Source organism: Daldinia caldariorum, assembly GCF_022478825.1.
Source record: "Daldinia caldariorum strain CBS 122874 unplaced genomic scaffold F4812scaffold_6, whole genome shotgun sequence".
NCBI lineage: Eukaryota > Fungi > Ascomycota > Sordariomycetes > Xylariales > Hypoxylaceae > Daldinia > Daldinia caldariorum.
In genome coordinates, this window is record NW_025953042.1 from 1333862 (window position 1) to 1581774 (window position 247913).

General features: G+C 41.0%; 69 protein-coding genes and 1 non-coding gene across 70 annotated transcripts; 41 read left to right on the forward strand and 29 right to left on the reverse strand.

Moving 5' to 3' along the window:
- The first annotated feature begins 44896 nt into the window (after positions 1-44896).
- Positions 44897-46721, forward strand: F4812DRAFT_425314 (glycosyltransferase family 32 protein). Its single transcript, XM_047933917.1, has 2 exons — positions 44897-45361; positions 45428-46721. The coding sequence occupies exons 1-2, from the start codon at positions 45261-45263 to the stop codon at positions 46263-46265; spliced, it is 939 nt and encodes a 312-aa protein (XP_047791277.1). The 5' UTR covers positions 44897-45260; the 3' UTR covers positions 46266-46721.
- A 258-nt stretch (positions 46722-46979) lies between these two features.
- Positions 46980-48276, forward strand: F4812DRAFT_353003 (uncharacterized protein). Its single transcript, XM_047931746.1, has 2 exons — positions 46980-47340; positions 47425-48276. Exons 1-2 carry the CDS (start codon positions 47064-47066, stop codon positions 48108-48110), a joined length of 963 nt encoding a protein of 320 aa, XP_047791278.1. The 5' UTR covers positions 46980-47063; the 3' UTR covers positions 48111-48276.
- Positions 48230-50308, forward strand: F4812DRAFT_470711 (zinc carboxypeptidase A). The gene is made up of 6 exons (XM_047939011.1): positions 48230-48767; positions 48822-48988; positions 49081-49161; positions 49238-49349; positions 49416-49784; positions 49913-50308. The coding sequence occupies exons 1-6, from the start codon at positions 48443-48445 to the stop codon at positions 50125-50127; spliced, it is 1269 nt and encodes a 422-aa protein (XP_047791279.1). The 5' UTR covers positions 48230-48442; the 3' UTR covers positions 50128-50308.
- Positions 50309-50390: 82 nt separating this feature from the next.
- Positions 50391-52690, reverse strand: F4812DRAFT_425320 (uncharacterized protein). Its single transcript, XM_047933918.1, has one exon. The coding sequence runs from the start codon at positions 51975-51977 to the stop codon at positions 50499-50501; it is 1479 nt and encodes a 492-aa protein (XP_047791280.1). The 5' UTR covers positions 51978-52690; the 3' UTR covers positions 50391-50498.
- Positions 52691-53288: 598 nt separating this feature from the next.
- Positions 53289-54464, forward strand: F4812DRAFT_425322 (uncharacterized protein). The gene is made up of 3 exons (XM_047933919.1): positions 53289-53745; positions 53813-54174; positions 54225-54464. Exons 1-3 carry the CDS (start codon positions 53639-53641, stop codon positions 54305-54307), a joined length of 552 nt encoding a protein of 183 aa, XP_047791281.1. The 5' UTR covers positions 53289-53638; the 3' UTR covers positions 54308-54464.
- A 355-nt stretch (positions 54465-54819) lies between these two features.
- F4812DRAFT_425323 (uncharacterized protein) lies at positions 54820-55268 on the forward strand. The gene has a single exon (XM_047933920.1). The coding sequence runs from the start codon at positions 54879-54881 to the stop codon at positions 55104-55106; it is 228 nt and encodes a 75-aa protein (XP_047791282.1). The 5' UTR covers positions 54820-54878; the 3' UTR covers positions 55107-55268.
- A 42-nt stretch (positions 55269-55310) lies between these two features.
- F4812DRAFT_425324 (uncharacterized protein) lies at positions 55311-56482 on the forward strand. Its single transcript, XM_047933921.1, has 2 exons — positions 55311-55758; positions 55909-56482. Exons 1-2 carry the CDS (start codon positions 55593-55595, stop codon positions 56346-56348), a joined length of 606 nt encoding a protein of 201 aa, XP_047791283.1. The 5' UTR covers positions 55311-55592; the 3' UTR covers positions 56349-56482.
- Positions 56483-56715: 233 nt separating this feature from the next.
- On the forward strand, positions 56716-58481 carry F4812DRAFT_353146 (uncharacterized protein). Its single transcript, XM_047931747.1, has 2 exons — positions 56716-57291; positions 57427-58481. The coding sequence occupies exons 1-2, from the start codon at positions 56955-56957 to the stop codon at positions 58032-58034; spliced, it is 945 nt and encodes a 314-aa protein (XP_047791284.1). The 5' UTR covers positions 56716-56954; the 3' UTR covers positions 58035-58481.
- A 792-nt stretch (positions 58482-59273) lies between these two features.
- Positions 59274-60761, reverse strand: F4812DRAFT_353166 (uncharacterized protein). Its single transcript, XM_047931748.1, has 2 exons — positions 60419-60761; positions 59274-60297 (listed from the first exon to the last, which is right to left on the reverse strand). The coding sequence occupies exons 1-2, from the start codon at positions 60545-60547 to the stop codon at positions 59392-59394; spliced, it is 1035 nt and encodes a 344-aa protein (XP_047791285.1). The 5' UTR covers positions 60548-60761; the 3' UTR covers positions 59274-59391.
- A 2056-nt stretch (positions 60762-62817) lies between these two features.
- On the reverse strand, positions 62818-64829 carry F4812DRAFT_470715 (SGNH hydrolase; the record flags this gene model as incomplete). The annotated part of the gene is made up of 3 exons (XM_047939012.1): positions 64049-64829; positions 63455-63990; positions 62818-63400 (listed from the first exon to the last, which is right to left on the reverse strand). Exons 1-3 carry the CDS (start codon positions 64253-64255, stop codon positions 62818-62820), a joined length of 1326 nt encoding a protein of 441 aa, XP_047791286.1. The 5' UTR covers positions 64256-64829.
- Positions 64830-64986: 157 nt separating this feature from the next.
- Positions 64987-67441, forward strand: F4812DRAFT_425331 (3-deoxy-7-phosphoheptulonate synthase). Its single transcript, XM_047933922.1, has 4 exons — positions 64987-65202; positions 65481-65673; positions 65899-66678; positions 66732-67441. Exons 2-4 carry the CDS (start codon positions 65628-65630, stop codon positions 67049-67051), a joined length of 1146 nt encoding a protein of 381 aa, XP_047791287.1. The 5' UTR covers positions 64987-65202; positions 65481-65627; the 3' UTR covers positions 67052-67441.
- Positions 67325-68385, reverse strand: F4812DRAFT_353244 (uncharacterized protein). The gene is made up of 2 exons (XM_047931749.1): positions 68114-68385; positions 67325-68035 (listed from the first exon to the last, which is right to left on the reverse strand). The coding sequence occupies exons 1-2, from the start codon at positions 68175-68177 to the stop codon at positions 67578-67580; spliced, it is 522 nt and encodes a 173-aa protein (XP_047791288.1). The 5' UTR covers positions 68178-68385; the 3' UTR covers positions 67325-67577.
- Positions 68386-68559: 174 nt separating this feature from the next.
- On the forward strand, positions 68560-70066 carry F4812DRAFT_425336 (ribosomal subunit 39S-domain-containing protein). Its single transcript, XM_047933923.1, has 2 exons — positions 68560-69543; positions 69625-70066. The coding sequence occupies exons 1-2, from the start codon at positions 68689-68691 to the stop codon at positions 69952-69954; spliced, it is 1185 nt and encodes a 394-aa protein (XP_047791289.1). The 5' UTR covers positions 68560-68688; the 3' UTR covers positions 69955-70066.
- Positions 70067-70279: 213 nt separating this feature from the next.
- F4812DRAFT_353320 (Thioesterase/thiol ester dehydrase-isomerase) lies at positions 70280-72310 on the reverse strand. The gene is made up of 3 exons (XM_047931750.1): positions 71638-72310; positions 70648-71582; positions 70280-70515 (listed from the first exon to the last, which is right to left on the reverse strand). Exons 1-3 carry the CDS (start codon positions 71997-71999, stop codon positions 70379-70381), a joined length of 1434 nt encoding a protein of 477 aa, XP_047791290.1. The 5' UTR covers positions 72000-72310; the 3' UTR covers positions 70280-70378.
- An 83-nt stretch (positions 72311-72393) lies between these two features.
- Positions 72394-72515, reverse strand: F4812DRAFT_t70. The gene has a single exon. It is a non-coding gene; the product is annotated as a tRNA-Lys (tRNA).
- Positions 72516-73789: 1274 nt separating this feature from the next.
- F4812DRAFT_425342 (putative 60S ribosomal protein L13) lies at positions 73790-75399 on the forward strand. The gene is made up of 6 exons (XM_047933924.1): positions 73790-73826; positions 73882-74122; positions 74230-74263; positions 74384-74430; positions 74501-74659; positions 74774-75399. The coding sequence occupies exons 2-6, from the start codon at positions 74120-74122 to the stop codon at positions 75173-75175; spliced, it is 645 nt and encodes a 214-aa protein (XP_047791291.1). The 5' UTR covers positions 73790-73826; positions 73882-74119; the 3' UTR covers positions 75176-75399.
- On the reverse strand, positions 75400-78075 carry F4812DRAFT_425345 (armadillo-type protein). Its single transcript, XM_047933925.1, has 5 exons — positions 77699-78075; positions 77468-77599; positions 77292-77411; positions 77094-77231; positions 75400-76997 (listed from the first exon to the last, which is right to left on the reverse strand). The coding sequence occupies exons 1-5, from the start codon at positions 77862-77864 to the stop codon at positions 75583-75585; spliced, it is 1971 nt and encodes a 656-aa protein (XP_047791292.1). The 5' UTR covers positions 77865-78075; the 3' UTR covers positions 75400-75582.
- Positions 78076-79474: 1399 nt separating this feature from the next.
- F4812DRAFT_353438 (uncharacterized protein) lies at positions 79475-80715 on the forward strand. Its single transcript, XM_047931752.1, has 2 exons — positions 79475-80220; positions 80283-80715. The coding sequence occupies exons 1-2, from the start codon at positions 79797-79799 to the stop codon at positions 80486-80488; spliced, it is 630 nt and encodes a 209-aa protein (XP_047791293.1). The 5' UTR covers positions 79475-79796; the 3' UTR covers positions 80489-80715.
- A 794-nt stretch (positions 80716-81509) lies between these two features.
- On the forward strand, positions 81510-82900 carry F4812DRAFT_425348 (dolichol-phosphate mannosyltransferase subunit 3). The gene is made up of 3 exons (XM_047933926.1): positions 81510-81719; positions 81808-81876; positions 82011-82900. The coding sequence occupies exons 1-3, from the start codon at positions 81672-81674 to the stop codon at positions 82170-82172; spliced, it is 279 nt and encodes a 92-aa protein (XP_047791294.1). The 5' UTR covers positions 81510-81671; the 3' UTR covers positions 82173-82900.
- Positions 82696-84787, reverse strand: F4812DRAFT_450793 (uncharacterized protein; the record flags this gene model as incomplete). The annotated part of the gene is made up of 2 exons (XM_047936132.1): positions 82696-82820; positions 82879-84787. 2 exons carry the CDS (start codon positions 84785-84787, stop codon positions 82696-82698), a joined length of 2034 nt encoding a protein of 677 aa, XP_047791295.1.
- Positions 84788-85373: 586 nt separating this feature from the next.
- On the forward strand, positions 85374-86656 carry F4812DRAFT_353476 (oxidoreductase-like protein). The gene has a single exon (XM_047931753.1). It carries the CDS (start codon positions 85556-85558, stop codon positions 86408-86410), a length of 855 nt encoding a protein of 284 aa, XP_047791296.1. The 5' UTR covers positions 85374-85555; the 3' UTR covers positions 86411-86656.
- On the reverse strand, positions 86544-88080 carry F4812DRAFT_353478 (PRTase-like protein). Its single transcript, XM_047931754.1, has 3 exons — positions 87541-88080; positions 86916-87356; positions 86544-86850 (listed from the first exon to the last, which is right to left on the reverse strand). The coding sequence occupies exons 1-3, from the start codon at positions 87571-87573 to the stop codon at positions 86677-86679; spliced, it is 648 nt and encodes a 215-aa protein (XP_047791297.1). The 5' UTR covers positions 87574-88080; the 3' UTR covers positions 86544-86676.
- A 600-nt stretch (positions 88081-88680) lies between these two features.
- F4812DRAFT_450795 (uncharacterized protein) lies at positions 88681-91194 on the reverse strand (the record flags this gene model as incomplete). Its single annotated transcript, XM_047936133.1, has 7 exons — positions 88681-89429; positions 89478-89704; positions 89768-89937; positions 89996-90269; positions 90346-90678; positions 90780-90863; positions 90971-91194. 7 exons carry the CDS (start codon positions 91192-91194, stop codon positions 88681-88683), a joined length of 2061 nt encoding a protein of 686 aa, XP_047791298.1.
- A 1179-nt stretch (positions 91195-92373) lies between these two features.
- On the forward strand, positions 92374-95156 carry F4812DRAFT_353527 (S-adenosyl-L-methionine-dependent methyltransferase). Its single transcript, XM_047931755.1, has 2 exons — positions 92374-92644; positions 92751-95156. Exon 2 carries the CDS (start codon positions 92767-92769, stop codon positions 95023-95025), a length of 2259 nt encoding a protein of 752 aa, XP_047791299.1. The 5' UTR covers positions 92374-92644; positions 92751-92766; the 3' UTR covers positions 95026-95156.
- A 7507-nt stretch (positions 95157-102663) lies between these two features.
- F4812DRAFT_470721 (UROD/MetE-like protein) lies at positions 102664-104452 on the forward strand (the record flags this gene model as incomplete). The annotated part of the gene is made up of 2 exons (XM_047939013.1): positions 102664-103306; positions 103370-104452. The coding sequence occupies 2 exons, from the start codon at positions 102664-102666 to the stop codon at positions 103936-103938; spliced, it is 1212 nt and encodes a 403-aa protein (XP_047791300.1). The 3' UTR covers positions 103939-104452.
- F4812DRAFT_353580 (S-adenosyl-L-methionine-dependent methyltransferase) lies at positions 104453-105649 on the reverse strand. The gene is made up of 3 exons (XM_047931756.1): positions 105222-105649; positions 104895-105161; positions 104453-104843 (listed from the first exon to the last, which is right to left on the reverse strand). Exons 1-3 carry the CDS (start codon positions 105420-105422, stop codon positions 104667-104669), a joined length of 645 nt encoding a protein of 214 aa, XP_047791301.1. The 5' UTR covers positions 105423-105649; the 3' UTR covers positions 104453-104666.
- Positions 105650-105657: 8 nt separating this feature from the next.
- On the forward strand, positions 105658-107615 carry F4812DRAFT_425377 (uncharacterized protein). The gene is made up of 2 exons (XM_047933927.1): positions 105658-106140; positions 106188-107615. The coding sequence occupies exons 1-2, from the start codon at positions 105989-105991 to the stop codon at positions 107305-107307; spliced, it is 1272 nt and encodes a 423-aa protein (XP_047791302.1). The 5' UTR covers positions 105658-105988; the 3' UTR covers positions 107308-107615.
- A 124-nt stretch (positions 107616-107739) lies between these two features.
- On the forward strand, positions 107740-108709 carry F4812DRAFT_425378 (uncharacterized protein). The gene has a single exon (XM_047933928.1). The coding sequence runs from the start codon at positions 107764-107766 to the stop codon at positions 108682-108684; it is 921 nt and encodes a 306-aa protein (XP_047791303.1). The 5' UTR covers positions 107740-107763; the 3' UTR covers positions 108685-108709.
- Positions 108710-110682: 1973 nt separating this feature from the next.
- F4812DRAFT_470723 (uncharacterized protein) lies at positions 110683-113879 on the forward strand (the record flags this gene model as incomplete). The annotated part of the gene is made up of 8 exons (XM_047939014.1): positions 110683-110944; positions 110997-111934; positions 111968-112053; positions 112144-112382; positions 112413-112660; positions 112724-112962; positions 113019-113356; positions 113410-113879. 8 exons carry the CDS (start codon positions 110683-110685, stop codon positions 113877-113879), a joined length of 2820 nt encoding a protein of 939 aa, XP_047791304.1.
- Positions 113880-114574: 695 nt separating this feature from the next.
- F4812DRAFT_470728 (uncharacterized protein) lies at positions 114575-115461 on the reverse strand (the record flags this gene model as incomplete). Its single annotated transcript, XM_047939015.1, has 1 exon — positions 114575-115461. Exon 1 carries the CDS (start codon positions 115316-115318, stop codon positions 114575-114577), a length of 744 nt encoding a protein of 247 aa, XP_047791305.1. The 5' UTR covers positions 115319-115461.
- Positions 115462-115591: 130 nt separating this feature from the next.
- F4812DRAFT_425380 (uncharacterized protein) lies at positions 115592-116883 on the reverse strand. Its single transcript, XM_047933929.1, has 2 exons — positions 116460-116883; positions 115592-116272 (listed from the first exon to the last, which is right to left on the reverse strand). Exons 1-2 carry the CDS (start codon positions 116488-116490, stop codon positions 115857-115859), a joined length of 447 nt encoding a protein of 148 aa, XP_047791306.1. The 5' UTR covers positions 116491-116883; the 3' UTR covers positions 115592-115856.
- Positions 116884-116888: 5 nt separating this feature from the next.
- On the reverse strand, positions 116889-118613 carry F4812DRAFT_353771 (thiolase). Its single transcript, XM_047931757.1, has 2 exons — positions 118444-118613; positions 116889-118252 (listed from the first exon to the last, which is right to left on the reverse strand). Exons 1-2 carry the CDS (start codon positions 118464-118466, stop codon positions 117010-117012), a joined length of 1266 nt encoding a protein of 421 aa, XP_047791307.1. The 5' UTR covers positions 118467-118613; the 3' UTR covers positions 116889-117009.
- Positions 118614-118625: 12 nt separating this feature from the next.
- Positions 118626-121358, reverse strand: F4812DRAFT_425394 (uncharacterized protein). The gene has a single exon (XM_047933930.1). The coding sequence runs from the start codon at positions 120949-120951 to the stop codon at positions 119245-119247; it is 1707 nt and encodes a 568-aa protein (XP_047791308.1). The 5' UTR covers positions 120952-121358; the 3' UTR covers positions 118626-119244.
- Positions 121359-122078: 720 nt separating this feature from the next.
- On the reverse strand, positions 122079-125313 carry F4812DRAFT_450801 (uncharacterized protein; the record flags this gene model as incomplete). Its single annotated transcript, XM_047936134.1, has 2 exons — positions 122079-123725; positions 123787-125313. The coding sequence occupies 2 exons, from the start codon at positions 125311-125313 to the stop codon at positions 122079-122081; spliced, it is 3174 nt and encodes a 1057-aa protein (XP_047791309.1).
- Positions 125314-127331: 2018 nt separating this feature from the next.
- Positions 127332-128714, reverse strand: F4812DRAFT_458518 (uncharacterized protein; the record flags this gene model as incomplete). The annotated part of the gene is made up of 7 exons (XM_047937372.1): positions 127332-127360; positions 127429-127604; positions 127678-127884; positions 127949-128385; positions 128438-128449; positions 128509-128551; positions 128608-128714. 7 exons carry the CDS (start codon positions 128712-128714, stop codon positions 127332-127334), a joined length of 1011 nt encoding a protein of 336 aa, XP_047791310.1.
- A 980-nt stretch (positions 128715-129694) lies between these two features.
- On the forward strand, positions 129695-131513 carry F4812DRAFT_425402 (uncharacterized protein). The gene is made up of 3 exons (XM_047933931.1): positions 129695-130490; positions 130692-130822; positions 130909-131513. Exons 1-3 carry the CDS (start codon positions 130114-130116, stop codon positions 130926-130928), a joined length of 528 nt encoding a protein of 175 aa, XP_047791311.1. The 5' UTR covers positions 129695-130113; the 3' UTR covers positions 130929-131513.
- A 429-nt stretch (positions 131514-131942) lies between these two features.
- On the forward strand, positions 131943-134150 carry F4812DRAFT_470730 (dynamin family protein; the record flags this gene model as incomplete). The annotated part of the gene is made up of 4 exons (XM_047939016.1): positions 131943-132227; positions 132297-133579; positions 133619-133799; positions 133873-134150. 4 exons carry the CDS (start codon positions 131943-131945, stop codon positions 134134-134136), a joined length of 2013 nt encoding a protein of 670 aa, XP_047791312.1. The 3' UTR covers positions 134137-134150.
- A 774-nt stretch (positions 134151-134924) lies between these two features.
- Positions 134925-136082, reverse strand: F4812DRAFT_353843 (uncharacterized protein). The gene has a single exon (XM_047931758.1). It carries the CDS (start codon positions 135713-135715, stop codon positions 134948-134950), a length of 768 nt encoding a protein of 255 aa, XP_047791313.1. The 5' UTR covers positions 135716-136082; the 3' UTR covers positions 134925-134947.
- Positions 136083-143704: 7622 nt separating this feature from the next.
- On the forward strand, positions 143705-145071 carry F4812DRAFT_353943 (transcriptional activator of glycolytic enzymes-domain-containing protein). Its single transcript, XM_047931759.1, has 2 exons — positions 143705-144299; positions 144393-145071. Exons 1-2 carry the CDS (start codon positions 143757-143759, stop codon positions 144918-144920), a joined length of 1071 nt encoding a protein of 356 aa, XP_047791314.1. The 5' UTR covers positions 143705-143756; the 3' UTR covers positions 144921-145071.
- Positions 145072-146119: 1048 nt separating this feature from the next.
- Positions 146120-147945, forward strand: F4812DRAFT_353973 (uncharacterized protein). The gene is made up of 3 exons (XM_047931760.1): positions 146120-146167; positions 146287-146458; positions 146535-147945. Exon 3 carries the CDS (start codon positions 146550-146552, stop codon positions 147627-147629), a length of 1080 nt encoding a protein of 359 aa, XP_047791315.1. The 5' UTR covers positions 146120-146167; positions 146287-146458; positions 146535-146549; the 3' UTR covers positions 147630-147945.
- A 1663-nt stretch (positions 147946-149608) lies between these two features.
- F4812DRAFT_425416 (uncharacterized protein) lies at positions 149609-151252 on the forward strand. The gene has a single exon (XM_047933932.1). The coding sequence runs from the start codon at positions 149731-149733 to the stop codon at positions 151009-151011; it is 1281 nt and encodes a 426-aa protein (XP_047791316.1). The 5' UTR covers positions 149609-149730; the 3' UTR covers positions 151012-151252.
- Positions 151253-151402: 150 nt separating this feature from the next.
- On the forward strand, positions 151403-152992 carry F4812DRAFT_470739 (uncharacterized protein; the record flags this gene model as incomplete). Its single annotated transcript, XM_047939017.1, has 6 exons — positions 151403-151567; positions 151635-151883; positions 151948-152021; positions 152174-152272; positions 152349-152740; positions 152789-152992. The coding sequence occupies 6 exons, from the start codon at positions 151403-151405 to the stop codon at positions 152848-152850; spliced, it is 1041 nt and encodes a 346-aa protein (XP_047791317.1). The 3' UTR covers positions 152851-152992.
- Positions 152993-153353: 361 nt separating this feature from the next.
- F4812DRAFT_425419 (uncharacterized protein) lies at positions 153354-154916 on the forward strand. The gene has a single exon (XM_047933933.1). It carries the CDS (start codon positions 153579-153581, stop codon positions 154335-154337), a length of 759 nt encoding a protein of 252 aa, XP_047791318.1. The 5' UTR covers positions 153354-153578; the 3' UTR covers positions 154338-154916.
- A 910-nt stretch (positions 154917-155826) lies between these two features.
- Positions 155827-157575, forward strand: F4812DRAFT_450806 (amino acid transporter; the record flags this gene model as incomplete). The annotated part of the gene is made up of 3 exons (XM_047936135.1): positions 155827-156013; positions 156104-157062; positions 157126-157575. 3 exons carry the CDS (start codon positions 155827-155829, stop codon positions 157573-157575), a joined length of 1596 nt encoding a protein of 531 aa, XP_047791319.1.
- An 807-nt stretch (positions 157576-158382) lies between these two features.
- Positions 158383-160374, forward strand: F4812DRAFT_425425 (uncharacterized protein). The gene is made up of 4 exons (XM_047933934.1): positions 158383-158962; positions 159070-159177; positions 159242-159689; positions 159751-160374. The coding sequence occupies exons 1-4, from the start codon at positions 158786-158788 to the stop codon at positions 160278-160280; spliced, it is 1263 nt and encodes a 420-aa protein (XP_047791320.1). The 5' UTR covers positions 158383-158785; the 3' UTR covers positions 160281-160374.
- Positions 160375-161694: 1320 nt separating this feature from the next.
- Positions 161695-164468, forward strand: F4812DRAFT_425428 (uncharacterized protein). The gene is made up of 5 exons (XM_047933935.1): positions 161695-163047; positions 163111-163372; positions 163435-163500; positions 163599-163849; positions 163905-164468. Exons 1-5 carry the CDS (start codon positions 162382-162384, stop codon positions 164082-164084), a joined length of 1425 nt encoding a protein of 474 aa, XP_047791321.1. The 5' UTR covers positions 161695-162381; the 3' UTR covers positions 164085-164468.
- Positions 164446-165582, forward strand: F4812DRAFT_425431 (uncharacterized protein). Its single transcript, XM_047933936.1, has 4 exons — positions 164446-164561; positions 164625-164758; positions 164820-165429; positions 165547-165582. Exon 3 carries the CDS (start codon positions 165087-165089, stop codon positions 165408-165410), a length of 324 nt encoding a protein of 107 aa, XP_047791322.1. The 5' UTR covers positions 164446-164561; positions 164625-164758; positions 164820-165086; the 3' UTR covers positions 165411-165429; positions 165547-165582.
- On the forward strand, positions 165575-166388 carry F4812DRAFT_458531 (uncharacterized protein; the record flags this gene model as incomplete). Its single annotated transcript, XM_047937373.1, has 3 exons — positions 165575-165615; positions 165733-166010; positions 166072-166388. The coding sequence occupies 3 exons, from the start codon at positions 165575-165577 to the stop codon at positions 166386-166388; spliced, it is 636 nt and encodes a 211-aa protein (XP_047791323.1).
- Positions 166389-166763: 375 nt separating this feature from the next.
- On the reverse strand, positions 166764-169989 carry F4812DRAFT_354259 (acetyl-CoA synthetase-like protein). The gene is made up of 5 exons (XM_047931761.1): positions 169642-169989; positions 169527-169541; positions 169329-169451; positions 167753-169253; positions 166764-167471 (listed from the first exon to the last, which is right to left on the reverse strand). Exons 2-5 carry the CDS (start codon positions 169537-169539, stop codon positions 167228-167230), a joined length of 1881 nt encoding a protein of 626 aa, XP_047791324.1. The 5' UTR covers positions 169540-169541; positions 169642-169989; the 3' UTR covers positions 166764-167227.
- A 924-nt stretch (positions 169990-170913) lies between these two features.
- Positions 170914-172828, forward strand: F4812DRAFT_450808 (glucosidase II beta subunit-like protein-domain-containing protein; the record flags this gene model as incomplete). The annotated part of the gene is made up of 3 exons (XM_047936136.1): positions 170914-171007; positions 171184-172125; positions 172185-172828. 3 exons carry the CDS (start codon positions 170914-170916, stop codon positions 172826-172828), a joined length of 1680 nt encoding a protein of 559 aa, XP_047791325.1.
- A 62-nt stretch (positions 172829-172890) lies between these two features.
- Positions 172891-174161, reverse strand: F4812DRAFT_354279 (DUF602-domain-containing protein). Its single transcript, XM_047931762.1, has 2 exons — positions 172987-174161; positions 172891-172928 (listed from the first exon to the last, which is right to left on the reverse strand). Exon 1 carries the CDS (start codon positions 173840-173842, stop codon positions 173024-173026), a length of 819 nt encoding a protein of 272 aa, XP_047791326.1. The 5' UTR covers positions 173843-174161; the 3' UTR covers positions 172891-172928; positions 172987-173023.
- Positions 174162-174761: 600 nt separating this feature from the next.
- Positions 174762-183029, forward strand: F4812DRAFT_354298 (FAT-domain-containing protein). Its single transcript, XM_047931763.1, has 6 exons — positions 174762-175076; positions 175147-175214; positions 175340-176671; positions 176818-177707; positions 177933-182417; positions 182480-183029. The coding sequence occupies exons 1-6, from the start codon at positions 175012-175014 to the stop codon at positions 182945-182947; spliced, it is 7308 nt and encodes a 2435-aa protein (XP_047791327.1). The 5' UTR covers positions 174762-175011; the 3' UTR covers positions 182948-183029.
- Positions 183030-184735: 1706 nt separating this feature from the next.
- Positions 184736-188889, forward strand: F4812DRAFT_425456 (uncharacterized protein). Its single transcript, XM_047933937.1, has 3 exons — positions 184736-185658; positions 185815-186871; positions 186966-188889. The coding sequence occupies exons 1-3, from the start codon at positions 185248-185250 to the stop codon at positions 188396-188398; spliced, it is 2901 nt and encodes a 966-aa protein (XP_047791328.1). The 5' UTR covers positions 184736-185247; the 3' UTR covers positions 188399-188889.
- Positions 188890-189103: 214 nt separating this feature from the next.
- Positions 189104-192220, forward strand: F4812DRAFT_354358 (Pex24p-domain-containing protein). The gene is made up of 4 exons (XM_047931764.1): positions 189104-189436; positions 189507-189653; positions 190035-191399; positions 191459-192220. The coding sequence occupies exons 2-4, from the start codon at positions 189642-189644 to the stop codon at positions 191951-191953; spliced, it is 1872 nt and encodes a 623-aa protein (XP_047791329.1). The 5' UTR covers positions 189104-189436; positions 189507-189641; the 3' UTR covers positions 191954-192220.
- On the reverse strand, positions 191903-194566 carry F4812DRAFT_470765 (general substrate transporter; the record flags this gene model as incomplete). The annotated part of the gene is made up of 9 exons (XM_047939019.1): positions 191903-192529; positions 192593-192751; positions 192806-192943; positions 193027-193459; positions 193521-193649; positions 193712-193795; positions 193878-194078; positions 194295-194411; positions 194490-194566. The coding sequence occupies 9 exons, from the start codon at positions 194564-194566 to the stop codon at positions 192368-192370; spliced, it is 1500 nt and encodes a 499-aa protein (XP_047791330.1). The 3' UTR covers positions 191903-192367.
- A 733-nt stretch (positions 194567-195299) lies between these two features.
- On the forward strand, positions 195300-197744 carry F4812DRAFT_354406 (MFS general substrate transporter). The gene is made up of 2 exons (XM_047931765.1): positions 195300-195776; positions 195866-197744. Exons 1-2 carry the CDS (start codon positions 195728-195730, stop codon positions 197590-197592), a joined length of 1776 nt encoding a protein of 591 aa, XP_047791331.1. The 5' UTR covers positions 195300-195727; the 3' UTR covers positions 197593-197744.
- A 17-nt stretch (positions 197745-197761) lies between these two features.
- Positions 197762-199701, reverse strand: F4812DRAFT_354466 (polysaccharide lyase family 4 protein). Its single transcript, XM_047931768.1, has 3 exons — positions 199310-199701; positions 197927-199248; positions 197762-197857 (listed from the first exon to the last, which is right to left on the reverse strand). The coding sequence occupies exons 1-3, from the start codon at positions 199560-199562 to the stop codon at positions 197828-197830; spliced, it is 1605 nt and encodes a 534-aa protein (XP_047791332.1). The 5' UTR covers positions 199563-199701; the 3' UTR covers positions 197762-197827.
- Positions 199702-201695: 1994 nt separating this feature from the next.
- On the forward strand, positions 201696-204063 carry F4812DRAFT_354431 (glycoside hydrolase family 71 protein). Its single transcript, XM_047931767.1, has 6 exons — positions 201696-202778; positions 202878-202946; positions 203009-203131; positions 203192-203299; positions 203354-203575; positions 203641-204063. The coding sequence occupies exons 1-6, from the start codon at positions 202319-202321 to the stop codon at positions 203949-203951; spliced, it is 1293 nt and encodes a 430-aa protein (XP_047791333.1). The 5' UTR covers positions 201696-202318; the 3' UTR covers positions 203952-204063.
- F4812DRAFT_354412 (uncharacterized protein) lies at positions 203880-205491 on the reverse strand. The gene has a single exon (XM_047931766.1). It carries the CDS (start codon positions 205346-205348, stop codon positions 204176-204178), a length of 1173 nt encoding a protein of 390 aa, XP_047791334.1. The 5' UTR covers positions 205349-205491; the 3' UTR covers positions 203880-204175.
- On the forward strand, positions 205478-208573 carry F4812DRAFT_425503 (molybdopterin binding oxidoreductase). Its single transcript, XM_047933938.1, has 4 exons — positions 205478-206165; positions 206220-206398; positions 206449-206576; positions 206667-208573. The coding sequence occupies exons 1-4, from the start codon at positions 206121-206123 to the stop codon at positions 208013-208015; spliced, it is 1701 nt and encodes a 566-aa protein (XP_047791335.1). The 5' UTR covers positions 205478-206120; the 3' UTR covers positions 208016-208573.
- Positions 208574-210089: 1516 nt separating this feature from the next.
- Positions 210090-212728, forward strand: F4812DRAFT_450816 (uncharacterized protein; the record flags this gene model as incomplete). The annotated part of the gene is made up of 2 exons (XM_047936137.1): positions 210090-210476; positions 210572-212728. 2 exons carry the CDS (start codon positions 210090-210092, stop codon positions 212726-212728), a joined length of 2544 nt encoding a protein of 847 aa, XP_047791336.1.
- Positions 212729-213176: 448 nt separating this feature from the next.
- F4812DRAFT_354803 (Aldo/keto reductase) lies at positions 213177-215145 on the reverse strand. Its single transcript, XM_047931772.1, has one exon. The coding sequence runs from the start codon at positions 214813-214815 to the stop codon at positions 213550-213552; it is 1266 nt and encodes a 421-aa protein (XP_047791337.1). The 5' UTR covers positions 214816-215145; the 3' UTR covers positions 213177-213549.
- A 2730-nt stretch (positions 215146-217875) lies between these two features.
- Positions 217876-218853, forward strand: F4812DRAFT_354788 (putative iron reductase domain protein). The gene is made up of 3 exons (XM_047931771.1): positions 217876-218042; positions 218106-218373; positions 218440-218853. Exons 1-3 carry the CDS (start codon positions 217997-217999, stop codon positions 218759-218761), a joined length of 636 nt encoding a protein of 211 aa, XP_047791338.1. The 5' UTR covers positions 217876-217996; the 3' UTR covers positions 218762-218853.
- A 272-nt stretch (positions 218854-219125) lies between these two features.
- On the reverse strand, positions 219126-220675 carry F4812DRAFT_354601 (uncharacterized protein). Its single transcript, XM_047931769.1, has 2 exons — positions 220506-220675; positions 219126-220430 (listed from the first exon to the last, which is right to left on the reverse strand). Exons 1-2 carry the CDS (start codon positions 220542-220544, stop codon positions 219408-219410), a joined length of 1062 nt encoding a protein of 353 aa, XP_047791339.1. The 5' UTR covers positions 220545-220675; the 3' UTR covers positions 219126-219407.
- Positions 220676-221856: 1181 nt separating this feature from the next.
- On the forward strand, positions 221857-223282 carry F4812DRAFT_458548 (Actin/actin-like protein; the record flags this gene model as incomplete). The annotated part of the gene is made up of 2 exons (XM_047937374.1): positions 221857-222292; positions 222372-223282. The coding sequence occupies 2 exons, from the start codon at positions 221857-221859 to the stop codon at positions 223280-223282; spliced, it is 1347 nt and encodes a 448-aa protein (XP_047791340.1).
- Positions 223283-224234: 952 nt separating this feature from the next.
- F4812DRAFT_354753 (uncharacterized protein) lies at positions 224235-224787 on the reverse strand. The gene has a single exon (XM_047931770.1). The coding sequence runs from the start codon at positions 224667-224669 to the stop codon at positions 224361-224363; it is 309 nt and encodes a 102-aa protein (XP_047791341.1). The 5' UTR covers positions 224670-224787; the 3' UTR covers positions 224235-224360.
- On the reverse strand, positions 224469-226489 carry F4812DRAFT_354860 (uncharacterized protein). Its single transcript, XM_047931773.1, has 3 exons — positions 224668-226489; positions 224560-224610; positions 224469-224484 (listed from the first exon to the last, which is right to left on the reverse strand). The coding sequence occupies exon 1, from the start codon at positions 226313-226315 to the stop codon at positions 224906-224908; it is 1410 nt and encodes a 469-aa protein (XP_047791342.1). The 5' UTR covers positions 226316-226489; the 3' UTR covers positions 224469-224484; positions 224560-224610; positions 224668-224905.
- A 10477-nt stretch (positions 226490-236966) lies between these two features.
- F4812DRAFT_355074 (uncharacterized protein) lies at positions 236967-239398 on the reverse strand. The gene has a single exon (XM_047931774.1). The coding sequence runs from the start codon at positions 238738-238740 to the stop codon at positions 237703-237705; it is 1038 nt and encodes a 345-aa protein (XP_047791343.1). The 5' UTR covers positions 238741-239398; the 3' UTR covers positions 236967-237702.
- Positions 239399-239511: 113 nt separating this feature from the next.
- Positions 239512-240925, forward strand: F4812DRAFT_470767 (kinase-like domain-containing protein; the record flags this gene model as incomplete). Its single annotated transcript, XM_047939020.1, has 3 exons — positions 239512-239766; positions 239853-240343; positions 240414-240925. 3 exons carry the CDS (start codon positions 239512-239514, stop codon positions 240832-240834), a joined length of 1167 nt encoding a protein of 388 aa, XP_047791344.1. The 3' UTR covers positions 240835-240925.
- On the reverse strand, positions 240865-243197 carry F4812DRAFT_450823 (hint-domain-containing protein; the record flags this gene model as incomplete). The annotated part of the gene is made up of 5 exons (XM_047936138.1): positions 240865-241582; positions 241679-242343; positions 242395-242560; positions 242624-242817; positions 242883-243197. The coding sequence occupies 5 exons, from the start codon at positions 243195-243197 to the stop codon at positions 240865-240867; spliced, it is 2058 nt and encodes a 685-aa protein (XP_047791345.1).
- Positions 243198-247913: the final 4716 nt, after the last annotated feature.

Genomic DNA, 247913 nt, shown 5'->3' on the forward strand with positions numbered 1-247913 from the left:
TATATTTTCTTTATATACCTTAAATATATATTAAATCCCAAGTTCTTTATTAAAAAAATTAAGGATTTTTATAGGTTTAAACACTTTTACGTAATACGCGAAGAACATTAAGACGGTATACTTTATTATTACGTACTAAGTGAATAAATTTTTAAAAAAAAACTTCCATAACTCTTGCGCATTTAACATTAAAGATTTTTATCTTAATATTAAAAATACCAAAAATTAATTAATTACATAAAAGTACTTTTATAAAATTAAAGGTAAATTTATATATATTAATAAAATAATGCCGATATTTTAAAAAGCATATATAAATATTAAAATAAATTAGTAGGAAAAATAATTACTTTTAATTTAAAAAATAAATTTTTTTCCAAATTTGTAACTAAAGCTTTATACAATTTTATATTATATTTTAAGAGTATTAAAAATTATATTAACAATAAGTTTAAACTAATTTTATTAAATTATTAAACTTTTAATTTAAAAAATATATAAGTTTTATTAAAAAAAATTAAAAAATAAAAGGTTATATATTTAAATTAAAAATAAAGTTCGTGTATTAACACCTATTATTAATTATATAATATTAATTTAAATTTAACCTAATTAAAAATATTATATTTATTTAAGGATATATATTTATTTAAGATAATATAAATAAGATTATTAAGTTTATATTATTATATAAATAAATGTTAAAATACCGTTTTAATAAATAAGGTTAAAAAATATATTATTTTAAATAATATTTCTTTAGCATTATAAGTAAATTATTAGATGTTAAATAGGATTTAATATTATTAATAAGTATATATAAAAGCGGGACTTCCTAAATTAAAGCCTTTTATATATATATTTAGTTAATTAGGACTTATAAAATTACATAAGGGTAAATAGAAAATAATTAAAAGGGAATTGTATTTTTATAAAAATGCATACCCTATTATTTAAAAAATAACCGGCATATATTTTAAATAACTGAAATTTAAAAAATATATTAAAAACCGTTAAAGAAAATATAAGTTTTTAATAATAAAATTTCTTTAAATAATTATAAATACTTATAAACTTAATATATTAAATTAATATTATATAATTTTAAAATAAATAAATATATATTAAAAGGTTTATTTAAAAACCTTATTAAACTATAAAGTACATGAACTATTAACTTTAATTTTAACTTTAACTTTATTTTTAGCCTTAATATTACTTATTAACTTTAATTTTAATTATTAATTTATATATTATAATATATTTTTTTAATAATATATATAATTAATAAAAATTAGATTTATTTTTATATAATATTTTTAATAATTTTTGTAATAATATTTATAAATAAAATATTAATAAAAATGTGCTCTTTAAAAATATCATTAAAATAAAATAAAGGCTTATCCTTTATTTAATATGCTGTAATAAATATATCTTAAATTTTTAACACCGGTAAAGTAACTTTAAAATCCTTTATAATTAAACTTATAATTAACTTTGTAACTTTATATAAAGGAGCTATATTAAAATAATAAGAAAAACGCATTTCGCATTTCCTTTTTTTTAATATAATATTAATTAATTTATTGTAAATAAAATATTTTATATTATAATAAGGGATATAAATAAAAATTATAACGTTAAAATTATAATTAATTAAATTTTTTTTAATATAATATAACTTATTTATATTATTACTTTATATTTTTAATTATTTTATAATTAGTAAAAACATTTTAAAATTATAAAAATACAATTTATTATTAATATTAAAATAATAAATTTTATTAAAGTAAATATTTTAAATAAGTTTTTTTAATATAAATTAAAAAAATATAAAATAATAATTATTAGAATTAAAAGATATTTTATTAAAGTTATTAATTAATATATTAATACTGGAATTAAGATATAATAACCTTTTAAATTTAATACTTATTAAAATAATATTTTTTATAATTTTAAATATAAAATATATCCGGAAAGTAATACTTTATTAAATTAAAATATATATACTATATAACCTTAATATATTAAATTTTATTATTAATTCTTTAAATATTTATAAAAGTACTTATATTAAAAAGTAAAAATTTTATATTATTATTATTATTAATATATATATTTATAATTAATAACAAATTATTTTTATTATTTATAATTATAATACGAAAGTTTATCTAATATAAAGTTCCTTTTTATAAAATTTATAAAAGGTTCTTCCTTCGGAAATCTCTCTGGATAAACGGATATTACAGTCCTCCAATGTACCCGTACGCCATCTTAAATTAAGGGAATAAAAAAAGGGGGGAATTAAATTTAATTCCTAATAAATCCTCGTTATAGAATAACTTTTGTCCAATCCCCTCTCTAACGTTAATTTACTTCCAGGGGGTTGTAACTTACGCATAGCTGCGTACGAAATAAGTTTTTGGCGGTATTCTTTAATATAGTTTTTATAATATTTACAAATAATGCGCTAACTAGCGTAATATTTACAGAAATCCCAATTTTTCTTATTTAATAAAGAAAGATTAATAAATATAACCTCCTCTTTAATAATATTCTTAATTTTATTAGGATAAGAAAATACGTATACTTTAAAATCACTTAAGTTAATAAGTAAAATATTATTATATATAATAGGCTTATTACGTTACAGAACTTATTTATATAAATTATAAAAAGCCCGGATAATAACGTAAAAGGATATAAATATATTTAATTAATTAACCTTATATTTAATAACATTAAAAATATAAACATTAATAACTTATATATTAAATTAAATAATACATTATTTATAAAAAGTAATAATAATAATATTAATAAATTTATTTAAATTATTATTTACTTTTAAAATATATATTAAATTAAGGAAATATAAATAAAAATAGTAAGTACTGTACGTATAAATATTAATAAGTTAATAAATTTAAAAATAAATAGTTTTTCTTTAATAATAATTTTTAAATTTTAAATAAAAGTTAAAATCTTTAATAAAAGAAAATTAATTAAATAATATTAACTTAAAAATAATAGAAGATAATATATATAATAATATATTAATAAATAAATTAATAAAAAATATTAAAAATAATATTAATAATAATTTCTAATATAAAAATAATATAAATAAATATAACAATTAATTAATAAAAATTATATTTTAAAATAATTTTAAAATTTATATTAAATATAATTTATAAATTATTTAAAATATAAATAAATACTTATATTAATATTAATAATATAATAATTAAAATAAATTACATTATAATTATAATAATAAAAAATTAATTATATAATTTATATTTAAATATAAAATCTTTTACATATTTAAAACTAATATAATTTTTAAATTTAAAAAATATTAAAAATATTTTAATTAATAAAATAATTAATAATATAATTATAATATTATTAAATTATATTTTTACATTAATACATAACCGCATATAACAGGTTATAATCGCATTTTAATTTTACCTAATAGTAATATCCTAATAAATATATATATATTTATTATTTATTAAAAAGTTAATATATTATAGCTTTATATATATTATAAATTCTTTTTTAATATTTTATGAAGTATTTTAAGTTTTATTTATCAAAAAAATTTATGTGTAAATTTTAAAATAATTAAATTATATTTTTTAAATAATAATAAAATAATTTCAAAATTTAATATAATTAAAATTAATTAAATATTATTATTAAACTTTTAATTATTTAATTTATTTTAAATTTTATATAATATTAATAAAATTATTTTATAGATTTTTTATATGTGTAATAAAATTATAAAAATTATGTATTATTTATTATATAATGTTACTTTATTAGAAAGAAAAGTTAATAATTTTTAAAAAATAAATTATGTATTTTTTAAATATTATAAAATTAAAAATATGTAATTATAAAAAAAAGGATTTTTTATTATTATTAAAGGGAAAAGTTTTATAGTTTTAAAAAAAGTAAGTTACGGGTTAACAGTTTATATGAGTTAATAATTCATGATTTTATACTTTTATAATTAAAATTATTATAATTTAATTATAATATATTAAATTAATTAATTATATAATTAATTGTTGCTATTAAAAGTTTTTATTTTAATTTATTTTATTTTTAAATTATAGCTGCAAATATTAGAATATTAAAATGCTTAATAACATTCATTAAAAAATTACTTTTAATTATTATTTCATTATTTTTACTTTTTTTAAAAAAATCATAAAGCTTTTCTTTTTTATAATTACATATTTTTAATTTTATAATATTTAAAAAATACATAATTTATTTTTTAAAAATTATTAACTTTTCTTTCTAATAAAGTAACATTATATAATAAATAATACATAATTTTTATAATTTTATTTATAAAAAATTTATAAAATAACTTTACTAATATTATATAATATTTAAAATATTTAAAGTAAATGAAATAATTAAAAGTTTAATAATAATATAATGTTAATTACGGGTTAACGGTTTATATACACACTTAAAATAACATATGTATTTTAATAATATATTATTTAATTAATTTATAACATATTATAATAAGAAAAGATTAAATTAAACCTTACGTTTTGCGTTTTTTAATAAGATTAATTTTTTAGTATTAAATGCGTTACAAAATTGTATAATATCCTTTTTAATATATTATGAGGTTATGTTAACGGTTATTAATGATGTAAATTTATAATGTTATTATATAAAAATTTAACTTTTAAAAAAAAGGATATTATTATTAAATATATTATTAAGTTAAATATGTAAATATTCTTTATTTAAATCTTTTATATTAAAAAAATGTAATAGTAAATATATTGGAAGTAATTAAATTATAAGCTTTATTAAGTAATAACATAAATTAAAATCTTCATTTAATTATTATATAAATTATTAATAAACTTTTTATGAAGATTTTATAATATATTAAATATGGTTTATATTTATGGTTAATATTATAATTACTAAAAGTATTATTTTTAAAAATATATATAATTTTAATAAAATAAAATTTATAATAAATGTTATAATGATTAATATAATTGTTATAGCTTTAAAAAAACGTTATAAACTTTATTAAATAATATTAAATAATTTATAATAATTAAATAATAAATAAAATTGATTAAAATATTTTAATAAATATATTAAAGGTTATATAATAAGTTGTAAAAAGCTATTAATTTTAAACGGTTATAAAAGCTATATCTTTATAAAATTCCGAGAATATTATTATAATAATAATGTTATATATTTTTATATATTTGCTTATTTTTTACATAACTTGTAACCATCAAACGTAACTGTTTTTACACCTTTAAAACATGTATATTTATTGTTTATTAAAGAATTAATATATTATGGCTTTATATATATTCTAAAAAAGCAATTTCTTTTAATATTTTATAAGGTGTTTTAAGCTTCGTTTATGGAAAAAATATATATTCAAGTTTTAAAGCGATTAAATTATATCTTTTAAATAATAATAAAGTAATTTTAGAGTTTAATGTAATTAAAATTAGTTATATATTATTATTAAACCTTTAATTATTTAACTTATTTAGGTATTTAAAATATTATATAATATTAATAAAGTTGTTTTACAAATTCTTTATATACGTAATAAAATTTATAATAATTATCTTTATTAATTAATAAATATTTTAAATACTTTAAATAAAATTACTTTATTAAAAAAGGTTAATAACCTTTAAGAGATAAATTATATACTTTTTAAATATTATAAGATTAAAAATAAATAATTATAAAAAGGAGGATTTTTTATTATTAAAAAGGGAAAGGTTTTATAACTTTAAAAAAAGGGTAATAATATTAAAAATAATTAAATAATAATTAGAAGTAGTCTTTTAAATAAATGTTATTAAATGTTTTAACGTTATAGTATTTATAAGAATATAAGTTATAATTTAAAAATATGTTAGGTTAAGGTAAAGGTTTTCAATAATAAAAATTAATTATATAATTAATTAATTTAATATATTATAATTAAATTATAATAATTTTAAAACTTATATATATATTTATAAATAAAACTTAAAATACTTTATAAAATATTAAGAAGAAATCCTTTTTTATAATATATATAAAATTATAATATATTAACCTTTTAATAAATAATAAATATACACATTTTGAAGGTATAAAAATAATAATAAATATAAATTACATTTAATATATTATAAGACTTTTACAAATAACTCATTAATAATTTATATTATCATTTAATAACATTTATAACTTAATTAATTTTAACACATTCACTATTACATTTCCATTATAAAATATTAATTATTCTTTAATATAAAAAACTTAAATAAAGAATATTTAAATATTTAATTTAATAATATATTTAATAATAATATTTTCTTTTTTTAAAAATCAAATTTTTACATAATAATATTATAAATTTACATTATTAATAATTATTAATATAACCGCATAATATACTAAAAATAATTTTATAATACACTTAATATTAAAAAACTAAATTTATTAAAAGGCATAAAACATAAAATTTAATTTTTTTTATTATAATACATTATAAATTAATTAAATAATATATTATTAAAATACATGTATTATTTTAAATATATATGTAAACCACTAACCCATATAAACCGTTAACCTGTAATTTAATTGCATAATATATTAAAATAAGTACCATATAAGTTTATAATACACTTAATATTAAAAAACTAATTTCATTAAAAAACGCAAAACATAAGGTTTAATTTAATCTTTTTTATTATAATATATTATAAATTAATTAATTAATATATTATTAAAATATATCTATTATATTAAATATATATATGAATTATTAACTCGTATAAACCGTTAACCCATAATTTACGTTATTATTTTTTCAAAAGAATATATAATAATTTCATTATTAATAGTTTAATAATATTTTTAATTTATTAAATAAAATATTTAATAAATTAAAAAAAATTAAATTAAAAAAAATAATTTTTTAATGAAATTTAAAAATTATTATTGTATTTTTTTATTTTATTAATTATACCATAAAGTTTAATAATTAATTAGAAAACAAAGAATTTAAAGAAAAAAAACCTATGACTCATAATATTTTCCGCTTTTATACATATACTTTTAATCGCATTCATATATAATTTTAATTATAAATTATATAAATTATCCCTTTTTAAATAATATTAATTATGAATATTTTAATATAATTATTATATTAAAATAATTAATTAAAGTGGTTTTAAAATTTAATATATTTTATACATATATTTATGGCTATTTTATAACATAAAGTTTTGTATAATTTTAAACTTAAGTATTACATTATTAAATAAAAGTTTACGTTCATAAACTATTTTTTATTAATTATATTTTAAGTTTAAATTTAATTTTTATTATTAATTTTACATTATAATACAAAAGCTTTTAATAGAATTATATAGGTTATAATCTTATATATTTATAATAAATCCTTATTTTTTATACGTTTAAATATTTATATTTATTATAATAAAAAATTTAAAATTATATTTTTAAAACTATATTTTTAAAATTAAAAATTATTATAATTTATACTTAAAAATAGATTAAAATAGCAAATTTACTTTTAATATTAATTAATATAAATAAAGTAATTATAAAAAATATTAAATCTTTTTTATAATTTTATTATTATTAAAAATAATATGATTTTAAAATTTAATATGAAATTTCTTTATTAGACTTTTAAAGTTAATAATTATTTTAAGGACTTAATTAATATTAATTAAAGTATTTTAAACTTTTAACATTAAAATAAGCTTTTATATTTTTAAAATATTTTTTTAATATATTTATAATTTTAAAAATATAATTTTATTTTACGTAAATCTTTTATTAAAATTTGCTAAAAAATATTAAATTTATATATAATTAAAACCTTGTAAATTTTTTAAAGTATTAATTAACAGTTTTATTTATTTTAATTATTAAGGTTTTATATTTAAAAAAGGAAATTTATAATATAAATATTATTTTACTTAAAACTTTATTAATTTTAAAGCTTTTAAATTATATAAGTTACGTATAAATATATTTTGTTAAGTAATAAAGTTAATTAAGTAAATTTTAAAAATATAAATAATCGTAATTAAAATTATTTAATTTTTTATATAAGTTTTAATTTATTATTAATAGTTTATTGTAATGGTCTAAATCTTTAACTTTCTTATAAAAATATAAGTTTAAATCTTATAATTACTATAAGGTTTTTTAATATATAATAAATTACCTAACTAAAAACAACCATTTTATTAATAACTATTTAATCGCCTTTAATAATAAAACTATTATAATCTTATTAAATTAACACCTAATTGCCTTAAGTCCTAAAATAATAACTTCCTTAAGCCTTAAATAACTTTAAAAATTATATATATTATTTAAAAATAACCTTAAAATTATTACCATATACCTTAACTTCCTATTATTATATAATATTATTAATACCCTCCTTAAACTTTATTAATATTACTAATTATATATATTAATATTAATATAATTTCTTAAAATTATATATATAATTAATAAACTTAAAATTAAACCATATTTTAATAACAGCTTTTAAACAAAAATAATAATTAAAACGTTAAAATCTCACCTAAACGTAAAATACATTATTATTATCAATTTATTATTATTAATTTATAACTTTTTTTAATATTATAAATTATAAAAAAAACTATAATCACATTTATTTTATTAAAAAATATTAAAATTTTTTAATATTAATAATTAAAAATATTAATTATAAGTTATTTATTTTATTAAAAATTAAGTAAAATTATTTAAAAAATAAGTTAATAAATAATAGTAATAAAAATTTAATAAATAATTTTAATATTAATTTATTTTTTTTTAATTTTATTATTAAGTAAAGGTTTTTATTTTTATTATTATATATAAAGAAATAATAAATTAATAATAATAAATAAAAGTAATATTTTTTATTTTATATGATTTTACAAATGATTTTAATAATAAGTAATTCGAAGTAATTTTTACATTTAAAACATTTTAAGATAAATATAGTAAAAAAAGAAAAATAAAAATTATAATAAACTTATACTTAAATTCGTTAAAATATAATAATAATTTGTATTAAATATTAATAAATGTTAAAATATTTATTAAAAAAGTTTAAAGTTTTTCTTTTTATATAAGTTAAATATAAGATTTAAATTAATAGTTAAAAAACCTTAAATAAATAATTAAATATATAATAGTTTTAAATAAATTTATTATTTCTTTATTATATATATTTATTTATTTTTAAATTTTATAAATCTTTTTAAAATTTATATGATTTATTTGATATTTAATTGTATTATTGTTGGTTGTTATTTTATTTTTATATCTAGTTTGGACTTATTGGTTATTAGTTTATAATATTATTTTTATTTTGTTTTTTTAATATTAATTATATTTTATAATGTTAGGACATATTTTGAAAGTTATTGCGAAAATTAGGTATAAATTTAATTAAAAAGCTATTTATAAAGTTTATGCTTTTTTTAGTAAAATTTTTAATTATTATAAGATTTTTTATTTTTATTATTTTTATATTAATAAAACTTTTTATTTTTTAATTACGGATTTTACGATTTATAATTATTTTATTTAAAATAGTTATTATTTTAATTATAATATAATAAAAATAAATTTTTTAAATAATATTTTATTTAAGTTTTTTTTAATTATAAAAAAAGCGTTATAAAGTTAAAATAAATTATTTTAATTATATAAAGAAATTTATAATTATTAAGTGAAAATTAATAAATGTTTTAATGGAATATTAAAGCGTATTTAATGGTTTAATTAATTTTATTTTTTAAAAGAAATAATAAAGGTTAAAGTTATTAAGATCATACGTTGTAAAAAGGAGTTTGAGCGTTTGGAAAAGGAGGAAAATTAAGATGAGGACGTTTTTTATCCGTTTGATACAGCTGTACTTTTTAATTTTTTTAAAGAGGATTTTGATACTATTGTTTTTTTTAGGACAATTTTAATTTAAATTTAAATGTTTCCTTATTTATAAACAATTAGAATTTTTTTAATAAAATTATTACTAAACTTTTAAACATTTTTAAGATATTTAATTAGTTTTTATATGTTTTTTTTTAATAAATAATCTTTTTATTTAATTAAATAATTTGAAATTTTATATTTTTTTTAATTTTATATTTTTTTAATTTTATATTTTTAGTTTGTTTTAATATTTAAGGTAGTTTATATAAGTATATTTTTAAGTATTAATTTTAAAAAAGAATATAAAATATTAAATATATTTTTATTTTTATTAATAATAATAACTTATAATTAATTTTTAAAATAATTTTTTTAATTTAAAATATATTAAATTTAAAATAATTTAATTTTTTATTTAGTTTTTTACTTTTAATATTTTATTATAATAAGTAGATCTTATTTCCTTTTTAAAAAATAAATTCTTTAATTTTATATTAATTATTTTATTTTATTTTTTTTATAAAAATTTTAATTTATTAATTAAATATTTTTAAATAATAATAATTAATTTTATTATAATTTTTATTTTAGGTGTAAATATATTTTTATATTAATTAATTTTATTATTATAAAATTGTTATTAATATTATTTTAAATAAGAATATTTTTATATTTTTATTTATGGAACTGTTATATATTGCTTTTATTTATAATAATAATTTTATTTAATTATTTTATATTTTATTAATATATTTACGAAAATATTATTTTAATATTTAATTATGGGTGGTATATAGTAAATAATCTTTATTTACTATTTATTTTTTTTATTAAATTAATTTAGAATTTAGATATAAAAAGTTTATTTTTATTTAAAATAATTTATTTTAATAATTTATATTTATTAATTATATATTTAAAAAATGTATATTAAATTTTTAATATAATATAAAATATTTATATTTAATCAATTTATTAATTATTATTTATATATTATTTAATTTTAATAATTTTATAATGAAATTTTAAGTAATGGTCTTTTATATTTTATTTAATATTTTTGTAAGTTGCGTAAGTTTATATGTATTAATTATAATTTTTGGATTTATTATTAATTAATAGTGTAATATTAATAATAATATTATTTATTTATATGTTTTTTAATAGGGTAAATTTGAATTTAATTTTTATATGGCTAATTTACTTGTTGATATAAATAGGTAAGTATTTTTTTATTAATTTAGGCCAAAAGTTTATACGTTATTTGGCTTTGGCATATATGTAATAGTGATTATTATGGTAAAAGATTTAAGATATTTTGTTGTGATTTTTATATTTTAGGTTTTATTATAAGTTATGTATATATATTTCCGGTTATGAATTAGGTTTTTTAGTTTTAAAAATATCGATTTATTTTTATTATATTTAATAATCTTTTTTATAATCTTTCTTATAAAGCGTATATTATCCTTAGAATATTTACGTTAGTTTTTTATAAGTCTTCTTATATTATTAAGATGTTTTTTCTTTATTTTCGGAAGAATTTATTAATAGCTATTTTTATTGATTTGGATTTAATGTTTATGATCTCCCGTTCTCGTGCTTCTTTAATGGTTAAGAAATATTGTATCTTTAACTTCTACAATTAGACCAAATTTAATATAAAGGGAATAAAGGTTGTTCAGCTATTTATAAGAAATATATTAAGTTTTTAGTCTTTTTATTTTTCTTATTTAGCGATTTTTTTATTTAAAAATATTATTACTTTTTTTAAAAAAGCCTTTTTAATTATTAAAAAATAAGGGTTTATAATTTTTTTTATTTATTATTTAAAGTTATATTTTATTCTTTTAATAGGTTTAAAATTTAAAGTTCTTTATATAAAAGGTTCTTAATAATTTCTTTTACTAATTCTTTTTTTTCTTAGGTAATTATATTAGCTCTTTTAACAGTTTAAAATATTTTATAGGCGTTTTTTCATTTATATCTTAACCTTTTTCTATATTAATTAAAAATAAGTATTATTTTAATATAAATTTATTTTTTTATTTCTTTTTATTATTATTAAAATGTTATAAATAATTTTACTAATACTAATTATTTAAATTAAGTTATGTTAAAATAATCATTTAAAATGATATAATCTTTAATATTTAGGTAAATTAAATATAAAATGTTCTTAATAATATTACTTTTAAGGATTTTTAATTATTTTTTAAATATTTTATAATTTTTAATTATATATTCTGTTTTATTACAGTTATAACATTTAACCTTAACTATGTTTTTGTTAAGTGTTTTTATTTTGATGGTATTAAGTTTTATTTTTTTAATTTTTTATTATAAATAATAGTTTATTAAATATATTTATTAATATATTTATTAATATATTTAAATCGTTTTTCTTTCAAAATCTTATTTCTTACCTATATTATTAATCTTTTATAAAAATAATTACATTAAGTATTTTTTAGATGTTAAGCTATTACTGTTAAATATTTAAATTTAATAATATATTTAAAAACTTTTTTAATTTATTTAAAATTTCAAATAACTTTTTATATATTTCTTTTTTCAACAAAATTTTAAATATTAATTATATTTTATTTGTAAAGTTTTTATATTTGTTAAAAATATATTTGGATTTTTTTAATTTCTTTTAAATTATATTTAAATAGTTTTTTAAAATTAATTAAAGCCATATAAAAGTTTTTCTTTACAAAGTATGAACAAATTATTAGGACCTTATATTTATCTTCATTAAAACTAATCCAATAAAAGGTTAAATAAAACTTAATTGTATTAAACTAATTTTTTATATTAATACTGCTATTATATTTAAATAATATAAAAGATTTAAATTTTTATTAAATAATAATAAAACTATAATATTTTATTATTATCTTTATCTTATCTAAATTTAATTAACTTATTTCGTAAAATTGTAACTTTATTTTTAAATCTTTATAATAAAATTATTAGTGTAAATAGTTAAATAAAATCATTTAATATTATAATAAAAATAATTAAAATAAATAACATTTCTTATATTAAAACTTTTTTACTTATTTTTAGTAATTTTTAAGGGAAAAATAAATTAAATATATATGTAAAGTAAAAACAATTAATCATATTTATTTTATTTATTTAAAAATTAAAAAAAGATTTTATTTATAAATGTTATTTATAATGATCTAAAGAATTACAAATTAATTAACTTTATTTACTTATGAAAGTATTTAATATAATATTTTTTAATGAATTTATAAAATAAAAAGTATTAAAAATACTTTTTTGAAAAAATAAATATATTTATTTCTAATAAATAATTAAAGATTATATTCGTTTATATTATTAAATTTAAGGAATAATTTTATAATAATTTATTAAAACTAATTATAAGTTATTTTAATTATAGGCTTTATTTAATTAAATAAGCCATTATAAAATACTAAGATTAATTTTATCCGTAATTAAGAAGAAAAACAAAAACATTAGTTTTTTAATAAAAAATTAAATTATAATAAAAAATAAAAAACAATTTTATAAAATTAAATATTATTTAAACTTAATGAACAGTAATGTTTTACATTTAAAATAATTATGAAAATAATATAAAATAATTTTTGTAATATATATTTTTACCTTTAAAACGTTATTAAAATTAAAAAAACCTTTTTATATTTAATATTTTACAGTTATTATTATTTAAAAGGTAAAATAATGTTATACATAATTTTATTGGAAATAATAGTTTTTTTATTATTTAAAAAGAAAATAACTTATTTACAATTTAATATTTTAATATTTTAATTAATTTTAATATTAATTCAATTTATTTTATTTATTTTATTTATTTTATTTATTTTATTTATTTTATTTATTTTATTTATTTTATTTATTTTATTTATTTTATTTATTTTATTTATTATTTGAAAAGAATTATACTTATAAATTATTAGTGTTTATTTATAAAGTTTATTAAATAATTTCGTGAAATCTCTTATAACCCTAGGTAAAATAAAATAATACCATTACTTAACTTAATAAAAATGTTTAAAAATAATACTCTAAATTAACACAATTAATAATAATTTATTTTAAAAAATCTTTTAAAGGTTTTCAATATAATAATTTATTAACAATTATATTATAATAAATAATAAAAATGCCTTTTATTAAATTTTAATTAAAAATTAATATTTTAATTATATTATTATATAATTTAAATTATAATAAAAGTCTTTATAATACCATTTAATTAATGGTTATTTAATTTAAAAAATATAATATTAAAGCAAAAGTAATTAAAAGAAAATTTAATAAAAGGATTTATATAAGTTTTAAAATAAAATTAATTTAATAATTCCTAATTTTAATTTATTTTATTATAATTATAAATAAATTATACGGTTAATTTTTTAATATTATTGATGTTAAGTTACAATTCCCATTTTTTATTTATAACCAATTTTATATAATAATATTTAAAATTTAAAAATATTAAAACCATTTAAATTAAATTTTAACTTTTTAAATATAATATACTTTAAAATATTTTAAAAATTAATAAAAATTACTTACCGTTAATATTTAAAATAAATAATACATATTTAAATAAAGAATAATTATTTAACATACAAGAAAAATAACAAAATATTAAAAAATATAAATAGATGTTATTATATAAATATATTATTTAAAATGAATTATAATCTTAAAGAAAATAAGGAAATAATATAATTAATTTATTTTTACTTTTTTTCTTTACTATTACTTATTAATAATTTATAAATGGTTTAACGTAATGGTTTAAACACTTAATTTTCTTATAAAAATATAAGTTTAAATCTTATAATTACTATAAGATTTTTTAATATACAATAAATTATTTAATTAAAAAATAACCATTTTATTAATAACTGTTTAATCGCTTTTAATAATAAGGTTATTACAACCTTATTAATTTAACACCTAATTACCTCGAATCCCAAGGTAACAACCTCCTCAAACCCCAAGGAGTCAAGACCTAGTAGCCCCCTAGTTGTATGGTAGATACATAGGTAGCGACCGGCTTACCCGGACGTAAAATACATCATCATCATCATCATCATCATCCTCAAACCCCAAATAACTTTAAGAATTATATATATTACTCACGCTTTAACCCCCGGCTATTATATAATATCTTCAAATAACAATTAAAACATTAAAATCTCACCCGGACGTAAAATACATTATTATTATTATTAATCAATTTACAATAAAATAATCTTAATTTTTTTTATAATAATAGAAACAGCATTTATTTTATTATATTTAATTAAAATTATAATAACTTAATTTATTTTTAATAATAATTATTAAAAATTAATAAAAAAAATATATATATTAAATTAACATAAACATTTATTATTATTATTATTATTATTATTATTATTATTATTATTATTATTATTATTATTATTATAATAAAAGGTGTTATTATTTTTACGTGATATAAACATGTTATATTTAACGGGAAATTAATTTAACTATGGATTTATAAATAGTTAAAAACGGTAAGTACTTACGATTAATATAAATAAATGAATAAAAAGGGGTAAAAATATGTTTGTAATTATTAACAAAAATAATTTTTATAATTTTTATAAAAAGATTAAAAAAATGTAAATAACAATAAAAATAATAAAATATATATTAGGATTATTTATTATATTAATAGTAGTAATATTAATATATATTTTTTAAATTTAATAGTAATTATAAAATTATATTTAAACATATAATATATAATATAAGATTTATGGTTTTTATAAACTTTTAAAAGTTTTTATTTAAAGTAAATTAATTATAATTATAATTAAATATAAAATATTAATATAAATAAATTCATTAAAATATAATTTATATAAATATAAATTTAATTTTATTATGTAATAAATATATGTTCAAAAATAAAATTAAAATAACTTAAAAAAGATTTAATTATATTATTAAAAAATATAAAAAAAGTGTTTTAAAAAAATCAATTTTAAATAAAGTTTATAATAAAAACAAATAAATAAATAAATAAATTAATAATTTATTAATAACATAATAAAATAATATAGTATTACTAATATAAACTATAAGTTAATAATTTATAATTTCATATTTTTTTAAATAAAATTATTATAATTTAATTATAATATATTAAATTAATTAATTATATAATTAATCCTTATTATTAAATGTTTTTACCTTAGCTTAATATATCCTTAAATTATAGCTTATATTCCCGTAAATGTTATAACGTTAAAACGCTTAATAACACTTATTTAAAAAATTACCTTCAATTATTATTATTTTTTAAAATTATAAAATCTTTTGCTCTTTAATAATAAAGGATTTTCTTTTTTATAATTATTTATTTTTAACTTTATAATATTTAAAAAGTACATAATTTATTTTTTAAAAATTATTAATTTTTTTAATAAAGCAATTTTATATAATAAATAATATATAATTTTTGTATATGCATAAAGAATTTATAAAATAATTTTATTAATATTATATAATATTTAAAGTATTTAAAATAAATTTAATAATTAAAGGTTTAATAATAATATATAATTAATTTTAATTATATTAAATTTTAAAATTACTTTATTATTATTTAAAAAATATAATTCAATTATTTTAAAGTTTATACATATATTTTTTCTATAAATAAAGTTTGAAATACCTTATAAAATATTAAAACAAGTTCTTTTTCGCGATGTATATAAAGCCACAATGTATTAACTACTTAATAAATAATAAATATAGGCATTTAAAATGTATAAAAATGGTTATATGTAATGGTTAAAATTTGTGTAAAAAATAGGTAAGCATATAAAAGTATATAATATTATTATTATAGCAGTATTCTTAGAATTCCATAAAGATATAAGTTTTATAACCGTTTAAATTTAGCAGCCTGTTATAGCTTATTATGTAACCTTTAATATATTTATTAAAATGCTTTAACTATTTTAAAGTAAGTATTTTAACGTTATAATATTTATAAAAATATAAGTTATAATTCAAGGACATGTTAAACTAAAATAAAAACTTTTAATAATAAAACTTAAGTATATAATTAATTAATCTAATATATTATGATTAAATTATAATAATTCTAATTAAAAAAGTGTAAAATTATAAATTATTAATCTGTGTAAACTATTAACTTATAGTTTATGTTAATTTATTTTATATGAAAACTTTTTCAATAATTTGTAACAGTTTTCAATAAAAAAAATAAATTAAATATACAGGTAAAATAAAAGGAAAAATCGGTTATATTTATTTTATTTACTTGAAAATTAAAAAAGAAATTTACTTATAAATATTATTTATAATAATTTTAAAAACTGTAAATTAATTAAATTTATTTGCTTATAAAAACATTTAATATAATACTTTTTAATAAGTTTATAAAGTATAAAGCTTATTAAAAAATAAAAAATATGAAAAACATTTTTTCGAAAAAACGAATATATTTATTTTTAATAAATAATTAAAAACCATATTTATTTATATTAATAACAATAATAATTATTAATTACTTTTAAACATATAAATTAAATTTAAAACATAATTTTATAATAATTTATTAAAAGTAATTAGAAATTAATTTAATTTATTGATTTTTAAAATAACTGATTTTAATTATAAACTTTATTTAATTAAATAAATTATTATAAAAAACTAAAAGTAATTAAAAATTAATTTTTTAATAAAAAGTTAAATTATAATAAAAAGTAAAAAATAACTTTATAAAATTAAATATTATTTAAACGTAATAAACCCTAATAATTTATATTTAAAATAATTATAAAAATAATATAAAATAATCCTTATAACGTAAACCACGGGTTAACAGTTCACACAGGTTAATAATACATAATTTTACATTTATAATTATTAATAAAAGTAATATTTAATTATAAATTACGGAAATAATTTTTTAATTTTTATAAAAGAATTAAAAAAATAAGTATTATTTAATATTAAATTATTAATTTTATTAATATTTACAAAATGTAATTAAAAGTGAAGATAATAGAATATACGTTAAAGTCATTTATTATACTAATAATATTGTTAATATATATTTTTTAAATTTAATTCAAATATTTAATTATATAAAATTAATAATTAATATTATTTTTAAAATTGAAAAACATTTTTTAATATAATATTAAGCTTAAGAATTAAAAAAAAAATATAATTTATTATAAAAGTTTTAATTACAACTACTAATTATTAATTAAAGAGTTTTTAAAATATTTTTATTTTTATTTTTATTTATAATATAATATATATATTTTTTTTTATTTTGGTTGGGAAATGTTATAAGTGTTATAAGGGTGCTTGTTTTATTAATAGTAGCTTTATACTTTAAGGTTTAATTAAAACGAATAATGCGAGTTATTGTAAAGCATTAATTGGGATTTAAAAAAATTTAAATTTAATGATAATTATAAGATTATGCTTAAGTACGTGATGTATAATATAAGATTCACGGTTTTTATAAACCTTCAAAAAGTTTTACTTGAAATAAATTAATTATAATTATAATTAAATATAAAATATTAATATAAGTAAATTTATTAGAACATAATTTATATAAATATAAAATTAATTTTATTATATAATAAATATACATTAAAAAATAACGTTAAAATAAATTAAAGATTTTTAATTATATTGTAAAAAATGTAAAGAAATACTTTAAAAAAAATTAATTTTAATTAAAATTTATAATAGGAATAAGTAATTACATAAATTAATGGTTTACTAATAATATAATAAAATAACATAATATTACTATCTTATATAATAAAAATATTAAAGTTTAAATAAAATCGTATATAAACGTTTTAAACCGATTAAAAGCGAAAACCGGATAAGCCGCAAAATAACTTACTTTAAAAAACTAATATTTATTAAAAAATTAAATAATATATATATAATAAGTTTTATCTTTAATATTTAATAATCTATATTAATTTTATATTTACCTTAAAATATAATTATAATTTTATATCCTTTAAAAATATTATATATATTTTAATTAAAACTTTTTATGTTAATAGTAAAAAAGTTACTTATAATTTATTTTAAAAGAAATTGATTTTTAATTTTTAATTAATTTAGGTTTACTATAAAAAAAATAAATAATATTACGTAATTAACTTTATAAATAATAACCATTAAATTTCAATAATAATAAAATATAAATCTTTTAAATTTATAAATATCGTTAATAAATAAATAATATGCTTAATTAATATTATATTATTAAAGGTATTTTTAAAAGCTTTATAAAAATTATTTTATATATATTATAATTAATTAAAAAAGTTTTACGTTATTATAATTTAAACATTAATTAAATATTATTAAAAAAATTATTTAAAAATAAAAAACATTAATCTATTTTAATGGTAATTATAAAGATAAAACTAAAAAATATTATTAAATCCTATTTAATATTTTTATAAAATTATATTAAAAAATGAAATAAAAGCATATAAAATAAATAAATAATTAAAACTTTTATATAAAAATATATAAAAGAATTTTAACAATTTTAATTAATTAAAATAGTTTTAACAGCGTTTTTCATTATTAAAAGGTTCTTTTATTTCTAATTAATGCTGTTTTTAATAATAAAATTTAAATCTAACTTTAAAATTATTTTAATTTAAATCTAATTAATTTTATTTTCTTTTAATTAACGTATAATATTTTATAATTATTGCTAAATAATAATATATTTCTTAATATGAAAATTCTTCTTATAAATCTTTTTAAATAATTATATTAAAATATTCACATTTAAATTATTATTAAAATAATTAATAAATTTATAATATATAAAAGTAAAAATAAATATTAAATTATAATATTAAATATTTTATTTAAACGGTTTAACTTTAAAATCGATCTTAATAATTAATAATTATAAAACTTTAAGTAATTTATAAATCTTTACTAAATTAATATTTTTATTTTTATATTATAAATTATAAATTCTAGTTTCTTTTATTTTATTTTTTAAAGGCGTATTCAATTAATGGAAAATATTGCATATATTATAATGTTCATTTATAGCTTTATTATTAGAAATTTTAGTTACTAAAAGATTATTCTTTAATAATTAAAATATGTATTATATAAAAGACTTTAATTTTTAGTAAATATGGTTTTCATATGGTTAATTAATTATAAAAAGTTAAAAATAATCTTTTAATACTATTAGCTTTTTAATAAAGTAATTTTATTTAATAAAAACTTTAATTATTATTATTTAAGGGTTTTATATAATTAAATAAGTTAAATAAGTTAAATAAATATAAAAGGCTTAAAATGGTTTTTTAATATTATTAGCCTTTTAAAAAGTTAATTTTATTTAATAAGAAATTTTAATTACTATTATTTAAAAGCTTTACGTGATTAAATAAATACAAAAAACTTAAAACAGTTTTTTAATATTATTAGTCTTTTAAAAAGGTAATTTAGCCGGAATAAATATTTTCATTCAAGTTTTTTTTAAAAAATATTAATTATATTTAAATTTAATTTTTATAATAATTAGCGCTATTTTAAAACAATATATTTAATATATTTAAAAAAAAATTTATTAAATAATAATACCTTTTTAAAAAAGTGAATAATAAAATTTCTTTTCAAAAATAATTTTAAATGTTTATTAATTAATATTTATATATTTCTAAAGCTTTTATTATTATTATTTATTAAGCTATTTTTGAAGCAATTCTATTTAATCTTTAATAAAGTAAATGGTTTATAATTAATATTAATTTAGCTTGTAAATTTATGTTTTTATTTAATAAGTTAATTATTAATATTAGGGGGGTTTTAATATTATTTAATAAAAAAAGCATAATTATAATGTTATTTTTTTTATAATTTATAATATTAAAAAAGGTTATAAATTAATAATAATGAATTAAAGCTTATATAAAAAAATATTAGGTAATTTTAATTATTATTATTTGTATTTTAAAGGATTTACTTAATTAACCCTATTGTTTAGAAAAATATATTTATAAATGATTTATATAATTTAAAGGCTTTAAAACTAATAAAGTCTTAAACAAAATAATATTTATATTATAAATTTTCTTTTTTAAATATAACATTTTTATAATTAAAATAAATAGAATTATCCGCTAAAACCTTAAAGAATTTATAAAATTTCAATTGTATATAAACTTAATATTTTTTATTAGACTTTAGTGGGAAGTTCATGTAAAATGAAGTAGTATTTTTAAGGTTATATGTATATTAAAAAAACTTTTTAAAAATATAAATAAAAGTAATATATTAAAAATATAAAGGCTTATTTTAATATTAAAGATTTAAAATATTCTAATTAATATTAATTAAATTTTTAAAGTAATTATTAACTTTAAAAGTATAATGAAAAAATAAATAATAAATATTTTATATTGAACTTTAAAATTATATTATTTTTTAATAATAATGAAATTATAAAAAGGATTTAATCTTTTTTATAACCACGTTATTTATATTAATTAATATTAAAAGCAAATTTATTATTTTAATTTATTTTTAATTATAAATTATAATAACTTTTAGTTTTAAAAGTACGGTTTGAAGTTTTTTTGAACAATTAATATTAATTATTAAATGTATAAAAAAAGGCATTTATTATAAACTTATAGGATTAATTTTTAACATATTTTATTAAATATTTTATATTATAGTTTAAAATTAATAATAAAGATTAAATTTAAAGGTAAAATAAAGTTAATAAATATTATATATTTATGTTATAAATAAGTTAATAAATGATATTTAAACGTTTATAAAATTATTTATTAATATAATATTTTAATAAATATTAATAAATATTTATATAATAATTATATTTTAACATTATAATTTATTATATTATATATGGTTGAATAATATTATAAAAGCATGGAAATTCTTAGGACTTTTTGTATTATACAAATTATAATATTTTAATTAAATAATTTTTAAAGAAATTTATTAATATAAGCTTTTATTTAATAATATAATACTTAACCTTAAAGTTATAAAAAACCACACGTAAGCGCATAAGGTATATAAACATTTAAAATCATTTTAATTAATTATATTAACATTGGAATTACATAAAAGTATTAATAATTGGTATCATTTTAAAAAATCGAATTTATGAGTTTTTAAGATAGTTTACATGTGGTAAATGCGTGTATAGTAATGGAAAACCTTTAAAAGTGCAGGTTTTTTTCCTTTGAATTCTTTGCTTTTTAATTGGTTATTGGATTTTATGGCTTAATTAATAAAATAAAATAAATGATAATTTATATATTAATTTAATAAAATATTTAAATTATTTATTTATATTTTTACATTTAATATATTTAAAACCTTTATTAAAATATAAATTCTTTTTTTAAAAGAAATATAAAGAAATATTAAAAAAAATAATAATAATGATAATAATAATAATAAATAAATAAATTATTATTTTAATATTTTTAATTTAAAATAATAATTAAATCATAATAATTTCATATAATTCTTAGACCTTAGTTTTTAGATTGAATAATTATTAATTAAGAAGAAAATCTAACAGATCTTTTGGATCTGTTAATTCTCTTTTAGATTAAAATAAAGTTTCTCTATCTACACTCTTATCTTTCTTATCTTCCGGACAATAATGTAAATTATGGGTTAATAATTTACATGGGTTAATGGTTTATAATTTTATATTTTTTTAATTAAAATTATTATAATTTAATTACAATATGTTAAATTAATTAATTATATAATTAATTAATTATATAATTAATCCTTATTATTAAAGGTTTTTACTTGAGCTTAATATATTTTTAAATTATAGCTTATATTCTTGTAAATGTTATAGCGTTAAAGCATTTAATAACGTTTATTTAAAAGACCATTTTTAATTATTATTTCATCATTTTTAATATTATTACCCTTTTTTTAAAATTGTAAAGTTTTTTCCTTTTTAATAATAAAGGGTTTTCTTGTTTATAATTATTTATTTTTAACCTTATAACGTTTAAAAAATACGTAATTTTTATAATTTTGTTTAAAGTATTTAAAATATTTATTAATAAATAAAAGTAATTATTATGGATTTTATTACGCGCGTAAAGAATTTATAAAATAATTTTATTAATATTATATAATATTTTAAATATTTAAGATAAATTAAATAATTAAGGATTTAGTAATAATATATAACTAATTTTAATTATATTAAATTTTAAAATCATTTTATTATTATTTAAAAACTATAATTTAATTACCTTAAAGTTTCTATATATATATACTTTTTGTAAATGAAATTTAAAACATTTTATAAAATATTAAGAAAAAATTTTCTTTTATAATATATGTAAAGCCATAGCATATTAACTCTTTGATAAATAACGAATATACGTACTTTAAAAGTGCGAAAATAATTACGTTTAATGGTTAAAACTTGTATAAAAAGTGGGTAAGTATTTAAAATTATATAATATTATTGTTATAATAATAGTTTTAGAATTTCATAAAAATATAGCTTTTATAACAGTTTAAAATTAATAGTTTTTTATATTTAATAATAATTCTTTTTTATATTTTTTCTTTCATTTATAATTTATATATTTTTTTTATTAAATTTAATATAATATTATATATAAATAATAATTTTAATTTAAAAAATTACTTTATTATATTCTTTTTAATATATTTTGAATATTTCATTATAATATAATATATTATTTTTATTGTTCTACATCAATAGTAAAAAATTATTGTATTTAAAATTAATTTTTTATACATGCTTAAAAAAAGTTAATCTTTTATATTTTCTTAATATAATATAAAATTCTTTTAATTCTTTTTTCTTTTAAAAGAGTTTTAATTATAAAAACGTTTTATATATATTTTTATTTTTAAACTTTTACTCATTTTTATAATATAACCTTATTTAAAAATATTTTTTTCGTTTTTATTATTATTTTTTTATTTTATATATTATAATATTATATAATAATTATTACAAAAAAGCTTTTAAGTTTTTTTTATTAGATTTTTTCTTATTACTTGAAATACTTAAAGTTATTTTATAATACATTTACTTATTTTTTTCTATTAAATTTTATTTATTATTATATTAACTTTTAAATTTTATTATCTTTTTATTAAAATATAAATTTAAAAACATATATTTCATTTCACTTTTGAAGTATTTTATAAATATAACTTTATATATTTTAATAATTCTTTATAAATAAATCAATTATATTTCTTTTAAAATTTTAATTATATTTTTTTAAATATACTTTTTATTTTTTATATTTAAACTTTTTTATTATTATAACATTAATTTAGTATTCTTTAATAATAATTTATATTTATTGTATTATATGGTTTAAATTTATTTAATTAAAGTTTATTAAAAATATATATATAATATTTTAACATTTATTTATATAAGGTTTAATATTAAGTTTTTTTTTACTTTCATGTTAAATATGTTATATAGCTTTTTTCCATAACTAATAAAAGCCTTTAACGGCTTATAAATTCTAATAGGTTTTTTAAATTAGCAATGTTTTTATTATACTTGTTTTATAAAAGGTAATGCATATTAAAATCCCTTATTATTATGTGTTTGCTGCAGCCGTATTTCCTATTCATTTTAAGTAATGAATTATATCGCATTTCTTTGAAAGGTTTAATATAAACGCTTTATATTAATATTATTCCAGTCTCGGTTTAAAGGTGGTATATTATTTAATAATGTTTTATTTTTCTTTTTTAATTTTTTAAATTAATTGTTTTTTCACATATATTATAAAGTTCTTTTTAAATAAAGTAAAATTTATTTAAAATATTAAATTTATTAATTCTTTTACTTTAAATAAATATTATATTTTAATATAATATATTTTTATATTTTTATATTTTTTAAAGGTTTTTTTAATTAAAAAGCTTAAATTAATACGGTTTATAATTAGTACTTTAATTAATTATTTATTACTAATTTATTTATATTTAAAAAAAGTCAAATTATTTTATTTATTAAATTATTTTAATTAATATATATAAACTTTTTTTATTTTTTTATTTTTTATATAATTTTAATACTTTACATTTATTATATATCTTTTATAATAAATTTAATTATTATAAAATTTTATTATATATTTAAACTTAGATTATTTAAAATATTATTTTATTTTAATATTTCTAACTTTTTTATAAAAATTATAAAAACTTTATTTATTTTTATTGTATATTTTTTTAATATTTTTTTAATTCATTTTTAATTATTATTTTTATAAAATATAATTATTATGACTAGTTAATTTTATTATAAAAATATTATATTATTATTATTATTATTATTATTATTATTATTTTAAATTTTTCTTAAATTTAATTAATTGTTTTAATTATTCTTTTTATTATTTTCTTTATTATATTTAATTATCTAAATACTTTTTTAATTAATGTAAACCACGGGTTAATGGTTTATGTATATATTTAAAATAACATATATATTTTAATAATATATTATAATAAAAAAGAAATTAAATTAAATCTTGCGTTTCGCGTCTTTTAATAAGATTAGTTTTTTAATATTAAATGTATTACGAAATTATATGATATTTTTTTACTATATTACGCAGTTGCGTTAATAGCTGTTAATAACGCGAATTTATAATATTATTACGTGAAAAATTAACTTTAAAAAAAAAGGATATTATTATTAAATATATTATTAAATTAGATACGTAAATATTTTTTATTTGGGTTTTTTATATTAAAGAAATGGTTAATATTTTATTATGGAAATGTAATGGTAAATATGTTAAAGTTAATTAGGTTATAAATTATTAATAAGTTTTTTATGAAGATTTTATAATATATTAAGTGTAGTTTATATTTATAATTAATATTATGATTATTAAACGTATTATTTTTTAAAAATATATATAGTTTTAATAAAATAAGATTTATAATAAATAATGTAAATTTTATTAAGTAATATTAAATAATAAAAAATAGTTTACAATAATTTAATTAATTAACTTATAAGGTTACATAATATTATTTTTTATTGTAATTATAAATAAACTATATTTTATATTTTAATATTACGATAATAATATATTAAATAATTGGGTTATTAAATTTTTTAAAAATAATTAAATAATAAATAAAATTCTTTTAAAATAGTTAAAGTATTTTAATAAATATATTAAAAGTTGTATAATAAGTTGTAAAAGGTTATTAATTTTGGACGGTTATAAAAGTTATATTTTTATAGAATTTTAAGAATATTATTGTAATAATAATATTGTATGTTTTTATATATTTGTTTATTTTTTATATAAGTTTTAATTATTAAATATAATTATTTTCATATTTTTAAAATATATGTATTTATTATTTATTAAAGAAATAATATATTATAGTTTTATATATATTATAAAAAAGGATTTTTTTTAATGTTTTATAAAGTGTTTTAAATTTTATTTATAGAAAGAAATATATATGTAAATTTTAAGGTAATTAAATTATATTTTTTAAATAATAATAAAGTGATTTTAAAGTTTAATATAATTAGAATTAGTTATATGTTATTACTAAATCGTTAATTATTTAATTTATTTTAAACAAAATTATAAAAATTATATATTTTTTAAATGTTATAAGCTTAAAAATAAGCGATTATAAAAAGGAAGATTTTTTATTATTAAAAAGGGAAAGGTTTTATGGCTTTAAAAATAGGGTAATAGTATTGAAAATAATTAAGGATGGCTTTTTAAATAAGTGTTATTAAGTATTTTAACGTTATAATATTTGCGGGAATGTAAGTTATAATTTAAGGATATATTAAGTTAAAATAAAGATTTTTAATAGTAAAAATATTATAATTTTAACATGGTAATAAAATAAATATTATTAATTTAAAACCTTTAAATAATAATGAAATATAATTAAAAAATAATAATAATAAAATATATTAAATGAACTGTTTTTATTAAAAAATAAAAAATATAAAAAATAAAAATAAAATTAATAAAATATTTTTTTTAATAATATTTGATAATACTAATTCTTTTATTTTAAAAGAAAAATATTAAAGTTAAGTAAATATAATTATTATAAAATTTAAAATTTAAAATAATATTATAATAAATTTAAAATAAAAGTTTTATAAAATTATAATATAAATTACGGGTTAACGGTTTACACGGGTTAACAATCCACAATTTTACAGCTTCTTAATTAAATTTATTATAATTTAACTATAATACGTTAAATTAATTAATTATATAATTAATTTTTACGCGTGTAATATAAAAGTTTTAGAGCTTTTTTATAATTTTAATTTAATATATTTTAATAATTTTTAATAGATTTTCGTATTTTATATTATAAAAAATATAAAAATAATATTATTATAAATAAAAATTAAAAAGTTTATAATATTAAAGTTTTTATGAAATTTAATAAAATAAATTTATATATTAATTATTAAATAAAGGAATTTTAAAAAAATTATAAATATGGTAATATTAATTTAAAAAACTTTTTTATTATAAATAATTAACTGGTAAATAACGGATATATTTAATAAAGAAATATAATTATAAAAATTAAAAAAAGGTAAAAATAAATAAAATTATATATAAATTAAAATATTATAAAAATGTATAAATATAATATTAATAAAATTAAAAAAATACGTTAAATTTAAAAAGTAAAAGTTTTTTAAAATTTAAAACCGAATTTATTTAATATTAATTTTAATATAATATTCATATAAAGAAAAATTGAAAATAAAAAATTATATAAGTTAAAAAGCAATGTAAAATACATTTCAAATAATGGAAAAATAAAAAAGTATTAAATGAAAATAATTTTTAATAAATTTCTTATTTAAATATAATAAGGTTCTTTTTACGTTATTAAACATTATTAATAATAGTAGAACCGTATTTTTTATACCCCTTCTCCTTATTCTTTTTTTTTCATATATTTTTATATGTCCACCTTTATTATAAAAAAGTAAAGCATTTATATTATAAAAAATTGTTACGAGTTTTACAGCTACTGCTTTTAAAACTATATTAATAAAATCATTATAAATTCCATTATAATATTATGCATCATTTAAATTATTATAAGATATTTTATTAACATTAGTAATTATATATTACTTATGGTTATAATTAAATGGGGTAATAACATATTGTTTATAACTTAAATAATTAAGTAAATTTTCCATTATATTAAACAATTATTCGGTTCGTAATACTTAATAATAAAAAAAGTAAAATTTAAATAACTTTATTTAAATAAAACACCGCAAAATTATTTAATAAAGGTAATAAAAAATAATATAAAAAATCTATATTAGTTAAACTTTATAAGCTTTTTTATAATTATTATTTGCAAATATTTTTAAATTAAAATACCTTTTTACTAACATGCTTAAATAAATTGTGACGAACTTACACTCAGGTCCGGGAAAGTGTAATAACTGGGGCTTGATTTTAGGTAAACAGTAGTAATACAGGTCAAGTGTCAAGATATCGTTGAAAGCGTTCGTTAGGAAGGCTTGAAGTCCTTCCCCTTATACAGATATAAGGTTTAGATTAATAGTTAAAAAAACGTAAATAAATAATTAAATATATGGTGGTGTTATATATTTTATAAACTTTCCTTATTTTGGACTTAAAGCCTTTATAATCTTAATGATTTTAATGATTTTATAAGATTATTAAGATTATTAAGATTATTTTCCTTTAATAGGCTTATTAAGGTTTATCCATTTTCTTAATCGTACATTTTAGGATCCTCGCTTTTATATAAAGTATGGTTCCTGTGCTATTAATTTATAATATTATTCCCCTTTTCTTAAGTTCTTTATCTTTAAAGATTTGTTAGTAAATGCGTTCTTATATTTGTTTTTCCTTTTTTTTATATTTTTTTTGGAGCTAATTTATTAAAATATTAAATTACGTATTTAAATTTATTATAAAATATAAAAACCGTATTAATTAATGGGAAAGTAAAGAACTTTATGCTTTTTATATTAAATTAATTGGTACTGCTTTTATTTTATGTTTTAATTATAAACGTTTTGGGGAATTTCTTTATATTTTTATTCCTAATTTGTTATTTTATAACATTTGTATTTAAAAAAATTAATGTTTCGGTTATAATGTCCTAAAAATGAATTTTCTTTATAAATTAAAAAACGAAATAAAATCCTTTAAGAATAAATGTTGTAAAATTAAAGATAAAATATCTTAATATTAAAAAAACTTATTGCAACTTATCTCTTATTTAAAGGAGATTTGTGTTAAGGAAAAGGAGGTTAAGGGTAAAACCTTTTGCATCTTTTAGTGTAAAAAGGAATTGGATTATAAGGAAGAAGAAGAAAGGGGTAGGAGTTAAGATATTTTTAATTAAGTTAATCTATTTGTACTACTTAATTCTTCTGAGGATAACCTTAGCGGGGCTATTATTTTTTAAAATAGTTTTAACTTAAGGATAAATTTGTTATTATTTATAAGTGGTTAGGATTTTCTTAGTAAAACGTTTTTATAAGCTTTTAAGTATTTATAAGGTATTTAATTAATTTTTATGTATTTTCTTTTAATAAGTAATTTTTTTATTTAATTAAATATTTAATTTAATTTTTAAATCTTTTAAAGTTTAATACTTTTTTAATATTATATTTTTAATTAGTTTTAATATTTAAGGTAATTTATATTAATGTATTTTTAAGCGCTTTTTTTAATAAGGAAATATAAAATATTAAATATAACCTTATTTTTATTAATAATAATAATTTATAATTAATTTTTAAAATAACTTTTTTAATTTTAAAAGATTTAAATTTTTTATAATCTAATTTATTATTTAATTTTTTAATTTTAATATTTTATTATAATAAATAAACTTTATTTCCTTTTTTAAAGATTAATCCTTTAATTTTATATTAATCATTATATTTCTTTATTTTTATTTATAAAAATTTAAGTTTATTTATTAAATACTTTTGTATAATAATAATTTATTTTATTATAGTTTTTGTTTTAAATATAAATATTTCTTTTATATTAATTAATTTTGTAATAATAAAATTATAATTAATATTTACTTTAAATGGGAATATCTTTATATTTTTATTAATAAAATTATTATATGTAATTTTTACTTAAGATAATAATTTTACTTAATTATTTTATATTTTATTAATATATGTGCGAAGATATTGTTTTAATATTTGGTTTAAATGCTTTGTTTATTTGTTTAACTGTGGATAATATGCTGTGAATAGCTTCTGTTTTATACTTATTTTTACCATTAAGCTAGTCCAAAATTTAAATATAAATAACTTGTTTCTATCCGATATAATGCGTTCTGGTAGTTTATGTTTATTAATTACATATTTGAAAAAGGCATAAGTTAAATCTTCTACTGTACTGGATTCTTTATATGGTATAAAGTGCTCGTACTTAGTTAATTTATTAACTATTACTTATATACTATTATATGAAATATTGATTATAGGTTCTTTTAATAATAATAATTTGGTGATAAAGTTCCACGTTATGGTTTTTCATATTTTATCCGGAATCTCTATTAGCTATATAAATTTGTATAGCTTATATTTAATTAATTTTATTTTATTACATATATTATATTTATTAATTACTTTTTTGATTATTGTTAGTAAGCTAAGGAAATTATAATCTTTTATTATTTGTTATATAGTTTAAAAGATATTTTAATATTTGTATAAAGGATGTTCGTGGTATTTTTTAATAAACTTATGTTGTAAGTTCTTAGGTACGTATACCTTTCCTAAATAAGTAACCATATTGTTTCCTGTTTTGGTTTCTTAGGGTAATTCCTTATTAAGTATGGTTGCCTTAATGCGTACCATTTAGGTATTATCTTTTTTTATAAAATATAATACTGAAAAAATAAGTGCTTTTTATCCGTTTAATATAAATACTGCTTTTTCCTTTATTATATCTTTAATATTAACGTTATTTAATTTGCTAAATGTATTTACTTATATATTTGCTTTTCTTATAATATAAATTATCTTAAAATTAAAGTTATTAAAATATTTTATTTATCTTTAAACCTTAGGTTTTAGTTTTTAAATAATTATTAATATTTTAAAGTTATTATAATTAAAGAAAATAATAATTAATTCCTTTATTCTATTAAATTAATGCTTTTATTTCTTAAATGTTATTATAATAATAAGTAATTCTTTATTATAAGTTTAATATTTTATTTAAGCTCTTTTAAAGATTTTAAACAAGTATATTACCGGATGCTATATTTTATTATCCTTAAGTTATTTTAGAACTGCGCTTATAGTTGCATTAAATCTGTTTATATAAATCTATTTAAGCTGATTTAGCTAAAATAATTTTATTATTAAATTGTTAATAATGGCTTTTTATATTTCTTTAAAGACTTAATCCGCCTTTAGCGTTTATTAAAAAGTTTTTTTTTTTTTCTTATATAATAATTATCATAAGATTTATAATTTTACTAAAATCCTTTATTAACTATTTATTATAATTGGTAAAGTCGTGGAACTGTTATACAGCAGTAATATTATTTAATATTAGTTAATTATATATTATTGTAATTTTTAAATTCTATATTTTAATTTATTTAAGTATTATTATATATTTTAAATAATTAATCTTTTATATATAAAATTTATTTTTCTTTAAATTTATTAATAAATTAACTTTATTTAAAACTTTTAATATTTTGTTTATATATTTTTCGTATTAATTAAAAGTTTTAGAAAAAATTAAAATATTATTTAAGTAAATAAAGATTATTTTTCTTAAAAACTTCTATAATACAGTTTCAATTATTCCTTAAAATATTATTAATATATTTATAAGTTCAAATGGCATAATTAAATATTTATAATATTTAAAAGGGATTTATATTACTATTTTTTATTTATCTTTTTTAATTATTTAAATTAAGTAAAAAGTTTTTTTAAAATTTAATATTATAAACTATTTAATATTTTTTATTATTTTTATTAAATTATTAATATTAAATAAGGAGTAGTTATTTTATTTAATAATAAAATTAAAATATTAATAATTATATATATTTTAATATATTATATTTTTATTTTCATTTAATTTTAATGTTTTATCTTTATTCTTTTTAGATATTAAAAAAATTAGGCTTTTTATTAATAAGTTTAATTTCCATATATATCTTTTCTTAAATTTTTATTTAATAATTTTAATTAATACTTTTTATTTATTTATATTTAATAAATATACTTTATTTAATTTAAGTAATTATCTTTCTTTAAGATTTATTCTATAATTATAAAATTTATAATTTAAAACTCTTATATTTATATTTAATTTTTCAGTAAATAATTTTGGATATTTTTTTTTAATATTTCTTAGGTATATTAATAAATCTATTATATATTACTTTAATTTTTCCTTCAATTATTTTTTATTATTTTATTTATTTAATTAATTTTGCGGGTCGTAACATATATAAAGGTATTACTTAATAAGCTTTTTCGAAAGCCGCGAATACGTGCTTATTTACTACTATATTAAATTCATTTAAATTAGCCTCTTTTTAATACTTAGGTTTATAACCTTTTATATTTAGCTTTAATAATAGTTATTTAATAGTGTTTTTCTATTAATTTATCCTTAAGTTATTAACTTTTAATTAAAGTTTTTTTAAAATTATATTATATTAAATATTAATAATATTAAAAATAATTAATTAATTTTTTTATTAAATTTAAATTAGAAAATTTATAATTTCTTATTTAATCTATCTTTTATTATATTTAATTAATTATCCATTAATTATAAATGTTTTATATAGTATTTCTTTTTTTTAATAATTAATTTAATATTTATTAATTATATTAAATTATATAATATTTATAAAATATTTACAGTTTATTAATATTTAAATCCTTTAATTTTTTTATTTTATTGTTACGTATAAATAGTTATTAATTATTTATACCGTATTAAAGCTCCTTAAGATATTTTCTTTATTTAAATCTTTTTTTTTGAGCTAATTTTATTGCTTTTTAATAAATTTTAATAAAATTTTATTAAATATTTTCATATTTTCGTATTCTTTAATATATTTCTTTAAAATAATAAACTTATAAATCATATATACTTAACATTTATATTAATTACAAATTTTTTATAACCTTTTGTAATGCGTGTATTCACAAGGTTTATCATTTATAAAAAGTGTAATACCGATAATCATATTATCTGTTCGTATGTTTCTTAAAAGGGTAAGTTTAAACTCGATCGTAACCTTATTAATATACTTATACTTATATATAAATAAATATCCTTTTACTAATTTAAGCCAAAAGTTTATATTTTCTTTAATTAAATTATATATTTGGTAATAATTATAGGGATAAAAAATCTAAGATATTTTATAATATTATTTATATCTTAAGTTTTATTATAAATTATGTACATATATCTCAGATCTTAAATCAAGTTTCCTAATTTTAAAGATAAAAATCTATCCTTTTGTATTTAAAAACCGTTTTATTTTAATAACTTCTTATAAAAAGTACATTATTTTTAGGATATTGGTTTCTACTTTCTTAAAGTTGGTTCTGGTTGTTAGTACTCCTTTTTTTTATGCTTAAAAATACTTATTAATAACTGTTACAATAAACTCTAATTTTACATATACCACTTTTCTTTTTTATAATTTTTTAATAATTAAGAACTATTATATTTCTAATTTCTATAATTAAATAAAGCTTAAAATCGATGGAATTATAACTGCTTAATTTATAAGAAACATATAAAACTTTTAATCTTACTCCTTTTCTCATTTAACAATTTGTTTTTAAATATAAACACAATTTTTACCTATAATCTATCCTTAATTAAAATCTAATATTCCTTCGTTATAAATCTAATAATTAATTATTTATTTTTATATATTATTAAATTTGTAAAAAAGTTATTTTTTTTTTCTAAATATTATAATCCTTTATTATTCTATAAGATCTAATATTTCGTTAATCTAAACTTAAGTAAATTCCTTCTTATTTAAATCCTTATTATAATAAACTTACGTATTTAATACCTGTGACGAACTTATATTTAAGTCCATTAAAGTATAATAACAGGGGTTTTAATTTTGGGTTAATAATAATAATATAGGTTAAATGTTAATAAAACATTAAAAATATTTATTAAAAAGGCTTAAAGTCCTTCCCCTTATATAAATTAAATATAAAATTTAAATTAATAACTAAAAAAATGTAAATGAATGTTTAAATATATAATGGTTTTAAATATCCTATAAACCTCTTTTTTACCTAATGTTTTAAAGGTATTATAAATCTTATGGATCTTATTAATTTAAGGGATTTCATAAGATTTATAAAATTTATAAAAGTCTTAAGATTTAATTATCTAAAGTTTAATTAAAAAAGTGTTAATTAATATCCTTGCTTTTATATTAGATATGATTTCGTTATTTATTAATTCGTAACATTATTTCCTTTTTTCTAAGTTTTTTTATCCTTAAAAATCTTAATAAGTTCTTTTTTCCATCCTTTTATTTTATTTTAACTTTAATAAAGTTAACTTTCTTTATAATATTAAAACATATATTAAAAGCAACTCCTAAAACCTATTATTAACTTAATTAAAAAGTTACTTATAAAACTTATACTATTTTCATTAAGTTATTTAATTTTCGTGGTCTTTTATGTTCCTATTATTTTTATATTAATAAAACCTTTTATTTTTTAATTAAAAACTTCTTTACTTATTATTATTATATTAAAAATAATTATTATCCAGATTATAACATAATAAAGATAAATTCTTTAAATAATATTTTATCAGAATTTCTTTACTTATAAAAAAAGTATTATAAGGTTAAAAAAAATTACTTTTATTAAATAAACAAATTAAAGATTATTAATTATTAATTAAAACTTATTTTAATAAAATTCATTAATGTTAAAATAATATATTTACAAATATTAAACGGTTTAATTAACTTTATACTTAAGAAAAGGCTTTAAAAACCAAGGTTATTAAAATCATATATTAAGAGATTAAATTTAAGCATTTAAAAGAAAAAGAGGATAAAAATTAGGTTATTCTTAATTAAACTAATCCATTTGTACCATTTAATTCTTCCAAAGATAACCCTAGCGGGGCCGCCGCTTTTTAAAATGGTTTTAACTTAAAGATAAATTTATCATTATTTATAAGCAATTAGGATTTTCTTAATAAAACATCTTTATAAACTCCTAAACATTCTTAAAGTACTTAATTAATTCCTAAGTATTTTCTTTTAATAAATAATCCTTCCATTTTACCAAATATTTAATTTAATTTCCAAATTACTTAAAGTTTAATACCCTTTTAACTTCGTACTTTTAATCAGCTTTAACGTTTAAAATAATCTATATTAAAGCATTTTCAAATGCTTTTTTTAATAAAAAAATATAAAATATTAAATATAACTTCGTTTTTACTAATAATAATAATTTATAATTAATTTTTAAAATAACTTTTTCAATTTTAAATAATTTAAATTTTTTATAATCCAATTTATTACTTAATCTTTTAATTTTAATATTTTATTATAATAAATAAACCTTATCTCCTTTCTTAAAAATTAATCCCTCAATTTTATATTAATTACTATATTTTTTCATTTTTATTTATAAAAATCTAAGCTCATTTACTAAGTACTTTTATATGATAATAACTTATTCCGCTATAGTTTTTGCCTTAAAGACAAATATTTCTTTTATACTAATTAATTCCGTAATAATAAAATCATAATTAATATTTATTTTAAATAAGGACATTTTTATATCTTCATTTATAAAACTATTATATGCAATTTCTACTTATGGTAATAATTTTACTTAATTATCTTACATTTTATTAATATATATACAAAAATACTATTTTAACATCTAATTTAAACGCTCCGTTTATCTATCTAATTATAGGTAATATACTATTAACAATTTCTATTTTACACCCATTCTTACTATTAAGCTAATTCAAAACTTAAATATAAATAACTTATTTCTATTTAAAATAATATGTTCCAATAATCCGTATTTATTAATTACGTACTTAAAAAATATATAAACTAAATTTTCAATTATATTAAATTCTTTATATAATATAAAATATTTATATTTTATTAATCTATTAATTACTACTTATATACTATTATATAATATATTAATTATAAATTCTTTTAATAATAATAATTTAATAATAAAATTTTATATAATAATTTTCCAAACTTTATCTGGAATTTCTATGAATTAAATAAGCTTATATAACTTATATTTAATTACTTTTATTTTATTATATATATTACAATTATTAATTATTTTTTTAACTACTTTAAATAATTTTAAAAAATTATAATCCCTTATGATTTATTATATAATTTAAAAGATTTTTTAATATTTATATAATAGATATTTATAATATTCTTTAACGAACTTATATTATAAAATCTTTAATACATATACCTTATCTAAATAAATAATTATTCCTTCTCTTATTTTAATATTTAAAGGTAATTCTTCTGTTAATAATGCCTTTTAAATACATATTATCCAAATATTATCCTTCTTTATAAAATATAATATTAATAAGATAAATACTCTTTATTCATTTAATATAAATATTACTTTTTCTTTTATTATATCTTTTATACTAACGCCATTAGGTCTATTAAATACATCCACTTATATATTTACTTTTCCTATAACATAAATTATCTTAAAATTAAAGTTACTAAAATATTTTACCTATCTTTAAACCTTAAATCTTAATTTCTAAATAATTATTAACGTTTTAAAATTATTATAATTAAATAACATTATAATTAATTCTTTAATTCTATTAAACTAATATTTCCATTTTTTAAATACTATAACAATAGCGAGTAATTCTTTATTATAAGTTTAATATCATATTTAAGTTCCTTTAAAAATCTTAAATAAATATGCCATTAAATGCCATATCCCATCGTTTTTAAATTATTCAAAGACTGCGCCTATAACCGCATTTAATCCGTCTATATGAATTTGTTTTAACCAATCTAACCTAAATAATCTCATTATTAAATCATTAATAATAACTTTCTATATTTCTTTAAAAACCTTATTTACTTTTGGCATCTATTAGAAGGTTCCTTCTTTTCCTCATATAATAATTATAATAAAATCTATAATTTTACTAAAGTCCTTTATTAACCATCTACTATAATTGATAAAGCTATGGAATTATTATATAATAATAATGTTATTTAATATTAGCCAATCTTATATTATCGTAATTTTTAAATCTTATATTTTAATTTATCCAAATATAATAATATACTTTAAATAATCGATCTTTTATATATAAAATTTATTTTTCTTTAGGTTTATTAATAAATTAACTTTATTTAAAGCTTTTAATATTTTATCCATATATTTTTCATATTAGTTAAAGGTTTTAAAAAAGATTAAAATATTATTTAAATAAACAAAAACTATTCTTCCCAAAAATTTCCGTAATACAATTTTAATCATTCCTTAAAATATTACTAACACATTCGTAAGTCCAAATAACATAACCAAACATTTATAATAACCAAAAGAAATTTGTATTACTATTTTCCATTCGTCGCCCTCAGCTATCCAAATTAAATAAAATACCTCTTTAAGATTTAAAACTATAAACTATTTTACATTCCCTATCATTTTTATTAAATCATTAATATTAAATAAGAAATAATTATTTTATTTAATAATAAAATTAAGGTATTAATAATCATATATATCTTTATATATTATATTTCTATTTTCATTTAATTTTAATATTCCATTTTTATTTTTTTTAAGTACTAAAAAGATTGGATTTTTTATTAATAAATCTGATTTTTATATATATCCTTTTTCAAATTTTTATTCAATAATTTTAACTAATACCTTTTATTTATTTATACTTAATAAGTATATCCTATTTAATTTAAATAACTATCCTTCTTTAAGATTTATTCTATGGTCATAAAGTCCATAATTTGGAACTCCTATATTAATATTTAGTTTTTCAACAAATAATTTTAAATATTTTTTCTAATATTTCTTAAATACATTAATAAATCTATTATATATTACCTTAATTTTTCCTTTAATTATTTCTTATTTTTTTATTTCTTTAATTAATTTTATAAATTATAATATATATAAAGGTATTACTTTATAAATTTCTTCAAAGGCCGCAAATACATGCCTTTTTACTACTATATTAAATTCATTTAAGTCAGCCTCTTTCTAATGCTCAGGTTTATAACCTTCAGTACCTAACTTCGATAATAATCATTTAACAGTGTTTTTCTGCTAATCTATCTTTAAGTTACTAGTTTTTAACCAGGATTTTCCTAGAACCATATTATATTAAATATTCATAATATTAAAAAAAATTAAATAATCCTTTTATTAAATTTGGATTAAAAGATTTATAACTTTTTACTTAATTTATTTTTTATTATATTTAATGGATTGTCCATTAATTATTAACCCTTAATATAGTAATTCTTTTTCTTAATAATTAATTAAATATTTATTAATTATATTTAAATTAATAATATTTATTAAATATTTATAATTAATTAATATTTAGAACTTTTGGTTTTTTTATTTTATTATAATATAAAGGTAATTATTAATGGCTTAAATTGTATTAAAATTTAATAAAACGTTTTCTTTATTAATATTCTTTTTATTAAATTACCTTTATTATTTTTTAATAAGCTTTATTAAGCTTTTATTAAATACCTTTAAGTTTTTATATTAATCCATATATTTTCTTAAAGCAATAGATTTGTAAATCATATATATTTTACATTTATATTAATTACAGTTTTTTTACGTTTTTTTCCAATATGTACAGGCTTAAAATCTATTTTTTATTAAAAAAACAATATTAAAAACCACGTTATTTACTTATATACTTCTTAAAAAAGTTGGTTTAAACTTAATTTAAATTTTATTAATATTTTTACATTAATATATAAATAAATATCCTTTAATTAACTTAAACTAAAATCTTATATTTTCTTTAACTAAATTATATATTTAATAATAATTATAAGGATATAATATTTAAAATAATTTATAATACTTCTTATATCTTAGGTTTTATTAAAGGTTATATATATAAGTTTCTGATCTCGGATTAAGTTTCTTAATGTTAAGGATGGGAAGTTATCTATTTATATTTAAAGAGCATTCAATTCTGGTGGCTTTTTGTAAAATATATACTATTTTAGGGATATTAATTTTTACAGCCTTAAAGTTGATTTAAGTAATTAATACCTTTTTTCTTTATATCTTAAGATATTTATTAATAATAATAGCAATAAACTTTCTTTTAATATATATTATTTATTGTTTTTATAATTTTTTAATAATTAAAAAATATTATATTTTTAATTTTTATAATTAAATAAAAATTATAATAAAAGGGATTAGGGCTATTTAATCCATTAGGAATATATAGAATTTTTAATTCTTTTTCTTTTCTTATTTAATAATTTATTTTTAAATTTAAGTATAATTATTTTTAATTAACTATCTTAAATTTATATTAATAATATTATTATTATATATTTATTAATTTATTACTTATTATTCCATTTTATTAAATTTATAAAAAGGCTATTTAAATTTTTATTATTTTATTATAACTTCTTATTTATTAATAAATTTTATAATTTTATAAAATTTATTTAAATTATAATTATTTATTTAAATTATTATTTAAAATTTATTTTTTAAATTATCCTTAATGGTTATAATAAGTATTTATTTCTTTAGATTATAATTATATTATTCTTTAACGTAATTAAATATCCTTTATAAGTAATTTTTATCTATATTTTATCCCCTTTTTACTTTAATGGTTAATAAGGATAATTAGGATATTAATTAATCTTTTATTTATTTTTTATTATTGTTAAAATAACGTAGGCAATCCCATTTATTACATTTATAAATATTTTCTTAAAAATAGTAATTATTAATAATAATATAGTTCTTAATATTTAAGGCAATTTAAGAAATTTAGATATTAAATGCTCTTAGGGATATTGCTCTTGTAACTTAAGGTTTAAATTATTCTTTTAATATCTTAAATTATTTATAAAATACTTTATAATTTTTAAATATATGGCTTATTTTATTATAATTATAATATTTAATTTTAATTATATCTTTCTTAGGTTTTTCTATTTTAACTATATTAAAATTAACTTCTTTAATTTCTTTTTTAGTATAAATGAAAATAAGTTTTTTAATTTTCTTTTTTTAGAACCTTTTATATAACCTTTTATTATAAATAATAATTTATTTAATATATTTATTAATATATTAAGATCTTTTCTTTTTAGAGATTTTATCTTTAATTTATATGGTTAATCCTTTATAAAAATAGTTAAATTGAATATCTTTAAGAAGTTAGGCAATTGTTATAAATTGTTTAAACTTAATAATATACTTTAAGGCTTTTTTAATTTATTTTAAATTCCAAATAACCTTATAAACATCTTTTTTCTTAAATAAGTTACTAAATATTAATTATATTTTATTTTTAAAGTTAAAATATTTATTAAAAATATATTAAAATTCCTTTATTTCCTTTTAAATATTATTAAAATAGTTATTTATAATAGATTATAACCATTTAAAAACACCACCTTCTAAATATTAATATATAACTAAAACCTTATATTCGTCTTTAATAAAATTATTTTAATAAAAAATTAAATAAAATTTAATTACATTAAATTAAGCTTTTATATTTATAATACCATTATACTTAAATAATAATAAAAACTTAAATCCTTAATTTATTAATAACAGGACCATAAGTTTTTATTATTTTATAAATTATAGGTTAAAATCTTTATTAAAATTATAATTAAAATTATCATTTAGATTATTATTTTTCTTAATCTTAAATTCGGTTAATTTTTTCTTAAAAGCTTTAAACTCGTCCTTAAGTTTTTTATAATCCTTATATATTTCCTGAAATCCATCTCTTAAAAGGTTAATTTACTCTCCTTAAATTAAAGTTTTTTCCTTTTTTTTATTAATAATTTCCATAAACTTCTTTTCCTCTCCCTTAAAGAATTTAGCTTAAAACTTAGTTTTAATAAGGGCTATATTATTAATAAATCTTAATACATAATTAAGAAATAATATATTAAACTCGTTATTTTATCTTATTTAATTAATTTCTATTAAAAATTAATTTTTAAGGAATTTATTTAATAAATATTTTAAAATAAATAAGTTATAATTAATTTAAATAAATAAAAAAATATTATTATTAATATTTATATTACATTTAATTAATAACAGTACTAATTAAAGAACTATTAAAATATGATAAACTTACACTTAAATCCATTAAAATATAATAATAAAGATTTTAATTTTAAATTAATAATAATAATATAAATTAAATATTAATAAAACATTAAAAATATTTATTAAAAAGGTTTAAAGTCCTTTTCTTTATATAAATTAAATATAAAACTTAAATTAATAATTAAAAAAACATAAATAAATGTTTAAATATATAATAATTTTAAATATCCTATAAACCTTTTCTTTACCTGGTGTTTTAAAGGTATTGTGGATCTTATGGATCTCGTTAATCCAAGGGATCTCATAAGATCCATAAGATCTATAAGAGTCTTGAGATCCAATTATCCGAGGTTTAACCGAAAAGGCGTTAGTTGACATCCCCGCTTCCATATTAGGTATGGCTTTGTTGCCTGTTGGTTCGTAACAATACCCAAAATTCCTAATTTAAAATATCCTTAATAATCTTTTTTAAAATCTAAGGATTTAATTTATAATTGCACTACCTTTTAATGTAATTAAGCATTTCTTATAAGCAATTTTTATTTATATTTTATCCTTTTTTAATTTTAATAAATAATAGGTATTATTAAAATAAGAACTAATCTTTTAATTCTTTTTTATTATTATTAAAATATTATAAATAATTTTAATAATTATATTTTTAAAGATTAAATTAATAATAATAATTATTTAAAATAACGTAATTTTTAATATTTTAAATAATTTAAAGAATTTAAATATTAAATACTTTTAAAAATATTACTTTTATAACCTTAAGCTTTAATTATCCTTTAAATACTTTAGGCTATTTTTAAAATACTTTATAATTCTTAAATATATAACTTATTTTATTACAGTTATAATATTTAACTTTAATTATATTTTTTTTAAGTTTTTCTATTTTAATAATACTAAGGTTTATTTCCTTAAGTTCCCTTTTAATACGTAAAAAAAAGGTCTTTTTTGTTTTCTTTTCCTAAAACCTTTTATATAATTATTTATTATAAATAATAGCTCGTTCAACATATTTATTAATATGTTTAGGTTTTTTTTCCTTAAAAATCTTATTTTTTACTTAAATTACTAATCCCTTATAAAAGTAATTAAATTAAATGTCCTTTAGTAATTAAGTTATTACTGCTAAGTATTTAAATTAAATAACATATTTTAAAACTTTTTAATTTATTTAAAATTTTAAATAACCTTATAAGCGTTTTTTTTTAAATAAGTTATTAAATATTAACTTTATTTTTTTCTTAAAGTTTATATATTTATTAAAAATATATTTAAACTTTTCTATTTTTTCTTAAATTTTATTTAAATAATTATTTAAAATAAATTAAAGTTATATAAAGGCATTTCCTTTAAAATATTAACAAATTGTTAAAACCTTATATTTATCTTTATTAAAATTAACTTAAAAAAATATTAAATAAAGTTTAGTTATATTAAGTTAATTTTTTACATTTATAATCCCATTGTATTTAAGTAATGGAAAGGGTTTAAATCCCTTATTTAAAAGTAAAGGAATAGTTAAGTCCTATTATATTAAATATAAATTAAGTTCGTTATTATTATTATTTCTTTCTTTTTTAATTTTAACTAATTTATTATGTAAGTTTATTAGCTTATCCTTAAATCCCTTATATACGTGATATACCTTCTTTATATCCTTTTTTAATTATAATATTTTGTTTAAATTATTATTTTTATTATTGCTCTTATTTTTAACTACTTTTTTTTTTCTTTTATTAATAAATTTAACAGTTTTTTTTACTTTTTCTTTAAGCTTTAATAATCTTACTTAGGATTTAATTTTTATTAAAACCATATTATTAATTAGTTTTAAAACATAATTAAAAGGTGATATATTAAGTTAATTACGTTTTTTTATTTAATTAATCTTAATTAATAATTAATTCTTAAAAAATTCGTTTAAAAAATATTTTAAAATAAATAAATTATAAATAATCTTTATAAGTAAAAGGATATTTTTATTAGGGCTAATGCTTATATTACACTTAACCAATAATATTATTAATTAAGAAGTTATTAAAATGTAATAAACTTATACTTAAGTCCGGGAAAATGTAATAATTAAAGTTTAATTTTAAATAAATAATAATAATATAAATTAAATATTAAAATATTATTAAAAGCGTTTATTAAAAAAGCTTAAAGTCCTTTCTTTTATATAAATATAAAACTTAAATTAATAGTTAAAAAAACGTAAATAAATAATTAAATATATAATGGTATTATATATCTTATAAACTTTCCTTATTCTGGGCTTAAAGCCTTTATAATCTTAGTAATTTTAATAATCTCATGAAATTATTAAGATCACTAAGATCACTTTCTTTTAACAAGCTTATTAAGGTTTATCCGTTTTCCTGATCGTACGTTTTAAGATCCCCGCTTTTATATAAGGTATAGTTCTTGTGCTGTTAGTTCGTAACATAAATCCCTTACTTACGCCATAAATTAAGGATTTAACTTATTTATAATTATAAATTTTACTAAAACCGTAATATTATTTACTTATTTTATGTTATTTAAAGTTATGTTTTTTTATATAAGTATAATTAAATGTATAAAAGCTTTTTATATTAATACAAAATGTTTAATGTTAATAAAATTATAAGGAATTAAACCGATTAAATTATTAATTAATATAAATACAAATAAAGCATATATAAATGGGAAATAAATTTAACCGTTTTTTTAAATTTATTTAGTTAATTTAATTTTATTAATAAAATATAATTTTAAATATAATTATTATTTTATTTAAATTTAAAAAATTAACGAAAAAATATTATTTAATATATGTTATTTATTTTATATAATAAATAAAATAATTAAATGATTAGTAATAATTTAAATTATAAATGTAATTAAAATATAATGCTTTTTATTTAATAAATAAATTAAAAAAATGTATTTATAAGTAAATTTATTAATAATATTAATTTAATAATAGTTAAATTAAATATAATTAAAAATTATATAAAATTAATTTTTATTTATTTATTTTTTAATTCTTTTTAATTTTTTTTTTAATTTTTTTAAATATTATTATTATATTAATTTACTTATTATTTATTTTATTTTATATATATATTTATTAATTTTTAAAATTTATGAATTTTTTTATATTTAATTAAAATTCATAAATTTTTTATTTTTTATAAAAAAACTTATTTTAATAATTTTTATTTAATTTAATTTAATTTAATAATGATAACTTTTTATATACTTAAAGCATAAGTTTATGTACTCGGGTATAAGTTCGGACATAGCATTTGCACTGCGCGCGCCACCCCTTTTCTTGAAATCTCAGCTTGTTGACATAACCAACATAGTTAACTAGGTAATTTACATTGCTATCTATCGTATTAACTGTTGTTTCACCACTTTACCAATTGAGGACCTTGCATCCAACTTATTTCCCAACTTTCCATCCAAGTTTCGATATCGGTTATGTCACACCTTGTGATTTGTTATACTTGCAGTAGGATTCCCACTGTTCTTTTATCTTGTCTCCCGTACTTCTCTTTTTTCCTTTGGACTCTTCTCTTTCTTTCGAGTTAGCATCCTTTTTTTGTTCCTTAATTCAGCGTTCCATATTCCACTTTAAGCAATGTCTCGAAAATACTTCCTAGTTATTGCCGCTACTATCGTCTCATGCCTCCTTTTGGTTTTCTTCTCTTCGAATAGTTCTATCAACCCTACTCGGCTAACCTGTCAGTCGCTATTTGTTTTAAATTTTCTAGCCTCGCTTTTTTAACAACCGGCTAACTCATTCACAGTTAACTCAATTGGCAATGTAAACCTGCCGGTCAAGTCCGAGTCTTCACTCCCTCAAGAGTTTCCTAAAAAGATATGGCAGAGCTGGAAAGATGACTCCGATGACCCAACTGATCGAACGATGGGCTTCCCGCGTCAATGGCGGGCCTCGAATCCTCATCATCGATACGAGCGTATCACCGATGCTAATGGCCAGACTTTCGTAGCAGAGCGCCTTCCTTCAGACATTGCAAATCTGTTTTCTACTTTCAGTGATCCAATCCTAAGAGCCGATTTCTTAAGGTATTGCGTGATGCTAGTTGAAGGGGGTGTATGGGCCGATATCGATGTACGACCTCACCGTCCTATCTCGGAGTGGATTCCACCGCAGTACCTGGACAAGGCGAACCTCGTTGTTGGAATTGAAAACGACCACCACAAGAGGCCAATTTGGCGAGGCTCTCCATATTCTGTTCAGCTCGCGCAGTATACCATCTTGGCGAAGCCTCATCACCCGGCTATTGCCAAGCTAGTAGAACGGGTCAAGGAGAACCTGAAGACATTGTTGCAGTCCAAGAAGCCAGGAGAAGCAATCACTTTTGAAGATGTTATGGCTACAACCGGTCCGTTCGCATTTACCGAGGTCTTAATGGATTATTTTACCAATACTACAGGCCTTAAGCACACTGGAGATGAGCTTGATGGTCTTAGAGAGCCGAAGCTTATAGGGGATGTATTAGTGTTGCCTAAAGATGCCTTCGGCTGGTTACCGCAAGAGCATTATTTGGACGCGGGAGATCCCGGAATTCTAGTTGAGCATCTGTTTATAGCGTCCTGGCGAGGCAGTCATCCGGGTTAGCAGCGTACGGGCTGCGAATAACTACTACATCCCCTATGAAGCACTTAGTTAGTACTGCGGTTTACATGATTTATTTAATACGTATAATGATTCAGTCAAATTGCCCTACAAATTTGCACGCGACTCCATTATTCGGAGATGATGCCACTGTACTTGGTTCAATTTCACTTTGGACCACAAGTCCTGTCCTATAACACCTATGGTCCGATTTAGCGATACTTGGGTCTCGGGTTTTGCTTCGCGAGACGCCGGGGAAGGAATAGTGTCATTTTGTGGCCTTGATCCTTCATAGGCTATCATTGGGAGATCTTCATGCGGTAAAAGAACGCCCTAGTCCTCTATTGGTTGTTAGTTGCGAGTGTTGGTTGTTTACTCGGAGTTGTTGGTTGCAGTTAATTGTTGAAAGCATGGGTATGGACCCACAGTTTAGCCCCTTATTTTCAATATTGTACTCTACTCCCAGCATCATACAGGCCTACCCGCGCACTATTCAGTTATGGCACGCATCAGGCGTGGTATACTATGTATATGATGATGAGTTGCAAGTTGAGCCGACATGTTCGGATATGGGATCATATGGGGATTCGGATTTTATAAGTACCTCCGATGATCGCAAAAGCAGGGGTTGAAAGCAACAGGTAGGTATCTACGCCACTGGCAATACATTGAATTTGCTATAGAGAATACGTCCCTGCCACTGCGTCCCTGCCACCCTCACTGTGAATTCACTTTCCATTTGTTTTGGTGTTCTGTCTTATCATCGCTGAGCAGGTTTCGACGACCTGAAATTTACCTACAATGACGAGGCTGTCTTATTTCTGTCTACAGCTTGCACTTTTCCATTTTTTTCGTGCTACCTTCGCTATCAGCAGCCATTGCTATTACCCGAATCAACAGGAAGCCGAAGGTGATTCTCCTTGCAACCCAAATGCGGACTCGAGTGCCTGCTGTGGTCGCGGTATTGGTACGATTTGTCTTTCTAATGGTCTATGTCAAGGACCTAACGGAGCTGTAATTCGGGGCTCTTGCTCGGACAAGTATTGGGACTCGGGAAACTGTGCCAACTACTGCTTAGGTGAGTTAATTAATCAAGTAACTGTCTGGTTGTCTTCTACCCGGCTCGAGATATCATTGGCTAACGTGTATTTCGAATACGAAGGCGCTTCCCTTGGGGGTACTGATCTGGTTTCTTGCGCAAACGTCACTAAGGACGACACATCTTATTGCTGCAATGGTGCTGAAAATTGCTGCGATTCTGGAGACGGCAGGTTCTCGGTTGGTCCGCATAATCCGACCACATCAGCGACCTGGAACGCGGTTTCAACCAAGTTCATACTGGTTGGGATAACATCAACATCTTCGTCAACGCGTACTGCGTCATCAATCCCTACAGCATCCTTGACTAGGGAGTCGACAACTTCACCCCCAGGCTCAACAACAGCTAATAGTACTATTAGCGGCGAACTTCCAAACGATATTCCTACCAGCACAAATATAGTTTCGCAACCCGAGAGTACCTTTAATTTGAATCAGGGAACTGCTACATCATCTGATCTTAGCGATGGTGCGAAGGCCGGGATTGGTATTGGCGTCGCCATAGGGACTCTACTTATTGTAGGTTTGATATATGCATTATGGAGGTTGAAGAAAATGAAGAATAGGCTGGCCAAGGACCAACCTGGAAACCAAAACAACCAAGCCCCTACATTTCCCACATCCGAGGTCCTGATGCCTCCGAATAATGTCAACATGACATCAGCTCTACCTCCCAAAAGCCAAAGTCAGATATCAGAATTGTACGGGCACGATAATCATCTTCACGAATTACCTACCGAATCTACATAGCGGATATGCGATCGATATTTTGGGATCGATAAGATATGTTGAATAATAATCCATCTCTCCTTTATTCGGATGTTGCCGTCATAACTGGGGTGTCGATATCTTGCACCGCTGTGGCATCATCGGTGCCAAGCCGGGGCTGGTAGTGGGTTTAGGAAGGCGGCCATCGTTATCGCTTGTGTTTGCGACTTTGCGTTGCATTCTATACCACAAAGGCCTTACAGGACAGTAATAGGATGCACGTTATCGGAATAGTGTATATAATATATTTCCTCGTCTTCCTTTGCGCACTAGCAAAACTCTACCTTGTAGGTATGCTTTAATCTACAAACATCATGAAGCTCATTACGTTTATTTGGTTTATTGCGATTCTTGAGACCACTGCTCTGGCTAGCCTGAATGGTAGCGTCCGGTTCGAAGGTTTCAAAGTTTATAGGATAGAAACGGGCGACTACGCTGCCGACCTATCATCAACATTTGAGGATTTAGCTGTCGTAGAGCTTAGCCGTAATCACGGTCATGGAAGCTTAGCCACCATCGATATCGCAGTTCCTCCGGAATATGTTGCAGCCTTCGATACGCTTGACCTCAACGTCACCATACTAAGTAAAGACTTAGGAGCAGACATTGCGACAGAAGGTCCCCTAGGTAGCTACCCAGGTTCGCGCTGAAAACCCCATGGTTTCTTCAAAGTTCTCACTAACTTTCACGGAGAACTTGATGATCATGGTCTTCCTAGTTTATCTTGGTTCGACTCATACCATGCTTATGGCGATCATGTTCGCTACTGGGCCGACCTCCAGGCTGCGTTTGTTAACAACTCGGAACTTATCCAAGTTGGAAGCTCGTTTGAGGGGCGAGCTATCCAGGGAATTCATCTCGTATGCCATACTCATAGTTCCCCCTTTTAACCCTCTTGCACTCGTTAGTAGGAGAACTTATTACTGATATTTCTTTTTTGTGGCGGTGGTAGTGGGGTATCAGTGGCAAGAATTCAAAGCCAGCAGTCATCTTCAATGGGAACGTACATGCTCGTGAATGGATCACCTCTATCGTGCGTCTTGATATACATCGCCCCCTTTTCAACCTGCACATATAGCTATCCAACTGATTTCACAAACTTTTCCTAGGTGGTCGAGTACCTCTTATACCAGCTTGTGACTGGATATAAGAACGACACGACAGTACAAGCGGCGCTAGATAATTACGATTTCTATGTCCTTCCAGTTGTGAATCCCGATGGTAAGCTAATAATTGCCAGAACTCGAGGTGAAAATGATCCATACCACTAATTATAATCTCATCAAGGATTCGTATATTCCCAAACAACGAATCGACTCTGGAGGAAGAATCGTCAGACGAGAGACAACACGACCGCAGTCGGCACCGATATCAACCGAAATTGGTCTGTCGGGTTCGGTGGCGGTGGGTCTTCCTCCAACCCGGGTTCCGAGACATTCAGTGGTTACCGACCCGGAGACGCGCCGGAAACTGCCGCACTAATGGAGTTCGCTCAAACGCTCGCTACTGACAAAGGAATCAAGTTGTATATTGATTGGCACAGTTATGCGCAAGTGATCTTACTCTCATACGGCTACACTTGTGATAGCTTCCCACCAAATATCGACCGTCAAATAAGTCTAGCTAGCGAAACAGCAGCCAGGATTGCCCAGCCTTGTATGTCTAGTATTATTCCTTCTTCTTCCGCCATTGCACTTAAAGCAACCTTGGGCCTACGTGCAAGCACCTCAAAACTGTCGATTACTGCTTATAACGAGCCAGACCGCTAACCAACCTGAGGGTAGACAACACAACCTTTGAGTATGGCCCTGGGTGTCTAGTGTTGTACCAATCGAGTGGGAATGGCAGGGATTATATGACCGATGCAGCTGGGGCGGAGTTTGGATGGGGAATCGAGCTTCGATCCACCTCTTACGGGTTTGTGCTTCCTGCAAATCAAATCCTACCGAGTAGCATAGAGATCTGGGAAGGTATGAAATATTTGTGGACGAATATGTAAGAGGACAATCTGACAACGGTCGAACCGTTACCTTTGGAGGCACTTAATAGTATCCTCACCGTACAATATATGGTATCAGGTTTCATTGGTTTTTACTTCTTAACCCCCTTTTATAGATACATGGGTATCTACCTGGGTACCTAAGGTATATATTAGACACCAAACTACCTCATATTGTGCTATTAGATTCATTTTCTGAACAGTACCAGAGTTTATGTCAAGTACCGCAAAGACTGCTATGATATTGGGCCTCTTCAACTTGGGAATAATATTTTTTTTTCCATTACTACTGCTAAGTAGGCTGTAAAAAGAAGTACCTAAACAGAAATACTATATACTAGAAGAGTCTCCAACTGCCAGCAGTACCATCCTTAGTATTTGTACTTACTAGTATTCACACGTAAGCCCTCAGTGTTTGCTATGACCTTGCTACTCATTGCGTGCTTCCTACAACGTATGCGATGTCTAGCATCATTCAACACAGTGACAAAGGGATTGTTTTCATAGCCTCTTAGGCCTTCCAAAGACTTCCCTTCTTTCCTGACCTTCTCCAAGGAAAAAGGCTGTGGCCTCCCTTCATACTCACAGGACTTAGTATTTGCCATGGCTCCGAGTGCAGTCCAGCTAATACGTTCCCTGCGCGTCCTCAATCGCTCGTGGGTGAGGCTTTGTGCTAGCGCAGCGAGCTCTCGCATTTCGCTCAGTTCACGATCTATCTTGCAAGTTTGATTGAGAACACCGAGTCGAGGATTCCCGTCAGGTAGAAGAGCGTCGAAGTAGTCATGCAAAGTGTAATGACGGCTGCGAGGTAGTAGATGAAACTTTGTCGGAGCCGGCATAATGGTATGGATGGTGTACAAACTGCCTACGAAGCGACCTTCTAGCCTCTGACGGATACCGAGAAGCACACCAATCTGCGCGAATGGGTCATCCGTGAATGCAAAATGAGTGATTAAGGGGTAAAGAGAATCCCTCTTAGCTTCGAGTCGTTGCGACGAGGTATTCCCAAGAGGCAAGGTCATTTCTATCGCTGCAGCGCCAAACGTGAAGACTTGGAGCTTGCTTAGTTGATCCCCAGGAGGGAAATCGGCGCAAAGGCGGGAGAGGAGCCATGAAACATCCAGTACCCCCGTGTTATGGGCGAGAATGCGAACACCTTCTGTTTCTGGGTTTAGAAGACTTGCCCGAACGGAATTGTAGACATTTACAGATCTTGTCGTAGGTATATGAGCGCTCCGTTGGAGAAAGAAAAGTATCGTGTCCAACAAGAAGCCCAGTCTATAAGCCATGAAGAAGTGCATATCATGACCAAAGATCCTCGTTAGCCTGGGTGCAAGTTCCTGGCACACATGGTCATCGTCCATAAAACCACCAACCACGAACCAATCGAAGTCCTGCGCTTTGCTACTTGAAATATCATCTTGGGCCTTTTTGGTGATAAATTTTGAAGACTGAGACCCGCCGTTAATATATCGGATGATAATCCAGATGAAAACGGCTTGTAAGCCTAACCATGGTAGAAGGACTAGCCCTGGAACAACTAGCCATAGGAAAGAGATAGAAAGCAACCATTGTAGCTGGAGAAGTGATAACAAAATGTAAAACGTCACTCCCCGTACTTTGGCCCAGCTCGTTTCGTGTCGACGGTTAACTATCGCCACGCTAATAGCCAGTAGAATCCGTGGTACAGCAGAAGCGACGTATGGAGCGTCCGCTTTGAGTAAAGATAGGAAGGTTTGCTGGTGGCTTAATGGTGTTGTTCCTAGAGAGCTGTCTTTTAAGGCCAGTGCGAGACTCAAACGGAATGTTTCTCGTGTGAGAGCGTCGCGGTAGCTCCTGCTTGGGGACATGATATGAGGCGACGTGAGAGATAGTCATCGGTCCATGTTGTAGAAATTTAGCGTGGAGTTTTCAACTCCCAAGGCTAAGCATAGATAGGACCGGGTACGTAAAGAAAAGGAAACTATGTCGAATGTTATTTATGAATGGAATTTGTTGACATTCCAAACCAGATCGAGCACGCATTCCAGCGGCACACGCGTTCATATCACAGTTAGCTGCCCTCTAACAAGCAAATAAATGGCTAGACATATCAATACATATCACTTCATGCTCTTGTTAGGACCGTTTCATTTCATTCAGAGTGAACGTATCCTTGAAGAAAAACGTTTGCAAGGTCGACTTAGCTGGTAAAATTCTCCTAGTGTTTGCAGCACATGCACGTCACATCTAGCAACGCCCTTGGTATCTAGCGGGCGTCTTGAATAAAAGGAATGCTTTCCTTCAAATGCAAGTCGTCAACTTTCCACATCGGTGTACAAAACGTATAGACGGAGGAGTGTTCCGCTCCCGTCGAACGGGCCTTGTCTCAATCGGTCATGTCTCCGAAATGTGAGGCTGTGGATATTCGCAGAAGAACGGATAGCATCGGGCATTTCCTGGGGAGGGGTGGATTTGGCCCATTCTGACAGCTTCTGGAATGGTCGTGGCGGAAGGAGAGAAGTCGGTAGACGAAAGTTGTAAATTGAAATATTCTATTTCAAGGCTTGCAGAATCGTTGAGGGGGTTGCTTGGGGATTCTTCTGATATGCTTGGCGTGGGCGTGGGCGTTGATTTAGCCTACGGCTGAAGTGATGAAGTGATACCCAAAAATTGTGTGTACGGGAAATCTACCTAGCTGTAGATCATTGCTACCTTGCAGCCAGTCAAGGGACCTATTGGGTCAATCAAGGTAAACTAAAATTAGTATATTCAGATGGCTTGGAAAACGTCAAACCTGGGATTTCCGAGATCCAGAACGGCAAAGGTACGTACTACTTGTAGTTGCCCTCAGAGGCTAGAACTCTTGGGTGCTATCAACGTTAGGTATATGGAAGTTCTACATATGTACCTAGGTAGGTAGGTATGGGGTGAGACGTATGGTGATTTCCTCGATCAGATCGTAATACCATCGTACCCATACCAAAGATACTATCACACTTTCCTAGGTACTCGTTATATTGCGTACCTGCAACCCGTACGATATATGAGGAAGGAAAGACCACCTGTCTTTGTAGGTACATTGCCGTAGATACATACATACATAAATACATACATGTGTACCTAACCTAAGGTAAGTACCTAAGGTTACATAACCGTACCTACTATATAGGTAGATAATGGGACGTGATTGCCTGTTTACTCAAACGCCTACCCTAGGTACCTAGGTAGCATATAAATGTAATTAACCTTTTCGTTTATCCTTGGCCATCTCGTACCTTCCATCACCATCGTATAGTTATCTTCTTCTAGTCGGAAAGGGGGAAAGAACATAAATTCACCTGTTCCCTTACCCAAACCATCGTATCCCAGTGTCATCTTTCCACCAAACCATCACCACCTAATCCATAGGCAGAAAAAGGACACACTGTTCTTCTACCTTTGCATTGCACGATCACTATATATCCCTATAATCTAAACCTAGTCTCTCTGTCCTACTCTACACAGTCAACCCCATTCAACCAGAGTCACAATGAAGTGGCTTGACAGCCTTCTCCCTCTTGGTATCCTTACCTCTTTCGTTTCCGCTGCCCCCATTGTGGAGCGACAGCTCGACCTATATGAACTCCAGATTTCTTGGTAATTGCAAACCGTTCTCTCTATTGATTTTGCCTTCTTCCCTTATTGTTGCTGATAGTATTCGTAGCCCCGCCAACAAAAAACTCGACGGCCGCTTCATTGGCTTAAAAAACAACACACTTGGTGTCTTCGATCGAGATGATGTCTCGCCCGTCAAGGTCTACACTGTGGATAGTGAAAAGGAGGGCTGCAATGAGCTCCACACGTACCCGGTGGGCATTGTTGACCACTCCATAGGTCTCTTAGGCCCGCCTGATCTGTTGACTCTCGTCGATATGATGAACCCGCGCTCTATCAACCCCGGTGACGGGGATATTGCCCAATGGGACACTTTCCAGCTTTCAGACGGCAAGCTTACCAATGATGCTGAAGGCCAATGGCTAGCATTCCCGAGTGGTGGCGATGCTTGGAAGGTCAAATGGACTGATGGTAAGTAGATGGAGATGCTCTTTGGCTCGGCTAATTACTGACCAGGACAGGCTTGGCTGTTGTCACTACCGACTTTATGGTTGTTGACGTTCTACTCAAGAGTGCTGGCGAGGGTCGCTATAACGGAGACTGAAATGGTGGACCCGCGATATAGGATGGGAACCAAGGGTAAATAAAAGGAATATGATGTATTAGGTGGGCAGGTATCGTATATAAGGCTCCACGTGTGTAACTCGTATACATCCCAGCCACACATATTCTAACAATATTGAGGCCGCGTAAAACCGCCGTATATACGTCCCACCCTAATCGTGATGTAAGATGCGGCAGCCTTGTTCTATGACCCGTGAAGGTAGTGTCAAGGTTCGGATAAGTTGTTCAACGTGCAAGTATGTTGACCTTTAATGTAACAGCGCGCTCGGAAAGCAAAAACGAGGGGGAAAAACGACAAGGAAATATGGAAAAGCTAACATGTAAAGGATCCGCAAAGTGAGGTCCGACGAGGGCAAACCACACTGCCAACGCTGTGTAACTACGGGCCGCAAATGTGACGGGTATCTGCACTGCGTGGCACCGTCCGGGCCACCTATTCCCAGGAGTCTACAGTGAAGATGAGAGGCGAGCGCGTGTGTATTACGAAATGGCTAGTCGGCAACAGGTTTGCACTTAGACGGTATAACTCGGCCACCCGAGAGCTCAAGATTATGAACAACGAGCCTTTGGTTTTGGTAGCGTGTATATTATTCATCTGCATCGAAGTTTTACAAGATAACCGGGACGGAGCCATGCAGCATTGCAAGCGCGGAGTCTGCATTCTGAACAACATTGAGGCTGCCTTTCCATGGAGAAAAGAATATCTCTCTCCAATCTTCCGTCGGCTAACTCTAATTATATCCGTCCTTCTTCTCAATGGGTCAAACGGACTGCATTAAATTTCTTATCCTAGAAGACCGGGTTCTACAGGAGGACAGTAGAATTCGATATACACATTCAAACAATGCTCGGATTCATTCCACTCTAGCGTGTAATTAGTTGAAAATGGAGTAATATATTAAAATACAAATAATACACATAAGGGTCGTTTAGTAAAAAATGGTGTTGTCCGATTCGTGGAAGCAGCCAAGTCGGAAAACCCCAACTTCCCGTAACTTAGACATGCATTTCGATTGTGGAGGATCGAGCATCCCACGCATATCGGATCCTGCAGTATATTAGAATGATAATTGTTTCCCCGACGGTCTCTCGATACCACATTGGGGTACTTTAATTGAACCCCTCATTTTGTCCTACTTATGAATCTTTTCCCTTTGCTTTACTCGTCGTCACAACAGCTTGTACATTTGAGATAAAGTCACCATATAATCAGAATCGCTGAGGAATCAAACACTTACAGAAGTATCACTTGATATCCACACAACATGACCTCAGGCTCTAGTAGTTCAAACGAACCGGCGAAGCCGTCTCCGCAGCTTTCTCCGGATCTTCCGAGTACTACCACGTACCTAACAGGCCATAATGAAGAGGGAAAAGCGATCATACAGTCAGTGAGGCCAGCATCGTGGAAGGCCTTCGAAGGGGGTATTAGTATGTCTTTGGCTCAATGGAATTCCTTCCCTTTAAGTACCTAGACTCTGTTCGCGTTGGCTCCAACCTTGTCAGCGGAGATTATCTCGGACGTCGATCTCCTCGCTGTATTTGCTGTGTGTCACAATATTCTAACCTATGTTGTTATAGTGGGCTTCAACCAGATTTATACCAACAAATTCTTGCCGGATCTGAACAATGATGCCGATATAAAATTCCACGAGGAGATAGTCGCGGGAGGAAACCTTGGATTAGCCACCAAAGGCGGAACTGTCTGCCGTATGGTCGACTTCGGACCGCAGTATGAGTGTATGATGCATAGAACCAAGTCGCTGGACTTTGGTATATTGATCGAGGGCGAACTGGAGTTGAAGCTAGACGACGGCAGTATCACAAATATGAAGCGTGGTGATATAGCAGTTCAGAGAGCAACGATGCATTCCTGGCGCAATCCGAGCACCACTAACTGGGCTCGCATAGTTTTTGTGCTTCAGGATACTCAGCCGTTGTTTGTCGGGGGAAAGAAGTTCGGAGAAGACTACGGTAGAGGCACCACAGATCTTCCACGGAGCGGGAATGACGATGATTAAGTCTCTAGATGTACTAGAATTTAGATTTAGATGACGCTCTTTTATAAAGGCGAGGAAATGGTGAGAAATGTGTACCTACCTAAGGTACCTAGATACCTGACTTTATTAAATGTAATAAAGCGAGCTACCTAAAAGAGCAACTTCAATGCTTGAATCCCCCGCTGTAATGCCATTGGTCAATCACATGTAGAGAAAATCGTCAACGGAACGGTCAAACTTTCAATCGCTACCCCGCTGTACGGATCCTTAGAGGAGGTACCAGGTACGATCTAATCGATTGGGTGGGGATTTTATTGTAGTACAATAATTGTACATCTGAACTGTACTTAGGTAGGTTTTAGGTACTGCGTACATGTAGGAGAAGCTCCAAAAGCCCGTTATAATCAATCAGTCGATTTTATTGCGAAACTTCAAAAATTTATCGGCGACTTATGATTTTAAAACTATGACGGCTCAAAGATTATAACTACGCCATTTCACCTCCACCAACATCCTATACAAGGTGCTTAATGAATTAAGTTGTGTCTGATTTAATTAGACGTGCCTATAAACACATATACATTTGACATAAAAAAAAAACCCCCAAGGAAAAGAAAAACGAAAATTATGGCATCGCCCTATAGCCCGCGAAGCGTTGCCGACGCTACGCGATTTACTTCTAATACCCCCCATGCGAATGCGAAAGCCCCATTACGAACTCCTCTACAAAGCGGCTCTTCCGCATCTACTACTTCCTCACAGCCAGCCAGAAGCATGCCATCGCCCGGCATGCCCCGACCGTCGGCGCCGGAGACCATGGAAGAGCGTGTGCGCCGGTTGCGGGCCGCACATCTTGCGGCGAGGAAGCATGAGACGTCGCGGTTCGACCGTATCGTCGATGCATCTAGGAGGTACTTTGATGCTGCTCACAAGTTCACCGTCCTGGGCTTGATCGGATTCAGCGGTAATGCCTCCCCCAGAATCTTTTTTTTTCTTCTTCTCTTCTTCTCTTCTGATGCTCTCGGTCGAGACCTACGCACGAGAATCCTGAATCATCTCTTTTTTATACTTGGCTCCTAACTAGTATGTCTTTGAACAGGCCTAGCACTCTTCGTAACCGTCTACGCAACAGCCGATATGATGGTGTATAATCGCAAGCGCCGGAACGAGTTTTTCGCTCTACAGAAGCAGCTTAAAACCGATAGTCTAGAGACCGCACGTCTGGCGTATATGACGGGCACGGCATCTGCCGAACAGGTTGCACTGGTAGAGGAAGCCGAGGAAAAAGCCAGACAGTCGGGTGTGAGCTTACCACCCCTGTTATCGGCACCCAAGCCCATCGTTTCAGAAGGAGACGCAGTTGAGAGCACAGAGAGAAGTGCTTGGCCGGGAGAGTCCATGGTCGAGAGTAGCATGTCCGCTGCAAGTGAAGTGGAGAAGCCCAAGAAGAAAGGCCTCACGGCGTGGCTGTTCAGCGGGCTGAAGAAGGAAGAGGGTAGCGAGGAGCTCTTACAATTTGACAAAGAAACCGCCGCGGCGTCGGGTATTACCAGCGCGATTGGCGAGTCGCAACAGGCCCTGAAAGACAAGGCGAGAGCGGCATTTAACCAGGAGCGGGAGAGCCAAAAGAATGGGGGTCCTCTAGACCAACTCAGTTCGAGCGAAAAGTCTACAAGTAATGAGAGTAAGAAGAGCAGGTGGTGGTAAAGCTGACAGAAACACCTACAATGATGTTCAAAAGGTAAAATTCAGTGAAGTGATAAGGGTGGTGGTAAATGCTATATAAGCCCACCGGCTGCAACACTCCGTTGTATATAGGTACTCGACGCCGTTGATACCATCAGATATGGCATGGGTTTGGCAATACCTATTGATTACGAGAAGATTGGTGTATCATTACCACATGAAAAGGACAGAGAATTAGACTGGGCTGGGCGTATTGGAACGACAAATGACTATTCTACTGTATAATTCTTAGTTCACCACCCAATCTATCATGTAACTTAACTTACCTGGTAAATAAGGTAGGATACCCTCTTCACCACCAGAAAGTGAAGTGTCCGAGTAAGCTTGTAAGTCCTAAGGCGAAATGTTATATTTAGGGATTAAACGATATATAAACCCATCTTTGACTGCCTAGGTATGCGCTGATCTACCTACAACTTCTACCAATAATTCGTCCCTGAATTCACTTTTTGGAGACTTCCATTTTAACGACTGACATGCCCCCCTTAAGGCTAATGCTCTCTTGGTATAGAGGATAGGATGTTTGATATCTGAACCAACCCCGACTTATTTTTGGCTTTATGACTTTCAACGCCTATGACACCACGGTCTCCATAACGCGGAAGATAAAGAAGAGACGGGAAAAGAGAATTGTAGAGTTAATGCACAGATCCCATATCCTTAGCTCCCGATTTAGCCCTCCAACGAATGCACACATTTCCCCTTGAAGTCAATAATCAATGACCAAATGCAATAACGACCGTAAGTTGGGTATTAGCGTATGAACGGATGATGTATGCAGGTAACAAAAATAAAAATATACAGCAACGGTAGACAAACCTACGATAGGAGAAAAAAAGTCTCATGGTTTCACTATCATGCAATGCTTGTGTTCAAGGCAAGACATTTTGAGAGATGGATGAAATGAGATACCACTAGGCTCCAAGGTAAGCTGCGTATGTCGCCGTTTCTACTATTATAAATAGCAGAGTTCGAGAAACGGACTAGAAGATCTGTTTCACCCATGGAAACCCTTGGTTTAGGCAGGTTGACTGTAAACAGCACCTGGATGGGCCCAACACGCCTCGCGAAAGAAGAGGACATTAAATGTATCGAAACCCCTAGTACCTAATATCTGCTACGTCCGGAATGGGGCTGGCATATTTCTACGGACGGCCGAAAATGTGATACTTTGAGCGGGTGTCCTCAATGCGCAGTTCTATCCTTACTCGTCTCGTTTCTGGCATGCCCATGGAATATTGTATGTCGCCTCTGGCATATCTTATCGTATCGTCCAGGTTAGACCTAGAAGTTTCACGGTAGCCCTTTGCCAACTATGCTAAGAGATAATAATGTGATTAAAGTGGCCTGGAATCTTCATGCGGCACTTTTCGCAGTCAGCTCGGTAGCCTATACTGAATGACTTCTTCATGCCGGGTTGGAGCGTCCAGTTATTGAGGGTATGCTTGCTACGCGAATGGCCAAACTTGCCTCTCGGCGACGGTGTAGCTGGGGCCGAGGAAGGGGATGATGCAGGATCAGTATCCATCATACCGGCGTCATTTTCTGCGGTCTGAGGGATAGTTTGGATATTAGGGTGAATGGCCATGGCGTGAGGGTTTATTGAGTGAGGCATATGCGGTAGACAGGGTCTCTGGGGTTGAGATGCTGTAGAGTCCAACACCATACCTGGGCTTGCTGGCATGTCTTCACCGCCGCTCTCGCTAATAGGGGACGGGAGACGTCTATTTTGGACCATGGACCACTCAACAGCAGCTCCTGCATATCGCGGTACCGAAGACTCGTCCTGTCTCGTTGGGAACGGCTTAGCGCGCGCAAAATCAGCCTCACTGTCAGGTACCATAGCATCATCATTTGACCGGTTTGTCATATGCACCGTCTGGTTCATCGTTCCCCAACTCTGTCCTCGCACTTGCGCAGCAAAAGTGCAATGTATCGGGGTTGGTAACCGTCCGGTAATGCTAGCGTTGACGGAATCCGCTTGGGACGGACCGGGTTGAAAAGGTTCGGATGAAGAGTCCATCATCATATCCAAATCTCTATCGACGTCCATAGACGGATCCGATTGTTGCTGATTTCGCATATCTTCCGAGTCAGAATCAGTCGGCGTGATTGAGGAAGGAGGTGTGGTTGCTGCAGTTGGTACCGCAACCGGAAAGCCTGGTAGTCCTGACCGTCGTTTCTGTGTTGGAGAAGTGCGTAGAGGAAGGGATTGTAGGCGTTTCTGTTAGAAAAAAAGTCAGGTTAGTTGCGACGTTTCGAGTCGAGCAAGGGATTCGATAGCTTCGTGTGGGTTTCCATCGAATATGACCAGTAACTTATGAATTGACACAGCTTATACTAACATTACGATGCTCAGTAAAGCCCAAGGTCCCGTTCATACCATCCCCCGCGCTGATCTGGATACCGCTGTACTGCTCTTCATCTTCTCTCTGTCGTTTCCGCGGAAGCTCCTGCCAGTGAGGGTCGAACATGTTTTTATTATGGGAGATAACTTGGCCCTAGGGATTCAGAAAAGAAAATAAAAGCAAAAAACGTCGGAAAGGAATTAGGCTCGAATACCGGCGCCAATTAACAACAGAAAGACGATAATGTTAAGTATTAAAAAAAAGAAAAAAGAAAGAGAGACCAGGGCTAGCAGGCCAGGGGGCGGGTGCCAAAAGCGACTGAGTTATTAGATGCCAATTGTTAAGATATATCGATATAACCGCAGTGCCAGGCTTCAGCGGGGGAAGGATGGCAGAGGTGGAAATAGGAATGGGAGGGAGGGGGGATCAAGACTGGAATCTCGGTTCGTGGCTGGCTCCAGACCGCAGACCGCAGACCGCAGACAGACGGTTCTTCTTTCAGTTGTCGATTAACCGTTTACGAGAAAACAAACCAGTGAGCACTGAGAAATAGTTTAGAGTCTTCTTTCTCGCGTATCATATTCGATATAAACAAAACGCACGAAGCACATTGCTTGAAAACCAGAAGGAAAGGAGAAACATGTAAAGAAGATGTTAAATGCACCTGGCAGTAATTCACCGGTGACGATCCCAGTCCCATACATCTGACGATTGTGGGGATCTAAAAGTCTCCATATTAGGTATATGTAAATAGTATTGTACATGCACATGGATCATCGCACCACGTACGGCCAGCCTTGTGTATTATGTGCGTAAGCCATCTAGGCCATCCACACTGTAGGTACATCTCCCGCTTGTACCTCAGCCATGCTCATGCCTTGTGCACCTAAGGTACCTACTCCAATACCCAGGTAACCAGCCTCGTACATAAAGCAAATTATTATGCAGGTATCCACAATTCATTGAGTCGGCCCATCTACAATGATATGACTTGGCATTCATAAATTGGATGACATCTTCGTCCGTATGTACACCTTATGAAGGAAGTATCTAGTTGACAAATTTATTAGAGGTAACTTCTACTTTTTATTTCCCTCCTTTTTTATATCCAATACCGTTTTGATTTTGCCATTTGACTGATTCCAATCACTCTCCTTACACTCTATGCACCCACCTAGTAGGTAGTCTGAGCTCCTAACAAAAATATGGGATAGATGCGACTGGAGCACCACCTCGACCAGTTTTCAGCCTGGACAACAAGCTAACCTTCCAAGGCTAGGAAGGTTACTTACTGTTTCTATACCTGAAAAAAAATAAAACCTGCTTTGATCTTCTTAATGGGTGGTTGCAGTGATGAGATACAAGATGCGTTTCATAATCGACGCCGCGGCCGAACGGGTACTCATCTCATCAGCCCCGCTATGATAGCGACCCGGGCCGTCCACATCGTTCGTGGTTCATCCGGCCCTTACTCGACCTCTGGATAACAGGACTACGCGATATCTGTTATGTTGGCCTTAGCTACCACCATATTATAGAATCTGTTGTAAGATATAATCATATGATGATAAATAGTAATGGGGCATAAGGACTTTATCTCTATGTGGTGGGAACTGAGAGTATTATGCATGTGTGAATGTGAGATACCTAGAGAGTTACACGTTAGGTATCGGAGGACGTTATATCCCGTGTAAGACAGGAACCATAGGTGGCGGAATTGGCAAAGCCCGCGAGATGACAATGTCTATTGGCCTGTTAGCCTCGTACAATATTGCTATATCCAACCTCCTCTTGTTGGACTGGGTACTTGAATCTTTTTTTTTCGTATCCTCGTTGCTTTCTTCATGTAAAGTCCAGGTTATCCAAAAACGAACCAAGAGGCAAAACGGATAAAATAAAGTTACGAAGCCCGTGAAAAGCATGAAATAAAACATCACGTACGATATGACCACCAAAGCCCATTTTCCGAATAAAGAAAGGTTCTCGTACGGCATATTATCGATAAAATTTGGTTGTGTCTGGAATCTGGATATTCATACATAGAACTAGCCCGTTTGCTACGGACAATTCGACATCTCGTCCGTGACCCGATCTGATAGGTAGGCAGATATACTTATGTAGATAGCTAAAGAAGCTGGGTTTCTATACCATTACAAAGACATTTTTCGAAAATATTTCCTTTTCCATTTCAATGAACAAGTGCTGCACTTCGGAACGGAGGCTTTGCTTTTAAATATACTAAGGTTCTTAATCCAGATACTTTGGGTATTATTGTTCTGCTTAAGCTGATACCTAATTTTCAAGTATCGACAGATACCTCTTTGATGCTTTTAGTTAATTAATCGATTTTACGCTATCACATATGATAAACTCTAGCTGGGTTGAGTAGACACATCCTACAAGGCGGTCGTATTGCCTTTGAAAATACCTAGAGGGAATTGGTCGGCGATCGCCTGGTAACCAGCAACGTTGGGGTGTAGATGATCGCCACCATCGTATTGAGAAGCCAGGTTAGCTGCGTTGGAGGGATTCGCTAGAATCTTAGCAAAGTCAATTGAAGCATCGAAGCTGCCGTCTCCACCGCTTAGAATCCATTTGTTCACCGTTTGTCTTGTTTGGTCTCTAGTCGGGTTACTATAGCTTTGTCCGTTCCCGCCGAATGGTGTGATCGTTGCACCAAAGACGGTCAGACCAGCCGCTTTTGCATCCTGAGCGATTGTCTTGAAGGACGACGTCAAACTATTTCCGATGCGAGATTGCGTTCCTGAGTCCGTAGATCCTCCTCCGATGTCGTTAACGCCTTCAAAAATGAGTGCGTACTTGACACCGGCAGCTGTGAGTAGATCTCGTTTGTAGCGCTGCATGAGCGGCGGGCCAAGACCGCCAGAAAGAACGGTATTGCCGCCTGCTGCCTGGTTGCACACGGTAATGTTGGTGATTCCTTCTTTTTGCATCCTAGCTAAGAGTAGATCGGGCCAGCTAAGAGGATCTGTTAGTGAGATTATCGGTTATAATATAGATTCCTAACTATACCGGTTATTGGCATTATCAATGCTCCCGCGGCCATCCGTGATACTATCGCCAAGAATGACGAGGGCGGCAGTCGTCTTCGGGGCCCAGGCTTCGACAGCTGTGAGGAAATACCAGTGCGCTGTGCTCGCTCCTGTAACGGTCGAGGCATTGAGGTGGTTGCCCTGCTGCATCCAAGATGTTGTTCGGCTGCCCGGGTGCCCAGTAATACTACTCCCAGATTGGCCAGGTTGCGAATATAGACTGACAGTGACCATGGTTTGAGGGCCAACTTTGAAATCGACTGGGTCAGTGTATGCAACTTGACCCCTTGGGATCGTGACCGAACTTGAGCCATTAAAAGTAAGGCCCTTTAATGTCGCCGTATCAATGCCGTTAACACCAGCCTTACCTCCTGTTGGAAGGGCTATAGATGCTTCTGTGATAGGAAGGTCACTCCCACCAAACGTGTTGGAGATCTGGAAGCGAAGTCTTTCCGCACCTATGGAGAGATGAAGCGTCTGGCGAAGAGTGGCATCCTTAAACGCCGCAGACCCCGACTGAACTCACAGTTAGTAATTGGTCTCCAACTATCCAAATAAAGAGAATAGAACATACGAATGGGGAGGGCGGTAGGTTATTAGGTTCTACCAGCTGCGGCATCGAGGTCCACGTTGCCACCCAATGGGATTCTTCTTCCTGACAGGGGGCATTGCAAGTAGGAAGTGCATCAATGCATAAGGTCCACCAGAGTAGCCAGGTGGTCAAGATTGAGAAACGGAAGCTGAGGCTTCTCAGCGTAGTTGACGAGAACGCAGCTGTCATGTTGGCGAGGAGTAATGAGGAGACGAACGCCAAGGCATAGGAAAGATATCTATTACTTCCATGGCGGCGGCTTGGATACTTATTACAACAAACCCAAGATGTTACCCGAGGTTTAGAGAGACGGATAATTTACTTCTGCCGTTATTTTGCCTTGTTTTGCCTTGTTGGTATATTGCTATTTAGCCGTAGGACTAGTTTCTGAACGCTTAATCGAAGACAGTCTAGCTTGTATATGAAATAGACATGGTGAATTAAATGAGAAAAGAAGGCTGAAGTCAAAAGAAGGGTTTAAAGGAATACAACGTCACGAAATGAAGATATACGCAATATGATATTTTGATCAATCTTGCAAGTATCTCAATCGAGTTCCTGTAGCAGTGTACGTAGTAAAGGCTAAAATGTATGTTAACGAAGTCAAATAAAACCTTCCAGACTCGAGATTTATTCTTTCCCAAATGCTTCCGTATAGCTTTCCAACTCGGAGCGTATATTGATGATGTAGGTAACTTGGTAAATCCAATAGTATGCCAACAGTGGATCAGGAGGAAAAGGAAGAAAAAGTTTTCGAAGTTCAATTCCTAGGACATACCTGGTACCTTAGTGTAGTACAAAGGGTAGTACAAAATACATGGATGAGGTACGTAATACCCAATTGAGGATAAGTGATAAGTAATGAATGAATAAATGAATGAATGTACTATGATATAGGGTAGTAGTACCCCTCCATTCCTAAAACACCCCACCTTCACCTTGCGAACATTGAAACTGGGACACACAATATTGCAACAACGTCGTACCTTGGACCTACCTAATCTCTTTACATTCCTAGGTACTAATTAATTGGCTAGAATTCTTCATTGGTTCAAACACCTTTCCATATTCAAGTTTCTGGTGTTAGGGATCGTAACCGTACCTGGGATAGTAGTTTCCCACTCTCTTCGCCTTGCGTAAGTTAGCGTCGACATCTTCATTTTCAGCTTTAACTTTTCTTTTTTCTTTTTTCACATCAGCTCACCAAACAAAAACGGTTAACCAATTCCAACATTTGGTTTCAATAATATCCGGATTTTGACTCAAAGAGCTTTGGAAATAAGGACCTAAGAGGTTAGGACAAGGAACAAAAAAAAAAACCATTACGAGAAACATTTGCATTCCCTTTCATCAAATTTTCATCCTGGGGTTTCTAAAGAGTCTGACTCATCTCAAACCGTCGGTTCTTATACAGCACACAACGCAACTATCCGTTGCTCGGATTGCCCGCAGCAAACAGCACTTATTACGTCCCTCGATACTCGGGTGCTTATCCATTCATCGCTCGACCAACCGAGTTTTCTTACATACATCCAAGCACTCTGCTCACCCATCCACCACGATGCCAGGTGTTGATATGGCGCCCCTTGTGGCCGACGACATGAGAGGTATGTTAGACAATAAGCAAACACCAATCTTTAATTTACCAGATTTGCGTCATTACACCCGTCCCGCTTCCCATCGTCACTCTTATATTCAGATCTTGAGTGCCTCACTCGCGTGCAACTCGAAAACCTCTAATCCCCTCCTAACTGAGTCATAACCACTCGAGCATCGTTTGTGTTACGGACTATAGAAGAGTGAAAACATGCTAATCTACTTGGAAACTGTAGTCCTGGGACAGGACCCTCTCATCCCACCGGCTTTGCTTATCTCTGAGATCCCCATGACCGATGCTTCGTTGCAGACGGTCGTTAAGGGTCGAAGAGATGCGGTTTCTATTATTATGGGCCGCAACGACCGCCTCTTGGTCGTTGTTGGGCCCTGCTCTATCCACGATCCGGCCATGGCGCATGAGTACGCTCAGCGTCTCAAGAAGCTTTCCGAGAAGCTGTCAAATGATTTATGCATCATCATGCGTGCTTACCTCGAGAAGCCGCGGACAACCGTAGGCTGGAAGGGTCTTATTAATGATCCCGATATCGACAACAGCTTCAAGATCAACAAGGGTCTCCGTATATCTCGGCAGATGTTCAGCGACCTGACTAACACCGGTGTACCCATCGCCAGTGAGATGTTGGATACCATCTCTCCACAGTTCTTGGCAGACTTCATCTCCGTCGGTGCCATTGGTGCTCGCACCACAGAGTCGCAACTGCACCGTGAACTAGCGTCTGGCCTCTCATTCCCCATCGGTTTCAAGAACGGCACTGACGGCAACTTAAACGTGGCTATCGATGCTATCGGAGCTGCGGCTTCCAAGCATCACTTTATGGGTGTGACCAAGCAGGGTCTAGCGGCCATCACACGAACCAAGGGCAATGAGCACGGCTTCGTCATCCTCAGAGGCGGGAGCAAGGGTACTAATTATGACAAGGAGAGCATCCAAAATGCCAAAGAAACCTTGATTAAGAAGGGACAGAAGCTGGCTATTATGGTTGATTGCTCACACGGTAAGCCATGTTCGCGTCTCACGACGCCTAGTCTTTTACTAACAGTGAGACAGGAAACTCGAACAAAGACCACCGAAACCAACCCAAGGTTGCTAAGGTCATCGGCGACCAACTGCGAGAAGGCGAAAAAGCCATCATTGGTGTTATGATCGAGTCCAACATCAACGAGGGCAACCAGAAAGTCCCACCGGAGGGGCCGTCAGGGTTGAAAAAGGGCATCAGCATTACTGACGCTTGCATCGATTGGGATAGCACAGTCGAAGTCCTTGAAGATCTCGCGGCTGCAGTCCGGGCTCGCAGAGAGAAGAATGGATCGCCGAATACCAATGGCAGCGAACAAGAGCCCAAAACCACTCTTATTGAAGAAGAATAGGCATTCCCGATGGGAATGCATTGTATTGGCTTGTGAGCATCATTGATTTTGGGCGCGTCAAAAGTTGGTACCTGGCTCGGAGTGATTTCAGTTGTGATAAAAAGAAGTGGACCTGACCTATATATGAGGATTGATGATTATCGAGGAGGTAAGGTATCGGGAAAATCAACTCAACAATCTAGCAACTTGAATGGGAAAGCATCCCCACCCAAAAGAAGAAGAAGAAAAAAAAGAGTAGGCGTTAATAGACGAAATTCCAAAATTAGAAGGACACTTGGTTTTTTAGTGCTCAGTAGATAGATCATACTGAGCTTGCAGTATGGCGAGAGCTTCAACATGTACGCCAATGGTTGTAAATTAGACCCAATGTAGTCAGTAACAGAACACAATCATTATCTCCGTATGGCTCTTCTAGAACTGCCCTAAACGCCATTCGCAACGCCATTCGCAACGCCGCAATCTCAATATTTTGGACCAAGAACTCCCCCTTCCCCACCCATTCCGTTATATCGACGACGGTTGTCTTTCACCTATTTAGTCGCTGTGTATCATGATTGCCTACTGGCATATATATGCCCCTATCCTGGGCGGAATCTCGCCCTCTGCCTCCTATGCCGGAGCTGCCTAATCCTAGGGCGGCAGCTTTCTTCCCTTCGCGCAGTTCGACAACTCTTTTAGCAGCCGCCCATCCCAGCAAGCTCGTAGTACCTAGGATGAAACCCCATACGATGATTTGGTCCTTACGGCTGTCGCGCTGAAAGCAGGTGGTGAGGACGTCAGTTTCCTCGGCATCCTTGCAGATGGGGAGATGCTGCGAAAGGCAGAAAGCTCGGGTGCATTGGGTGCAGGAGGCCGAGGCGGCGCGCTTTCGGAGGCGCTGGGACGCAGGGTGTTCGGGGTTGCCGAAGGAAGAATCGCCTTGCGGACCGAGCTGTATTAAAGTGCTATTCTTGAAACAGGTGCATTTACAGAATGTCGGCGCGGCTGTGAGTAAAACGGGAGGAGTTAGAATGAATAACATGGTAGGGTATAAACTAAGTTATCAAGTGAGGTTCAACTTACATGCGGCGGCGACGTAGGAGACGAAGACTCCTATGAAGAGGATATAGAGATGAAGCCGCATCATGTCGCGATCATCAAATGCCCACTGAATGAAGATTTGGAGTCGCGGCCAGCTGAAATTAACTATGCGCAGCCCATTTGGATACTGCAATTGCTAATGTGTTGAAATACCAACAAACATGTAATAGGGTGGAAGTATGTACATGTGATGAAGGAGCACATGGATCCGCGCGCTGATAAGGCGGTTAGTGTATTGTGTTGTACGGATTACATGTACCTAACATACGGTACATCAAAGGTGGAAGCTGCCAAGCCAAGCCAGGGGTATGAGATGTACCTGTGGCTTGAAGCCCCCGACCCGCCAACCCCACATACATAGTACATGTACCTAGTAGCCCCACGAACATTAATATGTGTATTGTACATCGGTACTTAGGGAGGTTTTGCGGCTAAAAGCATCGCGGACCGAAAAAAGTTCACGGCTTTTACGAAACTTCAATCTACGATCTGAATCTGGGGGTATCGTATCCTCTTTGCCGGACAACCTCCCTCATATCTTACCTCAATTGGTCACAATGAAGCGGATACCACGATTAAGGCGACCCTCCGGTCTGCTTATATCAACAACATATTCTCCAATCGCTCCTCTAGTCGGCCAATGCACGCCTGCATCTCAGACCATCTCGAATTCGCATCGTAGGCCGATACCTACGACTCTTCAACGTTCATCATCCCTCCGATTCTACTCGACTGATAAACAGCCGATTACACAGAGCCAAAGTCCTACCCCTATTGTCGAAGAAGTACCAAAAGAAGAGGTTGAGGTTGCATCGCTGGCCGAAGAGGAGGTATACGAACCGGAAAGTTTTACTCCGACGCAGTGGCAGACGTATGTTCCACCACCTCGGCGTAGCTATGCCGAGCGGTTAGACGATATTTCAGATCCAACCTACGTACCCGCGTTAACGGCAGATGGCTTGGAATCGGTCGGTGGGTTACGAAACTGGTGGGACAAACCGGGCAATTGGACGGCCGATTTCGTCGGTTTCAAGCCGCTGAACTCCGTTCTTGACCCCGCCGTCCTCGAAACTTCGGTACGGCGTGCCGTTATAGAGGCGTTTGCGCTGAAGCAAGCGGGGAGAGAAGACGAACTAGTGAAAGCATGGCCGATAGCTGGGGAAGACGAATTACATCGTCTTCTGAGTGTGGAGATCAGCGTAGCACCTGACGGTGCTGTGTCGCTGACTGGAGATGTATCTGCAGTCTTAGACTCGCTAGTCCAAAAGAGCGAGTCTACTGTGAGCGAGGAGTCTGTTGGAGAAAGCACAAGCGTGCCGGTGCCCTCAGCAGAACAAGCCCAGAAGTACAAGGGCGCGTGGGGTCATGGATGGAAGGCCGTGTCTCTGTCGGATCCTCGGATCAAGTTCGCTGTAAGTCGTGCCATGTTGAAGTTCCTATATTGTCCATATAAGTAAAGATATCTAAATATAAAACTAACGCGGCAACCCCAGATCACGAAGCGGATTTTCCAGCTCACTGGCCACCTGGTTCACGACCACCAGCTATCTAGCATTACAGATGTCCGGTCACTGATCCACACGGTGCAAAAGCCTCCCAAGCCCAAGACCCTGACTGAGGAGATCCAAGAACGCCGGCAGGATCTTGTGCAGATCCCCAACGTGTCCTTCGCGACGAAGCGCATTACGCGCGGCGACAGGGAGAAGGCGGTTGGAAGATTCAAGCTCATAGAAGAGGAACTCAAGAAGAGAGATTTGCCTCTCGTGGGCCACGGCTTTGTAAGCAAGAACAAGGAGATGTCGCGGTTCAGGGGCGGAGTCTAGTATCCATGCGAGACGCTATGTACCAATATGTCGAAATGCGGTATTTGTCAACTCTAGCCTTGTACATACATATAGAACCAACAATACGATATGGCGTTCGACTAATGCAAATATAACTTGTGACGTGTTCCTTATACCCTGCCCTATTGAGAAACAAGCCCGGCTTCGAATGGTTGGCAAAAAGCGTGACAGTGACTAGTAGAGCAGTCCGTCGTCTACCAATCATAAGTTACAAACAAATTACATCAGTGTTTGTAAACATCTGAATATGTTTAACTCAATGAGAGCGCATTTACATGTATGTTTATATATATCCACCGGTCTGGTCTCGTCTATTCTCTCCCTCTGTCTTCTAAGACTTCTATAGTATATAATATATATCTAGCAACTCCGTCGGTAGAAGTCGACTAGGCCAACCTTAGGTTCATTCCGTAAGATTGACATTCTCTGATAATCGCCGCTCTTGGAGTTTTACGTCCGCATGCTCCTGCTGATCCTCTACGTCTGCCAGTTGCACTCTTCTCCTCGCGTCGATGTACATCATATACTCTTCGTATGTATCTAAAATATTGATTTAGTTATGAATCTATAAGCAAGCTTTAAAAAAAGAGAAAAAAAAAAGGGGGGGGGGAACCAGATGATCTGAACTATGCATGATGTGATGGACAATGGATAGCAAAATTTTATACGTACGTGGTAGAACCTTGACGTCCCTGGGAACCGAGAAGGTATAGTTAAATTGGCCAGTAGGCTTTGCGTTCCCATGCTCGACGTCCCTCACTTTGCTATCTACCCTGACATGCAACCGCGTCACGGGGTTCTCCGAGTCCCTCCGACGGGGCTCGCTGCCATCCTCCTCCAGAACCGGCGGGTCCGTATATACGATAGTCGCAGTTAGATACAGGACGCTACCAACCGGCACCGGGTTCCGGAAGGTACACGGGTCGGCGCTAATAAACGTCGGGCGCGCGTGCGCAAAACTTGCCGCGCAGCAGAATGCTAGCTCAAACGTCTGCTTTAGGTGGAAGCCGCCGAAGATCATGGTCTGATGTCGGTTGCGATATTGCGGCTGCATGATAGACGCGGTCGAGAGTTGTGTCTTCGACATGGCGATCACGTTGCTAGGCTGCCGGAGAGGATTGTTCGGGTCATGGTATGCTAGTTGTCTTAACCAGATCTTGTGAATCAGAGCCGACTCGGGGTCGTTGGGTTCCGTCTCAAGCAACGAAGTCTTGAGCTTCTGCTTGTTGGCTAGGGCTTTAGCCTCCCCGGCCTTGAAGATGTTTTCTTCCTCGGGAGTCGTGTACTCCAGGCGCGGTACATTGACCGGTTTCTTCGTTCTGGGATCCAAGGCTACCATAGTGAAGGTGCATGTTAGCAGTACGTCCTCCGGCCTGCTGGGCTCGCCTTCGTCCCTGGCCCTGGCGACCTGGCAGGTGATCTCCACGCTGCTTCGCCCTGACGCGTAGGTTACTTGCCCGCTGTATTCGAGATCGCATATCTCTGTTAGCGGGTGGGCGATGGTGATCCTGTCCAACGCAGCAGTGACGACAGTGACTCCAGGTCCAGTATGTTTATACACGATGATGCCCGATAGAGCATCAAGATCCATGAATATTGTGCCTAACCTAACCTAGAGTCTTAGTCAGACATATCAGCAGATTAGAGAGGCGGGCTAAAGACCTTATGTGACCGGATGAGTTGATGTAGGTGTCACTAAGCCAAGGATCACGACCAAGAGGAAGTACGACACGATGATAGCTATCGCTCATCTTTTTCGGGCTTAGATCGCGTTCCTTTGACCGAGCCTCATCAGATGCTATATCTTTTCCTTCTTGCTGTAGCTTCCACGCCTCTATCCACGGCATCGGCAGGCGGTTATCTGTGAGACCGCGAAATACTCCATCTGTACGAAGGTAAGCCGTTCCATGTAGACATCTCCTGAATTGGAAACGAGCTGCGGCCAATGCAACGCACGTATCTGACACGCTGGATTTAGAGGCCTGAGCTACGAGGCGTCTAATTGGTATATTCTTGGAAATCATGACCGAAAAAAAAGAAAAGACAAAAAGTACCTAAACATGTGCATTTAAATGTAGGTAGGTACATTAATAAAAATGTATCGGTATAGATCGGTGATGCAACAAAACAAGACGTAGCCTTATTGATAAGTAGGCGGCCTATCGGTACAGCAATTACGGGACAGAAACCGAGGCACCTCACCCCCCCTTTCCGTGTGGTGGACCACAAGAGCCCGACTTTAGGAAAGTGCTTATGTAACCCCTAAGCTTTACCCGAAGTACCAAGGTTAGCCTTCCGTTTTTTTAATAAGTCTTTCCATCTACATCCCTCCCAAAACATCCCGTCCCTTCTAAACATCCGTCCGTCATAAAGTCGGGCAAAGTCGGGCCAAGTCGGGCCATTTGGTAAAAGTTTAAGCGCCTCAGGCGGGGGTCGAACCCGCAACCTTGGGATTACTTAGAATCTAGGAGAATGAATTATTTCCAATTTTCCAGGTTTTTGTAAAAGTCCCACGCTCTAGCCAATTGAGCTACCGAGGCGTATTTATTCTGTTGTGGGAGGGACGAAATCGCATCCGACGTTGACCATTGGATGGATTGTTGGGATGACGGTCGTCTTGCTACCAATAAAGATATTTTTTGGTCTTCTATTTTTTTTTAGTAAAGCTTCCCTGCTGCTGCACGACACATCACATGAAACTTTAATATTACCTACCTAGATAGATAAGATAAGTTGCACCTTAGGCTTACTATGTAAGGTTGCGACTTGCAAGATGATAGATGATGTGCCGAACGCGGCCAGCCGTTGTTTCGATAGATCGATATGAAGGAATCTGATTGTTTCTGTGATAAAGCCTAGTAGGCGAGGCAAAATATTAATGGACTGCCTCACTTCGAATGCAAATAAGTATTTCAATTCTCGAAGCCCATCGTCTCTCGCCAATGCCTTCAGGTATTCATTCATACCGTGTCGGATTCGGGTAGGCAGATGATAACCAGACTGCTTCCACTGGCTCCATGATTCAGCTGAGAAAGAAGTTTACGAGAGAGGGCGAGGAACCATAGTCGATATCCAGTACCTAATGAAATTGAAATACCTATTTTGATATCCACCTCGACTTACTATGTATGCCATTATCTAACAGTAATATGGCACCGTCAGCATGGCCGCAAAGTCATGGACTGCTTACCTTTCCCTATTTTATTAATCACATAGTCACTATTCTTGCCTACTAGAATGCGTCGGTTATAGAAATAAGGATTATAGAGACCACGGTGTCTGAGTTCAACAGCAAAAAAACATTCCGACTACACGTGAACGAGTCGAATTACGGAACATGACAACCCAGATGTCTATTTGTGGTTACCAGGACGGCGACCTATCAAAGCCCCGGACTGCTGAGCCAGATTATGACTGTCGCCTTGATGCTTCGAATTACTTATGGGGTTCCTGTCCTACGACTGTATGGGCCCCTGGAGATAGTGGACTAGCTGGAGCTTGCGTGGATGGAGCAGGTTGTTCTGTGACGTGTGGATATATAAGACATACATCCATTAGCACAATCTACTGGTAAGTTGGTTTTTCTTCTCAAGGGTGTGCTGTCCGACATATTAACGACTGCTCCCATTGTACCTCAATGAGCGAGTATAACTGGTTTTGGCTTGGGTAATTTTATGGAAGAATCTCGATGGTTTTGGGTTTTGAATAATTTATGATAGGTAATGTTTCAATTTATGAAGTCAAGGGCGTTGTAGTAAGGAGAGAATATGTTGTTGGAACATTTTTCAAAAGGTGAAGGTTTAAGTGTTCACAGGTTGTGTCATTGCGTACAGTATGGTGATTTAGATAAACTGTGCTTTCATTAGTCATCAACTTAGGGCCTTACATGTACATGTAGGTAGGTACTTCAGCCTCAAGAACTTCAAAAAGTTTTAAGCCACTTCCCTCTTCGCACAAACAAACGCACGCCCCACTAAAAAATTGTAGGGTTTTCTAGCCCTCCAAAAATTTTGCCGAAAGTGCGGGTTGGGTTCAAGCCGCAACCTCTGGGAAATTCTCGTGCCTCTAATCTGGAGAACTGAGACGACTTGTGATAGACGACCATTCATTCCACAACCAACCCCCTTGATCGCAATCAGTCACAATGGTGAGTAATGACCTCTAATGAGACCTCTAATGATAGATATCATCGCGATATCTGTTTTGAAGCCATTTTTCGAAAAGCATTAATCGCTAATAACCATTGAAATATAGGCGATCAAGCACAACAACCAGATCCCACACAACCGTACGTCCAATCGAATCCATTCCCAGAACACGAATCGATCCAATTGCACTCCCCAATAATAAAAATTACAAGATTTAAAAATAGTTTAAAAACAGTAAAAATTGACTATTTATCTTGTAGATTTCCGAAAGGATTGGCAGCGCCGGGTCCGAACCCACTTCGACCAGGTATGAAGACGAGAGTCCCTTCGAAACCGAAAATCATGCAGATATTAACATGAAAAAAAACAAACTATAGCCAACTCAGAAGATCCGCCGCCGCTCTCTTCGTCGTGCTAAGGCTGCTGCCGTTGCTCCCCGACCTGTCGACAAGTTGAGACCCGTTGTTCGATGCCCTACCATCAAGTACAACCGCCGCGTTCGCGCTGGACGTGGTTTCACTCTGGCTGAGCTGAAGGTACTTATCCCAATCGAAAACACGCTGCGCAATCTACCATTAGATCCCCGTCCTCCGACAACCGCCATCTCGAATTCTTTATTTTGGATCCCGTTATTCTAACAACCAATACAGGAAGCCGGTATCCCTCGCCTCGTGGCCCCTACCGTCGGTATTGCCGTCGACTACCGCCGACAGAACCTTAGCGAGGAGTCTCTCGCTGCCAACGTCGCCCGCCTTAAGGCTTACAAGGAGCGATTGATCGTCTTCCCCCGCAAGGGTGCTAAGCACCCTAAGGCCGGTGACACCAAGGACATCGACCTCAGCAACACCGAGACCGTTTCTGTCGTCAATGCTTCCCTGCCCATCGTCCACGTGGCCGAGGGTATTTCAGAGATCAAGAAGAGCGATCTGCCCAAGCCGATCGAGGGTGGTGCCTACGCGAAGCTCCGCAAGGCAAGGAGCGAAGCCAGACTACAGGGTATACGGGAGAAGCGAGCCAGAGACAAGGCCGAGGCTGAGGCTAACAAGAAATAAGATGGAGGTCTCTTACGGGAGTATGGACGGCATCATTAGGGTTCTGCTTTCGTTGTGTTGTTGGACGGTCACGGCGGGTTGGCTTGCGGTTCCTGTGTAGCCAGGAGAGAAACAAAAATATCATCGTTCTCTCGTCACACAATACAGGCCGAAGCATTATTGCATCTTCCGGTTTGCTCTAGGTCGTTCTCAATGGAAAAATGAATGGACATACTCTCTGTTGCCTTTTGAAGCATCGCGTGACATGAAGCTATGAACTAGGACGCTAGGCACAAAAAATAATACAAAAATAAATGCTGATGCTTAAATAGGAAAATTCCACGTAAACGGCTATTTGTATATATCGGATTTTTTTATGTTCTGAACGCTTTGCCGTCTAGCGTTAACCAGCCATATTTGACGCAATTTCACTGATCAGCTGCGGATTCGGTCTCCTTCCTATCGCCAAGCACCAGCTCTCCGCCCGTTTTCAGCATCTCGACGAATTCATCCCTTGCCTCAGAGGGAAGCTCATCCGGACCACTCTTCGCTAGCTCGGCGATCAATACTAGCGCATTTTCCCGGTCCATCTTAGTCGCGGCTTTCTTTGGATCTACTTGCTGCGGTTCTAGCTGGCCTATCGCCGAGAGATCTAGACCGGTTTCTGCGGGTGGTTTGTCGCTTGCCTCACGCTCGCCTGCAACAGCCGCGGCGAGAAGATCTTTTAGTTCAGGATGCTGCAGTATAGCCTGTTTTACGATAGCGAGCCCCTCGGCGGAGCGCGACATGAGTGCGAGTACGAACCATAGGTCCGAGCGTAGAACGGGGAATTTGCTTTGTAGACCGAGATATAATAGCGTGTCTATCAAGGTGGGATGTTTGTCGTAGAAATCCCGTAGGAGTGCGCGAGCTTCTTCTTCGGAAGCGGACGAAAGGGATGATTCGGAGAGGAGTGCTGATCCGGCCGGCTTGTCGGAGTGCAGGACGCGGCAGGCGCAGGCTACGGCGCGGGCCGTTTCCATCTTGGTAGGTTCCTGGTCGGCTTTGCGGTGAAGGTCTATTAACTGTTGTATAAGCGTCTTGTCTTGCGTGCCTGAGGTCACGCAAACACTCCGCACATTTTCGGGACATTTGACGAGAAGAATGCGCGCGAGGGACACGGCATCGAATTGGACTTGCGGCTGCGTGTCGAGAGTCCATATTCGAGGTAGAGCACTGGAGTCCAATAGGCCCGCACTGCCTAGGATGGCCTTATTGCTCGCAGGGATAGATAAATTCTTCAAGAAGCTGAGAACGCAATGCAGTAATTGGACATCTGTTTCCGAGTCCGAGGATATGATGGGGATCAGAGACTTGTGCACCGATAACTCCTGCACGAAGGCGATACTTTGAGCGTCAGTACGGGCGATGTTACCGAAGGCCAAACAAGCCGCGGTTTGAAGCTCTGCGCTATGAGATGAAGAAATCCATCCGAGTAACAGACCAGCTACGGGACCGTCCAGGGGGCATAAAGAGGCAAACTGAGGATGAGCAGATAGGTCTGCCCAGGTTTTGGTGTACATGGATTGCACCTGCGCAAGTTGCACTTGTTCATCAGTATCGTCGAGGCCAAAGACAGAAGCACCCTCGACAGCTCTTTGGAAAGCTGTTATGAACACTTCAACAGCACCAGGGGTATCGAGGAAGCTGCCTTGAAGCTTCTCATGAGAAAGATATGCTAATGCGGCTGAGGACAGCCCCAGGAAACCGTCGAAATCTGGAAACCCTGGCTCGGAAGTATCTAAGCTTGCCTGAGACAGGAGGATGTATGGTGCCTGGGGGTTTATTAAGTCGGGCTCGAATTCTTGTAGTCTGTTAATATAATAACATTTATACTTGGTTCTGATAGGGGTTTTCTATATAAGAGAAATAAAAAAGGAACATATGGGGATGCCTTTACCTTGAGCTACCGCCATTTCCAGTAATTTATAGATGATGTTCAGGTGTGGCGATGCCTTCTCTTGCAGTGGCCGCGTATGAATGAGGTCGATTAGGTAAATGCCCAGGTGGGCTTTAGAAGCCGCTGCCTGAGCGGGTTCTTGTAGTTATCACATCAGTAACGGTCTATGCCTCTAGTTGATACCTATTTCATTCTCACCGTAATCAACACATATATTGTATAGAACCGGAATAGCGAATCGGAGTAGGGAATCATGTGTCAGAAGTTTAACCAGCTGAGTGAGGCAACCCGAGTCGACGACTCGTTGTCGGTTCTCGTCTAGGTCCAGTAAGTATATAAAGATTGGAACCCTTGAGAACTAAGAGTATACGGACTTTGATCTGCGCAAGAGTTTCCTGTTACTCGGAGAGCTTGCGCTACCAGATCTGGGTCTAACTCATCCTCCTTGATTAAACTCAAAAAAAAGTCCAGCAGACCAGATCTGCCAAGCGGGATTCTCCATTTCTCTAGAATATGCGAGTGTTAGTTAAGGCATGATGATGTATGTAAGTGAAGACTATACAGAGCCTTATATGGGCCTTTTATGAAAGTGGAATCCTGTTCACCTTCTCGACTACCATTACCGACCTGCTCTGCTAAGGTCTGAAGCTCCGAAGATTTAGTTTCTTGTAATTTCTCCGCAGTACTGAGAAGCTGCTTCAGCGCTTGGACCCTAGATTCCTCATCTTCGGGAATGTTCTCAAACAGATTTTGGACTTCGTTAGGCGTCATGATCTCGGGCACATCACAGGTCAAATTCCGATTATATGAGAAAATAAATAAATAAATTGCGAAGAGAAATGGTTAGACAGAAATTGCGAGTAAGCCTTAAACGTAATTTTGAAGATAATCACAATTTACAAGAGAAGGTGAGGTTAGGTACATAGTAGAAACAACTCGTAAAAGTCGAGGTTCGACTTGCGATTAGTTACGTAAACTTATCTTTTAGATCCCAGGGGCCAGAAGGACCTCAGTCACTTCCAAATTCTCACTAATCGGCTTCCGATCCGGCTGAAGTTTAGCTGAGGCTCTATGCCATTTTACAGCGGGGTTATCCACTAATAATTGGGTAGCGGGACGACGCGTCAGGATTTTTCTTCCCTTTTCCTTTGGCGCGTCCAACAATTCATTCAAGTCAGAGTATTTTGAACACCCTACCTTTTTTTTTCTTTTTTTTCCTAAACAACAATTAGGAGTATATTGGTTGGAAGAAAACAACTACTTTACGCGATTCAGGGGTAGACGAATAATGGATATGACAACCAGGTCAGAAAATAAGTACCTAACGTGGCAGGCAAGTTTATACAGATTCATTTTTAGGTGAAGTATTTAAGATCCCAAGGCATGACCTTAGCTTCACCAATTTAATTCAGGGCACATGGTTCCGTTTAGTTGATCTCTACTACTTCAACGTCTAAGGGAGAAAAAAAAGGAAGGAAAAAAAACACGCCACCATCGCATATTCCCAGAGCATCTACTCTGTCTCATGGTCGCGGCCGTGTAGTATGAAAACCACAGATTTATCAAGATGTGTCGTATCAAGTTGCACCGGCAACTGACACTACAGCAATCTAATAGATAGGTGACTGAGACCGTTACGTCAGGACAACGCAATCCAGAAGACCAGTTGCATCACGGCAGAGGACAAGCACAGGCGTTCCGACGTTATTATTCTGTTTGGAAAGCCTAGTGACTGCCTGCTTATAATTAGGTAGGAATCTCTGTGGACCTGGTTCTTAGTTCCATATCGGAGGGCGTATAGAGCAGAAGCAGCTCAGAGATACCCGTCGAGTTTATGTGTCGACTAATTTCGGCCGTCCGTGATGTGAAATGTTGGATTCCGCCGCGAGCTCCCGTCCCACTCGGTAACAAACACGAAGCTACTACATCTGCAATGGTCCTAGATTTCATCAGGCTAGATGAGATAGTTCAGGCCTTGACGGTTTATGCGGTCATCTCCCCTTCCCCCTTTTTTGGGGAGTTCGACACGTTATCTCTCTGGAAGCATACCTGGCTCTAGCTACAACCTCCGCTCATCTACTATTCGGCAACCCGTCCCTTTCCGCTTAATGGGTGTACCAGGTAGGTAGATATCAGGTAACTAAGGTTCCTATTCTATCCAAAATCTGAATTTTCATTGCAAGGTATCACTGCCGAAATGCTATATATCACCAATCGTGATCGTACCATGCATTTACCAAAATGTCTCACGCAGGACAGCTAATGTATCTTTCAATCCTGATTATTCGCACTAACTAGAACGACGGTAATAACGCTTCCCGACGCGAGTTCGACCATCTGCATGTTTCAGTATTGGACTAAGTCATACCTTGTAATCTCCGCCAACTCCCATTGTGCGGCACAAGCACGGTAGTGTTTGGAGCAAACAGCAAACAGACTCGTCTGGAATTTTGGCATAACCATTCCTTAGTATAGATCAATTATTGTACCACTGGCGCTGGGCCATGGCTTCTAATCGAAATACTCCGCTAATCTGGGGATCATATTCGCGGAGAGGAGCAGCAGTAGGACAAGACGACTTAAACTCTGCCCTAGGTGGGATATATAGAGCATTATAAAGGACAGGACCTCCCATCTCTCTATCTAAGATCGTTCGGCCTCTACATCCGGCCATAACACGTTTCTCCAAGTCACTCATTCATAATGGCCATATACTGGCTCTTGTCACTCGTTTGCCTACTGACACCCCTCTCATCCGCCGCACAGGGCTATTCAGGCGGCGGCATCGTAGACGAAACGGTCACCGAGAGTGTCACTGAGACTGTCACCAAGTTTCTATCGCAATGCGGTTCCTCACCAGCTCCGTCTCACACTCCAGATATAACAATTTCTGGCACCACTACGCACACAAGCACGCTCAAAGCAACCATTTCTCTCACAGTACTAGCCAGCGTGACCAACATCTCAGGAGCTGCTCCGGTAGATTTTAGTTTATCCGTATCGGATAACCTGTTTCCCACCCTGAATCTAAGTCACCCGCCTCTTACGACGGCAAGCAGCTATTCGGGGCTCAACTACTCTGTAACTCATGCAAACACTACGAAGATACCCTGTTCGACTTCGACTGGTAAGTTGAAAAAAGCGGCGTCTTCTTCCTAGTCTGACTCGTTGGATCTAACACATCAGTAGTCCTGGTTCCAGTCCCTCTAGAGTCGTCATCTCATTCTACGCCCTGTACAACCTCTTTCCACAGCATGTCTTCTACGACAGCAACAACCACACCGCCAACCCAGATACCTATCAGTGAATCAACTAGATTTAGGAGCAGCATAGTCACGTGGGAGTTCCTGGGGGCCCTCTCTGTATTCTATATGGTGATCACGGGCTTTCTATGAAAGAAGCCCAGCCGTAATATGAGACGGACAGGACTGATTTGCTCAAGACTTGATGTTCCCAAAGCCTCTGGGCATTGCCTATTACGAATCTCGTCTATGCTCTTTAGGGCGATGTCTATGTAATATCTGACGCAATGACGACAGGCCTGATACTGGGCCCGTAAGCTAATTAAACACTGGTTTCGTTAGTAAATATTTTTCTAGGAATTAGTTCTGCTAATAGAGAAGTAATTTTGATGGTCTCAGATAATAATACAAAGTGCATTGGCTCATCCCATTAGATATTGTTAGTAGAAGGTTTCCAACGAAAATACCAAGATCGTATATGAATATGTACCCGCTTCTCATTTGGATGTAAACTACGTGGTTATTTCCACTCGACTTGAAGAAACCATGGTGAGTGATTCAAAGTTGCGATTAAATTTGAATGTGAACCTTGTAGTCGAATCTTTACGATGAGATACATGTCATAGTAGTTGCCCACTCGTTCCTCAGTCGTACACATGATATACGCTGCTCAGCAATGTGGATTGGATGTATTTCTATCTGTATAATTTCATGTCCTTTCTTCATGCATTGTGATGGTTTAATTATAAGTCTGGTTGGTTGTGGTTTCATGATAAAGGTAGCTGTGAGAACTGAGGAGTAACTAAGTAATATAAGTCTACAGCCTAGCTTATTTTCTGATTTCTTCGTTACTATATTGTGTTACTTATAAATGATGGGTTGAAGTTTTAAGCGCAACCGAGTAGTTCGAGGTTAACCTCAAGGAACGAGACTTGGAACAGTACTATTTAATAAGACGAGAATGGCAGGTCCTGCGTGTAAGTCGTTAATAAGAACAAGGTTCTTTAGTTTGTGTTAACCAACAAGAGCGAAAGTACTATTCCAATTTGTATATAATTTTCTTAGATGCATAAGCCCAGCCATACGCATGCCTCGATAAACACCTATATAAATCCCTTACCTAACTTATCCTTATCGGGTAATAGGTACCTAAGATCGACATGTGTCCGCGTCGCGCGCATCGATAAAACCAGACATTAATTCTAGACGAGAACATCAATTAGCAAGACTTACCCATATACTTCACTCCCTTCGCGTCGCTCCTTTAATATACCCACTTCAACCTCGACTTTCGTCTTTCGTACATAAAAGAAAATTATAATTAATTATAATCAATATGACGCGCGCGCAGCAGACCATCTCCATCGGCCTTCTGGTCACATCTGTACGTCCCTTCGAGCGAGGACATCTCGGAATGCTCTCTCAACTTCTCAACTACCCTGCTTTAGTTCGTTGCTAACGTCTTGCCGCAGCTCTATCTCGCCTTGTACCTAAATCTTATTCCTCTTCCCGAACTAGTGCAGACCGAAATCGTCCCCGTTGTACGTTGAATCCTTAACTTCTCCTATTTACTATTTATCTTGCTCTCCCCATTTCAAATATCTCTCCATCATATGCGATCTGCAAGGAAAGGAAATAGAACTAACTAATGCCTGTTCTTTAATAAAACGAATAGCTCCCCTTCTGGGCTCTCGTCTCCTTCGGCGCATACTTGCTCTTCCGCCTTGGTTGGAACGTCATGACCTTCAACGATGTCCCTGAAGCCCATAAGGAACTTACGGCCGAGATCGAACTGGCTAAGGCTGACCTTCGGCGTCTGGGCGTTGATGTAGATTAATTGCCATTTTTGAAGAGAAGATGGTACAAGTGAGGTGAAAGAGTCTTGGGAGATGGAAACTCACAATTCGTACACAAACCAATTGTTCCCATGCTTACCTACCTAAGGTAGGGTAGCTTATACACTACGACTGCCTACCTATGTCAAGATACAGTGAGAGTATTCCAAAAGGAACAGGGGATACGCCGTTCAAGGCCTCAAGGTGTCTTAAATTGCTGGTCGGCAAGCTCGTCCATTCATCTTCGACTCCGCGCCCGCGACTAACCTGATCGAAGATATATAAGAATTAACAAGAAGCATCACATAATCCCACAGTTCAGCCTTTTCTACTTAATGGTTCTTTGCGTGATAGGCTTGATGTAATTCTTGTAGCTATGCTCACAAAGGTCGAACAAGGAGACGCAATCCCCAGTCGTTCTATCCTAGAAACCCTCTGATACAGAATACCGAACACACGGCTGACTGGCTAAACTTGATGGACTTCAGCAATTGATTTTGCTTCGATTGTACTCTTTCTTCTTCTTTACTCTCCAACCAACAATGCGATTACTGTCTTTAGAGCCTCCATCGGATCCTTATTCTCCTGTATAAGCTTGTCAAATACGCCCGGTATATTTGTTAAGCTACGCTTTTTGTCTTGTCCGTGCCCTATAGCAAGTTAGATAATCCGTATATACCCAAGACCCTATCTTATACATTGACTTACACTTCGCTGGAGTTTCTAGTAATAGCCCTATTTTGCTTCGCGCTTCTCCTGTCCAATCGAATTCAATACGCCACTTAATACGGATAGTCGGAGCTCCATCTGGATCATCGAGGATGGGTAGCTCTAGATCAAGGTCTGTCCTTCCCAGATGGGGGAATATATTGGCTTTTGTGAAGCGCATTTTATCAGCTTGTCCCTCGAGCTCCTCGTTGTCGTCTTCGTCGTCGCGGGCCGTTGTAGCTTGTCGACCTCGACCCTTTCTTCTCGTGTCTGTCCTCATTTCCCTGACGCATTTCGCTAGACCTTCACTGCTTTTTAGATCCCTTTCAATGGCGCACCAAAATCGAGCCCTCCTTGTTGCGACGCGAAGCCACTCGCCCATAGCCCAGGTAATGACACTAATATTCCTTGTCAGAGCACTGGTTCCTGTCCCTTTGACGACCCGTTCCACGAAAGGCCCTAGCTCACCAACTGCTGACGGCTCGAGACGTGCCACCTTTAGCTCAGCAATAGATAACCTCTTGGTATTCACCACCATTTCAATCGTCGCAGCAAATACACCTGGTACTGTTGATGAAGCTGATATGGTATATTTTTGCAGAAGTGGTCCCTGATTCGCGGCATCGTCGCGGGGTATTATTGAGACAGTAGACGTGAAAGTTAATGGGGTAAATACTTGCAGAAAAGGCATTTCCTCTTGCGCTGTCATGGGTACAGGATGATGTGAGATAGGAAGCTTTTCAGCCTCCTGTTGGGTATTATCTTGCGGCGGAGAAAATATGGATGGAAGCAACGGTTTCGCTTTGCTAAAGGGGAGGAATGAGATTGGATTTAATGCGGCCTCAAGCCAGTCTTGCGTTGGGTCGGGAGGTGTCTCCTTTTCAGGAGGGAGAGCATGTCGGCGGAATAGGTCGAAAAGGGTTTGCTTGTCTCCTTCATCTTTCGGAGCCGAGCTAACCTTTCTTCCTTGTTGCAATTCGTGTAAGCGAGTATTCTCACGAGTTGCTAGTTCTAGATCCGATCTTAACCGAGCAACTTCGGCAAGCAGCGAATCTCTCAGCGACTTCTTCTCAGCCAGTGGGTCGGGCTCCTCAGCATTCCGGGCTGGATGCGATTTTCGTCTCTTCTTCCGACTTTGTGGTTGTGCTCTCAACGTTCTCTCTGCTGTTCGGGATGGTGACTCTTCGCGCGTAGCTTCTTTGGTAAATTCAAGATGACGAAGTGGTGGCTGTTTTAGAGGAGAACTCTTAATTCGCTCAGCTAAGACCTTACTTCTTCTTGGGCGTTTGGTAGGCGTATTATGGATTCCCATGGGAGAAGTTTGTATTGAGGCGGGATTTGATATGCCTTGCTGCGTCGGCGTAGGTGGGAGCTCTGGTTCTTCAGGAACTGCTTCGCCAGGAGGCGGAGACCGCCGTAACACTCGGCCCTTAAATGGGTTTATTAATTCTTCTTCTTCTTCGACTGATGGCTCTGGTAATGGGCGCGGCGATGGCTTGTTCGGTGTCCTTCGTGGTTTGGCGGTCATAGCTCCTGTGGCACGTCGGACGGGACTCCATGGTTGATTCTCCGAGGTAGATTGTGTATGTTGCGTGTCGCGACCGCTTGCTTCTGTATCGTCTCCGGTTTTTCCAATATCTGAATTGCCTGGGGCATCGCCTAGGAGACTCTCCGCTTCTGATGCGACGGGCGCATCATCTGAAGGTCGAGGTCTAGAGGTACTGCTCCGTTCTAATACCTCGGGGTTCGATCGCGCAAGGCTAGCCTTGGTTGGGGACGCAAATGATGGTATTGGACGACGTATAGGTCTTTTAACCGGCTCATCTTTGGACGATAGCGCAGTCGTCCCGCCTATAGGAACATTCGTCGTCGGCGACGTCTTGCGGCGCTTTGGGGCTGAAGAGTCCATCGAGATCCCTAGATATCTTCTCTTATCCAACCATGATATTTCCAATCGTATATCGACTTCATGGGATTAGACTGGGTTAGGCTAGGTTTGACTGGGCTCCGATAGCTCTTAATCCAGATTTGGATTTTGTAACTTGTTGATGTATTGTTATTGTTCCACTACCGCGGATATGACGTGGGACAAGTGATAAATAAAATAAAATAAAATAGAGAATTTAAAGGGCTAGCTTCGAACCTTTCTTATTATAGGAGCCCAATTGAACCGAAATGGGTTTTCTCTTGTATACTCAATTGACATTAATATTAATGAGACCGAGATAACTTATAAAACGCGGTTAAGTTGTATAATTGGATGTTGACGCGCCGAAAAGCTCTAGGTTGTTTCTTATCTTATCAGTTCAGGTATTCTTTAGCTCAGGTCCACCGTCCCACCCTGGACCACAGTACCTAGGTACCTCAAGTACATGTGTACGTACCTACCCAAGGTAGCGATGTACCACTCAGGTAATTTTTACCTACAAAATTGCTGCGTGTTACAACTTACCTAGGCGCAGCTTACCACGTGATAGACACACTATGCTGTACCTGCCGCTAATTTGCAACCCCCTCCCCCATTCTCCAAACTTGTTCCGATGACGTGAGGTGGCTAGGAAAAATTAAATCATCTTCTATTTCATTCGTCCATCATTTAATCACACTCGTTCTCTACCTGCCTCAACCCTATTCTTAGTATCACGCTTAATTAACGAGGCATATTCTGGTCTTCACAATGCCAATTGCTACAAGGTCTTTAATAAGAGCTTCTAGGCTCGGTTCGCTCATGCGACAACCTCAAACACCTCGTGTCTTCTACTCGGGAGGCTCGAGACTACCCGGAGGCACTCCCGGCGAGTCTTCTTCAGACCAAGCGGTACCTCTAGGTCTCTACTATGAAGCTGTCCTAAACAAGCCGCAACAACCTATTCCTGACGTTAAGCCCGAAGAACCTCCTACTTCATCGCATAAATCTCCCCGGAGTACGGTCAACAAGGCCCCCGCCAATAAGTCACAGGATAAAGCCACTCCATCATCATCATCCTCTGCTACTGGGCCGGAAACCTCCACAAATCCGGCGACAGCACAAGAAAAGGCACGTATTATTTTTGGTTCGCGACTCGCCGGCCCAGCCGAGAGAGCCGAGCGCCTTGCAGCCATCCGGAACCGCAGTACGCTAATAGCCGGCGTCTTAGTCCCCCCGCGGCCCGAAGAGCCAGACAACTGCTGCATGAGCGGATGCGTAAACTGCGTCTGGGACCGCTATCGGGATGAGATGGAGGAATGGGCCAGCGCGTCTGATAGAGCTGAAAAAGCTCTACAGGCCCAACAAGCGCAACGAGGAGAGCCAACTAAAGAGGTCCCAGACGTAGCCGAAAGTCCTCTTAGTGCCACAAGCGTAGATGACGATGGCGGCGGCAGCGAGACAAACTGGCAGCCGGACTTGAAGTTGGCCGATCGACCCAAGATTGCCAAGGACTTCTGGGATGATGAACTCTACAAGGACGTGCCGGTTGGCATTCGAGAATTCATGAAGCAGGAAAAGAGATTAAAAGAAAAACATATCAGGGAGGGTACTTTCGGCGCTTAGAGAAAGATGACTACTACACCATATATGCCACTGTGTCGAGCAATAGAACAATTCGCCATATAATAGGTTTGCCTTCAAGTCGGCTCTGTGGAATATCCGAGATCCTTTTTTTATAATTTTTTTATTTGGCGTCTGGTTGAAGCGCCTAAGTCCTCGATGCGTATCGAGCTGCTCGTGGTGTCTATCTAGCACGCAATATCTATCCTACCTACCCGAAAAGAAAAGACTCGTGCCACGCCATTTTTTGTTAATGGCACTAATGGCACCTAAGCGGCGCCGTTTCTATTCTTTTGCTTTTTCGCTAGCTCATCGTGCAGGTCGATATCCGTTGCCTCCCACGGATAGCATATCCATTCGTCACCTATCGTCCTCGCCGCTAGATATCGCGACTGCTCTATCATATCCGCGGGCAACGTGCCCTTCTTCTGCTTATCCTTGTTCTGTTGTATCTGTCAGCATCGGTGGCGACAGACCCCTTGGTATACGGGGACTCTCAGTCACTTACATGTAAAACGAAGATGCTGAACTCTGTCTTCTCGTCATTGCCCAACTTTTTCCGTGCCTCTTCGACGTCCTTCTCTAGCTCCTTGACCGCATACTCGAGCGTCGTTCGCGTATCGTCGACTTCGTCTACGATCAAGATGCGCTTACCAACCAAGTTTTGGATCTCGCCGAGGCTGCTCAGGTCAAGCCATTGGGTACGGGTGACTTTGGTTCCAATCTGGTCGACGACGCCTTCGCTCGGGTTCGAGGAGCCTGTCACGGGCAGCTGCTCGTATAGGGAGAGACCGATGGCCTGAATAGGAATGTTGGGGCTGCCAGGCTGCTTGAGGAAAGAGCGCAAGATTCGCGCCGGTACATAACCACCACCGCCGATGGCGATGATGAGTTGCGGGTTGAACGAACTCAGAATCTTGGGTGCTGCCTCTTGGCAGAGCTTGTGGACCTGTTGGTCGCAAAATCGGTTAGAGAATCATGGATGCAAGTCAACATTCTTTATATATATTATATTTCCGATAGGACACGACCAGTTTTATACCGGCTTCCCCAAAGAAACAAAAAGCAGAAACGGCGGGGCATGCTGTGGTGAGGTTGCAATAGGTAAACAGGTAAGATCAAGATCTGCTTACATCGTTGTAAGTGACGTAGATCTTCTCCACCATCGTGGCTGATGCAGAAAATATGACAGTGGGGGAAATCCGATGCTTATGCGACTTGTATGTTGCTGAAGAACGCGGATGAAAACTTAGAGGAAGAAGTGAAGAAGACTGGGTTAGAGGAAGATATATAGAGAATTAGAGAAGAAGGATTCTTGTATAGAAAAAAAAAAGGCTAGAAGGAAAAGTTTCGAGTTTGAGTTGCGACTGGGACATGAAGGGAAAGAAACTTTTAGTGGGGCATTGTATTAGAGAGCGCTTTTTTTGACGTGGGGCTATGGAGGGGTCGTTGGGATCACCGGGGGAGGTAACAAGGGGACCTTTTCAAACTTTTTTCTAAAGCGTACTATGTAGGTGCGCAAGCCATTCTATAGCGACAAATTAGGCAAGTCAATGCCACTAGACCCCTCCACCGTAACACTACAGTTAGGACAGTTTAGGGTACCTACAGCTAACAACTCTACACTCTAAATTCACGGCCATCTCCGCTACCTTATATAAATTTCACCTTACACATTCTTGCATATTTGATCTTATTTGAGTGAAGTTAAAGTCAATGTTTCTGTGTTATGCATAGAATATTCTTTACGGTGTAACAGAATGTGTCTTATATTTTAGAATACATTAGTTTTAGTTACATGAGGTAATTATTAGAACTAAAGCAAATAGCCTACCTAAACCTTGCGGCCACCTGGAATAATAATAACAATAAGCACGATGGGCATTGGTGCGATTAGTTCTTAACCAAACTCTGACGGCGCAGACGGGGAGGGACGGGTAGAACGCTGTCGCCGCATGTCAGAACTACCTACATAAGAAAGCAACAAGGAAAGTGCGGACATAAGCTAAACTTAAAAAAGGGTGAAAGATGCTACCTAGGTACCTCCTAAGCTTATGTAATTTGATCGTCTCAGCCAACTAAATCCAAACTTTGATTCTCAGAATCTCACCTCAATCTTTTTTTTTTCTTTTCATAACCCTGCACATTTTAAATGCTAAGACGAAACCATATGTAGGGGTCGCTTGCTTGTGTTTATAATCTGACGTCGGGAACAAGAACAGGGAACAAGAACATTCTTTACGATTCAGGACATACACATGATAGTCTAATCCTTACCCTACGAAATCCAAGAAGCCGCCCCCGAAGAAGTCTTCCATCCTAGGAAATATCGCATGCTCTGATATATCGAATGGCGGGAACAGCGACTCGGGTTCAAGTTGCCCAGCCTCCACCGCGCATTCTTCCCTCGTGTGATATCCCGACGTCTCATGCTGGGAATTACGGTCGTTTATGCCCACCGGCGCGTCTATTCCGCCTTGCTCCTCATCCTGGTCCCGGCTATGTGTCCTTGCCGGTTGTTGATTACTGTTTGGCCCTGTATCACTGTTGGTTCGAGATTCCATTTTGTGCTTGGCAAGAGCTCCGTACTTGAAAGACCAGGCTTTACCCGGAGACATCCTAATCCATTGGTCGATCCGTAAAATCAGGTCCCGGCTCACTTGGTCTGAGATTTTTGACTGCGACTCGTCATAATGCGCTAGGAGCAGGGCGCAGTAGCCGATGCAGAGACATAGGCAGGTTGGTATCGTATCCATGAGGAAGGACGGCATGTCTAGGAAGGTCTGCAAAACAAGCATAGCATACTTACACGCATTAATCCTCAAGATATTGCCGTCATCGCTCTTCTTTTGTCGAGACTGTGTTGAAGTATGGGCTTCGGTATCGCTCCCATCCTCGCCGTCTATCTCCGAGAGGAACGTCCGAGGCCGTAGTCCTTGCCCAACCTCTTCTAGCGACCGAACGGCCAGAATAAGGCAGGCAGCGTGGTACCCTATTTTCAGCATCGACGAAGTCGGAAGGCCTATGGTGCTTAGTAGATGCTTGTGAACCTAAAAAACATGTCACTTACCTAGTAGGTGACTCCATTTTTCTTTCCAAGCTAGAAACTCTTTACATTCGCCACCGTCCCCGAGATATGACTGGTGTGTGAGCTTCTGGTGGAGAGTTGAATATAGCAATATTTCTGCTACCAGCATCCCATCCTGCATAGTGGCTTGGTAGAAGTTGAGTAAGATATTGCATTGGTTGATATAAGGCGCTGGTATGATAGAGGGCCTGCCTGTTGTCGCGGCCCAGCTACAATGCAGCCAATTCTGTTAGCAGTGGGAATGAAAACCAGGTGCTAACATCGAGGCTTACTGGAGGTGGTGAAGGCATATCTTAGACCACAGATGAATAGATTTGTGGTCATCGTTTGTCGAGCTCCCTTGCCTTATGTTGTTTATGATCTTAGAGAAACTAATACTGAGCATTGCCTGCTTGGCACAATAACCTGTCAATAACCAGCTGTCGACGTAGTCAACTCCGTTCTACTTAAAAGTCAGACAGGACATATTCCAGATATAAATCGAGATTACAGCCACATACACCACCTGGGCTATTCGCGTTATTGCTCATTATCAGCACCGCGTTAATCTCTTGGAGATTTAGGGGGCTAGATAACAGAGCTTGTCCTAGTGTGATTCGAACCTGCTCGTATATCTGCCTATGCATCGATGATCCGCATATATCATTACGGTAAACGATGCCCATTAGACAGCAGACGCTGTGCAAGAATGCAGATACCCTGCGAGTTTCGCTACTCGCAGTCAAATCTTCCACGCTGCAGACAAGGAGGTTGTGGCCTTGATAACGGAAGAAACTTTTACATCATATCAGTAATCTGTACACTGGTATCTCAGATGTGGCTCTAGGCCCAAGTAGTATTCTGGACTTACAGGTGGATTAACTCATTTGCAGTCTGTTCGTCGAGGAGCTGAAGCTCTATGAGATCAACGTCAATATGTCCCAGCATCCTCCTGCACCCTCTGGTGATTTGCTGTGATATTGATCTCAACACTACGATTGGCGCGGACTGAGTTCCCTTGTCGGCTGGGGCCGAGAAATATTCGGGAATACGATCATCTTGCTCTGCCCGTAGCAAGTGGCCATCTCCAAGATTGGAAGAACTTTTGCTAGTCGGAGCTCGACCACTTTGCGGCTGATTACTCGAAGTGAGGTCTTTGAGCATTGACTTGATTTCTTGCAATTCGCCTTCATAACGTTGGAGCCTGGTGAATGTGTAAGTTGACTACAGGCACACGGGATGAATGAGTGTAAGTGAGACTGATTTGAAGCTGCCCCTAGACCTAAGGCTGATTTAAGCATGTACCTTTCTTCAAAGTTTGAGGTAGCTTTCTCCGGATTTGTATTAGATGAAGGCAATACGTTTTCTCCGCGGAGAGAGCATTCAATTCTTTACGTAGACCGTTAGTAAGGGGCAGTTTACACATATCGCATGGAAATACATGGGGAATACATGGGGTACGAGTTGACGCGCCAAGGATATATCAATTCGCTAACCTCAATGTCTGGCACCGATGACAACCTTGTGCGCCGGGGTCATATTCGCATCTGCATTTCAGCTTCTGGCAGGATAAGCAAGAGAATGCCCGACGCCGTCGTTTCTGCGGTTCACCGGCAAGCTTATCCTCCGTACTACGACGTTTCGAAGGCTTAGAAGACGAAGACGGTATCGTCTCCTCATTTTCGAGAGCATTAATACGCGAGTCGTTAGTAGACTTCATTTTATGAGCGCCTGAGAGTTGGCTTATTGAAATTACAGCCGACGGAAATCGAAGGCGGATTACAAAAAAAGGGTTTGTTTGACGGTAGCGAAAATGTTGTACCAACCAATTTGGTACCCTTCCCGGTTGGAAAAGGGTTGGAAAATTCCGACGGGTATCGGCGGAACTTGGAACCTAAGTAGAAAAAAAAATCAAAATTTTCTCGATCCACTTTTGTCAGGGGTCACTCCTTTTCCTGTATAATCCTCTCTGTTTAATAAATGCGACCCTTTACATAGTAGAGAGTATATGAAGTTTCTATATCACATTTATTTCTGTAAGGAAAGTATGGCCGATCCGAGTTGCTCTAGAAGGGAGGGCGCGAGATAGATTTGTCTTTTTATTGTTTTTACATGCGTTATAAGTTTTTTAATACTGTTATATGCCTAGCTCACTATAGGTGTGTCTCTAAGAACATAGATATACCTAAGGCAAAAGGAATTAGACTAAATATTTTTTTTTAAAAAGTTGGAAAGTCTTTTACAATAGAATAACTTGTTTCTTACTTCAGGTACATAAATGAGTTGCTGCCTAGAGTTGCACTTTCACGATTTATGACAGATAATAAATGCTACTGCAAAAGTTAATCCGCTAACGGTTTGCTTTTTTCTAAGAGTATCTGCGTGCTTCATTCACGGCTCTTCACCACTTAAAGAAATAATTATAATACCTAATTTTCATAATAAAATAATCAATCTTATTTATATATTTAAACTGCTGCAATATAACATAGTTCTTCCAATTTCTATAGACACAGTTCTTCTATGCCATATTTTTTAATTACTTTGGTTCAACTTATATCTCTATTCTTTGATACTTCGAGTGAGTGAACCTACAAATATCCACCTGTTCACCGGCATTCAAACTGCAGCCCCTTGTTCGCACTGGAACTTTGACTATGATTAGAGCCAATACGTCTTTTCTTGAATCTGTATATTCTAGAATACCAAGCACTTCCTTTTGAGTTCCTTCCTACGTCAGCGAAGGACGCCATATACCCCCCTTTTAAGTCCTAGCATCACTAGTATGTCAATATGATCTCCCAGGGTCTTCAAGAATATCGGAGAGTATAAGCTAAATAAACAAATATTTGCCAGCAACCTATCATTGCCTTTTCCTTTCGCTCTACTAAATATCTCGGATATAATATGCCCTCGAGGTGAGAGAGCCTACTGTACCATGACCTTTCTATGTCAAGTACCTACTATCCATACATACTCCCTGGACCTACTACTTGCCTTTATCTATTGTATCGGTACTATACCTACCGCTTCTCTCTCTTCAGCCTACATTAACACTACTTAGCATTCATTTCTATTATAATAGCAACAATTCCATCCCATCATCCAGGTAATACTAGGCTACTATCTAAGTTACAGGTGACAAGCAAGTCGCCTCTCTTCTGCACCAGGTATCATATATCCTACATTGCTTTAAAAATATATTACTGTTTAATACGATGCTACCAAATACTCGCCGGACTCAAATAAATGAAGCTACTAACGCCCCGATTATAGCAGCCCTTAATCGACCATGGACATAAATGTTGTTAGATTGCCCGGGTCTGGGAGATCTCCACGGCTAGGCCCCCGGGGAGGATCGGACGCTGAGGACCCACGGGATAGCGTCCAAGCTGATATTGAACGGCGCTTTCGAGAAATGCCATCTGATGCTACGCGCAACATGGTCAAAAATGGCGAAGCCCACTACCCCGAAGAAGACGAGGCCTTATTATCAGATGAGATTGCTCAGGTGATTGAGGTAATTGACCTAACCGTGCTTGATCATGCCTCTACGGCGAGGGCGCCACGGAAACCTCGCGAGAAACCCGCAAAGCGCAATCAGTCAATAGACCCCTGCCACCGGCTAGATAGCTACGACTATGAGTACCAGACGCTAAAGCCTGGTGGGCTTGTCGAAATGGAAGCAGTTGCAGAGCTACGGCAGGCGTCATTCCTCCTCGTGCAATCTATCACCAACACGACAAATGGCGTCATACTCCGAGGTCTGCCGTTTACGCGCACAAGAAATTTAAGGGGTCAGTTACTACGAATCCGGAATGAACTTGTCCTCATGCTCGAGATTGACCAAGATGACCACCGATCGGACGAGAAACAGGCGGCGATCGAGATACCCGTGGCTAAAGTTAAAAGAACTCGGAATTTTCTCATTACCAACAAGAACTTCCCAGAGCACCGGTTTCCTCATGAGATCTATAAAGATACCCAGGAGATAGAGGAGAAAGGCGTTCTCGTTTGTCGCTGGAAGTGCAGATCAGTTTGGAGCGATGCTATGAAGAGATGCAACGGCAAGCCCCCTATCGAGTTCGAGATATCGCGTATAACGCCTGAGAAGGTGCTAAAAGAAAGATACCGTACCCCTAGTTCTTATTTGATGAACGCCTGGCGGGGTGGGAAAATTCGAGGCGGTTCATTCATCCCGGGTCAGCCAAACGACCTTAGAACCATGGTAGTGGCTGTTGAGGGCCTCGAGGACCAGGATGATAAACTGCACGATGAATGGATTCCGAGGAAGCCAGGGCAGCAATATGCCTTTGGTGACATGTTTTGCGGAGCCGGAGGAGCATCATGTGGTGCTAGGGCTTCTGGCTTTCGTATCACGGTGAGTTGTGACAACGCAGTTGGGGCCTGCAATACTTACCGCGAAGAGTTTAGAGAGGCAGATTTACACGAACAAGATATGTATGACTTCATCATGTCAAGGCGAACCTCTACGGAACATGTCGACGTGCTTCATATATCACCACCATGTCAGTATTGGTCACCAGCACACACGACTCCTGGCGCAGGCGACGAAGCGAACATTGCGATACTATTTGCATGTCATGAACTAGTTAAAGCCCTTCGCCCGCGGGTATTCACGGTGGAACAAACGTATGGTATCCTCCACCCGAGATTTGAATACTATTTTAATGGCCTAATCCACGGATTCACTCGGTACGGCTATTCGGTGCGATGGAGAGTAGCTAATCTACTTCAATGGGGAGCGGCCTCGCAGCGGCAACGACTCATCATCTTCGGCTCCTGTCCCGGCGAAGAGCTCCCACCATTCCCACCAGCTACGCACTCGAAAGATCCAAATCCTGATCTGGGAACCAGACCATATAAGACAGTCAGGCAGATTCTAAGAAAGATCCCCCGAGATGCGCCACTGTATGATCCCCTTCATAATCCACGCAATCTCAAAGAACTCGTAGGCAAATTACCGTGGGACCCTGACGTACCACTTTCTCGTACTATTACCTGTGGCGGTGGCGTCGGTAATTATCACTACAGCGGAAAGCGGGCGTTTACGCTTCGAGAATATGCATTACTACAAGGGTTCCCGCTGAACTACAACTTCCAGCGACCGAAGCAAATGCGACAGATCGGCAATGCCTTTCCGCCCCTTGTAGTCCAAACGCTCTACAAGCATCTCCGCAGGTGGCTGGAACAGCAAGATCGCGTGTATGCAGACGGCGAGCTCTCGGACTCTGAGAGCGATAATGATAACGATGACGACATCCGAGACCAAGTAGAAGAATCTGCGGACGATAGCGAGGTCGAATATCTTGGAAAACTGGTGACCAACCGAAATGATAGCGTCCAGTACCTAGGGGGAAGATATTTACAACAACAAGGTAGTGAGCCACTGACTATCAGCGACTCGGATTCAGAGGGTGATTCGATGGACGTAGATGCCGTGAGAGAAGATGCTCACAGCCCGGATGTTTGCATCGATGCAGTTCAAGCGGTGGGAAATGACCCCTTTCACCCTATCCGGATTGACTGAGGGGAATGGACTTTGGATGAAATCCATCCCGTACTGAGACTAGGATTCTAGGATACGAGCGTCAGCCTTTAACTCAGCCAACATGCGAGTTGTATTATTTGTGCTCTATATGAAAGGAGATAGACTAGTCAGTCGACGTGATTTAGAAAGATGGGATAGATCATGCATGTTAGTTTACTACCTAGGTTAGGTTAGGTACCTTCATAGAAGTCAACGTCGTCAACATAACGAAAATGCTTTTCCGCTGAATAACGCCCTGCCTCTATCTTCCGTTATTTCTTGGCAAACTCTTAACTCCCGGATTATTTCCATCTCCGTTATGCTGCGATGTAATAGAACTAAACCTTTCTAATCTCTCAGATTGGTTAGCTTTGGGAGCATAATGAGCTACTATGCATGACAACGCATCAGAGTCGTAAGATCCGGGGGATATGAACCGTGGAAGCATCCAAAAATTCAAAATCAAAGGGGACGCGCAGATTATGCCATCGCCGAGACGAGATGAGGCTCGAAGCTGTAAGCGATACTCATGAGGACATAGTACCTATGTCGAGCATATAATAGGCGGTGGGCAATTCACTCGCAGGCCAAGACTTCCATCGACCCGTAGTGTTATCTCGCTAGGTATTAAGAGGTCCCGTCTAGGCTTAGAAGCTGTGGACTAGGTTCTCGAACGCGACAACAAGGAGGCTGGCAGCGGAGGCAGGCTCGTCGAACTAGGCTTGGCTCACCTTGCGAGCAGGCGAAACTATCGGTGTTGTCGTGTGTGTTCTCCAAGGGGCAAAGGTCTAGAATGTCAGAGCTGTGCCGCCGGGCTAATACTAGTTGGATATACTACGTAGGAAAAATGTCAAAAGTCACGACTATTCCGATGGCTTGACAAAGCGCGTCAAAGGGGCGGTACTTAGAAATTCGCCAAATTCGGGATGCTTGCATCGAAGTGAGTTATTTTGGTTAGGTCGAATTTAATAGTGGCTATTTTTGGCTATTCTTGATATCATTGGAAATCTGTTTGGAAATCTCGTATTGAAGCTATTGGTACCATCCATCAGGAACTTCTGTTTGACTTGTCTATTAGGTACCTGGTACCTAAGCTACCTAGCTATCTGTAGTGTGCAGTATTTGCTCTACGTGAGAGGCTAAAGTTTTGGTAGCAGCACGAAGCCAAGATGGAAAGCCGACGTGTAGCCAAAGTCCACAACGGTATAAGTCGTCTGCGGAAGCGGATTTCGCTACCTATATGCATCGGACCCGAAACCTAGAAAAAAGAGAGAAAAAAAAGGGAAAAAAGAAATCTACCGACCTACGGAATGGGATCTTCTACTAGGTAGTGTATACGGACTGATGTTCAATACGTCTTTTGGGTCAGGTGACTGGATTCGAGAATACCGTATTCGCCTTCATATTATGGTACATCATGTCACTACGGGTTTAGTGGTCAATTCGCTGAACGCTTTACCGGGCTCGATAGTTGAAGAGACGATTTTAGGTTCTTAAGTCCTGTCAGAAACGCGTTAGGTACACAAGCAGTAATAAACAACGGCATATGTGCTCGGGTTGTTCGGCATTTGTGCCATATCCCTGTAAGTATGAGGCAACAAAGAAATGGCGAGGAAATCTGACGATTCTTTACATTAGGTAGTAATATCAGATTTCTTTTCGGTTGGCAGGGTGAGTTAGGCGTCGAGAGCGGGGATTTAATTTTGGATTCGAGATCTATGGGGATGAGGTTGCAATGCGGCTGCACAGCTCGTCACCTAGATGCAGTGTCTGAGACATGAAATAGAAAGGTACAACGTCAAGCCCTGGGCATTGGGAAGTCTAGACCGCTGAGTCTATCAAGTTGTTGCTAGGTACGGATTTAAACATGTCAGATGGCTTGGGCTTGTGTGCTCGGACGGATGGTAAGCTCTCATAGTAGAGGAGTCTATTATTGTCAGAAGTCTCACTCGAGACTCATTAGAAAGAACAAAGGTGATGTTTGTATATAGCTTTGGCTTCAGAGCTATTTTATGTTTGGTTAAGAAGTGCAAGGGTTGCTACGAGTGCATACATACGCCTGTGTACCCGGGCATATAGCGGAATGGATCCGATCTCTTTTTGGAGTAGGTCTAGGTACACACACCCATACACTCACACGATAGGGCAGACCGGAGAGAGCAGCTAATTTTATCGTGCAGCCGGTAGAGATGTTGTAGCTGACATGCTGCATTATGGAAATCCTAGAGGAAGTACGTACGTACATAAATAATACCTTGAGTACTCATCATCGATTGATGAGTGATTCGTGTTGAAATTTGCATGACAAGATGAATTATCAATTTATCATGCAGTTCATTCCTCGGATTAGGGAGCAATGTTCTTCTCAATCTCCAATAATCAAGAAATGATCACCGACTCTCCAACTTTCATTCCATCGGTTAGCAACACCGCGAAAGAAATTCGGAGTGACGCAACCACCCTTGCGTTAAACTGAATGCATGGGCCATGCCTAACTTTGACATCGGATGAATGGGGGAGTTTGTTACCTGAGGTACCCTTTCTTAACTAATAACTAGAATAAGGTTTTATGAAGTAATAAGTACTGTGTAGGTAGTCGTCGACGTAGTAGTGCTAGCCAAGAGTAGTAACCTTCGAAATAAGGCTGCCCAATTGTCAACTGCTATTGGAAAGATTGGAAAGCTTTCTCTTTTTGGACTCAAGTCATTTACCTGTCTGCCTGTCAAGTTGCTAGTGTGCATTGTAGGGATGAATCGTTGTCGTTGTGATAGTGACTGCATCCGCTGCAGTCGGTTCCTGACTAGGCGCCCCCTTAATTACCCATGCAGGACCCTGGACCGCCAAGCTAGACTGTGTTGATCTTCATTTTAGAGGCCTGCCAGTCGCTCTAAGGCTTACTGTTCAGCTGTTCTAGTGCTCTAACTTCACGACATATGTCATACGCGTACAATTGTAGTAGTGGAAGAAAAGACGACGCGAGTAGCTACACGTCATTCCGACCTGTAGAAGCGTTTGGCAGCAGAGGAAAAAGCATAGACTAATAAATCAATAGAATCTCTAGCGGCTTGAAAACGTTGATCAGACTATGTGCCATATTATATTCCAACTATGTAGAATACCACATAGTATGTAGAATGCTAGAATTAACTGTTAGGTAGATCATACCTTAGGGTAGGTAAGTAACCTTTTTAATAATATGCTACTTTGATTGACAAATATGCTTTGGACCGTCAAATCAAATCTCAAATCTGATATACTTGCGTAGCAACCCATTTGTAGAAGATGGAGGAAGTATTGTACATTATAATAAACCGTAGGTACGTTAGGTACCTAACCTAACATAGTAATAGGTTCCTGTTCTCCTTTTTCTAACGTGGGTTCACCAATACGACTCTCGTTATGTATGTACTACCACACGTACTCTTACTTAGCCCCTTTCCCTCCTAGTATTTTGGGTCCTGGCATCGTAATAGCGCCCGTGCGCATCCGCGCCAGAACCCCACAAACAAGAGAGCATAGCCAGGCTGTAGAAAAGTGAAAAAACCCTGTCGATAGGCCCTGTATCTTGGGGGGATCCACATGGCACAGACAAAGATGCTCAAAGAAGGTGAGATGATCACGGTGAGCCTCACCATTGGGACTGTTATCACTTAGGGCAGAAATCGACGATCTGAATTAGGCCAATAGTACTTACTGACCGCCATACTTCTGGGCCAAAAAAATACTCCGATTTTTTTTTTTTACTGCATCGCCTGGTATCGCCTAGCACCACCAAATCACGGGAGGCCGGATAGCAATGACAGCCCATGTAGTTTTTTGTATTCCCTACCTCATAGTAGTATTCCCTAGTATTTCCCCTTGGCCAATGTGTTGATGCTAATTTCAGACGAAGGCATAGAAAAGAGAGCCTATGCCGTCTCTTACAATGCTTTTCCTTCTTCCTCCACTCCCATCGAGCTTCGGCCAAGATAGTCACTCTTTAGTGCTTGCAGCATAGTCGCTCTTTTTGGAATATTTACTATTCCAGTCCATTCTTTAAGCAGTTGCTGTTTGTTTGCCAAGTTTGCTATAATGCGTTTCTCTACCCACGGCTCCGCGGCCGTGGCGATGGCGGCCCTCGCCAGCGCTACCGCCCCGGTCTCCGAGCGCCATCTCCTCGACCTGGACGTTTCCAAGGGTCTAGGAAACCCCATCTCCGCCAACATTGATTTGGGTGTCGACCTGAGCGGTACCACTCTCGCCGCCGGTGTTATTGCCGGTGTGGCCGTTCCCCCTCTGGCCGGTGTTGGTGCCGATGTCGAGGTTGAAGTTGTTTGTGACACTTGCTACACCAAGGGTAACATCAATGCCAGTATCTCTCTGGAAAAGGTTGTCCCCGCCCTTAGCCTGTCCCTGACAGACATTGAGGCCAAGCTTGATCTCGATATCAAGGTTGGTGCCGGTGCTGTGATCGCGGTCAACCTGTTCACTCCTCCCGCTCCTATCTTACTCCCTCTACCTGGTCTTAAGGTTGAGGCCCGTGTTTCCCTCGATCTCGTCATCGGTGTTGAGACTGAAATCGACCTGTCTGCTGGTATCGACTTGAAGCTCGTAGATGAGGCTATCATCGAGACCGACATCTTCTCTGGAAAGATCCTCGATGCTGCTTTCTCTGGACTGTCCGTCCAGGTTTTGCCCATAGAGGTCCGAATTGGCTGCACAAGGCTGTTGGCCGATTTGCGTCTCCGTGTTGAACTTGGTGTTGCTGCTGAAGTTGACATTGACGACCTTATTCCCATCCTCGACCTCCCTGAGATTGGTGCTGGTCTCGAGGTCGCTGTCTTCGCCAACTTGCTCGAGTATGTTGGTTTCTTCTGCGCCACTCCTGCCTGCCCTCTTTCCAAGGAGGCTTATGGCCTGAACGTCGGTGCTGCTGTCGAGCTCAATGTTGCTGTTGAGGACCTCCTCTCCATCCACCTTGCTCCCACTATCTCCACTGCTCTCCTCAGCTACCCTACCACCACCATCTGCGAGCACCCTTCGTACACCCTGTCGGTCCCGACTCTTACCGCCACCTCCGGCTCCGCTTCCATCACTGGCTCTGCTTCAGTTACTGCTTCCGACTCTGGCTCAGCCTCCGGTTCTATCACCGCCACCGGCTCTGGCTCCGGATCTGCTTCTGGCTCTGTTACCGCAACTGGTTCCGGCTCCGCTTCTGAATCTGCTACTGCTACGGGCTCTGGTTCTGGCTCCGGCTCTGCTACTGCCACTGGATCTGCCTCAGCTTCCGGTTCCGGCTCTGCCTCTGGATCTGCCTCTGGATCGGGCTCTGAGTCTGCTACTGGTATTATCCCTGGTTACCCTACTCTCCCCGGCTCTGATGTTGCTTCTATCACCTCTGGTGTGGCTTCCATCACCTCTGGCGTTGCTTCCATCACTTCCGGTGTTGCCTCCGTCACCTCTGCCACCGCTCCTATCTCCGCTCCTAGCGGCTACACGACTTCCACTGTCACCAACACTCAGACTTTCACCGTCACTCAGTGCGCTGCTACCGTGCCTAACTGCCCTGCTGGTTACGCTACCACTGCTACCCTCATCAAGACTACTGTCTACACCACTGTGTGCCCCGCTACCCAGACTGCGGCTATTACTGCTCCCCCGCCGAAGCCCACTCACAGCAAGCCTCCTACGACCGTGACCAAGTCTGTCATCACTCTCGAGCCCTGCTCCGAGGCCTCGACTTTCGTCCCTCCTACCAACCTTCCTACTGCCCCTTTCCCTACCGGTGGCAAGGCTGTTCCCAGTACTACTCCTGCCAGCATCCCTGCCTCTAGCTACCCTAGCGGATCTCCCTCGCAGCCTGCTAGCATCCCCTCTGTAACCGGCCCTGCCGGCACTCCTGGCAGCTCCGTCACCGTCCCCGGCAACAAGCCCCCCGGATCTTACCCCACCGGTGGTAACGCCACTGCGCCCATTGCTACTCCCAGCAGCGCTCCCAACGGCCCTGTATTCCCTACCGGTGGTGCCCCCTCCGGCCCTGCGTCGAGCGTCATCCCTCCTTACCCTACCGGTCCTGTCGGCACCCCAAGCAATCCCGCTGGCCCTACGTCTCCCCAGACTCTGAGCACTTTCGTGCCTAGCGCCAGCCCCGTCAACCCCGGTCCTTCCGGCTACCCGACCATCCCTGGTCAGCCCCCGATCGCTACCGCCGGTGCCGCTAAGGTTGGCAGCGGTGTCGCTCTCGCCGTTGCCGGTGCCTTCTTCGCCCTCCTGTAAGGGGTTTGAAGCACGGAAATATGTAATATAGTTGGAATGGGAGGAGAAAGAAAAAGGTCTTTTTTTAATATGTAATGTTTCATTGGAAAGCAAGCGTGGGGACGTGTTAGCATAGCTTCGGTAAGCTTAACTTTATACCATATATGTTCATGACAGCTTGTCGATATTTTACAAAGTCTTGGTCGCTGCCTAGTATTTCCTGTGTCGATGTGAATTAACCGTTTGGGGCCGGGGTGCCTCATTTTCGTTCTAGTATTAAAGTGGTAGATTTACGTGCACTTAATACTATCTCTCCTGTTGTCGATCAAATTCTGGGTAACTTGCTCAATGTGCTGAGTGGTTATAGCTTCCCTTATTATGGTTCTGCAGTGAAATGTTCAATAACATGGCTTGAGATTATGTCTTATCGTATCTACTTTTTATATCTTCGAAACGCAGTTTTGATCACAGTCGTTCTGTCGTTTCGTTCTACCTCAGTTTTACCCCCTTTTATCTTTTGCTCTTCCCAGCTTCCAATATTTTACCCTTTAATATTTTTTTCAAAGCTTTCTTGTCCTTGAATTTCTGGCTTTCTTCCTTTTCCCAAGTACTTTTTACCTAATCTGTGTTCGTGTAGCATTAGGTTACTCAGCTCGCATAACCCTAGACGTCACTTTAACCCCAGATTCATGACATCCTGTGATGCGACATAACGAGAATACTCCAACGATTCCTACATCTCTCTCTTATCAAATATCTCCTATCGTAAGATCTTGTTAGTGATTCTACGCAGCTGGATTTTGAATCCCACTGTCCCTCAATACTCAACTGCCGCTGACCGCCGGTTTAATCTGAGCTAACAGCAGTTAGAAGCCGACTAATATATTAGCTCGGTCCCGGCGGCTATGCGACAGTGGATAAATCTGACGCTTGCTGTCCTACCAGAACGATTCTAGCTAGTAACCGTCCTCGTAGTGTCGGCCGTTTCTATTTCCGCTTTCCTTGGTCTGCATATTCGGTTGGTTTGTTCACGCAAAGGGCACAGGTTTCGCCACTTCGTCTTACGTCCTTCTCCGCACCTCATCCCGCTCTAGGAATGTTAGGAGGATTACTATATGTGTTAATGATAGACTAGCGGCCCGAAGCGCTTTGCTTACATCTTTAGAGATTATAGTTTTTTTTCTTCCCCTCTTCAGCTCTGTATACAAAAGGACTTGTGCAACCGACCCTCTCTTTGAGTGAATTAAAGTAACAGTCATATTTGTGTCTTGTCGCTCATCTGCCGATGTGGTCGGTCTTTGATTCTCTCCTCGCCTCTCTCGTACGTAATAAGTTTAGGACTAAAAACCTAGAGGGAAGTTATCAAAGTACCCGAACCTTTTCTACATTTATATCGCCTCAAAAATGGCCCCTCCCCCGTTTCGTGCCGAGCATTTAGGTTCGCTACTGCGACCCGAAGAATTACTAAAAGTGCGTGAAACCATCCGCGACAAGGGTATCTCCGCAGAGGAGGCAGGGCTGCCGGCAGTTGAGAAGAAGGCCATTGGCGACGTAGTTAAACTGCAGCAGGACTTAGGCTTGAAGGCTGTCAACTCGGGTGAATACAACCGTACCCGGTTTTGGGGCCTCTTCTGGGACGAAATCGAGGGTACAATTCGTCTCCAAGATGCCGATGCAAGCATGTTCAGGCTGTACCACCCGGATGTTGTTAGTCTGATCGAGACAGGTAGGAAGGTCATGCCTGGAGAGTCTGTTATTGCCGGAAGCAAGTTATCACACAATCCTAGCAAGGCAGTTTCAAACCTCTCTGAACTTCAGGAAGTCCAGGCGTTCGTTCCCAAGAGCGAATGGGGTAATATCAAACTTACCATGATCGCACCCTCCTGGTTCCACATGAGGTACAAGCAAGGGAGGGCATACACCCCGGAAGCTTATGCCAACGACACCGAGTATTTTGCAGACGTTTCTAAGGTTTACCATGCCGAACTACAATTGCTATACGAGGCCGGTCTACGGAACGTCCAGTTCGATGACCCTGGCATGGCGTGTGAGTTGATTTTATTATATTTCGCAACATAATCTCTTTAGCATGTATCTAACGAAAAAGCAGACTTCTGCTCTACGGATTTCCGAAAAGGCTGGGAGGAAGACAAGGACAACATAGGAACATGGGAGGACCTTCTCGACGCCTACATCAAACTATACAATGACTCCCTAGCCGGCTTGCCGGCAGATTTCCACTCAGGTATCCATCTGTGTCGAGGTAACTTCATCGGCGGAAGGCACTTTTCTGAGGGCGCGTACGATATCATCGCGAAGAAGCTTTTCGAGGATCTGAACGTGAACACGTTTTATCTCGAGTACGACACTGAGCGTGCAGGCGGCTTTGAGCCTCTGCAGTTCCTCCCTAAGGATAAGAATGTCGTGATTGGCGTCATTAGCTCGAAGCTAAGACAGCTAGAAGACAAGGAGGAGACTAAGGATCGTATCTACAGGGCGGCGGACTTCGTGGCGAAGGGAAGCGGCCAAACCCGCGAGGAGGCTCTGAAGAGAATCTCCATCAGCCCTCAGTGCGGTTTCAGTACCCATGAGAGTGGATACCCCTTAACGGTAGACGACCAGAAGAAAAAGCTATCGCTTGTAAGACAGATAGCGGACGAAATCTGGGGCGAGCCATAGATCTATATTATTTAGATGCGTGCCTACATGACATGGGAGTTTGGGGTGGAAGATCCACGGTTGATTGGTTGTGATTTCGCAGAGGTTTAGCGACTCGCTCTTGGTTACTTCAACAGTCCAAATTTAGGGTTAGAAAGGATAAAGATAAGGTGCCATAGGGTACGGCGGGTGGTAGTACGGCGGGTGGTAGCCGCAATTTCTTTTTTCTTTCTTTTTTCTTTTTTTTTGGGGGGGGGGGGGGGATGCCCATGGAGAATCAACTTCTAAGATGTACATAACGGCATATCGGCATGGCGGCATCAGGGTCTGTCAGTGACATGAGGGAAATTTAAAAGGAAGTGATACCATTTGTATGATCTATACATGTCTACCAGGTATATAGGGGATACGATCGTGAGATCAAATGGGTCTTGCGGCTGCGACAGGTGTATCTCGACCGGCCTCAAGAACCCCATGGGGGGCGGAATGTATGCCAAGGGGAATATCGTGAATCTCAAAGTGATATAACCACTTGGTATCACTGCTAGTTGAGATATGCCATCACGGCACCGTAGTTTGGAATGTCCGAGGGCTTCTTCTGCGTAGACCTTTAAGAAAAAAGGAAAAGGGGGCGCGTCCTCGGTCTATTTCCTTACGTATTTGGGTGCGTGGCCGCTATGATGGCGTATTGACCCCGAGCCTTGAATGCCTTTCACGAATCTTGGAGAACTGGTGAGATATGTTTCGCTTTAAGGTTTTGGCTTCGTCAGAATAAACCCGTGGTATCCAAAACCAGAGCCATCGCCGAGGACCTCCATATCAATTTCCCAGTTGGTTCCTTCACAATTCAGTAAAGGCCTTATGAAATGCGGTTGACGATAGGTCACGTAGAGGAATACACCATCATCCTTGAGGACTCGATTCACCTGCGTTATATTAGTAGTTCGGAGCAGTACACCAGCAACTTTAAGACCTACCTCACGGATATATTGACCGGTGTTCTGTTTAACATCGTGAGGGGGGCTCCAGGGACTACCGTGTATCATCGCGTCCAAGGTCCCCTTATCAAATGCGACATCTATGGACTTTTCAGGGATGTCATCCAAGTGACGGACATCGCCGTGTTTCCATTCGATACCCTCCATACTGGCGTGTCGCTTAGACATTAGATCCACAACCACCGTGGAAAAGTCGATGCAGAGTTGGTTTTTATACCCCTTTTCCCATAACCCTACTGGCACGTCCTGTGGAATACGTCAGCTGATTTAAGTCATGTCAGCTTCCATTTCCTTAAGCGAACTTACGCTATCTCCGGACCCTAAATGTAAAATGCGTGGGTTTGCATCTGGGTCTCGGGTCTGAAAGAGCCTCTGATTAAGAAAGGACTCGAGTTCTGCGAAATTTCTAAACCACTCATGAGTTGGCCGGTCTCCTTCAGCCTGAGAGTACCGCTGATCCCAAAAGCTGGGATGTGCGAGACGCTCATTTTCTTCATCTGACCCCATCTCGAGGATTTCCAATTTCTTTCCAAACTGAATCTGTCGAATTTGGTAAAACAACCTGTCAGTTTCTTCACCTAGGTGTCTAAGACTTCAACGCTGCAAAGCCACTTGTAGGGATAACTGTGGATATCCACGTGACATTATATAGAATGGAATAACCATGTTCCCATCCGGAACTTTTACTGAATTGAATGGAACCTTCAGTTAAATGGATTCCGTGCACATTTAATGCATTAAGGTACATTATAGGTAACCCACCTCCACATGCCGATCGTAACTTCACATTTATCGACCATTGGAGGAAGAGCTGGCTGTAGGGCTGAGAGGTACAATACATAATAAAGTATTTTAGGTTAGACATGCTTCTATAATAAGAATCCTTGTAACCTTGCATCGAATATTGCGTCACTTACATGGGCAAGCTATATACACCCATCATCGATACTATGTCATCGTCATCCTTTCAAGTGAAGCAAAGGAACAACTTCAACTCACATTGTTTAAAGAAAAAAAAGAAGAAAAAAAGAAAGTGATAATATCACAAATTTCAAATACAACAGGGTAATCCGATGGCTGAAGTCGCAGCTGGTATATTGGCAGCCGAGCAAGCGGTCTCCGCAACTATCTATGCTGGAGCGGCTGGTTATGCTCTGGCAAAGTCCACGATGCCTCTCAAGGCAACCTTTTCACAGACTGGATATACGCCCGACACTGCTTCGAGGTGCGAGATATAATCTTCCGCATTCATATCATACTAATTCATTCAAGCGCTTCCCTCACTAGATCTCATCATACGCTCACCATAATTGGCGACAAAGCTTATATTTTTGGAGGCCAGACAGGCCAAGGGAAACTTGCCGGTAATAGCATTCACTCTATAGCGCTACCGGAGGCCGATACTGCTACGCCTGATACTGCTACGCCTGAATATCAAGTATTGCCAGCCCTCGCTGCGGAAAAGGGCGGGTCTGTGCCAAAACCGCGAACCAGGCATTCTGCTTGCGTTTTAAATAACAGCGTCGCTATTTACGGCGGTTACAATGAAAGTGGAAACATCGTAGATGAAGACTCTACAATCTGGTTGTTCGATGTCGAAAAGCTCACATGGAGTACTATTAAACCTTATAGCCTTCCAGAGAGTACGCCGCCGCCAAGAGGCGAAGCGTATTTGCTTGCGCATGATGGGAACCTCATTCTTGTCGGTGGGAAGAATGCAAACGGTGAAGCGCTGACGGACGTTTGGCATTATAATTGCTCCTCCGGGGCTTGGAAAAAGCTATCGCATACTCCAGACATCATCGCAGGCGCAGCAATTGCAGGGCACACGTTATATGCAATCACTAACTCTGATGATAGTCTTGGTAGCGAAGTGCATCGTCTTGACATTCAACCGTATACCGGACCATGGCAGACGGTCTCGTTTCCTACGGACCCCTTGACACCGGGACCTCGACCACGTTCTCGAGGCGGATTGATACCCATAACTACGGGATACGGCCGGAATTATCTCGTCTATTTCTTCGGCGATCGCAAGGGAAAAGCTGAGGCAGGTGACCTTCTCCAATGGAGTGATCTGTGGACTTTCCAACTTCCATCTAGCGATTTGGAAGCCAAATCGACCACCTCCGTAAAGGATGCGATCAAGCCGGCTAAGATTAAGGATGAGATACGCAAAAAGCTAGGCGCTGACACGGGCGGGTTTAGCTGGGCTGAAGTTGAAGTGCAACCACCTGGTGATATTGAAGCGCACGAGGGTAAGATTCATCCTGGGCCGCGAGGTTCGTTTGGATATGACGTAACCAATGATGGAAAGAGAATTGTACTTTGGGGTGGTTGTAATGCGGCTGGAGAACCGGAGGGTGACGGATGGATCGTTGAGTTCTCGTAGTGCTACCACTCGTGACATAATTGGCTTTGCTACCAAGAGCCCTATTAAAAAATAAGGAACACCATGTAGGCGATGAGAAAGACGAGAAAGCCGTATCTATTCCAAGGAAATTGCATATCGAAATGTCCCACAATGAGCTTGTTCTCCTTTCATGACAGCCCTTGTTAAAATGGGGAAAACAAAGGCACCTTTGTTGCAGGCGATGGACAAAGGGTTTATCTAATAGAAGAGCATTCATATCGGGTCCGAGCCCATGGCACTTGGAACCCTTTTTTGATGTTCTTCATATTTTTACTTCCGTTTCGTTCTACCTCATACTAAATTGACACCATGGTTAGAAATCACAACGTTATTTCGGTCTATGATACCACTCCGTATCATGCCTATTGTCTATCCGATAATGGGGATGAAGATGACGACGTCTGCGTGTGGAATGAAGGCCCACAACTTATAGATATGTATGATAGCGAAGATGAGCGTATAGTTGCTGAGATTCATAGACATATTCCTGAGAATGAGAGGGTATTTCGCACCAAAGTGGGGAAGGATGTATCTCCGACGGCGAAGATACGACCTAAACGGCCTGAAACACCGAAGAGGACGGATAGCGTTGTCACAATCCTAGAGAGATCACCCAAAGACCCAGATACGTTGTCCGATGACGAGCTTCAAGAGCGGCAGATCGCACATGCACTATCGACTACCCGGACGAACCTTACTAGGATCTCGCAGTTCATTCTGAAGTTAGAGTGTCGTGCGGGGAAGATCACGAAGGAAGGCATCAAACAGACCCTCGACGCTACTGTTGCCAATGTCACTACTAATGCGGCCGATAACTACCCAACTTACCAAGACGAACTTGAGGAAATCCAACACCTCAGCGAGAGCACCTGGCAGCGTCTATATCTCATCGATAGGCACTGGCGACGGCAGAGCAACCTAGACAAGGATGCCGGGGCGCCTAATTCCCACATCGAGCTTGAGAGTGAGCCGGGCGTGAAGGCGTTTCTAAAAGGGGAACGGCAGAGCAGCCACATCACAAGTCAGGACCCATGCTACTACACAGCGTATAATCTCGTGAACGGGAGGAGGTTCGAGGACTGGATTGCCTACCTGAAGGACTTCTGTGAGTTCAAGGAAAACCCGACCGAGGAGACCAAGCTTGTGCATCTAGCCTGGAGGTTCTTGGACCGCGATCTGCGTGGACCGAGGCCGGGCAAAGCCGCGCGCCTTCAAGATTTCCTGGATTCTCTCAACGACCAGTATGATAACGGCGCCTTTGACGAGGCGATAAAAAACCCCAGGAAGATGGAGCAAGATGATGACGGGGCATGGGGCGCGATAAAGAAGTTCTGGTTTACGAGGTTTCAGGGTTAGTTACCAGGTACCAAACCTATATAGCATCTAGAGTTAAATATATGATTTTGTTACGCTTGTAAGAATTAAGCCCGCAGGGCTGAGGCAAGCTTGTGCTGTGTGAGGTGTGAATTTCCTTCATTTGAATGTGAATGGGTATAGAATGCACGAAGTTTTACGGACTTACATCCCGCATCATTCTTGCACCCTTAAAACTGCTAGAGTAAGGCTAGCAGCACGTATATACAACTTCCAACTTTTAAATACGGTCAGTACGATTCAGTTAGCATGTCGAAGCATAGATGCAGTACGGAGGGTAAGCACTTGGATGTCGAATTTATGTAGTCCTCTGGGTCGTGATGTACCCAGCACGAAAGCCTAAGCCCAAGCGCAAAAGCAAGAGCAAGATCAGTTTGGAGATGATGCCAAGTATCACGTCATCATAGGTTCCTTTTTTCTATGTTAGGGAGATGCTTGTCTTTACGATACCTAGCTGTCCAATACAGGGCAATAGAATCCTTTCAAGATATATAAACAATGCTTTATACCTGGTAATCATCTCAAAGGCGGCTCAAGGAACCTGACTGATGCTTTATCTGTGAAACAAGCCATTATTAGTTGAATCGTGGAGGTGACGTCGACGATAGTGCAAAGAATAGGTATACAAACAGGTAATAAGAACCTTTATAGGCCTGATTATCGCTTTCGTGTAAGCTATGCGGAAAATTAGACGCCCGTGGGAATCTAGCAGCTACCTCATATGCCCCCCCTTTTATTCAACCGGCTACCAAGTTCCCTCGCCCTCATGTCGTGCACTCCACTAACACCTCTTCTGGGGTCTTCGGAAAACGCCAATTATTCTGCTGTTAAACATGCGTTAAGTAGTAATACTCTCGTAAGGCAAGAGTCAGGTGAAGCTGAATTTGAAGTTCGGGAGGACCATATAGTCGATATCGAGAGAATAATGAAAATGAGAGAGATGATCTCGCCTACCACGGCATGTTCTTCTGATAGCAGTTGCGGTTCGTATTTCTGCGATTACTGTGTGCAGAACGGTTTGCGGCACTCTCTAGAGGGGGAGCAGCAAAACCTTTGGGTAAGATGTGTGGACGACGAGGGGTCGCTGGCGGTCCTTGAAATGGCGATAACCTTCCTGATGCGCTTTCTTGGTGTATTAGTGCCTGTTATCTTGCTACTCGTTCTAAGGATGTATATAGCGTTATTATTTTAAATATATTTGGGTTGCCTGATACCTACCTAACCTATGGCATATGCATTATACACATGCTCCCTCGTCGTGCTTCCTCCCTCCAAGTGAATGTCTCCTATCGAACTTGCTACCCTGCGACCCTGCGACCCTTGCCCAAGTGCAACTACCTAACATACCTCCTTCTAAGCAAATTGACATTTTACCACACACACATACACTAACCACCCTTTTACCATCCTACTCTTACATATTATATTGAAGATCACTCCCAAGTATCATTATTCTTACCTTAGCTGTCTACCTCCTACCTGGGTAAGGTAGATACACACAGTTTCCAGCTTGTTCCTACCTAAACCCTATTCCCACCTCTCATGGTTTATTAATTTCCATCTTACTAAAATCATTAAAAGCCTCACTCGCCACGTACCTCTCTTTTCTTTTTCTTTTCTTTTTCTTTTTTCTTTTTTTCTTTTTTCTTTTTTGATCATAATCGATACTATCTCGTTACACCTCTCCAACTAGAAAAAGCAAGGGGACTTCGGCCTGTGATTTCCTGCATCTGGTTACCACCACGCTCTTCACTTCGACCCTTCCTTGACATCTAAGCATCTTTCAACTTTTCCCAAAACCTTCAAGTGGGAAATCTAGTATCATTCGCTCTAATTTCTTTTGCGTGACTGTGTCGCTCATTATCTTCTCATGGTATTCCTTTTCACCTCCACATCTCAGCATAGATATAGGTTCTATATCTAGATACACGAGACGTCTCATTACGACCACTTCTCAGTCTAGATATGACCGATATAGAAATGGAAGCTCGGATTTCATCTCCTACTACTGACGCGGCAGCACAGCATGAAACTTCAGACTCCTTCGCATGGAGGCTATGTGGCGACTGTGATGACGAGAAGCGAATCGAGATTAAAGAAGATGCACTCGAGTTCGGACTCTCTAAATGCGAGCATTTGATCAACAAGTTCGAGCAGTTTCTTAGTGACGCTCGCCTGAATGACGAATCTACTTCAAATCTTCTAGGACGTGAATCGCTTCGCAAGTGGATTGAAGACTGCAGTACGGATCCTAGGTACGATTCAAGGTGATGCAATGCTAATATTATGCTTAGGAGATCTCACAAAGCTTCACAAAAAATTCGAAGTACTCGTCGGCGTTGCCGGTTCCACTGGTAGTGGGAAAACGTCAGCACTCAATGCCCTTCTCGGGTTCAATGAGCTCCTACCAACAAATAATCAAGAGGCATCAACTGCCGTGGTCTGCAAAGTATCTTATAATGACAGTGATAAATCTAGCATGAAGTTCAGAGCTTGTGTCACTTTTCGCACGAAGGCAAACTTGGTGAGGCAACTGGACACATTCTTCGAGGATCTAAAGGGCAGGGATGAGCTACGAGCGGCAGACGGGGATTCTCTAGAGGATCAAGAAGCTCTTCGAAACACGAACGCACGTCTGAAGCCGACTTTTGAGATGATCAGAACAATCTTCGGCATCGAGGAGTGCGATGTGGCTGGGATGACGACCCAGACTCTCCTTGAGCAGAATGAGAGTGTCACTAAACTGCTTGGAACAACTAAAAAATTCCACGCTGGCCATGAAGACCAGTTAGCAGAGCAGATAAAACCTTATACGGACTCAACTACAGCTCAACATACTACCTCAGGATTGAAATTTGCAGCTTGGCCCCTCATTGATGAAGTAGAATTATACATCAAGTCGGATATTCTCAAAAATGGTGTTGTCCTTGTCGATCTGCCTGGCATCGCCGACGCCGTAGAGAGTCGGGCTGACGTCGCCAGGAACTACTTTCCCAAGCTAGCCGCTACTCTCATCATTTCTCCCGCCCGCAGAGCAGCAGACGAATCTGCCGCAGTGAAGTTGATGTCAGATCATCAAGAACTACAAATTCAAATGAATGGCAAATTCCATAAGAACAGCTTCTGCGTCGTAGTCTCGCAGACGGACCATATTGACCGTAGGTCAGCCGTTAAAAATCGAGAGGATAAGTCAAACTCTAAGCTGAAAGACCTTCTCGAGGAAGAGAGTAAAGTGAAATCAACGAAGCAGAAGAAGTTACAACAGCTGAAAGAAGCCACCAAGCAGCTTCAACAACTTCGCGTTGCCGAGAAAACTGCAGCACCAAAAAAAATCCCAAGATATTTCTCGCAGTAAGTAAACTCAAAACAATTTGCTACATCGGCATGCTAATAATAATTTCATTAAGAAACTTGGACCAAAGCCCCAGAACCAAATTATAGCAGTCGGATAAAACGTCAACGAAGAGATCGCGACAACCTCAAGGATGATATTGATAAATTGGAAAAGGAGTTAGAGCATTTGGACGGTCACATCACTTTCCTCTGCGTCCAGAGCAGAAACAAATTCCTCGAGGGTCGCATACAACGTGATTTCCAAAGGCGACAGACAGAACTTACTCACAGCGGACAAAACAAGCCCAGAGATATATATGATGGTAGAGTCTCCGTTTATCCGACCAGTGCAAAGGCATTCTGGAATTGCATATTAGAAGACAAGCCCCTGACTGGCTTTCCGGATCAGCGATATTCAGGCATTCCAAGTCTCCACCAATGGATCAGAAAGGCCACCATCGATGAGCGAGAGAGCCACGCTAATAGTATCCTTTACGATCTGCTCAATCACTACAACGTGATTCAAATCTGGGCGAGGGAGGAATGGGGTCACGATCGACTTCAAATCAACAGGGAATGGCTGGAAAATGATGTATTTCCAATCTTCTACGCCGACTTGAGAAAGGTATACAAATTCCCTTGCATTTTTAAGCCATGTGTGACTAGGTACTAATATGGAACGACGCAGGATCTGAATGCATATTGGACGGAACTCAATAAATCCGCAGGAAGATATAATCCGCTTCGCGACAGAACGCAATCACTCAATAACTGCGCGGGACAATGTCGTAAGGTTGTAAAAGGCTGGTCATTCAAGAATGATACTACGGCGGCCAAGATACATTGGCTCACATACCAGGTTAATATCAGCCGGCATGGGGGTAGCTTTGAGAGCATATCTGGGACTTATCACTGGATGGAGGATATGTAAGGACTATATCCCTTTTGCTATAAACTTTCAGAATGACTAACCTTAGTATCAGCTCAGTTGTTTTACTTCGGACAATTGTAGCCGACTGGGATCAAGCTCTGAACCATGATATTCCTGGACTTTATGAACCGGCATCTAAGTTTGTCGATAATATTTGGGAGCACTTCTCAATAAATTTAGAACCGAGTGTTCGGAATATCGCTCCTAATCTTTTACCTTTCCTTCACGAGATCATTCCCGATCTTGTTATGATAAAGGAGCAAATCAAAGACAGAGTACGACAGGCTCTGATGAGTATCTCAAGGGGCGCATCTGAAGTTCACCCGAATATGGTCAAAATAATTCAGAAGAAATGGGTTTCTACGTTCAATGAAGCACTCAAGATAAAAGGCAAGTTATACCATCTAATTCTTACTTTTAAACCACACCTAACTCGGGAGTAGGGAAGGGCTCGTTCAAGGCACGCCAGGACCTTTTAGCTAGATTTGCGGAGAAGAGTGGCATTAAGATGTTCAACGCCGCTTTCGAGGATATGAAGAATAAACCCAAGGAAAACTTTAATCGATTTCCGGGGGATCTTCAGGACATATCGGAATTTGCAATTCGGTTGGTACAGAATCGCATACAAGTCCTCTTGAATAACATTGCCATACCAGACGCAAAGATAGAGGAGGCATTCAAAGAGAAAGTTGAGCTGCAGCAGTATGTGCGCAGTACGCTCATGGACTGGGATCTTAAATGGAAGCTTCACGGAACATTCCACAAGGTCCGCATGATTGAAGAGGAAGTGTTAATTCCTGATGAATACCTCGTAGAAGAGACGAAGATGACGAAGACGGTGATGAGATGGATATTGATGATGAAGATAAGGACACTCGCGGGATTTTCAATATTGACGACTTACTTTGAATAGCCCTTCAGCTATTCGTTTCAGCAATGATTTCTAAAGCTCACGTCAATAACCGATGGGTGCTCTTTGAAGTACCTCTTTGACTTAACTTGATACTGAGCTAAGTAAGATGAGATGGTTGGTAGAAGGCACTGCACCGCCCTACGTCTTCTACATTGTGCCCCTTACATTTGCGATGCTTTCGCTACACTGGCGCAGATTGGTAGACCATATACGGCGATGAACCCTCTAAGGAACGTGCTATTTTCATATAGGCCTAGGCTAGAAAAGAATATAAATCGTGCAAGTTTCAGTTTAAAGTTAATACTTCACATATTTCCCTACATTATGAACGTTGAAGAGCACGGTATATCTTGACTTAGTTGCATTTTCAACATAACATCTACCACGTAATTATCGTTTTCTAATAACCTTCTAACCAGATGGGAACTCAGTAACGAGAACACTCTAAAAAGCCCCCACAAGGTGAATATGACCTGGAAGATTGAAAGAAAAATATCTCTTTTTTTTTTTCTTTATGGAACGTACCACCATAGATTCAACTAAATCTTGCTTCTTCTTTTGAAAACGACGTAGGTAATATTATCACCCATCTTACCTGTTCCACTATCTCATCGACAACAAGCAATCTCTCCCACTCGACGAGAGGGATCGCGCGTGCTGACCTCCCTACCTACCTAGGTACCTACCTCAGGCAATTAATTCCATACGTTATTTTCCATTCTGTCCTCGGGAGCGAGCATCCTGTACTGCGGAGGGTTATGTCTGAAGATGATCTCGGTAGCCATATCCTTCAGGAACGGCGGGCTGGCGGTATCGAGGATCTCGTTCAGCCGCACGATGCCGTTGTCCATCTGCCGGATGAGCGCTGGGAAGTAAGCCAGGGCGGCGATGAGGAGTATCGCGTGGAACCACACGCCGTTCCCGGCCCAGAGCCTGACGTCCTCCCGCGTGTACCGCGACTTCATGGGTTGGCAGTACCGCCACCCGACGTACAGCCAGCCGGCCCAGAGGAGCACCCACACGAGCGCTCCCGTCCAGGAGTCGCTCGCCGCCACGGCCACGGTTAGCAGGAACAGGGAGACGGTAAAGGTAGTCATGCCGGCGGCCAGCCCGACGATGTTGTCGTAGTTATGCGGGTTCAGGAGGCGGAGCAAGGTGACGTCCCAGGGCTCGGGGACGGGGTCGTGGCGGGATTCGGTGCCGGACAGGGAGCGGAAGAGGGTGAGGAAGACGGACTGGCGGATGACGATGAACATGAAGGTGATCCAGAACCAGGCGACGAAGAACAGCAGCACGTGGAAGACCATGGTCAGGACGGTGACGTGCGGCTCCGGAAGCTCGAGGAGACGGAATATCTCGATGGTGTTGGATACGATGTCGTCGACGAGGCTGGGCGGGTAGGGGGAAGGGTCCCCGCCGTGCGGCCAGTTTATACCCATCGCGGCTTGCTGTTCTTGCTCTCGCAGCTACGGGTGGCGGGATATCTGGATCAGTATGTAAAGTGCGCGAACAGTAGGACTTACCGAGACGAGAGTTCTGTTCGTTTTCTTGGAAGTCTTATCTCGTCCGCGTGTAGAAAGGCTGTTTGACTAGTGTTCATTCGACAGACAGGATTACGAGTCTAGATATATATATATACATAGTCGAATCGTGGGATTGTTATTGTCTTGAGTGGCCAAGCTGAATTTGTCTGAATGGGCTTATGCCTCGAACTATGCCTTTTTTCATCTCTCTTACAACAAACAAAGCTATAGATATAGTTGGTATAAAGCCATTGTTCTAATGGCTATGATCTGTAATTTTAGGTAGACACTCCTTTGAGGTCAAGGGAATTTCTATGACACAATTCTTAGAACGATGCGATATACAATACAATCAGACCCGCAACTGCTCCTCGCTCCCCCCTTATCCCCGTTGCCAACCCCCCCTTAGTATCAGGGAATCCCACCATAATCAGGAGACAAAGCCCCTTTTCGTCTACCGCGATCTATACGCGCGTCTAGCACCCAACGCCTCCGTCAACAGCGTAAACAGCGGATTATACACCCAATTCAACCACCCGAGCCTCACCAAGCCGAAATCCATCAGCGTGCGCAGCTCCGGAAACCACGCCAGCACCAAGAGGAGCACGGCGAGCGCAACGATCAGAGACTTGTCGTACACGACGCTCGCGCACACGGCCACGTACCACGCGAGGAAGAGCCAGAACACGGCCGCCGGGTGCGGATAATGGCTCAGATCGGCGGGATCGACGCACGCGAACCCTAAGGCTACTGCCCTCATTCCTAGCAATCCGAATACCAGCATCCAGATAGTGATCGCCCAGCGCGTGGCCCGGATCAGTAGCTGCGGGTATCGCACTAGCCAGAGGCCGAAGACTATTGACCAGGTGACTGTAGAAGAAGAAGAAAAAGAAGAAGCAAACGGTCAGCTATCCGGTTCATTTGAGTGGGAGAAAGCGTATATCTTGGAGTACCTCTGTGGTAGGTAGCTTGAATACATAATATAGGTGGGATTGCCTCCTAGGAGTAACCAGGTCTCAAAGCGAGAGACTCAAAAATGAGAAAAGTTGGCACTTACTAGTGGCGGAAAGCACAATAAAGTACAACATTATTTATTTAGTAGGCTCTTTTCTACTTCGCACGGGATATGATCTTTCGACTTAGGTGTACCAGCGTATGCGGATTATGTTATGGCTATGCGGTCTCGAGATGTGTCCAGAACAGCGCGAAAGTATCAATTAATTCATCTAGCCGGCGGAGGGAGGCTAAGATGCGAATCAGAAAAGGGGGGGAAGGACGTAATGGTAGAAAACCCGTCAACTACCCCCCCTTTACAGTTTCCTGGCCCCTGCCGAAAGCAGTTTCGAGGGTGAATAACAAAAGACCTCAGTTCATATTCTCTTTCACCCTTCAGCTATCTTCATTGTGTGCCTGACCCGTTACATATAGTCTTTGTGTCGATGCATCGCGTACCTCAGTAAAAAAAAAAAAAAAAAAAAAAAAAAAAAAAAAAAAACCCTAATGGCCCTGGTGCCGAGACAAAGAAGATCATCATATGCGTATTTCGACTTTTTCATATGATATACTTTTCATTCATCGTTACCGTCATATACACATACATACCGAGATTATTCACGGACGAAAACACCGGCCATGCCCATCCCGGTCCCAACGCACATACTTACCACACCGACCTGTCCTCCGGTACGCCCCAAGCCATGTAGCAATGTAGCAGTCATTCTCGCCCCCGTAGCACCGAGCGGATGTCCCAGCGCGATGGCGCCTCCGTCGGGGTTAACTTTACCCTGCGCCCAGGCTTCTTTCAAGCCAAGCTCTCTCAAGCAATAGACAGATTGGCTAGCGAAAGCCTCGTTGATCTCCCACCGGTCCACGTCCTCCAACTTGAGATCGAGCTGATTCAAGAGCTTAGGGATGGCCAGTGCGGGGCCAATGCCCATCTCGTCCGGAGCGCAACCCACCGTAGTAGCAGCCACGAATTTCCCTATGATGCTGGAGGTAAGTCCGAGCTCTGTTGCCGTACTCCGCTTCATCACCAGGGTCGCGGCGGCTCCGTCGCTAACCTGGCTGGAATTGCCCGCCGTACTTGTGCCAGATTCGCCGTAGACAGGTTTGAGTTTAGCAAGGCCCTCGAGCGTCACGCCCGGTCTTATGCCATCGTCCTTGGTGACAGTGATCTGTTTCGGCTCTCCAATCGCGTTCCCTTGCTTATCTGTCTCCTGAAATATAGTAGAAACGGGCACAATCTCTTGGTCGAATAAACCCTCGGCCTGGGCCTTCGCAGCGCGGCGCTGGGACTCGAAGGCGAACTCGTCCTGCTCCTCGCGCGAAACCTTGTATCTCTTCGCAACGTTCTCGCTGGTAGCCAACATAGGCATAATGCAGTCGCGCGCATCTTTGACGGGACTCTCGGCCAATACAGGCCACCTATCTACGGGAATGGCCTTGCTAGCGTAATTCCTCGTCATGCTCTCCATCCCAGCGGCGATACCTACGCTAATCATGTCCACGCGGATCTGAGCCGCAATGTTGGCCAGAGCTTGTAGACTGCTGCTACATGCGCGGTTGACGGTGTACAGAGATGTGGTATTAGGGAATCCGACGTGATTCATAGCCATGCGAGAGGCCTTGCTGCCGCCGAGTTCGGAGAGGACGACGCCGACGGCGACATCTTCTATCTTGTTCGGTGGGAGGTTCGGATTGGCGTCGAGCGTGGCGCGTAGTACGACGGAAAGAAGTTCCTCGGGGTAGGCATTCTTTAGTTGACCACGATTTGAGCGACAGATAGGCGTGCGTAGGGACGAGAGAATAACGGTGTCGGATGGCGCCTTGGATAATATGGAGGAGAGTCCCCTGGGAAGTGTCATCTTTATTAAGGAGCCAGAGGGAGGAGAGGGAGTTATGAGAGAGAGAGGGGGGGAGAAGATAAACCAATGTTTAATGGAAGCTATGTATTTTAGGTGGTAGGTAGCTACGATTATATACGATACATCATGTATATCCAACAGGCTAATAAATAATAAAGAAACAAGAACTAATTATACCTAAAAGAGAGTAATATGTACATAGGTAATTAAAATGCATAAAAAAAGGGAAGAAAGATTCAAGTCGACGACGGCCCTAAGCGGGAGAGCGGGAGAACGGGACGGGGGAAAATAAAATCGTGAAAGGTGAAAGACGGCAAAAAGGCCGTTGATTGTTCTAAGGAAGAAATAGCGAAAACTGCCGGTCGCCGGTTCCGCAGGTGGGGGTGGAGTAGGCAGTGCCTTTACAGCACCTAATGTACCTAATTGTACCTATGAAATTGGGGAATGCTACGATTCGTACATCATCTGCTTCAACTTTACATCCGTTAAACACTCAACCCAATATTAGATACGTGTAAAAGCGGTTCAACATCATGCACATATCTGCCTTTAGGTTGTTGGAATTTAACATATCTTATTGATACCCTACGACATGACTAACAAACGTCCATCGCTGTAAACCCATCATGCCAAATTGCCCATTTGCCCATTGCCCACTGTCCCGTTCCGTAAGGCGTCGTAATAAAGCCAATCCAGGAACCCTCATCAAGACGAATTCGAGACGAATTCGACACTTTTCCGTCCAAGTGCGCTTCGAGCCCGGAATCAAAGAGATTCGAGCACCGCCATAACTAGAAAGGGTATAATACACACCTCATTCATTTTTTTCGTCGTCGCCAGAATCCAAAGTATGAACGATAATCCCAACCAGACCTTGCCGTGGCCCAACCACAAGCAACCATAACATGAGCCACATCTCATCTGCTAAATTCTTCCCAACACATTTCGAAAAAAAGAAAATCATGGAGTAGAAACTTTTTAAGCTGCTTGGCCGTAGCGAATACCTAGCCCAACACGGCCGTTCGCCTCAGTATTCCCTCCGTATCTCATCTTCTTAGGACTTACGGCATTTTCGAGGCGGCCTTCGTTGCCCTCCGTGCTGGCGCTGAACTTTCGCTTTTCCGCCGCAAGCCCAGCCTTATTCAGACCCGCGAACAACTTCGATTGTAGCTTAGCAGATTTCTCTGCGGGCGCCGGCGTACCATCACGGGATCCAACGGAGCTGGCGACTTCGAAGCTTTCCCGGGGGTCACGACGTAGCATTTCGGATGCTGCCTGGCTTGCTTGGCTCTCAAATACCTCGTCCTCCTCCCTTCGCCGCGACGCTCGCGAGCCTTGCGACATGTACGACTGAGTAGCCGCTGCTACCGATTCTAGCGCCGCCCGGTCAAGTTCTTCGTTGTCGTCGGCGGATATGGTGCTTTCTCGACTTTGTCGCCCTCGCTTTTGAACTGGCGTCTCTAGACCATATCGACTGTTGTTATACCGGTTTGGAGGTTCAGTTTGTGGGACCAGGTCAACAGAAGGTAGTAAACCAGAGTACTCCCCACGGGGACGTGCAATAGGCGTAGTAGGGAGAGATGACAACGATTGAACTCCACGAGTGTGCCTCGGAGCTGCCCGTAGAGTAGGCCGGCCATTTGCTGTCGGAGTGGATGGTGCACTGTTATCGTGGCTTAAAGCTTGAAGAAGAGCAGCAAAACCAGCTTGGTTTGTATCGTTATCGTGACGGACGTCCCGATGGACGGGCTTGGGTGTTTGTCGTGGTGTGGCCCGGTATTGCTGAGGCGAAGTAGCTGCGGGAGTTTTCGGTGTCAGGGCACCATGAAATACTCCGCCGGGACTGCAGAGCATATGGAAATGTTCCCTATTCTCACGAATGCGATTTAGAAGCATATCACGCTCATCAATCAAACTGTCGCGTTCCTCACTTTGCTGCTGGATAAGCTTGGTAGCAGATTTTATGCGTTTTTGAAGGGCTTCGTTCTCTTTTACGACGTGTTCATGCTGGGTTTGAAGCTCCCGGTATTTGACTTGAGCTGACTCAGTAGCCGCATCTAGCTCTCGCCTGGCTTGACGAGAACTCTCAGCCATACGTAATACCTCAACTTCTCGCCTCGTCATATCGTGTTCCACCTCCGCTCTCTTTGCATCCTCATCAGCCTGCATGCTAAGTAGGTTATATTGTAGCTTATGATGGGCCGTTTCCATCTTTAACCTCGCGTTTTCAGCCAGGCATGTTTGAACCATAGCACGGAGCTCGTCAGCTGAGGCACCCGCAATTTGATCGGGGGTTGGAGCAATATATTCCGACGTGGAACTACCGTCTCGTGCAAGCGTCCGGAAAGTCGTCGCAGGAGGAGAGAATATACCAGCTCTTTGCGAGCTGACATATCCTAAAGGTATGTTGGAAGCCCCATTGACGGTAGGAACCTGAGACGAAGGAGGAGGGGTTAAGGATGAGGGAATAATCTGGGAAGATGAGTTACGGTCATCAATTACTTCTATCTTAAAAGAAGTAGATGGATCAAGAGGCGAGTTTGGACCTTCGGTAGAAGGAATGGACTGCTGCGATGAAGCATGGGCGATACCCGTGGCATCAGGAGGAGTGGAAGGAACGTGATCATAGTCGCTCTCTACAACGCCGTTCGGGCGCGAGTTGTTGGTTTCAGTATCAGCCGACATGATTCAAATTTTGATTCGAGGGTATCGTGAGAGATTGAGCAAGAGGATAGGCAGGTAAATATATCCTTCTGTTAGATCGAATTGGAGTACGACCAAGTCGGACTGCTTGGAGGTAGCAAGTAGAGAGGCGTCTAAATTAAAGGCGAAAGGGTGTTGTGTTTAGAGGTTAGGCGGTCTAGTTCGGAAAACGCAACATGCTCTTTTGAACTGATTCAAAAGAGTTCGCGGACGGTCAGAAGAGGGGGGAGAGGGGGAAGGTAATAAAATAAAATAATGTTACTGCCACATCAGAGTAGGTGGATATGAAGAGTGAAGCAATGAAGAGAGGATGTTTTACGTGGAAGTGGAGAAGTTGTGAAGTGGATTGAAGTGGATGGGAAAACTTCGTTTACTAACTGGAATTACTATGTACAAAGCTGGTTGCTCCAGCAAGCCCACCAAAGTCCCACCAAGTCCAGTGGGCGAAATCCCAGAAATTCTGAAGGCTGGCAGGGGATCCACCCTCGCTGGACGTTAAAAGGCTGAATGCGCTATGCTCTAAGCGCCAAATTGCTTAGGTGTTTTTGCTTCTTTCTTCAGTAGGAAAGTACCTGAGTATGAGTACCTACCTAGGTACCTCCAAGGTGGTCCAAGCACCGGCAGCAATAATGCTTCCATTCAAAGAATAAAGTTTAGCTAGCATTGAGAGAAGTATGAAGCATAGTCATCACTTTAAATCAAGCATAACCTTCATTTATATTACATTCTACCACGTGTATAAATATATTTCGAGCAGCTGGGATATACGCACTATAACACTACCTAGCCTAACTTATTCATACATTATTACTTTAGGTACCTACTCTTAATACGTACAGACGGAAACGGATGCTTTGCGTAACCTTTTATCCCCTCTCCCCCCCCCTTTTTTTTTTTTTTAAAAAAAAAAAAAATAATAATACCAACTACGCATTCTCAAACCTGGACCTGTACCTGTAGTTCATCAACCAACTCCCGTAAGGCCCCCATAAGAGTCCAAGTTAGTATCGCTATCGCTACACGAGAACGTCGGCAAGTAACCCCCCAAAACGCCTGAGTCCAAAGCCCTCCCCCAACAGGTTTATATAACGGTACCAATGTATTAGCTATTAGTCAATATCGTTGAATGCATCATCTTCGCCTTGACCAGATTTTGCTCTCCACTCGGCCATTTCAGCTACGGGAACACGACCCCTGAGCCATCGAAGCGTTACTTCAGTTCCACGGTCGAAGACGTTCCATCTCGGGACCCTGAACCGGTTGCCTGTCACGTCCAACCTCTCAAGGCTCCCTGTGCCACCTAACAACCCAATACGCGGGTTCAAATGCGCAATTTCATTATTGCTGGCATCAACCACTTTCATCCCCTTAATTGCTTCAGGGTCAAGATCTTCCAGACGGTTGTTGGAGATATGCAGAATAGCAAGACTCGGGAAGAACTCCCGCAGGGCCGGGAGCTTAACTATTCTATTGAACGAGAAATCCGCCTTTTGTAGGTTTGGCGCGCAGAGATTCGTAGTGAGCGGTGTAAGGCTGGTAATGAAATTCGAAGCTAGAGAGAGCTCTTGAAGTGCAGTAAGATCAATTGGCTCCGTCAACCAACTCTCCCCCGTAAGCTGGTTATTTGCTATTGACAGAGACGTGATTGTATCTGTAAAGAATGATAACGAATTGGGAAACTGTGTAAATGTATTGTGCTGCAGTCGCACATCACGTATAGTATGAACCGCGGCGATCTTGGAACAGACAACCGGGTGCAATGAAGATGATTGCGTGTTTGACCGATCCAAAAGACCTCCAGGCTTTACGGGCCAGGTCTGGCTACTCAAAGTGTGAGCCCTTGATCGACCTAGAGCTGGAGAATTAGGCGCTGAAGTGGGCGGGGTTGTAAAGTCGTCGGGGTCCGAACGACCCTGTTCAGATCCGTTGTCACCATTGACTGCAGCATCTAGTTTGGTATCACCAATGCTAGATGGAACAAGCGAGAACCCGTTGCCGAATTGTTCCATCCCGCCCATTTCGGCCCGAGGTGGAGGCTCCAACCTTGCCGCCAACGTGTCTTTTAATTCTTCGGTGGTTAGCGACGTGAACTTCTTGTCCCTGAGAGGGTTCCCAGTAATTCGCAGCATAATGAGACTATCCATTCGAGCCACCTCGGGAGGTATAACCTTAATATCATTGCTAGTAAAGTCAACATGGCGCACATTTTCAAGACTTGCAAGTCCTTCTGGGAAACTTGTGATGCTGTTCTCATCAGCGTTGAGGGTGTGAAGACTAGTCCACGAGCTCATGTTGGGAAGCGATGAGATGCGGTTCATGGACACCGTAAATTGGTGTAAAGATGGTAATTTGAGGGGTTGATCGCTGTCAGTTATCATTTTTATTTGATTGGCGGCCAAGTCGAGGATTTGAAGTTGTGGAAAGCTTTCCACTCCGGGGCCAATAAGTGTCCCAGAGAGTTTGTTCTTACGGACCAGCAGTTCAGTGAGTGGGAGCTTTGAGAGGCTTTCGAATGGCAAAGTCTCCAAGGCGTTTTCGTTCAGATTAAGCATACGAAGGCGTGTCATCTTATCGATACTGTCAGGGAGAGACGAAATATTATTTCCGTGAAGATCAAGAAATTCAAGATTCTGCAAGTTAGCCAGATGATCATCTTCAATACGGCCGTACAGAAGGTTATTGCCGAGCTTCAGGTCTCTAATATTAGTTAGCTGTGAAAGGACCTCGAGGCAATTGTTGGTAAGCTTGTTAGATGCCTGTGAATACAGTGTAAGCATGAGTTCAAGTATCATTCTGTGACTCGGAGGGAGGACTTACCAGGTTCAAAGACGTTAGTAGCTGAAGGCGTCTCAGGCCCATGGGCAAAGCTATCAACATATTTCCATGTAAATCTAACGATTCTAAGCCCCCAAACAAATGCCCTTTGCTGTCCTCCTCATTTTCGAGGTCACTGGGATCGATGTCTGGGAAAATAGCATCATCGATCGTCTCTAGCTCATTATCGGCGGCCACAAATCTAGTCAGATCGACACTCTCTGCCCAAGAGCTACCAGAACGATCCGCAGGATTGAAGTCATACATCTTCAAAACTTCGGTCGGAATTTCTTTAAGACCCATGGCTGCAATATTAAGCCTTCCCGTTGTTCTGGCAGTGTCAATTCGTGACTGCATTACTTTACGGTTTGCGCTCTCAAATTGGCGTTGACCAAAAGGGTCATCCGATAGGCCAAAATCAAATGTAGTATCTGTAGGAATGACTGGCTCTTCATCAGCCTCGGGGACTTTTGTCACTGATACTCGTCGATTCGCGGCACGTTTCGCCGCCTTTGCCTTGGCAATCTGGTCTCGCAATGCAGCAGATGACTTTTGAGCACTAGATGCAGGCGCCTCTTCAATAGAATCGATTGTTAGCGCCGTGGAAGCTGTAGAAGCACTTGATAAGTTACGACCATCTCCAGACGTGCTAGACGATTTCGCAGAAACAAGCGAGGCTTTGCGAGTGGGACTCGAGGCCACGGGAGATGCCGAATGGTCTAGAAATGGAAGAGATGGCTTTCTGTATAAATTGTTCATCGAAGCCCGCGATTTAAGGGGGCGAGAAGCTACCGTCCTGGAGCCGTTCTTGGAGATAGAAGCCTCCAGATTCGGCATGGAGAGGCCCGGGGAAGCTGATAATGATGATCGGGAAGGAACTTTACTCAGGCTGGATCGCGGGCGCGGGTCCAGGGCTAAAGGATTCTTGCCAACAGGAGTCTTTGAGCTTACAGATGATACTCGTTTTGCCGGAGTGCCAAAGACATTTGATAACGGTGGTCTGAAGGTGCTGGTAGAGGCTCGGAAGCTAGAATATGAGCCGTCATTGTTACCCAAGCTAGATCCCGGCCGACTCAGTGATCTAACCGACCGTATAGTTGAAGCATCCGATTGATAGCTTGAGCCAGGCCTTGACTTTGAGCTGATGCTACCTTTGGATTGCGGTCTCGTAGGCGCTTCTCCCTCGAAGAAATTACTACCGTGCCGCTTAAAAGCGGGGGAGGAAGGTAACTGTGAAAGAGTCTCAATGGTCCTCTCAGCGAGCGACGGGGGAGATTTGCCGGGCTGTGGTGACAGTATGGTGTCGAAAGTGAGACCCTCGTCACTGGATCTTGGCAGAGGTGGATGAGAGTCAACATCAAATTCATCGCCATCTTCTTCCGGTGATGAGGTTTCACTTGTAGACGTCGCGGGAGAAGGCTGTCTTAATATGCCCGACGGGCGTCGTCTAGCTACGAGGGGTTTCTTGAAAGGCTCGCCACGAGTATCCCCAATATCCTGGGAAGCAGCTTGCTTCGGTCCCCGCGACATACTGCGATTCCTAGTGCTAACATCTCGGCGGCTGGGCTGCGAGCTGACAGGAGGTGCATTTGACCTCTGCGGTTTTCGTACAGTCGAAGTGGTTTTCAGCTGCTCTTTAGAGGGCACCGTTCGTAACCGAGGATTTCGGATATTAGGGACGGTCGCAGGCTGAGTTGAGCGCCCTCGTGTCTGTTCAAGAGGCTGACGAGTTTGAGCGACAGACTTCGCAGGGTTGACAGTGGTATTAGTTGCTATACTAGATCGAGGTAAAGGGAGACGCGATGTTGGTCTTGGAAGGCCACTAATTCTACTGCTATTGCTATCGCTACCGGCGGTACCGGGTGGGCGTTTCTCGTCCATCTCAACAACCATCGAGTCCGGGGTCCGAGTCCGAGTCCAGTCCGAGTTAAAAGAAAGAGCGCATCAGCCAAACTCCTATACCGAATACCAGCAAAGGGCAGCAAGTCCTAAGCTGTAGGCAAAGACGGCACAAACAAAATGCTACGGCCGTGATGATTTGGGAGAAAAAAAAAGTTAGAAAGGAGAAAAGAAAAAGAAGCAGTACTAAAGAAAAGCACCCCCCAGAGCCAATATTAGAATTCGGGTTATTACGTATAAACCTTGCTTGGTTTACTAAACAAGGGTTCATTAAAGTAATGACCAATAAATAACGAGAAGCTAATGAGCAGAGAAGCAGAGAAGCTTCGATCGCAATCTTGCTTATAAACTTGTTTCTTGGTAAAAGAGTCAATGCACTATTAATTTACATAGTCTTTGGGTGTCCCTTTAAGGCGTTTAGACTACTATAGACATTACAAATCACCTATAAAGAAGGACAAGCTAAGGGACGTCCGTTATCTTGGGTAACCGCGTCTAATAACACAAGTTTAATATGTACCTAAGTAGGTAGGTATACAATTGCTGCACAGTTACACAATTAAATATACCTAACGCGTTTACAACATGATGACCCGAATGAGCAAAAAGCAGGGTGTAGAAATGCAGGGATAAGATAGACTAATGGGCTGGTGGGGTTAGGCTATACCCCAGTAAAGTGGTAAAGTGGTGTCCCGGTACCGCTAGCTTCACGCGAACTACGTAAAGCTTTATTACAGCCCTTGCAGCTTGCAGCTTGCAGGTAAACATAACCTGATGTACCCAGGCAATTGCAGATAAAACTCCCAACTCCATCCTCAAAGAAGCACATGCAGGTAATACAGCTCCCGACATCCGATGAAAGAAACAAACCCACAAGTCCACAAATCGAAGATCGAGAATGACAGGCCTTATTCCGTGCAGAAAGGGGAAATTACCAAACGCTTTCAAACGCTTTTTATACGTTCCACCACTTATAAACCTATATAAAAACACCGAAGAGTCTCAGCCTTAAAATAACCAACATAATTAATGAAACAATGTCTTAAGAATATTTGCAGAATATTGATGACGGTGCATGTCGTAATAGAATAGAACATTGAAAAGTATTTAGAATTTAAGGGGTAAAAGAAAGCGAGAATGTTGATGGTGATGGAAATGATGGAAACAGTGAAGAGAGATGTGATTGGACGGGGATGTAAAGGCTACCTTATATACCTGTATGTACCTAATGTACCTAATGCATGTGACACTAACACTGAGAAGGTTCCAGCTTTTACCACCAATCCGATGTGATAATTCTGTACCTATGCATGCATGTGCCAGGTAGTGTACCAGGTAGAGATACCTATATCCTATCTTACTCGATCTTAATAAAATAAAATAATTCGCCAGTGTCCTACCATCCGATCTTGATCTTGACCTTGACCTTGACTTATCGACATATTGACATATCATATTAATGTTTTTGTTGGTTACCAGCTATTGACGAAAAGCTTACTTATTTTCTTCGGTAGAGAATGTGGTCTGAAACAATTCCAAGAAATAAATGAAGACTGAACCTCACCAAAAAAAAAAAAAAAAAAAAGACCTCCATGCATCATCGCCTAAGTACCTACCTAGCCATGGGGTTATAGGGTTATAAAGGTATTCTAACCTAACCCGGGTATAGAATCCAGCCCTATATACGAATATTAGTCCCGAACCGCCTCAGAAAACGGTGTTATCCACCGCGTAAACAACACTTACATCCCTCAACAGGTTCATCAACCGTCCGCTGAATGGCACACTTATTAGCAACATCGAACGATTGAGTAGCCAATGTGCCACAGCTGGCAGCAAAGCAATCATTCGAGTCCATGGCTCTCTGTAGAGCGTCGTCTTTCCAGCCAAACACGTAATCACCGTGCTGACTATGCCCGGTTCTGAATTTGAAGTTGATAGTCAGTAATAAAACCCCGCATAGGAGCAAGACCTTAGGTCTGTCTAGGTACTTACGGATCTCCAGTACTCAACAAGAAAGGCTGCGAGCCATCTTCAGGCCAGTCGTCCTTGTTATTAAACTCGCGCGTATCCCAGACCACTTCAAGCATCAGTTGAGGGATCTTAACCGGATGCGTAGACGGACATGCGTACGCGTTACCTGTCGGAAAGGTGACATGATCCTTGTGGTTGGGCGTATCCAGGTTCTCTCCATCCCAACAACTAGCAACATCATATTAGGGTACCTGTACAGATCTAACTTCATTTATGAAATGTTCGGGCTCACGTTGGAAAATGAATATTGGACCGGATGCCTCCCGGGCAGGGTGTCGACGGAAACCCAGCGGTATCGAGAACCGGGTCTGCACATGGTGCTGCATTGTCGCCTTCGAAGTTTGGGCCCGTGAAGCAACGGTAACAGTTCCTCGGCGATTGTCCCTCTTTGCTTCTTAGTGTAGCATCTCCGACGAGCATGCGAAAACCTGGCTTGAATGCGGTTACTTTGCTTCGAAGGTCCTGTGGAAAGTAGTAAACAGTCACACCCCCGACCGACCCGTCTAGGAATCGGTTAGGCATCTGAGGCACGCGCTTGTATGTTCCGTTACGAGCACGGAAAAACAGGTTCGCCGTCCAGTAGTTCGACAGGTCTTCGCTAAAGCTGCAAGTGGTGCAGTTGGCGAGCCTAGAAACATCGGTACGCTCTATAGTAGCTTTGAACGCATCCTGCTCTCGTTAAGTATCGGGCAGAATATGTTTGGGCTAATAGTGCACGTACCCCTCCAACCACCTGTAAGCTTGTCAGCATGGTATTATTTCGTACCTGGCATGGCGTTTTACACTTCATACCTGATGGAGATGCGCACTTGGATTGGCCCCTGGCTCTACAAGTCTGCAGTGGCTGTATTTAGATATGCCACACGATAATAAGAAGTACATAATCCTTACGGATCAAGCCTTTCAATGGTGATCTGACTACATCCGAAGCGCAGGATGCCGGCACCTAGAGCGTAAGGGGTGAGGAGCCCTAGGCTAGCGACTGATGTGTAATGCATTTTCAGATTCTCAACAATAGGTGAGGTTGAAAAGAACGAGTGTGGTGAGGGCCATGGTAAAATCAGGTGTGAACTCCCGTTCATATATAAGTCTTATGAGAATCCCAAGCATTATAGAGATCATGGGTAATATATTATTATAACCGGACTTCGTCCTGGACTAAATAGCCTAACCTATTGGAACGCGGCCAGATAGCCTCCCATACGACGTCCACCTCTAGTCGAACTGCCGATATGTGGAAGGACTCCGCATTTATTCTCTCTGGGAGATAAGGAGTTTCCTCCTGTAGGAATATTGTTAGAGGACCGGTTCGTCAGGTATTATGCCAACGCAAGGTCTACAGTAGGTATTTATTGAGCATGGCAATGAGGCCATGTGGACTCTCAAACTTTGATGGCTTTACTCCTTTATAAGGGAACATGCGCCTTTAGCTCTGGAATATACTAACCTCAGCATATGAAAGGAATCCACCACGAATATCAGGTAGATGTATGCAAAGAAGCTTAAGTCAACGTATAAAGGCCCACATGGGTTATATCAAATTGTACTGATAATAATCGATATTATTACCTAGGAGGTAGTAAATATGAGTTCTACGCAGTTCATTCTGTATGATAGCAATTGGCCTGAACACATAGACACCAGAAAGGTCATGAGTCTCCGCGTTAATACACGAAGTATCCTATCAAGGTCTCTAGGTATCTAGGTGCTATCTAACTTAACATTCCTCAAGCTCTTGAAGAAACAGTCAGTATTATGAATCGTACCATCTGAAAGCACATGTAACGTCCAGGATGTCATCATCCTTTTTCTATCAGTAGGCTCACCTCAGGTGATTGGTTGTACTAAAAAAAAAAAAATTTGTCACGGTAGGCAAAGCATCAGCCAAATATTGGTTAGTAATGCCGCACTATGGTCAGTTCACCTTAGAACCGTCGACTTCGAGATACGCACGGTAGGTAGTATGGAGTGGAGCCAGTGTAAATAGCATCATAAAATTGCTACAAATGGGATTGAAACAAAAATCTATCTAATACAAACATCCCGGGGAAGATCACACATGCTAATCAGATCAAACTCGAGACCTAGAAAGTCTGTGCTCTTCAACGTTTGCATGAGCACAAAATTTATCGAGTTTTCTTGTAATTGGCGAATGAGTGACGAAGTTTGCGGCTCATCCCTAGCAATCAATCAATTGCACTCCACAGGCCATTCACCGTTCCTTTGTTAGACGATCATCGGAGATCGTTTCCATCGAAGCAATTTTTTTAATCAGCTATCGGATAAATATCCATGCTAGGATCGGTCGCCCAATAGGGTAGGAAAGCAGGCTAAAATATTCCTATATAAAGTTAATAAATCTCGCTGCTCTTACTGACAGGTAGTTTTTGAAGGGTCATGTTGCGTCAAAGTCCTTTCAACATGCATCTATCTTCCGCAATTCTTCTTGCCCTATCATCGGGCGCTACCGCGGCAGTTCTACCCTTCGATGTCCCGGCACCAGCCCGAGTCCGAGATGCCCCCACGCCGACAGGATGCACGGCCGCGGCGATCGCTACCGAGACCACCATCAACCGAGGAAGCGAGGGCATCTGGGTGATTGGACCAAGCGCACCGAATTTGAATGAGCTTTACAAGTTTAGACAGACGGACTGGCTCGACAATGACCACCAAAAGATTCTGGACACCTGCGGTAACATCTGCTTGGAAGGAAACAATACCGCTGATACAGGCATTTGGCTGCCAAGCGGTAAATACTTTCAAGGCGCGTTCGTGGTATGTATCAGGACACAATATATTATCCCAGGCCTTCTTTAAAACTACCCCAAGGTATTCTTTTGTCTAGAGTTGCTAACAATCTAAAGTAAGTAGAATAATCCTGTCCTTTCCTATCATCCAGGGAGGAAATATTCCAATTCCAACAAAGGTACCTCTTAAGGACCAGGAAACTAATACATGAATTTCTAATACATCAGCAACACACCGGGAGGAAACGGCCCAGACCACCTCCTATGGCAGTGCGCGTGCTACGATCGTGCCGTAACACAGGACGATCTTGTTCCTGGTGGCGGGACTTGGAATAACGCCAACCCCGGAAGTGGAACCAGTAAGCTTACCCCTTTTGATCGTTCGGTGTTTTCCTATTCGCTGCACTGCATGATCCATGTTTGTACACTTGCTAATGACGCGCAGTACTCAACCGCAAGTGTTGATTCGTTGATTCGACGGCTTTGCAAACGGAACTCGTGGAAGCGAGATGGGGCGGCAGGGCGGATAGTCGTTGGTAGCTGTGAGATGGGACTTGGCTACTCGTTATGTAGCATGCTATGGTTTTACACGTACAGCCATAAAAGGAATTAACGAAAAAAAAGGAAGGAATAAATGTTCCCTGTGTCAATCTATGGATTGGTGATGTCGTAAGATGAATGCCTTGACTGTATCCAAGCATCTTGATGGGGGATGAGTTAGTCTCAACCTCCCGATTCGGCTTGTTCTAGGCAGAAATAAACTCCTCAGTTATCGCGTTTGTATTTAGGACTACTGATCGAAAGAGATTACTGAAACAGGATGGTTGCAACAGAGACAATGCTACCCTGATGTACATGCCCCTATCGGCTTCTTGCCGCGTTGTGGACAATGCAAGCTACCGTAGAGCCATGTCTACGAACGGCGAAGCAACAGGTATTGAAAGTAGACTCCAGAATATCAACTTTGATGGAGATATGTCCTCGGTGGCACAGCTTCTGGTCAGATAGAGCTTATCATATATCATTTACTTGAGTTATGTTAGTTTAGGTACCTCCTATGTTGGTTAGGCAGTAATGTTAGTCTAAGCGAACAATCAGAAGCCTCGTTCTTAATCGACCCGCGGAACTTTTTGCGTGCCTGAAAGAATTCGACGTATATGCAAGCGCAGGTTTCTTCTACCTAATAAGAGCAGCAGGCAGCCGTCAGTTCTCTAAATTTCCAAAATCAAAGAGGTACCTACCTTAGGTAGTCAAAGCTACCGTCCAAACACAACTGCCAACCACCTTAGGCATCTAAAATATCTTTCTACTTTATGGTGCCTCAGTGACCTAGGCACCTATTTAAATCCCACTTTCCGCCATCTGAATACAACAACTACCACAATAACCTCCTCATAGCACAACTTCTTGCAACCCAAGTCGTCAACAATTACCCTGCCTAACACCTAACTTAAAGTATCTGGAGCGACTGACTACCAAATGGTGCTCTCTTTCAACGCAGAGACCCTGAATGGGCTCTGCTCTGAGGATCAGCTCGAGTTGCTAGACTCTGTGGACCATTTGCGTCTTCAAGGAATTGATCACTACATCTCACTGCCTCAGATAATTGTTTGCGGCGACCAATCTTCCGGCAAGAGTTCTGTCTTGGAAGCCATCTCGGGAGTTCCTTTTCCCATCAAGAGCAATCTTTGCACTTGTTTCCCCACAGAACTTGTTCTTCGACGCGCAGAAACTACTGGAGTTACTGTTTCTATTGTCCCTGAGGTTAGCCCCTAGAAATCCCAAGGGAAGAACGGCTTTTATGATTTCCATGAAGAACTTGAAGGCTTTGAGGGGTTCCCCGATCTAGTTGAAAAGGCCAAAGTGGCCATGGGGATCTCGTCTTCGGGGAAGGCCTTTTCAACTGATAGACTCCGGGTCGAGATTACGGGCCCAGACCGCCCTCATCTAACCATTATCGACATGCCGGGTCTTATCCATTCAGGTACTACCCCTGAGAGCATCGCTGATGTCAAACTGGTCCGACAAGTCGTTGAAAACTACATGAGACAACCGAGGAGCATCATCCTAGCGGTTGTGTCCGCTAAGAATGACTTTGCGAATCAAGTAATATTGAACTTGGCTCAGGAGGTTGATAAGACAGGCAGCCGCACGATTGGCGTTATCACGAAACCCGACACTTTAGTACCTGGATCGGGCAGCGAGTCTCTCTATATCTCACTCGCTAAGAATGGCCAGGTTAACTTTGACCTCGGCTGGCACGTTCTTAAGAACCTTGACTCAGAAACGCAGAAGGGATCCTCTCTCCTCAGCCAGCGCAACGCAGAAGAGGCGCGATTCTTTTCTAAGGGCGTTTGGAAGGATCTCTCGCCGTCGATGTTAGGTATCAACGAGCTCAGGAAGAAGCTCAGCAACATTTTGTTGCGTCAAATTGCTCTCGAGCTTCCGAGTCTGGTCAAAGAGATTGATGTCAAGCTGAAGAGTTCCCGCGAGCAGCTTGAGGAACTTGGAGAACCACGACGTACTCTCGACCAACAGCGACTACGACTTTTGCAGATTAGCCAGGATTTCCAGTCGATCGTTGAACGTTCCATTAGCGGAACGTACAATGACAAATTCCTCGACAACGCTGATACAGTTCGAGGATATCGTCAACGCATCCGCGCGGTAGTGCAGAACCTGAACCGTGAATTTGCAAAAGAGCTCACTATACGTGGTCATAAGCGCGAGATTGTGACAGGAACATCTCAAGATCGCCATGGTCTAGAGCTTATCACCAAGGATAAGTTCCTTACACACATCCAGACAGTTATGGAAAGAACTCGGGGACGGGAACTTCCTGGAATCTTCAGTCCCATGGTTGTCTCTGACCTATTCCACCAACAATCCTCTCTATGGGAAAAAATCGCACAGGATCACGTTGCGAAATCTTGGGGCGCGGTAAAGTCATTCATCCAGGAAGTCGTCATTTATGTCGCGGACGCGAAAATCGGAAAGTCTCTCCTCGACAAAGTGTGCGAGTCCGCCCTTGACGGCCTTCTTGCGCAAGCTAAAATAAAGACTTCCGAGCTGCTGAATTCGCACCGCCAAATCCATCCGATTACTTACAACCAGGAGTATGCCGAGACTATCTAGAAGACCGGTCAGGCCCAAAGGGATGACTTCAGCCGAATCTTGATGGAATTCTTTTCCGTGTCATCTCTAGAAGAGTCGACGTATCTGCAATCACGACATTACAAGCTCAACACACTCTTAGATAGACTAATCAAGAAAGAGCCCGATGTTGAACGCCTTGCTGCAGCCGAGGCTCTTGATCGCATGATTGCTTATTACAATGTTCGTGCTGCCTTTTTAACCCTTAGAACGTATCATCAGGTAGTCAGTCGCTAACTAGGATTCTCTAATCTAGATTGCGTTGAAGCGATTCACCGACAGCATCGCCACCGAAGTTATCGAGCAGAAACTGCTCGCAGCTCTTGAAAACATCCTCTCTCCGGTAGCTGTCTTCAGCATGTCTCCAGATCTGGTAGAGCGCATCGCTGGCGAGTCCCGAGAGAGTCGGGTGATGCGAGAGGAGCTTAACAAGAAGATCGATGTCCTTCAGAAAGGATCGGATACATGCAAGCGCTTTATCGATTCAAAGCTAAGCGGTAAGACTACATTCCACTTCTAAGCTATAAGGCATATAAATATAGCTGGTTCTAATTTTTGATACTTAGATGGTTCGACTTCCCACTCGGAGAATACCGAAACTTCAGAGGATCTTCAGTCGGTACAAACCTAAGCGTTGAGGAACATTCGATGAAGATTAAGTCGACAAGACGCAGGAAACGATTGGCTGGAAGTATATGAGATGCTCCTTCGACTGAATCCATCCCGATGCTCTTTGTAAGGAACACCTAAACATAGGTAGTCCCTCATGAAATACGCAGATACACAGGAACGTGGAATGGCCCATGACACCTTGATGTATCTGTCAAATGTAATTATTAACAAGTAGGTTAGCTAGCCGCTAATTCATTACATGTCCTAGATCAAGATATCTCGCTCCGTTTCGCTGAGTCCTCTTAATGCAAACATCCAAAAGCTACCTCCTTATGCAGGGCCCTTCACTCTAGTGGTATTGCCGGTATGTATAATGGTCAACTCATATGGTCCCGTCTGTATATCAATCTCGGTATGAATTGACTCAGCCATGTTCTTTCTCTCATGATGCTTGCTTTTTTAGATGCCGCCAATATTCAACCGAATGCAAAATGATAATGCGTCGAAAAGGAGAAACAAAAAAAGACTCCAAAGACGTCTTGAATATTAAAAACCAATAAAACGGAGAAAAATCAAAGTGGGTATACAACGCCTCAACCATGCGGATGCAATAACGTGGATCCTCAAACTCGTTGTGTCGTCGCATGAGTTTTCATTCGTCGTCGTGAAAAAGAAAAAAAGAAGAAAACCCCCCCCCCCCCCCCCTTTTCTTTTTCGTCTTATCGGCCTAGGAGCCAGCCCATTTTCTTGCCGCCGCTTCCCTTCTCTTCCCCCGTCTCGTCGCAGTCGAGCTCGAGCCGGTACCGTCGGACGCTTCCCGTGTCGTCGTCGAACCCGACCCGTCGGTTCGCTTTGGGCACGAAGCAGTCCGGGACGATGTGCTTCATGAACCAGCCCTTGATCCCTCGGCTCGCAGCGTCGATGGCGGCGTATTCGAGACGCCTGGTATGATCGCTCGTCCAGTAGTGGGTCGTCTGCGGGGGAGGAGGATACGACAGCTCGGCGTTGCGCGCATCCTCTTCTTCCTCGTCCTGGTTTCCAGACAGCGACTCCGGGGGCGGAAAGTAGTAATACGTAGTCTGCTGCTGCGGTAATTGGACCGAGTGCGAAGGCTGTGTGCTTAAGTGTTTTAAGTGAGTTGCTGAAGTGGACTTTACAGCACGGCGCACCGAAGGCCGTGTTCGCGGTTGAGCTTGGGAACCCGCAGACATGGTAGAGTTCCGCCGCTGAGGAGACCGGGACTCAATTGACCTAGACCGAGGGGGGGATATTGATTCATAACCAGAGTCGTGGCGAATTATTGGTTTAATTTCAGGTCTTTCCTCTCGGCGTGAAGACATCTTATTTTCAGTGGTAGTTGTGGTGGAGGTCTCGTAAAGTTCGATATTATGAAAGCTGTGGTATGAGGTAGTGTCGTCAGATGCGGCGACACTGGTAGTTGATTGAGATCTGTAAAGATCTGCTGGCGATGGTGTAAGCCGTGACATCTTGGCTGGGATGACTATCCTCTTGATACATCGAGAAAAAAAAGTTGACGTACTATTATAGCTAATATAGCCACCAGGGTTTGTAGAATATGGAATATTAAGTAAGGAATGCGAGTGATCAATCACGGGAGTCCGTCGATGGGCTCCTCTTTAAAGAAGAGAAGCTTTAGTCTTCTTCTTCTTTTTCTTCTTCTAATATGTGTTACCACGGTAAGACGAACAAAGTTGCGGTCTGAATTTTAAATCACACCAAATGGAGCTGACGGGTAAGAACTCAATCTGCACGAAAACGTGAAAACGGGGTTGGTTTAGTTGGTGGACATAGGACGAAATCTTTCCGCGGTCACAGACCCATAAGCGCTTTGGTTCCAAAGCTGGTTGTGGTTCTGCTAACCAGCCCTGCAACTCAGGAGTAGTCTTTCCAGAAACAAATAATAGGTATTCGAAAATGGTAACTAGAAATAAGAAACGGGGACAATCTGTTCCAGAAACATACACGGTATAAAGTAGATCGACTATGGTGATGAATTTAGACGACAGGCAACCTTGTATTCGCCCCTCCTAGCCATGCAGAGCTAAGAGTGGTTTATTGAATACCCTTCGTCTAAATTTGTTGGGTCAAGAAGCGGTCTGGAGTCGCTTGACTTTTTTAGGGAACCAAAGACAATTATCGTGACCGGCACGACCCTGCCGGTGCGCCAAACACCCCACGTCTTTCAACTACTATCGTTAGTTTACGTCCGTGACTGGAATATGGAAAGATTTCCAGGGGCTTGGCGGCGTGTAACCCTTGAACAGGTCAAATAAAGCCAGGAGCCCGGAAACCTTGCGGAACGGTTACTCATGCGAATGGATATAACGGGCAGGGCGTCTACCCTTTTTTTTATATAGAAAAAATAAGGTTTTGAAAGGATGCGAAGGACTGGATGGATACCTTTTGACGCCAGAGTGGGCGGTTCCGGTTCTGTACTATGGACCTCGTGGATATAGGTATCCAAGTATGACGGCCGTAGCCCTTGCATCAACGTGCATGCAGGGAACGTCAAAACGGGATGGCCCTAGCCCCGCAAGATTGGCGATGGTGGTTCGTCGATAGGTTGAGAATCCGATGTCGCTGACGATGCTAATAAAATAACCCCAAACCCCGACTGCATTAGTGAGCGACGGGGCTCCGCTTGGTAGTGGGGAGAGTAACAAAATCCCCTGGTCCTATGATGAGTACATCTATGTGCGAGAGAGAAGGGGGGGAAGTATGTAAAATGAAATGGAGTTGTCAAAAGAACTGCCCTCGCTTGGGCATCTATTGATATTATGTAGCTTTTGAGTCTTGAGGCCCTTCGCCATTTTCTAGAAGCTTGTGAATATCCGGACTTTCACATGCTTTGCTTTGCTTCAAAACTTCCTGTTACACCAATCTGTATAGCTGAGAAAGACCGGGGTAGCGTGGCTCTACGATCCCGCGCGTCACAAGGGTGGCTTGGGTACATTTAGGTATGTAAATCTACTATGACCTGTATATATGGCAACATCACCTGGCGCGATCTCTACCAATTGTCTCTTATGTATGTCACTCAGCTATGTTAAAACAACCAATAATGGCGCGTCGCGTACCTATTGATGAAACCTCGTCAGAAGGCTATTAATCCTTCTTATGGGTTATTATGCAGCCCCCCGAGCCCACTTAGGCACGCTTGCTTGCTTGCTTCTAGACCCTCTCGAGGGGTTCTGCCAATGATATCTTGTCTAAATCGTACTATGGTAGATGTTGAACCTCGGGCATTAAGTCCTGCATGAGATGTACATTGTAAGAAGATGATGATATCCAATGAGGGCTCATGTCCAACGACACCGGAGAAGGACGGCCGCCTTATGATTTTTTTTTTCTGTGATATAATGGGAACCTATCCGGTGAGTTAAACTTGATACCCCCGCTGTGTTAAATTCTCTGCTGCCTACCAGGTACCTGACCACGAGGAAAATAGTAAAAAATGAGAAACCTCCGGTACAACATAGATCATTAAGTTATGCCATCTGTTATCAACGCCACTGTGCGTGACATGTCTTAATAGAACATGTGTAGTGAAAAAAGCTTTATGGAACTTTAGATTTGAACCGGAATATACGTCTTAATCAAAACATCGATTTGTCTTGGAAATAGGGCAATAAAATAACGGGGGAAACGCCAACACCCCGCTCTCTTTGAAGATTTTATGTCTTATTTAACAGTTCAACTACATTGGCTAAACCTCGGTTCGTTCCAAAAGAATACTCAAGTCCCATTTGTTCGCTCACAGTATTTAATGTCTTCAATTCTCCGATCCCATGGCTAAAGCGCTTTGAATTCTTGCTAACCAGAAGTGCAAGTACTAAGTGGTATTATGACCCCTATACCGCCTCGTATCTCGGTTGACTTACCCCAAAGGCGTTTAAGATGCTTGGGTTTTGACATGTTGTTAATTCTACCTAACTAAGCCAGTCAACGTGCTTACGATTTTCATATTCATCCACGAGTTTTAAGAAATTTCCCCTTTCCAATAATACGTAACTACCTCCTAAGGTAGTTTATTTTCTCTATAAAATCGCATACCATTTTAAGATCTATAACCGACCTGCATGAGCCTCGAAGCAAGTCATACTTGAACGTTAATCTCACTCGGCAAACACCCGGCACCTCACTGGCGCTTTCTGCGTTTAAGACGGTTAATTTCTTTACAATGCATACCTCAACAGTCACATCATTTCTCTCATCATCATTCGCAATTCGCTAGGTCTGCCTGGCATGGCTGATGTCTTTTGGCGGTTTGCCTAAGCTATTAGCCTATTAATAGTTCTAGTACCCTGGGGAAAACATGAATATAGTATACCCTAAGGTCTCCAACTGAATGCGGCGGTAATTATCCCAGTGCGAGCAAAGTGCATGATCAGCTGGGAAATACTATTTAAATAGTGGTTGATGTACCTTAGGTCGGGTGAACCAATAGGTAACCTCGGCCCTGGTTTTCTAGGCTCTTTCAGTTTAATATGTACCATAACCTCAGTTATAATAATAAGGTAAAGAGACTGGGATATTCCACTTGGGAGCGCCTAGCACCATAGCCTAGCGCATCCAGCAGGAAGAGCGCCAGTAGTCCGAAGAGATAATGAAACAGAGACTGAAGCTGCCTCAGCTCCTAGTATAATGGAACAGGCCATCGCCAAGATCAAGATGCGTAGAGTTATATAGATACATCCTCGTAACGGATGCTTCGTACTAGCTACACGATGTAGAACAACTCAATCAATAGGTCAAACGTATAGAGCCCAATCGAGCCGGCGGAGTGGGCAACACAATACGGTTGACACCTCAGTGTCTTTAATTGCGTTCCAGTTTGCTAACTGTCAGTATGCCTTGAATGATTGTAGCGCTACCATACTACCTCTATCTCCTCCTATGAGGATGTGTTTCGAAAGCCAACGTGGATTACCGGAATGTCACATAGCGCCACTCTTTTCTGATAAACCAGTTTACGCGACAATACGGGCACTCTCAGTACACCTTAAGGCTGCTACGGATGGCTATATGGAACTTAAACCTACCCGTTCCACGGTATCTCTTCTCTCAAGTTACAAGGGGTCTCGTAAGGTAGGGCAAAAAGTAGGGAAACAACTTTGCTATTCCACAAGGAGCTCTAAGATAGCTCTGGTTCCCGGGCTTTGTTCTACCCTTCTCATGGAGCAAGCACCCTTGATACGAGGAATGAAGACCCGAAATACTTTCTTACGTGTCAAAACACATTCTCCACCAAAATAGTCACTACAAGGAAGTAAGTGAAATATGATTGATAATCTGTCCAAAATTCGCAGTGAGGCGACATAAGATGTATAAGGAATCATAGTTATATACAACAAGGCAGCTGTCTGATGACCAGTGACAGAAGCCATACTATATAGATAGTAAAATAAGATTCAATCATATCAGGGGAATATAATTGATATTTTAATTTTCTTTATTCTTGATGCATCTTACTTTTAGGCCTGGATGTTTGTAAAATCTAAACGTATTTGAAGAGTGAGGATTTATTTGCGACTTCCAGCCATGTATTACAGAGAAAAGAGCAACATATATCCGGGGGGCGTGACCGCTCTTAAAGATAATGTCGCCCCCTTTATCTTCACTTGACTTGCCCCAATTCCCAATACCAACTACCTTATTGATGTTACTCCAATTCACTGTGCTCCAGTATCCCGTCCATAAAACACAGCGAAACGCCTAGTTTTGTTTTCTGGATGAGGATTTTATTCCTTAGTTGACAGGACTGAGTCTTCGCCGACTCCCTATGCTTCTAGATCAGATCACTGAGTTAAAGCATAGTTTCAGCATGGTCGCCGACTTATACATTTACTCGAGTAGGTTGGGACCCTTCGCAGAGTAATGAAGTGGTTTCTATGCCTTTTGGCTGCACCTCGTAGTAGAGCTAGCTGCGTAGATTTGACTTTATAAATTAGGTCAAGTCTAACATATAAATATCTGGTAACACTAGGTGTACACTTCTGCTCTTTCAGTAAGACAGACTGCTCATTGGTCGATACCTGCGTCGATGAACTATCTTGACAGATGCATTGACGAGCAGGCATGACTATTATTATAAAGTCAAGTGTCTACCTAGGTACCTAGGTACCTAAGTCTAAGCGTAACTTGGTGATAGACTTCGTTAAGATGCCAAAGGAGAAGGTATATTTACTATTGTAAATCGGCCTCTCAGTGAAAATTTAGGCAACTTACTCATATAGCAGATCAAAATGGGTGTACACTATCAATATTATAAGCTTACGTTTCATGTAAAAAGATTTGAAAGAAAGCTGAAATATCAGGACGGGATTATTTTCTCGAAGGACCATGTCCGTGGCTTGATATTGCCTACATTCATACCCGTTTTACTCTTAGGACTCATATTAGCCTTCCTTAGACCCCGCGACTCTCGGGCAAATCTAGGAATGATATTACAAATCTCGTCGCTATACCAGTGGTCATATAAATTTCCTGTTTAGGAATAATGATCGTGGAGCTAGCTAGGCAGGTCTTCATCCCCAAGCTTACTTGAATGTACCCAAAGTACATGCCAATAAGAACCTCCAAATGCAGTAATTATCATATGTTGGAGCTGATTAATAGATGACTGAGTGGATTAGATATATCGGACGTGGCTGAGGGACTTGGCGAGGATTATCATGAAGAATATACCTGATTCAGTAAGAGAGCTGCCGCCTCAGCCGTAGTTTAGACCTACATGATGTAGATTCTGCGCGTCGTCCTCGTAGTGGGCCATACGAAAACGGCGCGAGAGAAAAGACGCAGGTAGTCAGCCAAGGTTGGGGTAATATACGAATACCTATACAAATACCTCTACGAAAAGCTACAGTGAATTTCAAAGCCTCATCTGTGATATTAAGCAAGGACCTTTCCGTGCTGTTAATTTAATCGTGCATAATGGCGGGTGTCAATTCGACCGGGGAAAAAAAAAGAAGATCAAGAAGATCATGAGGATCATATCTTATGCAGGGCTTAGCGATGCATCTGGGGGGCGTATATTAAAAAAAAGAGTAAGTATAACAAAAGGTCAAGATGTCATGTGTAAGTTGCTTATAAGTTGCTTGTGAAGTGTGTACCTAATGGCTATATGGAAATGGTGCGGCTTAATAATCTACGGTTTAGATCGCAAGAGAGTTTAAGGAACGGATCGTCACTCGATGTATATACCAAGGTATAAATATGTATAAAAATATACATGATACAGTAATCCATTTTAGATCGCGCCAATCACCTCAGGTAACACAAAGTGCTTTTGGCCCGTAATATGTCAAGCCAAACTTGTCAAGTACATGCGCAAATGTGTGACGCGTAAGTCGGTCTTTCCTCCCGCATCTGCTATCGTCAGCTATCGTCAGCTATCGGAAGGTACGTTCAAACACTGGAATAGGTACGGGGATGCTTTCTAGGTAATTGTATTGTACATAGGTACCTAAGTACCTAGTTACATGCGTTACATTGGGTTGTTTGCTTCTGCAGCAAAGTTGCAGAAAAGTTGCGGAGATGAAAAGTTGCAGCAGTTCCAGCAGTTACAGTCGATGTTACCCAATTACCATTATTTGTAAAACCAGATCCACCATAGGTTCTTTCCCTGTCCTTTCCCTGTCCTTTCCCTGCTTTTCTTACTTTCCCTGCCGAAGGAGCCAAGATTGCAAGATTGCAAAGATTGCCGCCAAAGCTAGCTGGACCGCTAAAGGGTGCTGCAACCCTACCTCTTATTACCCTACCAGCCAACCCTGCCTGCTACTACTACCTGCTTTGCTGAGTGCTACCCTCAGTTACCATCTAGCTTTGACTTCACGTGATTGAACTTAGATAAACCAAGATGTCCATGTTGATTCCACATTTTGAAGCTATGGGGTTGGGATGATAAAAGATACAAGTGGGTAAAGTACCACATTGCGGGTATCTACATTTAATTACCTACCTATGTCATAGGTATTATACTATACCTATGGGATAGGTACTTGACATGCATGTCTACATGTGTAGGGTATAATTGCCCAATGCTCTTTTCGTAATAGCTGCAAAGTATCAAATGAGGACCAACCAAAAATCAAGTCTCGGGGAAAAAAAAGAGAAAAAAAAGAAAGTACCTAAACCTACTAAACACCCATAAGAACATCATAAGAAAAAAAAAAGTACGGATGAAACAAGATACAAAATATGTAATAATAACAAACGTAATAAATAAAATTACCAAAATAACCATAATCACCGCTACATAGTACTACTTACTGCCACTGCCACTGCCACTACCACTACCACCGCCAACGACACATACGCAACGCACGTACACACTTCATCAGGCTTCTCACTCTTACGCTTTCTTTGCGACTCTCTCACAACACGCAACATGTCACCAACACGTTGACAGCCGACACACACCGCAGGTGACCCCATCCCAAGGCGACACAAGCCGGGACAACACACATTTGCATTACATATGTAGACGACAGGAATGCCATCTTGGGTTTCCGGTCAAGTTCGCCGCATCTCGCGCATGGTAAATTGTTGACCAAAAAAAAAAAAAAAGATTACTGATATCGACGATGCTCGATATTGATGCTGATATCGATGCCGAAGTCCCATGGTTAATACCTCGATACCATTTTGATACATCTTGGATACCGACGCTGATGCTTGTCGCCAATACGTACCGCCGGATCGTTAGATACATCTTCTAGATACATCCGATTTCTGCTGTCTCTGCTCTGATGTAGATGCCGACTTATTCCCACCCCATTTTCTTCTAAGTCGCGCCTCACCCGTCGTCATCGTCATCACTATCACCATCTATCAACTACCGCATAAACTATTTACTTTGGATCGCTGTCCTTGTCTCCTTGTGTTCTGGGTTTTCCTGGTTTTCTTGGTTATCTTTTCGTGGTGTCCTGGTCCTGGTCCTGATATTGGTCTTATTACTACTTCCTTGTCTTGTCATCTGATATCGTCTATTTCTCTACTTTAACCTTTCCCTTCATTTATTTATTTTTAGTTGCCTTACTCTTATTACCTTTAAGGTACTCTCGGATCACTCTTACTACTTTTACGTCTATTGTTACTTCTAACTATTTTCATTTCCAACTAATAGAGAAGGGACAGGGTACCGGTTAGCCCGGACGTCCGTCTGGTCATCGCAAAAAAAAGTCCTTTTTTTTTCTACCTTTATTCTCAAGCCCTTTCCCTTCTTGAACATATCCATTCCTTAAATTAATTTTAATATCTTATTATTTTATATTTTATTTTATTATTGCTATTATTATTTATTTTTCTTACTATTGCTTCTTCATTTTTGTTTTAGTTCGTCGGTTCGTTTATGATCTTTTTCTTTTATCCTTTTTCTTTTCACACCCCCCTCCATTTCTTAACCCCCCACCATATAACTCGAAGGTCTATTCTTGTTTTAATTCTCCCCCCCTCCCCCCCTACCTGGAAATCTCGGACGAGTTTACTGGTTAAAGGCGGCCCGTCATGCTGCCTTTGCCCTCGGCCGGCCTTAGCAACGTACCGCCCCCATCTACGGCCGCGTCCACGGGCCCAACCAGCACCACTAGCACCACTACCTCAGCTCCTCTCGTACCTGGTCCAGGCCCTGCAGCGACAGGGGCGTCACTGAAGCGACCTGCTGCAGCCGACCTGCAGCACACTGCCGGCGCAAGCGTCATTCCTTCAAAAAGGCAGGCTACATCCATTACCAGAACGAACCCCATCCCGAATCCGAGTCTCTTGGCTGCTGCTCCCATCATCGCTCCTTCATATTCAGCTTCGGCTCCTCCGACTACGACAGCAACCCTATTCTATCGTCAACCTCAAGCTGCCATGTCCGTACCTACTATGGTTACAGAGGAACAGCTACTGGGTAGGACCCCCGAGCAATTAATCGCCACCATTCTCCAGATCCAGATGCAACACCAGCAATACGTCGCTCATATCTCGGCGCAATTCGATGTCATTAGCCAACAGCTGAATGACCTTCGTGGAAGCTTAGTGGCCTCCCATCAAGCTGCAGCCTCGGTATGTGTTATGGCCCCCCCCAAAAGGAACCATGTCATTCCCCATATCCAAAATTTATTTATATTATCCACTAACCCATTACACCATTTTTAGGCACTCAGCTCCCGTGATTCCTCCATACGACCCATCATACCCCCGCCTCCTCCCCAATTGTCGGGTTCTTCGTACCCTCGGGGACCGCCGATTGCTTTGCAAACGCCAAGCCGCCCTGCTAGACCCCCAACTTCCCCATCTACTTCTTCTCAGGCCGTTCAACACAGGCCGACTGCGCAAACACCGGGATCTGCAGGGCCTCCTCAGTATAAATATGGCACCGTCGGAACTGTGGAGGAAGTCTGGAAAGAGTATCGAGAGGGAATGGACGGGCAACCTGCCATTGAGGAATTAGACGCAGTATGGGGTTCGCGCTGGCGACCGGAGCCGCGGGGCCGCACATGGTACTCGAGACGAAAAGTTATTTGGGATAAGATTAAAGAGTATATGTCGGAGGGATTGGATGAGGAAGAGGCGGTGAAAGAGGTCGAAAAGCTACGCGATGGTAATACTATTAACAAACTGATACGTATGCTTCAAGATGAACGGAAAGACAAAGGAGTTGGAGACGACAGCATGGTCACCTAACTTGACGTTTATGACCTACTTGATTCGGGACCGGCGTTATATGGGGAGCGGCATTGATACCACGCATCATATATGAGGCTGCATTTACGAGGCTGCTAGCAGAGAGGACCGCAGCGGCGGAATCGGCGTACCATCGTTGCCCAAGAGGATATTTTTGGCGACGGCCTGCTATGGTATGATCATTGTTCACTGGCTGAACAAACGAATAGCCATGGCTTGTGTCTAGACGGATATCTGTGGTAACGAAAGAAACCACCGTAACGACGTTTCGACGGTGGATAGGAAACATGTCGTTACTTGGTCATAGGTACAGGTAGTTTACCAAGCAATTACACAAGGGTGTTTTCGAAGTGCCTACTACTACGATACCGGTTATAGCCCGTTGGCATTTCCCTAACACGACATTTTGGACATGTGCATAGAGTCCACCGGGCATATTCGGATGATAGATTTCAAAGTCCGGGACAAATAATCCCCAATGTATAGTCACGCGCCTTTCTCTCGAGCGTTTCCCCAACAAGTGCATTAGCAAACGGGGCTTCGATACTTGGGTATGACCACCCAATATGGGTCTGCGTCGCGGATCTCATACGCCTGATAGTTTTAAACCGAGAACGTACCTAATGGTTTATCGTGGCGACATGTATCGGTTACACGAAATTCACGATATACGGAGTTGTGCAGATGACATGATTGGCGGTACGTTGAGTCGTCACAGTAAGCTTCATGGGTAGAACGAACACCCTGGCGAACAACAAAAGGTCCCGGGAATCCGACCACGTCACTAGATATATTGCCGTCCGCGTTCTAATACTTGAAAATAACGGGCAGCTATGCAAGCTTAATTTACTTGCTCAATTTCGGCATCAATCAGACATGGGCTATGTAAGGTCATGCAAGGTCATATAAGGTCATATAGGTCATGTATAGGCCCCCTATTCCCGCTTTCTTTCTGCATCCGTGCTAATCATCGCGTAAGCCGCTCAGCCGCATATTGCGACGCTACCTAACCTACTTAAATTTCCGGGTTGTTGGCTTCAAGCCAACCGAGCTACCTTTCTTATCGTAGCTTCAGTTGAGAATGATTGAGCTCATTTATTTTCTGGACTGATTCTTGGCATGGGTCTGATACCCGAATGACCACCAAGCACAAACACCAGACTCCAACTTGAAATCCAACTACGACGTCTCGACTGCTCATCACATCCAGGGTTAGCGAAGGGGAGGGTCAAGTGCGAGATTCCGGCGTTGGTGAGTGGGAAGAAATAACGCTGGAGTAAAAGAGTGTGTGGGCGCACAATAGAAGAACAGGGTCTATGTTCTGGAGTTGAGACTTAGATACTGTTCACGGGCTAACCCACACAACGTCGTTGTCCAGCGATGACAACAGAGTGATGGAACACAAGACTTTGGTGTATATATACATACATCACAAGTACTCAAGTCCTCTAGTCCTCTTTAGTAATCTCATACGAGACGAAGCCGATTGACTCATAAAGATTTCAGAATCTTTGATACATATTCACCCCGACATTTTAGTAGGTATGTATCCCATCCTGGTTTCCCCATTCTATGTGGATTTCTGGGCACTTCACGTCGGGTTACTTACCCCAGGTAGATCACGTAAAGATGTGCTTCACAGTCTACATCCATCACACTACTAGTGAACATGACACACGGCACTTGAGTATCATTAACCCAGTCACGGGCCATACCGTATACAGCCCGTGGCAGAGGCCGTATTATACGAAATGTGAGCATCCTCATATTGTAGGACCAATCCATCCAGGGGAACATTGTAAATGGCACCCTGGATGCTGCCGTCTTGAGTGTCGCAAGTGGTGTTGGACGAAAGGTTGTAAAGTGTTGGCCGAGTACCACCACTTTGTCGACAAAGAGAAAGGTGAGGTAAATGACACCTCCTTTCTACAGCAGTATATGGGACGTAGCGTGGATCGTCTTTGGATCGCCGGGCACTTTTTTAAAAACGGCGTCGAACTTCACATGGCTAGGCATTTCATAAAGGAGTCACGGCGGATTATTAAGGAGTCTCCAAACCCTCTCGATGTGACAAGGTCCATCTGGTTAAAAGAGAGGACCAGCGCCGACGAGCAGTTAGCGATAGCCGGTCTGGGTCAGTTCGCTCTACTCTGGAATATGAATGTCGGGTTCGGCGGGCTTCCCCCCCGTCCTGGCTTCGAACCAGACCCAAGGCGTAACGGAGATATAGAGAGGCTCTTGGGTCTACGAGTTGTACCCGTCCCGGATAGTGAGGTGGTTGTAGACACCAACGACATTAAGTGGCCATACTACGTAAAACTGGAGCAACAGTATCAAGCTGGCATCGAACCGATACCAGACATTCCAGTTATCGTCCCGTCGATTGTAAAGGGGACGAGACTCGAATCTCTTGTGGACCCAATGCCCTCAGCCCAGTTTTCGGGATCTCATACGCTTAAGACAGGCAGCGTAGGCACACGCTCCAACCCTGGCAACCTCGCCAGGAAGGGGGGGAAGACAGTACATCGCGCTGAGGCCGTGGTAGGTCATTGGCCTCTCACGGAGGCTCGCAACGCCGTGAAATGGTATAAGGTACGCTGGGCGGAAGACTCTGGGGATAAAGAGACGTGGGAGAACAACCACCACATTTCGGCGGAGCTCATACATGTGTACTGGCAGAGGTTGGACGCGGATACGCCACCGCAGTAATTCTTGAAGTGTTGTACGGGAGCCATCGTATGTGTGTGTGTGTGTGGTGTGCTAAGGAGTATGCTGTGCCGGAATTACGTCTGGGACTTTTCTGGATTTTGGAATCAAAGCAGAATTTCGTCTCTCGCTCTAGTTGGAAAGCCCGACACATTTCTATTGCGAATCGTAATAGATAGGTACCTACCTAATAAGCACTTAGGTGTTTAATATGTACCTCTAGTAGTTACTAGTTGTGTCGTCAATAGGCAAATAAACTAGTTCTAAACTCCTATGCCAGTAAGCTGATGAAACCAGTGTCGACCATCTTTCTCTTTACTTCCACTCTCTTATTCTTTTTTTATTTAACTTCGTAATTTCATTCTTCGCTGTATGTGTGTGTATTGTTCCGTCTCGGGCGCTTTAAAAAGACACTTGTTCTAAAAGCTGTTCTTGATATGGCGATAATGAAGAAGACGAGTATAGCCGCCTGAATTCCGAATCCTCTTGCCTTAATAACCATATTCGGTTTCGTAAACCTCAAGCAAATAGTACCCTCGACATGTTTCAGGTCGGCCTCTGCTTTGTCCAGAAAGTCTGGCATTTTCGGAAACTTGTCTTTTGTGAACAATGACAAGGCAAAGAAGTTGTCGAATGTGGAAACGCACGAAACAAGTTCTATATTCTCAACAACGGCAAGTATAAGCAGTTGAAAAGTGCGCTTTCAAACAGTGAAAGGGTAAGAGAGGGGGTATATACCCTCGCAGTCTAGTATTATGGTAACGATATATGATCCGCTTGGAATATTCGTAGAGCTTTTTTTAGACATATTCCATCCGTGACATGAAGGGTGAAGTAGAACTCTTTACTGAGTCTTTAGCCGTACTCGAATACTCCTCAAACTGTCTTACATATAACTGTCTCTTAGGGATCAACTTCCACTTACTGGCCCGAAAAAACTCGTCCTGCCAATGGACTAGTTCACTCGAGTCTGTGCCAACGTACACTTCCTCTACTTCGTGTAGCATAATTACTGCTACGGGTTTGGTTTTGGTATATGTACCTAGAGTATAGACCGGAAATTTAACGGCGCGAGGTAATGCCTAGACCGCGCCCTGTTTTCACATTCCGAGCTAATATATTTCCATATGTCAATGGTCAAACAAAGTCATTCGTTGGTCGTTGCGTACTCAGCCCATTGCTCGTTTATATTGAACGGCTCGTAATGATCAGACTTGAGGAAACAAGCAGGATACGGAGCCATCATTCCGCAGGGAACATCGTGGAGCCATGTGGATTCTCCTATTCCTAAGAGATTTTTCACTGTTGAGTATTCTATCGAGACGACCTCCCCCCCATCAGCGTGCTGACTTACCTCGCCACGCAAAAAAATTGTCTCATCATTGGAGACTTTTGAAATCTCCTGTTATAGACGGATGAACGCCCTTTCCTCTGATCCGTAAATCAAAGGCATGTTTCAGACTCTGACCTCCCCGCCATCAAGCCCTAAACCAAAATCGTCGAGCAAGATTTCTCTTGGCGTTTAGCCCTATCTCTCGAGGACCCATACAGCTAAGTCTCGCTACCAGCTGTTTCTTCTCGGATACATCTCGGAAAGTGGCTTGACTGGCTACTTTATTGTTGCTTCTATGGTTAATCTTAAACACGAGCCATATCTAACGGAGGAGCCATTAAACACTGCCTTTTGATATGCAGTGACTACTTTGTCAGGTATGAAGCCCCAATTCTTAGTCTCTATTCAGGTCTTCGAGAGATACGTGTCATTGCATATGTGGAAATAAGTAGACTCTCTAGCCCCTTAACATTCTATGGTTGCTCTTTATACAAGAAAGGATTGGACTATAAGTGAGCTTAAGTAGGTATAAGACAAGCTAGTAAGTGATAGGTCATACGATTTGATTGCAATTTATTTTAGACTGCCCGCTTAATGTGAGTAAGGAATCGAACCATCTCGGAAAAGCCAAATCTCAACTCCGCTTTAAGAGTTCCTGGTTGGAGGTAGGTTTCTGGCCATAAAAGTCATGATCGCCTCTCCGAGGCTTTCCCAACTGGCTCAAGTCTTACTCGTGCATTGTATTACCGACAATCTCAAATATTTGAAGCCATGAGAGGACTTACCTTGAGCGCTATACCCTTGTGGTGGGCTGCCGGGGCGATTGCTGCTCCCACCCGGGTACAGGCTGTACCTCCGGCTGAATTCACACCGAACACGAGGGTTGGCCCTGGGGGAAACAAGTACAAGGACTCGCCTCATTTCCGCGTTTATGATGCCGCGAGCGATTCTGTCGCTAGCTCTGTTCTACAGACTCTGGAGTCGGCCTACGACTGTTTCGTGACCAGTCAGGGATGGAGGTCGACGGGCCTATCATTCAATCAGGACAATGATAACGGCCCCTGGTATAAAATGAATGTCTACGATGTAGTAGACTTAGGAGCCAACACTGCTGCCAATACCGGGACAGATAGCGCTACTGGCTTAAGTTTTCTAAACGTCGTTACGCAATGGATGAATACATCCTCAATTACAGTTCACGAGTTTGGACATGCCCTCACGTATGCTGAGAGGTACTGGATTAATCAGGGCCGAACAGGGGCGTGGTGGGAGACGGTCGCTAACTTCGTCGCCGATACGTTTATAACTTCATCGATCTGCGAGGAATCAAGGGCGCGTTACAATCAGCCAAGTGGCGACACGGTCATGAACCTCAACAAGGTTATAAGCGATTCCTTTCAGGTTATCGTGGACGGATCAAGGGACACCGGGAACTATTACGAGGCATGGCCTTTTCTAACTTACATCACCAACAATCCGGACAACTATGCTGGCCTTGGAATGAAGAATTTCCCGAACGTATGGCGAAAATACAGGAGGGACAGCAACGAAACCCCTCTGCACGTTTTGGATCAGCTCGCGTCGCCTACTAAAATCCAAACGATCGTTGGCCGTTACTGGGCGAGAATGGCGTATGTCGATCTTGGGCATGAAAAAGCTAGGGTCTTATTTGAGAAACAGAGGAAGGAGTTCAACTACGCAAACTTGGATTCCCAGGGTAGTGGCAGGTATCGGGTCAAGCCAGCTCGACAGCCGCGTTATATGGGTGCCAACATTATTCCCCTGAAAGCGACCAAATCATCGATCAGCATCGCCGTGACCGCTACGGCGCCATATACAGCTACACTTGCTGTAAAGGGTTCTAATGGAGCCATTCGATATATCGAAGTGGTAGATAACAAGGTCCAAGCAACTTTGGCTAGTGGGGAGGAAGCCACCCTTGTGGTTGTGAACACGCCGAATACTCTCTATCTGTATGATCCTTTCTCACTTACTAGCGACGTAAGTCGGGGACTGGACTACCAGCTGCAGATCACAGGCGCAAGTGTTTAATAGATTCAAGTCTATAGAGAGGTAGCCACTAATGAGGAAGCTTGGTCATGGACGAAAGGTTATTCGTTAGCTACATGTATCTAAGGTTATCATGTAAATTGGACTTAATATAGTCTTACGCAAACCTAGACGATGTTGATTGGCTGGCCAACACTACCCGCCCAACCGGCAATATGAAGATATATTAAGCCATGACTCCAGAACGGCACTTCAGGTCGACGGTTTTCCACTAATAATAGAATAATTCTCCCACACAACTGCTCCCAAGATGCGATCGAAGCTTATCTGATCTTTATACCCCTAAGATATTCAGCAACTTCGCCAGAACGGGTTGATATCTAACTTTACCTCTCCACCAAACAGAGTGTCTGGGTTCCTTTAGTAGTTCAAGATGCGACCGCAATGGATTCTGGCGCTTGCTAGCGCCGGTACTATCTTACCTGGTGCCTCTGCTCTACTTCGCTTTTCGTGTTCCCAACTCGTGGTTGAACGACTTGACCCCTTAGTTAACCCCGGCGTTGTCGGATCGCCCCATCTTCACCAAGTTATCGGCGGAGTGCGTACACATATCCAATACAGCTTAAAATTTTAGGAAGATTTTTCTGACAGATTGAAACTCGTAGAATGCCTTCAGACCGTTAATGGATCCAAAGGCTATGGATATCCCGAGCACAGCCACCTGCACGACCTGCACGTTTGCCGAGGACTTTTCCAATTATTGGACGGCAGTCATGTTCTTCCGCGCACGAAACGGAACGTACAAACGTGTCCAACAGAAGGGCAATGTTTACTTTGAGGACTCGAAGGGCGGTGGTATGACGATCTATTACATACCGAGTTATGGAAACACGAATGTCACCGCATTCAAGCCTGTGAGTCACGCCAATGTTGCTACAGATCTACATCTACACCATGGCTTACGTAGGTGTCTATAAGGGATTCAGGATGATAACCGGCAACCCTGCGATACGCACTGAGGAAGAAGCAATGAAGTACCGTCAGCTCACATAGTAAGTCGTTCACGCGTCGAACGCGTCTCTCTTAATTATAAAGTTTACCTACGGAAGTTTCTCCGCGTGCGTCTATTTGCACTGCGCATACAGTCCTCAAACCCACTCACTACGAGATCTTATGCACCATACGGCTAAGATCACTTTTGCAGTACCTGCCTTCAAGATCCCATGACGAGGACGAATGAGACTCACGACATGCCAAAAGAGCCGTGTCCTGCGGGCATCATGGCTAACCTACGGTTTCCGACGTAAGTGGACGAGCCGCAACTTTAATTAGCATAGAAATAGGTAGGTACCAAGGTAGCTAATGATGTTATTTATCAGTTGCTGGGATGGCGTCAACTTAGACTCTCCCGATCACGCCAGTCACGTCTCGTATCCCGAAAGTGGCACATTTGAAGAAGGGGGCCCCTGTCCGGCGAGTCACCCTGTGAAAATTCCTCAACTCTTCTACGAAATCGTCTGGGACACGACGCCTTTTAATGATAAGTCCCTATGGCCAGAAGATGGTTCGCAACCGTTCGTGTGGAGTTACGGCGATGCTACGGGCTTCGGCAACCACGGCGATTACATGTTTGGTTGGAAAGGTAATGCGCTGCAGATTGCGATGGACACCAACTGCAATGGGTTCAAATGCCCAGAGCTTCAATACCAAGAGATCAAAGAGGGGAATAAATGCTCGGTGAAGCCAATAGTGGATGAGGATATTGACGGATGTAAGTATTTCAACTGGTAACAAAAGTTCATCGCTGACAGAAACGCAGGGCTCACGGAGCTTCCTGGTGGCATGCCAGTCACTGACGCTAGCGGGAAGCCCATTTACTAGGTGCTATTATTAGACAGCAGTAGAAAAAACGAGAGACTATAATATGGCGAGAGAGGAATAGTAGTTCTCAAAGGAGGTAGTTTGTTGAACCCCCCTTTTGGCTCTAATACTGCTAGATAGACAAGTTTCCAGATAATTAAGCTGCACCTATTATATTGTATACGTATAACTACGATAGCTTCGGTAATATTATTCTGGATGATAGTAAATCATGATTAAAATTCGGTCAAGGATATGTAGGGATACAAGAATAGGTTAGCTAGAATGGCTAGAATAGGTAGACGGTTCCCTTGTAAGAGTATGGAAAGCCTGGCCTTACTACTTCAACCCAATATGCTGCATGTACGACCCTGACACTCACTCTGTAGACGAAATCTATCATCGGGCATACCTGACAGGTTTCACGAAATGGAAGTATGTTATGGATGGCCTTTGTTATAAGCTGAAACAAATCTTCAAAGATGCTTCCGGAACTACCATCCATTCTGTCTCATAATCCACTAGTGACAACAAAATCATATTATCTATTCTAAACGACGTATAACAAAGAGGCGCAAAACTAAAATATCGTTGACTTCTATTTATTCGAATACCTAGGAGATGGAACTTTCGAAAGCTTTACCACCGATCCGCGACCGAACTAATATTCCATAACCCAATTCGCAACTAGGCTGTCACTTGACTATAAAACTTTCAATACCAGAATAATATCTATAGCACAAATCGACATGAATTATATCGAAGTCTCCCGTAAACGTAAAATTAAAACTCTCGAACCAGACGTCGATGCAAGAGCAAGCTCACTTGCTAACAACTGGAATCGAGATCCGTCATGGCTTTGGCCCCCGCCTCTGAATCAAGCATATTGCAAACTCCACTTCTTAAAGGAATGTTCTCTGTATCATTTATTGGAGAACGAATGCTTTAAACTCAAGGTTGAAACGCAGGTACCAAAAGCCAAGAAGACAAGCAAGTGGCCTACGGCACCGACGCGAGTCCAGCCCGCAAGACGAGCGCGAGAGAAGAACTCGAAAGATCAAGCAGGAACATCGACAAGCAGGCAAAGTAGCCCTGCACGGAACAGCAAAACCAACGAGGCTTCTAACACTCTCGATATTAGCCGCGAGAAGCTCCTACTTCATCTTTCCTGGCCGATATACAAGACACAACTGGAAAGTCACATCAAGCAGGTATTCGATAGGCTTTACGGAAGCAAGCACGAGAGCGCTGGTACAACTAATCTTCATCATCACTCTGGCATCAACTTGCGTCCGCAATGCCGCTATTGTAGATTCGATCCCGTAGTCGTGGACTGCGAAGGTGCCGCACCGCGAAGATTAAACCCCCCCGCGCCGATGTACTGTATTGCGCTGGACGGCATAAAGGAGGAGCAAATTGGCGAATTTGGCGGGATCAAGTTCGCAGTCGGTCTATCCGCTGGTCACGAGGCGATCATCTTGCTAGGGATGGAGAAACTGGACGATTGAGTTGGATGAATCTGCAGTCAGCGATGAGCCCGACGTATAAGATTTCTCTACGAGCATATAACGCACGCCCTTGGGAAGTGATAAATTGGAAAGTTAGGTACGGTAGAAAACTCTTAGCTGACTTAGATAAGAATGGGAAGGGGAAGGAAAATGAGTGCGACCCCAAGCTCGCCGCTGGTTGGGGATATGATAGTATTCGGTATTCTCAGGCTTACTACATATGTCACAGGAGGGGTTTGCCACAGATAGGTATACCATATCTTAGGTACGTTTCTGCACCCCGTGGCGAATGGAACCTGGGATCATCGGGTTGTCCGCTTGTCAGCCTTGACTTGATTAAAGAGCTGTATGCATGACGAATAACGCAACTCGCCGACCTCCATCTTATATACCTCTAACAAGAGGACGAGCTGAGACGCTTGTTCGTATTCAAATCCAGGCATCTTGGTTCTTGTAACATCACTCCTCTAAGGTCCGGTCGAACAGGTCTACCGCTGCCTTGTTATTTGATACTATAGGCTGCTATGACACCGTAGCCAACCACGATTTGAGCAACCGTTTTTAAAAGAGGAAAGAGGATGTTGAGATTGAAGACAAGCTAGGCAAGGGACTTTCTTCTTTTTACGGCTAGGTATAGCTATCCTACTTAAAAGAATTCCTTATTAGACATCAAGTCCGGGACCCGCCAATCGGCCCGGTCTAGAAGAAGACCAGGAATAGCGCCGGGTAGCGGGTAGACTACAGCCTGCAGCATCAAATTCGCGTTGTGATCTTGCATGGCAAGGTGAGAGAGACGAGGCAGATGATGTATAACACTTTTTTTTCTACGGGTTCGTAGATGAATGATGACATCGGGCAGACCGAATTGCGTCAACAAGGATGTCTCGGTGTGCATTTATTTAACACTTGGAAAAGTAAACGACCTTCCGTGTTGATCTTGAAGTCTTGATTGTGTGATTTTCTAGTAGGTTTTCGAAATGTTGGTTTGCAAGTAGGTTAAGGTTGGGGTGCTAAGGTTGAGCTCAAGCAATGTTACATTGCCATGCAGCGAGGTGACAGGAAACTTAGCGTAATAATAATAAGAAAAAAAAATATTGCGTTCCTTACCTAGGTCCCATAAGATCACAAGGTTCTGTTTGCGTGCGATGGCGTGCGATCTGCCAAGCATCCACAAGAACCTCACGAACCTCACGAATTCCTTCAGCTTCCCCTGGCAACATTACTTATACGTAATTGCTCGTCTCCTGATCCTAGATCCTCCCGCTCCCAAGATGCTCTAGAACCTAACCTAATTATCTGTGCCACTTGCTTGAATTGTCGTGTTTTTTTCCTCTTGTCTTGTGCTTAACCTTTCTAACATGTGTAACATACGACCTGCTCCGAGTTAAAAAGGAGACCTTCTTCCCTCTTAGATCCCTGTGGATCGCGTGCCATTTTCTCAGTTCTCGCGCTTTCTTGCGACCGATATTACCAGAAAATCAAGAACAAGATGTCATCAGCGACAGAGGTCGGGAAGGATACCGACCCCGTCACCCGGGAACTGAACGCTCCTACGGACGAGGAATACGCATCGTCTACTAATGATGGAGTCCAGCAATTCGCTTATTCCGACGAGCGGAAGATCGGTGTTACCGGGGCTGTGTTTCTGATTTTGAATAAGATGATCGGAACCGGAAGTAAGTGAAGCTGAATGATTCCATCTAATTCCATCTAGTTACCAACTTCATGAACGTTTGCAAAGTAGACTGACCGGTTATACCCCAAAGTTTTCTCCACTCCTTCCGCCATCTTCGCAGCAACTGGATCTGTTGGTATATCAATAATATTATGGATCGTGGGTGGTATCTTGACCTTCTGTGGTCTGAGCGTGTTCCTTGAGTTTGGTCTGGCTATTCCGCTCTCCGGCGGTGAGAAGAACTATCTCGAACGAGTTTACCGCCGCCCGCGTTACCTAGCTTCGTGCGTTTTGGCAGCGCAGATGATCCTGCTGGGTTTCTCGTCAGGAAACTCCCTCGCATTCGGTCGGTATATCCTGGCCGCCGCCGGAAGCACACAAGGGGATGGTTGGACGGCCCGTGGTATCGCCATCGGCTGCATTACTTTCGTTGTCGCGCTGCACTCAATTTTTCCTAAATGGGGATTGAGGCTCGTGAACCTCCTCGGAATATTCAAGGTGGTCATAGTGATATTCATCGTATTTTCGGGATTCGCCGCCATCTCCGGTCGACTCCTCATCGAGCCGCCTGGTAACTTCAAGAACGCGTTTGCCATCGAGGTGTCGGAGAATTACGGTGGCCAGGGCGCATATGGATACGCGACGGCGTTGCTGCAAATCATCTACAGCTACAAGGGCTGGGAAAATGCCAACTACGTGCTTGGAGAACTGAAGAATCCCCGCAAGACCCTCGCGATCGCAGCACCCATCGCCATCGGCGGCGTCACCATCCTCTATGTCCTAGCCAACGTGGCATACTTCGCAGCGATAACGAAGGACGATCTCGCTACCTCTGAGGTGTTGGTGGCTGGCCTATTCTTCCGTAACGTTTTCGGGGACAGTGCTGCCGCACGGGCTCTGCCCGCTTTTGTTGCTCTGAGCAATTTGGGTAATGTCTTGGCTGTGAGTTTCGCTCACGCTCGACTAAACCAGGAATTTGGTAAGGAGGCTCTTCTGCCTTATGGAAAATTTTGGGCATCTATCAAGCCGTTTAATGCGCCGGCTGCTGCTGTGAGTATTTACGCCCCTTAGCTGCCGAGTTTAAATATGTAACTGACTTAACGTACCTGATAGCTGTTTCTTCACTGGCTTATTACAGTGATCATTCTCGTCGCCCCTCCCGCGGGTCCTGCCTACAACTTTGTCGTCAACTTATATACCTACCCCGGCGCCTGGATCAACGGTTTTGTTACCGCCGGCCTCATCTATCTTCATTACAACAAGTCAGAAAAATGGACGTCGCCTTGGCACACATATTTACCAATTAGTGTGATATATCTGTTGGCCAACATCTTCCTTGCTATCGTTCCCTTTGTCCCCCCGACTGGGGACTGGAATGCCGAGGGTTACCCCTACTTTGTGTTCCCCGTCGTCGGAGTTGGCGTTTTGCTTCTGGGTGTAGTGTACTGGGCATGTTGGTCCAAGCTCTGGCCGGCAATTGGGGGTTACAGGATCGAAGCTCATAGGATTGTCGAGGACGATGGTAAGGAGGTGGTGCGGTACCGGAAGATCAAGACGAGATAACCGCAAGCCATAAATATCTCAAACAGCACTTTGGTTATGTTTTTAACTTTTGCTCAAGTAGATATTTACTGCATATAGAGCCGATCTCAGTTATCCTATAGTACACTAAGATAATAGTACCTACCTAACAGAAAGAAAGTTAAGTAGCATTGTAAAATATAGCCAACTACCTGTCATTGGTCGGTTTCAATTCTAGTCATTCTTCGAGTCAGACTTCGACAAGTTAAATTCTCTTTTCGTGTAATTTAAAATCAGCAGAGTTCAATAATGTGCAACGACTTTACAATGAGGACGTAAATCTTTTTGGCTACGCTGGGCTTCTCTATTAGTTCCACAGTTTCTTGATGCTGATCTATATACGGTTGACTGGAAGTTAATATAACAACATCGTATGGTTTCAGATCCCAGATATTTTAAGAAAGGGCAGAGACCTCTTATCCGTAGCAGATCAATATAACTAACCTATCTCCACTATTGACGCCTTCAATTATCCGAGTCCGACATAAAAATAGCAGCCACGGATGTCTCCGGTCGGAAACAGAATTTACAATATGGCCACAATTTCAATTCCTTTCATTCCCATATAAGGGATGCGAAAGATCGACAAGATAATAGAAGACTAGGTGCAATGCGTGTGATAGCAAGCAGATGCTGTGCAACCGCATCTAACTACGAAGGGGGGACGTTTAACAGCCACATCGTTCGATACATGGAAATTTGTTAGGCATGGTTCTAACCGGTTAGCCGTGTAGCGCACGAGAAATTACAAAATCAACTTGATACTTTCCACAAACTCCGACTTTAGCACCTAATTTCCATATAGCCAGGCCTGCGCGTGACGGGGAATCTCCTACGCTTTTCATCCTAGAGCCCATCCATACCTCAACTTAGTAGATCGATGAGAAACTATCCTGCGAGATCAGTATGGATACACGGGAACACTATATAATAGACAGTTCGACCTATGAAGAGCTAGGTACTTGACAAAACCCAATAACGATGTGTTGGCTTCATGCTTAAGATACGTACCCGTAGTTTTAAATCTCTATTTAAATTCTTGTTTCCTCTTTCATTACATGCTAGCTTTCATGGGATTCGAACTGCTAGGACTGAAAGAGGGACCTAGTTACTACTTTCTACCCCAATTTGGTACCCCTATTACCCCTATTCACTTATTCAGCACATCCACTATATCGATCAAGTAACCGGCATGTCATCAGGTTCAGTTTCATCTTCGCCTCCCGACGTGGATTATGGACCCTTTATCATTCGTGTCTTGACCCCGATGACGATCCTTGTAACTGTTGTCGTTTGTCTCCGTATTGCCATAAGGATTCGCCGTGTTGCTAGTATTGGAATCGATGACTGGCTCATGATAATCTCACTTGTAAGTTGTTGAGTCTATTCGACCTAATAATTAGCTATTTCGTTTCGGCCGTGAAATCCCTTCTGAATTAACGCCCTGATAAGCTGAGTTTCCTGATGTTGTTCTAGGTCCTTTCGTGGGGATTTTACACTTCGATCATCTTACTCATTAACCTCGGCGGCGTGGGAAAACCAACAGCCGCAGGCAGTCCTCGCCGAATTCTTTACGACGCCAAGGTAAGCAATTTCATATTATTATACAGAATTTCCCGGTATATTTGATTATGCTGACACTTCCAAGTTCGTTTTCGCCGGCCAATTGATCTATGCAACAAGTATCCTATCTACCAAACTTAGCATCCTGGCAATGTATAGGCAGATTTTCCCAGTACGGCTGATGAAGCTAGGGCGTCTTGTCCTGAGCTATCTCACTGTAATATGGTGGGGAGTCTATGTCCTCTTTGAGACCTTTCAGTGCAAGCCGATCAAGAAAGTATTCAATCCTGCTATAGAAGGCCACTGTATTGGATCATACGAGTTCATATTAGGGCTTATGGTTCCTAATATCGTCACCGATGTCGCTATCTTGTGTCTGCCGATCTACGAGATCGTGAACTTGCACCTCACGCCTAGCCAGCGTATCACGCTCTCTGGTATTTTCTTATTTGGGTCGTGCGTAATCGTTGCAAGTGGGATCCGACTACGATATCATATCCAATTGTCCCAGGTCGCGGATATTGACACTACTTGTAATTACCAAACCTCAGCAGCTACAATTTTGAATCTAGCCCAGATAGCTAATAGATGCAGTGGCTTATGTCAATCCGATCTTATGGACTGCCCTGGAGCCCGACCTAGGGATAATTTGCGGCTGTCTGCCTGTGCTCGGACCGCTATTCAACGGCTTAGTTGGGATGCGCCCCTTCATCTGGATCCGCAAATTCACAAGATGTAGCCGCAACTATGATGGTAACGAAGCGCGTAGCATGCCAGTCTCTTTACGTGCGCTTCGGACCATAGGCGGCTCGACGATGCATAGAGATGATGTAGGAAAGGGTAGAAAATCCCAGGATCCAAGGCCGCCGATCAACTCTATGAGACGGTTTCAGAAGCTCGACGACGACGATTCGGACTGCGCTATTAAAGTAAGTTGCTACGGGAACGAAAGGGACGTCAGACGAGAACTACCCGATCTATGGCCGCGGGGTTATGCCGCCGGATATCGTACGGTAGTGAGAAAGACTAGCGATGTTGAAGGGAATAAAGTGCCACTCGGCGCTATTGCGGTCGAGACGGTGGTTGACTGGGAGGAAAGTGGTCCTGCTTCTGATACTACATAGTCTCTTGAATCGTGTATGATATAATAGTAATATACATACCATGCATATGCCCGAACCCGTGCCCGTGCCCGAACTTGTTCGAGATATTGTATCCATTATGAAGTTTGTCCAGGTTGATGCTCCATTTCTTGAGACAACACGCTCTAGCCCAGCTGTATCCTGGCGTGCCCTGGGGAGATCAAATGATCTACTGTGATTTCCCTGTTGCTGGCCTCAGGCCGTACATTGAGCACTTGATAACCCCTGATACCATGATTATGGGATAAGTTGCTACCTAAGTGGTCAATGCTTCAAAAGCCTATAAATAAATATCTATAAAGCTTACGATTATAACCAGTTTGATGCCTTGTCAGGAGCTTTGCAACTAGGTACCGCGGGCGATAGCTGCCTAGGTACCCTAAGGCTATCATCGACTATCATTGTGACTCTTGGTTACCCATCTTCCGCCAATACCATCGATTCCCAACGCGTCAACTTCCAACGCATCAAGTCGTTATTCTATTACATCAAAAATACTAGTATCAAGTTCATGTCAACAAGACGAGGCTTAGAGATCCTCCTCGTTACACTCGGCTTCTTAAATATTCGCGTAAAAAAACCACTTCAATCGTTGATTGAAATATACTGCTCTGGTTATACTCCACCGGCTCCACTGATCGTTCTTCGGGCTTTCGGCGATGGTCAACTCTTGTATGATGTGGTTTACATCGTTTGTTGAATAATCCTTGGCAACGTATGGGCAGACGACGAGGGCCTCGATCCTGTAAATCAAGTTGGGCTGTCTTTATCTTCTTCGCCCAAACCACAAGAAGCACGCTTTATACCTCAAGATTCTACGGTCCCGGCTGGGGTCTACTATCTCCACTATCCAGGTTATAAGAAAAGTCAGACTTCAGCAATGTCGATGTCGGCGACCTTGTTTACTCGGTCCAAACGGGACAAATGGAACCCTTTGATGATGGCGCCGAGTCTGGGGATTGTAGTCTTAGTTCACACCAGTCGAAGGTTACCGATGTTAGCAAGAAGCGCGATGCCAGCCACCTTGATGATAGGTGCATTGGAACTTTCCTTTGTTTGCAAATCAGTACTTCTCATTTGTACGGTTTAGATTAGTCAGTTTTTAACCTTGTAAAAATACGGTCGCATCTTTTTCAAGATTAGAGGTACCTCTTACCTAAACCTAACCTACAAGTGGCAGTTGGTGTAACATCCAAAAATTCAACTTTTACAGCGGACGTCTAATGTATTGTTTAGGTACCTGTAATAAGGTAATAGCGATCTATTTTCTCCCATCCTCTTTCCTTACCGTATGTTTAATGTCTAAGAAATTCCCTAAGGTTAGGTACCTCCTATATTTTTCAACTTTTAAATTCTTCTTTCTTTCTTTCTTTTTTTCCTCTTATTCTACCAACATTTTCACTTTTGTGTCTCATCTTTTATCTCCGAAATTCCTCGATCGTTCCGTTTCCTTTGGGGTTACGGTACCGAAATATTTGTGAGTAATCGCAACTCTTGATTGGCTACAAATTTCCGTCACACTGCGGCATCAAAAGAGCCCAGATTTATTCGGGCTACGGCCCGGTGCGTATCTCTGGAGATCCTACGTGTTCGGCGGGCTATTCTGCGGCGTTCTACGCTACGGTACAGGCGCTTCGTGCGGAGAACAAGCTGGATGCTGCATGGTGTCGCTTATGCTTCTTATGCTTCTTATGCCTTAGGCCAAACGGGGCCCAGATCAATTTTTGATTCTTCCGTTTAATCGTTTAATGCTCAATTCGTGCGATCCTCCTTCTGTCTGCCGTTCGATTTTTATTTTTATTTTCTTTTTTTTTTATCTATTCTTTTCAAATTCAATTTAACGCAGGGACTTTTCTTTTACCCCCTCCCCCCTCCCCCCCTCTTCCCCTCCTGGAATTTGAGCCCATGCCCTAGTATCGCATAGCATAGCATAGCAGAGCATAGCATAGCATCACATCAGCACCTCAAAGATATCAAATCGTTATTCGCTAGCCGGGCAATAGGTTGGTAGTTGAGTCAAGCACCATCCATGTCAAATTATACATCGACAACGATTCCATGAACTTTCGATTCTCGGGCTGAGATGGCTGATAAGACGCCCCCGGGGGATCATGGTAGTCCTGTCGGCAAGCTCAACAATGCTATTTCTGATTTCGCCGCTTCTTATGTCAAGAAGGAATTGCAGCAATTGACTCGAGAGCGAGATGATGAGCTGGCGCGGAGCCACGTGCCTAAGCTAAGGGCTCTTTTAAGAGAGGTCGATAAAGAGCGACAGGCATATGAGCAAGACAAGGAGAAGCTAATCCTTGGTCTGCGCAAGAAGTTGCAGCTACTCGAAGTCGACCCCGATACTATCGAGAGTACCGTCTCGGAACTTATCCCCGTTACCCCCAAATATCTGAGTGTCATTCCCAGTGCTTCGACGCTGACTATTCGACCCCCAACACCTTTTATGTCCCCGTTTCGCGATAATTATTTTAGTACCGTCCTTAGCGCAGATGTCTTGTCCAGCATCCCCCCTTTGACGTCGCAAGTCCAAGACGAAGGAACTTCCAATTCGATCAAAGATAATTCTTCAAGTCCTACTAATATTAACGTATCCCCGAACATAGGCCCTAATATCGACCACCAAATCCAAAATCCAACCCAATCTGAAAACCCCATGCCGAACAGAGCGCCTAAGCGGGCGAATGGAGATGGCGATAGCACCACCGCAAATGGGAAACGACGCAGGGTAGATGGCGGAAAGGTAAGGACGGACCAGGGCGATCACTTCCATATATAGCTTCTTGACTAGCTGACATATTGCCAGGCCCTTAGCAGATCTCAATCGGATATATTCCGCAAGATAGCATTCCCAAATTTAGAGACAGGGGAACGTATATTTCGTCATTCGGATCGTCAAGGCTTCTTCGTCATACGATGCAACAGGCCTAACTGCCAAACCGGATTCTTCACGGATCCGCCTCTAGCATATAACAGAGCTCTGAAGCATTTCCAGAGTCATGGGGAAACCGGGTTAGATGGCGAAGAACTGACTAACGAGTATATTTTCGAAAACTTCGCATGTGAAAGTGAGTAGTTTCACCCTTGTATATGCAGGGGAAGGGCTTTGGATACTAATTTTTGCCGATAGTTGAAGGTTCCAGCCTGGTTAGCAAGTACTGGATTAAGGAGCACCTTGGCCCAACACCACATACCTGTGAGTAAAGACATTCTGGTCACCCCAGCCCCCCAGCCCCCTGGGGAGGACTGGTCCAATTTCGAAAGCTTCTTCAAGTTAACTCTTGGCATTTATAGTCGTCCCCGGAAGGTCGAAATCCAAGAATTCTCAAGCAGGAGAGACTCCTATTGTACGAAGAAGCAAAGAGGACGACAAGAATTACACGCCATCTGGTAAAGTCCGAAACTCTTCAAATACAAATGAATCAGACGATGAAGAATTAGAGGCGGAGAAACCACGTCGTACGCCCAGGAGTGTTCCTCGTCCAGACTACGCAGAATTGGTGGCCAATAAGGATCCCTGGAATCTCTCAGACGGCGACAGCGATGTACGTTGGCCCATGAAGCTATATTATCTATACCACAACTAACACATATCCATAGAAAGTTGTCCCTCGTTCTATGAAAGAACCGCAGACACCCGGAAACGGTACTGTTAAGTCTACGAAGTCAGGGAATAGTATATCACCCAGCACGTCAAAAAGATCAACACCAGGACCAGCAATGCTAAGAGCGAAGACATCGGAGCCGAGTAAGTATGTCGACACTTCTTCCCTTGCATAAAAACGCCGTCTGACACGACCCAGGCCCTTTGGTTATACATCGGAGCAGTGGCCACGACGGTCCGCACCGAGTTAGGAATCGACAGTATCAGCCTAGAGGATCGCACGTCGCGCTCATCGATGGCCACCTCTTAAAAATCAAGTTCGAGACATTAGCGCCGGAACATAGGAGGAAATAATTGTAATCTATGATCCGAATACTTACGTCCTTATGATACTGCTATTTGCGAAATGAGTTACACCCATGCCGACACGATCTAACGATAGAATGGCTAGTTACCCATGATTTATTTTTCAAGTGCTCTAGATACGGTTGTAAAAAACTCTATATATACCTAGGAGGTAGGTATTTACTGGCTACCTCCTATCTTACTTACCTAGGCAGGTAAGTACACTGTATTTATTTTAAGCCATTTATTTTCCCTTTCTAGTTTAAAACTTTTTTTAATTTAGCAAATTTGGCAAACTTGTCTAAACGGTCAGAGTTAACCTTCAAGCATATGAAGTGAAATTCTAATTTGAAAACTTCATCTTCTCACAGAATGCCTTCATAAAATGCCTCTCCCAACGAAAACAATTCGACTTATTGAACAATTCGAGCTCCATAATATCCTGCTTGTTGAGTGGGAGAATGCTCTCTTCAGTAGATTGGGCTATCCAATGATTATCCTCGGCGTAAGTTGTCCAGCATCTGATGTCCAGCATCTGAATCTGCCCAACGCTAAGTCATAAGTAGGATCTTATCTTCCTCATTCCTGATGAGTAGTTACATATAGTTCAGAATCTTGCTGCTGATATTGGCTATCACGCCGCCGATCGCGAGATATTACCCCCAAAATATCCATGCGAAGAGTCTGACCAAAGCCTTCGATATATCATTGAAACCCCCGATATTTTTTGTTCTAGGATTGTACTTCTGCCTTTGTCCTGGGCAGGCGTTTCCCCCGAAGACCTCATTCGCCTTAGTGGCGCTGAAAATAACTTGCCTTGCTCGGTTTATACTATGCCTGTATCGATTGCCTGTACTGCTCTCGTGCGTATAGCATCTCGTGAGAAACGGGACAGTCACCTGCGGATGGAAGTAATTGGTACGCTAACTTCCATTATTGGGTACCATTTCTTTGATATGAGCTATGAAGGGGATTACCATGAGATATCGCCGGATGATCAGGAGCTGTCCGAAAAGGAAGTTTTGGAAATGAGCAATGCGGTTAACAGTATTAAGGAATGGGAGATGAAGGAAGGTGAAGAATGGATCAGGGACGAGATAATAAAGGCTATGACAGGAGCGGCATCTTATGATGACTTGCCTTGCAAGAACGATTGAGTTTAGCTAGGCCATGATGGTAAACCTTTTTTTTTTTTTTTAAAAAAAAAAAAAAAAAGAAAATACCAGTTCAGCATTTCTCCTGAACTATTTATCACTTACCTGGTATTGTTGCTAATTTGAAATATATGAACAGGCTTGTACCGCTGTGCATATTCTCAACAATGGCCGATCAACTCAAAGCCGCAGAGGCTCTATATCAGGGGTATAAGGACTACTATACACTGCATACTTTACATTCTACGTGCTACTGCTTCTAGTATTCACTCTATGTACGGCATACATCACGGGATCTCTCTGACACTCTATCCTTCATATTAAGGAGCAATGATATCACCCACGCCGTCATTGGCGGATTTGCTGCCGTTTTACTCGGCCACAATCGTAGCACTCAAGATGTTGATGTTGAAATCAACTTTGCAGCCAACATGAGAGACGAGCTTGTGCAGCTCTTGATAGAGCAAGACAACAGATTCGCAGTCCAGCACCGTAAACTGTTATTCGCGCCGACGGACTCCGCCGATAAAGTTTTGATTGAAACCCTCCCTTTGGGAGAGCTTGGACTTCCACGCGAGCTTCGTATCTTCAAGCTTGAAAGCTGTTAGCACCTAGTTATTATTTCAATCCCATGAGACAGTTTCGGAATATAGCCTTCCTGCAGCCGAAATTCCTATCCTCCATCCCGCCGTTCTTATCTTGACCAAGATGAAGCGCGCAGCGCAACTTATCGCCAGTACGCGCCCTTTGCCACGCGCCAAGTTCCACGCCGACTGTTCGGACATCACGTACCTTTTGAACTGGCTTGCGCAGCGAGACGCGACGATTGATTTCGTCGGATACAAATCTGCAACGGTGGATCGCTTGTACAAGGCAGTCATCGATCTCGTCCACCATTGGCGAACAACCGACCGGGATATGGTTGATCTGCTGGCTTCAGTTCTTGAGCCGGGTGATCGCGAGAAAGTTATGGATGGTTGAATGGATGGGTTTAGGGATCCTTGGAGGACACTTGAGACTCCTTTGGAACAAAAAGGTTGTTTGGTATATAGCTTTGATTTCGAAGCTACTATAGTTAGAGTTCCTTGCGGAACGAAGTTGTTTCCCTACCTCATGCTCTGCGACGTGACAGCCCACCCTAAGGGAGATTTTTACAAACCTCAACCCTTGATTTTTTATGCGTTAAGAAAGCTGGAATATAGGTACGTAGTTTGTTCAGCTTTTTGCATGGGGCATAGGGGATGCCATTTTCAGATCCCGGAATCTCCAGTACTGGAGGTTCCTACGCCATGTGGGCTTCATTTGTAAGCAACATAGAGAGTTCGTTAAATACCAAGACTAGTAGAGGCAAGTAAATATGTTTACGCGAGATCTTATTATCTTAAGCTAACGTCGCGACTACCTCCAACACTAACCAGGAGGGCGTAACGACTATTATTCGGTGTTTTGTATATATATATATATATATCAGCAAGTACTTTGACTTATGCATCTCTTTACTATCTTCTAGTTACTACCTATCTATTGTTCTTTCAGAGCTCAGGCTATATATCTTCATCTTACTATGTAAAGCAATGCCGTTAGTTTTTATTATATATACCTCATATGTACATACCTACCTAAGCTGACTTGGTTCACGGCGTGTCTTGTCTCACACGAGTGATATTTATCTGAGACATAAGACGTTCGATTCGTATTCGGCTAATGCACCTCCACGCAACCGTATCCATCACCCTAGGCAGAAAGCCCAAAACTCTACGCGCGCCCCTTTTCCTCCCGATTTCCCTGTATTTTTTTTGTCACAGCTCTCAGCTTGCAGCTCACAGCTTAGCACGGCCGCCCTCCAGCGCATCCCAGTCCTGTTGCGTAAAGGGTACGTAAGCGCTGCCGCCTTTGGCGTGGTCGGGAACCCAGAAGACAGGGTCGGGCGCCGTCTGGGCCGGATCAACGCCGGCGCGCTTGAGCGGGAGCTTATCTTGTTTGTTGTTGTGGGTGGCGGAACGCGCGGAGATGCGACGTATAAAGATGGGAACGGCGTATTTGGGGAGGTGGGCACGGGCGTGTCTGTTTCCCGGTGAGGGTTGTGGTTAGCAAAGATGGTGAGTTTTCTCCCAGGACCTCTTAAGGTGATATTAGAGGGTGCGTGCATGTGACGATTACTCTATCGGTTTATTTATATTAAATGTGTGATAGGTATAACGGGAGGATTGGTGGCATTGCGTTGGGACGCGGAAGCGGGGGGCAGGGGGGGAGGAAGAGTTTCGACACGTTGCGTTGGCAGACGGACGTGACACAGGGAAGATTCTCAGGAAAAGAAAGGGGGAGGGGGGAAATAGTAAACTTACTTCAGCAATCCGTTATAATCAAAAGTCTTGATGGTAGGGTCAATGTAGATAGCCGCCATACCGGCCTTTCCATCGTGATTCGGCAGAGATACGCCGTACACGGTCGCCTCACTCACTCCCGGATATCGACCCAACACCTCGGACACTTCGGCTGTGGATACGTTCTCTCCTTTCCAGCGGAACGTATCCCCCAGCCTATCTAGGAAGAACCACCGCCCATCGTCGTCTCGTCGCAAGGCATCCCCTGTCCGGTAGTATAAGTCGCCTTTCCGGAAAACATCGCGCACGTATTTCTTCGCTGTCGCTTCTTCGTTGCGGTAGTACCCTGGGAAAGCGGGCGTGATCGTGGGCGGTTGTGCTACAAGTATCTCGCCACCAATCGAGTAGGGCACTCGCCGCGCGAAGCCCGTCTTAGGATCGCGCGCGATTTCCCCCGTATCGACGTCAATCTCCACCGGTACGAAGACGTTATGAAAACGCCACCGCTGCAAGAAGCCGTGGTGGCCAACGGCATGCGCGCGGAAGTCGCCTCGGGCCGGGTTGTCGAGCGGCATGATGCCCTCGGTCGAGTTGAAGAACTCGAAGATGGTGTCGATGCCGAAGCGGTCGCGGAACGCTTTCCAGACATCCGGGCGCAAGCCATTGCCATAGATGGAATGCACGTTGTGCTCCTTATCACGTGGCGACGGTGGCGCTGCCAGTAGGTATCGCAATGTCTCGCCGACGTAAACGAACCACGTGGCGCCGCTGTCTCTGATGTCGTCCCAGAAGCCGGAAACGCTAAACTTGGGCGCGATGCAGAGCGTCTGACCCGTCAGAAGCTGCGTCATGCCGCTAATACCTCCCGTGCCGTGATATAGCGGCATGCAGTCGTAGTAGCGCTGGTTAGTACCTTTAACATACGAGAAGCCGCAATCTATGCTGACTCCATACCCGAAGGCGGCCGCCGCGGGCAGCGCGCAGGCTTTAGGCAAACCAGTCGTGCCGCTAGTATAAAACAGACCAAATGGCGAGTCCGGCCGGACATTCTCACGCAACTCGTCGGGCGGCCGCTCGCCTTTCGTGGCGTTGATTTCGGGTTTGATATCGGCTAGTTTCACGATAGTCACCCCCTCTGCAGCCAGTTCGTCCTTGACGGCGTCGATGCGCTCCATAAGTTGAGGCGTGCCGTCGGCTAGCACGAGCTTGGCTTCCGAAATGCCCAGACAGTGCAGCAGAGCCTGCTTGGTCAGGTTGTGGTTGACGAGCGCCGGGGCGGCGCCGATAGCTAATAGTCCCATCCACGCGAAGACGAAATCGGGGCTGTTGGCCATGAAGAGGGCGACGAGGTCACCGGGCTTGACGCCGCCGTGTTTTAAGAACCACTGGGCATACTGGTTGGCGCGGTAGTAAGTCTCGGCATACGTAAAGCATCCCTGACGCGACCAGATGCACTCCTTGCCGGGCTGGGTCTGCGCGTGCTTCTCGAAGAAGTAGTAGGACGAGACTCGCTTTTCTTGGACTACGTAGGCGTGTAAGATGAGCTGCGTCCACGTCCAGGGAAAAGAGGAGTCTTCGGAGGGTAAGGCTCACTCACCGGCTTTCTGGAGGAGCTTCGCGCCCTGCTTCTTTGCGCGGATGTGCTGCCAATCCTGCCGCAAGTGGAATTTGCCGTCGAGATACGCGAGGCCAGCCGCGGTGGCAGCCACCGACGCCGCAGCTGCGTTTTGTTAGTTGGGGGAGAGCTGTCTCCGGGGGTACGAAAGCGCTGAGGAATAATATTATGAGGCCTTACCAATTGCCGCCATCCCTTCACTTTATATGAGGATATTACTCGGACAGTGTCTTACTAATGAAAGCAGAGGTGGTGGTGGAAGCTATATCGCGTAATGAACATAGAAACTACTAACTATTTCTGAAAAAGGAACACGATAAGTTGGCTTTGCATTTCAAATCTAAGCCTTACCACCGGTTCGTCAAGACGGTCGATATTCTAACAGAAAGCATCTTAAGAAAAGAAGAAGAAGAACAAAGTAACACGACGCGCCAGCAGTATAGTACAGCCGACGGGTGACCTCGGGATTTTAGGTTGAGTAGTCCATTGGACCAGGGGGTCATTGTTAGGACGGCAGTTTGTGGGGGAGGTCTGACCCTCTTCATAATCCGTATTTTAACGCCGAACCAGAAAACAATACACAGGGAGGGTATCAAAGAGTCGAGCTTGGATTAGCCGCTGGAGAGTCGCCCCGCATTTCCCGGGTTTATTGTTCGGCACCTGTGTGGCGTAAACAGGGAAAACTTGAACTGACACCTGTTGTAAGGTAGCTAGTTGATTTTAGGAGTAAAAGTTATTGTGTTGTATACTTGTTATTGAAGAGCTTTGCTGGTTGGATAATAGACTTGCCAATTTGTGTAACTACTTAAACTAACTAATAGAGATATATAATTAGTTAGTTACCTAGGTACCTAAGTTAAGCTGTTTATGATTCATTAACTTATAAGCTTCCAAAATTGGGATCTCAGAAAGACAATATTACCATCTAAGATAGACTGCCAACGGTTATGATCGAGACCCATACGGCACCGGTTTGGGTGGCTATACTCCGACTGATAAAGGTACCTAGTGACTAAAAATGAATATAGGAGAATGGGGTGGAAATATTATCTCCGTTAGTAGAGAGAAATGACGGCGATACTAATTGTGATAATGTGCTCGGGAGCAAGTAGAGAATAGTTACCTAATGTCAAATGTTGACAACGATGAAGAATTGATTGAGAAATGGAATGTGTAAGTCGGACCCCTATTTTTTTTTCCATATTTGTCTTTATCTTTATCTGGTACTTTGATACCTGGCCAAGGTACTTCAGGTACATAACTTACCCCAGGAAGCTGGGACACTAACATGTGACTACCTCCCCCACGTAGCGCTAAGTACCTCTTTCGGTACACTTGAGGTAGCAAGGAACCCTAAAGCAAGATTGCCAAGCTTTGCCAGCTGTACTACTTAGGTAGCTGTGTACGTAGTGGGGACCAGAATTGCTGGAGATGTATTCGTGTTAACTTTTTGTATTAACTATCAACTTTTTATATTAAACATTAAACTTTCCTCTATAAGCTTCGGATATCCACCATTCATGAACAAATAATTCCTCCCCCTTTTCACTTTTTCACTCTTGTGAAGATGCGCCAATCTCAGGCCTTGGTGCTTCTCGGCGTCGCAGCCCGGAATGGGTTTGCTATAGCTGGTTCTCTACCTCGTGGAGTTGGTCCAGAGTGTTAGTGCTCCTCTTCCCCCTTGTGTTGTGTGTTATTTGTTATTTCTTCGCCTCCCTGGTTTTGACTACTATAAACTAAACTACTAGCCTGGGTCAAAATTCCAATCCCGATATTATACTACCTTATATTCTAAATTGTTCGAGCTTTGTCGATACTAACCAGCTGATTTCCGTAGTTGTTAAATTCTACGAAGCCAAAGATACCTTCACTTGCATAGGCCATCCCTCGATAGCCATCCCTGCCTCCCGAGTTAATGACAACTCGTGTGACTGTCCAGATGGTACAGACGAGCCTGGTACGGCCGCCTGTGCACTCTTGGATCGACTCTCCCCGGAGCAACCTTTGCCTGCTTCTCTCTCCGGTACCACCAACACCACAAATGCTCTACCGGGTTTTTGGTGTGAGAACAAGGGCCATGTTGGCTCATACGTCCCTTTCATGTACGTAAACGACGGTGTTTGCGATTACGATCTCTGCTGCGATGGCAGTGAGGAATACGGAAATGTGGGCGGAGTTAAATGCGAGAATAAATGTGCGGAAATCGGCAAAGAATGGAGAAGAATAGAAAAGGAGCGGAAAGACAACTTGGAGCGAGCAAATAAGCGCCGAAGGACCATGGTGAAAGAATCTAAGGAATTACGCCGCCGGGTCGAGGCCAAGATTGCGAGTCTCACGGAAGAGATTAAAGAGCTTGAAGCTAAGCGAGACGAATTGAAAGTTAAGCTAGACGAGGTTGAGCGTCAGGAACGCTTCAAAGTCGTCAAGAACGAAGGGCCTGGGAAGCTTGGTGTGCTGGCCGGACTGGCTAAAACGAGAGTCAATGAGCTGCGAGACACGTTGAGCAAAGTCATGGGTGACCGCAATAAGCTCACAGCCAAGGTCCAGGAGTTGGAAAGCATCCTAGCAACTTTCAAGGAAGAATACAATCCTAACTTCAACGACGAGGGCGTCAAGAAGGCTGTCAGAGCCTGGGAAGATTATGCCGCTAAGAAGGCCGGAGAGGCCCAAGAACAGCTCAACGAGAATGACATCACAGAAGTCCTGAAGGAGGACAGCGAGGAGTCTGGTATCAACTGGAAGGAGTTTGAAGAAGACGAAGCAACGGACACCGATATTCGTACGTCCCCCAAAATTCCTGGGTTATCTCATATTCGTGCCAAAGCTGACTTGATGTAGTATACAGTTTGGAGGCCTATCTTCCTGGCCCGCTTCGCGAATTCCTTCACGACAAGATCAACTATCTGCGGATATGGCTGATCGAAAACGGTATTCTGGCTGATACGAGCTCTGGGCAGAGCGAATCACGTCTCGTCAGAGCTGCTCGAGAGGCCCACGACTCTGTTGCCAACGACGTCAACGCCAAGAGGCGGACGCTGGAAGAGCATCAGCAGGATTTACAGAAGGACTATGGCCAAGACGATATCTTCCGGTATCTGAAGGGCAAGTGCATCACGACCGAGGCCGGTGAGTACGAGTACGAGCTGTGCTGGTTGGACAAAACTAGCCAGAAGAGCAAGAAGGGCGGGGGAAAGACGACCATGGGTAACTTCGATCGGGTCGACTTCGACGAGTCAGATGAAGAAGAGCGTCATGATGGCAAGGGACTCGGCCGAGGCAAGCGCATGGTTCTAAAATACGAAAACGGTCAAGGCTGCTGGAATGGCCCCAACCGTAGGACGGACGTTTGGCTTGCCTGTGCCGAGACGGAGGAGTTATGGCGGGTCAGCGAATTGGAGAAGTGTGTTTATAAGATGGAAGTTGGCACACCTGCTGTTTGCGAAGAGGTAGTAGAGCCTGGCCATGCTAAGGACGAATTGTGATGTGTTTAGATACCTGGTTAACACTTTAGAATTCAATTTCGTCTACTACGAATTAGATAAGAATTTACGATATATGATCACGAAAAAAGGGGTAGAATCACTGATATACAAGTTAGCAATAATCTTCTTTATAAGTAGTCGTTTTATTGAAACCGTACGCCAATTCCCTGGGGTATCTTATTGTATCTGGGTATGTCATCTCACAGCTTCGCTCCTCTTGTATCCGTCCGCTATCTTTCTCCGCTTGGCCCTTTCTTCCTGCTCGGCTAACACCTTGGCCGTCAAAGATGCGGTCATCGGGTTGTTTATCCGACTCGCGATGCCATTCTTATCCTTCTCTTTTTGCTCGTCGTTCCCCTTGTTCTCCTTCGCATCCTCTGCCTTGCGCTTCTTCTTGCTGGCGCTCTTGTCCTTCTTTAAGTTATGCGCCAAGCCCAACGTCTTTAACTCTTCTATTCTCTTCGCTAGCTTCTCTACTTCGGCTTCGTCTGTTGGTAATATAGCTATGACGTCTCGGTCCTCGAAAGACGAACTGCATTCGGGACATTGTTTTTCGGTGTCGGAGATCTCCTTCATGGTCACCTCCGCGAAAACGTGACCGCACGGCACGATATACACGCTCTTGGCGGCGGCGCCCAGCTCCTTCAAGCTGACGGGGCAGGCTGCGAACTCACGGCCCTTCTCGTCCCTCTTCGTCGTGATCTTGAGCTTCACGACGTCCTTCAAGCTCTTAATGCCCGTGCGCGAAAACTCGGCTTCTTGGGTTTCTGGTATGGGGGTCTCGGACGAGGAAGGCATTAAGCATTGCAATACGGATTCGTAATTGTACAGGCGCCCTCGCCAATCGGACACCGTGTTGGAGAAGTCGAGCGGCGCGTCGGATAGCGGGCACGTCGTCCAGGCGTGCGTTAGGGATTCCAAGGCCGTGGCCTTCAGTTCGGAGGCGGTGGGTAGCCGGGCGGCTTCTCTGACGAGCTCGCGCCGCTTGGGGATGGAGCCGCCATCATTTCCCATGATGAAGGGGTTGTGATATATACCTAAGATAAGATGAGAGGATCGTATGTTCTGTTTAGTCTAGGAGAGGTAGAAAGAGGGAATTTATGCGAAGATAGAGTGACTGAGTAATCGAAACAATGGATTGCAAAATTGGGTTGGAAGAAAATGAACGATCTTAAAGACTGTTGGATATGCGATGAAGGGATGAAGGCGATAAGAATGGGTAGTGGCGTTCTCAATCACAGGTATCTGTAATTACTAATAATCTAGGTACCTAGGTACCTACTTATAAGTCGGGACTTCAAGTTCGGGTTCCAACTTCCAAGTAGGTCCACAGGTACCTCCTGCTTAAGTACCTGTGTTATATAACTTTAAGCACTATCGATAAAAAACCGAGGGCCCCCCGTGTAGGGGACCACAAGAGCCCGACTTTAGGAGCATGTCATAGTCATTACATAAGGTAAGTCCTAATATATATTTCCATTTTCATCTTCCTTAGGAGGTACCTAATTGGTTAAGTTATTTTCCATCCAAAATTAAGTACTAATGTACTTACCTACTTCTACTCCACTTTTAGTCTTCCCAATTCGTTAAGCAAGAATTTCCTATGTTAGTAATCCTTCTTACCACACTCCGACACAACATCCCTCCTAAAGTCGGGCATATCGATAAGATAAGGCTTAGTGTATGTACATATTACCTTGTACGCTCAGCTGGGCATGGCCCCTTAGATACCTTTATTAGCCTAGCAGCCTACCTGTAGTGGGCTAATAAGAATGTTTAATAGACAAAACGGGTTAACTACTGCTATCTAGGTACATATGCTTCATAGTGAGTGAGTGCACTTAACCGATAAGAAAGTTTAGTTGGGTTAGTTTGCGCTAAGAGGTCACCTGTAGTTTGGTGCATACGTTGACCCTTGTCCGTCTCTCAATGCTCTCAATGCTCTCTCTCTCTACCTACTATTTTCCTCCTGTTAACTTCTCGTTCACCCAGCTTGAATACGTCTATCAAGCAACTACAAAAAAAGTGTGTAGACGCCCTCCCGAATAAACGAAAATAGCGTTTACATATAATTCTCTTATTCCATCATCCTTACTTGATGCATTACGCGGTCCACTGTTGAAGCTGTTCTCGACGCGGCTGAAGGGTGACGAGGCTGGCATTCCCTCCAGCCGCTGCCTATCATGGCGCAACAACAGCAGCTGGCCCTGGAGGCCCTTGACAATCTAACCAGAGATCTAAAGTCAAGGTGCGACTCTTCCCTCTACTAAACCCCGCCCGTCCCAACCTAACCATCGTCATTCTGAATATCTGAATAGGGCCGGAGACGAAGTACGAAAGCGGGCGGCTCTTCAACTAAAAGAGCTAGTCGCTGCTTGTTTTAGAGGTATGCTATCCATTCATCTCTCTCATCTATGCTATCGAACATATCGAACAACACGTTGCCGCGACCCTTTGCCCATTAATATTTACGGACTTATTTACGGACGTGAGCTAACGACGGTTCGACAGACTTATCGTCAGAACAATTCCATGTCTTCTATAATTCCGTTAATAATAAGATCACCACCTTGATGCTCCATGGTAACGACTCTTCCGAACGTCTGGGTGGTGTCTACGCCCTTGACGCGCTGGTCGACTTTGAAGGCGTCGATGTCACTGCTAAGTACACCCGATTCACCGCGAACCTTAAGACCATCCTAAGAGGCAAGGATATCGTGCCTATGCAGCCCGCAGCCGTTGCCCTAGGAAAGCTATGTCGACCTGGTGGATCGTTGATATCTGAGTTGGTTGAATCCGAAGTCAAGACTGCTCTTGAATGGCTCCAGTCGGACAGAGTAGAGGAGAAGAGATATAGTGCTGTCCTCGTCCTCCGCGAACTGGCCTGGAATGCGCCTACTTTGATGTACACTTACGTCGGCATGGTCTTCGACTTGATATGGGTTGGTCTTCGCGATCAGCGCCAACTAATCCGCGCGACATCCGCAGAGACTGTTAGTGCCTGTTTCCGTATAATTCGAGAGCGAGACCAGGATATGAAGCAGGCATGGATGACCAAGATGTACAATGAATCCATCGTTGGCCTCAAGACCAGCACTGTCGAATACGTCCATGCGTCCCTCCTAGTTCTGAAGGAGCTTCTTGAGCAGGGAGGCATGTTTATGCAGGAGCATTATCAGGAGGCCTGCGAGATCGTCTTTCGTAACAAAGATCACCGCGACGTGACTATTCGTAAGACGGTAGTCTTGCTCATTCCCGATCTGGCCAATTACTCGCCAGCTGATTTCGCCCATACCTATCTTCACAAGTTCATGCTCTATCTATCCGGCATGCTCAAGAAGGATAAGGAGCGAAATGACGCATTCCTAGCTATCGGAAGTATTGCCAACGCGGTTAAAAGTGCCATCGCTCCGTATCTCGACAGCGTCCTAATTTACGTTCGGGATGGCCTCAGCGTCCAATCTCGAAAACGGGGTTCTGTTGATCCCGTTTTCGATTGCATTAGCAGACTCGCCGTCGCAGTGGGCCAGACTCTTAGCAAATATATGGAAGCGCTTCTGGATCCGATATTTGCGTGCGAGCTGACCCCAAAACTCACACAGGCCTTAGTCGACATGGCCTTTTATATACCACCTGTGAAAGCCACCATTCAGGAGCGGCTTCTTGATATGTTGAGCAAAGTCCTGTGCGGAGAACCTTTTAAACCCCTTGGAGCTCCTACCCCAAATACTCTCTCATCCGTCCCTATCATACCCAAAGATGCGAAAGATCCTCAAGCCTACGAGCACCGGAAGGCTGAGGTGAAATTAGCTTTGAATACGTTAGGAAGCTTTGACTTCTCAGGTAACGAACTTGCCCGTTTTAATAACTACCAGTCCCTACCAGTTAGCCCCCAAGCTCAGCCGTTTGTTGCTGAGATACCCCTTTCTTCAACCCCCACCGTGAGCAAGATTTCATCTTCTGGACACTGGATACTAACGATTACACAGGCCATATTCTAAATGAGTTCGTTCGCGACGTTGCTATCAAATACGTTGAAGACGACGACCCAGATATCCGAGAAGCAGCCGCGCTTACTTGTTGTCAGCTCTACGTCAGAGACCCGATCGTGAATCAGACAAGTTACCACGCGCTGCAGGTTGTTGGGGATGTTATCGAGAAGCTACTAACTGTAGGTGTATCCGACCCGGAACCCCATATACGACGGACCGTGCTTGCGGCTCTCGACGAGCGGTTCGACCCGCACCTCGCAAAAGCCGAAAATATTCGGACGTTGTTCTTCGCGCTTAACGACGAAGTATTCGAAATTAGGGAAGTAGCGATCTCGATCATAGGACGGCTGGCAAGATATAACCCGGCTTATGTGATACCTTCTCTACGGAAAACATTGATACAGATGCTTACCGAGCTCGAGTTTTCGGATGCCCCGCGCAATAAGGAGGAGAGCGCGAAACTCCTCAGCCACTTGGTTCAAAACGCTCAAGGATTGATCAAGCCATACGTGGAGCCCATGATTTCGGTACTCCTCCCGAAGGCTAACGATTCAAACCCCGGCGTCGCAGCCACTATTCTTAAGGCAATCGGCGAGCTTGCGACAGTAGGGGGAGAAGACATGCTTCCCTACAAGGATAAGCTTATGCCGATCATTATCGCAGCGTTGAAGGACCACGCCTCTAATGTCAAGCGGGAAGCCGCCTTGCACACTCTCGGCCAACTTGCCAGTAACTCAGGTTATGTTATTGACCCTTACCTCGAGTATCCTGAGCTCCTTGATTTACTTCAGTACATCATTCGAAGCGAGCCGCAGCGAGGGCCTTTGCGACAGGCGACGATCAAATTGATGGGTATTCTAGGCGCGCTGGATCCTTACAGACACCAGGTACAAAACCCCCAAGATGACTATAACTGGCGGCGTGTCCATGGATTAAGAAGACACGCGGGTGAGACAGGAAGTCCTCTCACCCTAGACCATGGCCCCATTCTTGAAGTGAAGCCCCAGGAAATTCCCATCAAGCTCCTTAAGAGACTCCTCAACAGAACCCCCAAAAGTCCCCGGGAAAAATCACATTATTACAGACAGAAAGCTAACCAATACACCGAACAGCAAGTAGAAGAGCGTGCTCCCGATGCCAAACGACGCGTTGAGACGAATAGGATGACCGATATTTCGCTCATGATGACAGGATTAACACCCTCTAATAAGGAGTATTATCCTACTGTCGTGATAAATGCGCTCCTAAACATACTAAAAGACAGTTCGCTCGCCCAGCACCATGCAGCGGTTATCGAAGCGATCATGAATATCTTTCGTACGCTCGGGTTAGAGTGCGTCCAATTCCTGGACCGTATCATTCCAGCATTCTTGGAAGTTATCAGAGACTGCCCACAAAGTCGTCTCGAGTCGTATTTCAACCAGCTGGCTACACTAGTTAGTATCGTACGACAACATATAAGAAATTACTTACCACAGATTATCGACACACTTCATAATTACTGGGATACGTCGCCCTCGCTCCAGGCTACAATACTATCGCTTGTTGAAGCCATCTCGAGATCATTAGAAGGAGAGTTCAAGATCTATCTCGCGGGCTTGCTTCCCGCGATGCTTGGCGTATTGGAGAAGGATGCGACTACCAAGCGGATTCCTTCTGAGAAGGTCTTGCATGCCTTCCTGGTATTTGGCTCCAGCAGCGAGGAATATATGCATCTTATCATCCCCGTAGTTGTGCGAACGTTCGAAAAGCAAGGCCAGCCGACATTCCTACGGAAATCGGCTATCGAGACCATTGGCAAGATATCTCGCCAGGTTAACCTGAACGACTATGCCGCCAAAATCATCCACCCGCTAACTAGAATCCTCGCCAGCGGGGAGTCATCCCTACGTGTAGCAGCGCTGGATACTCTATGTGCCTTAATTCAACAGCTCGGGCGGGATTATCTACACTTTATGGGTACCGTCAACAAAGTCCTCCAGGCCAACCAGATCCAGCATCAAAACTACGAGCTTCTGATCAGCAAGTTGCAGAAAGGGGAAGCTCTACCTCAAGATCTGACTTCGGAGACGCGGTTCATTGACCAGTTAGACGAGCCGTCTTTCGCAGACCTTGGCAACAAGAAACTCGAGATGAACGCGATTCACTTGAAGGCCGCCTGGGATACTAAAGGCAAGTCTACTAAGGAAGACTGGCAAGAATGGCTTCGACGCTTTAGTACTACTCTCTTGACGGAGTCCCCAAATCATGCCCTGCGCGCCTGCGCTATTTTAGGTAGCGTGCATCTCCCCCTTGCTCGGGAGTTATTTAATTCGGCTTTCGTCTCGTGCTGGAGCGAGCTTTACGAGCAGTTCCAGGACGAGCTCATCCAGAATATTGAGAATGCCATACGATCCCAGAATGTGCCTCCAGACCTACTCGGGCTCTTGCTGAACCTGGCCGAATTCATGGAGCATGACGACAAAGCCTTGCCTATTGATATTAGGGTGCTTGGTAGGGAGGCCGGTCGCTGTCACGCATATGCCAAAGCCCTTCATTACAAAGAATTGGAGTTTTTGCAGGATCAAAGCGGACCGGCTGTAGAAGCTTTAATCGTCATAAACAACCAGCTTCAGCAGTACGATGCCGCTATCGGCATTCTTCGCAAGGCGCAGCTTTACAAAGACGGCATCCAGCTCAGAGAAACCTGGTTCGAAAAGTTGGAACGATGGGAAGAAGCCTTGCAATTTTATAACAAGAGGGAGGCGGAGATGCCAAAAGATCAAGTGGTCCCGCTCGAAATCGTGATGGGCAAAATGCGCTGCTTACACGCTCTTGGGGAATGGGACGCCTTGGCTAGTTTGACAAGTAATACTTGGGCAAACTCGGCACCCGAGGTCCAAAGGCGTATTGCACCGCTCGCAACCGCGGCCGCTTGGGGCCTAGGCAAGTGGGATTCGATGGACAATTATCTACAGTCCATGAAGCGAAGTTCGCCGGACCGATCCTTCTTTGGCGCGCTACTAGCCTTGCATCGTAACCAGTTCCGAGAAGCCGCTTCCTGTATTCAGCAGACGCGTGAGGGTCTCGATACCGAGCTAAGCGCGCTTGTGAGCGAGTCCTACAACCGTGCGTACCAGGTCATAGTGAGGGTACAAATGCTTGCAGAACTCGAAGAGATTATCGTTTATAAGCAGGCTGACGAGAGGAAGAAGGCTACGATGCGACGCACGTGGGAGAGCCGTCTCAAAGGGTGCCAGAGGAATGTTGAGGTTTGGCAACGCATGCTTAGACTTCGCTGCTTGGTTATTAGCCCGGCGGAGAATATGCACATGTGGATTAAATTTGCAAATCTATGTCGAAAATCCGGAAGGATGGGCCTGGCGGAGAAGTCGCTGAAGCAAGTCATCGGCACCGACCACCCTCTCGAGCATATAATACCCTACTGGAGTCAGGACGGCCCACCCCCGCAAGGCACACCCACGAGGATCCCCCCGCAGATAATCTACGCAGTCTTGAAGTTCTATTGGGAGTACGGTCAACAGGCGAAGCTGCGCCAGTCAGGTCATCCGGAGAAAACGCTATTCTGCCTTAGGAAGTTCACGGCGGATTCTGCCCAGAACCTTGAGATGGCTAGAGCAATGCAAGCTACGCCAAACGTAGTGGACCCGATGAACGACTACAGCTATCCTAACGGGGTAGACGCAGGTTTGCCCAGTTCTAGAACGCAGAAGATAATCCAGGACCAGACGGTGCTTCTCGCAAAATGCTTCCTAAAGCAGGGAGAGTGGCAAGTCGCCTTGAATAAACACGACTGGCAGCACCACAACGTCCAAGAAATATTAGCTTCCTACTCAAAAGCTACACAATACAACCCGAAATGGTACAAGGCATGGCACGCGTGGGCTTTAGCCAATTTTGAAATCGTCCAGGCCCTCACGCCTCCGGCCGATAGAAACGTCCCGAGGCCAGATTCAACTATCGTCATTAACCACGTTGTCCCCGCCGTTCAAGGTTTCTTTAAATCTATCGCACTATCGTCAGGAAGTGCTCTCCAGGATACCCTGCGTCTCCTTACTTTGTGGTTCGCACATGGCGGCAACAGCGAAGTCAACGCAGCCGTTACCCAAGGCTTTGGGACCGTCAGCGTCGATACGTGGTTGGAGGTGATCCCGCAACTCATCGCCCGGATCAATCAGCCCAACACGCGAGTACGTCAATCTATCCATAATCTACTCGCCGACGTTGGGCGAAATCATCCTCAAGCCCTAGTATATCCCCTAACCGTGGCGATGAAATCGGCTCAGAGCTCCAGAAGATCTAAGTCGGCGGCGCTTATTATGGATAGCATGCGTGCACACAGTGCCAAGCTTGTAGAGCAGGCCGACACGGTCAGTCATGAACTTATCCGTGTCGCGGTGCTATGGCATGAGCTTTGGCACGAAGGACTCGAAGAGGCTTCTCGGTTGTACTTTGGAGATCATAACATCGAAGGCATGTTTGCTACTTTGGGACCATTGCATGAGCTACTAGAACGAGGACCCGAGACGCTGCGCGAGATAAGCTTCGCGCAAACATTTGGTCGAGATCTCACAGAGGCACGAGAATGGTGCCGTCAGTACGAATCCAGTCACGATGTGAACGATCTAAACCAAGCGTGGGACCTATACTACCAGGTGTTCCGTCGGATTGGAAGACAACTACCGCAAATGTCTACCCTAGAGCTTGCGTACTGTTCTCCAAAATTATTAGCGGCCAAAAACCTCGACTTGGCCGTTCCTGGCCAATACCGAAGTGGCGCTCCCGTCGTTCGCATCCTCTCGTTCGATTCAACCTTCAGTGTGATTAACTCAAAGCAACGGCCAAGGAAATTAAACATTAACGGAAGTGACGGAAACCAATATTCCTTCCTACTGAAGGGACACGAGGATATTCGACAAGATGAACGTGTTATGCAGCTGTTTGGTCTGTGTAATACTCTGCTCGCTAACGACTCCGAGTGCTACAAACGCCATCTAAGCATTCAGCAATATCCGGCAATACCTCTCAGCCAAAATTCGGGACTTCTCGGCTGGGTGCCAAATAGTGATACGTTGCATGTGCTGATTCGCGAGTATCGTGAGAGCCGCAAGATTCTCCTCAACATAGAGCACCGTATCATGCTACAGATGGCCCCAGACTACGACAACCTTACTTTGATGCAAAAGGTCGAAGTCTTCGGCTACGCCCTAGACAATACGACGGGCCAGGATCTATACCGTGTATTGTGGCTAAAGAGCAAGAGCTCCGAGGCTTGGCTAGAAAGGCGTACGAATTACACGCGCAGTCTAGGTGTCATGAGCATGGTTGGCTACATTCTCGGTCTTGGCGACAGGCACCCGAGCAATCTAATGCTTGACCGTATTACCGGGAAGATTATCCATATCGATTTCGGTGACTGTTTCGAAGTTGCCATGAAGCGGGACAAATATCCCGAACGAGTCCCGTTCCGCCTCACTCGAATGCTCACGTACGCAATGGAAGTTAGTAACATCGAAGGTAGCTTCCGGATTACGTGCGAGCACGTCATGCGCGTCCTTCGGGAGAATAAAGAAAGCGTGATGGCTGTTCTAGAAGCCGTAAGTATTCATTTTTCGTATTAGAAGTTCTGCGTATTCTTGCTAACAGGAAAGCGTTGTAGTTTATCCATGACCCGTTGCTGACCTGGCGTCTCACAAATGCCGCCTCTCCTGTTGGTCCTAACTTCCGTTCCGAACGCGAAACCGCCTTGGGCGCCGGTGCTCAGCGAGCCCGTAGACAGAGCATTCTAGATTCGGAGCGTCCGCCCTCCGAATTTCTGGCTGCGCAGCAAGCTGCTGATGCCGTTGACTCGGCTCATCCTGGTGGACCACCAGGTTCTCGAGCCAGAGCGCGCACAAACTCGAGCCTGGTCAATGGCACAAGCCAGATGCTTGACGGCGAGATGGCCGAGATACAAAATGCACGCGCGGTCGAAGTGCTGGACCGCGTGAACCAGAAGCTGACTGGTCGCGATTTCAAACCAACCGAAGAGTTGGATATCTTGACGCAGGTCAACAAGTTAATCAATGAAGCGACTAAACTCGAGAACCTCTGCCAGCATTATATTGGTTGGTGTTCGTTCTGGTGAACGAACCACGTATACCCATAGTGACGATATCTTTGCTTAAAGGGGGTTTTGTAAATTAGCAACCGGATAGGGTTGGTACGGAGTTGGGATGGGATGACAATGGGCGTCAATTGTAAGGCAGGGCAAGGCAAGACGAGGTAAGGTAAGGTCGCTTACTAGGGCGCATGTGTGCCTCGTTCATGTTCGCGGCTTTGCCTCAACGACAGAGTCTAAATATTATGTATGTTGCATTGGTCTCGCAAGTCTTTCTCGCACTTGGATTGACTTCCATGGGGTTTATAGGAATGATAAGCCAGAATTATAATGCTTTAATGAATTGACAGGTACCTTGGACAGAAGTATCTGACGGAATTGTTCCCCCAGGGCTTTTCGTCATGAGTGCATGTCCCTTGCAGAAATGAGAATCATTCCTGACATGATAATGCTGTTGCGTAACGGTTAAGCTCCTTTAAATATCATAAACCTATACGCTTACCCGTTTACAACAGCTTCTCCCTTCGCTCCCGGATTCAGGCGTATTCTCATAACGATATCGTTTGGGTAGTGACTTGATTTATTACGTAGATGCTTGAACACCCTCAATTTGGTCATTGAGCAAACTAATGTATAGGTACCTACCTAATATATAAGTTACCAAGTACTAAGCTAGGTTAGCCCTAAGATTATCTCGTCGTGCGATGGACTGTTTGCGTTATATTAGGTACTACACATAAACCGTACTTCGGATTTGATTGAAGGGCTTCTTCGAGAATCGTAAATGTTGCCTGCAAAGCCAACGCATCATAGTTGTAGAAGAGATAGTTAGTTGCATATAATGGGTTGCATGGCGAGAGATGACAGGTTTTGGAGCCGCTATTCAACTTATGATGGCATATCTATAGGAGGTATTATTGTTACATGTAGCTGTATCTAATGTGTTTATTTTAATGCAGCATAAATGTGTTGTACCCGTTACTAGCTAATACCTGTATCGCGTTTGAAAAGCTGATGGGGGGGAAACAAGAGGTCGGGTAACAGCTTGAGATGTTTCTCCTTTTATATTAATATAGGTATGTTTGATGCATAAATGCGAAAGCGAACTTGTCTGATAACAGTGACTTTTAGCGCTATTGGTTTAATAAGGCTTTTATGTATGTAAATCCCTGTATATTTGGTGCAACTGATAGAGGTACGTACTCTTATGTAATGATTTCTCTCTTCGTTTATGAAATGTTTATACTTTGAAAAAATCGGTATACTATTGCCCACAAATGCTAAGATATTATTAAGGTATTTGCACGTTATTTATTCGGCATTTCGCACATTAATAAATATCTGCAAATCCCCCGCTGTTCCTTTTTTTTTTTTTTTTTTTTTTTTTTTTCATCGCGCTTGTTTTCGAATGTCGCGGTTGACATGACCTAACCTAGGTACATAGTATTACTCCTACATGTACCCAGGTAACCCGCAACTTCTAGACTTGTTATTAGGCAGCTTTTAAAGCAGCCACCTCATTTAATCTATTGCGATCGCTTTTATAGTACCTAAGGTATTAGGTAGCTACGACATGCAAGTAGCTACACGTTCGATGCGCCTCCTACTTTTCTTTGAGAGTTTAGGGATTGAATTGTAAGGTAATAGCCAACCAGCCTTTTTATTTCTCTTCTCTTCCCTTCTCTTTTTTTATCATTATTTTCTTATTTGCCCTATCGAGAGAGACACTTCCATAGGTCACTAAGAGAGAAGAGAGAAAGGTACCTAAGTAAGTTACATCATCTATCTAAAATCCAATTGCACTTTTACCCCAGCTCCCTCATTTCAACTCACAATCAAACCAACTCGTAACAACTCATGTCAATCAAGAAGAAGAGAGAGAGCTCTTTGCCTCCTTCGTCGGCTCCGATATCATTGGCCGGTGACTCTGTTGGCCTTCTACAATAACTTGGCTTCCCATATCAAAGTCTCAGCGCGTCTTCTCAACTACAAACTCGGCCTTGAATACCAGCACAAGAGGCAACTTGCCTTCCACCTTTCCGTTAGCCTTTACTTCTCCATATCGATCGCATTACTTTTTTTTTTTTTGTCTTTTTCTCTAGTTCTCCTTTTTTATATCGCGATACTGACTTAGGATGTCTTAATTTAGCATACCCCCTTTGGCGTTATGAGAACTACGTCCTAGTCATATCCCATGTGCACCTTGGAGTTCCACTTCTCATACTTCATCAGGCATCTTATTCGCCTGACCTGGTATACTCTTATCGGCCAACCAGAAGTCCTTGGGGATAATTACTAGCACGGTAAAACGTGCAGTCTCTGACTAAATGGATCTCCCAGTCCCTTTGGACTACGATGAAAAATGGACCAAAGAGAAGGAATCTATGATAGCCAAGCATGAAGAAGACCTTGCTTTTCACGAGAATTTACTCGAAAAAGAGAAGCAGGAGCTTCGAGAAAGCAGCGAGCGGGATCTGCTGAAACTAAAGGCCGCTGTACCCCTGAAGTTGTACAGGGAGATCATCTTACCTATGGCTGAAAAGAGCCTTAGGAATGATATGCAACAAATTGAGGCCAGCCATCAGACAAGAACAGCAATAATCGAGAAGGAACAAAAAGCAAAACTTGCTCGTCATGAAATCGCCTATCACGAAGAACAGAAAGTCAAGCTGGCTATGGATGGAGAACGAAGTGCATACGCCAGTATTAATTGCAGTTTCACCTCACAACTTCAAGATGTAAGTACTCAGCCTGCCCGCATGGAGAGGGATTATCAAAATGTGCCATGGAGCTTTTCCGAGCCTCAGGATCGAAGCAAGGCCGGTGATTCCTTGACTTGCACCACCCAGCGCGAAACCATATGTGGAGTGACACGTCTGATGATGCGAGTCCAGTCCAAGAAACGCAAGGCCTCCCTATCAAAAGAGGAGGCCCCTAAACGTCAGCGTATCGAGAAATTAATGAGTTGTCCCCAAACACCGGCCGCCGCTCCCTTAGACGCAAGTACTCATTCGCCAGCTCGAACAATCACGTTCGACGAGGTCTATCAGAATGGCAAAGCAAAACACAAAGATACAATCGTCGAGTGGCCGAACGGTAGCAACAAGTGGTACATCCTTAAGTGCGAGAAACATAAGGCCCGTTTCACCAAAAATGCCGTCCAAGGAGCTGCCAGGCATCTTAACGGGTTAAGCCACGGATTCACCGATAGAAACAGGGACGTGGCTGTTAAGACGCTAGGTTACCTGGTTGTTGACTGCAATGAGAAACTGGCGAAGGTCAACAACGAGGCTGCTGATGAAGCTTACGCAAATGGATATAAGCCACCTCTCGCTAAGACAAAGCGTCAACCGGAAAAAAGAGATGGGGCGCAGAAAAGAAAGTATAAGAAAAGGATGCCAAAATTAGGCGCTGATTCTACCACGAAGAAGCCAGGAGTCAAGGGTCGCCAGATTTCAGACACTCCGGCGAGTTGTCGGACCAGCTCACAAAAGCTAATCACTAACCCTAAAACGTTCATGATATATTATGGCCGCTGGAAGTCAACCAACGACACGAAAGACCACAATGAAATCTACCCTGTTATGATACTCGGGTGGGATAGCCAGGACGGAAGTGGCCTAAAGAATACTAACCTCGAAGCTACTGGCCTCCTTAATAAGAGTGCCTTTCCGCCAAACTGCTACCTCTACGAATCGAACAAGATAGTAGGCTGGGCACCGGGATATGAAGACGGCGGAGCAAAAGTGGATTCAAGGAAGTTTCCCGTGATGTTCTTCGACGAGTTTCAGACTGTAGCCTGGATTTCAGCTCGATATCTGACGAGATTCCCTCTATATGATTGCACACCACCCTCGAAACCGGATCATCCTTTTAACGCTGCCCGTCGGTGGATTGCTGAGAGGGAAGGCTTCAGTACGTGGGAACAAAGGGAAAAAGCTCGTCTTTACCGTAAGAGACCTATCCGAATAACACTAACAGCCTTTTCTACGCATATATTTTCCCCTCTAATTACTCCTTGTAACTGTTCTAACCAATCTACCAGCTCTCATGTCACGACCTCCGTCAATCTCGCCGATCACTCCGATTGGAAATGAGTTTACCAACGCCATCATCCAACCAGGAGGACACGGAAACCGTGAAAGCCATCCTACTAGTACCACTGCAGATTCGACAGTGGATAAAGACGATTTAGAGAGCATCGGCTCTAACTCGGAAATGATGTCGATCTCCACGGCAGACACAGAGATGATAGTAGAAGAATGGCGCGAGAAAGGAGGGGAGATTCCCGGTGATGATGATTATTCCGGCTCCGGATCTGATACTGAAAATAATGTCGAACACACTATAGATGAATGGGACAGGCTGTTATCAGATGCTCCAGAGCCAAATGGCTCTTCAGATCGCCCCTGGGCGTTCTACGGCCTACGGAGCATAGAAAACAACGAAGAAAAGAATACAGCAGATAGACCTCGAGAACCAGGGGAGAGCCAATCCTCTATACCCGTCGCCGCCGGAGTGAAGTCGGCACGAGGGCCCGCGAGACAGACGAGTTCATGTACTGTAAACCCACCAGAATTCTCCGAGAGCCGCTCATTGGAAACGCCAGAAGCTTCTCATGAAATACAGCTCCCTGTCCACTTGGATAATACGCCTTTAGGATATAGAGCTGCCAGCGCTCCCCAACCTGAAACGGGTAGTAGCACGCTGCCGGAACTAAACGGAGACAAGGGTATCCGGTCTCTTAGCCGTGAAATTTCCAGTGAGGTCACTTGGAAAGCCGGCGATAAGGTTCAATGTGACCCCCATGGAAATATCAAGGCCTCAGTCCGGACAAGAGAGGCGGTTATCGATAGCAAGCATGATAATACAAGATGGGCTAATGAAATAAAGATGGCAGGAGAAGGATGCGTCGAAAGCGAACAAACCACGATCGAGGAGAGCATTCACGTAGCACATCAAAAAGAAGACGAGAACAAGGCAAGAGAGCATAGGGAAACACAATTACCTAGCACTGAGACAGCTAATTCGTCTATCAACCCCGCGATAACCACAACGGCTCCCACAGCTACCCGGTCTGTCAGAAACCCCTTTGCCGATACTACAACGCCCCCAGGTAGTCCAGAATTCGAACTATCACAGTGCAGCAATGGAGAAACATCGTGGAAGAGGTCAAACGAAGAAGAAGATTGCGTCAAACTCTACCATGATAGAGATCGAAATATATTTGCGACCTGGCGGGGTCCAGTAGATGTTACGATTGAACTAATGGAGGTTACCAGCTTCTCGCGAGAGAGCATCCCAGTATCCGAAGGAAATAGCATTCTAATGTTGAACACCAAGGGTGGTTCATCATGGAAACTTATTTTTGATCAGAGTAAGGGGAGTGACCTCTTAGCTGGCAAGATTCAAAGCCGCAGGTTTATAAGACAGCTCCGAAGCGCAAACCCAGATATTGTATGCTTGGACACGGTCTGACTTGTACCCGCGTAGGCATGGATGAACGGCGAGATGAGTTGCTATCATGAAGCCGGAGGTACGAAGATGGAGGACAGCTCCCGCTCATTTTTTTTTTCCCCGTCAAATCATTGCTTACGCTGGCCGTATGTGATATATGCCGGATGTTTTATATCAGAGCAATCCTGGATTCAGAATAAAAAAGCGCAAAAAGCGGAACTTGATTAATGTGATAGAGATGCCTAAACTAAATGCAAGCGGATTCATTCTTCTTTGCATACTAACTAAACCTGAGGTAGGTATGATAGTGGATATATTAGGTACCTAACCTACCTCCTAGCAGCCTACCTAGACTCCAAGCAGCCTAAGGTGGGGGGGTCTTTACCTATCTAAGATGTATCTAGATTCTAGCCTATCTGCATATGAATTTCTGAGCATTGCTATTATACTATGTACCTCTACCGACGACCTGGGTCGCTCCGGGTCCATCCTAGCTGCAACTGTCCTAGCTGGCTAGATGTAAGCGACTTCCATCACATGTGAAAATACCGAGGGCTACGAAAGGACGTGGAGTTTAGCGTTATTGCCCCCGCGTTGTGACCCGGGTAGATTCGCTGGGGTGATGGGGGAGTTTAAACTACATTAAGGAACTGATGCTCTCATAAGTAACACGCAATGCATTGGAAGTTACACTATAGGTTAGGTATTTTAGGTAAGTTTTCACATGTATCGTGTTGGCATTTATTGGCGTTGTAATGTTCTTGTCTTATAATTTTATAATATAATAAGCATTCACCGGCTCTTCCGGTACAAACCTATCCACGAGTTGGATTTGAATGAAATTCCATGAATTCTTTCTTATAACATTGTATTGTACATTACATGTTATACAGCTTAGCGTTATGTCCGAGAGTGAGGTACCTTAGGCTAGGTACCTCTCATGCACTAGGTTACCGATTACATGAGGACGTCACACACCATCGCCAAATGACGTCGATTTCATAAGGAAAACGGCAACAACAGCAACAACAGCAGCAGCAGCGTCCATAATGAATAGTAGTAAGGATTAGAAGGAGCTTCTTGATTGTCAGATTTACTAATAAGGTACCTAACCTAATAATCTACGTAGGATTAATTTTAAATCATTAGTCTTTCTTCATACCAATCAGTAACTACCAAGAAATCACTTACAAATACCTTCCCTGCCGCATCGCATCACATTATATTACGCACAGCTAGTGACCAACTTCAACTTCAGCCCTTGATGGCTGCCCTGGTAAGTTGACATTTTTCTGCTTCTGCCTGATGATTTTAGTTTGTCCTTTTTGGCACCCTTTTTTTCTTCTTTCTTTTATTTCATCAAGTTATCAAAACATATATCGTTTTCTCTCTTCTTCTATCTTACATTTATTCGCGGATTATTGAAGGCGTCATCAGATCACTTGATGAACCAAGTTTTGTAAGCCTCGGCAATTTACGCCTAGCCCAGTCCTTCTACAGCCTCTCCCCAGCTCTCTCCAGCTCTCCCACCTCTTCTAGCTTTTTTCTTTCCAGTCCACCCACGCACGTACACACGCGCGTACCAGCATTATCGTGGATTTCCAGCATGATTGTACACTAAAACTAACCCCCGTCTTCTTGCTATCCGCACTTTTAGGACACGCCTTGGTTGTCACACATGTCGACCCCGAAGCATACTCCCCGCGGCGACGTCGACGGCCCATCTACCCCTTCCGATCCTCCCCCTACCTACGCCCCTCCTACCTATGCATCTTTTTCTACGGCGAACCTATCCGCTGCAGCCTCCGCTGCGAAGCGGAGATCAACTATCCTAGTCCACCAGAAATCGCCCCTGTTACTCGCTACGCCGCCTCAGATTACCCGCGCTCTCGCATACAGTCACCCATTCCTTTTACCACTGAATAAGCTCATGGGGCTATTAACTTGGACTACTGGCGATCCGTGGGAGAGCTTTATACTGCTTGCTATTTTCTGGGCCGCTGTTCAATATGGCGACGTCATTGTGCGATTCGCCGGTCCCATCGTTGTGGTCATGGGTCTTGTAGCGGGTATGTACGGGCGAAGGTATAGCCCGTTATCAAGTAGCGGCTGGGCCGAATATCCAAGTATAGCGAATAAGAAGGACAAAAAGACGTCTGGCGCATCTGCCGGAGGTGCAGGAGGTTCCCACCAACGAAATTCGAGCGAGCTTACTAGCACGAGGCATCAGAAGACATTGGATGAGATCGTCGACACCGTCAAGGTCTTTACCACCAGGTGTAATATTCTACTCGAACCCCTCCTCGAAATGACCGATTTCCTCTCTACCCAGCGAACCGCAACCAGTGCCACCACGAAACCGGCACTCACTACGTTATTTGTTCGAATACTGGCTGTTACACCTGCTTGGATAATCCTAACACTCCCGCCTCTAAGAATAATAACAACGAAGAGAGTAGTCTTAGTATTCGGGACTTTAGTACTTACGTGGCACTCGAGGGTTTGTCGGGTATCCAGGACACTACTTTGGCGAAGTGCGACTGTGCGAAAACTTGCAAGGCTGGTGACGGGATTACAATTTGAAGAACCTGCTAGAACGAAGCCCAAAGGCGCTGATGGCAACGATCTCCTCGCGACCACGACTACTAAGACGAAACTGCGACGCGATACCACAAAGGCATCACCGTCTGCTCTGACGGAAGCTTTGAAACGAGGCGGTCGCTCTGGGGCTAAAGACCCGGGCGTACGTTTTAGTTTCATCATCTACGAAAACCAGAGGCGTTGGCTGGGATTAGGCTGGACCAATAGCCTATTCGCTTACGAACGTGCCGCGTGGACGGATGAGCACAATAACCAGGTCCCGCCCAAGGATGAGTTTGAATTACCAGAGGTAGAGGATGGGCGTGCAAAGTGGAGATGGGTCGAGGGAAGCAAATGGAGAGTTGATGGTGTACCTGATATGGATGAGGCAGACTACGACACGGATGCTGGAAAGAACGGGTGGATTTTCTACGACAACAAGGTAGGGTTAACTTATACTGGCCCCATTTTGACGTGTTAATCTTGCTTACCATAAAATAGTGGCAGAACGGCCGTAGAGGCAATGATGGTTGGGGCCGTTGGACACGACGGCGAAAATGGTATCGCGACGCCGAGCTTGTTGAAATTTCAGATGATGCAGGTTCTCCCCCACCACCTGAACTGCCGGCTCGTCCGGTTCCTGCTTCGGTACATAATTCAGAGAGAATCGACACGGCATCTGTCCTCTCAGCTTCTGTTCCAGATACGTCTTCAAGTCCAGGATCGATTCGAGATCGGTCAAAGGAAGAAGACGACGCGGTTTCGCTGCTCAGTACTTCGTCAAAATCTGCCAGGTTTCGATCGACCGCTCCTCAGTTGCGTCGAAGAACTACAGGCGGCACGCATAGATCTAGGCGCACAAGCGAAGCCGCTAGTTTACGTTCGAATGAAGATGAAGGCAGCTTAACTCCAGCTCTCGAGCTAGAGATTCAAGGGCACCAAAGAGACCAGGGCCAATGGGGTATCGGGGATGAGGCTCAAATGGGATTAGAATGAGACGCTTCAACGATGATTTAAACACTCTTTGTATTATGGTCAGGAACGGTTATTAGTGAGTAGCATTGGGAGGGCGTTCTTGGTAGATACCAGTGGCACGGGGACTTTGTATATATACCTCCTAGGTATTTGTTTCAGTTATTGGTTCCTTGGTCCCTGGAAAAGCGCGGGTTTAAAGAGCGAAGATCCAATTGAAGGGACGATGCTTGGTTCAAATGTCGATGAATTCAGAAGTTTAAACATTTTTGAGTCGGTAACTTTCTTTAGGCCAAATTGCAGCTACATAACTAGAATCAATGTACGCCATGCGGTCATAATGCCGGTTTCTCTAGATATTTAGTTTCCACGGAGCCAGCCAGACAGTGGCCATTCATTATACCGTCACGAACAGATTGACCTCTACCCTCGGAATTGTCAACTTTGTGATGGGCGACTAACATTCTTGGGTAAAACGGGTTCGGACTGTTCGTCTACCTCTTCGGCCTCCTCGCTAATTCCTCGAATAGCTTTATTAAACAACAAGTCCATGTCCTCTAATGGGCGACCCTTTGTCTCAGGGTAGAAGAGAATGATGATCTATCATGGATATTAGGACATGATGCCAGAGAAATGCATTTATGGGAATAAATAAAACCATACCGGAATGCAGACGACATTAACTGCCATAAAGAAGAAATAAATCTTGGAGCCAATTGTGTCAATGCCGACGGGCCAAACTTGAGCCACGACAATAGAGCCGATAGCTCCGCCCGACGCCGAGAAGTTCAGCCCACGAGCGCGAACGGAGGTAGGGAATATCTAAACTCTACTTCAGCATTTCGAAATTCAACCTTTGGTATGAATAGTCTTTACCTCGGAGCCGTATACCCAAGCTGCTGGACCAAACCCCATGCTATAGCCCAAGGCATAGATGAAGATGAAGACTATACACACTACATCGGCCGCTTTGTTAGTGTTATCCGGGTATACCTGGCCCAGCGCTCCGTTGATCTTGGATCGATAATTGTTAGTTTTCAGCTTAGTTATATCATAGGAAGATAAAAGAGGTATTGTAATAGATTAACCAAACCTACCAACATGGCAATACCCATTGCGACGCATCCCGCCGTCAATGTCACCCTCCGGCCTAGACGATCTATGAGCAGCATCTCGATAACCGTCATACCGATCTTAAGAGTCGACTCAATACCCCCGGCCAGCAGCGTAACGCGCGTAGGAAGGCCGAGCTTGGCGAACAGGGTCGGAAGGTAATATTTCATGGCGGTAGCGCCGCACATCTGGGCCATGAACTGGAGCAACGACGCGCGCCATAGCCGTTCGAACAGGTTGCGGTCTCGAAATAAAGAGAGCCAGGTCGCTTCTCCCGAGGCCCGGTGTGCTTCCACGTCCTCCCGGATGCGCGTCAACTCGGAGTCTATCTCGACTTCCGTGAAGCTGCCTTCGCGGAGCCAGTGCAGCGACCTTTGAGCCCTATTGTAGTGCCCATGCTCAATAAGCCACCGTGGGCTGTGTCATCGTTGTCAATATCATTGCTATCTGAGGTAAGGACTAGAAGAGAATTGCTTACGTCTCAGGGAGGAACGGGAGCCCAACTGCGAAAATGACACATGGGAGCTGTATAACAGCGAGAGAAACACGCCATGATACATATATACCGTACTCGGTTTTATTCCAGAAAGTCACTCCATATCCAACCCTATCAGTTGTTGTTTTAGTGAGGTTGTCTCGTTATGAGTGAAAGAGATTCTAGGCGCCTACCAGAAACCAGAAGCTAACCCGGCAACGAAGCCAACATGATTCAGCACAACGTATTTTCCACGTTTTCCGGCCGGTGCAACCTCGCTATAAAGGAAAAGTTAATATTCATTTGGTACTTATCTACGATCTCGAAATGAGAAAATGAGAAGATGAGAGGGAGATGAACCTTTGATACAAGGGCACTGAAGTTGATAACATGCCCACCCCTATACCGGATATAATTCGGCCAGCAATCATCATAACGTACGCGCCCGGGCCGGTCGCACCAGATTCGAAAGCGTTGCCGACGGCGACTGTTAATATTCCTGCCATAGCTGCGTACCGCCTCCCGAAGAGGTCGCTGACTGGGTGCGAGATGAAAATGTAGCTTAGCCCTGTTTCCCGAGTTAGTTTTGCTCGGGGGCTAAATCTACAGCCTGTCAAAACTCATAATTTCATATCCATGAACGGCAAACGCCTGAAACTGAGAATTCTATTCATTTGAAGTCCATGGGAAAGACAAACGACTCACTATAATTCAGTAAGCATATCTAATACAAAGAATAAAGGGGGATAGGATAGGTGATAAGGGATATAGTCGTACCATGTTCCTAAGTAATAGATAGCTGTGATTACTCCCTTTCGTGACGGCGTAAGGTAACCCATAGCCTTGAGAAACCCTGGATGAACCAGAACGGACGAGAGGATACCGACATTATAGCTGTATAGGGGTGGAATAAGTTAGTGAAGGTTTCTTGTTATTAAGAAATATACAAAATCAAGTACAGCGACAACTCACCCCCAGACAAATGAGCCGATCGCAAAGAATATGCATAGCAAGTGAAGCCGAACATCAGCTTTAGTTACCAGCGCCATCGCTCCTCCGCCAAGGTCCTATATAAACAGACCTTGGAGAACTTAATATAATGAACTTGACAATGAAGTTTCAAGAGGTACAAGAAGACGATACAACGGCGGTTAGAGCCAAGGAGGGCGATGCCGTTAATCTAACTCAAGATCTAAAAGCAGAAGGGCCACCAACTTATTCAGATTCAAAAACAGTAAAATGGTCTGCTTCACGCGCTCAAGAAAGTCCCAGCACGACCTATAATACGATATCACCCCCCCAGGGAGTAATTAAGTAAAGCTGATCTTGTCAAGCTACCTATTCTATGCCTAGTGTCTTCGCGGAGAGCATACAATTATCTCACCTACCCATCGCGCTGGGAATTATCTCCCGCGTTGGAGGGAGAGGAAAATAACTTGCGTGTTATCCCCGCATTAGCCTACCATCCAGATTTTTCGAGCTTCGTTCCCATTGCGGTACCCATGATGGTATGATATAGGTATACGGCTAACGCGGGGAGGTCCTCCCCGAAATCTCACTGGAGTCTGGAGATGCAAGCCAAGACTCGAGCGTAGTATGACACCGAATATAGATAGCGTTGGGGTTATGTAGGTTAGGTACCTACCTAGGTAGGTAGATGTGGTAACTCGGCACCTGGATGTTGTGCGAGCAAGGGGTAGAGAGTGTTATTGGATGGCGGGTAAATTGACTTTTCGGTAACACTTCCGACCACTGGGATATATATATTTGCCTGTGACAAAAGAGATACCGTCGATTCGGAGTTGGACGAGCCTGATGTCTAAATTCGGATTGCTAGATTCGGTCTGGATAATTAGAGAACGTGATTGCGAACTATTACCTGAGTTGAAAAAAAATGGAGATGACGAGATTATGGGCATTATTTACCCCATGTGAAGCTCAGACGGAGAGAACTTCCGTAGGCGATACATATAAGAAGAATGGTAGTGTGCTGTGTTGTGCTGTCTAGAACATTTATGCGCATCTTAGAGATGAGAGTTGGATAGCACAACACAAGTCCGATTCTTGGTGTTTCCTTTCACAGCTCTAGGATAAGAGTATATATAACAGAAGAACGTGTTTTTATAGCCGAAAGTAGCGATGTTAAACAAACCAGACAAACATAGTGGCATCAGACGTTGAATGGTTCCGTATCATTGAAGCTTATCAAGATGGGCCGAGAAATGCAAGCAGCCGAGGCCTTATTTTCCACGGGAAACGGTAAGCTGGAAGAAATAAATACCATATTTCACATTTTACCATGATAGCGCTTCAACAAGAGACAGCTAACCGTAACACCAATCCCAAAGACCTCCTCGACTCCGAGATCCGAATCGCCGCACACGCGGCCCGCGAGAACCTCAGGGGCCAGCAACCGAACGTAGAAGAAGAAGAAGAACCCGCACCGCAACCGCCAACATCGACCCAAGTCCGATGGCGAGACCTGCCGAATAAAGACCAGCTCTTCATCCTGTCGCTCTGCCGTCTATCCGAGCCTCTCTCCAACGTCTGCTTGCTACCCTACATCTTCTTCCTCGTGCGCTCCGTCCTCCCGCCCGCAACAACCCCACCTCCTCCTTCCAGCGACGACAGCGCCGCCGGTTCCCAGCCCCCGGAACCCGCCGAAGCAGCCCGAATATCCCAGTTCTCGGGCCTCCTCGTAGCCGCCTTCCCCCTGGCGCAGTTCCTCGTCAGCCTGGCGTGGGGCCGGCTATCGGACCGCCGCGGCCGCCGGCTGCCGATCGTGTGCGGGCTCGCGGCGTCGGCGGTGGCCAACGCCGGGTTCGCGGTGTCGCGGTCGCTCGGCGCGCTGCTGTGCTGGCGCGCGCTCGCGGGCCTGGCCAACGGCAACGTGGGGGTGATGCGCGCGGCGACGGCCGAGGCCGTGCGCGAGCGCAAGTACCAGACCCGCGCGTTCCTGCTGCTGCCGCTCGTGTTCAACGCCGGGACCGTCGCGAGCCTGGCGCTGGGCGGGGCGCTGGCGGAGCCGGTGGTTAATTTGCCGTGGCTGTTCGGGCCGCAGGGGGTTTTGAATGCGGGGCGGGATCCCGAGGGCGTGCGCTGGGCGCGGGAGTACCCGTACGCGCTGCCGGCGCTGTTGAACGCCGCGGTGCTGGCGGCGGCGCTGGGGCTGGCTGTCGGCGGGTTGAAGGAGACGCTTCCTGGTAAGGAGGAGTACAGCGACGTCGGGCTTAGGGTCGGGGCGAGCTTTATGCGCTGGGCGAGGCGGCTGAGGGGGAAAGGGGGGGGAGGGCGGGAATATGTGAGGGTAGAGAGTGGTGAGGAGGAGGAAGAAGGAGATACTTTCCTAGGGCAGGCTCGGCAGGAACTCGAGAAACCCATGTCGACGACCACGTCGATTGGTCGTGAGGATATCCCCTTCCGAAATATCTGGACGCGCAGGGTGGCATGCGCGCTGGTATCCTTCGGACTGCTCCCACTGCACAACTCGGCCTTCATGCACATTTTCCCCGTCTTCCTAAGCAGCCCTCCATCCGACAACAGCGAAGCCACGCTCTTCGCCTTTGCGGGCGGTCTGGGATTGCGCTCGTCCACCATCGGCCTATGGCTGTCGGTCTTCGGCGTCGGCGGCATCCTCCTGCAGCTCTTTATCTACCCGCGCCTGCAGGCCCGCATCGGCACCCGGGGCGTCTTCCGGATCGCGCTGTGCCTGTTCCCGGCCACGTACGCGGCGGCGCCGTACCTCTCGCTGCTGGCGGGGAGCGGAGAGGACGGGGCGCGCTGGGTTTTCCTGGGGTTCGTCGTGTGCGCGCAGATCATGGCGCGGACGATGGCTATCCCCAGCACGGTTATTCTCCTGACGGAGTCCGCGCCTTCGAAGACGGTCTTGGGGACTATTCACGGCGCTGGGAATATGTTGGCTAGTTTGGCACGCGCTGTCGGCCCTGCTGTAGGTGGTTATGTGTTTGCGCTTGGCGTGGGAGAGGGTGTTGTCGGGCTCGTGTGGTGGTTGTACTTGGTGGTTATAGCGTTATCTGCTTTGGCATGGTCTTATATTATGGAAAGGGATGAATGAGAGCTGGATGTCGTATAGTGATTAGATACCTACCTAGGAGGTAGGTAGGCCAAGAATGAATTTATCTCTAACAAACATGTCATTAAATGGACTCGGCTTGTTCACGAAAGATATATATCCAAGTCATTAAATTGAATTCTGAATCACTGCGGTAAATTCCACATCGAGGTTATGGTTGGAATCAGCAATATATTTATGTACTAACAGTATCAGTTTCTATCTCCGCTGACCGGCTCTATGTAAAGAGCTCGACAGCGTCAAAAATCTATGGATATCGTTAGTTTGGACGAGAAAATAGAATCTGGTAGGTGGTTAGGTTAGGTTAGGTACTTACGAAGTTGGGGTTCAAGAAGGTAGTGCCGCTGCTGCCCGAGATGGAGGTGATGGTGATGGTATTTTCACCCGCAACGAGAGTTCCGGCAGGGATGCTGACATCGTAGACCTCGCCATTGCCGCGGTACGCGCCACGGGTCACGCCTCGGCTGTCGATTTTCACCGGTGCTGCCGGGGCCTGAGCGGTGAATGAGTTAATCTTGGCTTGCGGGCGAGCTCCGTTGTACGACAAGGTCGTCGCGATTCGGAGAGTGGCAGCGCCGGGGGCGGAGTTCAAGTTGAACTTGATAGTCACGGGGTTATTGACAGTCTGGAAGAGGGCCATGGGGAACTCGTTCAGAGCCGAGGAACCGACGGTGAAAGTAGCCGGCTTCCAAGGGGTCATGCGCGTGTCGGAGGGGTGCATTCGGAGGAACTTGTCCGCGTTCATGAATCCAGTGGGCTGGCCATCGTACTCTCCAATCTTCCAGAGCGAGTTACGCGACCTCTCGGTGCTGGCGATGTCCTTCGACGTGGTCTTGCCGGCGCTGACGGACACGCCAGTTGCGGTGGCGACCTTGAACTCGCCCTGGTATAACACCATCGTGTATGTACCAGGCTTCATCGCGGGAGACTTGAAAGCGCCCTTAGAGGAGGCGATGGCCCAGTACTGAGCAGCGGAGTTGTACCAGTGCACGACCGTCTGGAAGCTGCTCGGGACGCCGGAAGCGGTACCGGAGATGTAACCACGACCGGACTCGGGGACGTAGCCCGTGATGCTCAGTCCCGAGAAGAAAGAGGTGTCGATACTGCTAAGCTTGGGGATGCCAGATCGCGAGAAGGTCATGACGTAAGGTCCGTGCAGGACGTTGGTTCGGTAAGCTTCGGTCTGGACGTGGTTGCTATTCATGTACCAGTACAGGTTAGTAGCTTCACCGGCGTTGTTCGATTCGATATCTCGGAAGAAGGGGCCGCCGGAAGACGATTCGGGGTGCGGCGCCAACACGCAGACGTGGGTAAGATCGGAACCGCCGTATACGCATTGCGCGTCCTTGTCGATGAAGCGAGTGCTAGAGTAGAACTTTGATCGCGTCTCTCCGTTTACAACGAAGACGTCGGAACCCTCAACGGTAGAAGAGCTTCCCGCCGTAGTAGAGACTTTACCATAGGGGTACTCCTCGGACAAGATAGACGACTTTAGACGGGCGATAAAGCGCAATTCACCCACAGAGGGTTCTTGCTTGATATAAGTGCCCAAATAGACGTTGCTCTCTCCCTCCTTAACTACCATGTAATGCGTCAGGGTCGAAGTGGTGCAGGTCACCTTTACGTAGTTGACGGAGTCTATATAGAAAGTAAGAACAGAGTCGAAGAACGCATTAATCCTTTGGGTCTAGTAACATACTTGCCGTGACGGACTCAACTTGGACGGTTGCAGAACCCAGACCAGATGACAGCTGCGTACCGCCCTGAGAAAGCTCAGTGCCACGATACTTGATCGAAGTAATATCGCAACTACCGCCGTTCACCGTGAAGACCAAGGGGTTGCTCGAACCAGCATCAATAACATAGTTGCTGCCGGATTTGGTGAAGCCGAAGGCGGCAAACACCGAAGAGGCGAAAACACACACGGATAAAAGAAAGAGGTGAAGCATCATGTTGAATCACCGTCGCCACGTGAGATTAAAGAAAGACTAGTAGCTACAGCCAACATATAGCAACAAAAAAAAAGGCATCTGTTGTGAACCCGGACATCGACCCAACTTATAGCCAAACTTGATGAATTACTATATTACCTACGGACGGTATCACTTAAGATAACCTCTCTCCTTAAAACGGCTCAAGTTGAAAAAAAGGCCCGCGTCATCTGTCTCGGTTCAGTACAAGACCGAGGCGAGACCGTTGAATGCTACGCTGTTACGCGGCAAGAATTAAAACTACAGACGAATTGACGGAATTACCCACCTATGCGCGGGGAGAAGAAGAGGGAACAGGGTATCATTAAGGCGGAGGGTATCAACGGTTCCTGGTGGGTGAGGTGAAATGCCGGCGGTTTGGACAAATCGAGCATACGGAGCAACGCTGCGGTTACGTAAAGCTCGATTTGACCCATAGCAGCGCACTGATTTAATGCTAGAAAACCAGCCAGCGCGTCCGAGGGACAGCATGATTGACGGGATTTTTTTCTTCTTTTCTTTTAAACACAAATTGCGTAAAAACCTAAAATGTTAGCGAATATTTGTAGGGCTTCTATGTAGATTTTCCAAAGTCTAATTTGGAGGTTCGAAGACTCTTAAGAGTATCATCATTCCGGCGGGAGGATATATTGATTATAAATTGAGGAAAAAAAGAACAGAAAAAGACGAACGACTGCACTTCGGATCCGTAGAATCGACGATATGGTTAGATCAAACAGTCGAACGACTACGTATGTGAGCAACGCATCAACGCATCAACGCATTAAAGCAATTGAGAATCAAGGAGGTAAGGCCCTATTATTTATTATGGAGAGTTAGCATCTGAGTGCTATGGTGCATGGATTTCCGATACCTACCATACTATGTACATAGTAGTTGTTCTCGTATCTCTTCTAAAGGATTTGCTTGGCGTCGTGATGACGGAGATGAAGGGGTTTGAAAGTGGAGAAGAAAGAAGCAAGTGACTTCAGGGGAGTTTAAGTGAAAGTTAAGAGATGAGTACCGACTAGGTAGGAGGTAGGTAAGCAAAAAAGGGGTAAGGGAGTAAAGCATAAGTCATAATAAAAGAGGATGAGCCCATCCAGCCACAAAAAGATCCCAAAACAGCCACAACGTGAGACTTAAATAGGGAGCTGCATCTCGACTCTTTTTTAGTCATCACGATCCCAAACCTTTATTCCTCCTACCCCCGAAACCATCGCTACCAAAAGAGCATACCGCATTTCCCACCTACCTCTTAATAATACTATGCAAGGGGCGAACCAGTTTCACCCCATCAAAATCTGAAGATCAATCGATTGCAATTGGCTGATTGGTGTCTTTGGATGGGATAAACCTACCTATAAATAACTCTCTTCGTTTTCGCTACCGACCGTCCCAAATCGGTTGACGCGGACCGAAAGGCTTCATAGAGATACCTAAATGGTAAGTGCCAAATCCAAACCGGCCAATTCAAACCTCAATATGAGATCATCAAGATTCAAAAGTTTAAAAAAGAGTCAAATATTTGTTCAGTGCATACCTAGGTAGAAACGGTTTGAGATGCGGCTGGTCGAATGAATGGATAACTGTGCCCAAAACGTACATACATAGATGCGGAAAGGAATGTCGACGTGGTAAAGTGGTATGGGTATGAAGTTTCTTGACCTCTCTCCTTTTTATTCGTCAACCTCGCTATTTATTGCTCAACAAGGACCTCGGCTAAGAAATATCATGATTCTAATAAACAGCATTCGTTCGCATGGTACCTATGCGAATAGCTTTGCAACTCTTAAGGACTTAACCTCGATTAGGAACTTAGATCAGGAACTGGTGTTTTGTTTTGCTAGGAATATCTATTTTCAGTGTAAACAAAAGTACGTTCTAGCCTACTGTGACACCCCCATTATCCTACTACGTAGATGATAGTACAGCTATCCTATAGCTCCATGCGTAAGAGCCCCAGCAAGCTAGTAGCTATTAGGACGATCGCTACCGAGCTGAACTCTGGAATCCTTCCATCTGCTTGGACGTACCATAGTAGTCTAATTCTTACCTTGCCCTATTCGTTTCTAGCACGAACTATTCCTAGAGACTCGAACAACCTAAAACATCAATAGGGCTAAGCGATAAAATGGAGGTGAATAGTTAGTAGAGAAGGTAGAGAAGAGGTAAACTATCTCTTTTGCGAAACCGGTTCTTCTCACTTAACCCTTCCCTTCTAGGCTTTCTCGTACTCATGTTATTAATATGCTCGAGTTAGTCTATGATACATTAACTATCGTCTTTTCACGAAACCTTGTACGAATCTGGGGCAGAGATTCTACAGGTAAAAAGGCAAAACCTCGTGACAAAGAGGGTATAGTGAAGGATGGCATCAGCAAAATTGCTTAATTCGTTAGTTCGCTGACGGCCCATGCCGGTTGCATTCCCGCTACCCACCGCCGATAACGTAGCACTGTAGTGTGTAAACACATAGCCTATTAGTAACGTCACCTTGGGCTGAAGAAGGAGCTGAACCCAAATATAGCAATCACATATAAAGACTGCCTGTGTTCCTAGGTAAAATATATGCATTAGGTATACTTACCTATATATACCTATATATCTTCACGATTCCCAAGGTTGACGGTGGTTGATCATTTCCTTACTGCAACAATCGTCTCTTTTATTTCCACTTTTTTAATTGTTTATTTTTTTTGTTAAGCAAAGCCTAGTGCTTAATTCGTCGAGAAAAAATGCGTTTAGGTTTTGCGGCAGCCTTTGCGCTGTTCGCCAACACGGCTGTAACATGTGCGGTTCTACCGAGGCAGAATAGCGGCCGCCAGGTCTTCGCCCACTACATGGTGGGCTTGACGAACCAGCAGTCCCGGGACCAATGGCAGAAGGACATCACGGAGGCCAAGTCGGCAGGCATCGACGGTTTTGCCTTGAACATCGGCTCGCAAGACACGTGGAACGCCGAACAGCTCCAGCTGGCTTACGATACCGCCGCCGCCAACGGCTTCAGCGTGTTCCTGTCTTTCGACATGGCTGCTAGCTCCTGGAGCCCCGACCAGGTGATTGGGCTCGTCAACCAGTACAAGGATGCGGGAAGCCAGCTCAAGGTCAACGGCAAACCGTTCGTCTCGACCTTCGAAGGTCCCGGCTGGGCTGATAACTGGGCTTCAGTGCGTTCTGCTACCGGAGACATCTTCTGTAAGTGAACTCTAAAAGACAAATCTCTAATTCCTAAAATCTATTCGTGTAACTCCTTTTCTACCGCGCTTTGCATTGCTAATATATGGGATGGTATAGTGGTTCCGGACTGGTCTTCGCTCGGTGCTCAGGGTGTCGGAAGCAAGCTCGGCCAGATCGATGGTGCTTGTAAGTGAATATTCTCTGTCAGGAGTAAGTAAGTCATTACTTCGGTAGCTTACACGATACAGTCAACTGGGGCGCGTGGCCTAACGCGAACGAATACTCAATCAACACCGGCAACGACCAAGCCTACAAGTCCTCTCTTCAGGGCAAGGCGTACATGATGGGTGTCAGCCCATACTTCTACACTGGTATGGCGATATTCTTATTCTAAACACGGAAATCAACTCGGAAAACTAATCAAGACGTAGACCTTCCTCAGTACAACAAGAACTGGTACTCATCCAGCGACTCCCTTTGGTACGACCGCTGGGCGCAGGTTCTGGAGATCCAGCCCGAATACATTGAGATTATCACTTGTGAGCATATCGCATCTTCCCGCAAAACAAACCCCTGAGGCTAACGTGAGATAGGGAACGACTACGGCGAGTCCAGCTACATCAACGCCCCTGTTCCGGCTCAGATTGTTAGCGGTTCCGAGGCCTACATCAACGGTTTCGACCACTCTGCTTTCCGCTTCGTATTGCCCTACTTCATCAGCGCCTACAAGGCCGGTAACCCCGATGTTGCCGTCCCTGCTGAAGGAGCCGTCGCTTGGTACCGAACCACTCCCGCAACCGTCTGCGCTGATGGCGGTAAGTAAATAATCATATCCGCCTTTGTTCGACCAACATTGAGCTAACATTTTTTGTTTTCTTAGGCACTGTCTGGGGCCAGGGCGGAAGCGCTTCGGCTGCGGGCGGAACTCAGGACCTTGTTTCGGTCATTGCGCTATCCAACTCCCCCAAGGACATCACCGTTTCCATCGGCGGCGCAAGCCAAACCGTAAGCCCATCGCGTTCGGTCGGCAAGGCTTACTTTTACCAAGTCCCCTTCGACGGAAAGACCGGCGCCGTCAGCGTCACCATCGACGGCAAGTCGACCACTGGTCCCGAGATCACCAACAACTGCCCTGCTACAGGTCATGTAAGTCCCTTCTGCCTATACCAAGTCTTCCCCGAACAAGCTTAACTAACAAGCCGTCAGGTCAACTTCAACTCCGTCGCAATCCAGGTATAAACATTTGGTTTATAAGAAGGCGTGGGGAGGCGAGTTTGCTATATTTATCCTGCATGGCATTGCGTGATATTTTCTCGTCTTAGGTCTTTTTTGTTTTTTTTTGGAAAGATTCCTTGTCGAGCCCGTCTCGACAAGCAATATGTATATATATTCTATTCAACCATGTATATCAAGGTTTATGATGCAGGTCCTTGGTCCGGTTTCTTAATGCCGACTTGGAATTTTTCCGCCCATTCCGTAAATTCGTCTCTCTGGCCGTCCCACGGCTTCATCAACATTTCCGATGCGGCGAACGCGTCGAAAAAGCAATTGTCCATTGCGCTATCTATAGTGTCGCGATCTAACTCGTAGAATGCGCAAGCGACCTCCTCAAAGCGGTGCGGTAATCTTTTCAATATCGGGAATACTTCACCCAGACGTTGAATGAATGATTCTTGCTTCGTGACGGGTAATGGCGGAAGTGTTTTCAGCCGTCTCTTTACGATTGCTGTATAGAGCAGAGTGGTTAAGCGTAATCGTTTCATACAAGACTCGAGCCGCTCTCGGATTTTGTTTGGGTCGCCTCTTGGAATGTGACTGGGATTCATGAGATGGTCGAGCATCTCCTGAGCCGAGATGTGCGGATTTTGCATTTGGTCTGTGACGCCATCAACTTCACCCTCTTCCGCGTCGTCGGCGTCGCTATCGTCTTCCGCTTCTTCGTCAACCTCTTCACTATATTCCTTGAGTTCCTCGAGAATGTCCTTCAGCGTATCCCTATACTCTTCCACCTTTTTGATAAGTAACCCTGCAATTCCTAACTTCTTCAGTAATATTACGTCGTCGCAAGCGGCCCAGACAACACCGGTGGCGGCCAAACTGCCCCTGTCTCCGCTTGTTCCGTTTTTCTGACCGTTGGCCAGAACTGTCCCGTCCAAAGGTATAATCTGTATGAAATTATTCAATTCCTTCAATAGGCGATAGCATCGCCAAGCGAAATCTTTGCGAGCAACCGAAGTATATTTGTCGGCGTCGCAAATTTGAACAGCGGAAGCTAGGGCTGGGATAGGACTGGCGACAAGCTCGTGCAGAACTTTAGAGATGGCGGAGGGCGTAAACGGCTCATTTATGATGAGGAGAGATAGCTTAGTTGTATGTGCCTTTATCAGGGTCGCAGAGTCGTGGGCTATAGATAAAGGATCAACGGACTCGAAATTCGGCGGCGGCGATGATGATACGAAGGGGTCTTCGTCTTTGTCGTCGGCTATCGAATGAACGAGAGTTTGAAGTTGGAATATAAGACTTGTTGCTGATTTAACTTGGGATCTGAGAGCCTCGAGAGCCTCGCCGGCTGAGCTGTTTGTCGCCATTCTTGTTTTGTCTTTTCCTTTTTCTTTTTCTTTTTTTTTGAAAAAAAAAAAAGAAATATAATAAAAACTAAAAAATATTTTGTTGTTTGCCAACTTGTAATTGATATTGAGTGAGTTCTAAATTCTTATTTTTTTTATGTTGAGCGCCAACTGCGGGACAAAATCAGATGGCGGGGTTTTATTCCCCTAACTTTGACACCTGCAGCAGCTGATATCTGACATTGGACAGCTGACAGCTGGCACTAGTACTTGCAGCTGGCAATATTAGGTACAATCCCCCTAAATTAACAAGTCTTATAAATTGGACTTCTCTTCTTGGACTTCTCTTCAAGCACCATAATACCGATCAAGTTAGTTTTTTTCATCTATCATTACAGGTAGATATAAACTTATAATAGGTACCCATACCTGTCTAATTATTGCGATCTAGATGAACTCGATCATCAGACCCCGTACTCTCGTAAACTTGTCTAAATACTTCGAAGTTTTGCAGAGCTTGCTAGATGCGATGCGACATAACATTGGTAAACGGCGCTTCGAATATGTATGACGGATGCTTGACGTCTTTATTTCCGAGTGTTAGAGCCGTCATCGGTGCTCAGTCAGCGCCTGATTGAGTGGGATTAACGTAGGTATATAGGTAGAGAGGCATATTAACGACAACTATGCTGCTTTAAATGTCTTTTTCTCGTTTTCAATCTCCAATGATTAGGGTATCTGCCTATACATCTTGGTTCATTTTCCCCAAGTTGCGATAGTTGATATTTGCAACATGCAGCCGGACATTCTAATACGTGAGGCTGTTAACAATTTCCTGGTCAGTGAACACATTATCGGTCTTGATTAATATTAATCTACTAATATACCCCAGCCCAGCGATGAGTGGAAACTTGAACAGGGCTTCGGGACAACAGAATTGCATCTGCTTGACCAAACGAAATATAACGAAGGGGTAGACGCCGTTGCACCGGGCTGGGAACGAGAGGTTCAGCCACTTCCGAAAAAGTTTGACGGTAAACTAGCCGCTGATGAATTGGCAGGCTGGGATGGGCAAGTTGCACCCTGATCGGAGAGAGAAAATCTATTCTAACTCACATAAGTTATGTTGAATGGGAAGACTATCCAGAGAAGAAGCGCAAGGCGCACGAGATTCTCGCCTCCCAAGATTTCCCTCCTCCGCCCGAATTCCAGTTGGCACCTATTCCTGGTACCAATCCGGTTCTAGAAGGCAAGTTCAGTTTTAACAATAGGTGTCTACTAGGTTAGGTAGGTAGGTATTTATACTATGCTAATACGATGATTCTTGTCGTGTGAGCAGGAATCCGCTGGAAGTTATGGCATCGAGCTATTGGTGGCCGCCTGGCAGTAGTTCCAGAGGAATCTTGGGCCATCGTGCTAAAAGAAAAATCGCAAGATATGCTACATCTCTTGCAATTCCCATATAATGGCGAACCGCCTAAAAGGCTCGTCACAGCTGAGCCGGTTACACCAAATCCCCTGCACTTCGTACGCAACCACGGTGGTATCCCGTCCATCGACCCATCTGCATGGTTTCTCCGGCTAGATGGCCTGGTCAAAACACCCCAAAAGTTGACACTTTCGGACCTCCAGGATGAAAGCCGGTTCCCGCGCATGGAGAGGCTAGTAACTATACAATGCAGCGGTACAAGGCGTATTGAGCAGATAAGTCTATACGCTGGCGAGGGAGACGAAATGATTAACGCGCCTTGGGCTGAAGGTGCGATTGGGACGGCCAAATACGTGGGAGTGTCGCTCAAGAAGGTGATAAAATATTGCGGCGGGCTTGAAGAAGGTGCCAAACATCTAGAGCTCGTCGGTGCTGATACGTACTTCAAACAGAAAGAGGTAATGAACTACGCCATCAGCGTGCCTTACTCCAAGGTTAAATCTCACGAGGTTATGCTCGTGTGGGAGATGAACGGGGAACCACTACCAAAGATCCACGGCGCACCAGTTAGAGCGGTAGTGATGGGCTACATAGGCGCCAGGAGCGTGAAGTGGTTATATCGCATAACCGCGATACCGGAGCCGACGAAAGCTCCAGTGCAGAGCAAAGAATACTTGTACTTCAACCAGCAAGTTGGCAAACATAACCAGCGTTGGACTGATGGAATTCAAATACAAGAAATGCCCGTGAGCAGCGCCATCATGTCACCTTGGAATAAGCAGGTCGTATTACACGAGGGCAAGATCGAGGTCAAAGGATGGGCGTACTCTGGAGGCGGCCGCTGGCCCGAGCGCGTCGAAGTAAGCGCTGACGGCGGATTCTCGTGGTACGCGGCGCCGACGGAGAATTTGAGCACGAAGCACAAATTCGCCTGGCGCACTTGGCATATGTGGTTACCTTGCGACGTCGAGGGATGGATAGAGGTAGTGGTACGGTGCTGGGATAACGCCATCAACACTCAGCCCATTGGGGTTAGGGACGCATGGAATTGGGGTTTGCATGTAACGAGCAGCGCCCATCGGATCAGAATATACAGCGTGAACAAGAACAGAGAAAGGACGAGAGAGAGGCTCGAAGAGTTTGAAAGGCGAGGAATCTCTTTTGTGCCTATCACGCGGCCGACTGACTTCCCTCTCATGAGTTGGGAAGAGTACGACGAGTATTTCAAGAAGAACGGACCAAGAGATGTGGACGAGTAACGTAATGATAGCCAGTTGTCCTAGGGACATGTACAAGAAAGTAGTGAAGTCGTATATTTGTGCTTAGAGATGGTCTCGAGCCCTTAGTGGGCAGATGACGTTGGAACGAAAGCTTGTGATTTGTTGTCGATAAGAGAGGCTCATCAGGCGGGATGAATTAACATATGAATCTGAGACATAAATATGATATACTCCGATAACATGTGAGTTCTTCACTATTGTTATTAGATGGTGTTTCCCAAAAAATACGCAATGCTAAGTCGTGTGAGTTGTGCGTTACATTAAGTGGTACGTATTCAAGAGCTTGGCACCGGCAATTCTTGGAATACCGATAACTCGTATAGTAGGTACCTATCTTATGAGTGAGACGGTATACAAATATTTCCTCAGAATCCCTGATATAATAAACTTGATAACTTTGAGAATTTTGAAAAGGGAAGGGGGCAAGGCTTATGCATGCATGCATGGACCCTGAAGCTAGGTAGGAGAAGTTTGATCCGACTAGCCACTTGAATAAACTTTTAATAAATTTGATAGACAAACTTCATTGGGCTCTATTACATCTACCTAACGTAACTTTTTAAGCGGGGATTCCTAGCCGTGGGTCAGTACTATGTAAAGACATGGCCATTAGCGTTTACAACTGATTGCGCTAACCTTAAGTATTGTATTGTACCTTAGGTACTTGCATTGTATGTGTATTTTTGTGAAATAGGGTAGGGAAATAAAGTTTGCACATGGAAATGCTAAGTACCTCATATGGTATATGTACCTAAAGTACCGAGGAAAGTGCAGCACGAACAGCATTGAACGTGGTGTAACTCCCACCCCCCACCTCCAAAAAACATTACTTCATCATTAATTCCCATTTCCAAGTTCGCCTTTTCCATCCAGTTACCTACCTCTCTCTTCCGATTCGGATCATTTATTCCCTTTACCTTTTTAGTTGGCTAGGATGGCGTAAGTGGGAAAGCAGGTCTAGCGTAACTATTTTCGATGCTCAGTTCAAGATATAATATTTTTTTTCTTCTCTTACCTTTGATCACTCATTTTTCTTTTCTTAAGAGGGAATAAAGAGGCGGGCGGAAACGTAGGCCGCCATTCGCTCACCTAAACCCCAAAACTCAGACAATCTCACAAATCTTCCGGACTCCAAAAACTTGATAGTCTCAAGAGTTTCCAGCTCTTATCCAGCGCGTTACACTACACGGTACAGTCATTTCCGGGAATTTCGAACCCGGCGATACCGACCTGACGACAAGATAGCGAACTACAGGTGACAAGTCCACCTCTTAATATTTACAATACTTTGTCCGAGTTTTGGTCGACATCTTCAATCTTCAACCCAAACTAGAAGGTAAAACCAGTTCAACTCAGCCCTAGCCAACACTACTACTACTACTACTATGCACACATTCCTACTTTTTGTCTAATACCGATACCCATCTACCATTTGTTCGATATTCGGCCATTGTTTGCTACACCAACACATAGAGATTGGATTGGGATTGGTTCTTTGGACCCTTGCTCAGTGGCGCATCAAGTCTTTGATATCCTGCCTCGAACGGTTTCCTTAGTTAATATTACTTTGACTGGACAACTCTCGAAAATATAAGTTGCTAGTGCTACCACTGATTACAACTACAACATCAACTACAGCATCCAACTTTCACCTTGAAAACAGGCTGATTGTTGTCCTAGCATGCATGTGTGCGAAGGTTATCAGCCTACAGATCAGCTACCCACGCGTCGTCTCTTTTTGCTTACCGTATTTTTATCTCTTAAGCCAACATCCTGACAATTCTATAGGATAGTATACAATAAAACCGTATCCCGTTTATTCGCAATTATCAATCGCGATATTAATATCCCCAACGAAATTCCTTAAATTTTCCAAACCTCGTTGTCGGTCTAATTCCCACCATACTGTATGCCGATGATCTAAATCCCCGTTGGTCATTTGTGGCCGCAATACCCGCGCCCCTCTGCCGATCCCTATCGTGCGAAGATCATCGACTCATCTATTTCTACACCTTGCGTCGTTTCCTGAGAAACTCGGGCGCGTTTAAGGAAGATGGGTAACACACATACAAAAGATGCCAGGGGCGGCACTCGCATAGGAGCCCAGGGGGTTCGTGGGGATCCTGGTGGAAGTTCATCTGGTGCCGGCTACCATGGGGAACTCCCTGATCGATCGAGACGTTCTAGTCGACCGGACTTGAGTAGTTTAGGTCTATCATTGGGTGGCCAGTCAAGCTCACGCCATCAGGATGCCCCCTTCGAGCATCGAGAGACAAAGCAAGAGAAGGAGGCTAGGAGGTTGGAGAAAGAACGAGCAGCCCGGATCAAGGAGCGCGAGCGTAGTATGAAAGAGGAACATGTGGACGGTGGCTATCTTGTGACGATGGGCGTCTATAACGCCTCTGAGGACTTTAGTAAACCAGTAGTACGCCAGTTACAGGTGAGTGATATGTTGTTTCTGTCTAACCGCCTCGGATTAAATAACTACCTAACCTAAGGTATCAGTCGTTAGCTAACCCGATACACACATAATAGATCGAGAGAAAACTCGCACCGTTCTGGCGTGGGCTGGACGATTTCAACGAGAATTGGGCAGAGCACCAGATAATAGCTGCGGCCCGCGGTCTCGAGATCCCTCCCGCCGATGAAGTCCCCGAGCATCTCGTTCCGCAACCTAGGTCAACCGGCTCCCCAAGCGCTTCGACTCAGAACCTTACCGTTCCGATGAGTCCTCGGACTCTTTCGATCCCCTCCGACACCCCTGGTTCAAATCCGGGCTCAGCTTTACCATCCCCTACCTCTCCTGGTATCCCGAGGACCAACTCACCTTTTAAGCCTCACAAGAAATCTCTAGCCGCAGCCCTCAATATATCTCGAAATAGTTCACATACGGATATCATTACACCACGCGAGGTGAACTTGCCCCACGACCCATTCGTCAACGGCCAGCCTCTCGAAGTTTTTCTATACAAGGACGGAATTGAATGTCCCCTCTGTCTTATGTACTATCCCCCGTACCTGAATCGTACTCGCTGCTGCTGTCAGATTATTTGCAGCGAATGTTTCGTTCAGATCAAACGCCCTGACCCACATCTTCCGGAGCACCATCCCGACGAAGAAGGCGGCCAGGCAACACAAAATCCCGAGGAGCGAGAAGGCGAACTTATCATGGAGCCGGCCAAATGTCCATATTGTACCCAGACAGACTTCGGCGTGACGTACGAGCCTCCCCCTTTCCGCCGCGGGTTGACGTATGCGTTCAACAACGCCACGATGGGTACCATAAGCACGGCGATGTCATCTTCAAGCTCCCTCAATTCAACCCTTTCGCCGTCGTTGACCACGTCCCCTGCTAATGCCAACCGACGGCGGACGCAGAGTGTTTCTGCCAGCGCGCCGGGAGTTATCACCACCGATCGCATCCGGCCCGACTGGTCTACGAAGCTAGCTGCCGCTCGTGCGCAGCAGCGCCGCAGAGCGGCAGCTGCAGATGCTCTACATCATGCCGCTTTTGTGATGGGAAACCAAGAGTCCCGCACGATCTTCGGTCGATCGTCCCGTTTTAGCCGTAGGCATGCAGGAAGCCACCGGGGAAATGAGAGTCCGAGCGGTAGCTCAAATATTCAAGCAAACGATGGTGGTGGTGGCGACGGCCCCGCGGGTCCAGAGCCAGGGCCTCGTACTCTTTCAAATCGGAGCGGTCCAAACCGGGAACGGATAGATGCTGCACACCTCGAAAACCTTATGATGGCGGAGGCGATTAGGTTGAGCCTGGCAGATGAGGAAGAGCGAAGAAAGAAAGAAGAAAAAGAAGCCCGTAAGGAGGCAAAGAAACGAGAGAAAGAAGAACGAAAGTCTGCAAAAAAGAAGGGCGATGTGTACGGAGGCGGCGGTAGTAGTGCTAGCGCAAGCTCCCTTAGTCTGGGATTCGGGCGAAGGCGAGGTAATAGTGCTACCAGCAACTTACGTACCGAAGTTAGTTCAGCTACCCAGGCCAGTAGCGGACCTACAAATCCAGTCTCTAGTTCCAGTTCGGCCTCCCCAAACGACAAAGGAAAGGCAGTTGACCGCAACGAAAATGAAGAGGGTCAAGCAAGCGGTTCCGGCGTTGCGTCTCTGCCGATTCCCGCTTCCTCGCAGCCTCCTCGGGGATCATCGCATCTTCGTCAGATGAGCAACGCCAGTTCAGTTAGCTCTAGCGGGGTTGAGAGTACGCCGGCAAGCTATACTGGTATGCATAGTAATGCAGATAGCGAGGATCCCCGGTCCAGCGGTCTAAGCTTAGCTGCACGCAGTGAGGAGGGTGATAGTGCGAATTCGGAACCCATGTTTAACTTCAGAAGCTTGGCGGAGATGGTTGGTGTCCCTCTAGACGGCGAGGCCCCATCACCCGGAAGTGAAGATGCCAGCCCCGGAAGCAAGCTAGGGGAGGACGAAAAAGCTCACGGCGAACATATAGAAAATGTTACGGACTCCCTCGCTAAAGAGGAGGGAGATAAGAAGGAAAGTCTACCTAAACTCGATACCAGTCAGACTGGCCAAAGCACGGAAGGAAAGAAGGACGAAACCGCCACTCCGCCGCAATTGATGGTTACCCCCGAAACTCCAGCGCCTACAAACGATGACGACGGAGATTCTAAGCGGATCGGGCATATCAACATGGAAGAGAAGCCGCAAGAAGTCACACAATAAATAAGCCTTTCTTCGCCGTCGCTTAATTATCGACAAGAAAGTGGTTACCGGTCAGGGTGATAAATGGGTCCGAAGGTCATGGATATCTGCATCAAGAGGGGAGGCGGGCGCTGTCGACATCCTCTAGTTCGGAGTTAAGGGTTGTATACATAGATGGTTGGCATTCACAGGCGATATAAGTTAATTCCCCTAAACCAGATCGACGAAGTATAAGGAGGGGGCTCAATCCCTCTATTGAAGTAACATTCTATCCGCGAACTTCAGTTTCCTTGTATGTTCCTCGTCGCAAACGATAGAGGTAGGTATCATCGCATAGCGTTTAGTAGCATCCCTAGCTATGTTGACCTATAGCGGCTCACTTTGATATAAGCAGATAGAATCACTTTGTAGCTAGGGAGGCCTTTGCCTCACTCAATGTATAGTTGCGTAGCGGCAGTCAGTCAATATTCGTGTCGTAGCTTGTGCCTTGTAAGATGGTTACTGGGAAAATTATCTCTAACTTGCAGGGCTATGGTAAGGTTAGGACACTATATGTAGCAGCCCATTACCGTTCTACATTTACTTCATTACCATCTGGCTACGGCTCATGTGCTAACTAAATTCCACGGAAGAACCTATACGATAAACCCCTAGGGTTTACACCAAGGATTGCAAAGACCAGACGCCTCAATAGGTGTAGAGTCATAAACCCCATGGATATGATATGGATGTTATAGCTTCGTTGATACCTCCTGGTATATCATAATAGCCCGCACGAATTTCCGCACCGAAATATTTTCGTACGTTATAATAGGTTCAGTCGGGTAGTTTTTTTATCATAGTTAAACAGCCGATAACGGCAATTCCTCCACGTTCACACTCACCTTATTTTTGACGGCGTACTTGAGGAGGATCCCGTCATCGGGTGTGACGCCGACCTCGGCAGGCTTTCTCGCATTGACGAATCCGGGATCCGGACTGCTCCAGCTGTAGTCCTTCCACCGGCCCAGGACCGCCCACATCTTCTCTACCACGTCCTGGATCTTTTGGCGGCGGTCCAGACTCCATCGCCTTCGCTCCGTCTGCTCCGGATCCGACGTCTCGGGCTCGAGCCCCTCTATTACGCTCTGGAATACCCGGCACGTTTCTTCCAGCTCGGGCACGCTCGAGATGCCCATGACGCTTACGCCCACGCGAGTTCCGGCCGGTAGTTTTGGCGTGCGGCCGCCTCTGGACGCGCCGACTCGCGACCAGTTGTCCAGAGCCCACCGGATAGCGACGACCTCCAACTTCTCGCCCGCCTCCGTCGCAAGCGGCACCAGCTCCTGACACGTCTTCCGCAACCCCTCCGGGCTCGGATGCCACGCGGCCAAGGGACCGGCATCCGCGCCCCGCGTCGTCAGCAAGCCCATATTGAGCATGCTGGCGTTCAGCACGACGTCGACGCCGGCGCTCGCGAACCGGGCCATCGCGGAGGCGCCCAGGGTCGTGTTCTGGATGGTGTAGTGGCCGTAGCTCAGCACGGCGTCGAGCGGCTCGCCCGTCTCCGCGAGCACCGCCTCCGCGAGCGCGCACAGCTGGTCGACCGGGTACCCGCTGATGCCGACGTACCGCACGAGGCCCTGGTCGCGCAGGCGGCGCAGCTCGCGCACGGCGGCGAGGACCTCGGCGGGGGCCACGAACTCGACGTCGTGCGCGTAGACCAGGTCGAGGTAGTCCGCGCGCAGGCGCTCGAGGCTGCGCAGCACCGAGTACCGGATCCAGGCGGGGCTGTAATCGAACACGTCGGGGGCGATGCGGCCGGCCTTGGTGACGAGGAAGTACGAGGGGCGAGGGTTGGCGGCGGACACGGACGGGTGCGAGAGGGCGTCGCCGAGGATGAGCTCCGAGGGGCCGTAGTACGGCGACGTGTCGAAGGCGCGGACGCCGAGGTCCAGGGCGCGCGAGACGATGGATACGGCGGGGAGGTCGTACGGGTTCGCGACGTATTGGGTGTTGAAGGTGGCGGTGCCGAGGATGAGAGGGGGGATGGAGTCGTGGAGGGGTGGGCGGGGAGGGTTCGTGGTGTTGTTGTTGTTGGAAGTTGGGTTTGGGGGGAGGGAACCCATTGTTGGAGATTTGAGGGTTTGTTTCTATGTAGGTAAATTTCTATTTTTGTCTAGAAGGAAAGTACCATTAGAAGATGGACCAGAAGTTGGAAATAGATAAATACGAGTTTAGGTAGGTAGGTACCTAAGGTATGAAAGAAGATGGGATATCAGATAGTTGTTCGAGAAAATAGTTTTAGACTCTATTATATCAGCTAGTGGCAGTCGCAGTAGCAGTAACACGAAGATTAGAAATATAATCGAGGGATTTTCAGGGTCTCGGCAGGTGAAAGTGGGGGACGAGCTAGACTTTGGACTATAATTATATTGTTGCTATACCATATTGTGAACTAGTGTACGAGGTTTAAGATCGATCTAGATGAAAATAAGCAAAATATATATGAGGTAGTCTATAGCTATCATTAAGACTACTTCTATCCTCTTTCCACTAACGAGTCGAGAAAAAAAATAGTATACATATCAGTCATAATCGTCATGATTCCAACTGAGGGATAAGAGAAGTACCTGAAAGCTATTGTATGTGAGGAATGGCTTGGAAATGAGACCGGCGGAGAGCCGAGATGGAATTTTGCTTTTTCTGCAAACGGTACAAGGTGTGGTGCGTCACTTTATACGATGTCTCATGTGAAAAATCGATATTATGTTCGTCTTTCCGATCAAAGCCGATCTGATAGGAGAATAGTAGAAGCATGCAAGATAAGAGAGAATCACGTCATCCAGTAGATCCCCGCCATCCCCTCCCCCCTTGCCTTTAACCATGTGGCGCCCGCTACTGCGGTACTTGCCGAGACGGGAACAAGTTCGAGGGAGCGAAAGCGCAAGCCACTTCTTGGAGCCGGGGATAACCAATGTTGATTGCACATTTCTTAGGAGATAGGAGATAAAACAAACCATCTCTTACTATGTAAAAGATAAAAGATTGAAGCATATTTCGGTCCGTATTGCTTATACAATCTTGAGAATATCCATGGTATGAACTCCTATTTGTTTTTATCGTGTAAGGTTCAAATAAGATGGTTACTCCTCGGTGATAACCGTTCTTCATTAAAAGATGTATGAGTTTATAAGTGTATAACTAGCAGACACTCTTGATGTGTATCATATGAGTTTATATTTAATGCGCAGAGACTACTGGACTTATAAGAATATCACTTATACACCATCTCTTATCGCAAGTTGAGATGGGCCAAGAGTTAACCTCAGCCCTCCGCGATCCTCCGGAATGATCGTCTCTGCTTTATACGTTCGAAACCATTGCGATGCCGGGATTAGCCCGCTAGCATTTCCTCGGATTAATAGGCGGCGACATGGCGGATCAGCAACATAGTCCAAGCCTTTTCAAGCAGATCGCTCAGTATCAGAAAAACTCATCTCCGCAAATTGACGCGATGCATATGCGCCGTGGCACATTTAACCGCTTGAACCTAGTGCTCGGCGGTATCCAGCCTACGTCTTACCAGGTTTTGCTATGATCGAAGACCTGCTTGTGGAAGTGAACCGCTCAACCCTGGACGAACACTTATAGGTAAAATCAAAACTGGCCTTTTGATCGTTCGATCAGGTACTCCTTTCAGCCCTTTCTATATTGGACATAAGCTAAGCTTGGTAGCAGGTCAACCCTTAATACCAGGTACCTAACATAGAGTTAGTAGCACCGGTAGCATTTCCCGATCTCCGATGGGCTTAGATGCTAAGAAAATTGTCACAGTAGTCCATGGCGACTCGCCATCGATATTTTACTTCAATCGATGAGTATAACTACAGCCGTGGCAACTTGGTGGTGGGGTAACTCATCAGGTTGTTGATGATATCATGACACTACTAAGCTAGAACGAGGTTTAGTATTATAAATCTTAATAATTTAAATATATCTGCTATGGAGTATACTCTTATACTTTGGTGCTTTATTACTTCAAGCTCTAACTCGATACTTAGTTCGATTTCGCATCAAACAACCTGGGATCTTACTATATACCTTAAATACCTATCAGGAATATCTACCTAGACTCCCTGTCTGCTTTAGGAGGTGGCACTAGGACCATACCAGGTACCTAAAGCAACTTAGAAGTATCTGCTGTAATAGTCACATACCTTTTAATATACCATCCCCTAAACCACGTCTATTATGCCCTTTGCGCCCTTCTCCCCCTTTCTTCTAGGAGATGACTCAGCAACCCATCTATGATTATTCTTGATGTCATGCTTCGCCAATATGAGGTGAAGGAGATCAGTCATTTTTTATATCCTTCCTGTTTATGTGTCCCCCATACACATCGCCGATGCCTCTGCTATGGCATTCCAGGCTAAATTGCTGACTTGGAGTAACCCAGGTCGAGAAGTTGATGTCCATGAGGGGACCCAGGGTGTATAGGATATAGACATATCCACTTTGATTCGACAATTGGAGAAGATCGCCTGAATTGTTTTGCGCATAATTTATTAGCAGAAATTCTGATCGGAAGGTAGCCGTACAGCAAAGCCATTTGATATATTCAGGCTAATGTCAACTTCGGGAATCCTTGCTAAGCGTCCGAAAGACCCAATCAGGCCGAGGGTAAAACTAATTCGTTCTACTTATGACATAGATATGCAGGGACAAACGCCCCTTGATCTTCTCTCGCTCCTACGTTGGCACATGTTATTACAAGATCATGGCTGGGTCTTTTTTCCCAACTCGGGCCATTGTTAACAGGCAGGCAACCCCACGGCGGAGTGACGAATTCCATTCCCGAAGTTTGATAGCAGAGTGATGAAGCCTGCGGTATACAATCTACCGCGTTTAGAAAACTCGCCCTTGGCTTGTCAAGGTTACTCCGGTTCTGGCCAACCTGCCATTTATGCCACGTTGGCTTCAGCCGCGCTAAGAAGCGTTGAAGCCCTTCAAGCGAATGTAGCAAGGGGCAAAGATAGAAACCACCCCATGGATCTTACATCATGAAGAGCATCCGGCGTGGTATCTTAGATGATACCTTGATGTTTGGAAGTACTATATTGGCCTTGCCGTATTGGCCGTTCCGGAGACAGCTCTCCAAATTAATTTCCCTCGGTTGAAGCAATCTCCTGTGAGGTGACGATGCTGTTGACGTTTATTGATATAAAAGCAGAGGGCTCCATTCCAGACACCTGTGTCGACCTGCTGGTTTATTTCTGCTTATAACAACATCTCTCTAAATAAGCAACCATGAAGTGGTCCGCACTCGCTGGTGTTATTGGCCTTGCTGGGTCCGGTAAGTAAAACTATTTAAGCCTTCGCTAGAGGTAAACCTAGACGAGTACTTATAGTAATATAGCTCTGGCCCAGCTGGACTCGAGTCCATTCGTCGACGCGGACACTGGAATAACTTTTCAGTCCTACACAACCACGGATGGTATCACTTACAACCTGGCTCTTCCGGCAGAGGCGACCGGCGATGCTGCCTATGACGTGATCCTCCAGATCGTAGTACCGGTGGAACTGGGCTGGGCCGCATGGGCTTGGGGCGGTGCCATGACTTACAATCCTCTGACTATCGTATGGCGCGACGGAGACAAGGTTCAGTTTTCCTCCCGCGAAGCTACGTGAGTGACTCCTCTGATTATATTCAATATTTTACCCTTGCGGAGCACCAGACTGACCAACTACAGCGGATACTACCTGCCTGGCGCGTACGAGGATGCGAAGTACACGGTCCTCAAGGGCACCAGCGCCAACGAGACGCACTTCAAATTCACGGCGCTCTGCACCGGCTGCGCCAGCTGGACCGACTTCGACGGAAACCCGTACATCCTCAACGGCGCCGGGGACACCAACTTCGCCTACTCCTTCTCCGCGACCCCGGTCGAGGAGCCGGCGAATCCGGAGACGGGCTTCAGCATCCACGACAGCGTGGGCCGGTGGATCCACGACCTGGGCAACGCCCGATCCGACAAGTTCAAGGAGTGGGTGACGACCAACACTATCGCGTAGGTACAAAAGAGAACAACTCGAACAGAACGAATAAGGTTTGGCTTGGACTTATAAATGAGAGCAGCACGGACCTAGAGCTATGAGATTCGAGGTATTTGCTAGGTACGGCGTAGCTTATACTAGATTGGTACCCACGGCCTTGTCGGATTTAGGGGGAGTCAATAGACAAATAATTAAAACATTATGATCTTGTATTGTGCCCATGTAATCCTCTTTATATGTTATATACCTTATAGTCCCAAAGAAGTACATACTATACCTACCTACCTACCTAGTCTGATGTCTTTTTTGCTCCTCGTTCAGTGGACTTCCCATGGAGAGGCATGCTATGCTCATTTACGGAAGGTGTACTATCTTTGCTATGGCGATTTGGCTATTAATATGTTGATAAGATAGACCCAGAATCTAGAGATGGCATTATAGTAGTATAAAGGGGAATAACTCGGATTATTATCACAGAGCAGACCTTATTTCTAGCTTGCTACCTGAAAAAGAAAACGAACTTCCCTTACGCCTATAATTAACTCCTACTAACAGGGATTTCGAAGGTAGTCCGTAGCATATCAAAATTTACATATTTGGTAAATCGAGGGTCCCCGGGCGGGCTCCAGAGCGTATATTTTGAAAGGCCTCATGCGGGTGATGTTCACCTAAGCGGAAGACTAGCCTTCCGAGCGCGGATCCAGTTTGGAATTAGGAAGACCAGTAACGCCAGCAATATAAGAACGGCTGCAATAATCGGGCAAAGAATCGAGAAGACAGTAAAACCGTACGAAGCTCGGTGAAATGTGGCATTGTCTTTAAGCGCGTCGGTTGCTAGTCCCACCTGCATGGCCGTGAGGACGACTGCGATATATACCGTGGTAGCTGTGACCCAAGAAAGATTGGAGGTGACGAAGTCTGTGTAGTTTTGCCACGGGCTGTTATACAGGCGGATGGATGGGAATGGCAGATCCTTTAAGGCGTATATCCAATTGAGCCTATCTAGTCGTAGTTCCCCCCGGCGAAAGCGCTGATGTACGTCTTCGGAAATATCAATTCGCAAGACCTCCGTCGCAAAAGCCCGCCAAGACGCCCACTTAGGGTCGTTTCCAGCGTCGTCTTTAGGCAGGAGGTTTTTCTCGAGTGCTATCCTGAAGTCTTCGGGATGAGTGATGAGACAAGCATACGTATAAAGGAATCCAACTGCGTTCTTTCGGATCTCCTGGGACAAGCCTCCAATACCCCAGCACGCGTCCTCCAAAAGGTAGCGCGGCAGGGGTTTGATGAATATTTTGCCAGTATCCCATATGAGGTGCATATCAAGGGCTTTTGTCAGGACGATGTTTCGTCCCAGTTGCAGCTGGGTGGTAAGGCATCTGGGAGCTCTAGGATAGCCGACGCGCCAGAGCTTGGGTTCGATATCATCGAGGCGTCTGAGCGAGAATTCGTCATTGAAAAAGTCGTTTAACGTATGCTCGTTAAGGACTTCGACGTTCTCGGCGAAACGCCCCGTCCGAAACGATGAGGGGAAATGCTCCCAGGACCAAGATCCTTCGTATGTTCCTCCAGTAGAGTTGTTGGGCCCTGACGTGGTAGATGACCTAGATGAAGACTGCAATGGTTGATTCAGAGGCGGCGACGTTGATGATGGCGATGGTTCAAAAAGATGAGTTTGGAAGGGAGGAGCCTGGCCAACTTGTCAGCTTGACTGTTTGATCATTGGTTCGGCTTGGACGGTAGTAGTCTATGGGTTATAACTTACCATGGTAACGCTGTTGAGACCGACATCGTCTGCCATCATCCCATTAACTAAGATTAGTTTTAATAGCGGTATTGAATGAAGTATAATTTGAATGATGATGAATATATCCTAAAGCCCGCGAATACACTCTGGCGCAATGGAGAACAGAATATAATAGCTTATATCTCGTAGTACTTGACACTGGCGGCTCGAGAGAGCATCATGACTGGCTATTTGGAGCATAACCGCGCTTGGCGCCTTTCGCCAAGCAGAGCCTCGTAGTATAGACCATAAGTGTCAGGATAGCTGACCAGCCTTGAAAGCTATATCGAGAAACCAGGTCTGGCGATCGATACGCCACTCCGGTAAAACCCATGGGTCATGGCTCTCAGCTGGCTTTTACAGGGGATTTCGCCATCATCCATTGGCTCGATATAAAAAAAAAGTAAAATCGAGGAGAACCATCTGGCTAACTCGTACATTTTGATACCCTTTTTATCCTGCATCCTGGCCTTTCTGTTATATACCAACTTTACCAGCGTCGGCACTTCTGGAGTACTCGGCTTAGCTCTTGTATAGATTGATAAGGCATAAGGCTCTGAGCTAGGGCACAAAATGATCAGGTGTTGATTTTCTCGATCTCACGGCCTTGTTAAGTTTGCATACCTAATGTAGAGCCATCCCCGTGAATCCTAGTACCTGGGATCTAACTGCTGACCTGGTAGTAGCCCTGTCTCCGTCGTCACCTAAGTTTTACGTAGATCCTAACAATATATCTCATATATATCCTAAGTATATCTCTTCTTTCATTAGTGGTAGACCCCTTATATTGGCTGAACTGAAGCTATTTTAAAAGGCTCTACGTACCGGAAAACCCGTAAGCATAAGATATTCCGTAGTACTGTAAGAAACACGACATCCCGGTGAATAAAATAACCTGAGAATCAAAAGTCCTAAATACTCTCGACTTAGTATGTATTAGACAGGTATGTCACCATCGCGAAGTGGTTGGTGTTGTTGGTGTTGTTAAAGGGTATCTGTATATCTGGAAGGCAATAAAGGGGCAGTCCACATACGAGATATTATTCATTTAAGGGGTAAGCAGGTAAGCAAGGGTACCAGGTACCTAACCTGATCCTTGATCCTTGAGTGGAGACTTATCCACAATTCTTTTTAAGATCCCGGTACTTTGAGAAAGCGCATCGTCATTTATCGATAGCTTCAAAGTTTCCTTCTTCAACATGTTGCAATCAGCAAGATTTAATATTTCTCTTCTTCCTATCGTCTCCCTGTCGTCTTCGTTGCGCTTTAGACAGGTAGGCGATACTGACAGCGTAACATCTTCATGTAAATACCTGATTAAATAATTACTATGGCCCCTTCGAGGAAATCAAAAGCAAACCAACCTCCATCACCATCCCGAACCTTGATTCTCGACAATGGCGCGTATACGATAAAAGCTGGGTACGTGGCTGGCGATGCCGTGGACGAGCCTCGCGTGATACCGAACTGTATCGGTCGAGATCGCAATAAGAAGATCTACATTGCTTCCGATATTAGTAAATGTACTGACTTCAGCGAAGTCGCTTTCAGGCGACCCGTCGAGAAGGGCTTCATCGTGAACTGGGAAGCCGAGAAAGAAATATGGGAACACGAATTCTTTGACGAAAAGGCGCCGCAACCCTGCGATCCCTCCGAGACCCGCCTAATACTTACCGAACCCTCGAATTCCCTTCCCATTTTGCAGACAAATTGCGACCAGATGGTCTTCGAGGAGTTCGGTTTCGCTAGCTACTATAGAGCAATTGGTATGTCCTGATTGCTAATTTTGCGTTGGGGTTATTAAAGATGAGGTAGGTTGTTTTTAGCTGACAACCTTCACTTCAGGCCCGTCTCTTAATGCCTACCACGACGTACAAGGCATCCTCAGAACCCCGCGAGACCCTGGAACTCTTGCTCAACTTCCTGCCGAGATCTTACTCCTCATCGACACCGGGTACTCCCATACCACCGTTACTCCCCTCCTCCAAGGCAGGCCCATTCATCCCGCTATTCGAAGGCTAGATGTTGGAGGTAAACTCTTAACGAATTACTTGACGCGGCTGCTTTCGCTTCGTCATTATGATATGCGTAATGAGGCATATATCGTGAACGAGATGAAGGAAGCCGCCTGTTACGTTTCCCTCGACTACAAGGGAGACCACGAACGTACCTGGAAGGGCACGAAAGGTGAACGCCGAGAAACCTATCTCAATGGTGGCGGGATAGCCAAAGATTATGTGCTACCAGATTTTCATACCATAACCAAGGGAATTATGCGGGATTTCGATTCCCTTCGTGCCTCGAAGGCTCGGAAGCTAGCTTCTGGGCGAGCTGGAGAATCTACAGAGGACGTATTAACTTTGAGGAACGAACGCTTCTGCGTTCCGGAGCTGCTATTCAATCCTTCAGATATTGGCATTCGCCAGCCTGGTATTGCGGACCTTGTCATGCAATCTCTGCGTGTTTTACCCGTTGGGTTATGGCCTGGTCTCCTTGCTAATATCATTGTCGTCGGCGGTAACTCTCTTTTTGATGGGTTTGTGGAGCGACTTCAAAAAGAGATCGTGCAACTCGCTCCCGATGAATGTTTCGTTCGAGTCGCTCGCCCTGTAGACCCTATAACGAGCACATGGCTGGGCGGTGCCAATCTAGCCAAGCACGAGAATATCAACGCCCTGTCTGTTACGAAGCAGGAATATGAGGAATTTGGTGCGGCATGGGTTGCGCGCAAGTTTTCTACCGGCTTAGAGTTATGATTTACTTCGAGTGGAATCCAGCTCTAGAATATCTAGCCCCACGCGCTGATTTATGTTACAGATGAGAATATCAGAACCTATCAGTCCCCCCGCTTATGACTTATACGTTAAGTCGATTTGGGACGTTTCCTGCCGGGTAAACACATAACAGATATTTCTGCATCAACAGGAATGTATGTCAAAGCGGCCCTCAATCAGAGGCCTCCAGTACTTCAGTCATGTCCGTGCCAACTAGAAGAGTTTGTACTGTTATTTTGATACTACTTGTGCCTGCTTGATCAGAATACTGGTCTTGGGGGTTTTGGGCCAAGGGTCGTAAGTTTATTTCTCAGCGGATGTCAGAGCCATTACCATGGCGGACATAAAATTGGTATCCACCCTCAATGTCTACCTATCGATATCGAAAGGCTGATAGCCTTCAATTAATAAATCACGATGTATACCGATATAAGACGCTCGGAGTTTTCGGGCTTTTACGAGGTATCTATAGACATCAACTATGACTCTAGCCTATAAGGTGAATAAAAATAGATATCCTATGGATCACGTCGAACAGCCAAACAGCTGGAAGCACACGTTGATTTGAGGACTACGCAGTAATAGATTTACTGAATAAAAATATAAATCTGCTCATTCATACTGAGTCGGGTATCATCTCGGCCCTCGAAATCGAAGGGCACGCAAGAGAAACAGTTGCAAGGTCGTAGATCAAATTTCTTCTGATCACGCCTTACCGCAATTAACATCGATATACGTCCGAACCGACCGAACCAAACATAGGAATAATAGCAATAGAGGAGAGAAACCGTAACGCCACCGATAACCATTGGGATTCCTAGGCCACAAATAGTTCAGGATCGTTGTCGTAGTAACAGACATGTCAGTCCATAGCATGACGCTAAATAATTCATGATCGAACACTTTATGGCTCTCAACGGGATATTACATTAATACATCTCGCGGGACCGGCGACCGCTTCGTCTCGAACACCCTATGGATCGTTAGTCAACTCGTGAGCTGCGTATTATTAGAACGGAATAGCCATACAATCGCACTAGAATTTCAGAGTTAGCTCAACTCAGAGAAAAATCCGCAAGGAGTAGACATACCAGCGTAAGCGTAGAGCCTTCGTAATGAATGATACAGTATCCGCCACCACAGGCTCTACAAAGCTTCTGGGTATTGGCGATGCAATCCAGACACTAAAAATCCAAAAGTCAGCCTGACTATGCCCATGGTTACCCGATATAAAGAGGATCACTATCGGGAAAACATACGTTGTGTTCGCATTCCCAACAACTCCGTTTGATCTTTGGGATCTCGGGGTTCTAGCACGCACAACCAACGTTAGCAAAAAAAAAAGAACCTTTGAGAAGAGCTCCCACATAAATCAAATAATCAGATAGGGACTGAGGAAAGCAAGGTTTTGCGTCTGGGGGGAACCTGTCGTCGCATACAATTTCCGGGGATGACCGAAAGCGGGTTGGATAATCCACTCTCGCTATCCCTACATGAGCCAGGGTCATGGGGGAGTGATAGTAATATATAGGTAGGTTAGGTAGATATATAGGTAAGATAGGTAGATAGAATTCCTTCCTGGATGGCCGGGCTTCGCAAACCACCTCAGGGCGCATGGGGACTCGGACTCGACGACAGCTTTGGCTCCATAGCTATCGGGGAGCAATTCAGACAGTAACCCTTCCGTACCTTGACAGTAGGCAGCGCGGCGGCTACCGATTGGTGGCCCGCTGCCCCGTTGGTCTGGCCCACGATGTGCACCAGCTGCCCGCTGAGCTCCTGCCTGCTGGGCACCTGGTAGCAGGCCTCGCACCACCACTGCCCGCAGCTGAAGCAGTACCGCTCGCGGATGCAGTCTAGGCATCTCGGGACGAACTTGTGCGCCCCCTCGCTTCCTCCGGATCGGGGGTGGGGGTCGGGGTCGGGTTTCGGGCACGTCGCCGCCTTGATCGTGGACGAGTGCAGCGGAACAGGTGCCAGCAGAGGCAAGTCCCCCGGCGGAGACTCCCCGTATACGGTGAAGCCCTCCGGCGCTGCGCCGCAAGACGCACAGCCGCCCAGAGCGAAGGTGGCAACGCTCCATTGGCGCTCGGTACCGGGTGCCGGTCCGCGCGGCGCACCTGGTACTTTCCCGAAGGCGGGCGAGTTCTGGTGGCAAGGGCTTGTGCAAAGCACGGCATCAAATCTAATCACCTCGCGGCAGTCCAGCAGCGTTTCGGCCCAGCCGTCCGCGATGTGTTTCCCTATGATGCGGCCCTTCTTGTGGTACCAGTCGTCCCCTTCGCTCTGGATGGACGCGTTCAGCGCATGCTGCGACTTGAGGTTCCAATCGATGCTGATGTTGGCACCTCCGCCCCGGGTGAAGTGATGCCGCCTGGCTATCAAGGGAGGGGCGGGCAGGGCGGGGGCGTCCCTCGTGCCGAAGACATACAGCGCCTTGAGCCTGGGGGTGCCGTCGGGGCTGGGGCGGGTGGATCGGCAGGCGAAGCGCAGGCTCTGCATGAGCTTGCGCTCGTTGAGGTTCTTCACGTCGCGGACGGAGAGGATGCGCACGCGCAGGGCGGGGTCGACGAGAATCTCGTGGCAGAACTCGGCGGTGACGGAGAGGCCGTCGAGGACCAGGGTCTGGACGCTGGGCAGGATGTCGCGGCGGCGGATGTGTTGGAACACGCGGCGCAGGGGGCCCGAGTAGAAGTCGTCTTCGGTGATGCTCTCGTCCAGGTGGGCGCTGGGCCAGACCTCGCTGCCATGGCCGGCTTTGATCCCGGTTAGGTCGAGGTGTCGGAAGACGCCGGGGGTGCGGTACAAGAGCAGGTCGCGGAACGACGGCGAAGTTGCGGCGAGGTTGAGAAGGCTCGAGATAGGCAAGTAGGGGATAATCTGATGGAGGACGAGGGAGTTGGTAAGAAGGTTGAGCAGAGGGTTAGAATCCGCAGAGGTATCGTCGGATGCTGTCGTATGGGGGGAGCTGGATGGGTCGCGCGCGTGGTGCTGGACGATGGCTCCAGATGCCATTACATGCAGGACACAGACCAGCTGTTGATGAAGAGAGAAAGAAGAAGAACAAGAACAAGAAGGAGAAGAAAAAAGAGGGACGAGAGATAGAAAGACTACCTGTTTAGCGGGAAATAATTAACTTAGTTAAAGTTTTGGGATCCAGATTAAGGTACATAAAATAAAGAGGGGATTCGGAGTAAGTTGATGGTCAAAAAGCAAGTTGGTGGTTTCTGAGGGGTTAAGAGGTAGTTAAAGAGTCTCTTGCTTGTTTCAAGCTTGAAGATATATATGGATGCTCTATGCCCGTATACCGAAAGTAGATATAGCCCTTGATCCAAGACTATACTATACCTACCATGGTATATAACTAGTAGATATATACTAAATATGCAACTTGTATGCAGGTTTGGTCTACCCAACTAGATAGGACAGGTAGGGGACCCTGAATAATTAATTTGGTGGTGAGAGGGATGCTGCTACTTTTACTCTGTTCTGTAAGATAAGTCGACTCCGCATGTCCAAGATACAACGAAGTCATCCTAATATACTGCATATCGAATAAGATACCTCCCTCGAGGGATGTCTTGGGTCTTGGGCCTTGGGCAGAGAGGGGATACGATGAGGTGTTTTCCTTTTTACCCCTCTACCGTTTGTTTATTACCTACCTCTTACCTTCGCCCCCATCACTAAGAACCTGTCATATATAATAATCATTAGGTTAGGTAGGTAGGTAGGTACGTGGATGTAAGCATATCGAAAGCATTGGCAAAGGCTTGTTAATTAACAACGCTATGCACTATTGCGTATGGTTTGGGTAACGATGGCAATAATAGTCTTGGGGGATTTGCCTTTGCCTTTCCTTGGCAAGTTGAGCCGACAGGGTGGCATCGCATTGGCAGGCATGCGGGATCATAAACTATAACTGGTCCTCGGGGTGCGTGTCCGCGGGGGAGGGAGTAAGCGACCGCATACCTACTATGTAGTATTATGTAGTATGGATGAGCGTTGAGACCAGCTCAACAGAGTTAGAACTCGCTCTCGAATCTAGACTTTACAGAAAACATGGAGACTTGGGTAGGATTGTAATAAAGTAGCATTGGGATGTCTCGATGTCGCCTTGTCGATAGGTAGGTACCTACCTACCTAAGGTATGTCTTGAATATCGTAGTACACATCTCGGGCATGTCTTTAATGTATTGTAATGCATCCTCTTGGTGGGACGGTTCGTAGAAGTCGGTCAGCGCTTATTATTTAAATAAATACCTCCAAGCTTTGAATGAGATCGTCATTATCAACCATCTCACAATCTTGCTTGGCTCTGGCTTGGCTCCCCTAAAGATTTATAATCGCGTCCCGTCTTGGAACTTCTTGGCTAGACTTTAGCCGTCGTCCTACGCGATGACTATCTAGATGCTTGTATGTATACTGTCATAGGCATTTAGGTAGGTACCTGTTATAGGTGATGGGATGCGGGAAAACAATAAAAATAAGACATGTTTTCAATAAACATACGCAATAGTCTTGGCTCTGTCTGCCTATAATTGATGTTTGTGTTATCAGAAAGAGAATTCGATTGGCTGTTAATTTTTCTGTAAGAGGATTTGACTTATTTATATTGATACTACATAGTACATCGTGGATGATGTTGGCTGGTAGAGTCGATCTTGTGACTTGGGGTTGAACAAATAAAAGGAGATTCGGATTTAAACAGCCGCATGCTCTTCGGGCTTTCTACTATTTGTATTGTATTACTCGAGCATCCTATGAAAACCCCTTAACTTCAATGTTCAATGTTAAATGTTATATATTGTAACTCGAGGTTAGGTCGGCATTGATGTAATTTTACCAATACCTAATGAGGTATATACAAGTTTAGCAAATGCTAAGTTATAATCGATGCATGATTTCGTATTATTGATATTATACACAAGAAGAGTCCACTTTCAATAAAAGACATTACCTACAATCTCTCTAGGTAGGTTAGGTACCTAAGTAGTCAATGCGCGTTGCCGTATTTGTACCTATTTGGTACGTTGAGGAGTCTCTTGGTTTTTTTTCGCGCGCTAAACGGCGGAGATACCGATACGTGTATTTTTGATTACAGTTAGCTAAGTTTAGCCCCGGAGTCGCGTCGGCAATCTACTAAAGAAAGGTATTGTATTGTACCTACCCGAGGAGCAAGAGGTACTTACCTAACTTATTGGAGGTACCTACCAAGTAGGTAATCAATACCTCGAGACAACTCGAAACACGTGCCAAATTATCATTAACGTAAGCGGTAAAATGTAAGAGGGGCAAGTAACGATGTTGTATCTTTCAAGTACCAACCTAAGGTACCTAACCTAAGGTAGGTACTAGGCAATATTAAGGCAGAAGCTGCGTCATGGAATTCGACGGAAATGGGCTGACTGATTTTCGTCATTTTCAAATCCATTTTCCATCTTTCTTCATTCACGGCTACGAACCCGCGATGGGTTTCTCCCCACAACCTTCATTTCTCGTCTAGGCGTTTTTAAAAATCCGTCTGACCGTCGCCCCCCTCCCCTCCCCCCATCCCTGAAGAAATAAGAAATAAGGAACAAGGGGACAAGGGGATGTCTTGCCCAGTCTATAAACTGGCTTTCCCCGAGAACTCATATAAGACAAATCGACGTCGACATCGGTCCAGCTGTTAATTCCGTCTAATTCCACAGTAATTCAAAGATGGAAGACCAACCTCCCATCAAGTGGACGACAACTCTGGATGTTGCGCCGCCGGCAACGTATGCTTCTAAAGATTTGAACGGCGACAAGATCATCCTCCCGCAATCTGCTCTCGAACAGCTTCTTGCCGCTTCGACCGCATCTTCCGTTTCAACCTCGGCTTCGGCTACGAACCCCCTTCGCAACTCCTACGCTTCCACATCTTCCCGAGCCCCGTATGCCTTCGGCGGCGACCCCTATCAACAACTACCGAGTCCTCTCATGTTCCGTCTCGTAAATCCCTCGAATAACAATTCCGTTTATGCCGGCATACTCGAATTTTCGGCAGAGGAGGGCGAGGTGCTACTAAGTCCGTATCTATTAGAAGCTCTGGGAATCAATTTAGACAAGAGGATATCCGGAGACGGTACTGATACTTCCGGTAACGGGTTTATGAGGCCTCAGATAATAATTCACGCCAAATCCTTAGCAAAAGGTACCTATGTCCGTCTCCGACCGCTGGAAGCTGGCTATAACCCGGACGATTGGAAGGCGCTTCTAGAGAGGCAGTTGCGCGAAAATTTCACGACACTCACGAACGGTGCCATCTTATCGGTATCAGGGGGTAAAGATGAAGTTTTCCGGTTGCTGATCGACGGGTTTCGGCCCGAAGGGGATGGTATATGCGTAGTGAATACGGATCTCGAAGTCGATATTGAAGCCTTAGATGAGGAGCAAGCGAGGGAAACCATGAGGCAGATTATGGCTAAGCAGCAAAGGGCACCCGGTACCGCCGGCGGTAGTTCGGTCGGCCAAGAGCTCAATATCTGGAAGTCTGTTAGCGGCCAGGTTCTCCCCGGGGACTATGTAGACTACGAGCTACCCTCGTGGGCTCGGTCGAGGATTCTCGAGATTGAGATTAGCGAACTGCAAGACGAATACGGTGTAGACCTGTTTGTAAGCCCCAAATCCTCGCGCCAGAGGGCTCTCCCTCGCCAGTCGGAGCATGTCTTCAGTGTCTTCAACTATACGCAGGATGGCAGTAAACGTATATCTATCGAGCCTTCTAATGTCGAGCTTGAGAATGCCGAAAGTATACTTATCTCTGTTCATGGATATTTACCCGATGCTACGCCCGCCGACTCGACAGATCTCTCCCCTCGACCGTTTAAGTTAAGGATCAAGAACGCGATGACGGTAGAAAGAGCGGCAACACCAGGTTCAATGGATGCGGAGATACAGGAAAGGTCCCCAGATGATGAACAATGCAAGAATTGTCGCCAGTGGGTTCCGAAGCGTACTATGGTTCTGCACGAGAACTTTTGCCTTCGCAATAATGTGGTATGCCCGCAATGTCAGAACGTTTTCCAGAAGACATCAGACGAATGGAACAGCCATTGGCATTGCCCTCACGACGAATCATACGGCTCATCGGACATCACGAAAGCGAAGCATGACGAAATCTTTCATACCGAGCGGCAATGTCCATCCTGTCCGTTCTCGACCAATTCCATTCCCGATCTCGCCCACCATCGCACCACTCTTTGCCCTGGCAAGATCATCCTATGCCAGTTTTGCCATCTCGAGGTTTGCCAAGAAGGCGACCCCTTCAACCCGTCTGCGGAGATGCTTCACACGGGACTTACAGAGCACGAACTAGTCGATGGTGCGAGGACTACGGACTGCCATCTCTGCTCAAAGATAATACGGCTCCGCGACATGTCGACGCATTTGAAGTATCACGAGCTGGAGAAGGCTCACCGACCAAAGCCCTCGATCTGTCGGAACGTCAACTGCGGACGGACTCAACAAGGCGTTGGTAAGAACGGTACTGTTAACGCCGGTACCAAGATGGGCCAAGGACCCGGGAACGACATCGGTCTATGTTCGTTGTGCTTCTCGCCGCTTTATGTGAGCTTGTATGATCCCGAGGGCAAGGCTCTGAAGCGGCGTATTGAACGTCGGTACTTGACGCAGATGATGCAAGGATGCGGGAAGAGATGGTGCGCGAACGAGTGGTGTAAAACAGGTCGGGCAAACTTGAAGCTGGAGCCTAAACCATCAACGGCGCAACTTGCGCTACCCCAAGTTAAGCCTCTTATAGAGTCGGTCCGTGACGTACATAACCCTATGTATTTCTGTGTTGACGAGGCGAATCAACGTAGAAGGAAACTAGCGGAGATGCTGGCAGCCGAAGGTGATTGGGATTTGGAATGGTGCATTGCAGCTTGCGAAGCTGAGGGAGCCAATTTAGACATGGCAAGGGGATGGCTTATCAACTATGCACCGTCGAAAGAATGAAGTAACGAGCGATGGCATAGAGCATATGAATGGCATGGCTTATAGCATATGGCATGCGGCATACATTAAACGGCGTTGGAAATATGGTTGGCATAGTGATACCCATATGCAAGCATGATAGAACATTGGTTTTTTTTAAAGGAGTGTATATTTATCGTGTGACGCAACCGGTCAATCTGCTACCAGACACGACAAGCCCGGTCCAAAGTAAACACCATCACCCCTAATGTATATGTTTCCCTCCTAGTAGACCTGGATATCCATTCCTCCTGATTATCTCTCCATAGCCGTGTTGGTTGGATCGATCATTGTCAGAATTTAGTGAGACTATGAAAACAAATGTGTAAGTATATGAAAAAGCATTCCTAGAGTTAGTCAATGGCTACTTACGCAGCAAGAGCAGGAGTTGCTACGACGATATATGTTAGCTTCATGCTTCAGAAGAACAAGAAGAAGAAGATGAGGAGGAGGAGGAGGTCTGAAGAAGTAATAGTGAAAAGCTTACCAGTCAGCGCAAGAGCAAGTAGCGCATCCACAGGTAGCGGGCTCCATTGTGATTGTTAGGTGGGTTGGTTTTTTTGGTTTAAGCTGAAGCTTGGAATATATTACTAGTAAAGATGGCTTTGATGTTTGTGGGTCTTGTAGTACGATGGTGATGATGATGCGGATGGTATTGAGATGTCAAAAAGGGGGGAGCTTGATGGCCTTAAATAGTCGTTTTAAGCTGCAAGACATAGCTACAGACGAAATCCCTTGGAGTCGCTTTCACCCTCCTTTACGAGCTGTGTCCGTACGTAATCGTCCTATGAGGTTGTGGATGACCTGGCGCTTTACGCGGGCGTGGGCTAGGGTTTGGCTCTGGCCTTGTTATCACATGCTGGTCATCCATTCAGAATAGAATAGGATGCAGATTATTGCGGGGGGGGGAAGAAGAGAGTAGGTATACAGTGTTGGAGTTGTGCGACCCCAGTTGATGGTGGTGGTGGTGGTGTCCCATTGATCGGCAGAGATGTATGTTCTTAGACAAAGCTTCACTAACAAGTTCGAGAGCTTCTCCTCGGTGTAGCACCTACATTCTTTGGAAGCTGGATACGGGGCAAAGCTCCTACAGAAAGAGCCGGCGCGCGTCCAGCATGTCCTTTTTTTCTCGTATGATTTGGGCTTTCGTAGTCGTTGACCGAAGCTATATTAGTCGACTCGTCTGTTAAGCAGAGCTTGCCAACCCTTCGCTTTGCCTTCTTCTTTCCCCCCCACCTCGATCTTCACATCATCGTCATCCCTTAACAAACCGGCTTATACGCTAAAAACAGTCAGCCCCGAAGTTGTCGAGTGGGATTTGCCACGCCAGCGATATAAAGGCGTGGGAGCTCTTTTTGCTGATCCAGGGCTTGTACATCAAGCTTGGTTTAATGGTCAGGTGCGGCACCCGATAGCTGCTGTTTGGTCGGACTGCTCCGACCCTTCTGCCTCGTTCTGGAGACTCACAGGCTTAGCCTGCAGGCAGATATACACACCATCGGGACCGGACTTATCCGCGGGGGGGCCCTCGATATCAGGGACCCAGGGCTCCCGCGTTCGCTTCTAATCGGTTGGAACTCGCTTGGCTAATGGAAATAACAAGCTGTCGGTATCAGTAGTTGGTACCTCGCTCTAGTCCAATGGGCTTCCATCCTTATCTAGACTTCAATCTAATCGTTTACATAGTACTTCTCCGTCGAATCAACTACCTTGTCGAGTTGTTCCTTGTGAGACAATCTGCTATGTAAACTGTGAGGCTGCGCGGGTTGTGCTGCTTAATACGAACGGAGACGTATTTCATACTGTATGCCAACGAGTCCTATGTAAAATCTCACGGTAATCACCAATTCCCATCCCGCGCCAATCCGGATTTGATCTGGAGCTGATTAGGAGGTAGGTAACTTAATTAAGAAGCTGCAAAATACGTTTTCCTATAATATTGTCTTATGTATAAGGTTTACGTTACGTTATTATTATTATATTATATCAGTATATTGTGTTTTTAACTAGTTACACTGTAAAAAAAAGAGAGAAAAAAAAGATCCACGCGAGTTTGTGAGACTATGCTAGGCATGCCAATGACTCTTCTCGAAGCGGGTCCCACGTTAAAGAATCGAAGCCTGAAGAAGTACCCAACGCAGGTGGTATACAGTTTACCATCCCTTACGTAGTTTAGCTTCGTGAGGAGAAAGACAACTTGAGGCATATAAGTTACAACTAAACTACCTAAAGTAAAGCTTTGGAAAACCTGAATAGCTCGCGCCGTCCAAGATTTGCGTAGCTGAGCTAATGCCAACTCTTGAGAATGAGCGAGTTAGGTAAAGGAGTGGGAGTGTGTGTAGTAGTAGAGGAGGGAATAGCAACATCCCAGTCCCGAATTGCAACATAAGCACCAAGTAGGTCAAGTAGGATCCATACATTTCGACTTTGTCGTGGGCGCATCGTTTGGCAATTTATTACCCATCCCATGGTAGGTGACCAACGCAGCCGACATGAGGCGAGTCTTGGCGGCAAGGGATAATCTAGATGCAATGTGCTATTGAGTAGCCCAAGTAAGTAGAGCTGCAAGGACACCGGAAAATATCTCCTATATCCCATATCCCATATCCCATATAATATGCACAATACAAACCTATGGAAGACCTGCAAGGGGCTGCATGTAACGTCAAACGTGAACGTGGGAAAGATCATATTGGTTGGAAGAAGCCCGTTTATAAAAACTCTATCGGTAATTCGAGGTTTCGACGTTTGCGCAGAGAGGCCACATGCACGACTCTCCGAGGTGATTTGCTCGCAAAATTGCCTTTCTTATCACCGGAATGCTCTTTATATTGATACTATCATGTACGATGCAAAACGGCGTTGGGAATTGCGTCCCAAGCCATAGGGGCGTTTGGAAGGAACGAACAATATCAAGCTGTGTAAATAGCATGTTTTCTTAATCAGTGCAGGGAAGAGGTCAAAGACTAGACAGGAAGCTAGAAACTACAGTTGGGATGTGGTTCGATTTGACGAAGTAATTTCCAAGTCTCGTTAATCTGCAGAATCGAAAGATGTCTCTTGAAGTAAGCCGTTGGAACGTTCGGTATTACGATACGAAGAGTATGCGTCAAGTAGGCAACCTTTATAAACTAGGATCTCATGATCTCGCTTCGTAAAGTTTCTAAATTTGCCCGAGTTGGTTAAGGTAGGAAATATCACTCTATTGAGACTTTGTAGGAGTTTCGTTTTAAACTCAAGTTGTGCATGATACTTACCTAGGTACATTAGACGCCTCCTATATAGTTGATTTCTAGAGCTGAATGAACTGATATAATCAACAACGAAGATGAGACATTCTCTTCACAATTAGCAAATCCCCTTTCGCGACGTAATAATGTCGTAAATCAGAGTAGAAGGGCATGCAATGAGACAGTAATGACATCCGTCAGCTGCACGTTAGTTCACCAAGCAAGCCTCGTTATAATACTCGAAATTGACATAGTTACGGGGAAGTACTTAGAGGTTCCAGTCAGCTTTCCTCAGATCTGGCCAAGTATGGACAGTTAGTTGCTTTTTCTCGGGGTGTGGGCATATAGCTTGACCTTGTCGTCGGTGGTGTCTATGACACATCAGGTAAATACCTCACAGCCGAGCAAATTCCTTGATATAATGAAGCGTCTTAGCGGAATAGGGGGAGGATCGATGGAACCACCATTTCATGACCAGGCCTATAAGTCGATCAGACCAACTTCGGCGAGATGTACAGGCTTCGTTGGACTATTCTTTCATGCATGCGCACAGTGTACTATCGTGGGTTTCTGGAGGTAGGTGGTGTGAGTCGGTTCAGCTCGGGTCGTAAGGTCCACTGGTAGTAGCCCCTGAAGGCATCTCGGTCATGTTCGTACGGAAAAGCCGGGCGACAGGATACAATGTATTCGAAGCGTCTAGCTGAATCTGCTGATTCCATCCTGATTTAGGGCGCGGGATATTTTCTAGGGTTGCCTGTAGGTTGCTAGAAAGAGCCGACTTAAAGTTGTCGATGTGGGATGGACTAGGTCAGAATCTAGAAGCTGTAACTGTTTCGGGCTGTTTAATTCGCATGTGACATGGTCATGTAACGTTGGCTTCGGTCGTATTCCTTTTCTTACGTTATTTTTCGTGTGAGGATTCCAGAGGACTGGTCTGTTGATAAGTGTCACTAACACTTCGAGCAGAGTGTAACAACACATCTCTGGTGTAGGTAACGGAGTTACTTTTGCTTTTTATTTTTTTCCCACAGATTCAAATTATCCTACTTTTATGATAGTAGTGGGAAAGATTACAGCTGAGTTGCGAGGGACTTCTAAGGGTTTAAGTGTTCATGGCGATGGCCATCAAGGTTCTACATTTAACCCCTGGAATCCCGCCCAAGAAGGTACAGCACCACAGCTTATCACCGCAAAATGTACAAAGACCAAGTTTGGAGAAACCTGAATGGCCACAAATATTCGAGTTTAGCCAGAAAATATGCAAAGTCAATAGGCCAAAATGTACGAGTTGACTTCGACGCCGCTCTAATACGGGTGAGCTGATGGAGATATCAAAATCCCTCTCTATAATTCATTAATCGCTTCCATCCTTCTCCACAGCTGTTCGAATTACCTTACGTACATGGTTATAATAAATAGAAAATAACAATGACCAATCGTTTCAAAATACCCCCCACGCATTGCGAATGGAATAAAGCCTCTTCCCAAATCCAGTGATACGGTCACCAGATTTAGCAAGCTTAGGTAGGCTTAGTTAGTTCCAGCCCACAATGGTCCATGTCATTCAAGGCAGAAGTCAAGTATGTTTCCTGTTTTTTCTTATTGTTAATAAAAAAAATCTTCTTGCTTGGGTAGATGATTACTCGGCACCCGGGGGCGTGAGGTTGGAAATGTGATAGGAGCAAGAAAGGTGTGAACCCCATTAAGGGATTTCAAAATTCCATGACTTTTCAAGTGAGCTTAACAGTACACTTTCAAATAGTTTATACAATAATATACGAAATCGTTGCAATAAATTCCTGGTTGACGTGGCTCTCACTGCTTTCACTAAGGAATCAACATTGCGCTACGTTTTGAGGACCTACCATCTGGGATCTTGCTGAGTCCAAACTCACTTATCCTCTTCACATTATTGGTTCTACAAGGAATTACTCCCCCCGCATCTGAACCTCATATCCGGCTGCACTCAAGTTTCGACTTTCGGATGGCTTCATGTCAACAGGAGTTTCAATTATGGAGCTTAGAGCTTGTTTAAAGTTATTTTAGCATGATGACAAGATAACCTCTTTGGGTCGAGTAACTACGATACTTCGTCTAACTTATCTTGTATATGTTGCAGGTAAGTCAGAATCTAGTAGCTAACGGCATCATTGTGCTTTTACTAACTACCGGCTTATTGCTCCGTAAACTCTGAACGCCAGCGACCAGAAATATCGACATTTGATAAACGATAGCTTTAGAACCATTAAGAGAAGACTTCCTAAGGTCAATCTCCATTCATCGTAAAATCCTTTATTTGTGACATGTTAGGTATTTGCGACAGCCAAAGCGTGCCAATTGTCAGCCTGCCTATTTCTTTCGAAATCCAGTTCCGCCATTCCAATTGAAACAGTCACCAAGACTACACCTAATAAATCTGCGATCAATTTACCGATTACCTCGACGGCTTTATAAGTGGACGAGTCAATATTTCATCGCAATGTACTAGGCTCTAACACATAGTAAGTTGAAGTTCTTATACCTACCTGTATCTCCTTTTTAAGTTGACGGTCAATCACTTAGTTCCCTAACTCCGTTCCTCACCTATAAACCACAAAAGCAGATTTATATATTTCAGCGAATAGTGGTATTTATTCATCATTGGAAACTCTTTGGAGATCGATTCATCTATTTTGCTGGTCTTGCCAAATAGAGAATATCTCATCTGTCGCGATTGGTGTGATACCAAATGTTTCTCCCATGTGTTGTTGAATATGCCCCAAAAGCCTTCCGTAGAATAACGGCGAGTGCCTAAATTCATGGCAGTATGACATTAAGACGTAACTTAAACATCATTCGAGATGTCTCTATTTAAGATGTTCCTCGTGAGCATAGGGATGCTCGGTTATAACCTGCCTGTTTTTTTAGAGCTTAGTTTTGTTTCCTCTATTATCTTTCTAGCTACCTGATATGAACGTTAGTCAACCACTGCACTTTTTAGATGATGATATAAGTTAACAGTTAAGAAGACAAGCTATTCAATACTTCTAAGAATCACAGGGAATTAAGAACATCATATGTCCATCACATCCTAAAACAAGCTATGTATTCACCTAATAGCTACAGTATAACGCTGAAAGTAACACATACCCCTCATATTTCCCACTACGTAATGAGGACGGTTGATACTATCTATCACTGAGCGGCGACCACTTCGTGTTCTTGAACACGCCGTAACAGATCTTTCAGTGCTGGCATTGGCTTCCCCTCCGCTGCTCCATACGAAAGACAAGCCTGCAAGTGTTCTCGATCCTGGGCTCTCAACTTCTCGCCATGATGGAAGCGATTGAACGCCTGTAGGTCGAGCGGGAGCATACTTTTCTCCCACGCCGCCAGCGACGCAGCGAGTCCAGTCTCGGTTGTTATCCTAGCTGACTCCCTGCCCAGTTCCCCATGAATACCAAGCTGTTGGATTTCCCTCACGGATGAGACCACAAGACCCCATAGTTCTTCATCACCAATATCCTGAAATTTAGGCCAGTCAAATAGCTCGCATGCCGCGAAGATAGCAAATAAGGGGTTTATGGTGACGGCGTATTCTGGTGCGGACTTGACGGCGCAGTGCGAAATCCCGCATGCGTTGTAGATCTTGGCAAAGCCGTTCGCGACGGCAGGAGAGCTATCATCGACGGTGAAGCCGTCATCTAGCTTGTCTATGTAGGCAAAGTCGGCCTTTGAAATGAGGTTTGGATCCGTCGAAGTCTCTAGTGGCAGAGTCACAGCCTTCGTGGAATAGGCATGGATGCCGAGGTGCCCGTTAGTTACTTGCTCGTCCGCCAGCCCCGAAACTTGAAGAAACCAAGCCCGTAAGTCAAAGAATACACTGCCGAGGACTATCTTCGTATTGGTCCCGCGCGTAGCGTCGCCTATCGTCTTCACCAAGTCTAGTCCGGTCTCGTTCCGTAAAGACACCCCGTCAAGCGCAATAACGACGTAATCATAGTTTGACCCGGCTATCAGTAAGGGGTCGGTAATATAACTATAGCGCTTATACTCTTTCAACTGGTTATCATCGTAGCAATAGAGCATCTGAGGACTATCCAATAATTTCGCACGATGTGGGCGGATGAGAAACGTCACATCAGCACCAGCGAGACTTAGGTGATAGCCCGTGAGGATTCCCATAGACCCAGCGCCGATAATCAGAATCCGCGATCTCGGATTCTCGCCCATGGTCGTCGAAAGAGGTTGCTGATGAATGGTATTTCGAATGGGAGGAATCAGGTAGCAAAAACGTTATGGCCTACCTATTGCTGATATTGCCTCCTTAATGGTAAACATTGCATGCTCGATGCGGAAATGAGGATTTATATCAACATTTTACACGATTCCTGCTGATATCAGCGTAGTTGTATGATGCGTACATATCAATATCGTTGAACTTGTCATCTCGGCGACTTTTTACATAGAATATTCGGAATATTTGCTTAAACCAAGATCAGCCGGGGCAAGATTATCCCAGGCGCATAAAACAATGACTCACGGGATAACTATATCGACATTATTAAGGCCCTGATCGGCTCGACATTCAAGCCGGTTATATCGTTGAAATAGAGAGGGTTGGAATATTTTTTACGCTAAGGCTGCGATCGGCTCGAATTTAAAGCCGGTTTTAATTAAGGCTGCGATCGGCTCGAATGCCCGAACTTGTTCGGGATATTGTATTGACCCAGCTCGTCCGGATTAAGCAACTCGGCCGTATATACTTGAGGGCGCCACTGCGGGGTGCCACAATAGCCCGAGTTTAACTAGCCCTTAAGCTTTACTCATATTACGTGCTACCAGCCGGATTCGCGCCGCCTGCGGCGGCGGAATTCTAAAAAAAAAAGGATATGTAAGATTCGAACCGTAGCCTTTGAGAGATTGTACTCCGTTGTGGTTGTGTTAACATATTCCACTTTCAGGCACAGTTCACGAGTGGCACTGCCCGTATTTCGAAAGAGCATGGCACCATTTAACCAAGAGGAACAAGATGCGATTGTCTCTAACATTTTGCGGGAGCTTTTAGAGACACCTTACGCTTGCTCTTCGCTGGTGCGTCTAACAAACGGAACTACTAACTTTGTATATCGTGGGGAGTTAGTCCATCCCATCCGTGCTGACAGTGAGGATTCGAATACCAAGGAGACTGTTATTATTAAACACTCCACGGACTTTGCCGCCGTTAACAAGGACTTTTCCCTCGATGCGTCACGTGCCGTATGTATTTCTTACCCCTTAAGTTTGCATCACGCAACTTACAAGAAAAGGAGTTATTAACAAATGAGTAACATTATACTGTCCAGTTCTACGAGGAGTCTATGCTTCATGCGCTGGCCAACTTCCCGTCTAGCACGACGGCCGTCAAAGCGCCGCGACTCTACCTCTTCATCCGCGATGCAAACATCCAAGTATTAGAAGATTTCCCCGCGACAGTTGATCTAAAGAATATCTTGCTATCACCAACGGCTAACACTATTTTCACGGCGTCAACTGCGGCATCAATTGGTTATAACGTGGGATCTTGGCTGCGTTCATTCCATGCGTGGGCCTCTTCCCCGAACACCGAGCTGAAGGCCATCGGTGATAACGAGCCCATGCGAAAGCTAAAATACGCCATAACTTACGACAGTTACCTAAAGGTTCTCGAGGACAACTTTCCTCAACTTTTAGAGGGACATCGGGAGATTCTAGAGGAAGTTCAAACCACCGCAACGAGGGAATTTCAAAGGACGTCCGGAAACGGCGATTGGGATGAACACTGGGGGTTCATACACGGTGATTTTTGGACGGGAAAGTATATAGATGGCCTCTTTCTTTTCTTCGTTTCCGCCGCCGTAAGCAAGTAATCAAGCTGATAAATCTAGTGTTCTGCTCCCGAGTGATCCGTCATTAAGCACTCAAAACTCGGGCGACGCCAAGCTCTTCATCGTCGACTGGGAATTTGTCCAGTTTGGCCATCGCGCGTATGATATCGGGCAGATGGTCGGTGATATGTACGAGCGAAAGCATTTCTTCAAGACCGATGGTGTTTTACCTGCAATTGAAGGCTTCATCCACGGGTATGGAGGGCTAGATGACGAGCTCGCTTTCCGCACAGCCATACACGCCGGTGTTCAATTGATCTGCTGGTATACTAGACGAGCTCCAACTGCTCCCCTCCAGTTCCCTATAGAAAAAGTCACCGACGCCATGAGAATTGGGAGAGATTGGATTGTAAAAGGTTGGCAGATGGACCGTGATTATTTTCGGAATAGTCCTTTAGCCCCTTTATTCAAGAGACGATGAAAGCAATCTCTAACTTCAGGTTAACCGTCCTCAAGGTAGATACTTTTTAAATCCACAAACTAAACCGTCGCCATCCCGTCTTTCCACCCCACCAGACAGCGCAATACCGTCTGTTCCATGCGAGAGAGTCGCAATAGACTTCGTTACCTTCCCATAATCTCCCAGAAATTGGTGGGCGCGGACATCATCGTTTCGTACCACGCCGTGACCTAGAGTAACCACCCACATACCTCCTATTTCCAAAGCGTGGGCCTCGGTGTCGAGATCCGGTTGTAAAAGTACCGAGTAAATTGCTCCGGAGTAAGTCACAACCCGGCCATGGTCTAGCCCAAGCAACAAATCGGCAGGGAAAATCCATCCGGATGCCATGCCATCTATCCGGATCGGGTGCCAAGGTGTGACGACGAGATCGCCGAATTTGCACATGGCGGTCCTATGGACCAATGTCTTCACCACAGCCGCGACCCATCTACTTCCGACGGGCGTGCGTACTCGCGAGCCTTTTCGCAAGGTCCGAACAGGCACCTTTCGACCGCTAGCCAGCGTAACTTTGCTCGAACCCGTGAAACAAGGCATGAATCTCGAATTGAGCCTAGACATATCTATGTATCTTGTAGTAGCCACCCTGGCACACGACGGCTTCGGCGGTGGTATGGTGTCGAATGCTTTGTCGAGAGCATCTCTGCATTTAGCGAAGAACTGGTTCTTGTTATACATCAAGGGGCCAGGATCCTTGAAGGAATTGCATCTGTAGTAAATTGTCAGCCATCAAGAGAAAGTGGTAAATAATTTCCCCTCTCCTATTTTTTTATTCTGGCAATAACTTGTGTTAAAGGAGACTTACAGTTGTTTTGAATGCGCGTTCCATAGACTAAAGAAGTAATGGCACCCCCATCGACGGAAATATTCCGGTTTGGATAGAGCGAGATTTACTTGACCGGACGGAAGGTCACCCACCAGATCCGCCATTAGAGATTTATTATAATCATCGTCAAAGAACTTGGCGGGAATATTGTCTAATAGCTTCTGGAATGCTTGCTGGTAGTGCTCCAAGTTGATATCCTTGCAAGTCTTGTATTCGCCATCGGTTTGGAGTGAGAATAAGGAGGAGAGGAAGTCGCATATCATCGATCGGCTCTGATGGTAGGCGATTTGAGGTACCGGCGCATCAAATGCGATGCAGTTGGCTAAGACGCAAAACTCCGCGGCTCTCATCCGCGAGTACCTGAGCTCCCCTACAATATCGGTTTCCTTTAAGGAAGAGTCAAATGCGGCTCTGTAACCTTGGCTATTAATATTCTCCAGATATATATCTCGAGACTGGCCATATTGTAAATTGTCGAGCTTGATGACAAGTCTATTAAAGTCTGCTTCCTCTTGATCCTGTCTGTCGATAACCTTACCCGCTGTCGTTCTTAAGCGAGTACCCTTGGGTGTAGTGATTTGAAGGGTACATCCCGTTGCGTACGTCGTCTGAAGATGAGCAACCGCGTGAACGAAAACGGTCCCCTACGACTTGTTAGATAGCCAACATTCAGGGAACGAAGTGGGATGCCATACTATCATGCCCGCATCAGGAATAAACGAATAGTTGCCGCTGCCAATTTCTCCAATGGACTTCAGCAGGCCGGACCTTATCTCGTAACCAAACCCGAAAGTATGAAGAGTCGCGGGGAGAGCTTCCCAGGTGCTGCGTATCTTAGAGATGTAGCCTTGGCTAGGGCACCTGCCAGCAATGTTAGCGGAACTTGGCGTGGTAAGAAAAGGGGGAGATTTTAATAGTAGGTACATATAATTCGGTAATCCATCCGTTAATATCATTACTGCCGGCACTCGGCCTGTGTTCTCCTCTCCGTCAAATAGATTTATGCCTTCCCGGATTCCATGCCAGAGATTCGTTACGCTGTCAGGTTTCATGCCTTCAATGTTCTTCTGAGTTAGTTCTTTATTCTCAGGCGTCATCGGTAACAATTTCTGAATCACCTATTGCAGACCCCGAGCTTGGTTAGTAGAAACGCATATACGTCTGTTGTACGTTAGAAACCCACCCGCGCTTCCCTGCTGAACGTCACAATACCAAGTCTATCGCCTTCATTCAGCGTACTTAGAATCGTACGTGCGGCATGCTTCACCATGTCAAGAATCGAGAGCCCGAAATGCTCAGAACTTGGTTTCCCATCGTCTCCTATCATTTTCGCCGGAGCAGGGGCTTGCATGCTGCCGGAAACATCTATAACTAGAACGATATCACAAGGGATATGTTGAAGTTGAGGATCCACCGGGTCTTTTGGCGGCTGCACTCGAACTATTAACCCGTCGCGTGATGGTATATGGTGTATGCTCAAAGCTGCATCGTCCGCCATCATGGCAATAGGTTGCCCGGAGCATGCCGAGGAGTACTCCCTCATCTCTAGTGTATATTGTTTGAGAACCTGAAAGACTGTTAAAAATATGCTACCGTTACTTGACGTGAGAATTTACCATGGCGGATATGATGATTTAAATAAGCTTCTGGTTGAGTAGTATAATCGATGTATTTTCCTATAGTCGGTTTGATTATACTTAGCTCGTTCTAGACAGTCCTGCTTTTACAACACCGCAAAAAATTGAGTCATATGAAGGGAAACAAATCGCAAATTAAACAATCGGTGAATGCAAGATTATAACTACATCTTTGTTTGCCCGCATACCCACATCAGTGGGAGCGCCGATGCGGCGCTGAGGCAGTGAAGCAACTAAGACCATCGCAAACCTCCTAACCTTCCTTACATGAACAGCTCAGGAGGGCTCCTTTTTAGGTTAACTGCCAATTCTGGAAGGCTTTCGCGCTCCCATTCGTCCATGGCCCATTGTTCGATTTTCGAATGGTGGACTCGACCAGGGATTAACGAAAAACGAAACTTCAACGTGGCTTATACAGTGGGTTACCAAAGTCTGTGTGCACTGGGCCATTTTACACCAAAACTCAACACTTTCAACAAACGATTAAATATTCAAGATAAATAGTGAAAATAAATATAATTTTATTAATAAATAACATTTTGATTAAATAAACTATTGGTATTTTCTATTTTTAAATAACATTAAAAATGAGTGTTTGGGGTAACTTTAAAAATGAAAAAAAAAATGAAAAAGTTAAAAGGGTTATATACTTTTTTTATTATTTTATATGACATAGTACATTTAACCTTTTATATTTGTTAATACCTTTAATATTTTTACAAATATTATTACAAATAGAAGATATTTTAAAACTTTTTTGAAAGATAATAAATAATGTAATAATTTACCTTAATATTACATAAAATAAAATATTTTTACGATTTTATTTTGAATTTTAATCGTTTGTTGAAAGTGTTGAGTTTTGGTGTAAAATGGCCCAGTGCACACAGACTTTGGTAACCCACTGTACCGCTTTTTACACGACATAACTAGATGTAAAGCTCAGAGGCAAGCGGGTTTTGTTTTTCATCACCATGCTAACTATTTTGTGGATGATTCATGAAATATCGTCTATATGTGGTTACCTAGAGAAGAAGCCTCTTTTTATTTTATTCTCTGAGTTGTTGTAGGAGGTAGGCACGTATGTAACTATTGTATTTATACAACTGCAACATTTTTACTATGTATGGTGAGGGCCCCCGGGACAGGGGTATCGACCGAGAATAGTACAATCCACGGCGCCAAGCGATCCAACTGTCCAAGCAGTTCGGGTTTGGCGATGCAATTTATGTTAGGTACCTGTTTAGCGAACTGCGACGCTCGCCCTTGACTTCCTGGGTTAGTGAAGTTTAAGGAAGCAAACTATATTAGTCAAACTACGATAGAAACCTAGGACGTTGAATTATTTAATTATTCAACTAGCTGATTGGTGAGGCTGATTATGCTGTGTCACGTTTGCTTGAGGAGAAAAAAAAACAACAACCAGACACAATGGGCCTTTTTAACTCTTTTTACACTTGTCACCTCGCTAATCTCGTACTAGTGCAGGCCAACCATTAGCGAATTTGATAGACCGAATAGAGTATTGATTGGCAAATGTCAAGGATGTTGCTGATGCCTGTAGCCACCAAGTATCGCCCGGCCAGGTTGCCAGGCCGGCTTTTGGCATCATGTTCTCCAGTGAGGGAGCATGAGATCTCATTCTAAAAAGCTTAGGAGTTGAATTTAGTAGTTGCATTGACTCGTAACTGCTTATGGTAAAGATACACATATTCTCCATCAATTACATTAATAGATTATCGCGCGCCTTGACGTAACGATGAGAAGTCGTAGTCAAAGCAGTGCCGTGTGCATGAGACGGGTATAGATCCAAACCAACCAGCCTGCTCATAACGACGAGCCATAGAGAAAAAAAAAGCCCAGAGCGCCGTTGATTTTTTACACGCCCATCGTCCAATATCCGTTTACCAGCCCCGTCACCCAGTCAAACCAACAAAGTAAATCGTAATATTGGTACAGTAAGACATGATATTACAGATGTCCCACCGCGAAATACATAACCGCTTTTATGCGTGACGACATTTCTGCTCACATTACCTGAAGATCTGCTTCATCCAGAACTTCGGTAGAAGAGACGAGAAAACTACATTCTGTTCAGCCGTTTCGATCTCATCAAAAATATCCCTAGGTAATAGGTAGGTTAGGTAGCTTTACCTGTTATCGCCGTCACTAAGGACTAGTTAAGCTTAATGGCAGTCGGAGCATTCCTTATGCTTGCACCAAGCGCAGTTCGTGTTAATGACGAAGATGCCGCCGCATTTGCAACAGTGAGACGCATACATGTTGAGACGCAACGTGGTGTTTAATTCAAAGCTCTCGTTCGTAACGTGGTAAGATCGTAATAATATACAGTGACTAATCCTTTCAGTTGCTGATTTTCTCTCTGAGAATTCGCAGTGAAAGGGAATAAAGCTGGAAGAAGTATGCCCCAAAACTTTTGAGTTCTTTTGCTACGGGATACCGGGCTGATATAGACGCCGCAAGGGCGAGCTTCTCCCCTCCCTCCCCTCATCACAGTGGGAGAATAAGAAAAAAAAAATATCGCAAAGCCATCAATTTCCATAAGAACAGCAATATCCCGCCCGCAGGGTCCAGAAGAACGACCTGCGCCAGTCGCACGACAGAAAAGCTACCCCGCATGGGATTATAGTTTGCGGAAACGAATCATAGCTTGAGGGTAGGATGCAGTAAGACCCAAGAGGAAAGGTTGAAGTTGGGGGGCTGATCGTGAAGGATCAACTGCGAGCGTGACCGGCTGTGTAAAGCCCGTCGCACCCCACGTTTCTTTTTTTCTCTACCCCGACGGCCAGCAATTTTACTGGTGCATTCCATTCCCTTAGACTATCGCAACACCTAATCGCAAGGGATGAACCACCCACCGTATTTTGCTTGAAAAGAGCGCCGCAAACTTGGTGGCGACGGTGGTGACGACCGCTCGAATTTATTGCCACGATCCCTCATTGGTCGTAACGGTGCGGGAAAAATCGGGATTTAAAAAGGAAAAAGAAGGCCAGGACTATTTCTGGGCCAAGACAACGTTCGCGCGCGGCCTGTACCGGGATGATGTTCTGCGTAACAAGAAGAAAAACATGCGGTGGACGTGCCACTCAAGCCATTCAGAATATACTAGGTTAGGTATATACAGCAGCTGTGTGGGAAAAAGCTAAACTTATCTGAGTCAATGTCTGTCATAGCGAAATGAGATATACTCCTTTCAAGTACGGAAATTTTCTCGGTCCAGTTGATTTCAATATTCCCACGCCTGCCTATCTCCTACTATGTAAATCAGGACGAACGTCCCATCCGCGAAATAGAAGTGATCGAATAATAAATCGAGATCGAAGAGAATGCCCCAAAAGGCTTTGGTTGAGATTTGATTAATTAGTACAACTCTGAGATATTAGTAATGACGTTTGAAGCCTTCGTGAGCTGCGCATATCGGCGCAGATCTTTTCATCATAACCTTAGGTTAGGTACGTATGTATTCCACCTTGGAAAGCGAATCAATTACAGGGTCCTATCGAATATACGACGTAAGTTTCGTGTGGTAAATACTATACGGACGGATTGTGTCGAAGCCGAGATGTCTTGTTTTATTTTGCGGCGGTTTTCTTGGTAATAATGCGTATACCAGGTAAGTGATCGCTGTGTGGCATCACGTCACCCCAAGACATCTTCCTCATTACATATCCATATCTTAACAGCAGTAAAGAGAAGTAGGCGTTGGTAACCCGATGGATTGCTTGTGTATCATACCTAAATGCATGAGAACCGAGGGGTTCGATATTGCGGTACTGTGTCAACATGACATGCATGAGGTGTAGGTACCTCCTATATACCAAATTCTGATAGGGCTAGAATTGTTCATTTTTCTGTGAACGATTGATAACTTAGTAAGGAGTGTTTAGGAATCCTTCGAGTTTCGTAAACCCCCCCTTTTCGTGCCAATTTTGGTAATGTCATTGACTAGATCGAGGTACCTCCAGTTGTAACGTAACAGGCATACCGGCTTGTCATAGCAGTGCAGGGAGAACACGTGTTTCATCGAGGGAGGATTCTTTAGCAGGAGTAAAATACATAACCGTGAGATGAAGCAAACAAACAATATGGAGCATCAGGCACTTTATGGGTTGGTTATGATAAAACGCTTCGGTACTTCAGCGTATGTACAATGGTGTAGAGCCGCTCAACTGCTCAAGTGCCGACATGATTAGGTAGATGCGTGTTTGTGCATAGATGTCGATTCAGCGATGCCGCATAGTTGTGGGAGCTGTGAACGTTGGTGCAACGATGAAATGTATCCATGATATCACTGGGTCTCATTTTCGCGTTTGTCCGCATATTAATCAAACACGTCGTTCTTAATCCTGATGAGTTCATGTCTTCGGTATATGTGTTTGAGCATCGGTTTCTTTTCCCCTCTTTTCTCGAGGAAAAAAAAAAAAAAAAAAAAAAAAAAAAAAAAAAAAAAAGAAAAGAAAAGAAAAAAAAAAAAAAAAAAAAAAGGCGGCAACGGGCCGGTACCCCCGAAAAAACCACCGGTATTAAAAAGGGGGCCCCACCCACGGAAGGTTTTT

What these genes read in the sequence shown, in the direction of transcription:
- F4812DRAFT_353146 (XM_047931747.1), top strand. Translation starts at nt 56,955, where the DNA reads ATGGCATCGCCCTATAGCCCGCGAAGCGTTGCCGACGCTACGCGATTT. An exon ending in GGGCTTGATCGGATTCAGCG is followed by an intron (nt 57,292 to 57,426) that starts GTAATGCCTCCC and finishes GTCTTTGAACAG; the next exon opens with GCCTAGCACTCTTCGTAACC.
- F4812DRAFT_355074 (XM_047931774.1), bottom strand. Translation starts at nt 238,740, where the DNA reads ATGGGCGAGAATCCGAGATCGCGGATTCTGATTATCGGCGCTGGGTCT.
- F4812DRAFT_425419 (XM_047933933.1), top strand. Translation starts at nt 153,579, where the DNA reads ATGAATTATATCGAAGTCTCCCGTAAACGTAAAATTAAAACTCTCGAA.
- F4812DRAFT_354259 (XM_047931761.1), bottom strand. An exon ending in GAAGCTCCTCCAGAAAGCCG is followed by an intron (nt 169,254 to 169,328) that starts GTGAGTGAGCCT and finishes ACGCCTACGTAG; the next exon opens with TCCAAGAAAAGCGAGTCTCG. An exon ending in GATTATAACGGATTGCTGAA is followed by an intron (nt 167,472 to 167,752) that starts GTAAGTTTACTA and finishes ACCGGGAAACAG; the next exon opens with ACACGCCCGTGCCCACCTCC.
- F4812DRAFT_354753 (XM_047931770.1), bottom strand. Translation starts at nt 224,669, where the DNA reads ATGTGGGAGCTCTTCTCAAAGGTTCTTTTTTTTTTGCTAACGTTGGTT.
- F4812DRAFT_425324 (XM_047933921.1), top strand. Translation starts at nt 55,593, where the DNA reads ATGACCTCAGGCTCTAGTAGTTCAAACGAACCGGCGAAGCCGTCTCCG. An exon ending in GGCCTTCGAAGGGGGTATTA is followed by an intron (nt 55,759 to 55,908) that starts GTATGTCTTTGG and finishes ATGTTGTTATAG; the next exon opens with TGGGCTTCAACCAGATTTAT.
- F4812DRAFT_353527 (XM_047931755.1), top strand. Translation starts at nt 92,767, where the DNA reads ATGGACATAAATGTTGTTAGATTGCCCGGGTCTGGGAGATCTCCACGG.
- F4812DRAFT_425456 (XM_047933937.1), top strand. Translation starts at nt 185,248, where the DNA reads ATGGATCTCCCAGTCCCTTTGGACTACGATGAAAAATGGACCAAAGAG. An exon ending in TCACCTCACAACTTCAAGAT is followed by an intron (nt 185,659 to 185,814) that starts GTAAGTACTCAG and finishes ATGCGAGTCCAG; the next exon opens with TCCAAGAAACGCAAGGCCTC. An exon ending in GGAAAAAGCTCGTCTTTACC is followed by an intron (nt 186,872 to 186,965) that starts GTAAGAGACCTA and finishes CCAATCTACCAG; the next exon opens with CTCTCATGTCACGACCTCCG.
- F4812DRAFT_353476 (XM_047931753.1), top strand. Translation starts at nt 85,556, where the DNA reads ATGCCAATTGCTACAAGGTCTTTAATAAGAGCTTCTAGGCTCGGTTCG.
- F4812DRAFT_425377 (XM_047933927.1), top strand. Translation starts at nt 105,989, where the DNA reads ATGGCTGAAGTCGCAGCTGGTATATTGGCAGCCGAGCAAGCGGTCTCC. An exon ending in ACGCCCGACACTGCTTCGAG is followed by an intron (nt 106,141 to 106,187) that starts GTGCGAGATATA and finishes AATTCATTCAAG; the next exon opens with CGCTTCCCTCACTAGATCTC.
- F4812DRAFT_425331 (XM_047933922.1), top strand. Translation starts at nt 65,628, where the DNA reads ATGCCAGGTGTTGATATGGCGCCCCTTGTGGCCGACGACATGAGAG. An exon ending in TGTGGCCGACGACATGAGAG is followed by an intron (nt 65,674 to 65,898) that starts GTATGTTAGACA and finishes TGGAAACTGTAG; the next exon opens with TCCTGGGACAGGACCCTCTC. An exon ending in TATGGTTGATTGCTCACACG is followed by an intron (nt 66,679 to 66,731) that starts GTAAGCCATGTT and finishes ACAGTGAGACAG; the next exon opens with GAAACTCGAACAAAGACCAC.
- F4812DRAFT_353580 (XM_047931756.1), bottom strand. Translation starts at nt 105,422, where the DNA reads ATGGGGTCAGATGAAGAAAATGAGCGTCTCGCACATCCCAGCTTTTGG. An exon ending in ATTTAGGGTCCGGAGATAGC is followed by an intron (nt 105,162 to 105,221) that starts GTAAGTTCGCTT and finishes CGTATTCCACAG; the next exon opens with GACGTGCCAGTAGGGTTATG. An exon ending in CCGGTCAATATATCCGTGAG is followed by an intron (nt 104,844 to 104,894) that starts GTAGGTCTTAAA and finishes AATATAACGCAG; the next exon opens with GTGAATCGAGTCCTCAAGGA.
- F4812DRAFT_354412 (XM_047931766.1), bottom strand. Translation starts at nt 205,348, where the DNA reads ATGGCGACAAACAGCTCAGCCGGCGAGGCTCTCGAGGCTCTCAGATCC.
- F4812DRAFT_353320 (XM_047931750.1), bottom strand. Translation starts at nt 71,999, where the DNA reads ATGATTTCCAAGAATATACCAATTAGACGCCTCGTAGCTCAGGCCTCT. An exon ending in AACTCATCCGGTCACATAAG is followed by an intron (nt 71,583 to 71,637) that starts GTCTTTAGCCCG and finishes ACTCTAGGTTAG; the next exon opens with GTTAGGCACAATATTCATGG. An exon ending in GGACGTCAAGGTTCTACCAC is followed by an intron (nt 70,516 to 70,647) that starts GTACGTATAAAA and finishes TCAATATTTTAG; the next exon opens with ATACATACGAAGAGTATATG.
- F4812DRAFT_425320 (XM_047933918.1), bottom strand. Translation starts at nt 51,977, where the DNA reads ATGTCCCCAAGCAGGAGCTACCGCGACGCTCTCACACGAGAAACATTC.
- F4812DRAFT_425323 (XM_047933920.1), top strand. Translation starts at nt 54,879, where the DNA reads ATGAACAACGAGCCTTTGGTTTTGGTAGCGTGTATATTATTCATCTGC.
- F4812DRAFT_425416 (XM_047933932.1), top strand. Translation starts at nt 149,731, where the DNA reads ATGAGAGGACTTACCTTGAGCGCTATACCCTTGTGGTGGGCTGCCGGG.
- F4812DRAFT_353843 (XM_047931758.1), bottom strand. Translation starts at nt 135,715, where the DNA reads ATGTCACGGCTTACACCATCGCCAGCAGATCTTTACAGATCTCAATCA.
- F4812DRAFT_354803 (XM_047931772.1), bottom strand. Translation starts at nt 214,815, where the DNA reads ATGGGTTCCCTCCCCCCAAACCCAACTTCCAACAACAACAACACCACG.
- F4812DRAFT_354431 (XM_047931767.1), top strand. Translation starts at nt 202,319, where the DNA reads ATGCGTTTAGGTTTTGCGGCAGCCTTTGCGCTGTTCGCCAACACGGCT. An exon ending in CGGCCAGATCGATGGTGCTT is followed by an intron (nt 202,947 to 203,008) that starts GTAAGTGAATAT and finishes TACACGATACAG; the next exon opens with TCAACTGGGGCGCGTGGCCT. An exon ending in ATACATTGAGATTATCACTT is followed by an intron (nt 203,300 to 203,353) that starts GTGAGCATATCG and finishes AACGTGAGATAG; the next exon opens with GGAACGACTACGGCGAGTCC.
- F4812DRAFT_425402 (XM_047933931.1), top strand. Translation starts at nt 130,114, where the DNA reads ATGTTGCGTCAAAGTCCTTTCAACATGCATCTATCTTCCGCAATTCTT. An exon ending in TACTTTCAAGGCGCGTTCGT is followed by an intron (nt 130,491 to 130,691) that starts GGTATGTATCAG and finishes CTAATACATCAG; the next exon opens with CAACACACCGGGAGGAAACG. An exon ending in CAACCCCGGAAGTGGAACCA is followed by an intron (nt 130,823 to 130,908) that starts GTAAGCTTACCC and finishes AATGACGCGCAG; the next exon opens with TACTCAACCGCAAGTGTTGA.
- F4812DRAFT_425428 (XM_047933935.1), top strand. Translation starts at nt 162,382, where the DNA reads ATGGCTGATAAGACGCCCCCGGGGGATCATGGTAGTCCTGTCGGCAAG. An exon ending in CGAAAACTTCGCATGTGAAA is followed by an intron (nt 163,373 to 163,434) that starts GTGAGTAGTTTC and finishes TTTTGCCGATAG; the next exon opens with TTGAAGGTTCCAGCCTGGTT. An exon ending in TCTCAGACGGCGACAGCGAT is followed by an intron (nt 163,850 to 163,904) that starts GTACGTTGGCCC and finishes ACATATCCATAG; the next exon opens with AAAGTTGTCCCTCGTTCTAT.
- F4812DRAFT_425336 (XM_047933923.1), top strand. Translation starts at nt 68,689, where the DNA reads ATGAAGCGGATACCACGATTAAGGCGACCCTCCGGTCTGCTTATATCA. An exon ending in ATCCTCGGATCAAGTTCGCT is followed by an intron (nt 69,544 to 69,624) that starts GTAAGTCGTGCC and finishes CGGCAACCCCAG; the next exon opens with ATCACGAAGCGGATTTTCCA.
- F4812DRAFT_354406 (XM_047931765.1), top strand. Translation starts at nt 195,728, where the DNA reads ATGGGCCGAGAAATGCAAGCAGCCGAGGCCTTATTTTCCACGGGAAAC. An exon ending in CTTATTTTCCACGGGAAACG is followed by an intron (nt 195,777 to 195,865) that starts GTAAGCTGGAAG and finishes CCAATCCCAAAG; the next exon opens with ACCTCCTCGACTCCGAGATC.
- F4812DRAFT_425378 (XM_047933928.1), top strand. Translation starts at nt 107,764, where the DNA reads ATGTATGATAGCGAAGATGAGCGTATAGTTGCTGAGATTCATAGACAT.
- F4812DRAFT_425322 (XM_047933919.1), top strand. Translation starts at nt 53,639, where the DNA reads ATGAAGTGGCTTGACAGCCTTCTCCCTCTTGGTATCCTTACCTCTTTC. An exon ending in TATGAACTCCAGATTTCTTG is followed by an intron (nt 53,746 to 53,812) that starts GTAATTGCAAAC and finishes TAGTATTCGTAG; the next exon opens with CCCCGCCAACAAAAAACTCG. An exon ending in GAAGGTCAAATGGACTGATG is followed by an intron (nt 54,175 to 54,224) that starts GTAAGTAGATGG and finishes TGACCAGGACAG; the next exon opens with GCTTGGCTGTTGTCACTACC.
- F4812DRAFT_354788 (XM_047931771.1), top strand. Translation starts at nt 217,997, where the DNA reads ATGAAGTGGTCCGCACTCGCTGGTGTTATTGGCCTTGCTGGGTCCG. An exon ending in TATTGGCCTTGCTGGGTCCG is followed by an intron (nt 218,043 to 218,105) that starts GTAAGTAAAACT and finishes ATAGTAATATAG; the next exon opens with CTCTGGCCCAGCTGGACTCG. An exon ending in TTTTCCTCCCGCGAAGCTAC is followed by an intron (nt 218,374 to 218,439) that starts GTGAGTGACTCC and finishes GACCAACTACAG; the next exon opens with CGGATACTACCTGCCTGGCG.
- F4812DRAFT_425342 (XM_047933924.1), top strand. An exon ending in TCCGAACCCACTTCGACCAG is followed by an intron (nt 74,431 to 74,500) that starts GTATGAAGACGA and finishes AACAAACTATAG; the next exon opens with CCAACTCAGAAGATCCGCCG. An exon ending in TCACTCTGGCTGAGCTGAAG is followed by an intron (nt 74,660 to 74,773) that starts GTACTTATCCCA and finishes CAACCAATACAG; the next exon opens with GAAGCCGGTATCCCTCGCCT.
- F4812DRAFT_354860 (XM_047931773.1), bottom strand. Translation starts at nt 226,315, where the DNA reads ATGGCATCTGGAGCCATCGTCCAGCACCACGCGCGCGACCCATCCAGC.
- F4812DRAFT_425314 (XM_047933917.1), top strand. Translation starts at nt 45,261, where the DNA reads ATGTCTCGAAAATACTTCCTAGTTATTGCCGCTACTATCGTCTCATGC. An exon ending in ATCAACCCTACTCGGCTAAC is followed by an intron (nt 45,362 to 45,427) that starts CTGTCAGTCGCT and finishes TAACTCATTCAC; the next exon opens with AGTTAACTCAATTGGCAATG.
- F4812DRAFT_354279 (XM_047931762.1), bottom strand. Translation starts at nt 173,842, where the DNA reads ATGGGAAATGATGGCGGCTCCATCCCCAAGCGGCGCGAGCTCGTCAGA.
- F4812DRAFT_425348 (XM_047933926.1), top strand. Translation starts at nt 81,672, where the DNA reads ATGACGCGCGCGCAGCAGACCATCTCCATCGGCCTTCTGGTCACATCT. An exon ending in TCGGCCTTCTGGTCACATCT is followed by an intron (nt 81,720 to 81,807) that starts GTACGTCCCTTC and finishes GTCTTGCCGCAG; the next exon opens with CTCTATCTCGCCTTGTACCT. An exon ending in AGACCGAAATCGTCCCCGTT is followed by an intron (nt 81,877 to 82,010) that starts GTACGTTGAATC and finishes TAAAACGAATAG; the next exon opens with CTCCCCTTCTGGGCTCTCGT.
- F4812DRAFT_354298 (XM_047931763.1), top strand. Translation starts at nt 175,012, where the DNA reads ATGGCGCAACAACAGCAGCTGGCCCTGGAGGCCCTTGACAATCTAACC. An exon ending in AGTCGCTGCTTGTTTTAGAG is followed by an intron (nt 175,215 to 175,339) that starts GTATGCTATCCA and finishes ACGGTTCGACAG; the next exon opens with ACTTATCGTCAGAACAATTC. An exon ending in TGGATCCTTACAGACACCAG is followed by an intron (nt 177,708 to 177,932) that starts GTACAAAACCCC and finishes TACACCGAACAG; the next exon opens with CAAGTAGAAGAGCGTGCTCC.
- F4812DRAFT_353478 (XM_047931754.1), bottom strand. Translation starts at nt 87,573, where the DNA reads ATGGTGGAGAAGATCTACGTCACTTACAACGAT. An exon ending in TCTACGTCACTTACAACGAT is followed by an intron (nt 87,357 to 87,540) that starts GTAAGCAGATCT and finishes TGCGACCAACAG; the next exon opens with GTCCACAAGCTCTGCCAAGA. An exon ending in TCAGCATCTTCGTTTTACAT is followed by an intron (nt 86,851 to 86,915) that starts GTAAGTGACTGA and finishes CAGATACAACAG; the next exon opens with AACAAGGATAAGCAGAAGAA.
- F4812DRAFT_425425 (XM_047933934.1), top strand. Translation starts at nt 158,786, where the DNA reads ATGTCATCAGGTTCAGTTTCATCTTCGCCTCCCGACGTGGATTATGGA. An exon ending in GAATTCTTTACGACGCCAAG is followed by an intron (nt 159,178 to 159,241) that starts GTAAGCAATTTC and finishes GACACTTCCAAG; the next exon opens with TTCGTTTTCGCCGGCCAATT. An exon ending in CGCGGATATTGACACTACTT is followed by an intron (nt 159,690 to 159,750) that starts GTAATTACCAAA and finishes TAATAGATGCAG; the next exon opens with TGGCTTATGTCAATCCGATC.
- F4812DRAFT_425345 (XM_047933925.1), bottom strand. Translation starts at nt 77,864, where the DNA reads ATGACGCCTAACGAAGTCCAAAATCTGTTTGAGAACATTCCCGAAGAT. An exon ending in CGGTAATGGTAGTCGAGAAG is followed by an intron (nt 77,600 to 77,698) that starts GTGAACAGGATT and finishes CGCATATTCTAG; the next exon opens with AGAAATGGAGAATCCCGCTT. An exon ending in AAACTCTTGCGCAGATCAAA is followed by an intron (nt 77,412 to 77,467) that starts GTCCGTATACTC and finishes TACTGGACCTAG; the next exon opens with ACGAGAACCGACAACGAGTC.
- F4812DRAFT_425394 (XM_047933930.1), bottom strand. Translation starts at nt 120,951, where the DNA reads ATGTCGGCTGATACTGAAACCAACAACTCGCGCCCGAACGGCGTTGTA.
- F4812DRAFT_425503 (XM_047933938.1), top strand. Translation starts at nt 206,121, where the DNA reads ATGCAGCCGGACATTCTAATACGTGAGGCTGTTAACAATTTCCTG. An exon ending in GAATTGGCAGGCTGGGATGG is followed by an intron (nt 206,399 to 206,448) that starts GCAAGTTGCACC and finishes AACTCACATAAG; the next exon opens with TTATGTTGAATGGGAAGACT. An exon ending in TACCAATCCGGTTCTAGAAG is followed by an intron (nt 206,577 to 206,666) that starts GCAAGTTCAGTT and finishes TCGTGTGAGCAG; the next exon opens with GAATCCGCTGGAAGTTATGG.
- F4812DRAFT_354466 (XM_047931768.1), bottom strand. Translation starts at nt 199,562, where the DNA reads ATGATGCTTCACCTCTTTCTTTTATCCGTGTGTGTTTTCGCCTCTTCG. An exon ending in AGTTGAGTCCGTCACGGCAA is followed by an intron (nt 199,249 to 199,309) that starts GTATGTTACTAG and finishes CTTTCTATATAG; the next exon opens with ACTCCGTCAACTACGTAAAG. An exon ending in CCTTCTTGAACCCCAACTTC is followed by an intron (nt 197,858 to 197,926) that starts GTAAGTACCTAA and finishes CGATATCCATAG; the next exon opens with ATTTTTGACGCTGTCGAGCT.
- F4812DRAFT_353973 (XM_047931760.1), top strand. Translation starts at nt 146,550, where the DNA reads ATGTGCTTCACAGTCTACATCCATCACACTACTAGTGAACATGACACA.
- F4812DRAFT_353003 (XM_047931746.1), top strand. Translation starts at nt 47,064, where the DNA reads ATGACGAGGCTGTCTTATTTCTGTCTACAGCTTGCACTTTTCCATTTT. An exon ending in CTGTGCCAACTACTGCTTAG is followed by an intron (nt 47,341 to 47,424) that starts GTGAGTTAATTA and finishes TCGAATACGAAG; the next exon opens with GCGCTTCCCTTGGGGGTACT.
- F4812DRAFT_425431 (XM_047933936.1), top strand. Translation starts at nt 165,087, where the DNA reads ATGCCTGTATCGATTGCCTGTACTGCTCTCGTGCGTATAGCATCTCGT.
- F4812DRAFT_353771 (XM_047931757.1), bottom strand. Translation starts at nt 118,466, where the DNA reads ATGTACATATTACTCTCTTTTAG. An exon ending in TACATATTACTCTCTTTTAG is followed by an intron (nt 118,253 to 118,443) that starts GTATAATTAGTT and finishes GACACTTCCCAG; the next exon opens with GGGACTCTCCTCCATATTAT.
- F4812DRAFT_354601 (XM_047931769.1), bottom strand. Translation starts at nt 220,544, where the DNA reads ATGATGGCAGACGATGTCGGTCTCAACAGCGTTACCATG. An exon ending in GTCTCAACAGCGTTACCATG is followed by an intron (nt 220,431 to 220,505) that starts GTAAGTTATAAC and finishes CAAGTTGGCCAG; the next exon opens with GCTCCTCCCTTCCAAACTCA.
- F4812DRAFT_353943 (XM_047931759.1), top strand. Translation starts at nt 143,757, where the DNA reads ATGCTGCCTTTGCCCTCGGCCGGCCTTAGCAACGTACCGCCCCCATCT. An exon ending in CCCATCAAGCTGCAGCCTCG is followed by an intron (nt 144,300 to 144,392) that starts GTATGTGTTATG and finishes CACCATTTTTAG; the next exon opens with GCACTCAGCTCCCGTGATTC.
- F4812DRAFT_425380 (XM_047933929.1), bottom strand. Translation starts at nt 116,490, where the DNA reads ATGTTGTACTTTATTGTGCTTTCCGCCACTA. An exon ending in TATTGTGCTTTCCGCCACTA is followed by an intron (nt 116,273 to 116,459) that starts GTAAGTGCCAAC and finishes CTTCTTCTACAG; the next exon opens with TCACCTGGTCAATAGTCTTC.
- F4812DRAFT_353244 (XM_047931749.1), bottom strand. Translation starts at nt 68,177, where the DNA reads ATGATGCGGCTTCATCTCTATATCCTCTTCATAGGAGTCTTCGTCTCC. An exon ending in CTCCTACGTCGCCGCCGCAT is followed by an intron (nt 68,036 to 68,113) that starts GTAAGTTGAACC and finishes TTTTACTCACAG; the next exon opens with CCGCGCCGACATTCTGTAAA.
- F4812DRAFT_353166 (XM_047931748.1), bottom strand. Translation starts at nt 60,547, where the DNA reads ATGTTCGACCCTCACTGGCAGGAGCTTCCGCGGAAACGACAGAGAGAA. An exon ending in GCTTTACTGAGCATCGTAAT is followed by an intron (nt 60,298 to 60,418) that starts GTTAGTATAAGC and finishes TTTTTCTAACAG; the next exon opens with AAACGCCTACAATCCCTTCC.
- F4812DRAFT_470711 (XM_047939011.1), top strand. Translation starts at nt 48,443, where the DNA reads ATGAAGCTCATTACGTTTATTTGGTTTATTGCGATTCTTGAGACCACT. An exon ending in CTATCCAGGGAATTCATCTC is followed by an intron (nt 48,989 to 49,080) that starts GTATGCCATACT and finishes TGGCGGTGGTAG; the next exon opens with TGGGGTATCAGTGGCAAGAA. An exon ending in TCCAGTTGTGAATCCCGATG is followed by an intron (nt 49,350 to 49,415) that starts GTAAGCTAATAA and finishes AATCTCATCAAG; the next exon opens with GATTCGTATATTCCCAAACA.
- F4812DRAFT_354358 (XM_047931764.1), top strand. An exon ending in GGATTTTCTACGACAACAAG is followed by an intron (nt 191,400 to 191,458) that starts GTAGGGTTAACT and finishes ACCATAAAATAG; the next exon opens with TGGCAGAACGGCCGTAGAGG.
- F4812DRAFT_353438 (XM_047931752.1), top strand. Translation starts at nt 79,797, where the DNA reads ATGGCCATATACTGGCTCTTGTCACTCGTTTGCCTACTGACACCCCTC. An exon ending in ACCCTGTTCGACTTCGACTG is followed by an intron (nt 80,221 to 80,282) that starts GTAAGTTGAAAA and finishes ACACATCAGTAG; the next exon opens with TCCTGGTTCCAGTCCCTCTA.